General features: G+C 45.1%; 14 protein-coding genes, 2 long non-coding RNA genes and 1 other non-coding gene across 33 annotated transcripts; 9 read left to right on the top strand and 8 right to left on the bottom strand.

The window, feature by feature from the left end:
- Positions 1–4,330: 4,330 nt before the first annotated feature.
- Positions 4,331–15,915, bottom strand: LOC111856011 (forkhead box protein K2-like). Its single transcript, XM_023835602.2, has 9 exons — positions 15,384–15,915; positions 12,578–12,787; positions 11,026–11,173; positions 10,462–10,608; positions 9,661–9,854; positions 9,245–9,477; positions 8,471–8,674; positions 7,839–8,042; positions 4,331–7,616 (listed from the first exon to the last, which is right to left on the bottom strand). Exons 1-9 carry the CDS (start codon positions 15,689–15,691, stop codon positions 7,447–7,449), a joined length of 1,818 nt encoding a protein of 605 aa, XP_023691370.1. The 5' UTR covers positions 15,692–15,915; the 3' UTR covers positions 4,331–7,446.
- On the top strand, positions 7,518–8,569 carry LOC140581605 (uncharacterized). Its single transcript, XR_011984694.1, has 3 exons — positions 7,518–7,645; positions 7,733–8,067; positions 8,457–8,569. It is a non-coding gene; the product is annotated as an uncharacterized lncRNA (long non-coding RNA).
- Positions 15,916–18,819: 2,904 nt separating the features above from the next.
- LOC111856055 (uncharacterized) lies at positions 18,820–55,360 on the bottom strand. 3 transcript variants are annotated; one of them, XR_011984814.1, is made up of 4 exons: positions 55,225–55,360; positions 22,882–23,064; positions 19,572–22,221; positions 18,820–19,485 (listed from the first exon to the last, which is right to left on the bottom strand). XR_011984814.1 is itself a non-coding variant. In XM_023835681.2 (3 exons), exons 2-3 carry the CDS (start codon positions 22,960–22,962, stop codon positions 21,805–21,807), a joined length of 498 nt encoding a protein of 165 aa, XP_023691449.1. In that variant the 5' UTR covers positions 22,963–23,064; positions 55,225–55,360; the 3' UTR covers positions 18,820–21,804. The 3 variants fall into 3 exon arrangements, 1 of the variants encoding a protein (XP_023691449.1); XR_011984815.1 differs by lacking the exon at positions 55,225–55,360 and having other exon boundaries at positions 22,882–23,149; XM_023835681.2 differs by having other exon boundaries at positions 18,820–22,221.
- A 14,224-nt stretch (positions 55,361–69,584) lies between these two features.
- Positions 69,585–108,915, top strand: LOC111855935 (protein shisa-6). Of its 2 annotated transcripts, none has more exons than XM_023835453.2 (8): positions 69,585–69,714; positions 70,294–71,326; positions 76,818–76,975; positions 80,211–80,306; positions 81,539–81,607; positions 101,939–101,995; positions 103,968–104,093; positions 105,583–108,915. In XM_023835453.2, exons 2-8 carry the CDS (start codon positions 70,782–70,784, stop codon positions 106,167–106,169), a joined length of 1,638 nt encoding a protein of 545 aa, XP_023691221.1. In that variant the 5' UTR covers positions 69,585–69,714; positions 70,294–70,781; the 3' UTR covers positions 106,170–108,915. The 2 variants fall into 2 exon arrangements, with proteins under 2 accessions (XP_023691221.1, XP_023691220.1); XM_023835452.2 differs by having other exon boundaries at positions 80,187–80,306.
- Positions 108,916–111,939: 3,024 nt separating this feature from the next.
- On the bottom strand, positions 111,940–122,841 carry elac2 (elaC ribonuclease Z 2). 2 transcript variants are annotated; one of them, XM_072704884.1, is made up of 24 exons: positions 121,786–122,841; positions 121,630–121,680; positions 121,468–121,538; positions 121,160–121,224; positions 121,013–121,070; positions 120,834–120,902; positions 120,470–120,535; positions 120,309–120,364; positions 120,166–120,224; positions 119,582–119,654; positions 119,060–119,172; positions 118,667–118,762; positions 118,404–118,542; positions 117,768–117,853; positions 117,223–117,341; positions 117,016–117,112; positions 116,502–116,640; positions 116,141–116,179; positions 115,827–115,936; positions 115,004–115,103; positions 114,174–114,294; positions 113,539–113,617; positions 112,921–113,065; positions 111,940–112,333 (listed from the first exon to the last, which is right to left on the bottom strand). In XM_072704884.1, exons 1-24 carry the CDS (start codon positions 122,130–122,132, stop codon positions 112,124–112,126), a joined length of 2,508 nt encoding a protein of 835 aa, XP_072560985.1. In that variant the 5' UTR covers positions 122,133–122,841; the 3' UTR covers positions 111,940–112,123. The 2 variants fall into 2 exon arrangements, with proteins under 2 accessions (XP_072560985.1, XP_072560984.1); XM_072704883.1 differs by having other exon boundaries at positions 117,220–117,341; positions 121,786–122,840.
- Positions 122,842–123,401: 560 nt separating this feature from the next.
- On the bottom strand, positions 123,402–132,526 carry map2k4a (mitogen-activated protein kinase kinase 4a). Of its 3 annotated transcripts, none has more exons than XM_023835462.2 (11): positions 131,943–132,526; positions 127,728–127,818; positions 127,439–127,613; positions 127,200–127,319; positions 126,872–126,991; positions 126,726–126,777; positions 126,330–126,457; positions 126,118–126,195; positions 125,855–126,003; positions 125,370–125,415; positions 123,402–125,282 (listed from the first exon to the last, which is right to left on the bottom strand). In XM_023835462.2, the coding sequence occupies exons 1-11, from the start codon at positions 132,055–132,057 to the stop codon at positions 125,169–125,171; spliced, it is 1,188 nt and encodes a 395-aa protein (XP_023691230.1). In that variant the 5' UTR covers positions 132,058–132,526; the 3' UTR covers positions 123,402–125,168. The 3 variants fall into 3 exon arrangements, with proteins under 3 accessions (XP_023691230.1, XP_023691229.1, XP_023691231.1); XM_023835461.2 differs by having other exon boundaries at positions 127,728–127,830; positions 131,943–132,525; XM_023835463.2 differs by lacking the exon at positions 131,943–132,526 and adding an exon at positions 129,635–129,868 and having other exon boundaries at positions 127,728–127,830.
- A 498-nt stretch (positions 132,527–133,024) lies between these two features.
- Positions 133,025–137,260, top strand: LOC111855941 (uncharacterized). The gene is made up of 4 exons (XR_011984835.1): positions 133,025–133,222; positions 133,476–133,505; positions 133,600–133,660; positions 137,232–137,260. It is a non-coding gene; the product is annotated as an uncharacterized lncRNA (long non-coding RNA).
- A 1,539-nt stretch (positions 137,261–138,799) lies between these two features.
- Positions 138,800–142,465, top strand: sco1 (synthesis of cytochrome C oxidase 1). Its single transcript, XM_023835464.2, has 7 exons — positions 138,800–139,122; positions 139,272–139,373; positions 140,149–140,239; positions 140,456–140,653; positions 140,943–141,035; positions 141,775–141,890; positions 142,060–142,465. The coding sequence occupies exons 1-7, from the start codon at positions 138,949–138,951 to the stop codon at positions 142,192–142,194; spliced, it is 909 nt and encodes a 302-aa protein (XP_023691232.1). The 5' UTR covers positions 138,800–138,948; the 3' UTR covers positions 142,195–142,465.
- Positions 142,466–145,564: 3,099 nt separating this feature from the next.
- Positions 145,565–152,569, top strand: LOC111856007 (growth arrest-specific protein 7-like). The gene is made up of 10 exons (XM_072704979.1): positions 145,565–145,959; positions 147,781–147,870; positions 148,562–148,677; positions 148,997–149,071; positions 149,247–149,325; positions 149,566–149,694; positions 149,869–149,992; positions 150,539–150,618; positions 150,792–150,890; positions 151,918–152,569. Exons 1-10 carry the CDS (start codon positions 145,855–145,857, stop codon positions 152,029–152,031), a joined length of 1,011 nt encoding a protein of 336 aa, XP_072561080.1. The 5' UTR covers positions 145,565–145,854; the 3' UTR covers positions 152,032–152,569.
- A 750-nt stretch (positions 152,570–153,319) lies between these two features.
- On the bottom strand, positions 153,320–161,509 carry LOC111855895 (recoverin-like). The gene is made up of 8 exons (XM_072705073.1): positions 161,427–161,509; positions 161,086–161,190; positions 158,687–159,878; positions 158,418–158,474; positions 157,990–158,084; positions 155,975–156,441; positions 154,414–154,525; positions 153,320–154,217 (listed from the first exon to the last, which is right to left on the bottom strand). The coding sequence occupies exons 6-8, from the start codon at positions 156,353–156,355 to the stop codon at positions 154,099–154,101; spliced, it is 612 nt and encodes a 203-aa protein (XP_072561174.1). The 5' UTR covers positions 156,356–156,441; positions 157,990–158,084; positions 158,418–158,474; positions 158,687–159,878; positions 161,086–161,190; positions 161,427–161,509; the 3' UTR covers positions 153,320–154,098.
- Positions 161,510–162,676: 1,167 nt separating this feature from the next.
- trnad-guc (transfer RNA aspartic acid (anticodon GUC)) lies at positions 162,677–162,748 on the top strand. Its single transcript has one exon. It is a non-coding gene; the product is annotated as a tRNA-Asp (tRNA).
- Positions 162,749–163,190: 442 nt separating this feature from the next.
- LOC111855993 (splicing factor U2AF 65 kDa subunit-like) lies at positions 163,191–175,200 on the top strand. Its single transcript, XM_023835565.2, has 11 exons — positions 163,191–163,382; positions 165,381–165,555; positions 165,906–166,009; positions 166,258–166,409; positions 166,741–166,857; positions 166,942–167,080; positions 168,320–168,399; positions 171,270–171,392; positions 171,501–171,587; positions 171,771–172,013; positions 172,979–175,200. The coding sequence occupies exons 1-11, from the start codon at positions 163,334–163,336 to the stop codon at positions 173,108–173,110; spliced, it is 1,401 nt and encodes a 466-aa protein (XP_023691333.1). The 5' UTR covers positions 163,191–163,333; the 3' UTR covers positions 173,111–175,200.
- A 3,081-nt stretch (positions 175,201–178,281) lies between these two features.
- Positions 178,282–187,780, top strand: LOC111855897 (uncharacterized). 4 transcript variants are annotated; one of them, XM_023835366.2, is made up of 7 exons: positions 178,286–178,867; positions 179,783–181,791; positions 181,903–181,996; positions 182,112–182,161; positions 182,589–182,638; positions 184,088–184,131; positions 184,778–187,780. In XM_023835366.2, the coding sequence occupies exons 2-5, from the start codon at positions 179,788–179,790 to the stop codon at positions 182,628–182,630; spliced, it is 2,190 nt and encodes a 729-aa protein (XP_023691134.1). In that variant the 5' UTR covers positions 178,286–178,867; positions 179,783–179,787; the 3' UTR covers positions 182,631–182,638; positions 184,088–184,131; positions 184,778–187,780. The 4 variants fall into 4 exon arrangements, with proteins under 4 accessions (XP_072560719.1, XP_023691134.1, XP_023691135.1 ...); XM_023835367.2 differs by having other exon boundaries at positions 178,287–178,638; XM_023835368.2 differs by lacking the exon at positions 178,286–178,867 and adding an exon at positions 178,919–179,450.
- Positions 187,781–188,155: 375 nt separating this feature from the next.
- Positions 188,156–196,706, bottom strand: LOC111856039 (serine/threonine-protein kinase SBK1-like). 3 transcript variants are annotated; one of them, XM_023835663.1, is made up of 5 exons: positions 196,560–196,706; positions 192,732–192,924; positions 190,807–191,009; positions 189,504–190,246; positions 188,156–189,397 (listed from the first exon to the last, which is right to left on the bottom strand). In XM_023835663.1, the coding sequence occupies exons 2-5, from the start codon at positions 192,901–192,903 to the stop codon at positions 189,379–189,381; spliced, it is 1,137 nt and encodes a 378-aa protein (XP_023691431.1). In that variant the 5' UTR covers positions 192,904–192,924; positions 196,560–196,706; the 3' UTR covers positions 188,156–189,378. The 3 variants fall into 3 exon arrangements, with proteins under 3 accessions (XP_023691431.1, XP_023691430.1, XP_023691429.1); XM_023835662.1 differs by lacking the exon at positions 196,560–196,706 and adding an exon at positions 195,340–195,728; XM_023835661.2 differs by lacking the exon at positions 196,560–196,706 and adding an exon at positions 194,869–195,199.
- A 1,367-nt stretch (positions 196,707–198,073) lies between these two features.
- LOC111856037 (ras-associating and dilute domain-containing protein-like) lies at positions 198,074–218,991 on the bottom strand. 3 transcript variants are annotated; one of them, XR_002841022.2, is made up of 17 exons: positions 218,246–218,991; positions 216,816–217,121; positions 215,886–216,118; positions 214,990–215,270; positions 212,564–213,199; positions 212,354–212,391; positions 211,671–211,858; positions 210,941–211,032; positions 208,577–208,796; positions 208,316–208,488; positions 205,092–205,236; positions 204,838–205,004; positions 203,842–204,196; positions 203,590–203,708; positions 203,006–203,145; positions 202,589–202,737; positions 198,074–198,257 (listed from the first exon to the last, which is right to left on the bottom strand). XR_002841022.2 is itself a non-coding variant. In XM_023835659.2 (16 exons), exons 1-16 carry the CDS (start codon positions 218,371–218,373, stop codon positions 202,665–202,667), a joined length of 3,294 nt encoding a protein of 1,097 aa, XP_023691427.1. In that variant the 5' UTR covers positions 218,374–218,991; the 3' UTR covers positions 201,131–202,664. The 3 variants fall into 3 exon arrangements, 1 of the variants encoding a protein (XP_023691427.1); XR_002841021.2 differs by lacking the exon at positions 198,074–198,257 and adding an exon at positions 201,129–202,432; XM_023835659.2 differs by lacking the exon at positions 198,074–198,257 and having other exon boundaries at positions 201,131–202,737.
- Positions 218,992–219,623: 632 nt separating this feature from the next.
- On the bottom strand, positions 219,624–226,914 carry LOC111856034 (luc7-like protein 3). Of its 4 annotated transcripts, none has more exons than XM_072704786.1 (11): positions 226,663–226,913; positions 226,260–226,326; positions 226,115–226,154; positions 225,877–226,021; positions 224,597–224,674; positions 224,215–224,319; positions 222,671–222,832; positions 222,231–222,574; positions 221,932–222,089; positions 221,646–221,803; positions 219,624–221,539 (listed from the first exon to the last, which is right to left on the bottom strand). In XM_072704786.1, exons 1-10 carry the CDS (start codon positions 226,759–226,761, stop codon positions 221,679–221,681), a joined length of 1,323 nt encoding a protein of 440 aa, XP_072560887.1. In that variant the 5' UTR covers positions 226,762–226,913; the 3' UTR covers positions 219,624–221,539; positions 221,646–221,678. The 4 variants fall into 4 exon arrangements, with proteins under 4 accessions (XP_072560887.1, XP_023691422.2, XP_023691424.2 ...); XM_023835654.2 differs by having other exon boundaries at positions 219,624–220,161; XM_023835656.2 differs by having other exon boundaries at positions 219,624–221,803; positions 221,932–222,086; positions 226,663–226,914.
- A 3,197-nt stretch (positions 226,915–230,111) lies between these two features.
- Positions 230,112–234,073, top strand: LOC111855936 (WAP, Kazal, immunoglobulin, Kunitz and NTR domain-containing protein 2-like). The gene is made up of 2 exons (XM_023835454.2): positions 230,112–230,698; positions 231,396–234,073. The coding sequence occupies exons 1-2, from the start codon at positions 230,501–230,503 to the stop codon at positions 232,911–232,913; spliced, it is 1,716 nt and encodes a 571-aa protein (XP_023691222.1). The 5' UTR covers positions 230,112–230,500; the 3' UTR covers positions 232,914–234,073.
- The last annotated feature ends 8,630 nt before the right edge of the window (positions 234,074–242,703 follow it).

Raw genomic sequence — 242,703 nt, 5'->3', positions numbered from 1 at the left:
TTCCTGTCAAGCAAGGCAGGGGAATGAATTTCACCTGTGGGGAAAATAAGGTTTTAGAATAGACTTTAAGTTCAGATAGCCGTGTGTGTATAAAATCACTTTCAGCGCCCGGCATCGACTCGGACCTGCGGCACAGGAGCCCGAACGCCATGATATTTCAATGGGGAGAACTTCGCCGGACCAGAGGAAGCACCATCGGCTAGAAGTTCCAGCCCAGTAAACAATAATAGTAAAATTAAAAATGCATCAGTTTCCTTAAACTAAGTCCTGAATCACAGATCATGATTTTTGTAGAATATATATATATATATTTTTTTTCCTATTCAGGGTAGTGTTTTACAAACCTAGGCACATAGATGAGCCTCACACTTTGTGCCAGGTGCACATCTCTGAGCATTTACAACGGCTCTTGTCCCAGAGGAAGCTTGTTCTATGGTGTAGACAGCCAGAGCTCTAATAGGGTACAGCCTAGTTCCGCCATCGGCTAGGTCCTCCTCCCCAGACAAACAGACATGCTCCCAAGGACAGAGAGCAAAGAGAATGATGGGAGAAGCACTAACCTTTCAGGCTCCAAGCCGCAGCAGGAGAGAAGCAGGACAGCAGAGCATCAGTCACTGAGGCAGACGAGGGATCGCACCCAGAATCGATAATCACCAGTGAACTTTAATAGAAAACTTGCATGAGCTGATTTCAGAGTGCAATTATGGCACCCGAGACCATGGAAAACCATGAAGTGGGCCATCAATGCCGTTTCGCACTCCAAATGGCACCCCTGCAGCCAGCAGACGACCAAAACTCAGGTTCTCGACCGAAGAGAGACCCACGAGAAACACTCGTGAACATGGTGAAAATGATTAAGTAAGTAAACGTCGTAGACGGTGAAACGGATCAGGGGAGTCACTAGAGAAAGGGAGGCTAAGCCTTTACTAGGGGGTGTGATTTTAGTGAAAATGAAGCAGAACACAATATTTATATTAATCAGGTTTAATATTTGGGGGGGGGGGGTTTAGCCCCCTGTAAAAGTCCTAGTGATGCTTTAAAGACAAATATATGTCGATTTTTATTGGTACCTAGTGAATCCCAGACAAGCTAGAAAGAACAGCATTTAATGCCTGGGTGTAAATTATGGCGGGGGAGGTGGGGGCAGGTATACTAATCAAAACCAGGCAATACAAGACCTCAACCGACCAAAGTTGTGGCCTTGTTTTAATGTATCAACCAGTTTTATCAGGCATTATGTCACAGGCTGTAAAGAACTCATATATAAAACTGCCCGATGAAAGACACCGAGACCCTCCCCCCCCTTCGGCAGTACATCAACATCCCATCCCTGCCTTTTCCGCGCTCTTCCAGTCACATCACAGAGTTAACTTTAAAAATGAAATTAGACTTTCCTTTTCAGCGCCTTGCATTAAAACAAACACAAAGGACGCCGCTAGACAAGCAGCAACACGCGCCGCGTCAGCCCCGCTGGATGCGGCTGCTCAATGCCACGCTTTTCAGAGTCGATCTTCCCTTTCTAAAGGCGGACTACACCTTTCAGACACGTCCTTGGTGGCAGGGACGGGGATAAAATGCCTTTTCCTCGCTCCCCACAGGTAGCGCCCCCGTTACTATATTGCTTTTACAGAAGAATAGAGTAGCCTCAAGGCATTTCCAAGCCTGACCTTAATCAAACTGTACTTAACTAACCGTCTCAGACACGCGAGTAAAAGGTTCCTCGCCTAAATTAAACCGTTTGATTCATTGGAACATAAAAATGCAATATCTTTTTAAATAATCAGTTAGGAGACTACGGCAACATGCTGCTGCAGGCGATATTACGAGCGCGCTGCGAGATTGGAGAAAATCCCTCGTAACTCATGACCTTTGCATCCAGTTTAGAGCTGCCCAATGTATGAATGGACTGAGCGCTGCACAGGTAGTGCTAGTGAATTGGCAGCAGCGTCCGATCTGCAGGCATCCACCATGGTATGCGCCAAGATCTCAACGAAGCGGAATGTTTATGCAACTTCGCTGCGAGGTCCGCGGAAGTGGCTGGGGTCATCTAGGAGAAGAGCAACTCCCTCCCTCCCTCCTCCTCCTCCTCCTCCTCCTCCTTCCCCACCCCCCTCGGGAGCACACACACACACACTCACGCTAAGATTAGAGCCAGCCATCCCCGCTAATCTCCAGAGCACGGCCGCCCCGGGGCTGCAGCGCTGCCAAAGGCCTGATAGGAACGCCTACGGAGGAGCCTGCTCCCCCCCCCCCCGAACACACATTAATCAAATGAATACCCGTGCAAGCAAATTCCTCACACTGGCTGTATGTGTCTAGGTATGTTTCATCCTGTTACTCGATGTGCTCTGGTGAGTGCCCACGTGACCCAATCATCCAGCATGAAGACACGGTGGCATTAGGCAGGGTCAGCTAATGCGACAGGGCAGAATTTAAGTGGGGATCACGGAGCTCTGCGGAGCATGCTGCCCCATGTGGCTATAGGCGGAAATGCACTAATGAACCGCCATGACTTGCGCCCACAGTCCGTCTTTTTCTGCACGGACAAAGAAATCCACAGATCTTTATTCCTAAAAATTAGAAAATTATCTTTTTTTTTTAATAATAATAAAAAAGCTTAAAAATAAGCACCACGTCATTGCACCCAAGTTTTCTCCATACCACTGGTTTACTGTGTTCACGCTACTGTCCTGGTCTAATGGAACACCCTCAGCACAATTAGCTACTTGTGGGAACCAGCTATTTTCACATGGCTTTTTTTCCCATTTAGGAAAGATTGCATGCTATCCGTCTGAGTAACTTGGAGTTCCTCCTGTTAATGCCACAATTTTCTCACTGGAAATTATACTATGTGTTACATTGCTGTCATTGCGGCCACACCCAGCATTTTCACTTATAATGTGGCAGTGCAGCACGTACATCCTGACTGGGCATCCACACCTGAGCACACCCTGCCTCCAACTGTCAACTCTGCCTTCTTACACCCGGACCGTAGCGCTGCATTCCTCAGGAGTGTCACAGTAGAGGAAACCGGAAATAGGAAGTCTGGTAAAGCCTAATATAAACATTGTTCATAAACAATAAAGCAATTGTCAGTGATTTCTAGGGAATAGAGGCTATAGATCTGAAGGTGAAAATGCGGTTTTTAAAGGAACAGAGTACGACAATGTACGGTACTACACCAGGTAGGGTACTGAAAAACCTTCGTTTAGAGATGCATCACACTTTTTTGACGTGGTATTTTTGAATATTAGAGTAATGAATAAATGCTGTTCAAATAAAAATTGTTGGGGATTCCAAGTATCAGTAATGTTTTTAAACATCTTTGACATGTGCACAATCAACTTCAGTTTTCAGCAAATAGTTAATACTGCCATCTAGCGATGTCTTTAACCTTTAACAGCTTGAAAGGGATTTTTTTTTCGTACTGTATCCCTCGATTTCAAAATCCAACTTTTACTTAAAGACATTTTCTTCGAGGTTTTCAGCGGATTCAAAACTCACTTCCTTGTGCAGAGCGTATATGTACAGAATACGCTTGATATTAAACCAACATTAGGCTACAATAACATCTGTCCAAACATGCAGTGATTCGTTATGTCATGTCTGTTGACTGTCATGATAAATGATTAATAGTAATCCTTGACGTAGACGTTCTTGCTCACGAACAAGGCTTGTGCAAATTTATGCCTCGGGTATGCCCTGTGAATCAAGTAGTTTAGCAGATGAAACCACCACTGCCGAAATCAGTCCTCGGAACTATTGTGATGCATTTTTTTAAAAAGCATTGTTAATAGCAAATATTGCTTTTTATTTATACTATTTGTTTAAAACATTAACAACGCACCGTGGACAGTGCGTTAAAACACAAAACTAAAAAAAAAAACACACACGTTAATGACTTCATCACTTATCAAAATGAGCAAAAAGCGCTTACGTTCACGAGGCTTTAGTGTTCTGGTTTCTATGGTAACCCACCCACACTATTGGCCGAGGTAAATTGCGCTCATTATTCTAGGCCTTACAGCACCTGCGCATTGGTTATTACAAAGCAACGCTTTCACTTACCTCCACTACTCTTCGCCGATTTGCATTTCAATTACATTTTTTTCCTCCTGACATCAAAATCTTACCATAACCTTCAAGGTGAACTGCAAACAAGAAAAACATAATTTGAAGTTCAGCTGTTACAGTCATATTTCCTATGAATGCATCCACTTTGTAAATGTTTTCAAACAATTTCCAACAGGTGCTGCTGTCTCGCCGTTCAAACCTTTCGTGCAGGTACAATTTAGCATTAGAAGAAGAAAAAACACGTGTATAGCCATGGTACAAAAGGAGTCTTTTCCAACTTTTATTTAACTTCTAACAATAAATAACTGGAACTCTGGGTCCATTGCATGATTAATTTGATCAACATGAAAGTCAAATTATTCCAAACTCACAGTGTTGGACTAATTTGTAATTTACGCCATTTGAGAAATGCTAGGAAAAAAAAATCAAAATTTTTCGTACTGTTCATTTAAAATATTCTTGTATTTCAATATTTACCTAAAGTAGACGTACAAAAAGTGTTGCACAGTTTACCGATTCTATTTGTTCATACTTTTTGTCCAAGAGGAAGACCTTTTAATTAATGCGTTCCACTTAAACTGTAACCAGGTTTATCCACTAGATGGCAGCAAGAGGTCTTCATGAGCGCTTTTTCGGGTGTAGCAGGTGGGTTACACTTCGTAAATGAAATCCCGTGATTGCACGCTAAAATTACTTTTCCAAAAATACTAAACTTAACAGGTAACAAAACATCTGTCTAAAGACAGATGCAGACAACAAAAAGACTGCAAAACCACAGTTACACGCTTCAACCTCAACTGTACAGTATTTCTATTTTTCCAATATAAACACAAGAAACTGAAGCAGAATGGTATAGGGGATTTTCAGTGCAACTAATCACTTAATTGCCTTAAGGGACTCTGGTCCATTGAGGGCCACTAGCTGTTAGCTTTTCTGTAAGTGAGTGAGCCTAGGGCAGGATCTAATCACACTAAGTACTTCTGCTACTGGTTAATCATTAATAGAAAGATCAGCTCTGGCAGCTCTGCAATAATTTCTAGAGCTATTTCTATGCTAGCTAAGGACTTCAGCATACAAACTGCAACACCAGAATACTTGGTGTTCTAAATTCTTATGGTGGGAAAATATGGTTTAATGTAAGGACTTCAACGTAAAACTGAAAGCAAGCAAGCAAAAAAAAAAAAAAAAAAAAAACACTAAGAAAAAGCAAAATGGCCTTACAGCTGACAATAACCAGAGTCCATGCAGATTCTTGGATGTGCAGCTACAATGTTAAGATGGCTCCAGGTTAGCAATGACGGGGTTCTGACGGGGTTCTGATGGGCAGAGTCGCCAGGGCGACGGTCTCCAACTTAGCACTTTAAATCAACTGATTCCTCAGACCCCAATTCCTAGTTAAGCCAATAAAGCCATTTATAACCATTTAACCTAAGACAACAGGAGACACCCAAGAGAAATGTAGCCATTTCCATAAAAAGGCTACTTTATCTTTCTATATTGCTTTTTACGGTGTAATCCTTTGTGCAAATGTTTTTATGTGCTGGACAGAACCATTTCACTGAAAAGGCTGCCTGCTTCACAATGGTCTATGCTCCTGGTTCCCTGGTGAACCTTGAGATGCAGAACAGGGTGGTTCCATGTGTACTGAGCACTTATTGCAGAAAATGAACCCATTTATGCTTCCAGGCTTGATGCGTTTATCATAGTCGCAGCCTCGCTTTTCCAAAAGCCACTTAAGATGCAGCACGATAACTTGGGCTGGCCCATCCCTGCTTGATTAGCCAGAGCCGCAGTGTGTGACATCAATCGATCTTCGAACAAAGGCATGGGCTACGAGCCAAAACAGAACAGGAACCAGCCGTATTTCACAGTAAAGACATAAGATTTCTTTGACATGCTATTGAACCTCCTAGCTTAACATATGAAAGGAATTTGTGCCTTTAAAACTGAGCACCATCAAATGCCGTAACCGCCAGTAGGATCCCTGATTCTCCCCGGTCCTCCTGCAGAACAAAATTAGTGCCTCGTTTGACCCTCCAGATGAGGTTACTTATGACGCAAATAATTCCTTCAGCTCCAGAATGCAGACTGAACCCCAGCTCATTTCACAGCTCCTAGGGAACTCACACGTCACCATTCCTCAAAACTTCACCTCTTTTCATCATTAAACCCAACATGCAACAGATAATGGGGTCTCTCTGAACATACATGCTTGCTGGCAGGACTGCCATATTTTTTTCTTCCAAATATTGGCTAATTAAAATCTCTTGAGGACACCGGTTCTAAAAGACACCTGTAATCCTTTATCCACAACAATAAAAGAAACCATGATGAAGAATGACTCAGGTATAAAAGACCAAGTTCGCACATAAAGGTTTAAATTAATTTATATATAGATTATATATATAAAACGCTTTTACCCACTGAAGCAAACATCACGCATTTCTTTCCTTGCTTCTTTTAGAATGTGAAACGTCTTGAGAAACTTTTCAGTTGCCTGAACAGAATTAAAGTAACCAAATAAATGACTGGCAACGGCATAAACACAGGCGGGGGGGGAGGGGTGGGGGGGGAAGAAGACCTGTATAGAAGAAACTAAGAAAACACAGGCAGGTCGTCACGGAGACGTATGGTTAACAGGTCAGGTAAGCTTCTCCAGTTTGGTACATGCAAAATCTGTGAAACACAGCTAGACATGGATATATTTTAAACATATTATTAGCATGAGAATGAATGTATAATAATAAAATAAGACGTTTGAGTTTGGCAGTACAGACTAAAATCACTCCAGAGTTGGAGAAAAAAAAATGTTAATCGGAAGGAAGAAAAAAAGATAAGGGCTGTGGATCAGGGTAGCTGTGTGAAATGTCAGTATCTCCAGGGTGTCCTGCTTCGTGGTCCCTCCTCCCCCCCCATGACTGAAATGGAAGGAAAAGAAAATGCCGGAAAGGCTGCCTGCTCCAGGTACGATGAACTCACACAATCAAACAGCTGCCTTAAGTCCGCATCAGAGGCTAGCTGCCAAGGTACAGGAAGTGCCTCTACGTGTCACTTCCTTCGAAGAACGCGCTCCTGTTGAACCTATGCTTGCCTCCCCCTTCCCAGCATGCACCAGGCCAGCTGAGAAACCTGTAACCTCAGGCACAGTCTCAACATTTCATTTGGAGCTTTACTACTACTGCAGTTCTCATTTTTATTGTTATTTCTAAGGCTTCTTGATGGCTGTCTTCCCACAGAGCCACCTTGTTTTTCTATTTTTTTTGTCTTTTAAAATTTTTTTAAATCCATCTGGCCTCAGTGTTCAGGGCCAGCGTAACATCTCCTCCTCTTCCTCTTTGGCAGCCTTGGGCAACAGAGGGGGAAGAGGAGGGGCTATTCCTGCCCGCTCTGCTCGACGCTCACCGCCCTGCCCGTGCCCTCTTCTTCCTCGCCCTTCATCCTCTTCTGCGGCGATGCCTCGGTGGGTTCCGTGGCGGGCCGCTTGTTGCGCAGGGAGGTGGAGTTGGAGGCGGAGGTGGCCAGCATGTGGAGGGCGCTGGATACTGTGGGAGGGAAACCATGGAAGTATCTGGTAAGTGACATGGCGGACAGCAGGGCGGCGCTGTAGAGATGCACCGGCTCAGGACTAACCCACTACCACGTCTGCGTATATTCTCAGGGCCGTGACAGGCTGGGGACAGGGCGTGCTTGGATGCAGATGGACTGATCTTGACATTTACTTCTCCGCTAAGAGAGCCACCCAACCTCCTCCACGACGCTCTCACCTGTGCTGCCCTGTCCCTGCGGGGCGAGGGCCACCACGTGAGTGCCATTCTGCCTGATGGGCTTCACTGGCAGCTGGTGCTGCCCCAGAGGTGCCTGCGTCACTATGGTAACCGTCTGCAGGGGCATGGCCTGGGACGTCTGGATGACGTGTCTAGTGGTTCCCACAGAGCCGTGGCTGATGGCTGGAACGGATTCTACCTTCACTGCAAAGTACAGTAGGAATATTAAGTAAATATTAAAAATCAGTACTCAGTACTCCATTCCATATATTTTTCCACAAAGCAACATGAGTATCAGGTCTATCCATCTGTTTGGGATAATTTCCTGACCCAGGTCATGTTACACACTAAACCAGGGGTAGGCAATCTTATCCACAAAGGGTCGGTGTGTGTGCAGGTTTTTGGAATAACCTGTAGGTCAGCTGTTCAAACCCAGGTGTGAGGACTCTTCCGCCAATCAGTCCCCTAATTAGTAATATAATTAGGGAGTTGCAGTGAAAACCCGCATACACACCGGCCCTTTGCGGATAAGATTGGCCACCCCTGCACTAAAGGTTCAACAGCAGCACGCGAGATGTAAATGCAGCACTCTGTGAAAGGTGTTCATTTGGCCAACAGAATGCGAGCGTCACCTTTGACCTCCTTGTGCTCCCCGTTCTGCTGCGGCTCGGCCACCGACACGGCGGGGATCTGCTGCACCACATGGACCGTCTGCATGATGGACGGCTGCGGGCTGGAGCTCGGGACGGGCGAGGCCACGGCGTACGCCAGCGGCTTGAGCGACTGGGACAGCGGCCGCTGCACGGCAATGAGGACGGGCTGGCCGGCCAGAGAGCCTGCGGTGCAGACAGCAAGGCCGCCACGCTCAGAGCTGCAGCTCAGCTTCAGCATACATGCCCTAAAACAGGGATCCCCAGTTCCGGTCTTGGGAGCGGAGGTGGAAAGTTCAGTACGAATCCAGACCAAGGTTTTGTTTCAACCAACCAGTTGTGTATAAAGAGTCACAGATACTCAACTGGCTGGCTGAAAGAAAACCTTGGTCTGGATTTGTACTTTTTGGACCTAAACTTTCTACCTCTGCTTGGGATGCCAGAATCCAACACGGTTTGCACATTTTCATGCTTAAACATCTTAATCATCTAATTGCCAAGTTAAGTAGGTACAAGGAACAAGGAAATTTGCAGATTGTGTTGGATTCTGGCCCTCAACCTGGAAACCCTGCCCTATAATTGTAACATTTTTAATTGCAATTCTTCTTTAAATCTGACAATCTAGTCACGCATTTGCTAAATGTGTACAACAGTGTGGGGGAAACATTACTATGAATACTGATCACTAACTGGATTCATTTGGAAGACGCAGCTACTATATTGGGCCAAAAAAGTTGCAAGGAACAGCGCCCTCACCTGGCGTACTCTGAGCAAAGCGAGCCTCCTGGATCACAGCCATTTTGGACTGGACTACTGCAGTGGAGCCAGGGGTGGGAGTAGGGGTACAGGCTGGGGCAGTTGTGGGTGCATGGGCAGCGGCAGGTTCGGCCGGCACTGGAGACCCCTCCCTGGAAAAACTTTCTGGGGTCTGTACCCCGCTGGAGTGAGCAGACAGCACCCCCGAGTGGCTCGGAGAGGCAGGGGCACTCCTGGGAAGAGGCGCAGGGTCATTACTCAACAGCGACGACCGCAAGCCATACACCCCCATTAAAAGAAATACAAAAATTATATACAATAAATGTAAAGTTTTAAGAGCCTTTAAAGAGCCCTGCCAGTTATTGCCAAGCTGTAGTGTAACACTACATCCACTAGATGTCCCCACAGGGGATTACCTGGAGGACAGGGGACCCAGGGGAGTGCGGAAGCACGGCCCACCGCGAGGCCTGCGCTTCCGGAAGGCCTGATCCACAAGCTTGTCCACGGAGGCAGGGTCTATTTGCCAGAAGGAGCCCTTCCCCGGCTCCTCCTGGGACCTGGGCACTTTAATAAAGTAGCGGTTCAGAGACAGATTGTGTCGTATCGAGTTCTACAACAGAGAAGAAGTGTTAGTGCACAGGGACACACTGGCAGGCCCGCCCTCCTTCACAACACCCCTCATGCTTTTCACACTTGGCAATGGTGTGCAGCAGCACTCAATGTGACTAATAGGCTACTGATGAAAGACAAGCGTGGTTCATGGGGCCTAAGATGTACCAACAGGCCTGGAAAGTTCAAGTGTATCTATATTTACTGCAATTCACAAATACCCGACTGATAAAGGTATGCAGGTCTTATATGTTTGGTTATACTAAAGGAAGATAAACTTTAATAGTCCAAAATGGAAAAATTAGCACGTTTGACCTATAGTTCTACCCACAGTGAGTCACATGTCTCTTTAATCATGCATGTGTATTCTACTGACCCAAAAATCACAGGTATCTGGGGGTATTCCACTAAGCAGGATTTCTCAATTCTGCTGGGTTAACTTAAGCCAGACGTCATGATTGTCCAGTGGGAATGCTCCTTACCTAAACTCTCACTGGACGATCATGACTTCTAGCTTAAGTTAACCCGCCTAACTGAGAAATCCTACTTCGTAGACCCCTCCCCTCCCACTCCAAAAGGGAGGGTGAGGATAATGAGGTCCGATTCACCTGCCAGCCCTTGTCTGCCGTCCTGTAGTAGGGGTAGTTCTTGGTGATGTGGTTGTATATCCCATTCAGGGTTAGCTGCTTGTCTTGAGCCAGTGTGATTGCCTGCACTATGAGCTGTGCATAGGAATATGGGGGCTTGGAGTCATCCTGGGGGCAGAGAAGGTGAGGCTGCTCATTTTTCACCATCTGCCAGCTCTCATTACATCCACTTCTGCAGAGTCCTTTCAGTTACTTCACGCCCCCAGTTCATTCAGCATCGATATTCACATATCGCCGGCTCTGCACTGCTGTGCTTGTTATAATAACTATACTAAGCTAATTAAGCTTTTGTCCAAAGTGATGCACAAGTAAGGAAACCTAGGAAATCAGCCAGCACACAAAAGCTGACGCTAAAGTTCTTGCTCAAGCGTCCAAACAATAGTGTAATTAGTCTGACAGCAACTCGCAACCATCCATCCCGACATGGGCACAAATCCCTAATCCACGGTTCTGCTCTGATCAAGAGATCCGGTAATCATTCCTGCTCCTTCAGCACCCTGTGCTGCCCAAGGTCGGCCCACTCACCTTGGGGCTGCCCTGTTCCAAGGCTTCTTTGTCATACTCGGGCTGTGAGTGGTCTACAGCAAGCTGCACCTCAGGGGCGAGAGCTCGGGCCGAACGGTAGCCAGATGCTCCAGCGCCACGGGGGCTCGAGGGGCAGGAGTTGGCAGCGCTGTGGCCCCATCGAGGATGGGGGGGGAAACAGGTGGTTAAGTTTTGGGAAAAGAAACTTTTACCTGTGCCATTCAAATTCAGCAGGTTTTGGTCTGACAGTCCCATGCTCCATATGATTTACTTCTTAAACAGGAAAAATTTATTTTGATTTCAGTTAAGAACAAAAACCATGTAAACAGTTGAAGATGGCAGCACCAAATCCTGTTTGGACAAAACTTATAACATGGTCATTATGAGCGCAAAGAACAAAAACAAGTAAATATCGCAAAAAATTCAGCCAAGGGAAGCAGCTGGGCAATGATGTCGAATTCACCATCTCAGTAAGTAAGTCCAGTGAGACTGACACGCTGCCTCTACTCTCATCTAGTTAAGCTGCTCAGAAGTCGGCTCTGTGTTTCCCTTCATCACTACTCATAATTTACTTCTCATCTTTGTTGCTTGTTGGCAAGCAGTAGATTATAAGTGCTGCTGATTATCAAACTGGATGTATGCAAGTCTCGTGTAGCACAACTACAGTGTCGCATCTGTGCAGAAACAAGAAAGTTGCTTAGTGTGGCAGAACTAACAGAAACACACCACCTTCCGAACAAACTGAATATGGTCGAATATATACAGATGCGGTCTTTCATTCACGTGTCTTCAGCGGATTGTAGATTATTCGCAAGAACCGATCGAGGTGACAGTCATGACAGTTGATATGTCGTGTGTGGACTGTGTGCATTTCGTGTACATGTATATTCAACATTTTGTGGATTGCCGTGATTCACATGGTGTTTTCTCTTGGTTGTCAGAAGAAATAATGTGTATCGTCTGTCTGCCACTCAAATATGTATATTTACTGCTGCAATGGTCCAAATTAGGCTGGCAGGTATCAATAATTGGATATTTGTCAATGCTGTGACCACCAGACAACGGATACTAGTATATTTGACTTGAACAAAGTCAACCTATTAGTACTCAGCTATCAGCATATTACTGAGACAGAAAAATGATAAATTTCAATTCCTGCAAACCTACATGTACTAGAAGCAACAAAAACACAAAACAAGACAAGAAGAATAGTTGCGAACTATGAAATTTATTATCTAGTGTTTTCTTAAGGTGGGCGACCAGATTCTTTGGATGTGGTCACCCAACAGAGGTCTCCCAGGCCATATGTGGGTGACCACAGAAAGAGCTGCTGGGGTCCCACTGGGAGACCACCTTTGAACTGTAATTGTCCACCCCTGTATGTCTGCTTAGTACAGAAACTATTCCTAAGGTCATGACTAATTAACTCTGAATGCCTCCCCTCTAGCACTGAAGTACAACTCGAGAAAATCATTATATTGTAAGGAAGAAAGTCAGACGTATGGCCATTGAGGCCCCCAGCACCCGCGTGGGCTCGGCCCCCAGCACCAACCTGATAGTGCCCGTGGGCGATGGGAGTGGGCTCATCATGTGAGCGATGCCGTCCGCGGCCGGGGCAGGGATGCTGACAGAGATGCCGTCAGGGATACTGATCGTCAGCGGCTCCACGGGCGACTCCGGCCCGTTCCAGTGCCGCTTCGGACCGCTAGACAGCGCCGTGAACGTGATCTTGATGTTTGTGCTGGGAAACCTAAAGGTGCAACTGGGAGGGAAGAGGAACGCAAACAGGATGTTAGCGTGAGTGCATTGCCCGACTATCTTTTTCCCCATTGTCACGTGGCAGAGTTTAATCACAGCACAGAAAGAGAACATGTGGGGTTCGTCTTAGCAAGCAGAAGTATTCATTCATTCACAGCTGTACATTTACTGACTTTCTGAAAGGCGATTTAAAACCTATTTTACATTCAAAGCGCAATCCCTGGCATTTTAATGCTTGGTAGCTCCCTATGCCAGGGCTCCCCAATTCCGGTCCTGCAGGCTCAGAACCCAACACAGTTTGCAGATTTCCCTGCTCAAACACACCTACTAAACAGGGTAATTAGCTGAATAAGATGTGTTTGAGCAGGGAAATCTGCAAACTGTGTTGGATTCTGACCCTTCGGGACCAGATTTGGGGAACCCTGTCCTATGCCTTCAAAACCCTCAGATTTGAGATGGAAAAAGTGAGAGCCTTGCAGACTTAATGAAATCACCCAAGAATGAAAATGTTCTCACAACGGCCTCAAACCTTCAGGTGTCACAAGTCATACCAGAACTCGCAACAAAGACCACGACAACATAAAAAAACAACAGAAGCAGCTCCCTTGACAACATCATCCTAACGGCTCAGAAAAGGCCCTTGATTACGGTAGGGGAAAACCTAGTTCTAAATTAATACATTTCAGGTGATTGTAGCCTGGTGCTTCCAACCCATCTTCTAAAAGAAATTAGGCTTTTTTTAGCACTAAGAAGCTCACTCTCCTTGCTTCTACAATAGGTACAGCAGAAAATAACATAGCAAAATGTATGTGTTTTTTTTTTTTTAAACCTTTATTTTATTCATGCTCAAACATGCTAATTAGGTCTCTCGACTCACCAGCCAGTTAAAAATATCTCGGGCAGTTGTAACCATAGCACTACAAACACAGTCATTGGAGGAAGCAGCATTACTACAATGGGATTATTAAGTATCTCATTAAGGACAGAGTACTGAGGAAAAGGGCTGCAAAATGTTTTACAATACAGGTCATTTTTATTTGCAGCAAAGCATGTTTAAACTCTCCTACAGCAATCTAAATTTTCCAATGTCCAACACAGTAAATTTTTCACATTTAAAATGTTTCTACAGATAGATTACTAGGTTATATACCTTGGCTCAGGGGCACACAGTGGCTGTGCTCATCCCAAAGGTTACAGCTTGGGATTAGGAGTTCATTCCCATCACCACAAGAACACCCGAGAATCAGCAAATAATAAATCCTGTTACCCTCATCTCTACTGTTGAATCTGAATACATTCTTCAGCTAAAACTGGTTGCATATTGTCGGATACGGCAGCCCTGGATCGCCAACATAAATTGTTCAAAGATATACCAAACAGCACACCTTCCACTGAAGGATGGACACACCCCAAGACAGGAAACGGAATTAGTATGCTTTCAAGATGCTGTTTTACTTTCATTTGTCAAAAGCACATCAAGCAAAATCTCTCATTTTATAGTCAACGGAGTCTGACTTTCCCATCCTGTGGAAAACTTAGTGCAGAATGTCCATCTCTGGCTGCAGAGAATGGATTCACACTGAACATCAGCCATGTCCACCTGGAATCAGCTTTCCTAGAACTACTGTGGTCATGAAAACACCAAGTCAGCATTTCCTCAATTAGACTTCCCACAAAAGTCTCCCGCACACACCGTAGTGGTACAGCTCTGGACAGGCTAGTTAAAAGTAAGGCTGGCAGGTCAAGTTCTACAAAAAAATTCTGCAGAGTTGCCCTTGAACGCAGTACGTAACCTGAATCATTCCGGCAAATACACAGCTGTGAGTGAGTAAGACACTTCAGACTGTGACGGAGCAGGACTAGAACATCTACAAACATCAACGGACAAACAAGATATGAACAGTACCCCTCCTAGAGGCAGAAACCAAATGCAATGCCTTAAAACAATCAAAGCTTAATCCAAATGTTCCTAACCAGACCACAAAAGCAAATACACCAAATTATCACGATTAGAGGGATTACCTTAAGGCACTAGGTTTCATGTTGTATGTTAACAATAAATCCATACAATCACCAATTACCAGATCGCTTATACAGCTGAGAGATGCAATGTAAACAATACAACTAAAATCTTCTTTTGATATCAAAATCTGACAGGAGAATCAGTACATATTTTTACACGTATATACATTGTTAGAAAAGACTATACTGTCTCTAAGCGCATAGATTCATTCATATAAAACAATACAAATGGATGAGTTGCGAGAATTCAACAGCCACAGTCAACTTACAACAAAGTAACTTAGCTTTACCAAATACAGGTAACAGCAAGAATCACATAATTGATCACCGTTTCAGAGGCACGCAAATAGGTAAGTATGATTTCCGGGCAACTTAGAACTGAAGTAACGGTCGCAAAGCAAAGCGGTTAAAGTAACCACAATAACAACAGGCTGGTATCTCGTCACCTCGGTCTCCGCAACCGTGGCGGCCAGACCTCCCCACCCCGGTCTCCTCCCTCAGAGAAAGCGGGCAGGGCTCGGCTGACGGCATGAACCGCAGCGGCCCGGTACAGAGAAAACGCCACACGGCCCACTTACAGTCGCGGCAGCTGCAGGGGAGCGGCCCCTCTCCTTAGGAACACTCCGTCTACGAACACCCCGTTCTTGCCGAGGCACCTCAAGTAGAAGTCTCCGCCCGTCCTGTCGTCGCCTGTCTCGTCGTCGCCCACCGTAAAAATTTCTAGATGCCGGCGCGAAATAAAGCTGGAATGGCCCATGCTCACGTCCACCGAGCCCTGGGACGAGTTCCGCCCGATGGTCACCGAACGTTTTTTCATAAGGTATTCGAATTCCCGGCCCTCGAGCCGGGCAACTGCCGGTTCCGACAACCCGCTCACCACCGCCATAATACACGGTACGGGCTCTAATGTACGAATCTGGAGCAAAGCGGCACTGGAAGGGAAGACCCAAATAGGGGGTTCTGAAGAATTTGGTAACAGGGTGAATCCTGAAACTGGGAACCCAATTTAAACTGAAAAAATGAAAAAGAACGTGCCAGGCAGGTCAGGGACAGCGGCTACAGCCCACCGCCGCGACAGAGAGAAAGGGAAGGAGAAAGGGCCAACCAACCACGCACCAGAATCGAACTACGTTTGATTGACAGTACTGTGCACCAATAGAAAAAGAGAATACAAAATGCAAACCTACACAGTAACAGCCAATGGGAACTCAGGCAACGTACGCACACTCGGTTGCCCTGGGGTCAACGCGCAAATCGATTGTGAGTGATAAAACCTGGCAAGTGGATTGTTAACAGCATGAACGTTATCGCCAAGTAATTATCAAATTCGAATTATTTGACGATAAAATAATGTTTCAAAATGTTCTCAGTGGGAGATATTGCCTAATTAAGTTTTAAGATGGCGCATGTTAATTAGTAATTATCTTCTCCAACCTACTTCTTATTACTAGGATTTCGTGCATGCAGGGTCAGGCCGGGATTTGTGGGTAACGCAAATGTCTGCGGCAGTCAGAGCTCACATCGCAGTACCAAACGTCAAGGCGACTGAGCTGGTCGGAATTTGGAGGTCACTCTCAACTAATGTGGAATAATAGCCATGCCCGTAGTACTGAGTGTATATCTAAAGGGGAAAATAGGAACCTATAACCTAGTGTGTAAGCTGGAATGAATGTCTCATCTCACTTATGTTTTTCTAATAAGGAAAACTTTGGCAAGCAAACACGTGCGTTTTTCGGTGACGTCACCAGTGAGCTCTGACCAATGGCATACGCGAACACTGACTGTTGGTAAACATGCAGAAAAGTGGCGGAAGTTCCGTGTGACGGTCTTTCAGACTCATTTCCTACTAGGCCATGTGTTCGTTGGATTACTCCAGTGTGTTCCACCCATTTGATTGTCTGTGGCAGTTATGTTGTTGTTCTGAATATTGCTGTGCCATAAATATAAATTTGTCCGGTTAAGTATGTATTCAAGGTGATAAAAACGTGCCGGTACGTTTGTTATATTCAATACAGTGATAATCAGTACATAGTACGGTGATTCAAAGTAACATCTTCGTATTTTTCGCACGTTTTTTTCAAGAAATAACGTATCCGCCAGAGGGCTCCCAGGAGCTGCAATTGAAGTAATTCAGGTTCCCATGGCAACATGCCATAAACTGGGATGGGACAACTGCACATTTTTCCGGGACGCATTGTAAAATACTGTATCATGTGTATGCAATGTGAGGAATGGAATTGTTTGGTCGAATATTCATTATTATTAAACATCGAATGCAAAAAAACTAAGCAATTTAATATTATTATTATATTAAATACTTTTGTTTACGTTAGGCTATTTCAGATTGTGCGATTGTGTGAATTTGTATTGTTGAATGCTCTTGAACTATGATGTTATAATTCAGAGGGTTGTTTTACGATTAACATCGATAACGTAACAAAGATTATTTATATCATTATGCCATGTTCATTTAGCTACAATGCAGAAACAGTGCAATATCTAAATCGTTTGGCGGAAAGTCTTTTTCTAAAATAAAATAAATACACGTACTTAGCGGGGGTACAGACGTTTTCTATGTGTTATTATGGGATGTAGACAAAAATTTAACGGCAGCTGGATGATGTTCCTGAATCACATTCTAAATATTGTAAACACAGTCATATAATGCTAATTAAAAAACCTTTGCCTTTGATTACACAAATGCAGCAGGGTAACATTTCGATTAGCAATAAAACAAAATGCCATTTGAAAGTCATTAAGATGTCGTCGGAACTGCGGCTGTTAGGCGACCATTACTGGTTCCCTAATGGCTGCATATTGACCAAGATGAATAGCGTTGGTGTGTCACTGGACGCAGATAATGCTGAAAATTGGTCTTGGTGGTTTTCTGGGCTCAGTCAAAACAAAGTCCACGGTTTAATTTCTGCTTCTGTCAATGTGCCCTATTGAAAAAGTCTATATGCTGTTCAAACCATTCCCTGTTAAGAAGATATACTTATTTAAAACCGGTAAACCGCATACGTTTACTGCGAGTGTAATATCTGATCATCCTAGATCATAAAAAACGTACGGTTGTTAATATAGATTACAATAAAATGACAAGTTTCACAGAAGTCAAATAAACAGCTAACCCCTTTGCGATTTGACCGTTACTACAGTGTCCCCGTAACGTTTAAGATGCGCCAGTCTCCCGGTGACAGATATGTGAACGCAGCAGTGCTTCTTAAATGAAAAGTGAAGGAAATCGATAACACTCATTCGGGAAGTCCTCTGTCATTATTGCATTGGAAAGCTTTTACTGCTCATTAGCAAACGTGCGAGGTCTCCGGTTGTTTGGTAATGTGGCTCAACTGAAACTATAACGATTCCCAGGCGGCACCAAAGCGCTTGGCTGAAGCGTTTAACGCTTTGTGAGCAGAAAGGGGCGCCGCGCCGAAAGCTTGTCTGCCGGACTGAATTCCCTAAAAGTGATTATACCCTAAAGTTTCGGCGTAAAGATAAAAATATGTTCAATAACTGGTAAGGCCGTGAAGAAAAAAAAACTTGTATTAAAATAAAATAAAAATGTAAGGTGAATGTGGAGGTCAGCGGAGGCGATGTATGAATACATACGAAAAGGAAAAAGTTACATTACGCAAGACTTTAATGTTATTAAAATAAACAATAAGTCTATATAATAGTTCCAAGCAGGAAGAAATAAGGGAAATGAGGGATTACATAAAATTTAAGAGGAGGAAATAAAAATATCAGTAATGACTGAATAAGGGGTTTTTAAAAACTTCCTTACAAGTAATATTGACTATGATAAGGAGAACAAGTCATGAATGGCTGAATCACCTTTTTAGGTTAGGACCTAGTTCTATAGCTGCTGTACCACATTGTTCTTTGCGGAGGGCTGCATATACAGGAGGGCGGGGCTTGGTGGTGCTTTTCTGGCTGTCTGATTGGATGCAGGGGTAACACGTGACAATGACAGAAACTGGTTGTCCTACATTCAACCCCAAACCACGCGTGTTCTAATATTGGCAAGTTCATTTTTATTCATATAGGTGAATAACATGGTCAGTGATTAAACAAAAAGAAACCTTACTAACACAAGAACAGAATAAATTAGATGATGATTTCACTTGTGATTAATTCTGTATATATTTTAAACTTAAAGATTGATAAACACCAGTTATGGTGTATACTTTATATGTATAATGTTAAAATGATGTTATATATTTAAGGTTTAAAGATGTTATCGGTGCTAGATGTCATCCAGAAGCAGCAATTCCCTTTTTTGAGGTTAACATTGCTCCATTCCTTCCAGCAGAGATGAAAGACAGGCCTTCAGATGTGGTCACACAGTTTCTTTCTTTTCTGGACCCTCATTCTTTCAGTAGAAGTGACACAGCCTGTTAGGCTGGTTTTACATTCAGACCAAACAAGAATATTCCTTCTACGCGCGAAAATAAAATTAAAGTCGACTATATCAGCTTTTGCTGACAAACAAAATTGGATGCATATACACAACAGACAAACCACCTAAGTCCAAAAAAACACCTTCAAGTGCAGGATGTTCTGCAATGCAGTCCGCTCCCAGGGTATCCCCGATGAGTCCTTGAAGATGTGACGTCTCCAGTATCCCTGGAGCAAAACTGCCTGCTCTGTCCTCCATACCATCTTCAAATGATCCCCCTTCAAAGACACAAACACAGCGGCACAGTTTGTTTTGCTTTTGGCTTCACCGCCAGAAATAGCCGGAGATGATCCGTTTTACAAACCTCTTTGCTGGACAGACGCCATCATCGCTCTGTCTCATTTGCCCCAATCTTGATGGGCAATTTCAAATCCCCCCGTTCGAATTCCTGAAGCGAGCTTCTCCAGACACGAGTTCCTCGGCGCAAGCCGCTGACTCCCGGCACAGCGAACGACATTGCGGTTCCTACTGCGGCAGGAGCAAGTCTTCGTCAGCGACGTAGATGTTCCCCAGGTACCAAAACGCCCAAAAGACCAGGCTAAGGAAGATGATGAGGGGTCCAGTGAATACGAGGAAGTCCCAGAAACTGAGTGGAGCAAAGATGCCGAGGAGGAGGATGACGAGGCCGACCACATCGAACACAATCGCCAGTAAGAGGAAGATCAGGCAGCGACCCATGTAACGTGTGCAGTCCATGTTAGACACGGAGTACAAATGAGGCAGAGCAGCGCGTCACTCATTGTCTTCAAAGGCCTGGTCCAGGTGCATTCTTTACATTTCTAACACACCTTGCCCTTCTGTAATCTTGCAGGACAACTCAGAGAGACGCCGTTGTCAGTGCTGCCGCTTTGGCCTCAGGTCAAGAAAATGTCTACAGCATCAATGCTGTCATGTAAATGCCACTGGAATAAACACAAGCATTAAATCTGGGACTATGTCTGGTTGACCAAAAGCATTGTGGTGTAATATGCATGCCGATATATTTCACTGCACGGAAAACATTCAGGAAATGACAAGAATAATCAACATATGTCTCAGTTCTTTATATTGATAAATGTACTTATATGTATGGTATATATTACTGTTTGCAGGTGGTATGGTGGCCTCACACCTCTGGGACCAGGGTTCGAGTCTCCGCCATGGCTCCGTGTTTGTGGAGTTTGCATGTTCTACCCATGTCATTGTGGGGTTTCCTACAGGGTCTCTGGTTTCCCCCCACAGTCCAAAAACAAGCAAGTTGCCAAATTCTCTGTAGTTGTGAGTGGTGTGTGAGTGGTGTGTGAGTGTGCCCTGTGATGGGTTAGTGCCCCACCCTGGGCTATTACCTGCATTGCACCTGTAGCTTCTGGGATGGGCTATGGACTCCCATGACCCTGTATAGGCCAAGCAGGTATGAAAAATGAATGGGTGCATTACTGCTTGCTTGAAAAGTCATTTTATGGCCCAATACATATATCCATCCATCCATCTTAACACTTCCATCAACCATTTGTGTTGGTCAGGATTTTGGGGGGCGGAGCCTATGCCAGGGGGCACAGGGCACAGAAACCGGTCTGCCAGTCTGCCAGAGGGCATGTACATGTATACGATCAGCAGTTTAGAGACACCAGTTAGCTTAGTTGCATGTTTTTGGACTGTGGGGGTAACCAGAATGGTCGGAGAACATGCAACCTCCACGCATGCCGAGTGGAAGTAAGATTCTCGCCCACTATGTGTACAAAATGCACCTTATTAAACACTTCTGCTGTGCAGCATTTTAGCTAATTTATCTTTCATCTAACTAGTCACATCAGAATCAGAATCAGTTTAATCACCAAATGCACATACTGTAGTACACAGGAATTTGACTGGGTGATACAGCGCAGTAGAAATTGAGAAATTAGTTACATATAGTTTTATAGTAGTTACATAAACTCCTAAAGAGATTATAGTGTGGTTAATTTGACATCTATTCTATCTTTTATATTTTATTTTGTTTATTAATTTTTTTTTGTGATATATTATTTTCATTTTGTTGTATAGTCTTCATCGTGTCCAGTGGTGTCTCTGTCTATCTATGCGGCTGCAGCAGATTCCTTCCGGGATCAATAAAGTTTTTCCTGATTCTGATTTTGCTTCTGATTCAGTTTCACGTGCCTGGAGATGTGAGGCCAGCATACTGCCCCAAATATATGTTTAAATACTCATTAACTAACATGACACATGAACACTCTGATGGGTTAAAGCTGTTTACAAGCATCGCACAGTTCAGACAAGCTCTTCATGTAGATAGTGTACACGGGATGTCACCGGTCCTGCCGCAGGAAATCGCCCTAGTGAGTGGGAGCTATAGACGTTGATTCAGTCTGGAGATGGATCTAACTTTCTCAGATGTCACTCGGTGAGGAACATTGCTGTTTATAAACAATGCAGAAAGAACAATTAGCGGAAGAGCGTTCCTCAAGGCTTGTAAGACTTGTGATCCCTGTTTGATCGGGTCTCCTGGACGCTGGAGCCTGCCGGACCTGTTCCGCATGCCACCCACGTCTCTGCTCCACTCAGAGGTTAAAGATGGGTTGTCTTGGGTAGCTTTGTTTTCTCTTCACGGGCGGGGGGGGTTTTTGGTCCTGCTTTATTATGGGCACCAGGACCAGACCCACTACCAGCACCATGAGCCCCACGGAGACCAACACAGGGCCCATGATGCTGGCCACTTGTTGGGTGCGAACGCCAAAGTAGAGGGCGCTGATCACAGAACCACAAAAAAGCACGGAACCCCCCACAGACATTAACAGGATGGAGTGACGGTAAATCTCACAGGTGCTATGTGACTTCTCTGCCGTCCACACCGACTCACTCTGTGACAGACTGAAGATAGTGGTCTCAGGCTGCGGATTCACTTGGTCACAGGAGGCCTGGCAGACTGGCTCACTCTGAACTTTTACTGGACTGGCTTCCATCTCTAGCTCCCCCTGCTGGTGTGGAGGATAACTCATGAGTTAGTGCTTGCTCATTTTAATGATTCTACTTTTGTCAATTATTTTCCTGCGAAACAATTTAAATAGTAACATAATCTTTGTAAGAATACACATGTATGTATTTGGTTGGACATTACTTGGAGCAAGTTGAAGACAAATAACTTTCTTTATGGTTCATCCCACCATTTACTAGTCTATACCCCATAGACATACACGCAGAGTACTGAGTACTGGAACTTCAGTGGGAGGACAAAACTACCATTACCAGTATATCAGCAGTATTAATTATCTTCCTCCAGTGAATGTGAGGCATGCTCTGGCTGACTGAAAATGCCACCAAAATTTGGTTCCGGCCCACACCCAATAATGCTCTGGTTGCCTTTTCCAAACCCTCACAATGCCACGCCTTTTTTTAATGTGCAAGGATGCAATTAACAAACCTGAGGTGCCAAACTAACAGGAGTGTTTTTAATAATTAGTCAAACAGTACTGGTCTGTTTTTTTTTTCATTTTAGCATCTTCTAAGCCCAATTCCTCTCAACATAATATAGAAATATACAAGGTATATGAATAATTAATGATTAACAGTATTAAAAAGTACTGAAGAAGCACAAATACTCACAGTGAAACCTAACGGAGGGATTTAATGGTACCAACCTGAGCTTCTCCGCGTGTCTGCAGGGGAGTGACTCTGCTATCTTGCCTCTCTTTTTGGAAGCAGGTCTCAGCTCCAGCCATTGGGCGTGCAGGTGGGATCCAGTGATGTGACAACAGCCTGCTCCTTCAGTCTCAGTCTCGCTCTCCTTCACTGGCACTCCGGACCGCATCTGGCCCAGCGTGCTGGGGGGGGCGGAGCCATGCGGGCGTGGATCAGACTCACTGTGGGAGGACAGGGATCCGGCCACCAAATCCACCCCAGGGACACTGTCACTATTGTCCGGAACTCTCTAAACAGGCCTACATTCCCACCGTAGACTAAGCTTTTCCTTGACCAGTCTGCCATTGGTGTGACCCGACAGAAGCTTATATCCCATTCACAGAACCACCTGAGCAGAGATAATGAGGTCAGTCTTGTATGTAAAATTAAATAATGGGGATTTTACTGCGATTGCTTGCTACTTCTTGTTCACACATACTGTACTATAATGTTTAGGCAGATCACTAAATTAAGGGCAGTAAATATTATGACAAAAATGTGCATTTTCCAGTACATGTGTGGGCACTGGGGAAATCTGATTACATCTATCTGATTACATCAAGAAGGTCAGACGGTGTTTCCATGGATACATGCAGCCATAGCTCCCATGTTCTTGTATGGACGCATATTCCATCCCAGGAATGACCAACTTCTGACTTTAAGCAAACACTCCTTAATCCATCTGGCATATTTGTATTCTGCCATTTTCGGTGTCTTACTTTCAATTAATCTTCAACTATCTGAACAATTGAATGAAATTCTACTTATGAAAACAGGAGTGACCAATTTCTGAGGGTTGATTTGCTGCCTTTTTCTGGGTGAACTTTTTTTTAATTAAAAATGAAGAGTTGTAGGCAGATACATACGTCGGATGTGTCAATGAACAGACCGATACCCTTACATGCAAACTAGGTTGTAGAATAAATTAATTTCTTGCCTTATGCACTCGCACTCCTTGACACATCATTCAGTTCAACCTTGGCTCTCTGAACCTCCGTGCCAGATTCCTGCCTGACCGAGCTAAGTGGACTCAAGCCGCCTGCGACCCAAGTGTGTCTTGTCTATTTATGGCCAGTCCCAAATAAATGTCCCTGCAAGCCCTCATGCACGCTGTCAAAACGTCTTAGTGATTATATGGAAAATAAACGTTGCCTTTGCGTGCATTTTTAAATTGCACTGCTTGATTAAAAAAAAGGATATTTTTACAGCTTTCGTGTTAATTTTGATGAAAATTTGGATAATTGGAGGAAATAACGAAGAAACCCAAACTGCTGGAGCTTTGAAGCAGAAATATTACTTACTAAGCCACCATGCCGAATGTTTGACAGTACGAATAACATAATTCTATATTCGAAGAATTTTCGTTTCCTTTACAAGTTGCCATTTTTTAAAAACTGTTTTACGCTAAACAAAATATTCAACCACACGAGGGCGACATATCCCAAAAAATGTTTCCGAAACAACGCATTTACAAACTGCTGCTCATGATCAGTAGACAGTCGGTGTAAGAGTTTGATGACGAAATGGAAAACAGCAGAAGATAAATTATTCATTACAATATTAGTTAAATATGGCATTCTAATTCTAATCTCACTGTAAGTGTTCTCTTTCTAATCACTGCTAATACTCATTTCTCTTGGTCTGCATCTCGTTTGATTTTTCGAAATATTTATGGCTGCGTGGAGTACCATGCCTTCAGCTAACTTGGATAGAGGAGATTAAAGGTCACAGTGTGCTATATATACATATTAAAAAACAAAAAATGTCTGCCTGTTGCCAATGAAAGGCACTGAGATTTAGTCTGTTCCCCTATCAGAAAAATCAATTATTCATCTTGCGGTGCGAACATTTCCCGCCAGATGCCAGCACCGCCTCAGAGGGAAGCGCTCGCCGGGGGATCCCACCATGTGCGGGTGGTCGGTGGTCTGTACTACGAAGCGGGGTTACTGGCTTATCGGATTTAAGGTAGTCTGGGTAAAATGTAAGTGAGCGAATATTTAGTCCATTTAAGCTGTGGTACCTTAAATCCAACAAGTTACCCCGATAAGCCAGTAACCCCGCTTCGTAGTACAGGCCACAAGCCACTGGCCACAGGTCTCCTTTGTGACACGCCCCTAAAAAGGGGTGGAGAAATATCAGATTAGAGACCCAGAGCTGTCTTCTGATAGGCTGAGATCGGCATTAACCATGGCTATTGGGCCTAGTAATGCTTCAAATAATAAACAAACAAACAAACACACAAACAAACACAACAACAGTAACGATGCATTTTCTTTGTTACGTGTATTTTTCACACTGAATAAGCTTCACAATAAAATAAAAACAGCTAAAACTTAGTCACCCAGTAGAAGTAAAACCATAAGATTAAGGAGGTAATAAAACACAGAAACCAATGGGGTAATAAAAACAGAGACTAGATGCAATAGGAAGGAAAATGTGTAAGTAAACACTGGTACAAAAACAAAGAATTATAGTATAAATTAAAATTAAGTTACATAGTTAAAAAATTAACGAACAGGCAATAAGACTGAGAAAGTCAATCTAAATAAATAAGTCTTGGGTTGTACCTTGAAAACTTCAAGACTGTGTGCAGCATTTACATCACTTGGCAGGGAGTCGCACATCATAGGCGATGATGTTACGGTTTGCTGTGCGTTTGTTGACGCAGCACAGACTTATTAGCATGAAAGTAGAAGAGTTTCGGGAACTGTGCCTGTGACGTCAGCACCTCTTCTGCACAACCGAAACGGCGTCCTCAGCTTGTGCCCCATGACAGGGAACTCCCCTCTCAGCCTGTGCCCTCAGACAAAAGGCCACACGCCTGATAATTAACAGATAAAGGCTGGGGTTTCCACGCCACTGCGCAGATGACGTTTCGGAGTTAGGAACCTTATTTGCATAAGGTATCTGCTGCGGGGCTGTGGTGAAATGGACCGTGGAGGGGAGTTTTAATTGAAACTGGAAAGTGTGGGGAAGACGAAGTGCCTAATCCCTTGGGGGGGGCTGGAGCTTTCTGATGGACCTGAAGAAATGGACCAGGGAACCGAGGCCGCAGGTAATCGGCATGACTGTAAAATTGGTCGCGTCACCGTAGACATGCGCTGTCATAGGCGACTCCAGGTATTTCTCCCGTGAGAGAGCTCAGCCATTCAGCCACATAAAGAAATTTGTAAAAAAAAAAAAAGAAGTACATACATACAATAAATTATTATTATACATTGATATGACTAACACAAGCCACATTTTCAAGAATACATTTAAATTTTATCGAGTTTAATGTTTAAATAGTATTTTTGATTTGACCAGTAGGGGGTGCAACTGCACCCCTGCAAGATTGCCTATGCAAGCTGAACACAAGCCCAGCTTATCCCCTTGCACCAAGCTGTATTTGGATCAATGCCCATATTTCACTTTAAACCAAACAGTCAAAGCTCTTTAGTTAAACATCCTAGTCTAATGGTCTCCTATACAGGATGCAAAGTGTTGGCCAGTTACAGCTGGACAAGTGAACAGCTACAAACATAAGTAAGTTAATGGTCCTCCCCAGCCAGGTCGCCACCTCCCAGCAAGGAGAGGCCATGTTTTCTTTCCCAGATGGAAGACGAAGGTAATGGAGTCTTAACAGAACTACAGACAGACAGGGTGTTCCAAGAAATCCTGGGAGTTTTACGTACACAAAAATGTTCTGAGGGCACAAAGAAAAATGATACCCAATCAGATTGTAGAGGAGGTGGGTCCAAGCAACTAGAAGAGGCGGGGCCTAGACATCTAATTGGTTGTTCCAGCCTCCTCTAGTTGCTTAGACCCACCTCCTCTAACACAGGAGTAAGAGTAGAATAACCATTAGAACTGACTGACCAGGGCAGCGTTAGCGCTACCAACAAAACTACTGAAAAAATGAGCCAAGGAAGTGCACCCAACTGAACCAGCCAAACAAGTCTCAGTAATCAGATAAGCTACCTGTAAGCAGCAGTCACAGCTAAAGCGTGGACAGATACCAGAGTCAGAGTGAGCAGCTCTTGTGGCTGTTTATATAGCTTAGTTAACCGCTGATACTTCCTGGGGTCAAAGTTTTGTGTTCCCTCCTGCAACATCCAACATCCATTCCTATCCAAAAGTATATGAATGTCTTGACGTCTTTTCTTGTTAGCGGTGAGTTAGGAAGACAGTGTGTCTGGACTGGGCCAAACCCTGATACATAAATGGATCTTCCAGTGAGACAGAGCCATTCGTCTCTGTGTTATGATGTACGTCTCCGACAGCTGGCCCAGGAACAAGCACATATACAGACAGCCGGACATACAAGATTGCGGCAGCCCCGTCATTTATCCTGAGCAAACCGCAGAGATCGATCTCCATCCCAGCGCTATGCATGAGGTCGTCTGCATGGCCTCCTGTCACCTGACAGAGCCCAGAAATCACGATTCACCCGGAGACACACCTGCAGGGAGAATGAAGCTTTTGGACCATTTCTGCAGGCACATCCATTCAAAATTTCAACTGCGTGGACTGGAGGACCTTCCCATGGTCTCATCACTCTGTAGACACGCTCAGGTGAGATTGCCGCAATCTCTGCTTTCAAAATGAGGCTTTTGGCCCTCAGACCCAGCAGGCGAATCTAGAACCACAAGCTGCACCATAAAAAGCCTTTTCCCATGAAAGAGGACAGTGCTACACCTGGCCTGTAGGGGCGCTGCAGCTCCTGTAACTGCTTGACTAGTATCTGTTTTGCTTGACCTGCTTCCTCTCTTGACCCAAACCTACATATACAAGTAACTAAACTTGCTAGCTGGGCACCTCAAAGTCTGAGCCATTTAGGTGAATGACTCCTGAAATGTATATTATGATAATACTTATATGTAATGTAATGTTTCATTTATTATTGTATATACTGTACCAATGTTTATGGACAATGTAAATAATAAAATACATCAAAAATGTAGAGAATGAATGAAATGTGAGGAACTTCTGGGAGAAAATGGGCACTAAGGCACCAGGAGTGAGAAAAGGGTGATTTGCTGCCTGAAGTGGCAGATGTGTGAACCGTAAGCTAACAGACTTCAGCTGGAACGCAGGAACGCCCCAGGAGCCTATAGCAGGTCCCGTATCTGCAGACAGCTGCGCAGGAACGCCCCAGGAGCCTATAGCAGGTCCCGTATCTGCAGACAGCTGCGCAGGAACGCCCCAGGAGCCTATAGCAGTTCCCGTATCTGCAGACAGCTGCGCAGGAACGCCCCAGGAGCCTATAGCAGGTCCCGTATCTGCAGACAGCTGCGCGGGAACGCCCCAGGAGCCTATAGCAGGTCCCGTATCTGCAGACAGCTGCGCGGGAACGCCCCAGGAGCCTATAGCAGGGCCCGTATCTGCAGACAGCTGCGCGGGAACGCCCCAGGAGCCTATAGCAGGGCCCGTATCTGCAGACAGCTGCGCGGGAACGCCCCAGGAGCCTATAGCAGGTCCCGTATCTGCAGACAGCTGCGCAGGAACGCCCCAGGAGCCTATAGCAGGTCCCGCATCTGCAGACAGCTGCGCAGGAACGCCCCAGGAGCCTATAGCAGGTCCCGTATCTGCAGACAGCTGCGCGGGAACGCCCCAGGAGCCTATAGCAGGTCCCGTATCTGCAGACAGCTGCGCGGGAACGCCCCAGGAGCCTATAGCAGGTCCCGTATCTGCAGACAGCTGCGCGGGAACGCCCCAGGAGCCTATAGCAGGTCCCGTATCTGCAGACAGCTGCGCAGTGTGAGCCACAGAATGAGCAGACGGCGCTGCCTTCACGAAGCATGAGAAAGTGCTAACATTGCCATCAACAGTATCCTGAGTATATATATTAGTATCTGTATATACCCTTATATATATATATATATAGGGCTGTCAAAATTAACAGGTTAACGCGGATTAATCCATCATCATGATTAATCTGATAAAAAATTTTTACGCAATTAACACATCTGCAGCTCTTTATACGTAGGTATTACACCTGTGAATGCCACCTTCGTGACAGTCAGTCAGTCTGCCTGGAGTACGCCTGCGTTCTGGGAACGCACACGACGCCTGCGCTCTGGGAACGCGCACGACGCCTGCGCTCTGGGAACGCGCACGACGCCTGCGCTCTGGGAACGCGCACGACGCCTGCGCTCTGGGAACGCGCACGACGCCTGCGCTCTGGGAACGCGCACGACGCCTGCGCTCTGGGAACGCGCACGACGCCTGCGCTCTGGGAACGCGCACGACGCCTGCGCTCTGGGAACGCGCACGACGCCTGCGCTCTGGGAACGCGCACGACGCCTGCGCTCTGGGAACGCGCACGACGCCTGCGCTCTGGGAACGCGCACGACGCCTGCGCTCTGGGAACGCGCACGACGCCTGCGCTCTGGGAACGCGCACGACGCCTGCGTTCTGGGAACGCACACGACGCCTGCGCTCTGGGAACGCACACGACGCCTGCCAGTGAGAGGCGCCATCGCTGCTTTCCCCTTCCGGGTTGGTCACAGTCTTGCTGGTAGTGCTAGAAAAAAATGTGTACATTGAACAAGGCCTTGGTGGGAATTGGGACCAGTAAAATGTGTCACAAAAAACAAATTGCCCATGAAAGAGACGTTACATTGCACAGACACTCAACTGCTTCACTGGAATATGCAAGTATCACTAATAAACTACTAATTTACTGCAAAATAGCCTGTCAGTCATGGTCAGATTGCCACAGTCCTACTGCTAAACTGTAGGCCGGCTCTGGACCCATCTCACCCCGGCCCCCGACTCTCATCTCCCCCCGCCTGAAGACTGTGGCCCTCAAAAGTAAGACTGATTCATTGAACCCCCCACCCCCTCCAACCACTGCCCCCTTTTTCCACGTCATATGATCTTGGTTGCCATAGCAACACTGCCACTCTACTTCCTGCACCTTTGGACTAACTCTCATCAGCAGCAGAGCCGCTCTTTGGTTTTCCCTTTCGATCGCTCTCCCCATCTCTACATTTCTAAGAGCAAAAAAAAAATAAAATAAAAATGCATGATGGATTGCCCGTTGCATGTCCTTGGCGAACTTTAAATGTGCTGTGATCTTCGTCTCTCAGAGACTATTATGCATCATTAGACCTCGAATATGCACCGCAGAGTCATTACTTTATATTACTACTGTGCCACCTTACAATTAAACTTTAGTCCTGTCCTAAATATTAATTATACAATATTGTGGGAGCTGAAGGGAAAGGGGAGTTCTGTAATTTGCTGTTTCAAGCCAAAGGCTCTGTGTGTAATAATGACTTTTACTTACGGCTCTTTAGATTCTCAAGTACTATTGGAATTCAGTTTAAGTGTCATTCTGACAGCAATTCAGAGTCTGGTTTTCACAAGCTGCTCCTTACTCCCTAATCATTTTTTTTTCTACCTGCCAATACATTGTAGTTTTTCATTATTTTTAAATTTCCTGTTACAGTTTTACAGTCTGGACCCATTAATATAATATAGCTAGGTTGTTTCACTGATGCATTTTGGGTTAAGTACTTGGCTCAGTAGTTTAACAACAGCCTCATGTGCCTTTGGTCCAGTTTTTTGGGTCCAGCCTGTGGCTGCTGTTGCCAGGCAGCCTGCACTGATGGAGAGCAGCAGGGACGAGCTGATAAAAGAGGCAGGGAAAAGGGTTAAGCCTCGCAGATCCGGAAGGCGAGGTGTGCAGGCAGCCACACGCGGGGCAGCCGGGCCCTGCTCAGACGCGATTACCTTTCTGACAGCCCCCGCTTCCTATACTTTACGCTCAGAATAGTTTAATCACAGTGTCACCATTCACACAGCCATCCTGCCCACCACCTGCCTGGTGGAAAACAGCACTGAAAAGTTCACACATATATGCACTTTCAGGTGACCTTTTCATTTTGGAGTTTGTTGTTTTCTGGGTTTTTTTCTGGCCCGCCTGCCTCTCTGCTGTATATTACTTCAGCCCTAATAGCGTGGCAACAGGTCAGAAATCCTAACGACTGTCATACATGCAGGGGTATAGGTTAATCTAAAGAAGGATTTATACTTAATGAAATGTGGATATATGTTCCTGAAGGTTGGTTTCATTGAGAAAAAAAATGTATAGAAAAGAGGTTGTGTTTTAGAGTTTATGTATAGATTTTAACTGAATGGCCTTGTTCGGTTTTCTGAAAACCATTATTCTCTGCTCGCCGCGAATTCGAGTGTAAGCAGGAATTAGCAGAGCAGCAGTAAATGCGGTTGTTAAACTCGACACAGTCCGTGAGTCAAACGTGACAGAACTGATTGTCTCGATCGATGTGACAATCAGAACAAGCCGAGTCTCCGTGAGCCTGACGCCATTCTGCCATTCTGTAGGCTTGAAAGGAGTCTGCTGAAGCAGGGAGTTCCGGAATCTAGCGAAGAATGGCTTCTTTTAATCACTCGGCGGTTCAATGATAACATCTCCGGTCCTGTCCTGTCCTTGTGGCCCAGGCATGGAAGACATTGTTCAGGTAAGTAATTGTAGCAGAGCGCTATACTCAGCGGGAGCTTCTACAGAACTTCTGCGTCCTTCCAGCCGCATTGCAGAAGATCGGAATCATTAGAGTGAAGGGTGACATTTCTATTAATTAAGTTATTAGTGGAGTGGGAATCACTCGGGACAGGATGAAATGCAGAAATGGATTGGGGGTATGGGATGGTTTGGGGGACTTTGAGGGTTCCAGGAATGAGTGAGAACTGGGGCAAAAGCAGCCAAGTCGGGGAAACACAAATTGGCGGAAATAGGTGGAACAAATCACATGACTCCTCCCACTTCAGCTGACCACACCCATCCATCACATGATGCAATTCCTACCATGTTCACATACAGGCTACATGGAGACATTTGCTATTGTTATTCCTACTGTAATGTGTGACTCACGCTCACTGCAAGCAGGAGCGCTTTATAGTCCATGTTACTCAGGAGAGAGGATTCTGGGGCTTCTGTCTGGTGTATAAACTGTTAGAGGTTCATCTGGCCACTGATTTAGATGTGAGAGATTGCGTCGTAATTTTCACTTGCATTTTTGTGATACTTTTTCTGCTCTGTGCAGCTAGGTATTTTACTGCCAGATCCAGCATTAATCACCACGGATTAATCACCTAGCTGTAGATTCCAGAAGCAGGAATCCTTAGCCATAATAATGTAGAGTCACACCCAATGGAAGGAATCCCGGCAGAATTCAGGCTGAGACAATGATCACAAAGGCTGGTTATTCTAACCCAGAATGATGGGCCAGCGCTTGCCGGTCCCCTCATGTAATACTGCGGGACATTGCCCTTGAACCAGCTCACTCAGAAAAGCCACACAGCTATCCCAGCTAACAGGGAACATTCCCAGAACTTTAGCCACCGTTCTGTGAAGGTCTTCGCAAAGTTGGCAGGGAACGTTCTTACTGTAACGTTGACGGAATGTTATTTACTAATTATTTGCTGTGGGAAGTGACAGTGTTCCCTGCTGCTCTGCCCTGTCCTTTGTATGCTTTTAAATAATGGTTCTTCATTGTAGTAGTGGAATAACATTCTAGGAACATCAGTAAAAATGGACGTTTTGAACTTTAAACATTCCTAGAACAAAAAATGGTAACACTTTACATTAAACACTCGTGTATAATGCGTTATCGATACCAATAAAGTATTATATAAACAGCTATAACTATTTATACAAAGGCATAACACATTATAGCCATGTGTATTATGTATTACGAATGCTCTATGAAGCTCTCCTCAATAATGTGCTATAAATATCTTCATAACACATTATAATGTCTTATACTGACCATTATAATGCATTATGAAGGTATCTATAGTGCATTATAGATGAGAGCTTCATATACCATTCATAATGCATAACAAATATGGTTATAATCTCTTTCTGTTTTTGCCTCCCAGTTAATCTGTAAAATTTGTAATTAACAAGGATCACTCTAGTTGCAAAATACTTGCTGTAATTCTGCACAGCAACTACAGTGATTTAGTAGTTAAATTTGAAATTACTGACATAAATCCTTTCAGGCAATAGCAAATAATACACGAGTACAGGGCAATTGCTTTCTGATAGCAGTACGTTTTCTGTTATACACTTAAAAGCGTGGCCAGGAAATCCAGATCAATTATTTGCACAAACGAATATTTACTGCAAGCTAATTATTCTCTGCAGGGGGGACTTGCTGCGTTTGATGTGTTTTGGCATTGGCAAGTGACAGTTCAGGAAAATATGCAGCTTCCTGAGGTTTTATTCCACCGGGAATTTTTAAATGTCGTGCAGCTAGAGAGAGAGAAGCTGGAGTTCAGTTCTACACTCTCCATTTTCACAATGTAAGGCAATTAAACAGAAAGCATAACGACTAAAATAAAAACCAACCCCGACGACAGGAGACCCCAACACCAGCCGTCAGCAATGAAAGGGCAAAACCCAGAATGCCTGGTTCCTGTCGTCTGTTTTCTAGCCAACTGCACCATGAATGAACAGCACAAAGTTTCCTGCACCCATGATAGTGGACAAACTACAAGAGGAATTTAATTAGAGTTTGAGTTAAACAATCAAGCGTTATAATAAATAAAGAAATTTAAAAAGCCACCCTACAATTTGCATTATGCTCACTGGAGCCAAACAGTCAGAATTAATGTGGTAGGAAAAATGAGGGGGGGGGGGCAGGAATGTGCCACTTCATTCATGATTATTAATTTAAATAAGATTGAAGATATTCAGCTACTGGACTGTAACACAGTCGCTCAGACTCTCACTCTGCCGCAATGCTTATTTGTCCGTGATGCGTGAAATGTGGTATTCCTCGGGGTGACAATTAACACGAGCGATGTTAGCGACAAAAAGCCCTGCTTAATTAGCCTTCGTGTGAAGCCCCGCTGGATTTTAAAGGACATTATTTCATGCATCAAACTCCTCTCCTGGTGCCGGGCCACATCTGATTTAAGGATTGGGGAGAAGCAGCCGATTGTTAAGCTGAGGCGCTTGAAAGGGCCGTAAATCCATAAAAAATGAAAGGCTTTTAGAAAGTGCCATTAGTGTAATACCGCGGACTCATCCAAGTAGCTTTATGCTAATCGAACAAGCTTCAAATACCTGAATCCCCATCATTTTGTCCCCCTTCTCCCATTAGTGTCATTTCACGCTCAATGCTTTCGAAAACACTTGAGGGAACAAGGGCAGAGAGAAGGAGGAGAGAGAGAGAGGTTGAATATGTGGAGGAGAGAAATATGCACTCATCTGTTTTTTTTTGTTTTGCTGGACACGAAACAGGTCAGAGGTTACGGGCTGGGGCACGGGGTCTCTGGTGCCCCCCACCCCCAATGCAACTGCCTGCCTCCCCCGCATCTCTACCACGCAGAATGGGGTTAGACCTAAAAATAGACCCGATTGACTCATTTTTTAAAATGTGTGTCAGGTCTGCAAGATGGGCCTGACCTGAGGGACTCGCTCGCATCCAAGGCCATTAATTTCTTTCTGCACCCGCTACTCCTCCCTAATAGGGCCCCAGTAGAAAAGCCGTAGCTGATCAGCACGCGGGGGCGCTGCCAGGGGGGTCTTCGACAGCTCCCGGCCGAACCCTGGCGTTTGAAAACCAAACAGGTGGGTGGACCTCGGACCCCTTACACAGCATTCTCTGAGGCTCTTTAATCTTCTAGCATTCCAGAACTTTCCGAGGTCCACCTCAGCATGGGCTCCTTGGATTCTTAATCGTCCCCTTCGGACCCCAGTTCTTTTCCGGTTCGAGGAAACAGCTGAGAATTAGTCAGGGGTGACAAGGGCGGATTTTTTTCACCATGATGCACGTGGCTTGTTGATGCAGCCCTGCTGTCAAACGGCAGCCTGTCAGGCTGGAGAAAGCGGTGAGGAAGGAAGCCAGGCCACCGTATGAATGGAAGGAATGTTTGCGCGAGATTACATTTCATTTATTTAAAGGATGCTTTTCTCCAAAGCGACATACAATTCAGAAAACAGGCTCAGCCGATCCCAGCAGTAAATGGGGGTTAAGGGCCTCAGTCAAGCCCGATGTTGAAATCGCCCTGAGCTTCCAAGACAAGGAAACAGAGCCTATATACATTCTTTATATATATATATATATATATATATATATGCCCATACAGTTTATATGAAACATAAAAACTTTATATACATGTCCAAGAATGTGTACACTTCATATAATATTTACATAATGAATATTTAAATGCATGTAAATACACTGCATATAGCAGGAACACACAGAAAGCAGGAAATCTTGCAGAATGATGAAGAGGTGCAGAAACCAAGCTAATACATTTTTCATATCTGCTAAATAGTGGAGTATATTTCCTTATTAAAAGTCCATCCTGTAGCACTTCCTGTTAGCGCCCCGCCGTCATGAGTCACATGACGCACGCCCTCACGCTTGCGTGCGTCATGTGACTCATGAAGAGAGCGACGACCGTGATTCGCCGTCCGATGCACGCTGGGCCACAGTCATTTTTTGTACAGGTTTAGTCCCATGTAATGGGGTCCTGAGTGTAGCCCTTGAAGAGTGGCAAACAGGAAGTGATGAAAGATAGAGGAATTCCTCCATGCAATGAGGTGTGACGACGCATCATCGCGTGTGATTTGTCGTTTTTTTCACCGCATGGGCCCGGTTTCTGCATCCTCGCTGGATGCCACTAGAGGGCGACGTTCATTACTTGCGGCATCCACAGAGGGCAGGCTGCTGGTTTAATGACCAGCCTCGTGACCGGGTGCTTATGCTTATGTCATTGACAGGCGGAAATTATCAAAGAGCCCAGATTGAGCCGCGCTTTAAGTACCTTTCAGCAGATAAAGGCATGCCTGGCTGATTTTGCGCAAGCTTGATACACACCTTTAAACACCTTGGTATTTTCAAGACTTGTGTCTTTGTCTTAAGGCTATGGCCTCCCCCTCTGCCCTGTTTCCCGAGGTTTGACACTGGAAGCACTTGATGGGAGTGCTTGTGTGCGCATGGCGCTCAACAGGGACAGGCTGACAGACGGCTTTCTTGCTGCCCCTGCATCGGATGGTCTGTGTGGGCTGTGTAGGGGAGTGGTCACCCTCCCTCCGCAAGGGCACAGAGCAGGTAGACCACGGGCTTCCTTAACGAGGGCCCCCATAATTAGACTGGTAGATTAAAGTAGATCATTGTTGGGATTTAATGAGTTCTCATCAGGCTTAGAGAGAGCCCCGCGCTTATTGCGTTAACCCGTCACGGCTGCCTTTCAGAGCGCCAGGACCTCGTCACGCCTTTGGAAAGAAAAAGATTCCTCTCATTGTTTATGGGCCACGTAGGAAGAGATGGTGCTGCATCGTCCAGCAGTGACCCTCGACGGAGGCCATTAGCCGGACGACTTGGCTGAAGCCAGGCCTGTGGTTCTAACATTCTAACGTGCTAAAGCACTAATACTCTGGGTTACATCCCGCCTAGGGAGGACGTAGGAAAAGCTTGTGACAGGAAAGTCCAGTCCATTCCCTTGAGGAATGGACAATTAGCTGCTGGGCAGGAACCAGGGAGAATAAACCTGACATTAGACCCACGAGACATTAGTGCCACAGCAATAACAGAGTTTTCAAATCATAAAAACTTTTACAGATTCATAAACGTCTTGCCGGTTGTGCCTTATGAAATTATGCAGCAGTTCTGTGGGTTATTACACACACATGGCCGTCGTCTCCTTTTACCAGAGTGACGAGAATCCTGCACTTTGGTTGCCATGGCGCTGATCATGTCATCACAACGGCCGCCTTGATTAACGGACCGGACGTGGTCATTCACGGTTCAGCGTTGTCGCTGCCCGGTTCTTCGGCAGAGTCCAGATTTGCCACGTTTTGGCAGGTGACATCGTTCTGGGAGAATCCCGGCGCGCACTCCTGCTTCAAAGGCGAAAGCTCAAGTCGCAGATGAAAAAGAGACCCTTGGGGGCATTTGCATATTGCATTTTGCCTTCCTTGCAGGAGGATGGGATACAGCAGGTGTTTAAATAACATTAAGGTCTTTGATGTTTCTCCTGCCCTTCACACACTGTACACCGGTTATTGGCCTTGCGTCTTTAAACCTACCATGACGGCTCTTAAATGCCACATTTTTTGAGATGCAAGGCTTCAGTCACACCTTCATGCAAAGCGCCATAATGATGTCATAAAAAGAGAAACAGGAGTTACAGCGAGGAGCGCAGAAAACATGCGTCGCAGGAAACTTAGAGAAGCAGCCATCTGAACTTACTACTAATCATCACACTGAGACTAACTAGCTAAATAGCCAATGGGGGGAGGAGTCTGTATGTGTGTGTACATAGCTCTCTGTCCAATTTTATATATCTGTGTGCTCTTCAGCTGTAAAAGCAGAGCACTCTGTTCACTTTCACGGATCTGTGTGTTCTTCAGCCATGAAAGCAGAGCACTCTGTTCAGTTTTACGGATCTGTGTGTTCTTGAGCCGTGAAACAAGAATAGTCTGTTCAGTTTTTGCACCAGTGATCTGCAGTATTACGCAGCATTTTAGGACAGGAACTCACTGTGGCCATACAAAAGAGTACAGACGCATTTGTACTGATTGATACAGATAATTAAATGGAGATAGAACGGCTAACAATGGCACGGCCCCCTACCAGACGGTGGCCATGCTGTGACCCAGAAATTATTTTGTGTTTGCATGATCTCACTGAATCAGTAAATTAGCCTTAGGCTTATGACTTGTGTTAAGGTGGGCTTGCCACTGTGCTAGCTCACACACAATGTTATACCTTTTTCATGCAGTGGAAATGTACCACTGGAGTCCTAATTCTTGTTGCAGTGTTAGGAGTCCTAACACTGGCTGCAGTAAACATAGGGCAGAACGATTTATCGATTTCAAATCGAAATCGTGATTTGAAACAACGTGATTAGCAATTAGCGGTTTTGGAAATGCATTACACAGCACGTTTCACTCAGGGATCAAAACTGTCCCAAGAACAGTTGTACAAATTGTCGTGTTTCCCGGCCGCCAGTCACGCTCACCAATCAGAGGCGGCCCAAGGCGACTGCGTATTCGCCCACAACAACGTGAGCCCCAAGGAAAACGTTACAGTCATGGTGTGAACAAATACCGATTCGGATGCTGAGCTATTAGTGAAGTAGCTACCTATTTCCTGGCCAGAGATTGTTTACGAAAAGGTCCAAGTAGCCTTAGCTGCAGGATCACTATTGGTTTTTTTTTGGAATTGTTTTACTGTAATCGTTTTATTTTTATTGCTTTGTTTAACTTAACACAGTCATAGTTTTTGTGATAATTGTTTTATGTTTGAAGTAATCAACACAGCATCAGATCTTCTACTTTTGCAATAGCATGTAGACCAGTTCATATTTTGATATCTCATGTGGTGATGCTGCGTCACATGTTTTAAATCTGTTACACAATGAAGCTTGACTTTTAAAAAATTATATTTCAAATCAAATCACAATCGCGATATCTGTCAGAAATATCACGAGATATTTTCCCCAAATCGTACAACCCCACCTAGGCATAAATGAAAATATAATAATATGCCTGATATTTATAAATTTACATTTCAATTTAGCCATTATTAAAATGACAGAGCATTAGACTGAGTTACCATAATAAAAAAACATTCTGTACCTTGAAGGTTGGCACCTGATTTATAAAATGTATATACTACAGAACTTCATTAGAGTATTACACCCTTTTCCCTTTCAGATTCATGCTAGATACATTAGATGCCGACAGTTAAACTTGTCATTACATGTTAATTAGGAATAATTTATGTTGGTGTGCATGTTCTTATTGTTTTTTGTCACTCTCATAAAAGGGTGAGCAATCTTGTTAGTTAACTGAAAGTAAACAAGCCATTAGTGAGGTCGGTCTAACGGGTGCCATTGCCGGGACTGTGAACGTACGTGACCCCAAACATCTGGGGTTTCTTGGAGAAGAAAACACAGCAATGTGTTCGGAAGACGACAAAGGCAAATGGCTCATCTCCTTTAAGGAAAACCACTCAGTTATTCTAGTACATATGATATACCAAGCAAATTCACTGTGTGTAACTGCGTGTAAATCATTTGATAAGCTTGAAGGTGGTTGATGAGGCAGTTAAAACTCCATAAATCTGTATATCTGACACCCGAGACTCTGACAGGCCACCTGTCTGTTGTACTCCCGTCTGACACGCACACACAGACAGAGACACGCACCCCATCTTGGCAGAACCAAAGGCAGTGTAGCTTTTCGACAGGTCAGTTTGTCCCCGTGCCTCATGAACGCCTGCAGCCTCATTTTGCCGGAGGCTCATTTTGCCGGAGGCTCATTTTGCCGGAGGCTCGGGGGCTGAGGCAGGCTTCTTGTGCTAGATCCGTGAACCATAATGGCACCAAACGGTCACCAGGCCATGACTCAGCTCCTCTGCGTTTGTTTGTTTTGATCTCAGTTTTGCATAATCGGGTAGGAGGGTTCGGCTCGGCATAAAGGGTGGGAAATGGCCGTGCTGTGCTCCGACAGCCCGCGAAATCAATTAGCCGCATCGACCAGGCGCTAATTAAATGGCGATCGCCGCCTAAGAATACGATTACGGCACATAAAGGCCCGGATCTCGGGCGCTAGGAGGCGCCAATTGATTTCACAGAGTTTCTGTCAGAGAATATCGGCAATGAATTATTCAGAAATAACATGTTGCGGGGGGGGGGGGAGTGGGATGGGTTTGGCTGACCTTTAACTGCACTTGAGGAGTAGCTGCATGTGAGGATAGAGAGAACCGTGGTCCTAATGAGCCGGCCGTGCTGGCAGAGTGCGGAAACACGGCGGCCCCCCCTGCGCGTCCAGGGTTAGACCCCAGCCCTCCCATCACCCTGTACCACATCAACAGCTGGAGAAGCGGTTGACGGACATTAGCACATCGTTGCAAGAAATGAATGACAGTATTTGCATGTATCCAAATGTATTTCCCACACAGATGCTGGTTACAGCATCTCAGCTAACAAGTTTTGGTGACAATTGGGGAAATAATGTAGTACTACATCCTTAATTAATGCATGAATTAAGCAGCAACTAAGTGTTTGTTAAGCACTGATCTCAAGTTCATACATCATTAATCAATCATGACAGTTCATGTATTTCATGGGGAAACCTATTATAATATTAGGTCATGATTTGTTCTTGAGTAGTAAATAAGTAATTTTTGCTCCCTCAAGTGAATTCTTACCATTATTAACTAATTAACTAATATAGTGCCTGAATGGAATACATGTACGTCATGATTAATTAACGATGAATAAGCATGGTCATACCTCAGTAATAAAGGGGCATCGAGCTGGACGGAGCGTTAGAACGGATGAATGAAACATCAACAAACAGAAGGATTTCTGTTTTAATGTTAACAACATAGCGGCTCATTGGGTTGCACTCTCAACTCAAGAGTCCCACCTCCACCACACATGTATGTAATTTGCATGTTCTTCTCGTGTTGCATAGGTTTCCTCCTGCAGTCCAAAGACTTGCAGCCAGTCTAATTCTAAATTGTCTATAATGCATGATTGTAAGTGTGTTTGTGTCCTACAATGGAAAAACATCCCTTCCCTTGTGTTAGCCAGCCTTGCTCTGTTTGGGAAAAGGTACAGGCTACTATGACCAAGATAAGTAATTAGAAGACAGATGGATGGAAATATTAATATTTGAAATATCCAAATAGAAAAGATTACGAACATTGGCTATGCTATTGATTCTACTGAGTCATTTTCACATATTTTGACATTTTTCAGCAGATCTTGATCCAACGCAACTCAGAAGGCTTGCCGTTGAACCATCACCATTATGTATGTTTGTGACATCATTAGAATGATTGATCAGTGGCACTGTATGATCCCAGCTCACTGAAGCTCTTCGACCCTTGCAGAAAACCCTTCACTGCTGTAGATTGAATTACAGCAAAACTTCGGCCAATCAGCAATGAAACCAGGACAAAATTCATGTCAATCCTCGGTGCGTCTTGCCCACGAGCCAGCCGGAAAGTCATTAAAATTCGAATGGTCCCCTGTTACGGTTTCCGTTAAAATGCTCACACCATCTGTTTTCACAACTGTTTACACAAAACCTGTTGGAAGAGCACTGCACAGCTGAGAAGCTGTGAGACACAGGGGAGCCACAGAGCCAGACGGGACAGAATGAGGCTTAGTGTGAAGAGCATCCCAAGCATCTCCACAACCTGCTTATTTATTCTGTGGCTTAGACAGATGTTGTCATAAAAAGTGACCTACATTCCCCGCACTTTGTGTACAGTTTAATATTGCAGTTCCGATCAATGACCATTTCAGATCAAGAACTCAGAGCCGATACTCCTGTAGTCCAACTTCTTAAGAGGTACAGCCCTGCCACACCCTGTAATCTGATGGAAATTTCCAGGCCTGCCAGATAGATCTTAATCACCTGTCACGAGGGCCCGACAGTCTGACAGAGCACTGGCTTGGAGTTGGGTTGAGCACCAGAAATGACTCATTTCAGTTCCATTATCATGAGCTCCACAGACACAAAGTTGGAATTTACTCATAGTGACTTGGTATAAATTTCAGTGGGGAGGTAATTTTATGCTGCACACTATCATTCTACATTTTAAACTCCACATAATATTGAGGAAAATTAAAATGTATAATATATATGGGAAATGAAATTGGAAATATTGAAAAAAGGAACCAAAGCCAAAAAGCATATATGGACAGCAAAACAAAATTATTTTTATCATTTAAAAGATGGAAAAAATGCCTTAGAGACATATATCGATTCAGAGAACTTTACCCAGATGTGTCACTGAAGCCTTGAAAGAATCTGAACAAGCTGTGAATGCTGAGATGTTTTAACAACAATGCTCTCAGTTTGACAATTCCACACGCCACAACAGTCCCAGGGCATGGTTGGCGAAACCTGCACAATGGTGCAATCATCAGAGAATTCCATATGACGACACTCAGGCAGATTAGGTCTCTGGGCTAAAGATCCTAGCAACGCCCCTGGTTTTACTTATATCAAACTTCTGGGCTTGCAGGCCTGGCCTTGTTTATTTCGTTTTTGTGTGAAAAACACAACAGACAAGCCAACTGCAGAGAGAGACCATTGATTACCTGTACCCCCTGGGCGCTGTGCAGCATAACTAGACGGGTGTACAGAAACGAGGCCCTTTGGGAAGATTGTTTTGAACCGAAGGCTTGGACAGAGTGACTAAATCACAAGCATAGACTCTATTTCTGACTGAAGGTCTCACCATGCTCTTCTTGCAGGGTTGCATCCTCTTCAGCTTGTGTTAATTTTGCACCCATTGGTCCTTTGGGTTCCTTGTCTGTCAGCATTTTTATTCAGCTTGTACCTTGGGCCTGAAAACTGGAAGTAAATGTAACGATATAAGTTTTTGTGTTTCTGGCCGATGCCTCCTGTGAATAGGTACCGTTAGGATTGAAGCCAGCTGACGCAGTTACACTCTAAATTCTTCCCAGCCATTCAAATTGGAAAACTTTGGACTCCTAGCTGGCGCACAGCGTGTTGTAAATGTCTAATTACCTTTCATCATGTAATTTGTCTTTTTTACAGATAACTTGAGACAATTTTACATCATTAAACGAGCCGTCGTGGTTACTCTTCCCTGTGATTTTGAGAAAATGCTACGTTAATTACCTAATTTATACTATTGTGCTTGAGAGTATTTTCTTGAGGTATTTGCTTATTTTCCCTGCATTTTTCTTAGGAGCTGGTTGATACTTTTTTTTAGCTATAAAGACGTTGCCAGAATGAGCAGAATTTCAGGTGACATTCTGTATGACGCACTTCTTTTTATTTCTTTTAGTGTTTTTGCGTCAGTCGGATTCACCTGCTGATTGGTCACAAAGAACCGCTTAGACTGGATGGAACGTGGCCGGTTGGTGGTGCTTTATTGAGTACAAACTTGCGGAGTACCTGTTCATCTGGAGAACCTTTTTTCAATTCACTTCTCAGGCTTGTACCATTTTGGTCACTCCTATTGGAGCACTGTAGGTGTCCCTCTCTGGATTTGACTTGCATGACACTGCACACATTTAATTCTTATTAATAAGTTCAAAAAAATCGATCGAAATTTCTAAAAATTAAACGATCCTTTGATTAACAAACATTCATACACAAACATACCTTGAACTACAATTTAAACTCCTAATGCAGACAAAACAGTAGCTATTCAACAAAGCAAACATGAAAATATAATCACACTTAAATTGAGGACACAATGTAGTAGAGCATGCTTCTTAATGCATTAATTAACTAGTAACTGCTAGTTAACACTCCATCCAGCTCGACTGTAAGTGTTAATGTCCTGATCTCATGCATGTTCATCATTAATCAATCATGACAGTTCATGTAATCCATGCAAGAACTGTATTAGTTAACAATTAACTAATTGATTAATAATTAACTAAATTCCTGCATGAAATATATGAACCATCATGATTGAGTAATGATGAACTAACACTTAGTTACTGGGTAATGAATGCATTAATTAAGTGGTGGTTGAAGTGGCTCCCCATTGCTTCTGTGAAGTGCTTTGGGTGTATGGAAAAATGCTATATAAATGCAACTTTCATTTGTTCACGATACATTGTACATTATTTGTGTCTTCATATAAAGTGTTACTGAATAACACTAGGGAGAAATATTTCACTAAGCTGCATTGACTCAGCTTGGTTGCAAATTACTTCTGTGTTTTTGCAGCGCTTGGTACGTTTATCAGCTGCAGGAGTGCTGCAAATTCTACTTGATAAGCTGCAAACGCCATCATGACTGCAGATGTGATAACACAGCAGCATCTGGTGCCTTGGCTGCTCTGCCGCTCAAAGAGGTTCTTGCGTCGCAATACTGATGTGCCTGTAACAGCACATCAGCTGCAGATGTGTCCAAATCTGAATTTTTAATGGTATTTAAAAAGGTTTTTCTGGTATTTTTTGCTGCTTTTACATCTGGCGAATGGTCCTACTTGCTGCCGTCGGACACCACAAAGCCTCGTCCCAGCCTGCACCCCCCAACACCCAGTGATAATGCCAGGAAGCATCCCATCATGCAATAATAAAAGTCTGGTGCTATCTGGTTTTTTAAATTGCACATTACCCACACTAAGTTATTTACTACTTTTATTTTATTTACTTAATTTTACTATTGATTTATTCTATCAATATTCCGTTTTTTCAGGATTTTATTTGCGTACCGTGTACTTTCAATTCTGTGCACCACGTGCACTTGTGTGCCGCCCTTGCACCTTGCCTTTTACGCTAAATGAATGTTTGCCTTACCGCTGTATGCACAAGAATTTCCCTCTGGGATCAATAAAGAATTCTTAAATTTAAGTGTCTTCCACTGTTCCTCACCATTTGAGACATTTTCTGGAGAATCTTTCACATACTACTCATCAGCTATTCGTCTCGTGGTAATTCGTGACCTGATAACTCGACAAAATTGCTTTATAACTTTGAGCAGGAATACGTGCTGCTTGTTAATTATTCATCTTTGCTCTCTGTATTTGATTTTACTGGGTTCTCACTGCTTGGTAGGCAGAACAAGCTACACTATTTCCTGTGGCTTCTTGGCCAAGGAGGAGGGGTCTTGCAAATCGCCCCAAACAAGACCTTGAGTAATGGCTAAAGCAGGTGACACAAAGACAGAGTGACAGACCTTGCTCGACTCTAACACTTTGTCTGGATTACGACATTAATATTTTATTAGCGAGAAAGTGATGGGATATCACCTCCCAGTAAGGACAAACATAAGAGGCTCCAATGAGTGTGCAGTGTAACTGGGAGAGACCAACACACCAGTATGCAGCTCCCTCACCATGGACTGGGAATTAACAAATGGTCAAGCTAACAGCTGGTACACTCTCGTATCTTAGCAACCAAAGGCATAAAGAAGGAAAAAGAGAAAAAAAAACAAATTTTATTGCATTACACAGCCTTTATAAAGGATGTTTCTAACAGTGTGCTGTTATTTACAAAGTGGCGTAATGCAGAAGGGCTGGTAATAACATTCATCTATAGAATATCCTAATATCCTTTTTGAGTTACAATTTATAATTTTTCTCTTGGCTGAGACAAAACTTTATCTTCTTCAGAGAGACTCTCTGTCTTAGTACTTCTACGGTCTTTGACGAAACGTTCAGCATCACAGCTTGAGAAAAGCAAGAACTGTTTTTGTTTCATATAAAAGTAGCAGCATCTTTTCCAAAGTATGGACATAAAAAAGGTTAATTATCCAGTGTAACTGGTGCTGGTTACTATTCTCAGCTGGTACAAACCTTTGGTCTAGTTTGCACCATCATCCATGGAATTCTATCAAAACGCTTGCTGAGAATTATTATATTATATAATAATAAATTATTATATTTCTCATCTGGAGTTGCACAGCAGCCATTGTGGTCATGGTACGTTGTTCAGATGGAATGTATTCAGAGGTATTATGGCCTTTGGCAGGTTCTGAAGCTGTTAACAAGACATTAGTCCATGTGTCACACACAACCTAAATCAATGTGGCACTTTGGACGCTGTTGGAATAAAGGATAAAATGGAATATAGGAGATATCGAGCAGCAGACTGTGCCCTGAATGATCTGTTTTAAAACCTGTTTTTCTTCCAAGAGTTGAAAAATCACATCAAGGGGAAAAAAATTTAATAATCCACTATGCTGGGAACCAGGCTTTTATTAAAATAGGACTGGGATTAAAAATATGAAGTTCTGGATCTTTATCTTTCCATGCATGTTGGCACTATATGTGTACACATGTACAGTCCACAGCTAACCTACAAAGCACTCGGAGACTCATCCATTCTCAACAAACAGCCAATAGGATGTTTCACTGGGGGAGGGGTGGGGGTTGAGAGAAATGGCTCCAGTCAGGAATAGCTGATTAATTCAAAAATATTTTGCGCTCTGGAAAAGGTGAGAAGACAACACAGGCTGGAGGCATTTGCTCAGGCAGAACTGTGTTCAGGCAGCACTGTGTTCAGGCGGCACTGTGTTCAGGTGGGACTGTGTTCAGGCAGCACTGTGTTCAGGCGGGACTGTGTGCAGGTGAGACTGTGTTCAGGCAGCACTGTGTTCAAGTGGGACTGTGTGCAGGTAAGACTGTGTTCAGGCAGCACAGTGTTCAGGTGGGACTGTGTGCAGGTGAGACTGTGTTCAGGCAGCACTGTGTTCAGGTGGGACCTTGTTCAGGCAGCACTGTGTTCAGGTGGAACTCTGTTCAGGCAGCACTGTGTTCAGGTGGAACTGTGTGCAGGCAGCACTGTGTTCAGGTGGGACTCTGTTCAGGCAGCACTGTGTTCAGGTGGCACTGTGTTCAGGTGGGGTTGTAATGATGTGGACTAATAAGCAGAACTGTTTGGCTGTGCACATGGAGGGATGTGCTGATCTGGCTTCTTCGCCCAGGCTCCTATTTATCCGGCTGCCGGCAGGAGAGAATTGACGGTTTTAATTTCGTGAACGGATGTGTGGCACAAAGAGCATCTCATACACTCACCCTCCCCCTGAGGTTTGGACTGAAAGCATTTTGGTCTTCGGTTCACTTGCACTTACTGCCTGCTGTCCTGTACTGCACTTGCGATCTCGCCTGTCCTTATTCCCACAACAAGCCAGAACCTAGCTTCAGGGCAATTAATCACCACTTAGCAACTAGGTTCAGTAACGTTTTAATTGGTCGATTATTTAGCGTGTAATCGGTGCCTTGGTGTGGAAGAAGCTGCTGCCCGTCTCTTTCCCGTTCCCCCGGTTTTGCTCTGGACCTCAGTCTGGTTTCCGATGCTCCCCATAGTTGCTCCTCTTGAGAGCGGCGTTAATGGAGCTGTCTGTCAGCCCCTCCATGGTCACGGTGGTAGCCTCTATTTGATTGTCTTCATTTTCAGCTCCATTCCCTCCTCTGGATACTGGGTCTCACGTTGACAAATATTTCCAGTCCTCTACTGAACTCCTCATAAGTTGTGCACCAAAGGGGAACGACATTCATCCCAACCTTTCCCCTGGACTGTCACTTCCTTTGTATAAGAAGCGTAATTTTCTTTCTCTGAGCCACACGGCCTGTTTAATAGATTTAGTTGTTTATTGGTGGCCTGTAGGGCTTCTGTAAACTCCCATCGAGATTTTGGCACATCGCCCTGGAGATCTCAGTAAAATCCACCTACGGACAATTAATGGTTTGAGTCTTCGGCACAACACTGTCAAAAGATTGTTTCCGGACAGGAACGTCTGTTTGGCTCTAGGCATGGTGAGAATGATTTTGCTTTAGATGTGGCCCAAAGATCAGTGAACATCTTCTGGATTGACTCAGCTATGATGTTAGTTGGATGGTCTGATTGCGATGGACCCCCCCCCGCCCCCCCCCTGCCCTTTACCTGGTGCATCCTGGGGTTGGCTCAAAGCTCAAAGATGGAATATACTAACAGAAGAAACTGAAGAGGCAGATTTTTAAAAAAATGCAGCACTATCGCATCCACGGGTAGGTCCTAGCGGTGAAGACTTAATTTAAGCAAAGCTGTCACATGCGTTTGTTATTGTGAGCAGGAAGAACTTCCCAGCAGCTTATGAGTGACAACCAGTGGGTCTTCAGGATGTGGGGGGTGCTGGTATCCAATCAGTCAAAGCCGCCTCACTCTCTGAGGCTCCTCCCCCCGTGAGCGCAACACACCATGATCTCAGCTGACGGTTCAAACAGGCGATCCCCTCTGATCCTTCCGACGGGGGCAAAAGAGAGCGAGGAGCCTGTCCCTTTACCGTTCACTTACAGTACTCTCAGACGCCCCACCGCCCCCGACAGAGGCCTGCAAAGAGACGGGAGACTGCCTGGACATCCGCGATAACGACCCCGTGCTTCAGCAGTCGCTGCTCCGCCTTGCTTGGCCGATACCCCCAGTGAACATCCAGCATCAGAGGGACGCCGCTCTGAAGTGCGTACGGCGCGTGGGCGTGTGCGCGGACAGGGAGTCCCTACTGACTGCCCAATGTGTTACAGCTTGTATAGGAGACACAAAGGGCTTGTTTATATTCAGAATTAGAAAGTTGCTTTTGCCTGGGAATGTTCACTGTTTACTATAATTACAGTATTATCACTTTACTGCTGTGGTAAAGGCGCGGGACCAGGTTCACGCACACAAACCCTCCAGGGAAAGTTTGCATCTGGGTCCTGTTACGCAGTCTGGGCCTGGCTTTAAGAGCCAATTATGGGCCTGGAAGAAACTGATACCATCCTCTGTTTGATCACATGCCTACGAGGAAGCTTGTTTCTTTATAGCATCTTGGTATTATGATTTTCTCTCATTGTCCCTCCGTGACAGTGGCTGTAGGGCTGAGGTTCACACCTGCACACTGGCAGCACTGCGTTTCCCAAACACCGGCCAGCACCGACCTCTACGCTCTTCACACTGGCTGCACTGCGTTTCCCAGTCACCGGCCAGCACCGACCTCTACGCTCTTCACACTGGCTGCACTGCGTTTCCCAGTCACCGGCCAGCACTGACCTTTACGTTCTTCACACTGGCTGCACTGCGTTTCCCAGTCACCGGCCAGCACCGACCTCTACGCTCTTCACACTGGCTGCACTGCGTTACCCAAACACCGGCCAGCACCGACCTCTACGCTCTTCACACTGGCTGCACTGCGTTACCCAAACACCGGCCAGCACCGACCTCTACGCTCTTCACACTGGCTGCACTGCGTTACCCAAACACCGGCCAGCAGCGACCTCTATGCTCTTCACACTGGCTGCACTGCGTTTCCCAAACACCGGCCAGCACCGACCTCTACGCTCTTCACACTGGCTGCACTGCGTTACCCAAACACCGGCCAGCAGCGACCTCTATGCTCTTCACACTGGCTGCACTGCGTTTCCCAAACACCGGCCAGCACCGACCTCTACGCTCTTCCCCAGTCCCTGCCAGCTTCCTGCCCCATCTCCTGTGCTCACTGCTTCCGGTCCCAGTCTCAGAGTTCCCGTCATGTGTGTCTGGTCTGGATTTGTACTTTCTGGACCTGAACTTTTCACCTGTGGTCTTCCCTCCTTGCCTGAAACCTTCTTGAACTTTGGAACCCCGTTCATCAGCAGCTCTGAGTTCCACCAGCACCTGTGTTCCCGCAGTTCTGCCTCAGGCAGGCGCTAACCCTAACCCAGCCTGCAGGTGCTTGTTTGCTCACTGTCATACTGTCGTACTTTTGTTCTCTTTTCACTAACAAACTACTCGGGGGTTTTTGGCCAGTCTTGCCGAGTGCTTCTGTCGCACCAGCACCAAAGGATATTGTGATTGTGCACTCCTCTTTTTCGAGAGCCCTTTGCGTTCCGTCCCGCCCGGATGTGAAACGGCTGTTTTGGCCTTCCTGTCCAGGATAAACCTCCAGCGGCGGCCTGACTGCCTTGTGTGAAGGGCGTCCCGTCATTGGTGCATCGCTCAGGGCTTGATTTGGCACCAGCCACTCTCTCACTTTTCTGCTTTGTTTTTTTTTATTTAAATAAAATACATTTCATAAGCACTGCACCTCATCGGGGATTCACCGTCTGAGTGGGCAGCTGCTGCCTGAGGTGGACCGTCGCTGTCAACTCGTCTCTTAAAAGGTCTTTCTGCAAACTGCGGCCGTCCTTAATGAAAACGGAGTCCCGGCAAATTTGATTAGGCTCGGCGAAGCTCGTGCGATGGGGAAAAGCCTTCCTAAACCAACTGAGATAAAAGCCTAATCTCAAATTGCTGACAGTCAGCGAGCGGTGCCAGACAAAGCCCCGGGTAGATCAGAATCAGATCCGGGAGGTTCCGGAATCTCTACGTGCGTAATGGGCGAGGAGTCAGGAGACTCCCGAGGCTTGATGTCCTTTGACGTTGGGGTGTTTCTCTTCAGCAGGCAGCAGGTCCCGGCGCTGCAGTGGTGCCCCAGAATGACAGGAGTTACGGGCTGATTACGCCTCCGAGTCGCGGGGAGCTTACGAGGCAGCGGCAAGCTAACTCCATGGATTAAGCTCCTTTACCCAAACTTCTTCATTTAAATATAGAGCAGCAGGGAGTCATATAGTGAATAAAATTGAACAGCAGTTTTCCAAAATACTGCATCTTCATTCTCTACCCAGGATGTTCTGAGACACATTTTCACACTGGTGTCCGAGGACGTCGAGGTGTGCGAGGACGTCGAGGCTTGTGATTAACTTCCTGTCTGAAACTTGCCCCATCGCTATGCACTGGGAGAAGACCGGGTCGCGTCCTGACAGCTCATTAACAGACAGCATTATTACATCTTTCCCAGTTATCCAAGACTGTTACACAGTCTGGTCAAAGGTAAACCAGCAAATGAGACACATTTACACCAGTGACAAGCAGGTAAATACACAAATTCTGATAAAATGAATCTTTTTAGTGCATCCTGTTCTAATTCACAGGTCAACCTGTGTTCCCCCTCCCCACAAAGCTCACAACCAGCTAGTGTCTCATTAATAGTCCCTAAGCAGTACTTTATACCCTTGTCTTTGTGGTCTGTAAAACCCTAAAATGAATGTGGCCTTTCGCGGCTGTGTTTCTGCTTGAGTTCAGGTGAGGAGAGGAGAGGCAGCGATAAAGATGTGATGGAGAGAAGAGGTAAGATAAAGACATGCAGGAGGGCTTCCTTAAATGCTAAATAAAAAGTCTCCATACATTTTCCACACCCGCCTGCAGGATCACGGAGCCTATCCTGGAAGCAACAGGCACAAGCCAGGGAGCAACCCAGGCCGGGGCTCCAACTGTACACTGCCCCACCCCCCCCTTCCGAGGGCCTGCCTACAATGATGATGAAATTTAAGCAGCCTCCAAATATCTTACCCATCATGCACTGCAGTAGTTAGCAAATTCCACAAATATGCTCTTTTTCGTTAAATACAAGCTTCGACAACATAGTTTGACTACAAAACATTACAAACTATTACATTTCAAATTTGTTTTAAGTATTGAGCCAAATATTTTGTGTTATGACTCCCACCATAATGAGATTGTATACATGAAAATGAGAGTCATAAAAGTAGCATGTTACAGGCTTATTTACTATCAGAGCCTTAATCCTCATAGACGTTTTATATATATATGACATCTGCAGAGGGGAGCCGGCGGGACCCAGGGCCAGTTGCCCCAGCTGCCCTGCCTACCAGTCCACCCCTGCTTCACATGCATAGAGCCGCCGGGGCAGAGGCTCAAACCCCTGACCCGGAGCTGAAAGGCAGCAGTGCTAAGCTGTAGCACCTGTAAATCATCACATCACCTCCATGCCACCTGTAAATCATCACAAATAAACAAAACTCCACAAGCTTATTGCTGTGATACGCACAAGTATGGGGTCATGAGCCGAAGGAGAGTGGGATGGACATTTAAAGCTTACCCCCCACCCCCCCACATGCAGTCGGCAATGTGTCACACATACTCTCGATAGGCAGCTTTCACGTGCGTTCGCCTGGGGAGGGAAAAAAAAAAGGCCTCGACCCCCAAAGCTCTCTCTCTCACCGTCGCTGTGAAGAAGAAAGCACACCCGCTCAATAAATAATTAAATATTGCCCTGCAGAGAGGAGGGCTAGGCTTGGCTTCAGCCCGCCCTGTTGTTCCTTTGTCTTCATTCAAAGTGCAAAATTGACAGGCAATTTAGATGGTCTCTCACAATGATGAACAGTCCCTGTACATTAAAGGAAAACGACGGCGTACCCGTCTTATCTCCCAAACTGATTCGCTTCAGAAAGGCGGATTGCTTAGTAAACAGCAGCCAGACGGCAGCGGCAGGCAGACGCGGAGCAGCTCTGTGGGGCTTCAAGGGTGCATTCGGGTTTATAGACGGCTACTGTAAATAGTTCCTGTGTGGTGGTTTCAGGATGCAATGAGGTTATGTGTGACGTGGAATCAGATTGGGCTGTTTTTGTGCACTTTGGGGTAAAGTCCAGAGGCTGCCTGAGTGTCACAGGGGGTGGATGTCACCAGCGGAGGTGAAGCCAGGAAATCAGACAAATTTATTCACCTGTAGCTAAAGACTCATTTAAAAACAGACTCTGTTTCCTCCCCAGAGTCTTGGTTAGACACCCTTCTCCCATGCCTACTTGTGATTTTAATGCCCTCCTTGTTCCCCTATTTCCCTCTTCCCTGGAACCAAAATGGCCGCTCTTTGTCTTTGTTTCCCCAGTTTGTTAAATCCCAAAACCCCAATGAAGTCCCCGTTCTGTCCTGCTATGGATCAGTTCCCTATCCCTGCCGGGGCTAGTTCTGCTTCAGAGAGCTTCTGTGGAGAGCATATGTTCTATGAAACGGGCTACACTTGTCCAAGCACGTTTGAATCTTGAGATACAACAGCGTTTCCCAAACATTCACTACTTAAGGAACTGAATCGGCACAAAGACGGACACCTGGACACAAAACATCCTCGATGAAAATGTTGTGCTGTGTTAGACTACAGTATTTTATTCTATGATGCAACAGACACGTCACCGTAAAATCTCATGCCATGCAAAATCACGCGATAAAAATAATGGGTTATAGCAGATTATTTACCACCTGAACCCATTAAAGATCAAGCTCTTCTTTGAGCGTTCAAGCTTTTCTTTTATGTTCTGTGCAGTAACTTCTTAAATGCTTTTTTCTCACCTTGTTCATGTTTATTTATAGCGATGTAATTGCTGTTAGTTAGCGTATTAGCGCTCCGAGACATAACCATGCATAAGCCAATGTGATTTTGCCTTTTGGTGACATTATGTCCTTTTGTACAGGTGTTTAGGTTAGAAAGATAGCCCCCTCTATTGTGCATGTGTCGTCTGTACTGCGCCTGTGTCAAATTCTGCATACTTTGCATATTTATCACCTACTTCGAGTTTATTGCTCTCTGTTGTGTATCTTAGGTCTTGTATTTAATCTCAGTCTGCTTATACCCTGGTTGTTAAGTGCCTTTTGTCATGGTGTCCCCTACAGTAGCAAGCTATGCCAGTAAATATCTTGGTCATGTGGCAATGAAGACTTAGAGTTTTGGTCTCACCCTGTCCTGACAAGATCCATTAAGCATGTATAAAAGCTCCGGAACGTTCCAGAGGCAGACGTAGGAGATACAGTGGCTTGCAGGCAGCACTGAGGCTTGATGCTAAGTTCATACGAGTACGGCGTGATTTACGAGTTTAATTACATGGGGACGGCTTCTTAACGCTATAAAACGCGGCCATGTTCTTCAGGCATTGCGCTCCGTGTGTGGGGCACGACCCTATTAACCATAATTGCATGATTACATAATCATAAGTGAAGATCAGCCCCATGTAATTAGGATGATGATTTGGCCTGTGCTGTTTCAGGAGAGTAGGGGTGTATTGTGCTGTTTCTTCACCTCTTTTTGTCATTTTTTTGTGTTTATTGTGGCCTTCAGCCTCCTGCTCTTTGTTCCCGTCCTTTGCAGAGATAGAGCCCCCCCCCCCCCCCGAGACTCTGTATCGGCGCTGAGCAGTGGACCGGACTCTGGCAGGCAAGAGGCAGAAATGGGAAAATCTGTGAATGGACTTTATCTACGCCGGTAGACAGGCACTCCAGGGATGGGGGGGGGGGGGGGATGTCGTCCACACTGACCTCACAGTCCACAGCTGTAAGCAGTGAGACGGCCCCTAGTGTCACCCTCACCCCCATCCTGACTTCCATTTTGTAATGGATTCATCTCCCTTGAAATTGTAAAAAAAAAAAAAAAAATGAATAAATAAAATAAAATCCACACACGTTTAACCCATTCTGTGTCGCAGGGTTTCCGGCAGAAAGTGCACCTTACTAAGGCTCTCGGTGACCTAGTTATAAAATGTTCACCCTACATACGATGTTCTAGTTACGAGGCAGAGGACGAAAGAAGGGAGCAAGAAAGGATGAAAGAAAGAGAGAGAGAGAGAGAGAGAGAGCAAAAAACAAGCAGATTCATGAAGGGTAAAATGGAACCACTGCTTAGCATCGTCTGTGCGTGGAGAGCTCATCGTTTGGATAAAAGCGCTAAAGAGTAGCCGTTAGCGTGTGCGAAGCCCTGGCTGAGATGATGACGCTCACTCCCGATTCACCCCCCCCCCAACAGTCCCACCGTCCTGGATCTGCCATCTCACCAGGAAGGGGGTGGCGGGGCCACGTTTAGATAGTCGATCTAGCCGACGGTGGACGGGGCCAAAATTAGCAACTCACCCGATTTAGCATCGCCACAGCTACAGAGAACTGCCATTTCCTTCCCAGGAAAACCCGGGCCTGACCCCCGCCCCCCCCCCTTCCCCGACTGGCTGTCTCCCCCCTGAAAACTATTGTGAGGACCCATCCTAGCCGTCAGGGAGGCTACAGACTGGTCCTGAGCAAATAGTTATGGTGGGATTAATGTCGACAGGATTTTACTCAACCAGACCAAAGTGTGTTACGCAGCTGATTTTCCGTCCATCTGTACTGCTGCTTGATGAAGTCTCTCTTAAGGCCGTAGCAACTTAAAAACTGGCACGAGGCCTTCGCTAAACACGACCATACATCCTGCCCCATATTTCAACACATTTCTTTAGTCTAACAAAGGCATCGACCTGGCATCAGGAACATAGTGGGGGTGTCTCTCGGCAGTGTGTAAACGGGGTGTCTCTCGGCAGTGTGTAAACGGGGCGTCTCTCGGCAGTGTGTAAACGGGGCGTCTCTCGGCAGTGTGTAAGTGGGGCGTCTCTCAGCAGTGTGTAAATTGGGTGTCTCTCAGCAGTGTGTAAATGGGGCGTCTCTCAGCAGTGTGTAAATTGGGTGTCTCTCAGCAGTGTGTAAACGGGGTGTCTCTCGGCAGTGTGTAAACGGGGTGTCTCTCAGCAGTGTGTAAATGCAGTGTCTCTCAGCAGTGTGTAAATTGAACTTAATAGGAAGAGTCAAACACCATTGACTAGTCCTTAGTTGGTTTACTTGCAGGGGAATTATGCGACCCAGGAATATTGGTACATGCGCAGAACATCTGTGAGTGTGGTTTTTTATGAATACAAACTTAAATTAAACACTACCATCAACATAATAAGGATTATACTCTCACCTAATGAACCCAGTGCAATACATCCCATAATACAATCAATCAACCTTACGCACTTTAACATTTACTCATTTAGCGGCTGCATATCGCTACTGGTAACACAAAAGGCAAATATATATATATCCGAGAAAATGCAACACACTCGTGAATTAAATGTATATGCCAATATAAACAGTTTTAAAAATAACTTAAACGATGAAGTATTAATGAAATCAGGGAATTACAACTAAATACCGCTTCTACCACTTAGGGAAGTAATGCAGTTATTGGTAAGTGCGCAAGTAACTAATGCAACACTTACTTGTATATCCACGCACACTCTCAAACGTAACAGAAGGGGAGCTTTCGGCTGAGAAGTTAACTAACTAAAAAAACAAACTATACGCGCTGCCTCCCTTGTGCCAGCTGCCTGCATCTTCACTTCGCCCTCTTCCGGTCATACGTCTTACGAACGCACGTTACCAGTCCTCGTACGTGTCAACGTAAAGAAATTATAATAATTACCGGGTCTTTTGTACAGTCTCTCAGCAGTGTGTAAATTGGGTGTCTCTCAGCAGTGTGTAAATGGGGTGTCTCTCAGCAGTGTGTAAATGGGGCTTCTCTCAGCAGTGTGTAAATGGGGTGTCTCTCAGCAGTGTGTAAATGGGGCTTCTCTCAGCAGTGTGTAAATGGGGCTTCTCGCAGCAGTGTGTAAATGGGGCTTCTCTCAGCAGTGTGTAAATTGGGTGTCTCTCAGCAGTGTGTAAATTGGGTGTCTCTCAGCAGTGTGTAAATGGGGTGTCTCTCAGCAGTGTGTAAATTGGGTGTCTCTCAGCAGTGTGTAAATTGGGTGTCTCTCAGCAGTGTGTAAATGGGGCGTCTCAGCAGTGTGTAAATGGGGCTTCTCTCAGCAGTGTGTAAATGGGGCTTCTCTCAGCAGTGTGTAAATGGGGTGTCTCTCAGCAGTGTGTAAATGGGGTGTCTCTCAGCAGTGTGTAAATGGGGTGTCTCTCAGCAGTGTGTAAATTGGGTGTCTCTCAGCAGTGTGTAAATGGGGCTTCTCTCAGCAGTGTGTAAATTGGGTGTCTCTCAGCAGTGTGTAAATTGGGTGTCTCTCAGCAGTATGTAAATGGGGTGTCTCTCAGCAGTGTGTAAATGGGGTGTCTCTCAGCAGTGTGTAAATGGGGTGTCTCTCAGCAGTGTGTAAATTGGGTGTGTCTCAGCAGTATGTAAATTGGGTGTCTCTCAGCAGTGTGTAAATGGGGTGTCTCTCAGCAGTGTGTAAATGGGGTGTCTCTCAGCAGCGTGTAAATGGGGTGTCTCTCAGCAGTGTGTAAATTGGGTGTCTCTCAGCAGTGTGTAAATTGGGTGTCTCTCAGCAGTGCGACTGGTTAAAAGGGAGGTATGTCACGACACATGGACGGCACGCACTGGTACGCAGAGCCGGAATGGGTTGGGATCTTACAGACATGGAAAATGGGTTAGGATTAGGCTGCGGCTGTCCGCTCGGTCCCGGTGGCTCATTTCCGGAGCCTTCTGCAGGTTTTTTTTTCCAAACGGATTTCCCAATTTAATCCGCGGGTAAATAAGGGTCTTGGCTGCTTGGGCTCGTCACGGCTGTATTGTCTCCACAGCAGCCCCCCCTGGCTCACTGATTTGGACTCCCCTTCCAGCAATCACCCTCCGTATTTACATGTGTCTCTGGCCCCAGCTGAGGAGCTTCGTCATGATGAAGATCTGACTGACCTCCAATACTGCCCTGCAGAGGAGCACACAGATCCGGAATATTCCGTATGAAGCTTTGCCTTATTAATGCTAGGAAGACGTAATCCCCACAACAGCCATATGCAGTCAGTGGATGCTTTCTTCACACGTTTTGCCTGCAGAATTCTCCGAGGTCTTGACTCAGTGAGGTGAAGGAGACATTCCTTATGGAGTTTGGTCTGTGACCTTTGTGCTCTTGTCTGACCACATTTCCCTCTGACCAGTTTCATTTTCCCCATCAGAAACTCCCCCTATATGCAGCTTTTCTGTCCATTTTGTTCAAGGGCGACTCAAGGGTTTTTTTTAAGGTGGAGACATAAGAGGGGCCATAATTCATGCACAGGGGCCAACCAATGATATGTTCTGAAATGATGAGTGACAGGCGAAGGGGCACTCCGGGGGCCAATCAGCTGTGGCCCCACCCTGTATATAGCCCTGTCATCTTCTACACCCCCTAGACACCGTACCAAGTGAAAATCACGGAAGGGTGGCTGTTTCTGAGATGCTGGAATCACCACGTCTGAGACCAACAACCATAACATGCTTAGATCATGCCTACTGTCCGCTCCAAAGCTTAGTCGGGTCTCAGTCACATGATTCTCTGTTTAGAGGTCCAGGACGCTGGGCTTATTGAGCAGGAGTTCCTAATAACATTGCTGATGAATGAATAGTGACATGACACCACATTCGATACAAGGTTATGGAAAATGGATGGATGGATGGATGGATGTATGAACGGATAAACACGGTAATGGGGTAATGCAGCGTAAGTACGTGGCCTAAGAGGACAGCAATGGGGCTCCTCCAGGGACTTAAAGCAGGTTATGACGCAGGTGGCCCTGGTATCTCTGGGATGTCCGAGATGCTCCCAAAATAAACACCGGCTCCCAGACTCTCCAGAATCAGTATGAACCTCCCGGAAACACGGAGACTCGGGGAGACTTCAGTGGACAATCACGCAGGGCACGGACTGTCGAAAATAAGAGCGGAATTCTTCTGAGGAAAATTTGCCAGGGAAAATACCCGCGGTTTTTAGCATTTAGCGCTGAGTTCTGCTCTAAAAAATACACCCCCATGAAGCTCCCCCAGAAATCAGTTCTGGCAATAACCACCACGCTATATTATTTATAATAATGATATATTAGCTGAGTGATGGTCTGTTCCGCTATTCAGAAAATCATTTGCATCTGCTTTGGTAAACAGGTAGGAGCTGGTTGGCTTTTTGGGGACACTGCGCAGCTGAGAGTGCTGAGAGAGTGCTGAGAGAGTGCTGAGAGAGTGCTGAGAGCCATTCCTCAGCGCTCAGAGTGCTCCCCGTTCACTGCCACCCCCATTGTTAAACAAATGATACACCTGCACTCACTGAGAAAGGCATAAAAAATCTGTAAAAATACTGTTTTACATAAGAGGCTTAATGTTGTTTTCATCTATCAGGCATGTGTGAGATGAGAGTGACTGTTAGAGACTGTTTGTGCAGCAGTCGTGTGTGTTTATGCATTAGTGTGTGAGGGACCAGGACGATGGACAACACAGAGAATCGGTGGGTAGGACTGTTACCTCATATGTCCAGGGTTTGTGGCTTGCATCCTGACTCTTGTTCTGTGTGTGTGTGTGTGTGTGTGTGTGTGTGTCTCCTCCCATCGTCCACAAAGACATACTTAGGCGAACTGGCATCACTAAACTGTCCTTAGTGTGTGATTATGTTTACATACTGTTGCCCATGAGTTTTGACCCTATACTGTACTGGTATTCTGTGCAAGGTAGTCATGTGTCCTGTGCATACAGAGTCATGCTAATGGCTCATTATGACTGTACGCTAAAGAAATGCTTATTAAAGACGGATGGATGATAAGGGCGGGGATACTTTCTTTCAAAGTATTTCTGTCCTAAATTCTCTCCGCTGAGACAGAACACTAAAAATGTAATGACATAAAGGGTATTTCTGTGCTGAGTCTGCTTCTCAACGATGGTGCTCTCAGAATACACCAACAATCAAGGCATTAAAAATATGATTATATTTTTCCTCATTAATTTGCTAAATTACTCCAATGTCAACCCTCCATCTTTTCCATAATAGTACAACGTAACCCTAGTACATGAAACCGGAATCACATCAATGTAGGGGCCATTCTAGGATATTTTTATGATGGGGGACATAGGAGGGACCCTAATTCATACAGAAGGGCCATCCATATCATAAGCCAATGGGATGTTTGAAATTGGTGAGTGACAGGGGAGTAGGCGGTATGGGGACCAATCAGATTTCTGCTGACACCACTGGCTCCACCCCTGTATACTCCCAATGCATCGATTCCAGAGATGGATAACCCAGCCCAGGCCAATTATGAGGGAATTATCTGACCCCACTTAACAAGCTAGAGGTGTCCTAACCTGACACACCTTTAAAATGATGACCATTGTCTAAGGGAGAAACATGCCCTCTCTCCTTGACATCTCATCGTAGATAGGAGCTCGAAGGGCAGCTAAGCCGTGGTGAGACGTCACAGTCAGCGCCGTAGCTTAGCTGGAGATCGCCACCTCTGTGATTCGTCCCTCCCCCATCGCGTTAATAACGTGCCGATTATGGTCGCTCTGTCTTCGTGTCACCCCAGAGGTCTCCGCATTTTCTAAACCCTATTACTGTTCTGACTGCCCCATTATAAAGTATAATTTTGACCTGGACCTTTAATGGAAGCCTTCAGTAGGGACGCGGCTTGCGAGGAACACTAACAGAACTGAGAGGACCTCTTCTGAGGATGGCTGCGGTGATGTAGAATCAATCCGGGAAGGCAGATAGGGAGAAGCCCCAGAGTTTGAACAAATATGTGTCGAGGAGGGTGGGGAACACTGGCAGGGAAGTAGAGACGGATTACGGGAGTAAAAAAGAAAACCGGAGCTGAGCTCCATGTATATAAGCTGGTAGGACATACAATCAGCCACACGCGAAAAAGTCTGCATGATTTTTAGATTTCGTTGGCTTTTATTTACTACAAAAAAAAAGGCTTAAATCTCAGCCCTGTTCACCAGCCAGATGCACCTATAACACGGCTGCAGGCATATTTATAAAAATCAAGCCTATAAAGAGGGTGTCTCATATATTACCTTGAAGAGACAGGAGGAGAACTCTGGCTAAACGGTCCCACCGTGGAACAAAGGCAGATTGATCACTCCTGTTCTCAGAGAGTAAATTAAAAATACAGAATGTTTACCTACGCAGACGCCCACCCAGCCAGGCACGCAATTAAACCAGGCAGCAGAACGGAATTACAAATCGTCCGCTTCCCTATTGGCGCGGCTCATTATGGGATGTTCGGCCAGCGGGCACAGGTAGACGAGCGTCTGTGGGGCGAGCGAGATGTCAGACTTTCTGAGGAAGGAAATCATTTGATGAAGGTGGCGTGGAAGATGCAGATACGCCGAACCTGGTGGAGTTCTGTGCGATTATCTTGGGACATGTGGTGTATGGAGGGTGGGGGGGGCAGGTACATGTTTCTGTATGTCCACCTCAAGCTCGAGGTTTGAATACCTCCAGATATTCCACATATCCTGCCAGCGTTGAGAAGCATGCAGTCAGTTGAACATCTTCTTCCTGCATCACTTAATACTCCCCCTGTGGCATAGGGCTCTGACGAAAGGGGTGTTTCCCAATATGTGTACTTGACTGTACTTGTGCTCTCGCATAAACCCCCCCCCCCAGATTTCATACTTGCCCCGCCCCAAATGTCAAGGATACATCGGTTGCATCCTCGCTAAACGAGAGCGATCCCGTGATTCAAAGTTCATTCTTGGGAAGAAAGTTAGCAAGACCGGTCTTCCCAGAACCACAAGTTCAATCTTGGGTTCTCGGTACTGAGGAACACCCAAGGTCTCCAGGTATCTGGGTCCTGGGTTTAGCCTCTCCAGTGGTGCAGGGTTCCTTGCCATGTCCCCAAAAGCTTCCTGGGAAAGGTTCTGCAGTCACTGTAACCCTATACTCGATAAATGTTTAAGGATCCATATACTGTATGTACGTGCATCACAGTAAAGCAGCGTATAAAGTGGTGCCCATTTTAGCATCAGCTACACAAAAGTGCATGCTCTTGACCTTTCACGTAGATGAAACGCATCGTATTCCATCGCACAGGGTGACACAGCAGCTGAGCCAGGAATGCAGCACGCAAGTAAATCCGCAACACAGAGGACGTACGCCACACATGCCGGCCAATAGGACAGCGGCGCACACGCCAGCCAATAGGAGAACAGAACACACGCCAACCAATAGGAGAGTGGCCCATGTGCCAGCCAATAGGAGAACAGCATCGTGTGTCAATACGACTCACTCTTAAAAAAGGACTGTAACAAAGCATTGTGTAATAACACCGCATTTTGTAATAATGCGACAATGTCTCAATGAAGACATTAATTTTGGTTGTTTATTACATAATGCACAGTATTACATTTTCATCTTTACAATTCAATTCAATTCAATTCAATTTGTATAGCGCATTTTCACAGCATTGCATTGTCTCAAAGTGCTTTATATTATCCCTGCCCAAAGCCCCCAGTGAACAGCCAGAGGCGACAGTGGCAAGGAAAAACTCCCTAGAAGGAAGAAACCTCAGGAGGAACCAGACTGAGAGGGGAGCCCATCCTCCAGGGGCCGGCAGAGGAAGTCAAATGAAAGATGGCAAAACAAAATGCACCTCCAGCATTTTGTAATAACCACCACAATATGTAATAATTTATCACAAAATGGAGAGATATTTATTACATATTGTGTTCAAACTGTCTATTACAATATGTGGGTGCTATTACATAATGAAGTAAAAATTTTGTTACAATTTGTCAAGTTACTACAGTATGTAATGCAGTATTCGTACATAATGCATTGTTACAAGGACAATTGGTATAAATGACATGCTTCTGTGGGTATATATTCTCAGCAGCAGCTTTATCTACCTTTAAGTCCATGACCTTCCAGCTGCGATCCATGTTAATTTACACACAGAAAATGTCTGAGAAGCAGGCAGTTTGTCAGAGTTTGTCAGAGTTACCTCAAGCTTAGACTCAGCAAGGAGCCTAGGGGGCCGTTAGTGGGGGCTGCGGTCGATAAAACCGTCCATCCTGAACTCTGACACCGATTTCTCTCCTCCTCTGATTAACTGGTCCCTTTAAGTTTATAAGCAATGGCCGAGAGTCGTTCGATCGCTCCACTCGTCTGCCGCCCCATCTCACACTCCACGGAGCCGGGAAGTTTTTAGGACAAAAACTATATTTTTATAATCACTCATTTTGTATAGCTGACATCAGTCGTTGTATTAAATTAAGCCTCTGGTATCACGTTTGGTCTAATACGTTGGTATGTACCTCTATATTTTTACTCAAAGTAATATGAGTCTACAAATGATTCACTTGAATTTTAAACAGTCATTCAACACACAGAAAAGATGAGAATGAATTTGAAAAATGATTCAGGCTCTGTTAGGCCTAGTGAATGACTCTCATCCTGAATGCAGGCTGGGCCATAAAAAAGGTTAGTTAGGTTTCTGAAAGGTCTGTTTTACAAAAAACATCTGTGATTGGTTGCCATTTAGCCAGCCTTGGGGTGGGCGATGCTTGTGATTGGGTGGAGTTTCTTTGGACAATGGACATCCCATTGGACATTGGCTGTCATGTTGTGGAGTTACAGAAAATCATTGGCCCTTTTGACATGTGAAGACACGGATATACGGCTTCCAAGCTGGATCTGCTTGAGCGGACATGAAAGATCTCTCTCCAAAGGTCGCCTCAGATTCCATCCTTGCTCGTGTCTCCTTGCCCACTCCTCGATCCATCTGCCACATTCCGGCCTCTTTGGCACCGGGAGGCATCACAGCGGCGCTCGCTTGTGAATGTGCCTGAACAGCATCGTTACCGTGACGTCGCCGGCCACTCGGCACCTGTGTTTGCCTTGCTTCCTTTCTGTTGCCCTTGTTTGCTAACGGGAGGAATGAGAGCGAGCCGTGGGGAGCAGCGGGGCACGGGGGGGGGTCACTGCTCCGACGCACGGCTGCCACGGGGGGATGACAAGTGTCAATGTCGCGCAGACGAGCTGCTCAAGGTCGACACGCAACGAGTAAATGCAACAGCCGGCCCACATGAGCATATGACCACCTGCATATAATGGCATTCAATTACGCAAAGTGCTCACTGTGTGTGTGTGTGTGTGTGTGTGTGTCTGTGTTTCATCCAAACGCCCTTACTAACCCGGCCTCCCGGCTAATGCGGCTTGTGCCCTAACCCTAACCCAATAGCTGTTAAAGACAGATCATTAATCCTTAAAACTTCTGAACCTGCTAGTTTTTTGGGGTGAATAAACTACACCAACTCTTCAAGATTGTAGATTCTTGAATAAAGATCTATGCAAAAAATCCAGAAATCCATTATCTATATCAAACATAATTTTGGCCAAAAAAGAAGAATTGTGTCGGGATTTCATTAAACAACCTCCGCACACCACATGACCACATAAAAATGTCATTTATATGCTGCCCCCCCCCATTCCAAGTATGTGTGTTTCAAATGTTGATTTTCTATCTTCAGTTGTTAGTCAGTGTTTCTGATGTACGGGGATGAGTCTGATCTATACGAGGACAGTAAAATGTGGGCCAGTAGCTGCTGCAGCTAACTAACTAGCACACGTGGACTGAGAGATGAAGAAGCCGCTGATGTGTCCTGCGGGCGTCAGATCGAGGAGGACGTATCTCAGCCTGGCGACAAAGCAACCAGCCACTGACTCCTCTTAATTTCATACAGACAGCGTTTTATGGTTGTTTTCCAGAGTCCCCTGGGTTTCTGTAATGTTTCTGACTTTTACTGTGGCTGCGTGATTGAGCTCAGCATAGGGAGGGGGGTAGATTTTCTGCAGGCAGTTTTTTAATAGCGGTTTGCTCCGGCAGGGGGGTAAAGGCGGGCACACTTCCACGCCCTTATTGTTTTTTCTTCCCTGGGGAGGTGAACAGGAGACATCTGCCCAGTTCAGCCCATTTTAGTGACACAGACCCAGTTTCCCAAGCTTATACGTAGAGGGACGATGGCAGTGCCGTCCCAAATGGAGATGCTGTCCTCTTCTTGGCTAATAATTGTACGCACTGTGTGTGCTGCCTGTGCACTTTGTCTTTGTGTTACCCTACATCTTTGTATATGTGTACTTCATGTACCTTGGTGCTGTATGCATAAGAATCCGCCCCCCCGCCCCCCGGATGAAGAGAGTACATCTCATCTTATGTATCTTACGAACCACTATGTCTGTATCCCTGTACTCATCTGAGAATGTGAGAATGTGTAAAAATTCGTCTTACCACCCTCAAGTCCCATCTTTCACTTCAGTATGTTGTTCATATTTCTTTGCCATTTTCCAGTTACATGAGATCCTGCCCTGGCAAGAAAATATTTGTCACTTTATTAAATTTTCGAAAAACCAGATGCAGTCCCATTTAAAATGTGAGATGCTGAAACTTTAAAAGCAGTACTAGTCTGGCCTCCAATACGAAATTTATCATTTGTCATGGTTGACGTAAACGTTCCTATTTTGCAAATATAAATACAGTAAATAAGTTTTTTTTTTTTCCAACAACCTAAATCAAAACATGTATTTCCCAAGTAGCCAAACATCAGGAAATAAACTTTGGATTTAAAAATACTGAAGAATATTAATGCAAAGAGAAAATGTGAGATAAAGGAAATGAAATCATATTTATCGAGTTTTCGTATTTTCCTTGGAATGATAAATCTCTTGTCATGGGTATAATGTTCCTTCAAAATTCTGGCTCCTCTGACTGGTTACAGATATATTCTCCTTGGCTGTGAGCATTGGGCTCAAATTCATTTCAGTAACTCTGTCCGAAGCAGCTCCATCTCCTCCGTCATCTAACTATCTGCAACCCCTGAATCTAAATAAACCCCCCAGGACAGATGGCGGGGAGGGTGCCGTTAACCGGTGTTCTGTGTCACACCAAACATTCTCAAGCAGGTGACGGCTTTCGGGCGGAGATGACAGACACCTTCCTGCTGGTCCCATGAGGGCCGGCTGCACGTGGCCCCTATCAGACATAGGAAGTCAAAGAGCCCCCTCCCTGTCAGGGACCAACCCAAAATTCCAGTGTGTTTTTCAGAACGATGTTTTTATTATATAGCACATTTTCTTTTATCCTGCCTGGGTCAGGAGAGAAGACGAGCAAATTAATGACACAGCAATTTTCAGTCAGCCCAGACAGGGCCCTCGTCAATCTGGGTGTGAGTCTGAATGTACCTCTCCACCGCTCTGATGCTGGTCATGCACTGTACACCCAACCGGGGGGGGGGGCGCTGAGACAGGACAGTCTCAGGACAGTCAGACAGATGAGACTGGGGAATATCGACCCTGATCCTAGGTAAAAAAAAAAAACCAAAAAACAATGAATTATTAATAGAATAACAACAACAATGACAATAATGATAATAGTAATGATAATGAAGATGATTATAATGTGGTTTTTATGATATATGATATGAAATCATCTGTCAAACAATAATTGCCGTCATTCCAAAGGTGAAATTGCTTAAGCGATTGTGTTGATTAATTATACCACACGGCTTGATTATCCTCTGCAGATTGAAGACGCCTCTCTTAGCAAACACATCCTAACAGCTCGCGGGTATGTCAGGAATTGTTTGCTGGGAAGTTTGTGACCTATTCCTGTGAAAAACTCTTTGCTCATGAATATTTACATGCATTCAGGCCTGGACTTCTGGCATTTAAATTCCAGAAGAATTCACCGAAATTCTGCATGTCAGTGTTGATTACATTTAAGAGGAAAGCAAATAAACACTCTGAAGAGCCAAGCAATCTTGAATCTTCCTTGTTATAAAAAGCACATTTTCTAATACAAGTCATTTATATCAAACTTCAATTTTATGCCCAGGACCTTCTTATAGATGGAAGCAGATTAAACAGAAATGGTGCAGCTCATCCAATCGCCTTCCAACTGTGTAAGGTTTTTTTTTTGGGGAGGGAGGGGGACTGGAACCTATACCAGGCAGCATAGGGCATGGAGCAGGGGAACATCCAGGATTGGGATGCCAGTCAATTGCGGGGCACACAAATTCACATGAGCAGTTAAGAAGCATGACGTCACCAAACCGGCATGGTGCTGCAGTGATTAGCGCTGTTGCTTCACACCACTGGGACCAGCGTTCGAGTCTCCACCATGGCTCCATGTGTGTGGAGTTTGCATGTGTCGCTGTGGGGTTTCCTCTGGGTTCATCATAGGCGTGAATGGTTTGTGCCCTGCGCCCCATCCACAGTGCCAGAAGGAAACCAACATGAAGAGAACATACACATCAGATCAACCCCAATGAGACAACAAGGCGTCTCATTAAACCAGCATGCTGCCCCTGGTGTAAACCCCCCCAGAAAAAGACTGGCATCTGTGTCAGTCTCCTGTGGCCCCCGAACACCTTAACAATCCTGCAGCTCTCTATCTGTATCAGGGTCCGTATTAAAAATGCCATAAAGGTCTCCTTTCACCTTCACTGTGCCCCTGTTGGTAATTTTATGGAGCTGCAAACAGAGTTTATTATTTCACAACTTAAGTGATTAAATGTTGAGTTTATGAGCCGTGGCCTTTGCGTTTGTATCTCCTCTGACATGTTCTTTGTAGTCCCGTAATACATCACTGGTAAATACTGAACTAGAAATAATTATTACTCTATAAGTATTCATCTCATCCCATATTATACTAATTATTACTCTATAAGTATTCATCTCATCCCAGATTATACTAATTATTACTCTATAAGCATTCATCTATTCGCAGGTTATACAAATTATTACTCTATAATTATTCATCCCAGATTATACTAATTATTACTGTATAAGAATTCATCTCATCCCAGATTATACTAATTATTACTCTATAAGTATTCATCTCATCCCAGATTATACTAATTATTACTCTATAAGTATTCATCTCATCCCAGATTATACTAACAAAACAACAGCGCCTCTTTTATATTAAGTGATTACTGTGCCTAATGGCTAAAGCTGTAAAAAATCTGAGCTCTACTGAACCTTTTAACTTCACCATTAAGCCATTTCAAACCACACCACCCTATTTAATGTAATTCGGCAAGATTTATGCAGGAGAGTCCCAGACGCATGAAGTGCAGTTTCTGAAAGGGCCGTTCATTCACAGAAACACGTCCACCCAGGACTCCCACATGCCTGCAGAGGCCCCAGCGTCCTCTCTTTGTCCACCTCACTCACAACAATCTGCAGATGCAGAAACAGGCCTGGACTTGGGCTCAACGCTCCACCCACTGAAGGGTGCAGATCCAGCCTCCCAAGAGCAGCTTTCAGCATAAAGTTACCAAAGTGACTAATCATGTCTCAAACTCTGTAGACTGCATTTTACCTACAGTTTTCTTTCCATCAGGAGATAATAAATAAAATACAGTGAAAAGACCCAATAATGAAAACCCTCAATAACCCAATACTGTGCAAAGTCTTAGGCAGCCAAAGAGAAGGTTTAAAGCTATTTATCTGGGTAGTAATTGTATATTTGCTCAAAAAAAAAAAAACACATTTTAACATATGCAATGTAAGAGTAACGCAATAAAATAAACAGGAATTTCTTCTGTTCTCCAAAAGGTTATTAACACCTTGCTGGATGGCTAGATGAACACCGTTAGTGGTCAAGTCAAAAAATATATGAGTGAATTTGATGGTTGCAGCAAATACCAGGGTGACTTTAACAGAGGTTTTGAAATGATTACAATCAATCAAAAAAAGATTGTTTTGAAATGCTGATGCATTTTGACAGACATAATATCGTAGTTTTACTCCAACACGAAGATCATTTAAACATCATTTTCTTTGACTGCCTAACACTTTTGCACAGTATTGTATATCAGGATCAAGATCCTAACAAAGAATAGGGCCGACTGTAACCTTCAGAATAGGTTCAGTTCTTCTTGGAATGCTATCAAGTCCTGATCTGTATGTAGTGAGAATGTAGCATTGTATGCAGTATTGTACGTAGTATTGTATGCAGTATTGTATGCAGTATTGTATGTAGTATTGTACATAGTATTGTATTTAATATTGTACCTAGTATTGGACTTTTCTTCAAGTAGAAAAGCCTTGAAAAAGGAGGTAGAAATCTATTTCAAACTCTCCCCTTCGGAATGTCCTAGATAGATTCTGTGATGTTTCGATCTGGTGATTGTGGAGCCATAGGGTCCATAAGAGAACTCTTGAATTTGTTTATCAGTGTCATTATTACCCTCTCGGCATAAGGGAACATCGGGAAGGAAGGATGTTTACGCCTTTTGGTGCACCTAGTCCGGTGAAATGGCCTCATATTCCTCGGCTGTTATATGACCAGGCAGTGCGATCATCGGGCCAAATGACTCCCAAAAGATGGACGCCGATACCAGCAGACATTGTCGGCTGACAGTATCCTGACGCTTTTTCCAAACCTGAAAGCACCCAAGTGTAGGAGAAGAGGTGAAAGGTGACTCATCGAACGCTGCTTTCTCCCATTGTTCATAGGGTCTACGCTGGCCTTGGATACAAGCCGTCTGTGAATGGCCCTCCTGTCATTAATTCCAACTTTGTGAAACTCATGATGTAATTTTTGTTGAGACTGGGTCACAGAGGTGCTGATTCTGATGTGTTGTGATTCCTGAGGCCATAGTGTTGTACCGTTTAGTAACGTTTTGTAGCGTTTCCATTATTTTGTCCACTCCTTGTATATAGAGCATTACATAAACTATATTCCGATCACATGATGAAATTTTTACAAATTTAACACTTCGATATTTTTAAAACAACAAGCAATTTAAATGGCTACAGTGGTCAAAGTTAACGAACAAGTATGTGCATGGGAAACAAATTTCTCATCCGCAGGAGCGCTTACCAATCGATAAACCTTCAAGGATAACAACCAAGAGCCTTCGAGAAGCAGTTATAACTTTTAAATTATCTTGCACACAAGTTATACTGCCTTTCACATTGGAGACTACCCACTAACAGCGGGGAATTAGATACAATGAACACTGAATACATCGATTATGATTTGGTTTTATTTAATTGAACGGCGTCAAAACACATACGAACATAGATTTTACGGGATGGGTCCCTTCAGCTTATATTACTAAAACAAGCCGGGTTGCGGTTTGCCAAGTCGGCGATCGTCGTCTCTGCTCCCCCAAAAAGAAGAGTAATGTCGCCTTATATAGCCACCGGGTCTGTGCTGGTCTGGCGCAAGCCAGAAAGTGCTCTCCCAGGAGGAGTTTATGACCGCGTTATTTGCAAACTGGGCAACCTAAATACGGCAAAGCACCCACGCAATAAATACGATGCAGCAATCAAACAGATTCATTTACCATTTAAAAAGTTATTTACCCAGAATAAGCTCTCCTATGAAAAATACGAGGAAAGGTACTTGAACTACACAGAATAATAAAGCGACGGCTAATTTTGACTGATTTTAATGATTAACTTATGATTACTGCTCTGAAAATTTGAGTTTTAATATTCTGCACGTGTGTGCAAGTGCGTCTATAGGACTGGCATGTATAGACATAGGCTAATAAATGCTTGTTATCCTCCAAAACAAACAATACAAAACAAACAATTATAAATACTTTTACTGTTAATACGTCAATGGAGACAATTTTTAAATAGAAATGAGAGGGATCCCTGACTTATGTTATTCTTAAAGATGCACGACAATATTAGGATGCTGTTACCAACAGTGGAGGGAAAATTAAACACCGGGAAGCTTTTATAATTTAACACATTTGCCAAAGAGTGGAGGACGGTGCAGAGATGAAGGGCGTAATAAGGCGCGCTATTGTTGGGGAGTGATTTGTAATTAACTGTGGTACCTGGTGTATTGGTGACGTGGGCGCCGTGGAGCCGCAGAAGCGATCGATGGGGGCGGACCTCAGCTGGATCTGGCCCCGAACACCAAGCATCGCCGTTTCGGTGCCAGTGCCCGAGCGTCCCGCAGTGTAAGGAGGCATCGGTGGCTACGTCTACGAGGTAAGATAGCACTTTAGCTGTTTGTTTCACGCGTCTTTTCCTTAAAGAGTTAATGTAGCCTGTTCTTTTTGTGTTTTAGATAGGAAGCCTACAAATATCACCCATCGATCTTCCAACTGCTTATCCTGGACAGGGTCGTGGGGAGACTATAGATGTCAACTACAAAAAAAGATAGTTCGTTATATTCTTATATGACTGACAGAATTACCATTTTACCAGACTTGCGAGCGCTGATTACTTTATACGTTTTATGCGCGGTGTGCGGTTTTTTTAAATGTGCCTCGTTAGTTGAATAGAAAAGAAGCATATTTAGTGAGATCGCTGTCCGTGGTGCTGAAATGTGGAAAGTCACCTATGAAAGGCGCTTCTCTGGGCTACCAGAAAGTGATCTCCTAAGTGATCTGTAACACTGAAAAATACAGGTATTGAAAATTAAAGCAAAGCTTTGAAATCCATAGTGATGCACCTCTCGAATTTTCAGTTTTTGGTTATATGATTTTCTCATCTTTTCTCTCATAATGCGTTAAGTTCGACTTATGATGCATATTTCGTATTTACACGCATTTCCCCTCTCGGCAGGACAACTTTGAAACGAAGACAGTTCAGATCTCATTTTACCCGGAGCTTTGCCGAAAGCTAAACCCAGAATCCTAAGGCGGAGTCCTAAAAGCGCCCATTCTTTATGTTTCACGTGCGCTTTTTCAAAGCTGAATTTACGCAACCTGAATGTTAAAGAGCATAAGAGCGCCAGCTGTACCGAAGTACTCCTGCGATCACCGAACATGGCTTAACGGGAGGATGAGAGGCGACTGACATCCTTTATAGGCGAACTTCATCATTTTAAGAAGCCTTCCCTCCTGCAGAGTATGGCACTCCCGATAGAGGACACTCGGAGGGCGGCATCGGGCATTAAGGCACGACACGCGGCTGTCAGGTTTACAACCACCAGAGAGAAGATCCTGTAGTTTTTCCTTTGAAAAAAGAGAAATATATATATATATATACATACACGTACATATTAGAATAGAAAAAAAAACTGCACCGGCCGCTTATAAAAATCTCCAGTCATGGGGATACAACACCTCGTGCTCCTTTTAATATATCTGGATCCATTGAATGTATTGTGCGCTGCTATGAACAAGAAAAACAAGGGTCCCCCGAAGCGAACGCAGAAGGTGAAGGAGGTGAACAGCACCGCTGTGCCCACGATAGGCAGCCGGAGGGTGACGCAGGTGCAGCCGCCGGCCACCTTGAGCCACGACGCCTGCATGGGCTACTACGACGTGAGCGGACAGTACGACAAGGAGTTCGAGTGCAACAACACGGACCATCGCTACTGCTGCGGTAGCTGTTTCCTTCGCTTCTGTTGTCAATTTAAAGGAAAGCGCTTAGATCAAAAGTCCTGCACGAATTACAATACGCCGGATTGGATCAAAACCCAGCCCCCTTCGCCTGTACCGACAGGTGAGACCTATGATCCGAATCTGGATCGGACGAACACAACGGTCTATATCACCTGCGGTGTAATAGCCTTTATTATAATCCTCGGAGTTTCAGCGAAAGTTGCGTATGACAAAGCAACCAAACCCCCTCAGGAAATGAACGTCCACAGGTAAGAAAACGTGTCCCTCATACTATCTTTTTACAAAATAAGCACACCGTAATACCCCGTGTAGTGCGCACAACCATTCCCCGCGAGCTCGGTTACATGCAACAGGTATATGACAAGATATCTGTAATTTTAAAATTCATTTTACACAGACAAACTTTAATCATTCATATTTCAGAAGTTAACAGGACGAAATGTTTGAGAACCTTTTTTTTAAACTGTAGCTACTGCTACTTAAAACCAAGCATAAAGACATATATGCAAATAATTTAATTTCATTTAATAATATGCTTATGTGAATGCAAAGGTCTGTTTTTTCTAAGGACGGGAAAATTAAATATTGGGGGTTACAGCTCCCCCCCCGGTTGCTACGCCCCTGCCTTAGATTTATAGTTATTGGTAACAGTCAAACATGAAGTGTGTGTGTGATGTAAAACCACAGGTGTTGCAACAAGGCAACGGCCTGGGGCCCCGAGCTGGTAGGGGGCCCCCGAGGGCGGCTGATTACATAGCACATTGCAACGACAAATATGCTTTATATTGTTTCTCACAAAAGTGAAAATAAAGGACTTGTGTTTATTCAATCCTCTTTGTTATTATTAATATAGACTTCATGCTAAAATAATGGTAATAGATTTCGGGGAGGGCCCGTTGGGGGCCCCATGGAGTTTTTGTGCCTAAGGCGCTCAGAGTCTCTAGAATCGCCTCTGCGTGAAACTCAGATCATTAACATTCTCCTTGGATAAAGGCAGGCGTACGGATGATCATTCATAATCTGTCCACTCTCCTTAAGCATGCTGGAATCGACAGGCGTTTTGGAATTTCACGTCGACGCATGAAGGGCTCTAGCAGCCAGTTCAGTGCACTCAGCATCTTTTGGATGGCAAGGCTGCAGTTCTGGGGGTGTGAAATTGCGTTGTGACCCAGTGTCTGATTCTGTAGTTTGGTTTCCTGTGTCTCATCACTGCTCTGTCAGAAATTAGTTGGCTGGTTTTTTTTTGTGTGTAATTTGCAGACCCAGTGTGACCCACCGCATGAGCCATTCAATTAAAATCCTTGGCAGCCACTCAGAGCTGTGTGATTACCACTTTGTCATCTCTCTCTGTAGCTATCAAGTGATAAACTTCACTTTCCCCTGCTTAGATATCTGCTGAACAGGTGTGGGTTAGGACTTCATGTGGAATTATGACAAGCAAGTGCATCATACCCTCATCGACACCATGATGCTGTATCCATCCACTGCTACCAGAAGTGCACATTCCAGGTCCAGAAAGTAAAAATCCAAACCAGGATTTTGTTTCAACCAACCAGTTGAGTATAAAGAGTCACAGTCACAGAGTACTCAACTGGTTGGTTGAAACAAAATCCTGGTTTGGATTTTCACTTTCTGGACCTGGAATGTCTGCCTCTGACTGCTACTGCTGGACATTGGCTGTGATTAAAGCACCTCACTATCATTCAGTTGAGGACCTCCACTTGCGTTCCCTGAGAAATGTCTCACTTGCAGCTTCCTTAAGCAAACAGTTTGACCTGAATCGACTCGCTCATTTTTAAGCTGGTATCTTCAGTGGAAAAATCCATCTGGATAAAAACGTAGAATCCGCAGCATTTGGTTCAACTAAAAGTTCCTGCCAGACGACTGTATCAATGGGGACAGAATATAAAGGCACCTTCCAGGGGGCAGGTTCAGGGGGGGGCAGCACATGTCAGGGGCCTCTGAAAGCATTAAATTATATATAAAATTTGCCATGAAGGGGTCCAAGGTGTCATTTTGTCAGGGGACCCAGAATTCCTAGGTACACCTCCGGCACATTCCACCCAAGACCATTTGGAAAGAGCCTGTCCAGCTCCCTCTACCAAAGACAGCAGGCGGCCCACAAGATGAATAATCACTCTGCGGTTTGATTGGATTTAGATCAGTGATCATCAGCGATCCCGTGACCTGTCATGCAAGCTAGACATCATCAGCTCTAGACTGCGTTTTTTTCTAGGTGTCACCTCTGCCAATCAGTCGAGCCACTGAGTCAACATATGTGGAAATAAATGGTACTATTATGTCTGTTAATCCTTTTTCAAACCCAAGGATTTGAAAAGTATCTCATTAGTCCTTTCATAGGATAAATCAGTGGTCAAATAATTTGAATGCATTGAATTGACACTGCATTGAATCTCCAGGAGCTGGGCTGGGCATCAGTGCTATTTGTCTTTGTTTAAATATTGATAAGTTGCTCTTATTTCAAGCACTTGACCTGAATGGAGTCTTTGCCTTTCAAAGAAGGACGTTGCCTGTACATCTTAATCCGGGCTCAGCTTCTGTCTGGTAAAAAGACATCTAAGAATGTATCTTGGATGCATTTTTATTGTTGCGTTTGCGGGTACACAAGTACAGTCGTGTTTGTGATGTGTAGACGTCTACTTTCTATTGTGAATTTTGCCAGTATCTAAAGTGCAGCTTGAATAGAGGCTGTGAAGGGAACCGTTAAAGGTTAATGGTATTTTTTTCAGGGGCTTAAACAAAATCATTGTACCTGCTGTTCTCCACTGAATGGGTATAAAGACTCCATTCAGCTACTAATCAAAAAGCGCACACAGCCTGCTTCTTCATAAACACGAAGAGCTTAAAGCTGACAAAATCTCAGTGAGTCCCAGAGAGCACTAGTACAGAATTAGGCTGACTTTAGCTAACAGCTTTTATTTGCCATTTGAGGTTCTCCGTACTCAGAAGTCAGAGTCCATGTTAGAAGGTCATGGCAATGCATTCCAATGAGCCATAAAGGGGTTCTAGATGATCTGAGCACCTCACAGGTGATCATAATTTAGTAGTATTTCTGAGTGTTTCAGCAATAAACATGGATGCAGTTTGTTAGTAGTGAAATGTACATTTCTACTAAAACGATTAATACAAATTTCCCAACTATACAATATTCTCCTAATTAATTATATCAAATTGCTTTACATTAGAAAATCCATTTATAATTCTGCTTTCTTATCATTTGTCTTAAAAGCAGTTATGTGGCTTAACTGTATTTTGAATAATGAGACGTCCAAACTCTTATGTAAGTTACTCTGACTAAGGGCATCTGCCAAATGCTGTAACTGTAAATGTAATGAAGCCAGGATCTGAAAAACATACGTTTCTGTTAAAACAGCTAATTCATATTTCCAAAAATCCCCAAAATATTGTCCTAATTGACTATATCAAATAGTTTTGCCTTACAAAATTATGTGTAACTTTGCCCTTTGTCATTTGTCTTAAAAGTAATTAAATTGGCTTTAGGTTATTTTGAGTAAATCTCTGCCTACCAAGCCAGGATTGCCCCCCCCCCCCCCAACAGGTTACAGCCCAGGGGCAAAGATCTCATGCCTGAGCGGTTTGTTTACTGAGCACTCAGCCCTCAGGTTTGCCAACCTGTGATACATGGACCTGAATCTGCTTGGATCCACTCAGATACCCAGGCTGCTGGCTACACCGATACTGAACCGTTTCTCCTGTTATTCCGAATCAACAGAAACCTGTCAGTGGATGTTTAGAACAATCAGAACTCAAACTGAATCGATGTGCTCTGACACCAGCTGCTGCATTTGCTTTGCCTGTGATGCCAAAAACAAAAAAACAAATTATAACTAGACAGCTTTAGGAAGTTAAAAAAAGGCAACTACAGGTTTTTAGTATGAATTATGCTCCCAGACTAAGGAATTTGTTTTGATCTTCCATGTGAACATTCTGTTCCCCCAGAAATGTCAGTCATGGTAACAAAAATTAAGATTTCGCAGTAGAATGGCATTGTGTTTGCATTTCACTGTTCCCTGAATCAAGACAATTGCGATTCACTGACATATAATGCAGTCCTACAGGAATCCCGATACACATTGCAGCGATGTTCACAATTTGTCTGAACTCATGTCTGAAGCTTGATCATGTTACTTCGTTGGATGATTCTATTTCTCATGGACATGCATGTTGTCTCACCTACGTCTCTCAGTGCATAAAAAGCTTCTGTTTCATATCACACTAAATAGTTCACTATGACAGCTGGGCCATATTTTAAACTGAGGCATTAAACTTAAATATTATTAAATATTTGAATACATTTGAATTTGAATATATTGATAAACAAGAAGGCGAACAAACAAAGAAGCAAATACTAGTATCACAATAGACTTGTTGCAGAGGTTCACTCATTAAGATTTTGCTGTTAAAGGGGATTCATCCTCTCAAAATAACTTTGCACGTCATCAGACAATGTGGTTGCCATCTTATATGGATAACTTACTCCTTGCCTAATGATGTTAATAATATATATATATTATAAATAATGACATATCATGTATTGTTATTCTTCGTAAAGCACAAAACTAAATAAAGACGGTGATGAACAAGAAATTGTACGTAAAACTGCCGGCTAATGATATTCACACAGTAAGTGAAACGCTAATGTGTTTGAGCATAATTTGGTGTAACTTTATTACACGATAAACAGCATCTAAAATGACAAAATTTTGTCTGTTTTTCCATTTTTGAATCTGATTATTAAAATGCACGCAGGCATCGAGGCAGCAGATTCTTTTTTAAATCCGTAAATAATTCTGATTTGACGTACAATATGTGTGGGAGGAGCCAGAATAAAACGCAAAATGATCATAAAAGCATAATGGCTGGTGGTTATGTGTGATATACATGCGTGACGTAGAGGTATACAGACTCAGTTACCTCTTACAGAGGGCTGCGCACATGCTTGGAGATACGAAAGAGTAAGTGCTGACGTGTGTTTGTAGGGGGCTGGGGGGGGGGAGGGGATTAAAGTTCGTAAAAACCCATAAACCCTTCAGCTGCAGGAACCATGAAGGTGTCTGCAAGCACACTCAGCGCGGAAGATGTAGCGGGCAACTGGGCCATCGGAAATCAGGTCACTTCTGTCTGTGGACAAGATATAGGGGAAAAAAAAAAAAAACATGCCCACCATGGGTACGGAGGGCTAAAAATACACCATCCCAATGTCACATGTGGTTTGGGGACAAGGTGCACTGCCTGGTGGTTTTAACAGGTTGACATTGACATAGTTAAGACGCTCTCCCTGCTGTAAGGTAAAACCTCGATGATTGCTGCCTGTCTTGGTAATTAAGATGCAAGGTTAGAAAGAGACTTGGATGGAAAAGCAGAGCCGCTGTTCTTGGTTGGCATTCGACGAACTGTTTTAATGTGAAATCTAGACTGCGGAGATGATGGATTTTCTTAATCCGCAAATGCTGAACTCTTCATATCTGCAGAAAGAGTGTGGTGCACACTCACTCCTTACTGTACGCTTTCTTGCACGGTCAGGTGTGAAGCGACGGAATGTAACAGTATCCAGTTTAAGAGTTTATGAAAATATAAACGCAAGTATTATCAAGAACCACAGGAATGAGGAGCCTGAGGATTTGATTAAACTTTGATTAAGATTTATCATTCGCTGCATGTTATACTCGGTGTTGCTGTAATTTTCTTTCTTTTCAGAGCCCTGGCAGATATTTTGAGGCAACAGGGACCCGTTCCCATATCTCAGTACGATCATGAAAACATCGCAACAATGAATGGTTCACCCAAAGAAAACACACCCGTCCGGACCTCGAAGAACCACTACACCCCTGTACACGCTGTGAAATCCAACCATGGTGAGTGTGTGGGGACTCAACCCCGCTGTCTCCACTGAGTCAGACTGTGAGGTCATGGCGAAACCTGAATGGACAAGGGCTACAGTGGTGCTGACAGTCAGCAAGTCTGCACCTCATGCCAACTTGGGAACTGGGAAACGTGTCCCTCACAGTCAGCAGGTCAGCACCCGTGTGCCTACAGAGATGTCCAGGAGTAACCATAGCAGTGGTTAGTTGAATCCCTACCATAAACAGTTTCTCAGTTTCCCAGGACACTGGCAGGCCTGAAGACCAAGACAGTAGATGACCTAATAATAATACTAGTATTATAACAATAACAGTGATAATAATAATATGCCGACAGTGCTGCAGTGGTTAACACTGTCACTGCACACTTCTGGGTCTCTGCTCAGGCCCAGTTCGAAGGTGGCATGTTCTCCCCGTGTCGTCGTGGGGTTTCCTCTGGGTTCCCCTGGTTTCCTCCAACAGCCCAGAAACACATTATGGCGAACCGGGCTTTTTGCTTTGCCAGCGCGAAGTCATACGAGCAGCCGCTGGAGCGGACGCCTCCTCCTCCTCCTCCTGCTGGGTCCCCCAAGATCTCACGCTTTTGGATTAAATTGAGATGCAAATTAAAACCTCCATAGCAGCACTCAGCTCCTCCCCCCCGCCCCTCCTTTTTAACGGTCTCCAGTTTCCTGCTCCTGGGGATGAGATCGTCTGTCAGATGCCCCAGTATCACGTCCCAGATTCGCGTGGCACCTGTTCAGGGCTGCCGGGGGGGGCAGAGTCGTCACCCCAGGAGGGCGCGTCCACTGCAGCGCAGAACTTAACCATTTTGCTTAAACGAGCGAGATAAAATCAGTAGTATTATGCTCTGCTAACCAGAACATGCTCTTGGCATATTGCTGGTGGAGCTGGAGAGCAGGACTTTTTGATGCTAATAATAACTATAATAATAACCGGCAGGCTTATGATTAGTGTTGAATTGCGTATTTTTCACCTTGACCTTATAAAAATATTTCTGTGCAATGGATACACTAGCACCCCACCCAGAACCAGTCAGCATTTATTCACTCTGCATTCACCGGGCCAGGATGAGCGAACGACAGTGTTGGGGAAGTTGCTCACAAAAGTTATGCGTTACAGACAGAGGTGGAAAGTTCAGGTCCAGAAAGTACGAATCCAGACCAAAGTTTTGTTTCAACCAACGTGACTGTAACACTTTATGCTAAACTGGTTAGTTGAAACAAAACCTTGGTCTGGATTTTTGGTCCAGATTGGACGTTCTGGAGCTGAACTTTCCACGTCTGTCTGTACCGGATTACTTTTGCGAGTAACTTCCCCAAAACTGGCCAACAATAAGTATGATGCTCAAGATATTTGGACAATTATGGTATCTGCTGTCGTTTCCGGGAGGGAAAATGCTCCCTAACCCTTAAATAAGTCTCCTTTTAAACTTTTAAATAGTAATTAGGTATAAACAATTAGGCACAAAATTATGTTGTGCAGATAAAAGCAGCTTCCAAGCAAACAGATGACGGCGGAGGGAGAGAGGGAACAGATCTCAGTGGTCGGGCCGTTTATTGGTCGCTTCCCTGCAGGGAATGTTGGGTCGCGGCCCGGGGTCAGTGTTCCTGCTGTGTCTGCCATGTGCCACTGCAGTTCTAGGCCAGGACTGATTCACCTAGAACACCAAAGACCGCCCCCTACCCCAATGTTTTTACACAATCTGCTTGGCATTTCCTTCCTTACTTCTAAATTGCTAGCTGAGGCTGTTTGGATCATAGTTCATTCATTTCTTCGTTACTGAAGGATGCGTCACCCTCTGCCTTCACCACTGTGAAGGAAAGGTGCAAAATGACACACGGCCATGATGTTTCACCTTTGTGCCTCTGAGCTGGAGGCGGACGTAGCCCTCTGCCCCGAAAGCTTACCTTTTAGAAGCTCGTTAAACCATGTGCGCTGTCGCTTACTGGTCTCCTCCCGGAGCTGTCACTTACTGGTCCTCCCCCAGAGCTGTCGCTTACTGGTCCTCCCCCAGAGCTGTCGCTTACTGGTCTCCCCCCGGAGCTGTCGCTTACTGGTCTCCCCCCAGAGCTGTCGCTTACTGGTCCTCCCCCGGAGCTGTCGCTTACTGGTCCTCCCCCAGAGCTGTCGCTTACTGGTCCTCCCCCGGAGCTGTCGCTTACTGGTCTCCCCCCGGAGCTGTCGCTTACTGGTCTCCCCCCGGAGCTGTCGCTTACTGGTCTCCCCCCAGAGCTGTCGCTTACTGGTCTCCCCCCAGAGCTGTCGCTTACTGGTCTCCCCCCGGAGCTGTCGCTTACTGGTCTCCCCCCGGAGCTGTCGCTTACTGGTCTCCCCCCGGAGCTGTCGCTTACTGGTCTCCCCCCGGAGCTGTCGCTGCTGACCTCTGACGCACAGCTGCAATTTTGGATGCCAATTTGTCTCAATAAAATCTTAATGGCCGCCGCATATCGTTTCAGTTCTGAGCTAACGGTGCCCGCGAGTGCCAGGTCCTCTCCGCCGAGCTAACGGTCCTCTCCGCCGAGCACGCCTCAGTAATCCTGCCGTTGAAGCTCAGTCCCACACAGTTTACTGGTGGCTGAATCGGTTTTCCTCCCGTTATATCGGGGGAAAGAGGGGATTCAGATACTCATTGAACCACTTATCCACACACACACACAGGTTTGTAATTATATCTTTGTGGGGACTCTCCATGCATGTCTATGGGGGAAACTCTAATCCCAGCATGACGACCTTAACCCCTACCCAGCCCTAACCTTATCCATAAGTAACCAAACAGAATAAGACACTTTTGGCATTTTTAGTTTTTTGATTTCATTCACAGATCTTTGTGGCGACTTGAACAATGGTCCCTACAATGTCAAAATAACTTTTATTAGATTGTGGGGAATTGTGTGAAGTGTGAGATGGGGGGGGGGGGGTTGCATCTCAGAATAAAACGCATCTCATGGTGGAGAAACAGACTTCGGTGCCTGAACTCACACTCTCTCATTTCTGATGAGAATGATGTGAAAATTTTGCATGCATGAAGCAACAATTTAATCTTCCTGTCCAGGATAGCAGCTTGGACACATGGTTATAATCCTCCTGTTGTACCTCAGCACCGTAAATTAGCTTACAGAGCAAATAAATAAATTAATGACAACTAGTGCAGAAGGGAGGGGGCCTGGGAAATATGTCATGATGAATGGTCTGACATAAGCAGGCTATTTCCCCCTCTTGTCCCAAGGGCATTATGGGAAAGAGAACTTCCGCAGTGGAGGCCAAGATCTGCATAACTTCATCTCCTCCGGGTTCGTGACTTTGGCACGGCCGCCTCTGAAAGGTAAAGTTCCTCCTGACCTTGTGGGCTGAGGGCACCGGGCAGCCATATTGATTTTTCATTTTGCTCTCCTTTCATTCTTGGTCTTTCTTGGCTGTCTAAGTGACTTCAGTTCACTGTTACACCTAAGCTGCTTGCCGGACAGCCGGGGACAAACGGGGACAACCGGGGACAAACGGGGACAGCCAGGGACAAACGGGGACAACCGGCGACAAACGGGGACAGCCGGGGACAGCCAGGGACAAACGGGGACAACTGGGGACAAACGGGGACAGCCGGGGACAGCCAGGGACAAACGGGGACAAACGGGGACAGCCGGGGACAGCCAGGGACAAACGGGGACAACCGGGGAAAAACGGGGACAGCCGGGGACAAATGGGGACAGCCGGGGACAAACGGGGACAGCCAAGGACAAACGGGGACAGCCGGGGACAGCCGGGGACAACCGGGGACAACCGGGGACAAACGGGGACAGCCGGGGACAAACGGGGACAACCGGGGACAAACGGGGACAGCCGGGGACAAATGGGGACAACCGGGGACAAACGGGGACAAATGGGGACAGCAAGTTAACTTTTCATGAAACCAAAAACATTTGGATAACTTTTAATGCACTGGAACATATAAAGTACTGTACAAAGGTCTTAGGCAGACAAAGAAAATGTTTTATGCTATTTACCTAGGTAGTAAGTTTCATTTTGCTCAGAAAACAATACAGTTTAACACTTGAACATATAGTAACACAATAAAAACTAACAAGACTTTCTTCCGTTCTCCAAAAAGTTACTGATGTCTACATGAATGTCGCTTCGGTCTCCAAACCTGTCCTCAGGAACACCACAGTCATTCCATGTATTCGTAAAATTTCACCACCAGCTCACTTAATCAATCAATTAAATTAGTTTTACAGTTGTACTAACGGTCGAGTTAAATAATGTGGTGGCGTATTGCTGGGTTCCTACGAATACTGGGTGGCTTTTGGAGAGGATTCGAAACAGCGCACTTTTACAGACATAATAATATAGTTCTATACCTATATTAAGATCATTGACGCATCATTTTCTTTGACTGCCTAAGACTTTTGCACAGTACTGTGTGGGTGTGCATGCATGCATGTGTGTGTTTTGGGGTGAAGGTGTCATGCAGCAGGGTTTGTTTGTTGCTCAGGTTCAACAGGATGCTACAGATACCGATATGCATCCACAGCTAAATGGCTTGTCGATGTCCGTTCACAGCACAACATTCCGTCGACGGGATCAGTCAGCTGGGCTGGCCGGGAGACCTGGACATCCCTCTCGCATACAGTAAGTATCCCTGTCGCGCACAGCTGTGTAGATGGCAGGCGGACCCATAGCTCTCAGTATCAGAGAGCAGTGTGTGGTCTCTCCCTGGGCCTGGAGAATCAGAATCCAGCTGGTTTTGTATGTGACCCAACATCTAACTGGTTTAAGAGGAGTCCCAGCTGAAAAACCAGCTTAAGTTGGTTAAGCTGGTTGACCAACTTATAATAGTTGACCAACTTAAGGTATGTTTTCGCATGATGGTTTGATGGTTAAGCTGGTCATACCAGCTTATGATGGTCATTCTAACTGGTTTAGCTGGTCATACCAGCATGCACCAGCTGGATAGACTGGCCACACCAGCATGACCAACTGGTGACCCACCCAGCTAAATCATCAAAGAGCAGCAGGAGCTGGAACATGACCATCTAAGACCTGCTAAAACCAGCTACCAGCATAAGACCTAATGTTCAGTGTAAAATTTGTAACTAAAACACTGTAACGGATGGATTATTTATTCGGTCCATTTCATAGCAACTAAAGAACATTAGGAACTTGGCTCAGCTGGATCAGTTGTTGTGTGGCACTGACCGGCTGCGGAAAGGTGACATTCGGGGTCAGCTGGACTGTGAGTCTCCGTGACCAGAGCTGAGGTCTCCAGCCATGGGGTGTGACAGAGCTGCAAGCTGTGAAAAAACGGGGCCTTAACACCTGGACGACCCTCCATGACACAACAGTTATCAGGGGTCGACCACACTGACATAGACTGCCTACTGTTATTGTTTGGTGTCTGCAGCCTTAAATCCACTAAGCAGAAAATCACAAACAGCACAGTAAGCAAATGCAGACTTTTACCTACATTAGTTATATTACTAAATATTATTAAATGTAAGACCTAGGTGGCTTCCAGATCTCAGTGTGGATAAATCCTACTGGATGATCTCTGGACAAACAAGCACATATATGCATGTATGTCCGTGTGCATGAAATGGCAGCCGCTTCTGCAGCTCGCATCGAGCGGCTCGATGTTGACCTAAAAACGAAAGCTTGGTCGCCTGTGACGAGCGGTGCAGGAATACACTTCTGGTTTCATCAGTAAACAGTTTTAGATCTCGGCACTACCCGTCTGCGCTTACTGGGTCGGCTCAGCGATCCATGCATCCGGCCTCTGAATAAAAATGAATTGTCCGTTCCGGGCAACTCCCGCACTTTCCTCTGACACTAGCAGGAACGGATGGACGGATCAGAACAATCCTCTGTCCTCCTGGTTACTGAAATGAAACCTTGTCAGTCTTGAGATCGTTTCCAGGATTTGTTTACGCTGATAAGGGCCTGTGGTGGAAGGAATAAAGTGACACCATCATATGTAAAAGCCAAGTCCCCAGAATCCATGCATGCATAATGTGGAACCTCAAACTCAGGGAGAAGTTATATGAAAGCCTAGGAGACTGGAATTGATGAATGGAATGTGTTTAATGGCCTGAGGCAGTAATACACACTGTGTCACACCAGAGATGGACAGCCGGACCCACACTTGTTTGAGGCAGCGGTTACTGCATGCGAAGAAGCCGCCCGTTTGAAGGGGAATCTTGATTATTCATGCAGTGAGATCAGTAGACTGTTGCCAGGTGCCACAGGAGATCATCAATAGATGTGAGCAGATTGGCCGACCATGGATATTGGCGGGGACTGCATTTTGGTTGATGTGAGGAGATTGGCTGACCGTAGAGATGGGCGGGGACTGCATTTTGGTTGATGTGAGGAGATTGGCTGACCGTAGAGATGGGCGGGGACTGCATTTTGGTCGATGTGAGGAGATTGGCTGACCGTAGAGATGGGCGGGGACTGCATGTTGGTTGATGTGAGGAGATTGGCTGACCGTAGAGATGGGCGGGGACTGCATGTTGGTTGATGTTTGGGAATCGGATGACTTTAGAGGTGGGCAGGGAAGTCTACAGACCTTCTGTCTCTCTTGGTGGGAGATATAATGGGCTCCACAAGTCAGTCCGATGAACGGCAGACTACACTGCGTGGCAGTAAATCACTCTGGGGTATTTTTCCAAATTACTCTTGACATTTATTACTGTGACTTGAATGATATAGCAGGGGGTGTCTCCTTCGCTGCAGAAATGGCCCTCAGACCCACTATATGTTAAGACCCTTCTCAAGCAAATATATTATTAATTTTGAGTAAGAGCTACGTGTGTCGTTTTCCATCCTTAAAACTGTAGAAGACTTGATATAGAATGGAGTATTATATTGTATCTGCATAAATCACTTCAATTCAATTTTGTTTGTATAGCACATATTCACAACACTACATTGTCTCAAAGTGCTTTACATTATAGATTATACATAATCTTGTGCTTACAAACACTTTCTGTGATTTGAGTCAATTTTGCAAATAGATATTCAGCATGATCATTTTGAGTGAGGGCTGTGTAGTTTGCAGGTTACTACTGAGGTTTAATTTTCCCTTTGAAAATAATTGAATATGTAAATGATATTGCCCATGAAGTGCTATCTAAAGCGGAGACATCAGAAGATATTATATACCAGTTACAGCCTCCAAAGAAACATAATCCAGCAGTATTCACCATAAATTATATCATCCCAATCCGAAGAAGGCTAATGCAAAAAAAAAATGTTAACCAAATTTAAATAGCCATTTTGGTAACACTTAACTTAAAGCACCCATGCATGATGCATTATAGATACCTTTATAATGCAGTATAATGCATTCATAAAGTATTATATACACAGTTATAACTATTCATACAAAGGCATAACACATAATATTCATGTTTATTATGCATTATGAATGTTCTATGAAGCTCTCATCAATAATGCACTATGCACATCTTCATAAGGCATTATAACGGCTTATACTGGCCATTATTATGCATTATGAAGGTATAATTAATGCATCATGGTGACTGCTTTAAGTTACTGCGTCACTGTAATTTTATACAATGATTTTGTACAATAACCGTATTATGGGCCAGGTGTTTGAAATGTGTTATAATTTCCCTGTGTTATTTTTCTCACCAAGGCTTAACATTTTATAAGTTGCCAGGTTACAAAAGCTGGTAAAGCATAATAACTACTGCTCTTCAAATGCAAATGAACATACCTGTGGTGTTTTCTAAATTAAACTACATGTCCTCTCGCTGAGGCCCTCGTAGCTACCCATCCAAGGACTGTTTCTCACTAAGCAGCAAGGCTTCATTGTCACTCCACTGCATTTGCGTGTTTTCAGTCACTAGGTGTACAAAATGTTGGCATAGCTAAATAATAACTATTAATACGTTTAAACTCCTTCATCATGCATGTTTAATGCTACATTGGTGTTTAAATTGCTGTGTGAGACGCTTAATGACCTACATTTGTCTTAGTAGACATTATTATCCTTAGATTACTAATTCAACTTAGGTAATATAACAAGCAGTTTTGCAAGAAAAAGTCTTATGAAACAGCTGAATTTAAAAAAAAATGATTAACAGAGAATGTAGTATGCTGACCTCACTGTCCATGTCTCTGGGTAAATATCTCTCGCCATTTCTCTGATTGTCTGGGACCTCCAATCACCTTGTTGGGTAGGGTAAACTCACCGCTCCGTGTGTGTGTGTGTGTGTGTGTGTATGTGCGTGTGTGTGTGTGTGTGCGTGTGTGCACACGACTCTGCTCTTCAGAAATCACACTCCCCCACACCCTGATTAGTATTCCGCATGGCTTTGTGTCTCTCTGACCAGTCCCACTTTATAAACCCAATCAGCTTATCCAGCTCCCCCATTTTAATGGATATTCTTGCTTCCTGGCTCTTTAACCCTTTCATAGGATATTTAGGTTTTTGTTTTTAACTGGACTTCTGTCAGTGTTCGTTTGTAAATGTCATCCCTTTGTATTCATAAATGTCCAGCCTTCAGCTCCGGGTTCTTCTGCTACCGCAGATAGCAGGACAGCGTCAGAGAAACAGATAATAGGGATTGAAGCATGAATGAATCACAAAGAAACATTTTAATTGTTCAATCTACAGTATCGATCATCCAGATTTTTAAAAATGGGTAACAGTTTACTTGAGGCAGGAATAATGTAGTAACACACTCTTACTTAATGTATTAAATAACTAAGTGTTAGTTATATATTGATCCAGTATTAGTTCATCATTAATCAATCATAACGGTTCATTGTTTTTATGCAGCTACTGTCTTTGTTCATGATTTGTACTTGAGTAGTAACTGAGTTACTAAGTTACTTCTGCCCCCTCAGGTAAAGTGTTTCCGAAACATTTACATTCCACCAGTGGCTGTAATGACCCCTTGCTGTATCGGTGCTGGTTCTAATCCTGTTGAATTGTTGCTGTTGGCCAAATAGCAAACGCAATGACGTGGTCCAAAGTGTCTCCATTTGAAAAGTACCCCGTGAATCGCAGAGGTAGACGGAAGCTCCTGTGCATGCTGTTTGATCATATGTTCATCATTATCATCTAAGATAAGCTTCTGCAGCAAAGTAGTTGCATCTCACATTTGGGAAATGAGATCGAACAGCTAATAGAAAGAGTACAGTGTGGGGGGAAGCATCATGAGGCGTGGGGGGGCGGTTTAGCTGAGGTTAGCCAAAATGGTAAGGAAAATGTACTTCTTTGGTTCAGTTTCAAACAGGATTGTAATAGCATCAAATATATCATTTACAGCACACATGAATTACACAAACAGAATGTGCTGGCAGAAAATAGTGTGTACTAAGTCGATAACTCTTATTGTCAACCCCCCGATCCATATCTACACCATTGTAGGAAACACTAGGGGGGCTCTAACCATAGAAAATTAGCATTAACAAGAGCTCTATTCATTTTACTCATTGCAATTCCATATCACTTTACATTCTGTATTCCTAAAATGTAACATTTTGCTTAAGGGACGCAAATTATATAGCAGTAGTACAAACTGATTTGATGCATTAATTAGCTAGTAACTAAGTGTTAGTTTACCATTAATAAATTATGATGTGTTCCATGCAGGAACTATATTAGTTAATTATTAACAAATTAGTTAACTGATAACCGATAGTTCCTGAATGCAATACATGATTATGACTGATTAATGATGAACATGCATGGGATCAGTATGTAACTAAAACTTAGTTACTGGTTAATCAATTCATTAAGTAAGCATGTATTACTATATTATTTATGCCCCCTTGAGTAAAGTGTGACCTCCTATATTGTGGCAGTGAACCAGAGGATGCTGTGAATAAAAAAACAAATGTTTAATGAACTGAATGCTAAACAACAAATTTATATTTTAAGTCCATTTATCCATAAGAGAAATCCAAAGAGCAATCCTTAGGAACCCAGGTTATCAGCAACATGCCATGGTCTAGTCATTTTTGGTTCCGATCATTCATATTGTAGCAGGATTTGTGGGGTGGGTCATGTTCGCCTTTATTAACAGCCAATGAAATCTAGCAGAGGCAGAAACAAGGAGGCCGACGAGTCACACTCAGAATCAGGGTAAACACACGTTACCGCAAAAACACTATATTCCACTATGTTGCAACGCTTACTATTTATAGTGCACAGAAATACACACATGAATTCATGTGCATTGGTGCGGTGCAAGGCATGCTGGCATGTGAAGGGTTAAGACCAAGGACAGAGATGTTAGTAGAAGTCCCTACCAATACTGTGGGGGTACCATCTGTGTTTATGGGGGTGGGGGGTTGGGACTGATTTGGACCCCTACTATGGTTGAAATTAAATCTACACCCTTGGGATAGACTAGGGGTAACCAATCTTGTCGTTGTGTTTGCAGGTATTCGTTGCAACTCCCTAATTGGATTACTAATTAGAGGTTTGAACAGCTGACCTACAGGTCACCCCAAATACCTGCACACACACCGGCCCTTTGCGGGTAAGATTGCCCACCTCTAGGATAGACGGATGGATGGAATTTTATTTTTAATTTACAGCCATCTACTTGGTGATCCTCACTCTTATCCCATCCGCACAGGGTCTGAGAGGCGCGTTACAGCCCCTGACTTTGTCCTTCCCCACCACCCTCCTGGGCCTCTTCCACGGCCAAAAGTAGCGAAATGCTTCCTTAAAAAAAGGGGGCCGCAGCACGGCGGTGACTCCCCCGCAGCCCTCGGCGCCCGTCCCCCTCCTGGCCGCTCACTCTTTTGTCCATTTGTTCCGATACCCAGCAGGCTGGCACTGGGGGCCTGGCACTGGGGGCCCGGCTGGCGTCCGACCGCCTCAGGCCAGAGATGACAGGTTGAAAAAAAACCCTCCGTAATAAAATGTGTCTGCCGGACGGCATGAAGTTATAAGGATATAACTGCCCTGTCGACAAGAGCAGCCGGTGTCGCGCATCCTGCTAAACCGTCTGCTCATTCATATACATACTAACATTGCACACACAGCAAACATGCTAATTATATATCTGTATATCTGTATATGAGTTATTAACGCTAAAAATTTGTGGACAGTCTTGTTCTTGCGCTGAATAATATTAGCGCCGTGGTAATGTGTGTGATCTATGGTTCTCGCGAGGCATCGTCGTACGAGGTGGACCTAACTGTCCTCTGCACCCCCCACCCCCGCGCTAACCTATGGCACAGTAGCCCAGCCACATTAGCGGTTATGAATCCTCCGTTGCTCCTTAATGCTAATTCCACCACTGTGAAATCCTGGCAAGCTGACCTGTCTGACGGGGAGAGGATCTAATCCTGGTTTCGAACCCCGCTGGTCACCCTGCAGCTCATACTGTAAATGGAATCAGATGTTGGGAGCGGCGAGGAGGTGGCGCCCTGCCCAGCGCAATGCTGGGATCTAAGCTCGAGAATCGCTAACCCGGGATTGCCCGACGCTGATCGCTAACCCGGGATTGCCCGACGCTGATCGCTAACCTGGGATTGCCCGACGGTGAATTTGATTTACGGCTCCTCTCCGCGTGCAGCTAGGCTAACGTGGTGGGTGACAGAAAAGACGAGCTATTCTGAACTGATGATTCCATTAATTCGCCAGATCGATAATCAGACGGAGGAGGATTCTTAGGATGAAATTTATTATTCAACATTCAGTGAATTAAACATTCGATTTTTATTGATTCACAGCAACCTCTGGTTAACAGGCACATTTTAGGAATACAGAGTATGAAGTGATATGGACTTGTAATGAGTAAGATGAATAGACCTTTGTCATTCCTAATTTTCCATGGTTAGAGCTCCCTTAGTATTTTTTACAATGGAGTAGTTATCGATCAGGGGGGGGGGGAATGGTGACAATATGAGTTAACGACCTGGGGGGTGGGGGTAAAACAAAGTTCATACACACTATTTCTTGGCAACACGTTCTGTTTGTGTGCTGTAAATGATAAAAAACAGTGATGCTTTACATCAATACCTTTATAATGCATTATGAACCTTCATAATGCATTCATAGAACATTCATAAGCTGCATATAAATACACCTTAACATTCTAACATACCTTAGCAGCTTTAATATACATTAATGACAAACATTATATAATTATAATGTTTGTTATTAATGTATATTAAAGGTGTTAAGGTATGTTATGTTGTTAAGGATACTTTCATGCAGCTTATGAATGTTCTATGAATGCATTATGAAGGTGCACTGAATGTTCTATGAATGCATTATGAAGGTGCACTCAGTGTAAAGCTTTACCAAATAAAGTCTTTAAAAAATTAAGCAAAAATAGCAGACGCCCCTGGGCTTCTGCCCTTGTGACCCCGTGTATGAAAGCGAGCCCCCGCCAGGTGATGTACATGCCACTGGATCCATGGTGACGCTGCTCCTGTCATCCCATTTATGCTGGAACCAAACATCTAAAGCGCATTCATCACACAACCTTGCTGTTATTCTATTTTCCATCTGCGCCACCCCACCCCCGATTACGGAATCCTCCAGTAAAAAACTGGGGTCCATTCTAGAATTCCACACATTTCTATGTAACACGTAGATATGTAACCCTGTACAAGAATGCTTGATGAAACGATGTATCTGTAGCCTCCCGCACTGTTGCTCATCGCTCTCTTTATGAGTCACTAATGACATCATGAGCATTAAGGCTATGGTGCAGGCCGACCGCATGCTCCGTAACGCTACAGTCACTGCAGCGCTGGGGCCTGCTGCTACAGCCTACTGCTGGGGCCTGATGACATCCGCTACCAGCCTCAGCCCTTGAGTTTCTCCTGTTTTGGTAAAACCTTCCTGCGTGTCCCATTGGCCGCAGCCGGCACTGGGCTCCTCAGCTCCAACATTGATGTCGGTTCTTTGTGTCAGTCATTAACTCTGTGGGGCCCTGGCCTGTACAAAGGTTGATTTTTTTTTAAAGATGACGACTTTTTTAAGATCTTACGAGTCTGTATTTACATCTCATTGGATGAAGACGGGTTATTAGGATGGGTATATTATTACCATTTGCATTAGTAAAGGAGGTATAGGTTGGTGCTTTGTGATGCCAAGGCAGATGGCTATCATATAAGGATAAGTTATCTGCAAGGGAGATATCATATACCCTCTGTTTTCCATCCATCCGTTTCTTCCTTTTCATGTGCAACGAGAAGGTTAGGGCTTTCCCACCATGCCTAGCTGAGTTTGCTACAGCAAATATGGGCCTGCAGAATTAGGAGATGGAGAGATGTCCTCCCTAGGCTATACCTCGAAAGGTCAAGAAGTCCCAGCGATACCACAGGCAAACGTCTCCCAGGTTACAGGAACATAGGAAACCCGATTACCCGGGTTACAGCAACATAGCAAACCGGGTTACCCGGGTTACAGCAACATAGGAAACCGGGTTACCCGGGTTACAGCAACATAGGAAACCGGGTTTCCCGGGTTACAGCAACATAGGAAACCGGGTTACCCGGGTTACAGCAACATAGGAAACCGGGTTACCTGGGTTACAGCAACAACATAGGAAACCCGGTTACCCGGCTTACAGGAACATAGGAAACCGGGTTACCCGGGTTACAGGAACATAGGAAACCCGATTACCCGGGTTACAGCAACATAGGAAACCCGATTACCCGGGTTACAGCAACATAGGAAACCCGATTACCCGGCTTACAGGAACATAGGAAACCGGGTTACCCGGGTTACAGGAACATAGGAAACCCGATTACCCGGGTTACAGCAACATAGGAAACCCGATTACCCGGGTTACAGCAACATAGCAAACCGGGTTACCTGGGTTACAGCAACATAGGAAACCCGATTACCCGGGTTACAGCAACATAGGAAACCGGGTTACCCGGGTTACAGCAACATAGGAAACCGGGTTTCCCGGGTTACAGCAACATAGGAAACCAGGTTACCCGGGTTACAGCAACATAGGAAACCGGGTTTCCCGGGTTACAGGAACATAGGAAACCCGGTTACCCGGCTTACAGGAACATAGGAAACCCAGTTACTCGGGTTACAGGAACATAGGAAACCGGGTTACCTGGGTTACAGGAACATAGGAAACCCGGTTACCTGGGTTACAGGAACATAGGAAACCCGGTTACCTAGGTTAAAAGGACACTGAACATCAGAACTGCAGTCTTTCCCTATGCTTAATTTCTTCAAGCTGCCTTCCTTTAAATGGCGGAAATGTGTGCATTTAATGCTTATTCTGTTCTGTACTTCTGTTTTCTTATAGTCAGATGCTTGTTAAAATGCATGTCGATGAGTGTCGCTGGCTTGGGGAGAGTATGATGTGCTGGAAGCCGTCACCATGACTCTGCTTTCTAAATATCTGAAATATGCACAATAATGAGCTCGTTAGGGGAACCACTGCTTCGCTCCTGATGCATTTTACCAGGGCGCTAGGACCAGTCCATTGTCTCTCATCCATTATTCTCAGAACAGAGAGAGGAAAAGGGGAATTTATTATAGGAGACAAATCGAGGAGAGCACAATGGAATGAGAGGTTTTTCTTTGAGAAATTGACCATTATGTTTAAAACGGAGGCTGTTCTGACTCCCCTGGAGCGTGAATGCCCTTCATGTTTAACAAATAAGCTGAACTTATCCATGGTATTAAAGGACTAACAAAGCAGAAAAACCAAATTAAAAATTGATTAGCTCCAATTCAGGCCCCTCAAAAAAATCTATATCCTTAACATAAAGATGTGACTGACTGTCTGTATAGGGTACAGAGCTTATGATTTATCATTCTGGATAAAAAAAAAAAACGGAAATATTAGATGTAACTTTAATGCCCCAGAGACGGCTATTTAGTGGATAAAACTGTGCCAAACGATGGCTTTTGGAGAGATTACTGTCCAGCTAGCAGCCAAAGGCAGAATGATGAACCAGTTAAAATCAAGATGGTCAATGATTGGGTCTTATTCTTAAAAAGGGTTTAAACTTAAGCAAATAATACACAGAAATGAGGCTACTTACTGGTCCCCAGCATCTGTTTGACCCCTAATTTTCATATGTGGACTCCATCCTGTCAGAGCATTCTTATAATGGTTCACTGTAAAGCTGCTATCAAAGTCTAAAGTATATCTAGTATTATGTTTCCATAGTGATATACTCTCTCAACTATTTTACTACATCACTTTTCCCATAGACCTGGTATTGGCTCGACCGTAACTAAAATTGACTGTATATAACATAAAAAATATAGGCCCAGCATAAAGTAAAGGCGACATTATTGTGACCATCGTGTGTGTGTGTGTGTGTGTGTGTGTGTATGCACATATATATACACACAATATTCTGCATTTATCTAGAGCATCCTGAGCTAATACAGAGGAAAACGGAACGGCATCCCTAGTGATGTTTCCCATGGTTACTTCTGGCTTCCATGGTTACTAGCTCATGGTTATTTGTTACTTTTGGCAGGACACACAGCCTCAGGACACAGTTGTTCATAGCTGGCTGAGACACAAGGAATACTGAGACATAGGGCACACTCAAGCACAGGGGACACAGACACAGTGCAGTGAGACACAGGGCATAGTGGAACACAGAGAGCACCAAGACACAGAGCGAAGTGAGACCCTGGGCACACTGAGACACAGGGGACACTGAGACACAGGGCGCAGTGAGACACAGGGCACACTGAGACACAGGGGACACAGACATGCTGAGACACAGGGGACACAGACACAGGGCACAGTGAGACACAGGGCAAAGTGGAACACAGAGAGCACCAAGACACAGAGCAAGGTGAGACCCTGGGCACACTGAGACACAGGGGACACTGAGACACAGGGCGCGGTGAGACACAGGGCACACTGAGACACAGGGGACACAGACACGCTGAGACACAGGGGACACTGAGACACAGGGCACAGTGAGACACAGGGCACACTGAGACACAGGGGACACTGAGACACGCTGAGACACAGGGGACACTGAGACACAGGGCACAGTGAGACACACGGGACACTGAGACACAGGGGACACAGACACGCTGAGACACAGGGGACACAGACACAGGGCACAGTGAGACCCTGGACACACTGAGACACAGGGGACACTGAGACACGCTGAGACACAGGGGACACTGAGACACAGGGCGCAGTGAGACACTGGACGCAGTGAGACACAGGGGACACTGAGACACGCTGAGACACAGGGGACACTGAGACACAGGGCGCAGTGAGACACAGGGGACACTGAGACACAGGGCGCAGTGAGACACAGGGGACACTGAGACACAGGGCGCAGTGAGACACAGGGGACACTGAGACACGCTGAGACACAGGGGACACTGAGACACAGGGCGCAGTGAGACACAGGGGACACTGAGACACAGGGGACACTAAGACATGCTGAGACACAGGGCACAGTGAGACACAGGGGACACTAAGACACAGGGGACACTAAGACACGCTGAGACACAGGGCACAGTGAGACACAGAGCACACTGAGACACAGGGGACACTAAGATACGCTGAAACACAGGGCACGGTGAGACACAAGATGCAGTGACACATAGGGTGCAGTGACTCACAGCTCAGTTCCTCAGGATACAGTGAGACACAGGGCACATTTACTCGCAGCTCAGCCCCTCAGGACACAGTGAGACGCAGCTGAGGCTCGCCATCACTTTGGTGGCCATCCCTTCTAAACCCAGATTTCAGGGTGTCCCCAAAAACACTTGGGGTCCAGTGTGTGACGGATTTAATACGTCAGTGGTCGTGGAAATGTGAGGAAGCGGCTGGTGTTCACTGCAGAAGGCTGGCTGTCCTAGTTAAAAGTGTATTTTAAGTCTTCCCAGATTACTTGTTTGTCCTCTAAATGTCAACTGTCTCCTCAAGTATAAAACTCTCACTGCTTAAGTATTCTTGTATGGAACTGTTAACTTTTATTTAGGTGACTTAAGATACTTGGCGTCAGTATTGTTCATTTGAGGTGTCTGACATAATAAAAGGCTTTGAATTCATAATAGTGTTGTAACTGCATGAATTGCTGCATATTAAGAGTTTTTTTTTAATGAATCCAAAATAAGAGCAACACTTGACAAAACAGACACATTTCAGAACATTTTCAAAGTAAACAATGACAAGGACGCACCTGAAGCGGTGTCACTCTACCCTAATCCGCATGAAAGCCTAATCAATCGTTGACACACACACCTCTATCGGAAACACATAGGTTACGTAAGTCCTATTAATGTGGGAAAAAAACACTGTCCCATTTCTTCTTTAAAAAGGACAAGACCGCTTCCATTAGTGAAAATGAGGTCACATTCTTTATAAGTAGTAACTCTGTCAGACTCGCTGCTCTTGTAAATTACAGTAGTCAGTGCATGGCAGAGAGTAGATAAATCAAACCCACCTCAGGTGACCAGTGTAGTAATTAGGACCAGGCCGGTTTTGGCCTGGAGTTGCCTCGTCCAGTTTGGTAGCGGAGCGTAATGGGGTGACGGGACAGTGATCCTGGGGCTGCCAGGCGAATCTCCTCTGAATGTGCTGAGCTTTGGGATTCGGTCCACAAATGTCCCTCAAAGCAGCCTTGAATTCGGCTGACTAGACTGGCTACTTTACCCAATATTCCCAGTTATTGACCATAATTTGCCCCCTGTCCTTATGACGGATGGATGGATGGATGGATGGATAGATGGATAGATAGATAGATAGATCACGCAGACCTCAGCAAACCATATCTATGTTCCTGACTGTGTGCCAGCAATATGCATGGGTACCAGCAGGACAATCCCATTAAAGGGAATTTATCATTACATTAATGGAATTTGTAAACCTTGATATTGGCCACTTCAGTTACATAATGGGGGGTGGGGGGGTATTTCTCATCGTGTGCAATTCATTTTCCAGCCCAGTGACCTTCAGACCTTCAAAGCACAATCACCTTTAGACAGCTCGTTCATAGCAGAAAGCAAATAGATACCGCGGTAAATCAATTCGCTGATTACTAAACATGATGTAGTATTTGAAAGTATTTTATTAAATTATACTTTCCTTGAGGCTACCATGATTCTTTTATGAAGTTAAAAAATAAAAATAAAATAAAAAGAAACCTTTGTAGTTCGTTTTGGTTTGAAAACATTTTATGTAATTAGATAATGTGTTTTATATAAGAAACAGAGCAGAACGGCACCCATTTAAATAGCTTTATCAAAGCTTACTAGGGAATATAATTTACATGACATTGGTTATTGTTTAAAGAGCTCATAATTTTATACACAATTATCTTCATCCTCTCTTGCATTAAATCCCTGCAAATATTACAGATGGAAATTGAGACAAAATCTTCCCTGGGCTGATTATTTTGCTGATTAGGTTCTCAGGATTTCAGACAAAGCAATATTGAAAGACTGGTGAGCGTTTATTAGAAGTTGGGTGACATTCCATTTATGATGTTTATGAAGTTCACTCCATCTCTGAGGGGCATAACTGAGAAGCATTAAACGTATATTGTGCCATACAAAAGCGAAACATCGTAACTGTATCTTTTATCAAAATTGCGTTATGACAAAACTCGGATCTCTTAGGCTCTGTTGTATTTTTGCGACAAGATATCTTACTTCAACCACGCCGGGATATGAAGAGAACACTCATTTACCGACTTGCAACACATGGGAGGACAGTCAAAAATCTTTGAAGCCCTTCGTTGCAGTTTCAGTGTCAGCATAATTACCGTGTTTTGCTTTGGTAAGGCAGTAGCGATAGAATGGTGCCAGTGAGTGTGCATTTGGCAAATAGGTTCTTCACTGATCGATGTATCATTTTCTGTTAAATTCAGTCCGGCTTAGAGATCAGACATCTCAGTACCAATGTACTCAATGTACTCATTGTAAGCAATTTACAGTAGAATACTCTTCATACCAACAGGCACTGAACCCATCATGGATAAACCTGTATGTCATTGCAGAACTGAGTATTACTCAGCAGTCATAGTTACTCCCTCCATGGTGACTATGAATTGTTACCGTAAAATGTAAGCAGAATGCATAACGTGGTGTTTGAGTAACAGAAAACCAAAAGGTTACAGTTCCCAAGCCCCAGTACGGAAATTACTGCTACATAAATCTACGTTATAAACTATCTCACTTTGCGGGAACTGCTGCTTCGTTATTATTTTTACGATTTTATTTTATTTACACAATCTCTTGAAGTGAAATGTGCTACAACTGGGTATTTTTGCTGGGATGTAATAAGTTAAAAACCTGGGTGATTTCAGATAAGAAAATTAAAATCCATGACATTATCAGAGATCCACAGCGGCGTTCCAGGCTCCCCGTTCCCGGTTCTGTGCTTTCTGTCCTCACACCACGTGCACTTCTCTGCCGTGAGCTGAGTCTCAGCAGCAGGGGGATGCCGGCTAGGCCAAGGCCGCCCCACACGCTCCGCTCCCATCATCCCCCCCATAAACGGTCTTTGCCGCATCCTCGGGTTTTCAATCCCCGGCAATCTGCTCCTTGCCGTCCGCTCTTCAATCCCCCCTCAAGCCGTCCGCCTCGTTTCCCGTCACATTGGCTGTCTGACGAGACCTCGGCCTCTAAAGCAGTTTCTATCCACAATCCCTTTTTTCAGTATTTTCCCGAATCCCCTGAAATCTTGCTTCACTCATTAGTGTCCCTTCCGGCATTCACTCCTCACTCTCATCTGCTATTTTTACGTGCCCACCCGGGCCAGGACCCAGTAGCCCCTCATCCAATAATCTCATTGTTTGGTTGCTCATTAAAAACAGCCAAATTCATGCTTCATGCCCCTCTCTACTTCCAGGTCAAATTCACCCTCCCTTCATATCAGCTATTCTCAGCCCTGTCTTCTTCTCCAAGAAAAAAAAAACAATATTTAGGCAAATATAACATAGAAAAATCTCTTTGCATTCACCTTGTCGTTATTTTATTGACCTTTGATATCTAATTGCAAATTGTGCTATGCCTTGTTTTTCTAACTAAAGCAGATTGTAGCATTATTTATCTAGCGCTCACCCTGACTGCCTTCCAGAGGGGGTTGAAGCTGAGAAATGTGTCGTACAAACACGGTTTACCCACACAGGCTAATTAGTATGGCACTTCCGCAATATGAATATTTTAACATCCTGTAATCAAGACACCAGCCAAAATGGAAAACTAGCAAAATGTGCTCTCGATATTGCTATGGGAATATAGCGCTATAAGTATGTCGAGCAATTACAGTGGCTCTTGGCTCTTGTTAAATCTTATAATAATATGCTTTGTTTGCGGTGTAGCGGAGCAGAGATCCAATCACCTATGAAAGCAGTCAGACTGCTGATGATATTCAGGTGCTGGACCAGAGACACCTACCTCTATCTTGAGTTCTGAATGTAGGCGAGGGGTTTCCCATCTTCTCCTATCCTGCCTTAAGCTATCCAGCAAAACATACCTTAAGAACAGCTGTCAGACCAGTTGCTTGAGCATCCCTTTGGTGATGTTAGCGATGGAGCAGATCTGGCAGTGTTATTATTGTTATTGAGGTTGTGTCACGGTGTGACACCTATCAATTTACAATCACTAGAGAGCTATGCATTGTTGTTGTTGTCACTATTATTATCACACAGTTGGCCTTTCAGTGCCTGTAGCTTCCATGTGGCCTTTAGGAGTCGTGGTTTTGCCATAAGGCCTGTACACTGCACCAGTTAAATTTTGCCAAATGGTCAGCCATGCTTTGCTGGGCTATGCCACAGTCGGGTATACTGATGGGCTGGTGACACTCAAGTCAATTAAAAAATCTATCCTTCTGAATAATTTGCATGATAAAGCACGATTCCTCACAGGCTAATTGCAAAGCATACAATTAGTTCTATTGAATAACTTATCACCTGTAGGTCACTTAACATCATCATGAATAATGAACAAGAACAAAGTTTTTTTGTTAAATAAGTTAATGCTTAAACTTAAGTTAAGTTAAATTAATGTGGCACAGTATATACACATTTGTGAATTGCATCAGTTAATGTAGTCAGTGTGCAGTCCTTGCACAGGTGTTCCAATAGGTCTTTGTGTTCATGTTCAGTAAAGAATATGATTACCAAAAGCAGGAACCATTCTATATTTGGAGGACAGTGTCAAAGGTCATCAGGATATTTGACAAGCATAGTATCGACAGTAGCTCCAGATAAATTACTTTCCAACCTGGGTTTATAGGTACAAGCCTGTTTCACTCAATTTCCCCCTTGACTGTAACTATCTTTCTAATGAATACTGCAGATGCTGGTGTGGTCCGTTAATCCCTGAAACACATAATGACAATCTAGCCCATAAATTCATGTCGAAACAGTGGTCAATTTCTAATGTCTTGTTTCTTCTTCTGTGTCAATGGCCAAGAATAGTCACCGTCTGTTCATATGCTCACATTAGTTATTGAAGCAACATGTCGATAGAAGTATATTTAATCACTTAAACACACAGCGATGAAGGGTACGGTCACTGCCATGCGTTCGTATAGAGCAGAGCAGAAGGGTTCCTCTAAACACTTATTGTGTGTTAAAGGGGACCCATTAAATAATCTCTCATTGTGTCCAAGTGAAAGCAATAGATTATAAGAATATAAGCAGCTTGTTTGACCTTCTCAAACTGGTCAATAAGGACGGACCATGCAGATGGTGTTGTTGCCATGGATAACATCTGCACAATCTTTCCTGTTTGAACGATTGGCAACTATAGATTCTATGTGGAGCTCATAAATTAAACCCACTACCAAGGCTGGCAGATTCAATGTAGTTTTATGGGGCATCCCTGGGAAGGACAGCAGCCCTCTCTAGTTAGATGCGTGACACGGTCTGCTTGGGGGGGTCAGGTGTGTAAGGGCAGAGGGACCTGTTTCAACTCGGACTGCTGGAGACCAGGACTCAGCCCAAGAGAAGCAAAACTGCAACTTTGCTGGGCCGCGTTGGTCCATCTGACCTACTTTGTCCGGACTCATTGAGGAATGTTTATAAATAAATGAAGAAAATGTCCTATATGCAAATAAATAAAACATAATCACAATATTTAGAATCAATATCTCAGTCCATACTTTAGAAGGTCAGGAAATATCAATAAATTTCCCTGCAGAATAATAGCCTTGCTTCCAAGTTGACAACAATCAAAAAATTGCTTATTTTCTTGTATTATTATTAGTATTCCATTGTAAAGTTTTTCAGAAATGCATTTCTTTTGCCCTCGTCATTTTTGAGGTGGGTTTCCGGCTCGTCACAGTGTGTGTAAAAATGTCGCCGTCGCATGGATGTGAGGAGCACGGTTCCCTGCCCCGGGCCGAGTTCCCGCGTCCTGCCGGAATTCACTCCTTCTGGCCCCGTTTCTGCTTCGCTCTGCCTTCATCCTCCAAGACGACACCTGCCAAGGCTGGGATAAAGGCAGCTTTGAATGATGTTACTTCTTGCTAATTGAAGAAGACATCAGATAAATCTGTGCTTATCCTTGCTACCAACTCGATGGAGGCCATCTTCTCAGGTAAAACCATCGGTCTGCTTCTCTCTATGGGGCTCTGCCCTGTCTGAGGGATGTGACGTGAACAGATTACAGTAAGAGCTAACTGACAGGTAATGCTTCTACTATCTTGGTCACCGTAAAGCTACATTTGTCGTTACTCCTACCTCTGTGGATAGAGCAAGACTGGGATTCGAACTCTGGCTTCTTTTCAGCTAACAAGAAAAACTATTACCATCTTAGATAAGATGAATGGATTTATGCAATATTACAGCCAGGCCCCAGGTTAAGAACGTCCAACTTACGGACGTCTCGTACTTATGAACAGACCTCCATAAGGCCGATTATATAAAAAAAACTCAAGATAAATACAATGGTTTGTAATAACAAACACATGCGATACTTTGTGACGCTCGTGAAAATATTGCATGGCTTCGACGGTTTGTCGGCTTCAGGTACAGCACAGTACCAGATGTAATTACAATTATTATTACTCTATAATACTAATTATTACAATGTACTTTTTGGCTTACTTATAAATTCAACTTAAACACAGACTTAGGGAACGGATCTCGTTCTTAAGCTGGGGACTACCGGTAATCTACAGACATATCACAGCTGATATTCCGATTTTTATGCAAAGTCTTCCTGTGTAGAAAGCATATATGAATTTAAAAGATATTGTGCTGCTTTTTGTTCATATAGCTTTGATGCCAGTGAACGATTTACATCTCTCATGATTGTCTTGTAATAGTGCCTATGTATCATTTTTGCAAACTGTATCCAATCACGACGCACATTTCCGTCTCTGTAAAAGCAGTACCTGGTCCTTGCATATCGAATTGTTAAACAAGATGGTTGTTTTCCTTTGAAGGATGACTCTGGTCCTACCTCACCCAAATCCACAATGCCGAGCAGATAAACATCATATTAATAGAGCAGAATAAAGTGGAAATGTGACGTTGTTATAACTGCTTGTTCATGGATCATGACAGAATTGCCTCTGTTAAGGATCCCACAGAATTTGCAGCACCTTTGACGCTACAGTGTATTATGACCCAGATTTTGTAAAAAGCAATATAAATAACCATTCAAAATATTATGAGTACCTTAACTGGGTCAGAGAGAGCATATTTCTGAAAATAGTCAAGGTCATTACAGAAAAAAGGGGGTTTTGTTTTAGGTCAAAATCGTAAAATGAATTCATAAATTCAAGTGGTTTAACTCTGTTTAGTTTGAATAACTTTTATTGTCAAACGCACGTTGAACTCCACCTGGGTCAGTAGGGACATCGTTATTATTTCTGTGAGCTATGCTCACTAATCGAGTATAGCTAAATTCAGCCATTTTATATTTAAGGTCAGCTGTGAATGACACCAGTGCCATGTGACTTCTTTTCCTTGTTCCTTTAAAATGCACAATGAAATCTGAGGTCTACAGAGTCATGGTGACAAACATAGAACACACTGCCTAAAGTATTATCCCTGAGCATGCTGAGCTACTTGTAAGAACCTGGGCATGCCAGGCTGTTGATAAGAACCTGAGCACACCAGGCTGCTTGTCAGAACCTGAGCACATCGGGCCGCTCATAAGAACCTGCACATGCCAGGCTGCTGATAAGAACCTGAGCACACCAGGCTGCTTGTGAAATCCAGAGCACCCCAGGCTGCTTGTAAAAACCTGAGCCCTCTGGACCACTCATAAGATCCTGAGCACACCAGACTGCTTGTAAAAACCTGAGCACACCAGGCTACTCGTAAAAACCTGAGCACACCAGGCTGCTCGTAAAAACCTGAGCACACCAGGCTGCTTGTTAGGACCTGAGTATGCCAGGCTGCTTGTAAGAACCTGAGCACACCAGGCTGCTCAAAAAACCTGAGCATATTGGGCCGCTCGTAAGAACCTGCACGTGCCAGGCCGCTCGTAAGAACCTGAGGACTGCCAGTGACCCACAGAACCTGGAAGCCTCAGGTGGTGAAGCAAAACAAACTAAATATCTTAGCCACCTGCTATGAGGAAACTTTGATAACCCATCAAACACCAATTTCTGACTGCCAATCAGCACTTTGATTATTATGAACAACCAATCAGAAGGCAGCTATCATAATAGTGTAGCTCATTTGTGTGTTCAGTCAAGATCTGCTATGAATTAGTAAGTGACCTTTACATGTGATACTTAAGTGATGTGCAATTATACAAAGGTTAAGAGCAGGCTTCACGAAACGTGAAGGGGGCAGTACCAAGTCCAGGAGGGGGCAAGAGTGGCAGTTACTGGTTGATGATGTATAAAATAAAACTCAGCATTTGTTTTTAAACTGCATCTCTACTGGGAGCTGATGAAAGAAAATGTGATTCTGTTTTTTGTGTCACTTCAAAGCCTGGTAATATTTGGTAAACAGACTTAGTTATGGTTTATGTTTGACTTTTCTTTAACGTACAAATCATAACAAGGTTCCTTATTTCTCCCTTAGGTAACCAGCAACACAATTACAGCCATCTGGATCTTACTGTTCTGACACCTAAAATCGGTAAGGAGACCAGCACAGGAGAATTAGATACACCTTCAGATCAGATTGTCCTGCGCCATTTGGGTGATTCTGTAGTAAAGGATTTTAGACAAATGATAATGACACTTTGCAATGTATCCCAGTCCCCCCCCAAAAATTTCCATTGGTTCTCCGTGACAGAACACAACTGTGATTGTAGTAGTTCACAGAGCTGCATGAATATAAAGAATGATACCCAGTGACCCTGAATAGGATAAGCGGTCAAGGAAAATGGATGGATGGATGGATGGACATGAATGCTAATGTTTTTGTGTGTGGATTGGCTGGTTTCACAGATACGGGCCCCAGTTAGAGTTACCCAATACCATTTCACCAGCAAGACCTATCACAAACAAATCCTCCAAGAAGGGCTCTTATGGCCAAACCTGACTCATGGAAAATTATCAAGCTTTGATCTATATAATCTATTAACTTTGTCTTTCAAAAAGTACCATAAAAACACATCTGCAACATTAGAGGTCATACCTATCCGATTTGTTTTTAGATAAAAGAAGAAAACAGCAGAATATTCTTTCCTCTAATATTTTCTCACAAGTTTTCCCTTTGGGTGTCCCACCCCCCCCCCCCCCCCGACAATAATCAGGACACGCCCATTGCTGTACCCTCATCCACATCTTCCGAAAACATTTTTCTGCGCTAATTGTTTCTGTTACCCAAAAATTGGGGTTTAAGGTCTTCTTCAATTATCTTTGACAAAGGAGCGGTTTCATTTAAAAAAAAAAAAAAAAAAAAAAAAAAAAAAAAAAAGCATAAATTACTGTTAATATTAATTCACAATAGCAACCATTTAGCAGACTTGGATCATTTCAAGCATCTTAAAGATGGCTAATACTGATTAATACTAATGCCCCTGTTTCTAACAATAGCAAGGTGACCCGGCAGCTATTAATGTTCATATGTTAATATGGTTGTTGGTAGTTAAATCAGGTTCTGCTTATTTTATCTGGCATATTACTTTTCTTGATCCATATTTTGCCTGTTATCGTCTTAACGTCATACAATATGTAACCTTTCTCAAAATCGCGAAGGACCTCCACTGATACCTCGTCAAAGTTTTTTTTTTTATTTACTAGAAGGTCAGAGTAGAATTCAGATCATTCTTTTTCTGAGGTTCTCATGATGCAGCAGCAGGACTTGAGATACGAACAAGCATTTCTTGAGTGGGAATTCTAGGTAAATTGCACACTTTGACTGATGTTTGACTAAATAAATGCTTAATGTCATGGCTCACTCACATCGCTGAAAATTCCTGGTCACAGTGAAATGTTCTTACAGAAGTAAAATTCCTATTATATATAGAACATTAGTCTATAAAGTATTTTGGGGATTGTTCCTGGTAGTTTTCAAACAACTTGAGCAAGACTCCAATTTGCATTCACTAATCTGAAAAATAAGATCTGACACTTTGGGAATACCTTTTTTTTTTGGAAAACAAAATGTTTGGTGTTTTGTATTTGCACACATATGGGAAAACCTTTTATCATTGACTTGACTGATGATCCCGCAGAACAGTAATGAACATGCACTCTTTGTTGATGCGTAAATTCCTCTTTTTGTACTTGTGCCAGTCTCTCTAACGCATCAATGGCCTGTTGAACAGTTGATTTTGTGGGGGTAGATCTCGCTGCTTGCTGCAGATAACTCAGATGACCTGTTTTTTAAACTTGCCAGCAAGGCCCTTCAAGGCTCTGTTGGGCCTCCTTCTACTCCATCTCCAACCTCCTGAAGGCACAAGCCTCTTGAGAGTGTTGGAGGGTGGAGTTTGCGGCCCCAAGCCACGGGAGAAACCATGGCGGCCAGTGGATGACCCTCAAGCGTCACCAGCCCCAGAATGTCGCTCCATGCTGGGATGTCAGACTGGTTTCTGCATAAAATGTGACTGTCTGTTGATTTATTCCTTGTCATGATCTTCTGCTCTGCTCCCTCTCCACAGAGAAACCACGGCTGAACAGGATTCTTACCTCACAGACCGAGCCCTACGATCTCTCCTTCTCCCGCTCCTTCCAAAACCTCGCCCATTCGCCCCCCTCCTTCGAGATGCCGATGAAATCCGACTTAAGTAAATATTCTTCACTCAAGACTTTAAGTCGGTGTTCTTTGATTAAATATGCCGCAATCTCTTCCCCACTGGCTATGCCCTGAGGAGAAAGATCATTGCCTTACTTAATGAATGAACACACAAGGCCATAGTTCAACGTCCTACGTGTTTGGCCAGAAAAGCATCACAGCCCAATCTGTAAGAAACTGTAAGAAAATATCAAATTGAACTGAAACCTCCACAAGCCTGTTCAGGGTAACCAGTTGGAAGATGACTGCATGAAATATTACAGGTACTACTTAAAATGACCAGCAGCATCTCACCTATCAGAAGTGCATAATACTATCTATCCACAGCAGTAAGTGGCTTAAGTGAGGATTTCTTACTACCAGTCAAACAATCCCTTTACCCCCAAAAGCATACGAATCAGGCGAATAAGGACAGCTACACAGCTTCAAAAAAACCAACAACGGCCTGCAGGAAAATCGCCAAAACCCAACACTGTGTTTTTTTGCTAAATTTAATACATATTGTACTTCTCTCTTGTTCAGAGGGCTTTCAGCTAATGGTCCCTTCAAGGACATTATAAATTGCCTTGTTTTAAACCTTTCAATGGAGCCCACGAGATTTGGAACCCTCAAATTACCAACTGCTAACTAGTTAAAATGGCAAACTTATTCTGAACATGCAGTCCTAAATATCTTTCAATTGGTAAGCTACAAAAAAGGGACTCATCATTTTATTTGCTCTTAAATTATCTCTGAAGACATTAAAAAGCCAAAACTTTAGTATATGTACTATTTTATCTCATGCACTCCAAAACAGTTTCATTTCATTTCACACATTTTACTCACAAATTCTTTTTAATCTGTCAATAATAAGGTAAATAGGTTCCAAACATTGTTCCCATTGTTGTGTTTCCAGATTAGGGGATTATAAAAGTTTAAATACAATTCTTGTTTGTTGACAATCCATCTCTGTGCCTAATCATTCACAGTCAACAGGATGTTGTTTAAAGTCTTGATTCTGATACCCAGAATATGAGAAGTTATTTGTTTTTTAAAAGAGATTTTCCCCCATGTATAACTAAAGACTAGACATTTTACACATCTGATCATGGACTAAACGGCTACACCCTGTGCTACACCCTGTGCTACACGCTGCGATACACCCTGCGCTACAACCTGCGCTACACCTCTACACCCTCCTCTACACCCTGCGATACACCCTGCGCTACACCCTCCTCTACACCCTGCGATACACCCTCCACTACACCCTGCGATACACCCTGCGATACACCCTCCGCTACACCCTGCGCTACACCCTGTGATACACCCTCCTCTACACCCTGCGCTACACCCTGCGATACACCCTGTGCTACACCCTGCTCTACACCCTGTGCTACACCATTCTTCAACATGTAAGAGTAGAGAAAAATTAAGTATTTAAAACCATGATAAGACAGTACTAAGAAATGTTTCTTGACCTTATGCTATGTCCCTCCACACAGGTGACAAGGACTTAGATGACTACTATCCACGGAAGCACCATTTACCAGAGCTGCCACCGCGAGGAATGCTGCCTCTGCACATGGACCAGCAGGTGGCGCCCCCGAGGCAGCGCCCTCGCCGCGTGCAGCGCGCCATGTCCCAGGACCACGTGCTGTCACCCGAGAGGGCACCCCCACGCGACTACGGCCTCCCGTCTTTCACCCTCTCCCCTTACCACGGCCGCATCCTGTCAGAGGAGCAGCTACTGTCAGCTGAGCGTCTCCAATCCCAGGATCCCCTGCTCTCCCCTGAGAAGATGCTGACTCTGCGTCGCCACGGCCACCGGGACAAGGTCATGTCCCGCGCCATGTCCCACGCCGACATGCTCATGCCCACCACGCCCGTCATGGACCGGCACGTGAAAAAGATACATTTAGAACCCACTCCCTCTATCGATACGTACAACACCCTGACGGTGAACCAGTGCACCTCCAAGAGGCAGGCCTTCGCCTCACGACGGACGCACACGGTGGATCACCTGCAATACATCCCCGGCCACCATCACCACTACCAACGCACCGCCAGCAAGACAGAGGTGACCGTCTGAGATTACGGAGGCGGGAGCAGGGGTTGGAGGGCGTCGGTGAGGAGTACGATTGCCAGGAGTAGCACCCTGGTGCGTCTCCTGGGTGCCACAATCTCATTGGCCAAGTATGTCTCACACTTCCAAAGGTCAGACATGCTAAAACTAACCGACAATAAAATGCATTATTTTTTCAGCACCAGCTTTCCGGTTTATCGCACGAATAAAAAATGAAATAAAGCAGTTTTTTTGACGAAGGCTGCACCCTACACACTTAGGGTGTCTTACAAGGGCTTTAGAAGGCTGGCACGGGAAGAATGGTACAGCTCGTCTCTGTGGTTCACAGTGTGAGGAGTGATATCGTACCGACGCAGAACTAGCACCAAACGTATTAAACTACAAACAGGTGCACTTCACATACCTCCCGTCCGCCTCAACACACTCCATTTAAATAGCAGAATAGCTCAGTGGGTTAAAAAGCACAACCTATTGAACTTTTTTTTAAAGAAAAAAAAAATAAACTATTCTTTCAATTACTTTTCTCTCTCGATATTGGCCAGCACATATCCGCTAATAATTAGACAATTATGAAATAATTTCCTTCAGGCAGACGATTGTAAATAGGCTATATTAGCAGATGGTACGAGGGGTTTGGGATGAGGGGGTCACTAATGAAATGTGTTCTTCACAGATACTGACTGCAGTTTCCTACACAGCACAAAGCTTCATTAGAGGATAGTGGTGTGCGTGACGTGTAAAATGTTAAGAGACTGGGAAGCGGATGAACTGAGCCAACATCAAAGTACACCGTAGCGCAACATCTTAACACCTCTGCTAACAATTTTTTTTAATAATCACATTGTAACCATGCATCTCTTGTATGAAACACTGTAATGTATGTGCTTGGTTGGGACCACTGCGTTCATTTGTACATTTTGATAAGTCTGGTGTATATGAACTTAAAATCGAACTCGAAACGGAATAATTGCTGTCGTGAAATGGTCACATTTGTCGAAGCCGTCCTGTGTAACGATCGAAGAAAATGTCAACTCAATTAGCGTAGTGAAGAGAAGATTTAAACTGTGAGTAGTTTGTTCCGATGTTTTCATTACGAAGCAATGCCTTATCTCGTGGGATCTCATAAGCCAGTGGATTTTTTAGTCACGTGTTTCGTCCTTTCACGTTTTCATCGTTAATTTCCTAGACTTGCTTCTCATCTTCACTTTCCAGCTTTGAGAAATTACGTAAAGTTGTACCAGCAACATTTAGACAAAATAAGCGATATACCTCAGACTTTTTGGAAACGACTGATGTTAAGATGGTTTACGTTACGTGAAGTTGTGGGAGGGGGTATTTTAAACCCTTTAATATTTCTACAATTTTTTTAAATGTGGATTCATCCAAAATAGCGTTTGACATGCGTGGCCAAAACTACAACGTAATCTAATATTTTTCCAGAAAAGAACAGTTCTTAGCTTCAGTAAAAAAGAGATTACTGTATTATTTCTATAACATTTTGGGAACATGTTAATAAGCACTTGAAATTAGGATCTTTGAATATCCCCACATATTTCTGAGCCATTATGAATTATTATGTATGTATCTGCATTTGCAGACATGCAAATACACTGCAACAGTGACGTAAACCCAGTTAAGCCCGTGAGTATCATGGTGCTTCCTGCCTCGAATCAGTACGTCCCGATACCCCAAGCAGACATTCATATTCAGATCGGGGCCAGAAATCCGTAACTGTCAGCAAGAACTGATGACTTACGCAAAAGAGACGGAGGGAAAGACTGTGAATGTGTTTCGCGGATAATGAGCATCACTGGGCAGCACAGGCAGGCTGGTGCGATTTTGTGGCGTCATGAACTCTCTGCTCCTCGCGCTTAGTGTGCTACTAGTGATCATTTTAGATCCACACTTCTAAAGGGATTTGCTTTGTAGTTTTTTCACTTATTAGAACTTCTGTAGGAAGCACTCACTTGCATTAAAAAAAAACTTAATAGTACTGTAACAATTTTCCTTTGAGGACAATGCCTCCATTATGGGGTAACGTGATATGTTTGTGTTTAGGTCCACTTACAGACTCTGTGTTTATAGTAGTACTGATGACGAAGTATCTTTGTATCTGTGACTTTGCACAAATATGGGTTACTCATTGAACGAACTTCTACACGAGCTGCAAATTACTGTTTTTTTGCGATGTTCCTGCTCTGATTTACTCATAACAGTGCATTCTGTATATACCGTATAAAACCATAACCAATTTAGTAATCAGCCTATAAAGAACAACTTTTTTCCCAATTCTATCATTTATTTATGGATCAGAAATAAAGGAGATCAAGCTATTTCTGAAGTGAATTGTTAACTACCTGCAAAAAAGATTAAATAAACATGGACAAACTGCAGAACAATTTTACAAAGGTGTGTCGACCCTAAAATGCGCTGCCTTTCCATCTACTGCGGAAGAAAACGTGGATCGGCGGGGTTCATTTGGAACAAACGAACACATCATGGTAACTAAACTCCTTGGAACTAATGAGCGATGGCGAAATTCGACTGTATTTGCCGCATCGCAGATGGCGGATCACGGCGCTGCTGGACAGGAGCGTCAAGGTCCAGAGTCTCACCCGGCTGTGGAGAGCAACGCACTAAAGCAGGATATTTTAATATTGGATATTGGGATGAAACTTAAATGGAACGTCCTTCTATATCTACCAAAATGTTAGAATAACAATATTAATTGTTTCAGCAGGTAATTATGATGTCAGATATTGAAATAATTATGTCATATAATCCAATAGTCTTTTGAAGACTTGATGTCGTTTTTGCAAATAAAACCACGGTTCATATTACGCCTGGGTTTATGACCGGATGTGTTCCTTAACAGGGCAGAAGGTGCTTGATGTTAGGATTCAGCTTTTGTTTTCTGAGAGAAGTAGGCCTACCTGTTTTGTGATCGTACATAATTAAACTGGGCAACAACAGCGCAGGGCAAGCCGCTCCGTCGGCGGCTTTCTGCGAGAGCGTCACTGAACGTGTGCACAAACACGCCCTGCATTTCTTCACAGAGCTTCATAAACTCCATAAAGTTACACTTTTTTCCCATAAGTTGGAAGGAAATTAGATATTTATTTATTTGTTTGTTTGTTTGTTTGTTTACCAGCTAAAGCGACTCAGGTTAAGTATCTTGCTTAAATGCATGTACATAACAAAGAGATGGTTGATATAATTTTCACTGTGTGAGTAAACGATTTTATTGCTATTCACATCGTAAAGGGTTTTGCAGATAGAATCGCACATTTTACTTTCTTTGAAAAATGGCATTCTCGGGGAAAAAAAACCCTTTTCACACAGACAAAACATTTAATCTAGTCAAAGAGGAAGAGCTATCTCCGAGAAATATGTGCTGAAAGTGCTGGGTAAAGATACGAAGGGAAAACGATTCCGGTCCTCAAAGCAAACAGCGGCAGTTCGGACTAGAGGAAGCCGCCGCGACTCGGCTATTAATCACGGAAGATGACGCGGACGGAGGCTCCCGGACTCTCATTGGCAGTAACCAACCAAAGGCAAAACAGGAGGGGGTCTTTCTGTGACTCCATCAACCATTTATGATCATAAACAGGAATTGCAGTCTTACAGGTAGAAACGTCGCATCACTGGGGTCTGCCCTACGAATGGCATTAATTAACATTATTTTCAGTTACTACTCTTGTTAACACCTGAAGAAGTAGTTTAAGCCGCTTCAGAAGTTGAAAACTGACTGCTCAGCCAAAAAGATGACCATTGTCAGTGAATTGCTGAGAACAACAATGAAATTGCGATGGTATTCCCTGATTTAACAGGTCCAAGACAGGTAAACAACAATATGGTTAACTGGAACTAGTAGTTGCCTCATATAGATATACACTCTCAGAAAAGAGGGTAAAAATTGTACCTTTGCTTGTCACTGGGGCTGTACCCTTAACTGTAGGTAATTGTACCTTTCAAGGGACAGAAATGGACTCTGAGGAACATTTTTGTACCATCGATGGGAAATGAATGCTGTTTGTTCCTTTGGGATGTCCATTTCTGAACCTTAAAAAGGTACAATTATAAATGTGCAGGCCCAGTGACAAGCAAAGGTACAAATTGGTACCCCTTTTTCAAAGTGTACTTGTTGATCTACTGCTTTTCCTACAATCCGTCGACCCACTACAAATATTTTTGCTACATTAAAGAAATTATTCATCAGTATGAGTTAATTTTGATAAGACGCAGGAGAAATGGAACGAAAAAGAAACATAAGGGAATTTTAACTGCATTATGACGTGTCCAAGAAACACACGGTTTGATCAAAGCCAGCTAATCATTTTGCCGACAATTTCTCTCAATTCCGGTGGATCATGCTGCTAGTTAAACTGCGAATTGATTATAATTTGCACCGCTGCGCTGACATTTGTCTTCCGCTGAATAAGAGCCCGGATGCTGCTGTGATTTCTGTCGGAGATATTCGTGTTGCGTTTATGGCTGAATGTGAAGTTTGCGAATTGCTCTGCAGGGATGCGTCAGACATATCAGTTAGATGTCCTGTATAATCTCATATTACGCAATTTTTAAATCCGAGTCTTCTCTAACAGGAAGAGAGCAAGGAGGGAATAGACCCTGCAGAAACACACCTTTAATGCTACAGGGATATTTTGAGACAGATTCCCCACGCATAGGGAGAAATATGCAGATGAATTAAACTTTCATAGTAAAGCCTAACTACTAACCTTTCACAATAGGAATACCCAAACCATACTTACCCTATATGGACATATTGATAGGTGTACCAGTTTGCCGATAATACTAGGTAACTTGTGTCATTTCACAAACATCGTAATATAGCATCCCTGCTCCCAGTCGCTTAAGATGGAAACGTTAAGAAAAGTTACGGTCCGCTTCAGTCTCAGCAGTTACTGATGTGATTGGCTATAATCAGATGGTTCTCAGGTGATCACTCAGGTTCTCCAGTTATTAGATACTAATTAAAATTAGTATCTAATAAGTACTTTGCCGTTAACGATTAGCACGGTACACAAGTACAAAAGCTATGAACGACGGCAGGCTTTCAAACAAATGAGCTTTCATAAAGATTAATATTTTATTGTTTTATACCTACTGTACGCTTAAGTTTCACAGTTTTGGAGTACCTGTGTAACAAATACCGGGAATGCCTTTAAAGAATATTTTCTGCATATTAGACACATACCGAATCCAGGCTGAAATAATTTAAATTACTTTCGTATGAGAAAAGCATAATTTACATATGAAGACGGATTACAGATAAACCTTCTGTATGGTCCTGTAATCATCTACATATGGATACATTGTCGCAGTCGCCGTTTGCTTTTTGATACCATTTTGTACTGCGCTCCACAAATATACAGGTTTATACAAAATGTTATGCGTGTGCCAAAAAAAATACATATAATGGTCATTTTTGGGCACCTTAGTAGGACCCCATTTGCGTTTAAACGACACATATTCCACATGACTTTCACGTTTTGATTGTTCAGCAACTTTTTCCTTTTTTTTGTAATTGACGCCATTCTAGTTAAGCACCTTTTCCCCCCTCTTGTAGCAACCTAGATTTATGCAACTGATGCTCAGGACTCGCATTCAGTCACACTCCGTAGGAGCATTACTGCCCCCTGGAGGAAGGAGACAAATTGCACAGCAAAAGCTCAACTCGTGAAAATGGCAACATCCTTGAATTTTCTTGCAAAAACAAAAAAAAATCTTTAAAAACAGCCTACATACAAAGAGGCAAAAAAGAAATGAATCTGCTTTATTAACAAGCAAAGCCACAAAATTATAAAGAATCTACAAGCAATATATCAGCTTAAATTAAATGCATCTGGTCACATCCATTTCATTTGTTATCATTAGTTCAACTAATCAAGTCTCTTGTGTGCTAAACATGCAGCCGTCACAGCACTCGTCCCGCTAAGCTAGCTGGCTTTCAGCCTTTTGCTCTCCAATTCCTGGCTGGCCTCCTCCAGCTCCCGTTTGCTCCCGTTTCCTGTCTCGGCGTCCCTCTGCCGCAGGTCTCGCCGCTCCCGCTTCTCCCTCCGCTCCTCCATCTCGCCGATCTCCTCCGCGAACAGGGCTTTCAGCGAGGGCACCATCTTCGGGATGATGCCCACATCGCCCAGACCCACCTGTGAAAGTACGGGATAATAACGTGAAATGATGAAGGCCATGAGGATGCTTTTAAGCTTCAAAGAGCTGCATCTGAACCACGAGTCAGTGGGGAACCTCAACCTGGCGAATGACAGGTTGAAGCTACCACGGCCATCTCCATCATGAATTTAAGTGGGCGGGGACTCATGCAGTTGGATGAAGTCTGCTGATGAAAACCCATCATGCAATCAGCATCAGCAGTTCCTGGCCTTCACCCTCTTTGCCCAATCAAAAGGTAGGAACGCCAGCTTCTGGACTTCAAGACTGAACCAACCCTCAGTTTTCCCACTACTATGTCCGAGGAGGAAATTCCCTCAATTTCTGAGGGATTCGCCAGCCTGACGGAAGCAGTTCTCACACTGAAATCCACGCCTCACAATCAGGCAGGAGCCCAGCTTTAAAAAAGCAACACTCAATCCTCAGAAGTGGCACAGTCACAAAATTCGTATCATGCAACAGACTCATAAACAAACTGGAAACCTCATCAGAATCAACACCAAGCCCGGCTCGTCACGCAGCAGAACAAGGCCGTCTGAAGCCTGAGACTCGCCAGTCGCTCGCTCACCTTCATGTGGTCGAAGGATATGCCCACTCGGTCGTTGAAGTCGGCGTTGAACAGGGGGATCTTGGCGTACCTCTGGCTGAAGTGGTTCAGCATGATGAACTCTGCGTTCATCTTCATGCCGACGTCAATCGCCTGAGATGTCGTGCTACGATTGAAGCCAATTCTGTCACTTCTCGGGTCACTTCATTCAATTGCTGCCTTTACCACCCTAGTGGTACCAAATGGAACTGAGGTCCATTCAAACTACCAAGAACATTAAGTATCTTCAGCAATTTTCCTTACAAGTACAACATAGGCTTCTTACTTCACTATGGTAACAGGGGCTCCATTCTCATACCGAAAGACACTCAAATAGCGGAAACTACACAAAGCATTAAATCCTTCATACATACTCTTAACCAGAGGCAGAAAGTTAAGGTCCAGAAAGTACAAATCCAGATCAAGGTTTTGTTTCAATCAACCCGTTGAGTGTAGAGTCACATTTACAGAGCACTCAACTCATTGGCTGCAACAAAATCTCGGTCTGGATTTTCACTTTCTGGACCCGAACTTTCCGCCTCTGCATTTGCCTAGATAACCTGCTCCATTAGGGAAAGGTTTCAGGTGGCATGTAAGCACCTGTGCCGCTTGTCCCTGGCCTCCTCCTCCATTCCGTCCTCCAGCGTGGCCTCGTGGATCAGCAGAGTGGCGCCCTTCCCTTGGGAAACAATTGCAGCCGTGTCACTAAATGCCACACCCTGTGACCGACGCCCACTTCACACTAGCAACCAATCGCTAACCCCGAAGCCAGGCGCTGCGCACGGAGGAACGCACTTCCTCTTCTTTGCACACGAAAAGCTATTATCGCAAATACAGAAGCTGAGAGAAAGCTGGCCGTATACTTCTGACGAAAAATCAACGACGTTTTGGCAACATGACGTCGTATGATGGTTGGTCAGCAGGACTAATTATGCAGTTTCCAGCATGCTTTGCAGAGCGCTTTAAATACAGTAAATTAATATACGTATTCCTGTATTTGTTAATATAATCGTGTGATGTTGAATAGGATGTGTTTGAGCAGGGAAGCCTGCAAACTGTTGCACACTGGCCCTGCAGGACTGAACTGGGGAAGCACACTGGAGTGGCACCCCCATATAAAGACCTCCCACAAAATCCCCACCCCGCCACAGAGATACGAGGTGCCTGAACACAGGAACACCTAATCGTCAATGAGATGCTAAATTTCCTGCTTGCGGAGGATGCAGCCAACACACCCATCTGGACCAGGGCTTCGGACGGCATGGTGTCCCCTGAGAAGACCATCTTCCACCCGGAGGGATGCCAGAGGCTGCAGCCGAAGGAGCCCCTGCAGTGCGGCACCACGCACGTCTGCAACTGCGACGGCGGGCGGGTGGGTGTGGAGAGAGGGAGGGAGTCTGTTACACACAATGTATGCAGGCCGTGTCCTCAATGGCCAAGCGGGGGCGCTCCCGAGTGCAGCCGTATCAATACTGCAATTAATCATCAAGTCACTTCAATTTATTAATTCATTGTGGTACTGGGCAACACTGGTGAAACCTAACATTTAAAAAAAAAATGCTGCCTACAGTATATAGCCTATGCTAAGCGCACCACACTGTCGGACGCGGGGGTGAAGTCTCCATCCCTGACATGAAAATCAAATGTTTCCTTTTTTTTCCCCGCACATTTGCAGTTTTTAAAACAGAAATGAGCAAACAAAATGCACGACGAAAGGCAAAGTTAATGCACCCGGGACTTGAAGCAACTATTTTACTCATGATACTGATTCATCCTTGGTAGTTTAAGGCCCTTAATACCTGTTGCTTACATTTGGCCCATTTTAAAATTAGTAGCTCCATTATTTAAATACCGGAGTGTTAACCATCAGCATACTATGGCAATACTGAGATGCAGAGTGATGTACTGAATTGTCACGCTCATATCGTGAGGAGTACTGTATCGGCGGCGTGTTGGGAGTAGGGCGGCGTGTTGGGAGTAGGGCGGCGTGTTGGGAGTAGGGCGGCGTGTTGGGAGTAGGGCGGCGTGTTGGGAGTAGGGCGGGGTATCGCCAAGACGCACGTACCTTTTCCAGCTCGGACTTTTTGAGCATCGCCTGGATGAGAGATTTAGTTTTATTATTGGGCTCCTCACTCCCTTCGACCAAGAACCGCGAAGGGATGATGCTGTAGGAGAAAACGACAAACGACACAAAGCAGCAGGTCCATCAGCCCTTATTTTACATGAACACTGTCGCAGGGAATATCACACAGAATCCACAGGATGCCCCTTTACACCTTACAGCGGCGTTTCCCAATCCGCTCCTCAGCGATCCACAGACAGTCCACGGTTTCGCTTCCTCACCGTTTCATTTCACTTCACATTCCTCTGAGAAGGAGATTGTTGATTTTACATGCAGTGCTCACAGAAAGACTTGGGACGCTTGCTTAATTTAGTAAAAATTATTGCAAGTTTATCGGTTTTATTACAAAAACTATTACTTTTATTCATTTGTATCATATGAGAAGCAGTAGATTAAAGTAAAACATTTGTTTTACTTTACAAGCAGTAATTAACTGAAACCCAAATTATAAAAGTTCAAGACCTGTTTCAAGTTAACTGGCAAGCAGTCTTACGGGGTGCTTTTCAATTAGTAACAAAACACCAAACATTTGTGTTTAGTATCCCTTTGGGAGCCAGTGACTACAACTGCAATTAATTACAAAATGGGAAAAAACAGAACTGAATGGCAGCCTGTCAATCGACTTTTGTGATGAAGGCAATTAATTTCCAATATCTTTATTCAGAATTAAGACTTTCTGTGAGCACAGCATGCAAAACCAACCATCCACTTCTCAGAGGAATGTGAAGCGATAGGAAACAGCGCCACCTGCTGGGGCCGTACTCACTTGACATGCTTGAGGATGGGCTGACAGTGCTCATCATACTGCTGGAGCCAGTGCATAATCTGAAGAGGCGCCACCAGGTACACGGGGGCAAAGGGTTTGCCCAGAGTCTCCTGGAGGATGAGAGAAGCAGGAGGGTGGTGCGGAAACCTCAGCGATTCACATACATGCCAAACACAACTCCCTGCATCGTGGGTCACATGACCATTTCACTTTCAAAATCAGAATAAAATGTACACAAAAGCAAAAAAAAAAAAATTAAAAAAAAAGGTTGAACAAGAGGAAATATGCCCTTGACACCTAAGATGCCTACTCACCAAAGCCCTCTCTCTTTGATACAACAAATGCAACAATCCCTACAGGGAGGAGAAACATAAAAAGATTTCAGAAATTTCACACCTAGTTATTTAGATTTAAGGAATATGATAGTGATGGCCAAATGAAGCTTCATGAACCATATGCTGTATTTTCTGACACCACTAGATGGTGCTCTCTATTCAAATAAAGGGCTCAGTGCGTACCCCAAAACTAACCAAGAGCACCATCTAGTGGGGTGAAAAAATATAGAAAATGGTTCATGAAGCTTCATTTGGCCATCACTAGAATTTGGGATTTTGTTGTTTTTTTTGTTTTTATTTTTTTAAATGCTGGGTCCAGGCCCTGAAAGCACTGGCTCACCGTGTGATGGTCAGCGTGCATGTGAGAGATGAACACAGTGGACAGCCTCGTCAGGAGCTCGTCCACACCGTCGCCATAGTGACGGCACAGCTGGCCGAAGGTGCCCTCGCCACAGTCGAGCAGCAGGGATTGGCTGGTGCTGGGGTGTGACGCACCAGAGCGGTTACACACAACATCTAAATGGGGATCTTCCATTCATTTCTATAGGAAAAACCCTAATCCCAATCACAGCACCCTTAACCCCAACCAAGCCCTGACCTTAACCATAAGTAACCAAACAAAATAAGACCTTCGGCATTTACACTTTTTTGATTGCATTATAAAATTGAGGGTATCCCAAGGGGGACCAGAAAAATGTCGCTAAAAATTCGGAAGGTTTCAGGTTTTACCACACTATGGGGACGTAATGGTCCCCAAATGTGACCCATGGAAACCCACACACACATACAGAGCAAAGTTGAGCAAATCTTTCAGCTAACGTTTCCGTATTGCCTGAACAGTTACGCCACCATACCTGATATTCACCAGCGTTCCACTGACGTTCCTGATCTTCATGGGAAGGGAAGACGCTGTGCCCAGGAACACCAGCTCAGGGTACTTCCCAGCCCCTCCTGAAAAGCAGCAGGAGTGTGATAGTGCTGCGAGATGCTCCGCCCCTCAGTGTCATGTGACTGAGGTCATGTGACTCCCAGATAAACGGCCCGGCGGCCAGCCTCACCACCTGGTGGGCCTCCGTCTGCCGCCTGCAGCCTCCTCCACTCCTCCAGCTCGCCGAGGAAGTCGGGCAGCGCCATAGCCTCCCTCACAAACTCGTCCCTGTCACATGCGGGGATGGCTTCCCTGGGGACAGGACACTATGCTACATGACCCAGCTAAACACCCAGGCCCACCTGTTTACACATGGTGGCATTATTTTGGAATATAAAAATGATCAGAACATCTTAAAGGTTTTAGAGCAAAGTGCTCAAGGTCCCCAAGATTGTGCACATTTTTGCTCCTTCCCAGCTAACACACCTATACCAGGTATTGTGCATCTTGATTGGCTGGTAGGGAGCAAAAAAGTTGACTGTCTGGGTGTCCCTGAAGACTGGGTTGGGAAACACTGGTTTATACCATTTAAATAACTGACATTAGACAAAGCCAAGTTACTTACAGTTGCACATCTCTGTAAGCACAAAATGACTAATGCGCTTGTCGTCATGTACAAACAGACCAGTGAAAGATGCCTCCTGACACCAAACGGTCAAACAGACGAACCCCTCTCACCTCTGCCACTCGAACTTGGGCCTCATCTGGAACTTTAGCAGACACTCAGCTCTTACGTTGGGCACATGGATGGCTGCCCGCGGTCCCTGGGGGGGCAGGAGACGGGCGTTTATGAAGAATCGGTTCACAGAGCAGAAATTCAGGCCTCCTGATGTCACACACATGTAAGGAATCAGGATCACTCAGCTTTGCACTCAGACTGGTTCTCACCCTTCAGTCATGCAGCATCAGCCCTTACAGGGGCTCCGTCTGGTGCACAGATGATCCCATCCAGTAGTGATGCCAAATGAAGCTCCGTGAACCATTTGCTGTATTTTCTGACACCTCCAGATAGTGCTCTATTAAAAAAAGGGCTCAATTCATGCCCCAAAGCAAACCAAGAGCACCATCTAGTGGGGTCAAAATGTACAGAAGTAGTTCATGAAGCTTCATTTGGGCATCACTACCGTCCAGTACATGTTATCTGTGCACTCTGCTTACCTTTGCCATAACAACATGTACCGGACGGTAGTGATCTGTGCACTCTGCTTACCTTTGCCATAACAACATGTACCGGACGGTAGTGATCTGTGCACTCTGCTTACCTTTGCCATAACAACATGTACCGGACGGTAGTGATCTGTGCACTCTGCTTACCTTTGCCATGTAGGTCTTCAGCTCTGGGAAGATCTCAGGGTGAATCATGTTGAGTTGGGTCTGAATCTTGTGACACCGCACGTTGTGAACGGTGCCCACGTGCTCGTTTAGAATCAGGTGCTCTGTCGTGGGCCCGAACCTGTCAGCCAGCACAGCCAATAAGGATCTGCATGGGTCGGGTGGGTCTAAAGCGGTCATGTGACTTGAGGCCACTCTAAGTGCAGCTCTGGTCACGTGGCTCCATTCTGCATTGCAGGACTTACCTCTCCATCCACTGCTTGTACTCTTCTGTTTCTAGGACAGATTCTGGGGTCATGTGGACAACCAATGCAACAGGGACCTGACCACCACTCTGGTACCTGCAGATGTGGAGCAACTTTAACAGCCACACCTATTCATTAGCGTCCCTCAGACACACTGCCGTACAGCAGCTGACCAGAAGATGGCGTCAAATCGCCCATGTACAGTACAGACTGACAAAAACAACGCAAACTTCCGTTTAATATCTTTCAGGAGGGTTCATAAAAGGTTCTCCCTCATGCCGGTCATACTGGGGTAGTATATTTTAATTAGTCGTAAAAGTCTTGAATGTCCTTTCTGCAGACAGGTAATAAATCAGTGGCCAGGACAACTAAAGCACGTCGTCATGACGATACCCGCGGAGGGTCTCATTGGTGCAGAGGGGCTGGACAAACTCCAGTGAGGGGCACTCCAGCACGATGAAGGCGTGGCCGGGGTCAGAGGGGGTGCACACTTCCTCAGGGTGAATCTGTGGAAGTATGACATTAGTCACTAGTCTTGTGAGATGGCCGATTCGGTTCCCAAATCTCTCCTCAGGGGCACCTTAGCCATTACATTTGCTCAATCTCACCACCAACCAACCTAGTTTATCTGAGTAAATAAAAGTAAATGAGGTATTGATGTGATAACAGCCGATTGCAGAGATACATGGCTGCACTGGATGGGTGATAGAAACTCTGGTGATTTTAGGAGAAGTTTGGAAATGACCAAGCAGACTCACTTTGACAGACATTTTTACGTCAACAGGAAGATCATTTAAGCGTCGTTTTCTTAACTTCCATAAGACTTCTCCCAAAGTAACGTAGGAAACCTGTAGCCAAACTAGCCACATCCATCACTGCTACAAAACACCACCGCAAGATGAGGAAAACTCTCACCTCCCTGCCCTCAAAGGTCACCGATCTGCCGTCCTTCAAGGCGGCGATGATGGGTCCGATGGCTGCAGTGCCCCTGCGGACAGAACCACAGGCCAGTTAGCAAAACGCCTGGAGCAGAGCGAAGGTTTCGCCTTTCTGTCAGTAGAAATGTCTCCTTCAGACTTGCTGGGGGGGCAAACACAGTTCATCAGAGGAGCACAATTAGCCGTAATTAAGTCCATCCTCCCCCCTCTCTCTCCCCATTTACCTGCACCAGATTCATACTTTGTTCTTCATATTTGCTCATTTCTTGTAGATGAACATTAAACCAGCTGATGTCACTCTACTAACTGCTCTAAGAGGAAGTGATGCAGCTGTAAACAAACTGCAGCAGACAAACTGGAACGGAAATCTGTTCTGCTACGATATTTTAACCACAATTGTTATATAAAAGTGGACATTTGATCAATGTGTTTTCTTTTTGAAAACAGAAAAACCAGCAGGGGGCGCCCTAGAGTGCAGGGGCCAGGGTGTTTATCCCTTTACCCATAACCTACAAATAAACCAAACACAACATGAGCTAGATTCTCTGGCCAAATACTTACACGGGTAACCCAAGCTCTTTGGCTTTAAGAACCAAGAAGTTTCCTTTCTTCTGGTTAAGCTGCAATAAGAAAGAGGTACAAGGCATCATGTCACTTCACCGGTTTATTCCAGCTTACCGAGTGCGTCGACCGCGGCCTCTCACCTTACAAATAAAGGCAACGACTAGATCGGGGTCTTTGGTTGCTGTTGATCCTGCACCTGCATAACAAATGGGCTACATCACATCACATACGCTGCCTAGCACTCTGGAAATCACCATCCCGGCTGCGGTGCCGTTCTGCAGAGTACCGCCGGAAAGCTCACCGGGGCCGTCTCCAGTGTCGGCCGGCCCAGCCCCAGGGGAGGGGGGCAGGCGTCCTGCAGGCTTGGCTGGAGATCAGAGAGACAAGGGGTAAGGAAACAGAACATAAGGGGCGGGGTTCAGGTGTGTGTTTGGGAGGGACAGTGGGATTCTTCAATTTATACAATGAAACAGCTGCCAAATTTGCCTGAATGATCAAAATTGCCCCCTCTCGATATCAAACCACTCAAAATTTATAGAGTTGGCAACCAACCCATCTTCAATGGCAAAACAGCGGCACTTTATTAATCCCCAGGGGAAAATTCTCTTTCCATCTTGTACTCAAATTCTTAAAATTTCATATCAAATAACGGAGATGACACTCACCAAAAATGGGTACTTGAGTGACCGACATGGTCTCGTCAGAGTATTGTGGCTCAGTGTAGGGGCGTACAGCTTTGACGACAGCCAAACATAAAAGCATTAACAAGATGTGTTTCTCAAGAACCTTTAAACTATCAGAATAACCACATTTACACAAGTGAGAATGTTATAAAATTGAATACCTAATTTGATTTCATTTAGAGGTCCGGAGAAGACACGAATGGCACTTAAATACTTTTCCTTGGAAACAAATGGAAAGCAAATATTAACTGTACTTACAAGTGATAAATTATGGAGGCTAACAGCCCAACTTGAGCCGCTTAACTCACCAGCTGAGGCGGACCTGAGAGAACGCACTCCGGAACGCCAGTGTCTTTCAGCGTCAGTATCATACCTGAGAAATACAGCGCAGAGAACCCGGTGGGAACTTCGGGTATGTGCGTCCCTCTATCTGCCAAAATGGCCGTAAACTGAAGCAGAACTGCTTATCAAACTATTCGTTTTCTACATTTTCCTCAGGACAGCCCTTACACGACTGAATGAATTAGTTTCATACAAGTTATGTAATCTCTGCCTACAACTTAATAAAAGGAAGCATTACGGAGAGAGAAGCCAGACGTCAGTTTAATGTTCTCACCACATAAACCACCAACATTATCGTAGCTCATCCTGGTTAAAAAAATGTTGTCTAGGCGAGAGGCTTTCAGTCTGCAAATGTAAAGCACAAATTATATTAACGGATTGGATTCTAAACACTAGTGTAAATGGCGAAAACAATGCCTTTTGCCAATCGACTTACTTATGCTCGTGCATCAACCTCTGGGTCCCTTCTCCACAGTTGAACAAATACCTGTAACAGTTGCAGTTGTTTACATTTGCGGTATCGGGAGAATACGTGTAAAACTTAATATCAGAGAGGATATCGTTAAAAAAATCAGGTTCCGTCGCTCATTACCTGTTGTACTCAGAGAAAACGTACAGCGATGGTCCATTATCTCGACTGCCTGTTCCGACTACTTGTATGTATACCGTTGAAGCCCCGTGCAAGTCAACGTTTTTTCGGTGTTCCTTGATCTTGACGTGTCGCAGGGTGTCTCTGGGAGGCTTGGGTTTTTTCGGTCTCGGTTTCTGATTATTGTTTGTATTAGAGGCCATAGCCCGCGATATAAGAAAAAGAGTCCGAGGAAAAATATTTTTAACCCATGTATTGGAATAGCATCGACACTGAGCCGTCGCTGAATATTTAAGAAATAGGCCGGCGGTTGTTCTTATGTCAAAAAATGCTTTTCTTATAATAAACATCAAGGCAGCAAATGCAGTAACAGATCTTCAAATTTCTTTTTTTAATCGAATTCCCTAATACAATAACATTTTCATTATATATCTAACTCTCCGACCACACATACTCCACATAAGTTTAGCAACGTGACAGTTACTGCATTTTCTTCCGTCGCAGCATGATGACGCCACACAGATATGCCTGACTTTGAGCGCAGCGCTTCTCAAACCTGTTTATACGCAGTCTCATTCGTCCATTGATACTAATTATGTAATTGACTTGATATTATTCACAAGATGAAACATACAAACGGATATCCAAAAAACTGACTTCTGTTCAATGCCAAGAATTCCAAGATCTTCCATACTGTTGAAATTGTCAAAATAATAGATGATATATTATGGTGCGTTCGTTTTTCTCTCGGAACTCGGAAATTCCGAGTTGAGTGACATCACGTCCGACAATCTCCCGTTCGAGCTACCCACATCTCGGAACAAACATGGCTGCCTCCATGAACACGTTGCTGTGTATTGTTGCTTTATATTTTAGCAGATTTGGAGTTTTACAAATGAAGAAAATGGAGAAATTTAGATTTTTCCGAGAGACAAACAAGAAACACGAACTAGTCAAACCACATTAAAAGCTTTATAAAATATTTTAGTACATTCATAGCGATATTCTTTTTTCGAACAGTAAATAAACTACAAACAAACCAAGTCGCCATGTTGAAATTACGTCACAAGGGCAACTCGGGCAACAAAATCTTATCCGACTTCAACGTCATAAAAGGGGCGTGTTTCCGACGGGAAGTGATGTTTTTCGTGACGTATCGTGACGTTTTCATCCGAGTTCCGACTTTGAGAGAAATAATCGAACGCACCCTAATTCACAAACTGCAAATTTGCAATGAAGTCACATTGTTCCACGGGTGTGATTGCCGGGACATATCACGACATAATTAACTGATTGCATATAAACCTCTTTATGAGTCACTAGAACTACCGCAGAAAATATATATGGTGCGATACACAGCAAAATGGATCGATTTTCTTATTCGGCCAGTACAGATCGAAGGCATTTGCCCGGGACCCGATTTATGCAATATATATTTTATCTGAAATTGTTTTGCGTCGTATTACAAACGATGCAACAATAATAGCTGAAGCAAAGTTTCAGGAAAAAAAAAACTTAAAAACGACTACTTAAATGTATTGTAACGTTTATATGCCACTATAGTGTTAAATCGTCTTTTACAACATTTTTCCCAAATAATGCTAGTTAGACGTTGCAGCTGCGAATTGTTAAATTTATTTTATTGATAATTTTTCTGCCACTGTAAGTTTCCAGACCTCACAAAACAAGCATTACAATGCCAAATAACAGGATTATGTTTTGACTTTGTCACATCCAACCTCTGGGCAAAGGGGCATCTAAGGAGGCCTCAGTGACTGAGATCAGATAATTAAGTCTTAAATATTAAAGTCAAGCATCTCGTGAAGAAAGAATCACTGGGAACATTTCTTGTGAAAACGTTTTAACACATAACCACTGTCCTATTTACTGTCGTCACTTAGGTGTGCCTTATTTTTTACACATCTACCATGAAGAAAATAATGTGCACAGCATAGTATTTCAGAGATGTCAAACATTCAAAAAATATTTAAACAGCGATGTCATTTAAATCTCTTATCGAAAATGGTCATACTAACATTCTATTGAGATCATTTCAAATAAATTTTAAGTAGGAGATCCAACTGCACAGTTAATGGCGTGCTCACTGAGGTCATGATAGATTTCTTTAAAAAAAAAAATGCAATTTTAAAAATTGTACAACTTTCCCCACCAAGTCCTGTCATTAAAATTTATAGATGTCATTGACATGCATTAAAAATAAAATGATTACAACTTCCAAAAAGGGACTATTATTTCATTCATTTTCAGTCTCAACTGCAAAACATCTGTGGTAACTCAGTGCTGTTCCTCTCCCTGTTTACTAGAAGGAATACGGTAAACCCCAGCGAGTCCTTGCCATAGTGGAACCTGAGGACCAGCAGAATGAAACAGGACTTTGGCTCACACCACAGCCAATCAGAGTTGATCCCAGGGACTCCTAATATAAAGGGCCTGTCCATACCCATCAAGAAGCTCAACCAGCTCAAAGGTCCTTCCAGAAAAACTGTTGAGGCATAGATCCATAGGTATGACCTACACTGCCAGAGTCACCATATGAATTCAGCTATTCCACATTATTCAGGATCAGTGTAAGCGTATCCAGTTACATGTCGTACTCTTAACACAGGCCTTTACAAACCAGAAAAGTTTTCTGAAAGCAACCCAGTAGCCTGTCTTTGGTGAAAATGAGTTGGAACAATTACAGAATAGGCAGTTGGGGCTGTAAAGAGAAACATCCAGTTGAACAAAGCATCTTAAAACATGTGGTCCATGGTATTATAGTGACTTGCAGAGATCTTTTGCACATTTTCCCATTCTGCAGACATAGAATGACATTTTTCAACAAGCACCTTGCATGCCTCAGTCAAAAGTTAGCATAAAGGAAGTCACTTTTATTTCTTTCTTTTTTTTTTTTAAATCAGCAAATTAAATCCATTGCACATACATCTGTTCAATACCCAGTGGTGCTCAGGTAAGGGATGGAGAGGGAAGGGACAAAAAAAATAAATAATAAAAAAACCTTAAACTTTCCTTGTTCTTGGCTTATAACCCTATTGAAGCAAGATTTGATCTAAGATACACAAAATATTTAAAATCAAATACATGGAAGAGTTGTGAAAGTTCACACAGAATATGATTCCAGTATGGTGACTGAATATCTCCAGGTCAAAAATGAGACTTAATAATCTTGTGTATAATTCCAGGATTCATCACTATACTGTGTTCACATAATAGGCCTTACACCAAAAGAAGGTAGGACCAATGGCTAGTGTGCAGTCCCTATGTAAGCATGAGAGAATCACGTGCGTAGGTGACATCATAAAAACGTGACCAAGAGGAATCTTATTGCACATGAGGGAGGAGATCGCCCTGCTGAGTGGACAGATTTAGTCCACATACATGGGTGAGGAGGGGGAGGCAGGCATCTGGTCCAGAATGCGGCACACATAGCTGGCCACGTTGACGTGCCGCTCCTCGTACATTCGGATGAAGGCGTGTTTCTGGGGGAACGTGCACACACACGTCAGTCCATCAGGAGACACACCGAGAGCATCCACGGCACCCCCAGCAGAACCCAGAAGACCTACCAGAAGCTCCTTGTACTTTGGCCTTTTCGACTCGTCCTTCGTAAGGCTTCAAGGTGCAAAAAACATGGTGAAGGGGAAAAAAATAATAATAATAAATGTATCTTGGTCAAAATATATAACATAACAACCTCTTATCGTATCCGTATGAATAATCTACACTCCTCTAACGACATCATGGAAAATTACAGGTTCAAAATAATTACATTAAATAGCAAAATACAAGTAATTTTGGAAAATCCCTACAACCCAGAGCAGGATAGATAAGTGGCTGGAAAATGGATTGATCATTTGGGAAACTTGCTGTATAGTTTTTAGTCAGCGGTATGAGTTCAGCTGCATTTTTATTATGGTTTATTCCTTTGATTGAACACAGGTGTGTACTTACTATCCTCAACCCTTTTCCCATCTTCTCATTCACGTTAAAATATAGTTTAACTAATCTCTGAGTTGCCATGGCAACAGAGCCAGGTTCCGGCCATCCTCACCACAAGTTGACGAAGTTGATGAACTTGGGGGAAAACTGCCGTTCCTCGGAGTTACAGAGCTGCGGGGGGTCGCCTTTCACCACCTGCGTCAGCTGGTCGAAGACGCTGTTCCACTTTGGGTAGGGGAAGCGGCCGGTGGCCAGCTCATACTATGCGGGAGACAGAGCGCACTGCGGTCACAGCGAGCAGCCATACTGCCTCTAGTGTCCCCCCCTGTCTGGGTGGAGCAGTTACAGAGGGGGGGAAAAAACAGGACGGCTCACCAATGTGATTCCCAGGCTCCACACATCCGAACGGACGTCATAGCCTTGCCGCGAGGCGCTGGGGTCTATTCTCTCCGGCTGCAAACAAAAAGCACGTGAAAGTTCCCAAGGGTACCCTCACACAGTGGCAAGCAGGGCAACACATGCGATCAAAAGTGGCCCCGCCCACAGCCATCACAGGAACAGACCCTATTGGTCGGCCGGCCACCTACCGCCATGTAGGGCCGGCAGCCGGCATCCCGGGTTTTGGCTATGGAATCGACCAGCTGACCACTGATGCCAAAGTCGCAAAGCTTGATGTTACCCTTCCGGTCCAGGAGTATATTGGATGGCTTGATATCTGAACAGAACACAGTGTTACAGTGTGACATTTGCAGCACTGCCAAGTTCCCCATACACTAGACACCCGAAACATGCCTCTGCATACATGCCGAAAAGCATTATGGGTAATGAACGTCTTTTCAAACAAAAGCTCTCCATAACTACCAAAGCTGCAGTAACATGTAGAGGTAGTGGCTGAACATTTAACACACAAATTTGGGGTTTAAAAAAATAAAATAAAAACAAAAAAAAAAACACATTCAGCCATTTCTAAGACTAGGTCTTACCTCTGTGAATTATCTTCAAGTTCTCCTTTAAGTGGTTAAGTGCTTTGACAGTCTGAAACAAAAAGATGTTATGCTGACATGTCACTGGAGGAAGAAAAAAAACAAATACATACATATTCATGAGGAAGAAAAAAAAAGTGACTTACAGCTAATGTTATTTTGCCTAATATTTCCTCTGGAATCACTTCATCTAACACACAATATACATATTTGTAGAATTTGTCGAACGAGGTAGACATGAGCTCCATGCAAATCCAGCAGTCTCCCTAAAGTAAGAAGTGGGGGTGGGGGTGTGGAGTGGTAATACATCCAATTAGAAAACAAATCAAGCAAGACTAAATCCAGAACCACAGTAATTGGCGCACGGTTTAACTGTACGACACACAGAAAGACACCTGGCCCAATGTTTACAAAACTCAATTATACCAAAACACGCAGCGATCGTTCCAGCGTTCTGTATGGCCGGAAGCTCACCTCTCGGAACAGAGCGCCGTAAAACTGGACGATGCAGGGACAGTCGCTGCTCCGCATCACAACGTCCAGGTCCATCAGCAGCTGCTTCTGCTCCTTTTCATCCACCGTGGACCGGATCCTCTGAGAGGGAGGAGGGGGAAGAGTACGAGGAAGTGAGAAATTAAAGAGAATTAAAGGCAATGATTTTTATTTTTCCTGTGGAGGACATTAAAAGCACCTTTAAAGCAACGGCAGCACACCTTGACAGCCATGATCTGGCCGCTGGGCTTGTGCACCATCTTGTTGACGGAGCCGTAGGCGCCGCGGCCGATCTCCCCCAGGTCCTTCAGGTCATCGGCGGTGAAGTCCCAGTGCTGCTCGGGGGAGATCTTCAGCTTCCCCGACGACTCGATGCTGTGAGTGCGTAACCTCTCACTGAAAAATCAGGCGGGGGGGGGGGGGGTGGGGTTGATGGTCCTATGAGAAACGCCACCCACTCAGAGGGGTCGCTCAGCCCGGCGGCAGTGACCCGGCGCCCCGGCAACTTACATGTGTGGGTTCTGAAAGGGAGGCCCGGGCGTGCTGAGCGCGAACCTGGTACTGGGCTTGATTAGCGGACTGGCAAAGCTCAGCTTCAACGCTTTACGTTTACCTGTGGCCATTGAGGGGGACACAGACAGAGTGCACAACTAGCAAGGCACACAAGGAACCATGAAGGTCAAAAATGGCAACACCACATACAGCTAGTGTTAAGGAAAGAAAAAAAAACAGGAATGTGACCAGAGAATGAGTGGGGGGGTGGGGGGGGGGGTGGGAATGCATGTTGCCCCCCCAGTATTAATGGATAATATCCACCAGACCATGACAGTCTGTTCCAATACCTCAAAAGAGGAGGAGCAGCAGGCGAATGGGTCTGGCCACCAGATGGCGCATGACAACAACGAGATCTGTCTCCAGTTTGAGCCCATTTCCTGATTTCAGAGAACGATTACGTTCCTAAAAACATGAACTTAATACCAAGCAGCAAGCTGACTGCACTTAAGCCAAAGCGTACGTCTCACGCTACATTCGTTACAAGCATTTTCATTGGCTGGCTTATGTACATCTCAAAAAAATAAATAAATAAATAAATAAATGTATTTTGGGGAAGTTAACTGATGAGACCTGACTTGACATGTTTAAATTCCTTCTTGCTATTACACCATTTTCCATGTGGGGAACAACTAAAATGCAATGAGGGTCCCGTCAGAAATAGACAGATCCCTTCTCACTTGCAGTGAATATCGTTCTGCAGTCCTTGGGTCACCAAGCAACAATAAAAAACACCAGCTCTCCAAATGACCACAAAATGATTTTAGAGAATCAGACTCCTGCCCCCTACAGGTTAACACTGAAGTCTTTAAACAGAACCTCATACGTATGATTTGTTAATTGTAGGATAGAATTGCTAAGGACTGGAAAACCTGCGATTTTAAATGTTATTCCCACATTAACCACCAAAGAGGGACCTAACCAGACCAGTTACGTTCTTACTCTAACATTATAACTACATAAGAGAGTAGATTTTATCACAGAACAACAATAAATATTTGCTTTCGTATAGTTTAAGCCTCCCACCCAAGAGCACACAAGTAAACAGGTCTGTATCACAGGGAAATAGGTCTAGTCAATTTGCTGTTCCAACCACCACATAAGCAGTAATCCAATGCAATTTAAACTAGACATTGCCTCTATTCAATTTAACCTGTACATCAGCACACAATTTGGTTTTTAGTCAATGACAATTTATAGGACATTTCAGCAAAAGGGGAAATCCTAAGCAATCCTTTCCTTTTTTCCATACAGAACTTTCTGGAGCTGGACACAAAACATGGCACCATTTTCTCCAAACAATTTTTGATTGGTGTGAAATTTAAACGAGCCAGACAGAGACCAAGGTCACAGTAGCCTTAACCACAGCTGCAATTTAGGGCAAAAATTATCAAGACTACCCCCTGCCCCTCGAGAGGGGGGCCAATATATTAGCAAAGCAACTTGGCTTACTCTGAGGAGCTCCAGAGAGGTTAATCTGAAATCCTGACCAGTTACTGACACGAATAAGCTTGCCTTTGCCTTTAAAGGATATCCAGAACATACTGGGTCACAAATGCCCACCAGCATGAGTGAGAGATGCAGGGCAAAGCCAATGATTTTATCACGGGAGACTGGGGGGCTCCAAGACAAGCGAGCATCCCCTGTACTTCAAACAGCGTTAAAAAAGATGGCTGTCAAATTGACACAAGGCTAGCTAACCAAACCAGAAGATAAGGTCAAACGAAGGAAGCAGCAGGTGAGAAGAAACCAGCTTGCAGGGTGGTCTCTATATATTGCATTAATATCACTGAAACATCTCAGCACTTCAAGGACATCCTCCTGCATATCATGAGGATGGATGACCTTCGTGCGCATCATCCAACCTCTGACTGGGGACAGAGGGGGCAGAGATCCAGGAAGGGAAAATCCACAGGGCTGGAGGAGCGGCATGACTGGAGCAGACCGAGACGGTACGGCCACGGCAGATGGACATGCGACAATCGGGACAGGAACACAGGAGACCGAGAGATGCGGCGGCACAGGTCAGCGGCACGCTCAGAACGTCTCACCGTCATCGAGCAGCAGCCAGGCGGGCGAGGAGGAGAGCGAGCGGGGGTGGGGGGGGGGGGGGGGGGAGGGAGAAACCACGTGTTAACGCTCTTTTGGTCAAACACAGACGCAATGACAGACAGAACATCAACTTCAAAAACAGGGAAATACATGTAGGATAATATACATATATACAGTAAATGCAGCTAAGAGATCAGGGCATTCGGTTTAAGCAATGAAACTGGTATGCAGGAGTCCTGCTTCGGCCACTAAGCCAACAGCAGGCTTTGGACTCAACTGAGCCGAACCAACTATTTATAGAACTACCCATGAGACTGCTAGATTTACACCCCCCGAAAAGTTAATCATCTCATTTGGTTTCTCAGAGAGAATACCGTTTTGCATTCCATGCCATTGTTTAAAAGGCAATGGCTTTTTGAAATTAAAGTTACTTGCATAATCACAAATCCTATAAATATGACACCGGGCTTTAATCAACGCAGAGGCTGCATTTATAATACCTTTAGATGGTACCCTAACCCCATGGCAACAACATCCCATCATGCAAAACTGAACAGGAAAAAAAAAATCACGGGGGAAAAAAAAATCATCTCTGAATACTGAACATATCATTAGATCATCACAACACAATATTAAATGGTGATGAATGTCAACTTAAAACAAAAGCATCTGCACTGGATACTTTTAACATTGGCCTTCGCGTGTGTTTAAACACCAAACAAGGCAATGAATTTCAAAGAGATGAGTTAACTGCAAAAATATAACCAAGATTTCCATGTACACATTGATTTGGTGATTGTAGATACAAAGTGACAAAACAGGCCTGCACTTAAGTGCCATTTTTCAGAAGTGACCTGCACTGCCCAAGATCACATGGAGATAAAATCCTGATTTTCCTTTCCACAGAAGACATTCCCAGATGACCCATACCCATAATACAACAGCGCAACTGTCAAGCCAGAGAATTTCACATAAATTTGAAGGACAATATAAATAAGCACTGATTCAGGTGTAGCCTAAATTAACCCCTAGGTAAGAGCTCAGGGATGCTGTATTGAAAATTGACAAGCACTTTCATCTAATCAACCAGAACACTAATATAATCCATGCCTTGGTATCCTGTAGTTTCCCATAAACACCCAGTTCATCAGCAATGTTTTAAGAAAACAACAATAGTTTAACTTCCATGACACAATCTGGTTCACGGCACGTAAAGTTAGATTCATTTCCAGACCCCTGCTATGTGTCCAGCAGCTGGTGACATGTCTCCCCCGACATGTGGTGAGCTCTGATGGCTAAACTGGACGTTACACTGCTAGTGAAACATACCGTCCCGTTACATCGTCATGCCCCCAAACCAGACCGCAGACCGAATTGGCTACATTTCCATGAAACTATAAACTATTGTAAATATCCTTCCACACCTGGTAGCGGGTGAATCAACCATCTAACGCTGGCAGGGTGAATATTTATATATATTTTAATGATACATAAATGAGGTTTAGATTGTGCTTTTACAGCAATACGTATAACCAGCGATCAATCCACCAGCACACCTCGGACTGCGGCGTTAGTAACGGCGCTACCCGACTTCCTACAGGGGCGCCGGAGAGATGCGTCGCAACACAAACACACCTCCATACCCGTGCGCGACGGCAGCTTGCATAAAGGAGAAGCTAAAAAACAGAGTCCGACCAGCCCGAATGGTACCACTGTGACACTGACTGCCAAGCGTCCCCCGCAGGCCTACCTTTCGCATTAGCTATCTGCGCCTCCGCTAACATCACGCGGCTAACTGCTCGCGCCCGGCCGGCGCTCCGTCCGTCCACACACCGCCGAAAATAACAGGCTTTCCTAAATGGAACCGCCGCCGTTGTTCGAAACCAACTCCCCAAAAAACCACCTTGAGAAATAAACCGGCCAGGTAGCCTAGCAGAGGCGGAGGCCTTCCTGGTTGCCGGGATGTCGAATGCAGGTGAATACAAGCGGCTAACAGGCTAATGCTAAAGCAGCATCCCTGAAGGCACAGCCGGAACAGCTGGGGGACATTCAGCCGCTTCCAGTCTGACCCAGACGAAGGGAAAAAAGACCGGTCGGGGGTCGCGACGGTCTGGTTCTTACACTGCATATTGCCGACTGTGGCTACGTGCTGGGGCTGATGAGACGCTGCGGTGGATCCGGGGCTGCCGCTGCCGTGACTGGAGGAGGTCGCCGAGTTGGTGCTGGGTGTCGCCATTGTTGTGAATTCCAGCAGAAGCAGCGGCGGTAGTTGTGGTGGTAGTTGGCACTGGGGCTACAGCACGGAGAAAGGAGAGAGTGTCTTCGCCCTCCCCCCGCCGGCAGGACAGATGGCTCCCCAGCAGCTTTTTTACGGAACTCGGTAGCTGGGCTTGCCCTTCGGTGCGCTCCTTCAGGCGAAAACCCCGTTACACGTAGCCGGGACGGACGGACACCTTGCTGTTAACCGCCTACAGAAAGGGGGACAACTCCACGCAGCCGCAGACGTCGCCTTTCTCGAATTCAGACCATTTCAAATCAGATACATGGACACCCGGCTTCGGAAACCCGCACCGCAAGACCCGCACTTGCGCTCAGCTGATCGAAAGTTAGTCGCGATAATGCACCCCCCACCCTTCGATTTCCGCGCCTGCTCGGCCTGCAAGCTCGGCCCAACGTAGGGTTTCGGAACCGTCCGGAAAAGCGATTTCATTGGTCGTCGCTCAGCATTGCCCTTATACCATTGGCTCTTGAATAATTAGGGCTTTTGGAATATTCCCTAGTCTCGGGCTAAACTGTACAGGTGTAAATAAATTCCCATTTAGCTGGCCCAGAGTCTGTCTCACGTTCCGTGGTTATGATTAAGGTCGGCAGTGGCTCTGTGTACGAATGCCCTGACTATCAGAATATGCAGCTGTCTATCCAACATCAATGTACATCGGCTCTCTGCAAATTCCAGACAAACAGAAACGATACAAATTATTTGTTTCCTCAGTCTGTCCAAATGTTTACCACTGACATGATACATTAATTCATATCCAAACAAAAAATAAAAATTTACATTAAATGTAATTAGTCCATCATAATGCAATAAAGTATTTAATATGCTCAAAAATATACCTATGAATTGTATGTGTAAAACTATATTTCTTAAAACAAGAATTGATTGTTCTGTCCAGTCAAAACCCCCGAGTGGTGCACAAACAGCCAATATGTAGTAATAGAGAAAATCTTTATCAAAAACAAACATTCAAGCTCACAGAAAAACTCTATTACCCAATATACACTGCGCCAAACACGTGATCTTATCCGGGGTCGAAGTTTTATATGTAACTTTTTTCGGTGTTACGGAGAAATTCGTAACTAGTTTGAATTACTGAAAAGATGGACAAAACCGAAACAGGGTATTCAAGGATGTTATGGCGATTTTGCAATCTCTGCATGTGTATATTTTTTACTTTAGCGACTTATGTACAGGCAAGTTACCGATCTAACTCAGTTTGCAATCCGTATGCTCCTTCCCGTTTATCTAGCTGTTACACGGATTGACGTGACGAGGCACGTTCCATGATCACGGTCATTACAGGGAAAAATAACACATGATGTATTGTTACTAAAAACGTTTTCTTATTTGCTCTGTTTTTTTCTTATTCCCAGATCAATGATCCCGATGCTGTATTGTGGATGGTGAGGCTGTTTCTTTAGTTAATAATTTAGTTAATAATTTTATTTTGTGCAATTTATTTTAAACCCATTGTTAATCATTTCCATAAATTTACAGGTAGGGTATGCCATACCAGGAAGCCTGTGCTTAATGATAAGCTTCAAACCAAATGTAACAGGTATGGTACTATGGCCTGCCTTCTGTATTATACATGGCTTAGTGCAGGGGTGGGCAATCTTATCCGCAAAAGGGCCGGTTTTTGGGATAACCTGTAGGTCAGCTGTTCAAACCCAGGTGTGAGGACTCTTCAGCCAATCAGTCCTCTAATTAGTAATCTAATTAGGGAGTTGCAGCGAATACCCGCATACACACTGGCCCTTTGCAGATAAGATTGGCCACCCCTGGTTGAATGTATGTGCCCTGAAATGTTCTGGCATACCATCCAGGATGTATGGATGGATGGAGGACATCAGAGTGGCTAGAGTTTATCTTAGCAGGCTATAGCTTTCTGGCCATGTCCAGAAGGTTTTGGGTTCCAATCCTGGTGAGTAGTCCTATCACTGTTCTCAAGGTTCTTAATCTCCGTTGCTCTGGGGAGCCTGGCTGACCCTGCTAAGAATCTGCTAAGTAAATAACTTCAAATGCGCATCACTTCAGTTATAATCCCTTAAAGACAGACTGACCATTATAATCCCTTAAAGACAGACTGACAGTTGTAATCCCTTAAAGACAGACTGACCGTTATAATCCCTTAAAGACAGACTGACAGTTATAATCCCTTAAAGACAGACTGACCTTTATAATCCCTTAAAGACCGACTGACCGTTATAATCCCTTAAAGACAGACTGACCGTTATAATCCCTTAAAGACAGACTGACAGTTATAATCCCTTAAAGACAGACTGACCTTTATAATCCCTTAAAGACCGACTGACCGTTATAATCCCTTAAAGACAGACTGACCGTTATAATCCCTTAAAGACAGACTGACCGTTATAATCCCTTAAAGACAGACTGACCGTTATAATCCCTTAAAGACAGACTGACCGTTATAATCCCTTAAAGACAGACTGACAGTTATAATCCCTTAAAGACAGACTGACCGTTATAATCACTTAAAGACAGACTGACCTTTATAATCTCTTAAAGACAGACTGACAGTTATAATCTCTTAAAGACAGACTGACAGTTATAATCCCTTAAAGGCAGACTGACCGTCATAATCCCTTAAAGACAGACTGACCGTCGTAATCCCTTAAAGGCAGACTGACCATCATAATCTCTTAAAGACAGACTGACAGTTATAATCCCTTAAAGGCAGACTAACCGTCATAATCCCTTAAAGACAGACTGACCGTTATAATCTCTTAAAGACAGACTGACCGTTATAATCTCTTAAAGACAGACTGACCGTTATAATCTCTTAAAGACAGACTGACCGTTATAATCTCTTAAAGACAGACTGACAGTTATAATCCCTTAAAGACAGACTGACCGTTATAATCCCTTAAAGACAGACTGACCGTTATAATCCCTTAAAGACAGACTGACCGTTATAATCCCTTAAAGACAGACTGACAGTTATAATCTCTTAAAGACAGACTGACAGTTATAATCCCTTAAAGGCAGACTGACCGTCATAATCCCTTAAAGACAGACTGACCGTCGTAATCCCTTAAAGGCAGACTGACCATCATAATCTCTTAAAGACAGACTGACAGTTATAATCCCTTAACGGCAGACTAACCGTCATAATCCCTTAAAGACAGACTGACAGTTATAATCTCTTAAAGACAGACTGACAGTTATAATCCCTTAAAGGCAGACTGACCGTCATAATCCCTTAAAGACAGACTGACCGTCGTAATCCCTTAAAGGCAGACTGACCATCATAATCTCTTAAAGACAGACTGACAGTTATAATCCCTTAAAGGCAGACTAACCGTCATAATCCCTTAAAGACAGACTGACCGTCATAATCCCTTAAAGACGGACTGACCGTTATAATCTCTTAAAGACAGACTGACCGTTATAATCTCTTAAAGACAGACTGACCGTTATAATCTCTTAAAGACAGACTGACAGTTATAATCCCTTAAAGACAGACTGACCGTTATAATCCCTTAAAGACAGACTGACCGTTATAATCCCTTAAAGACAGACTGACCGTTATAATCCCTTAAAGACAGACTGACCGTTATAATCCCTTAAAGACAGACTGACAGTTATAATCCCTTAAAGACAGACTAACCGTCATAATCCCTTAAAGACAGACTGACCGTTATAATCCCTTAAAGACAGACTGACCGTTATAATCCCTTAAAGACAGACTGACAGTTATAATCTCTTAAAGACAGACTGACAGTTATAATCCCTTAAAGGCAGACTAACCGTCATAATCCCTTAAAGACAGACTGACCGTCGTAATCCCTTAAAGGCAGACTGACCATCATAATCTCTTAAAGACAGACTGACAGTTATAATCCCTTAAAGGCAGACTAACCGTCATAATCCCTTAAAGACAGACTGACAGTTATAATCTCTTAAAGACAGACTGACAGTTATAATCCCTTAAAGGCAGACTGACCGTCATAATCCCTTAAAGACAGACTGACCGTCGTAATCCCTTAAAGGCAGACTGACCATCATAATCTCTTAAAGACAGACTGACCGTCGTAATCCCTTAAAGGCAGACTGACCATCATAATCTCTTAAAGACAGACTGACAGTTATAATCCCTTAAAGGCAGACTAACCGTCATAATCCCTTAAAGACAGACTGACAGTTATAATCTCTTAAAGACAGACTGACAGTTATAATCCCTTAAAGGCAGACTGACCGTCATAATCCCTTAAAGACAGACTGACCGTCGTAATCCCTTAAAGGCAGACTGACCATCATAATCTCTTAAAGACAGACTGACAGTTATAATCCCTTAAAGGCAGACTAACCGTCATAATCCCTTAAAGACAGACTGACCGTCATAATCCCTTAAAGACAGACTGACCGTTATAATCTCTTAAAGACAGACTGACCGTTATAATCTCTTAAAGACAGACTGACCATTATAATCTCTTAAAGACAGACTGACAGTTATAATCCCTTAAAGACAGACTGACCGTTATAATCCCTTAAAGACAGACTGACCGTTATAATCCCTTAAAGACAGACTGACCGTTATAATCCCTTAAAGACAGACTGACCGTTATAATCCCTTAAAGACAGACTGACCGTTATAATCCCTTAAAGACAGACTGACAGTTATAATCCCTTAAAGACAGACTGACCGTTATAATCCAGTGAAGACAGACAAAATGCAAGGAATGCCGTTTGTAGAAGCCAATAATATAAATTCTCAGTTTTTAATGTAATAACATTCAATAATGTCATAACTGTCCAATAATGTAATAAGTTATCACATTACCAGCAAAAAGATATTGCATTATTGGGTCAGAAAATGTATTACATTATTGGCCAGTTATTACATCATTGACTTTTGATTACATCAAAAATGGAAAAATTATTCTGCTATTGCCCGTTATTAAAATATTTGCAGTTATTACATAATTTGCTTCTGCACTATTTTTTTTTGGCAATTCTAAGTCAGCCTATTTCCTTTGTCTCCCTGTAGTCTAGATATTTTTTCTGTGCATAGTAATGGATGAGGAAGGCCTTTCCTGACTGTCCATCTGACCTTAGTGCAGTGCGGATTGGCCGTGTCCTGACGCCCAGCTTGTCCTGTCTTTTAGAGGTGATGTTATGGAAGTGCCTCGCCAACCTGCACTTGATCATCTGCTCTGCTGTTGTTGCCATGTTGGGATGGACCCTATATAGACAACGAGATCAGGACATCTTTCAGCAGGAGGAAGGAAGGTAGCGGGCGGTCGTCTTGCCTCAGCTGATCGCTGACCGCTTCCTTATTTCTGGTCTGGCATAGAAATGCACAGACGTGTTTAATATTTGACTGAAGATGTTTTGTGTGTCACTTTCATTTTGCATTGGTATAAAATGAAACGCGGCCAGTTCAGTTCATTCTTCCTGCTTTCAGGGAATTCTCTGGCCTCATGATAACTGCGCTCTGGCTGCTTCTTTGTCGTGATTCCGGAAGGTAATGTTCACTGCTTACAAATGACTGCATTAAACATTATCGAACTTGATGGTCAGCCATTTTGGGCATCAGTATTATTACTGCATATAAGATAATGCCCTCATTTAGTCCTGCACTCTGAAATTATAATGTTTTAAGATATGAAATACGGAAGGCAGCGACAAAGGACGAGAAGACTAATTGCACTTGTTTGTGATGATACCTTTTGTTTTACTTGTTTAAATTCCCATCACTGTGGTTTTGCTACTTGTGTCCCCTCAGGGGCCCGATCGGCGCTGTCCGTCTGATCACTGCCGTAGCGCTCACGCTGTTCCCGTTTGTGACTTGGCTGTACTATTATCTCAATGAAGAGCTGAGATCCGCTTGGCCCTCGCATTGCAAAACCGCTCTGTAGCCTGTCAGGCCTCTGCACCGAACACAAGGGGGCAGCACATACCAACTGATGGTCATTCACATGCGCTTCAGTCTGGCAGTTCTGCGGCTTCACTGATTCTGTCAGCCAGAATCAGTTTAATTTGGATAAGAGCAAGAATTGTCACTATTTCAAAGGCAGTATTTCTGTGAGGTTCCGCAGTAAAAGGATATGGCCTGTAGTTGTGGCCCAACAGTGACAGTTCTTGTATGTGAACCCAATTATCAGAACATTCGGGAACACTCCTGGATTTGTATTTTTTTATGAAATGTTCATACTGACTAATCTGTAAATATTTTTCTGTATGTACCTATTACTGTAAGTATTACCTGTAATCAAATAAAATACACACATACTTGCAGTGATACTATTCTTTAAACATATAGTGGAAAAACACTTCTGGAATGTATATTGTGCTTTTTCATTGATTCTAGAACAATCTTCATAATGCATGTGATATTATAAATCATGCGTAATATCTTTTTTTGATTATACACTTGTAAGAAAATGCTAAATGTAAATGTCTACTACACTAAACGTATCCTAGCTGATGTGGCTCCCTAGGCGAGAATCACCCCTGGCGCCCTCCGTCCGGGCCAAAGTGAAATTCACTGGCAAGTTGGCGCCCTAGGCGACCGCCTATGTCGTCTATAGGATTGACCGGTGCTGCGTTAGACGAATCAGACATGATATGCTTAATTGATGCCGGGTGGGGGGAAAACGGTTCGTCGTTATCGTTTTGAATCCCAGAAAACCCATCAAGTAAAGGTTATGACTTGCCATACCTGTCAAATAAATACTGAAGGTTCTGAAGCACAGAAATCAGTGTACGTGCGCCTATGGCCGCGCCACTGATGGCGTCATTCTCCTGGACCAAGAAGGACCAATAGGCATCGAGATTCTTAGACAATGCGGAAGCGCTCTCTGTCTAAACATCCGTAGAGTCATGGCGCACAGTTTCACCCCTTTAGCTAGTTGTCTTAGTACAAAATTGCAAATGCTTAACCGTGTCATTCTACCCAGGGCAATGAAAGTAAATATATGCGGTTTTAATTACAGACCAGTTCCAAGTTGTGTGCGTTTTCGTACCGATGTGTCCGTTCGCGATTCACACGTGCTGGTAGGTCAACTGTGGTCGCTAGGTTTGCGCTGCCTGTGATCTCTACTGTATTTTGCAAAATAAGTTGTTCAGTTCCATGTGGCACACGTCTCCTTAGAAATGCATTGAGAGTAGATTTCGTCAGTTTCGTGTAATGGTTTTCCCTGCAGGTTAACCCCAGGAGAACGGCACTTAACTTCACAATTCATTCAAGATCATTCGCTTCTCTTCCTCCACCGCCGTCAAATGACCGTCAGTCGAAAAGAACTGGGGTAGGAATAACCAAAAATCCATCCACACCTTTTGAAAATAGATTTAAAAAAAATAGAATGCCAGTAGATCACTCATTTGATATTTTGCTAAAGTAACTTTTTTGAACGTACTGCAGCGGTATTTCTGGCTGGTTTAGAACGCGATTTAGATGCACAATATTTAAAGCTTAATGTATCACTGTGACCCATGGATATACAGCCCTGGAAAAAATTAGGAGACCACTCTAAAAAAAGTCTGCATTTTAAAATCCTGCTTTAATCCTGCTTTAGCTGGCTGAAGCCTACACTGCGAGGCAGTCTGCTACCAGGCTCGAAATTGCTATGACAGCAGTACACAAGAATAAGCAGGAGACACACTGGTAATGACCAAAAACCAGCCAGGTTGAGGATAGAAGCAACTTTCTAATGTCTGAGATGACCGTCAACTTATCAAGTAGTGGGTCGTAAATTGGAGGATGACCTCAAATGGCCTTCAAAAACAATGGGGAACATTAAGTGGTGTGAAGTGCACTGCTAGGACAGTTCGTATCAGGCTCCTAGAAGCAGAACTTGAAGACCCATGAAGCAAAGGAGTCCTTCATTAATGAGAAGCAGGGAAGAACCAGGCTGGAGTTTGCAAAAAAAAATATATATATATTCTGCAAAGAGAGATTCCCATAAACTTGTAAAGTAAAATGTTGCTGTGGTCTCTTAATTTTTTCCAGAGCTGTATATTTGATGTGTCTTGACCTCTCTGTGTGCTCAGTTCACCTTTTCTTTGCTACCCTGTTCTCAGCCAGTGACATGGAAGTCCTTGGCCATAACATTTGCTTTCGGTGGGGTGCTGCTCGCGGGAATGAAGTACATGAAGAAAGAAAAGGAGAAAAGTACGCTTCAGTGAAAGCCTTTACATTTCCACGCGTTTGCATGCAAGACCAATTCTTGCCAAGACCACAAGTATGGTGTTTGTGTTTTTGGTATTGAGATTCACTCCGTCACGTGTTGTTAGACACCTGCTGTCCAGCCTGATGTTTTTCCACAAAGTTTCTGTTTAACATTCAGTGGTAAACGCATGAACTACACTGAGATATCTGTGCCTGTAGAGATGGAGCAGGAGCGGACCCGGTCGCTGGGCAAGGCTGCGCTGGGGGGGCCCTTCGCTCTCGTGGACCACAGCAACAAGCCCCGGAAGAGTGAAGATTTCTTAGGCCAGTGGCTCCTGATCTATTTCGGGTTCACGCACTGCCCTGACGTCTGCCCTGAAGAACTGGAGAAAATGATTGAGGTCGTGGACGAAATTGGCAAGTACCTTCTTTGCAATTTAATGCCAATCCTATAAATTCTTGGCGGACATTTAATATGGTCATATGTTCATCGATTACTAGGATAAGAGGTTAGAAGCTGAATCTATAATTTGGTTATTATCTGAGCTAAAAAAAAAAGTTAATTCTTCTGGTCTGGTCTGCAGAATTTTTGTTGCTCTGTCACCTGATGTGTCTCCACATGCTTACAAAGAAACTCGGCCTTAAATTTACATCACCCCTTACCAGAAAGATGAAACGCTACAACATTGTTTTTCTCTATCTACAGATGCAATAAAGACTTTGCCAAACCTCATTCCCCTTTTTATATCAATTGATCCGGAAAGGGACACACCGCAGGCAGTCGCCCATTATGTCAAAGGTAGGACTTGTGTTTTCTTATGATTGTCAAACTGGTACAGTAGCTGTTGGAAGCTCCTGTAATCATTACATAACCCGCATTTATGAGCCCGGAGCTAAGCAGCGAGCGGCTCAGTGGGCTAAGCGTCCTTGCCTGTGATCGGAAGGTTGCCGGTTCAAGCCTCAGCAGAACAGTCATGTGTCTGTGGGCCCTTGAGCGAGGCCCTTAACCCCCAGCTCCACGGAGCCCCACATTGGCTGCCCCTGTTTTGTAACACCCACGCTTTGGAGAGCAAGAAGGGTTAGGCGAGGAGAAGAATTCCGCTGTACCCGTAGTCATACTGCTGCAAATGGCAAATAAAATATTGACCATCAGTTTCCTACAGCTGAAAGTTTAAATCTTGGTGTTTCCAGAATTACCTTATCCTATTTTAGAATTTTCTCAATGCTAGAAAAAGACATCTAAGCCTACCCCCTAAAATGTCCATTACCCCTCCCCCCGACAAATAACAGTATCCTAATTAGTTTATACACTGTGTTCTCATTCATTTTCATTAAAACCAGAGTCTCCTCTTATTCATAAAACTTGCTCCTGCTCATAAACGTGTCTTTGATGAAGCTTGTCGTGTGGGAGTTTGTATAGCGACTTTTTTGCATGCTGTTTGCAGTGTGATAATGATGGAGAAGTCAATTAGAGTGATGTTCACAGACCAAGCATTTCTAAAGAGGTGTAATACATGTTTTCTTTTTCCCCCTATCAGAGTTTTCCCCAAAGCTGATTGGCTTGACTGGAACCAATGAGCAGGTGGAGAAGGCTTCTCGTGCTTACAGAGTGTACTACAGCCAGGGACCCAGAGATGAGGATAACGATTACATAGTGAGTTTTTTAAACCTTTCAGTGAGTCTGTGGATAGGGTTGTATGCATCAATGAACGTTGGATCAAATAATGAAATGAGCAAACTGTTGTGGGATCTGAAATCGAGGATCGGCTGTATATTAGCTGCCATTAAGAGTCGCTCCCTATTAATGGTTGTTCCTCTTCTAGGTGGACCACACTATAATAATGTACCTGGTTGGCCCCGATGGAGAATTCTTGGAATATTTTGGCCAGAACAAAAAAAGCTCGGAGATTTCTGCTGCCATCGCAGCGCACATGAGGAAACACAGACTGGCTAAGTAGGCATGGATGGCCTGATCACACTCCCAGGGGCCTCAGGCCGAGCGGAGGAACGTCCGTCATTCACTTCCAGTGCTCCTGAACCGAAACGCTGGGGAGCCCAAACGCTGGGGAGCCCAAACGCTGGGGAGCCCAAACGCTGGGGAGCCCAAACGCTGGGGAACCCAAACGCTGGGGAACCCTCACTCTGGTTCAGGTGCTTGTGCTTTTCAGTCCCAAAAGAGGATTTGTCTCTGCAGCGCCTGTTTTAATAAATAAGGAATGTACAGTGAAATGTTCCAAGAAAAAATCTATTAATAAGAAATGAATGATAAAATATTTGTGCACTTCGTTCTGATGGGGCAAACTGAAAGCTTCAAGCTCTGAGGAACGATCAGTCACAGTTCAGATATTTCCTATAGATCTGTCGTCGCATGTCAGCTTTCTGAACTAACACTCACACCTTTTGAGTGAGATTTAAACTCATCCATCTTCTGCTCAGGATTGTGCTGGAGTGGCCTGAAGCTTATCCGATAATACACCTTGCATGGGATGCCAGTTCGTACGCAGACACACCGATACACTGCTGGTAATTCAGAGACGGCAATTAAACTGACTCTAAGTCATAGATCTTTGGGTGACAACAGACTACAGAAAAGAGACACCCTTGACTTGGGGTAACATGCAAACTGTAAACCTGGGGTGGGTAATCGTATACAGAATGGGCTGTTGGATATGCAGATTTTCATTGTAGCTACCTCATTAGGTCACTAATTAGAGGACTGATTGGCTGAAGAGTCCTCACACCTGGGTTTGAACAGCGGACCTAAAGTTTATCCCAAAAACCTGCGTACACACCGGCCCTTTGCGGATAAGATTGCCCACCACTGCGATAAACAGAGCAGAGGTGCAATTCGAACCCGCAACCCTGGAGACTTGAGGTCACAGTGTTACCCACCATGTCACCCCTCAGGTTTTTAAGACTTCGTAAGAAACAGAAAGCGACAACGTAAATTTAATCTGCCGTTTTTCTAAAATGGGGAACAGCCAGTCCTGAAAGAAAAATCAATATCTGCTGCCTTGGTTTGCCGTGTTAGAATGGCGCCTCGAGTGCCGCTTTCCACTGACTTCTTATAGAGGAAACTCACAGCCAGCTCTGCGAGGCTCAAGCACAGCTGCTCTGCTCCTCTGCTGCAATGCAGCAGGCAGCACCGGGAATTTTCCTCGCCGCCCGAACGAAGAGCAAATAATTTACGAAGGACTCTCTCCTTCCAGACACGTGTTCCTAAGGGCCAGAAGGACGGCTTTCCGAATCTGCTGCTGTCTAGATCTGCTTCTGTCTAGATCTGCTGCTGTCTAGATCTGCTGCTGTCTACCCTCAGAAAGATCTCCTTTAAAAATGCATGAAAGGTGGGCTTCTTTTCTGCAAAAAACACATTTTTCAAACATCTTTTTGAAAAAAGGTATGTGAAGCGGTGAATGAGTTAGTGAGCTCTGTCCCCTCCCTTCCCTCTTATGCAAGGCTCTCATCTCCTCACTGCTTCATCCTTTCCTCCTCTTCCTCCAAGAGTGCCGCATTTAGAAAATGAAGATGACAGTAGATGGCCACCAGGTGTCACCGACGGTCGGAAATGCCAGCATCCAGCCAGATACTTCGGGTATTAGTCCTGAAAACCTTTTCCTGTCAGTTCTCCTTCATGTTGTCAACCAATGACTGATCGACAAGAACATCCTCAGCTGAAAGTTACCCTTAACAGAACAGTCAGAGGTTTAATATTTGCTGGATATGCCTGCAGGAACTATAAAGTTTCACATACTCATAGCCAGCTCGAATGTTTTAAAAAATGTATAGAGCACAGTAACTGCAAAAGCAGTAAAAAGAAATTTTGAAGAAAAATTTCTGCATAAACAGAATGTTGACAGAAGTTGCATGCAGGAACAAGGAAGGCTTGGTGTCAATTCTCAGGCATTTCACATATACAGTAATATCTTGTAATCAACTTACCATAAAGGTATATTCTTTTGACTTATACCATTGCTAGTGTGTATTACTTGTGATATAACAGCAGGTCATTTAGCATAATGGAATCAGCTGATTTCCATCCTTCCTTTACCTGTGAGCCAGGTGTGAAGCCTCTGACCAATCAGAATCAAAAAGCGTAGATGTAGGCTACCTTGCAATTCACCGTGCTCACAACGGGGAAATGCAACCCCCCCAGTTTGGCTTTTAGCTTCTCTACCTCCCTATTCACTCTGCAAAAGTGTGGAATTTTAAAATGGAAAGTGTCTAGTATCCTTGTATCAAGCTGTGAGTGTCAAATATTCTGCTCATCATCTGCACTAATTTCTGTTGGTCACGAGTGAAGAAGGCAAACAGGAGAATGTTCTCTGCACCCCTCAGCATCACACAGAGAAGGAGAACGTGGCTGTTAAGGGGGTGGGGGGTGGGGGTGGGGGTGGGGGTTTGGTGAGGGGGGGTGGGGGGTGGCACTCCTGTAGAAGACATCATCCTAGGAGGCCGTCCGTGTTGCCTATTGGATTGACCAGCCCTGGTGGGATGGATGGATTGATGGATGGATGGAAAAGATGGGTGGAATGGATGGAAAAAATGGGTGGAATGGATGCAGTTTATATGTCTTTGTGATCAATTTGAGGGGCCAAAAAATGATAAAATACTGATAAGGGCTAATTCACCCCAAAAATGACTTAAACCAGAGCTGTGTGCCAAAAGTGAAGGATTCGAATGACAAGATGTTGAGGACTGATGCTGTGTGACGACCACAAACAGACGCCCAACTGCTGCCCCAGTAATCTGCTTGATCTCAGTTTGGTGAGAACTAAAGGACTCGCTAACGTTTCGTAAGCACCTCCAGTCCCAGGTTTCAGATTCCAGTGTGTGGGATCAGATCAAGCTGTGGAGAGTTTTCTGACAGAAGGACAGACTGGGACCTGAGCCAGTAGCGGAGTTCTGGCCCTCGCGGTCCTGGCTCCGGCCAGTACACAACAGAATTGGAGTCTGTGGGGTTTGCTGGAAAGGCATATGCTCTCAGAGGTACGTTTAGTGGGGGGAGACGTGCACCCCCCCAATGCTTGGAAAGTGCTAAATTACACGCATGGATTGACCATGTCCATAATTATGGGGATAAAAACATTGAGCACCGCCTTATATGGTATGTGCCCATCCATCATTAAAGTGGGCGTCGAAGCTACGCCTGCTTAAAAACGCCAACTAGCCAATCAGACAGTCGTTTAAAAATCCCAGGCTTCTCTCATTGGCTGTCTTACTTTTGCTCTTCTCCTCCATTCCCCGATCATAAACAGCTCGGCAGGGGCCGTCATCGTAACTGAGAAGCCCCTCCCTCACCCCCCCCCCCCCCCGTGTTTCTGAGGGGAGATGTTCTAGTGAGGAGCGTACGTAATCTGTTCCTCCTCACTGGCTTCATGTGCTGCCTCGGGTGGCAGCATGGACAGTGTTGGTACGCAGAAGGCTTGGATGCCCCGTTCGCTTCCCATGGAGACCCCCAGAACCTGGCTGACAGCTTAGCCTGAGGCAGCCTTCTCGCGCGCTCTCTACCGCGAGCCGGTCCAGAATCTGCTCACCACGGCAACAGGAAAGGAGGGAGAGAAAAAAAAATAACAGATTCCCGTCGCAGCAAAAACAGAGCGGCTGCCAGAGAACGAAGGATGTGTGACATCGAAGGCAGCTTCCAGAAAGCTCCATGTGTTTCCCCAAAGAGCCCAGGGTCGACGTCCCCCACGAGGGGCCTGAACGAAGAGACCAAGGTTACAGTAAGTATGTCCAGCCGCCGTCGGAACTCGCAGAACACGGACGAGCGGGCAGAGTTCGGCGTGGCAGCGGTGACGCCCCGTTGCCTAAATAAACCGTCGCTGTTGCTTTTCCCGCCAAGTGCCACATAAACGACCGAACCATGCAGACGTCGGCTGCTCCGTCTCACCGAAAGCTCACCGTCTTCTGCCGCTATTGCCGTCGTGTTACACAGCGCCGGGAGGGTGTGGGAGCATATAGAGCCCCGTCTATCAACTTCTCCCCCCACTGGTCTGCTGATACTTTCCCCAGTCAGGACAGGTGGAGGATGGAGAGCTCTGGGGCCGTCCACCCAACGGCAGAAGGAGCAGGTCTTGGCCATGTGGCGCTGCCACCGCGTCACCCTTTAATGATGTAAACAAACAGTTCTGGTAGCATCTCAAATCGCCAAAGATTTTCCTGCAGACTGGATACATATGAGCGAAGACAGTGTATAACTGAGCAAATCAGTACCGCCGAACGCTTGCAGGAATATATAGGAGAAATATCCTGATTCCCATAGGAGATTAACGTAAAGGGCCGAGTTCATTATCATTAGACAGAAGGATAAAAATAACGTAGATAAAAATAACGCGGAGAGCTTGCAGTTTGATATTATTTTTGAAAACATGCAGAAATGCAATTTGTTGCTTAGCAACAGTAGTGGAGCACCCCCACAGCCTTCGTGGATACCTCCAGTGCTGTTGTAGTGTGTGCATGTGTGTGTGTATGTGTGTGTCTGTGTGTGTCGGTGCGTGTGTGTGTGTGTGTGTGTGTGTCGGTGCGTGTATGTGTGTGTGTGTGTGTGTGTATGTGTATGTGTGTGTCTGTGCGTGTCGGTGCGTGTATGTGTGTGTCTGTGCGTGTATGTGTCTGTATGTGTGTGTCGGTGCGTGTATGTGTGCGTGTATGTGTGTGTGTACATGTGTGTATATACTCATGTGTACATGAATGTGGGACATGTTTTTTTAAGCAGCTACTGGAGAGAATCAGACTCAGATATACATTCGGATAGATGATGTATAGATATACATTCGGATAGATGATGGATAGATATACATTCGGATAGATGATGTATAGATATACATTCGGATAGATGATGTATAGATATACATTCGGATAGATGATGTATAGATATACATTCGGATAGATGATGTATCTGCAAACCAATGTTACCGATGCTGTAGATGTAATTAAGAGCTAATGCTCTGAAGCTGCTTTGGCGGCAGCACCATGCATATTGTGTTCAGTCCCCTTCTTTCTTCATTGGTGAGACACTAGATTCAAAATAAGGAACGACCCATAAGAGAAAATCGATCAAAACGTGCTCCAGTCTTTCTTCTGGAAGATTCTGTTTATGCTGCATCCACAACATATTTATGACGCGTTTACGGCGTCCGAGGACGACTGCTTGCCTTTCAGGCTAAGCGAGGGTCCCTTTCTGCTGTTTATAAAACACCGTGAGCTTTCTGCAGAAATGCGTAATATCGCCCACAGGCGGGAACAGGGGGGGCCGCTTCAGATTTGGCAGGGGGACGATGCAGATGGTGCGGATTATATAACCTCGATCCGGCTCGCTGGAGAGCAGGGCGGGGGGGAGCTTACTGTACACTGCGTTTATTTATTTATTTACCCGCAGACGCTCCGATCGGGGTCGCTAACGGGATGCTCGGGCCGCGCAGTGGGGGCCGTTTCCGGCCGTAAACAGTGCATTAACCCGGCGAGGAGGGAAGCACCTTCGGTGCGTGACGGTCGAGGACTCTCTGCAGGGATGTGGAATTCTCTCCTCCTTCCCGCCCCCCCAGATCAACGGTGTGACCTTTCCCCTCACCCTGGGGAGCCCCGCACAGCCCCTGCTGAAGCCTGGTGATTGGAGCTACTGTGACTATTTCTGGGTGAGGGGTCACCGGGCACCTTGTCGCCATGGTGACATTAACCTGCTCTCACGCCTTCCCCAACACACCGCATCACTACAGCTGCACTCACAACAGCTCAATGGTCCTCCCACCATTTTTCACCATTGTAACACCATGCACTTATATTACATCATTATTACAGTGCTTAATTTGTGAATCAGAAGGTGCCGGAACGCAAAGGGTATATGAGAGCGGAAGGGCAACCCCAGGTCCCGGAAGCCGTACGAAACACGGTGGTATGATACATATTTCTAAGAATAAATCTAAACAAATAAAGGATGTGAAATCCCTGAAAATTGGCATTTAAATTTAAATACTTATTTAATTTTTCTTATGCTATTACTTTTGTTTTTTTAACCAGAGAGATGCTGGATCTGGCAAAAAAAAATACGTGCTGGAACGCAGACAGTCAAAAACAGAGAGGTCCTGGAATGCGTTCCAACAGCATCTGGCACAAATTAAGCATCGTATATATTATAAACCCATATACATGAGAATGGGTTAAAAGCAGCCACTTGGTCTTGTCATAGCGCCTAGATTTGCAGCATTACACAAAGTTATACTCTTCACTAGCTTAGAAGGACTCTTTATATTGCTTGTTTAACTGATTATTTGAGTTATGGTGGAAATTTCAGATTTAAACCAAGTGACACATTCTCTCCTTCCCAAGACTGATAAAAAGGACCCCCAAGGGACCTCATGCATCACAGGCTTCGAGGTCCTACTCCAGAAGCAGCTGAAGGGGAAGCAGCTGCAGAAGGAGATGGCGGAGTTCATCCGGGAGAGGTGAGCCGTCTCTGGGAACCGCCCGGCTTCTCCAGTTCGCCGCGAAGAGTCCCGAAAGATCCTCACACGCACCCAGCAGGACGTCCACAAGCCGTGGTCGACTTCCAGCCGCTCGCTACCACTGCAGTCTGGTAAAACCTGCACGTTCCTGTCAAAGTCAGGAAAGCAGACCGACCTCACTTCCTGCCATTTCGTATCCCTCAAGCTGATTGGCCGGCCGTGGGTGTGGGCGTGGCTAGGACACCAGTGGTCTGCGCAGCTACATCAAAAGCAGCTTATGGTGCAGGACCCAAGTACAAGACCATGTCCTCTCTCCTAGAATAAAGATAGAAGAGGATTATGCCAAGAACCTGGCCAAGCTTTCTCAAGTCCCCCTGGCCGCAGGAGAAGAAGGGTAAATGGAGAACGCCGCAACACCAGCCATCCCAGTAACACCGCCCGCACTCGCTTGCATTATATTAATTCCCATGATGCACTGGAGAAGCTTATGTAACAGCATGCATACTGCAGTAGCTCAGACTTAGAGATGTGAATCCAAGCTGGTTCCCCCCCCCCCCCCCCCCTCGCAGCACCCTGGGCGAGGCCTGGAACCAGCTGAAGCACAGCCTGGCAGATGAGGCTGAGGTCCACCTGAGGTTCTCATGCAAGGTAAACCGCAGCTCCTCAGGAATCGTCATAGGATAAAGCTAATTATTTGCAGCAGGCCTGTGCCAAGAAATTAACTTGGGGGGGGGGCGGGGGGGTTGTTGACTGGAGGGGTACAAACTTCCAGAAAATTTCAAAATGTTCAGAATTGTGGAGAGGGGGTGCATGATTTGCAGGATTTGCCGACGTGCTGCAACGTATTTCCTACGCGCCGCATGACAGTAGCTCTCCGTTGCTCAACAGCTCCACTCGGAGGTGGAGAAACCGCTCCTGTCACTCCGAGACAACTTCAAGAAAGACATGAAGAAGTATGACCAGAACATCTCTGAGCTGCGCAAGCAGCTGCTGAGCCGATACGTGGGTGTGGAGAAGGTACAGCGTCACAGGGACCCAATCCTACCTGACTTCTATAGGACGGGGCTCCCAGCCCAGATTCTACACGGCCTCAGTCCAGTCTGTGATCCAGTAACACGGTGCTGCTAATGGAAATACGACAAATATAAAACATTCAACCACCCCCCCCCCCCCCCCCAACCTTTCTCCAAGGCTCGCAAGGCCCTGACAGACCGTCAGAAAGACCTGGAGGTTAAAACACAACAACTGGAGGTCAAGCTGAGCAACAAGACGGAGGTGGACATCAAGAAGGCCCGGCGGAAATCCACCCAGGCAGGTGGGCGTTCGACGCAGCTGCACCGAACACAGCATCCCTCACCATCATTTCTGAGTTAATGCCTCTCACCTATTTATTCTGTAACAGTATATTTCTGTCAATACAATGTTGGTATAACTGCTGAACAATTTAAGTACATTACACTTAAAAAAAAATATTCCTTACTATGTTTTTATTATGTTTTTGGTCATACGATGTCAGAAAAGAGTACCAATTTGTACCTTTGCTTGTCACTGGGGCTGCACCCACAAGGATCTGCCAATTGTACCTTAGCAGTAGGTAATTGTACCTTTTAAGGTACAGAAATGGACACTGGGGAATATTTTTGTACCATTGCGGGGGTACAAAAATTAATGATGTTTGTATCTTGGGGATATTCCTGAAAACGTACATTTACCTACAGCTAAGGGATGCGATTGGCAGACCCGAGAGGGTACAGGGTACGAAATCCCAAATCTCTGCTTTCACGCTATCATCGTTACTGTTAAATATACCATCGTTAACATAGAGTCATTTGAAAGGTGACTTGCGCGTTTTCTTGCGCAGGAGATGAACTTATGCGCTGCATCGACCTTTACAACCAGGCGCAGTCTAGATGGTTCGAGGAGATGGTGACATCGAGCATGGTAATGATCTGGGCTCCCCATGACGCAATCACTTTACAAAATAAGGCGAGAAATTCCAATTACAGTCGAGTCTTTTTAGCAGTTATAATTAACTACAGATCCAGCCGTAATCATTCTCACCATCGTTCTGACACTAATCCCATCGCCTACCTCTCCCTGTCTGTGCAACGCAGGAGCTGGAGAAGCTGGAGGTAGATCGTGTGAAGACGATACGACAGCACCTCTGTCGGTACACCATGCTGAGACGAGAAACGGACATGTTTAGCCAAAGTGTAAGTGAACCGTTTAGCGTTCGGATTTTTAGAGATACCATGAAACATGTTCGCGTAGCGAAAAGTGATACATTGTGTTATATAATTCATAGAATATAGGTGCATATATGCATACTCTTTATTTTAATCTTTACCTTTGTGCCTGAATTAATTTCCCATGAGTTAAACATGTGGTTGTTAAACTGAAATGAAGGGCATTATTTTAGTTCTTCTTCCACTAGAGGGCTCATCACAACCTTCTGGTGCAGATTTGGTCCAATCTAGTCATCACGATCCACCGCGGACGCAGATTTTCGCTCCAGCTGTCTCCTTAATTATCCACGAGTAACTGTGGACCATTGCACATTCAAGAATGACATTAAACAGAATACTTTAATTTTCACAATTCTGTTTAACAAAATAATAATAATGAAAACAGTGTCAGTGACACTTTCATTCTTGAACAGCTACCTGTAAACTTAAATAATATCAAATGACAAAAGATATGCTAAGGAATTTTCAGATTTGCGTTTTAGATTATTGCACTCTTTGTTTCCGGAATGTGCTCCACAACCCTGAATAGGGCAAGGAGTATAGAAGATGGGTGAGTGAGTGAGTGAGTGAGTGAGTGAGTGATGGAGTGAGCGAGCGAGCGAGCGAGCGAGCAAGCGGACGAATGAATTACTATTCGATTCCTAATTGCCTGCAGTTTGTACATAACTAGTAGGCGGTTCCCTACTTCCTCCCTGTACTTCCCGTACTCCCTGTACTTCCTGTACTCCCTGAGACTTACTGCAGCCTAAAGCTAGTCGCAACATTATTTTGTATTATCGAAACACCAGGACCAGGTTTCACGTTCCCTTCCCAGCAGCACCTCCATGTGGTTGTCTTAGCGATCAAGGAATGATAGATGATTTCTGGCTTAATCAGCCTTTCCCCGGTGACGTCTGAGGACACTGTAACAGCCTGCAGAGCACGAGACTCATTAACACCAGGCAAACCACTGAGACATCCTACAGTTACCACGGTCCCTCGGTCCTCTTCACAGATGCTGGAGCCCGTGGACCAGCTGCTGAAGAGTGTGGACCCAGCCAGGGACCGGCAGCTGTGGGTGATCGAGCACATGACCGGGCAAATCCGGCCTGTGGACCTGGACCTCTAGAGGACAGTGAAGGGGCCCAGGCTGCCCTCTACAGCAGCGTTTCTCAGCCCGGCCCTCAGGGAACCCCAAGCAGTCCACATTTTTGCTCCCTCCCAGTTTCCAGCCAATCAAGAACACCGAATACCTAGTACAGGTGGGCTGGGAGCTGGGCAGGAGCAAAAATGTGGACTGCCTCGGGGTCCCCAAGGACCGGATTGAGAACGGCTGCTCTACAGCACAGAGACGCCTGGCAGATACTGTCATCCAAAGCTACTGGCATAGCTGACAATTTTTTATTATGGTTTTTATTTATTTTTTAAATACACAGACTTAGCTGTTACTGTTAATATATTTATGGTCATGAAACAGGCTCTGGTATCATAAATCTTATTTTATTACTTTACACCTCTAATTCTCGTACATGTTGTGTAAAATGTGACCTGAGAAATCTGTTTCGTGAAAATTAATGAACTCATGTGCATCCTCTCATTCTAGTTAATTGTGACTATTAAGTGTTTTAAAGTACTGTAAAGGTTTGATTAAATGGATGTTAAACCTTTTCTGGTTCAGCTCGATGTGTGTGACCGCAGGTGCCCCCCCCCCCCCCCCGTTACCATGGCACCGGTAGAAAATCATAATCGCAGAAATTAGCTAGTTTGAGAATTTAAGTTGTATCACTGTTTAATACCTTGAATTTGGACTAATCTCTGGCCAAAGAAACCAGGCAATGCCTGCACTTTATATCCATCCATCTATCCATCCATCCATCCATGTAGGTACCCGTCTATTTTCCATGACTGGTACAGGGTGGTGGTGAGCCTGGAGCCCCTCCAGGAGACACTCTAGATGGGATGTTAGGACCCCCCCCCCCCCCCCCACACACACACACACACACACACACACACATAACACATGCATTGCCTACATGTCAGGGCAGAAGGTGCCATAAAACAAAATCTCGCATCAGTACTCTGTGTGGGGTATATGTGCTATATGTGCTATATGTGCTATATGTGTTGGAATTTAGTGTTTTTTATACAAAATCCCACAGCACAGGGCTTTACACTTTTCAGGTGTAAATTACATTAGTTAAAGATGAGAAAACCTTACAAAAGTCATGTTGACAAATAGATTGGCATCCAGGATGTACAACAGCCCTGTGCACACTGCTGTCTTGAATAGGCTAATGGTCCTGGTGACGATGACCAGGATAAGCGGTCGGTCGGATGGATGGATGGATGGATGGATGTGGATAAATACAAAGTATTGTCTGAAAGTGCAGAACATCTGCAAAAAAAAACCCAACAAATTCCCAATTTACACTTATGTTTAACTTAAGTGATTGGTAATATTTATATAGCATATATAGAACGTCTAAATAAAGCTTTTTTGTTGTTTGTACCACTGAAAGGCAAGTTTTTCCTCCCGGTGTCTGAAACGGCAAAAATAGAAGGATGAGAGCCGGTTTCCATGGAGACAGCAGAATGGCCGTAGCTCTCCAGCGATCTGCGAGCTGTCATTGACATAACTTTGTGCATGAACCCGGGAGAAAGCTGAACCCGCAGCGAGGGGTAGCTTCGCCGCCGTCGCCCGCCACTGTCATGGTGACACTGTTCCTGCAAAGGTAAGGCCAGCCCCGTCCCACGCCGCTTCGCAATGTGCATCGGCGAAAATTAGCGGCCTTAGCTGTGCCACAAAGTTACAAAAAATCATGATCACAAATGACATCTAAATAAAACCTCTTAGTATAATGCTAACAACAGAACCTTCGGCGAGGATTTGCTTCTATGAACCTTTATATTATTTATGCTGGAAAGTGGTATGGAGTAGAGGTCTAAACCCTCAAGCTGAATAAGGAGAGAGTTCCAGGCTGAATCCTAGACAAAGTCGGAATTATTTACCCTCTCTTTAAACGTAGAAGGTGGTGAAAATGATGCGACATTAGCGATATAACAGTCGCCCAGAGCCTCTGTTGAGTGTGACGACAGTATAAAGTAGCTTTGGATTTGCAGGACAAGCTGTGGCGGTGATTCAGCAGACAAACACTACGGGGGGGGGGGCAGCTGTGGGAAAACACTCGCAGAGACGCTACTGCTGCTTCTCGTCGAGTTTCTCTTGGACTTTCTGCGGCTTGTCGAACTGTATCAGCCGGAGAATGTCCTTGTTGTCCATCACACCCTGAATGAACTCCCCCTCGGATATTTTATCTGAGAGGGACAAAAAAAAAACCACGAAGAAATAAAAGTGTTTTGACACTCGAGAGAGTTAGCGATCTAGATCTATGCATGCATGTTATAGGGATTATAGAAAATGTACGAAAACTAGAGCTGCCTCCGCATGATTATGTGTACTTGTTTATACACAGTAATGGCTCAGATTCTGTATTGATGAGGAAAATATTACCGTTTTCATTCTTTCCAAAGAACTTCCATACTTTATCAGCTCTCTTTTGTGGCGTATTCTCATCCTCCGGAAGGTACTTCTGATCCTCTAAGGATATCATTTTGAATATCGCCTGCAAAGATCCCAAACAGAAAAATATGCAGCTCTGGAAAAAATTAAGAGACCACAGCACAAGTTTTTGTTTCAAGCATTTCTCAATTTATGGGTGTGTATCTGTGAATAATATACATTGCAAACTGCAGCCTGGCTCTTCCTTGCCTCTCATTGATGAAGGGCTTCTTCCTTCCTTTATAGGACTTCAGTCCTGCTTCTAGCCTGATATGAACTGTCCTAGCAGTGCACTTCACACCACTTAATGTTTCCCATTGTTGAAGGTCACTTAATACCATCCTCCGATTCATGACGCACGGTTGGATGAGTTGACGGTCATCTCTGGCATTAGGACGTCGCTTCCTTCCTCTACCTGGCTGGTTTCTGGTCATTCCCAGTGTCTCCTGCTTCATCTTATTCTTGTGTACTGCTCTCTTAGAGACATTGAGCCTGGAAGCATCCTGCTCACAATGCAGCCTTCAGCCAGCAGAAGTAGGATTCAACCAGGATTTAAAAATGCAGATTTTTGAAATATACAGAGTGGTCTCTTAATTTTTCCCAGAGCTGTGTATAACGCACTAAAACAAATGCAAATGAACAGTAAGACACACTAATACCTTCCTCATGCGAATCTCTAAACAGATTACAGGAAATAATGAGATGTAATCTTCTTTATGTGAAACCCTGGGCTTTGAATACACTGACAGGGCAGGTGAAGTCTTTTATTCTAGTGGAAATGCCATGTTACATAAGGAGAGAGAAGGACTGGTGCGAGGCTCACTGCCAAGGCTTAAATGTTAATTAAACAAAAGCAAGAGAATCGCCTCAAATCCCCTCACAGTGAGCAGCCCAGCTGTGGCAGATTATAGGCGCACTGATATTTCTAACATATTCAAATGTATCATTTAGGCTGAATTCAACACTTAACGTAAAGACGCTTTTCGCTTCTTCTAAACACTCATCTAACAGAACATCATGGAGCTAATTCTGGGAAGCACTGGGCACAAGGCCAGAGAAACAGTCTACAGCAATCCAGCCCTCAGGGACCTACAGACAGTCCACGTTTCTGATCTGTCCCAGGCAGCAAAAATATGGACTGTCTGGCAGGGAACTCGGAGGGAGCAAAAACGTGGACTGGCTGCGGGTCGCCACACACACTCTATGGAGATGGGGACTCGAACCTCTAACCATAAGCCATGAAGACATGCTGTAAGTCACCTAGCTAATCTTTGTTCCTCTGACAATGCCATGTACTGTTCAATCTGTGCCACACTTATTCAACAGATTCAGCATTATGCCCCTGAGCAAGGCCCGTAACGCCCAGCTGGAAAAAAAACACACGTCGTCACTCGTCGATAAAAGTGCCTGTTAAATACATAAAATGAAACTAAATATGTTGGCCGGAATTATTGTTTTTTTGCTTGGTCACATGATGTGACCAGTTTTACTGCCGGAGGCTCTGGTCGGCTACCTTGACGATCTCCTGCACCTCGTTCTTGCTGATGGTGCCGTTGCCGTCGACGTCGTACAGGGCGAATGCCCACTCCAGCTTCTGCAGAGTTTTCCCGGACGAGGTCAGGTGCAGCGCCACCACGTACTCCCGGAAGTCCAGCGTGCCGTCGGCGTTGGTGTCGAAGCTCCGGAAGACGTGCCGCGCGTACTCGCTGGGGTCGGCGTCCGGGAAGAAGCTGGAGTAGATGCTTTCAAACTTCTCCCTTGTGATACGTCCGCTGGGACATTCCTTCTGGAAGGACTGGTACCAGGCATGCAGCTCCTCCTCGCTGTACCTCGTGTTGAGTTTCAGGTCCTCCAGCAGTTCTTTGGACAGGGATCCGCTTTTGGTGTTACCCATTTGTGTGTGAGGTTCGATGTCGTTCGGCTGGGGTTGCGATGGCGGCCGGATCTCGCCTGGCCCGTGAGTCCCGACAATCCTGCAGGCTGTGAAGGAACTCAGGGATCTCGGTCTAAATCCTCGTGAACCTTCTTAAAGATTAAGCCGATCAGTGTGTCACCATTGTTTAGGTCACAGGGCACTGCAGCCGCTCCATAGCTCACTTCGCATTTACATTTTACGCGCTTAGCGAGTACATTTCTTATATTTTGAGAAAGCAGAGTCAGCCAGTCCCTGGAGCAATTGGGGTTCAAGAGTACAATGGGACATCACTGGGATTTGAACCGGCAACCTTCCTTCAACAAACGCAGTGTCCTCACCTGCTCGAGATACACACCATCCTCCCAACATGAATCAAATTACATGCACATTCAATCAGGTTAATCTGTTTGCAGCTACATCGATTTCAATATTTTCCAGTCACATATTTAGCTGAAAGGAAAATATAACGAAATACAAATCCAAAATACTCCATCCTGGCCAAAGTGTTCGCCTACTCTGTACCCTGTGAATCCTGGGATAGGCTCCAGTCCCCCCCAACCCCCCCCCCCCCCACCCCACCCCACCTGGGATCCTGCATCAGTTTGAAGATGAATGGAAGTGCAAAAATCTTTTCATTTATTTTCACCTACTCCTGTATTTATCATCTCTGAAACCTGTCAAAAAATTACCATATCATTACCTATTGAATAGAAAGGAACCGTCAGGTTTTCATGGAGTAGCTTTTAGGGTATTTACGGTAATGAACGCCAGATGTGTCTCTTTGTGGACGGGATGCGTGATGTAGGCTGGAGGGAGGCCAAGGTGAACATATCTGGCCACCTACCACATGGTCACTGGAGTAACTGGTCTGCTATGAACGGAGCGATTCAGTGTGTGGGGGGGGCTTCTACATTGCAGGCCGTCCCATAAGCAAATGTTCGCTGCCACATTTGGAGATGTGAACTAACAACAAACATGTACGTCCAGGTAGGTATGCAAATAAAACTGTATTTTCTGTATCCGTTCTATCTAGCTTGATGTGGAATTACATAGATAGGTGTGAACTTTGCTATAAGTGGTAATTGAAGAAAAAAATTCCCAGAAACCCTCAGTCCATTTGTTGCTGTTTTTGAGATGAGACCACCGATGACATAAAGTCAGGCTTCCTCATCTTCCATCCATCCATCCATCCATCCATTCATACCTTTTCTGCACCTGCTTGTCCTATTCAGGGTTCTGCGAGCCTCTCCCAGAAGCTACGGGCACGAGGCAGAGAATCACCCAGGATGGGGCACCAACCCATGGCAGAGTACAGTCACACACCACTCACCCACACGTACACATCTATGGGAAATCTGGCATCCATCCAACCATCTTCCAGCTGTTTATCTTGGGTTGGCTCACAGAAGCCCTGTAGCTTATCTTGCCTGTTTTATTAACTTCCTGCAGAGCTGAAACAATAAGATTCAGCTCTCTGTGTGCCAGACTAAATTAAAAGTGTCACTGGCAGCTATTTCCATCTATCACGCCTCGAATTTGTGATTCATGCAACATGCGTCGCACGTAAGAAACTTCCACCCAATAACACGGAGCATTTATGCTGCTCTACTCACCGATGCGCTAAGCCAGTGCTTCTCAGGCCAGTGCCCGGCGACCCCCCCAAGACGCTCCCTGTTTTTGCTCTCTCCCAATTCCAATTCCCTGCGATCTGGAAGAGAGCAAAAACTCGTACAGTCTAGGGGTCTCTGATGACTGGCTTGAAAGACATTGCTCTAAGCTCCAGGTTTTTGGGGCAGGGTTCCCAGCATGCATCAGGCTGGCTTCTCCCCCCCCCCCCCCCCCCCCCCTCTCGGCCGCCTAAGATAGCATCGACTATGAGCCGTAACTTCGGCCCGGGTCAGACTTCACTGTCCTAAAGCCTTTTGACACTAATTGAGTTTTCATACGGTTTTGTAAGCGTCACGTAGGCAGACAGTAAGGACTCCTCAGCTCGTGGGCCTCTGATTGACAGGAAGCCGGCGTGTGGCTCTAGCTAGGGTACCTCTCAGGTCTCATGACATCAGCGAGATCGACGCTGCCAGCACTCCAGTCAAGCGCCCTAAGGAGAATATTTGTATTGTTGGTTGTATAAACATAGAGGAATAGCCAAGCAGAAACAGGAACATTATCCGTGTGCCCGGCGATCTAAGAGCCCAGGTAGTGCCCGCCATAGCCGTGCCTGCTCCTGCTTCGGCAGCGCCGGTAATCTCTCGGGGAACCAGCCAGACTTCTGCGAGCTAATGTCAGATTAAGGTCTCAGCCAATGCTCACCTCATTATCCCACACAGTCTATTTCTGCGGCTGGCTCGTCATGGAGCGTTGAATCCGGGCGACTCAGCTTATATCCGTCGGTATAGCAGCACACGGAGTGAAAAGGGTAGTTAGAAAAGTAGGAAGAAAGTTTACGGACATAAAATTAACAGGAAGACACCGTCTGTGTGGTAAACTTCACCATCACACTTGGCTGATCTAAATATAGGCCCAGGCGTGATCTGTACAGAATGCTCTGCCGTATGTATGTGTTATAACCAGCCAGCTGTCTGCAGAACTGATGATTAATATTATTGTTTAAATTACTATAGTAACAAGCTGCATAATCCATCCATACATCCATCTTCCTTCTAAGGTTTCTGTTTTGGAGTTTATCTTAATATCTGAGGACTGAGTTTCAGTATATGGCTCTATACCACGGACTTGGAGGTATTGGATTTGGGGTGAACCAGTGGTCAGCACTGTCACTACACATCAGTGGTGGAAATTTCAGGTCCGGAAGGTAAAAACCCTGACCAAAATGTTATTTCAACCAAACATTTGGCAATAAAGAATCACAGTCACAGATACTCAACTGGTTGGTTGCAACAAAATCTTGGTCTGGGTTTTTGTTTTCGCGACCCAGTAGGATAAGCGGGTTGGAAAATGGATGGATGGATGGATCTGAAATTTCCACCTCTGCTTCATAGTTATAGGGTTAGGAGTTGAAAGTGTGCCTCCTCTCTGCATTGTGGAGATCTCTGTGCTCGCTCTCTGTGCTCTCTCTGTGTTTCATCAGTTTCTGCAGGCTGCTTGAGTTTTCTCCCACAGTCCAAGGACATAAAGTAGGTGAGCGGCATAAAGAAATACAAAAAGCAAGTAAGTCTTATTTTTTAGGAAAACCGTCTGCTATGTTGGGGAAATGGGAGGTCTTAATACCTAAAACAGGTTTAATACTGACTTTCCTATAAACCCAGCATCATCCAAACAAAGTCTGGGTTTTGAGAAGAATACAGTCATCTGTTGCAGTCCTGAGGGGTTTGGAAGCCAGTCCACTTATTGGCACAGTGCTGACACTCTTAGCATGGAGAGCTCATTTTCTGCTCCTTCTCATATGCAGGGTACACTGGCCGACTGAAACTCCGCGTGGCTTTTACAGTCCAGGCTGCAGAAGAGCGATGTCAGCAAATCTGCCAGATTTTAAGCAGACAGCCTGGGAAAAAGAAGAGCGAGATTCACACTGCACACTGCACACTGCACACTGCAGCCGTCACCCGCTTCACTAATGCAAACCGAAGAACAAAAATGCTAACGCAAGATTCCCCAGTCGTCTCATTATATTTTCAGTTCCAGGTTTCCGACATGTAAACGCTGCTCGGACTTTCATCAGTTCCGTGCCACAGTAGTTTTGCAAAGAGATTCTCAAGGTCGTACTGTAACAGAGTATTACATAAGATGATGCTGGCTGGTTGCCTTAGTCAGCCAGTCACTGCCAATGTAATATGTGCAGCACTGTTTTGAACTAACCTGACTGTCTAGGTACTGAGCATATTTACGGTATACACTGCCCACCAAACCAGTGCTGACAGTCAGACTATAGAAATCATTATGTACATAGATGGCATCTAGGCCTCCCAGGCACAGGGTTGCAGGTTCGAATCCTGCTTCCACTTGGTGTATGAGTCCAAATGTTCATCATCTATTATGCATGTTTCCTCACAAAGTCCAATGACACTAAAGTTAATTGGTATTTCTAAATTGCTCATAATATGATTCCGCTCAGTGGGCACATTATTAGACAAATCTGTCGACTACCAGGTACGACAAACATTTGTCTCCAGAACCACTCTCAGGGTAGACGAGTCATGTATTCAGAGAAGCCTTTCTGCATACCGCTGTTCCACTGAGATGTTATTTTTGCACTTCCCATTAGATTTAATGAACTCAGCTGTTCTCTTCTGACCGCTCTCATTAACAAGGTGTTTTTTTGGCAGCAGAATGCAATTGAATGGATGCTTCTTTTGTTCATCAGTGAGATTCTAGAACCACAGTCACATTACACTCAAGATTGCTTAGATCAGCAGTTCCAATGCTGAGTCGAACCTATCGAGTTGCATTATTTGTTGTTTGTGTTGCATGTGTGTGTGTGTATATATATATATATATATATATATATATATACACATTTCTTTAATGAATGCATCATCGCAGAGATCCTACACTCGTTCATTTCTATCATTTTAAGCAACTGCAACCTCAATGACATTTTGGAGAAAAACAGGTTTGTTAAGAGGACATTTCACATAAGCACCTCGTCCTCTTGTGAGAAGAACACCAACCTCACAGTTGTAAGTTGAAACCTAAAGTTCAGGTTAGAATCGTGACCTGGAGGAATATCCTGGTCAGTAAAGTCACCTTACCGTCCTTCAAACGTCACACATCATGCTTAGCAAGATCAATGGTTTCATGAAGTTCCCAGACTGTTCTACTGGTGCTTTTGCCCTTGATCTGGTCAGTGGAAAGATCTAGAATAAAGAAAGGAATTCCTCAGAGCCTACACTGAAAAAAGATTTGGAACCCTTGGAATGCACCCAAATCTCTGACACAAGCAGAAATCCTGCAGCTATTAAACAGTTGTATAGTCAGCATAATCTGCCAACTAAGGCAGCTAAATCATTTTTTCCTGCCATCTTGGAGTGACATGTCACGTATTTTACGTGGTGGTATTAGATTAAAGACACATACTTTCCCCATGACTTACAAAGCTAGATCTTTTCATGCATTTGCTGCCAGCATTTCTGGGCTAGCGCCTCATGTTATCATTTAGCATAGGCTCTTGTCACGTGACCCCACTTAATTAGAATGCCATGCCGACGTAACCATAGATATATATGGACGTAACGACGTAAACGCGCAGCGCTCTGCTCGTGTGACCATTGCACGAATCTGTCCTCCTTCAAGGGAAGCGTTAGTGTTTACTCTGGGTTAAATATTTTGTTGGGGGGCGCTGTTTCATAAAAAGGGGGTTAAGTACTGTGCTAATAGCTTGGTTTACTGTAGGTGGCAGTTTGTCGGAGGTCATTTTATTTAGAGCGGGAGTAAACTTTTGCCCTGGGAGAGAGGAGTAAATTACTCATGGGCCGGGGGTGGCTCAGTCATCCCTGTCCTTCCTCTAGAAGGCATGCTGTGGCTCCTTCATCATGTGGAATGTGTGCACATCACACTTCTGCTACTGGGGGGAGGGGGGGGCTCTCCTGGCACTGCCACGGCAGAATGCGGGGGCTTAAGATGACAGAGACGGCTGCAATAAGCGCGGTCCTGTCCTGTTAACATCATCCGCACAAACGGGCACGACGGCAACAGCTCTAAATCAAATACTCAGTTTTTCAGAGAATACCAGTGAAACCTCGACATTTAAAACAAAACATGCAATAGCTTCTGATTACACAATGACTGCAGCTGCAAAAGCAGGCGGTAGCGATGCTCGGCAATTTTGTGATATTAAATTCTGCCATCTAGTGGACACCTAATATATTGCAGCTACGGTACGTTTGGACTGTACGACCCAGAATGTTCCCTGGGTCCGGTTCGGCTGAACTTTACTGCTGATTGACAGAGATTCTTGTGATGCTGAAGAAGCTTGCCTATAATGACCTGAAAATCAGAATATCAACTACACACAAAATAAAAGTATTGTCAGCTGAAAATGTCTACTAAATTAAACAAATGCGTTTTTTACGGAATAGTAAAATTCCATATCCATGGAATACCACTGTATTCACAAGACACCTATTGGTCAGTCAATTGATCGGCACACGCAGAGAATTAAAAAGTGATGCTCGTGTGAGGAAAGTATTTTTTGTTTTTGTCGATAACCCAAACTCCATTTTCAATAGTTGATGCATGCTAAGAGACCACAGAACATTTCATACACAACCGTACACAACACAACCATAATAAAATCACTCACAACGGATTGTGAAATAAACTCCATTCGGCAATCTTTGTAACTCCTCGTTAGTATAGTGGTGAGTATCCCCGCCTGTCACGCGGGAGACCGGGGTTCGATTCCCCGACGGGGAGAACATGTGTCCTTTTGACTCGGTCTTTAAGCCTCAAAAGGCACCAAGCTAGAACCAGCCCCTGCAGCGGCTCCATGTTACTGGAAACGAGGCTTGTGACTTGTACTCATAGATCATGTTTTGCGGGACGCTCAGCAACGCAACATCTGAAAGTAGACTCGGGTTGTAAATGTGTGGTTTTGATGATGCACGGATGGATGGATGGATGTCTAATAAGAGATATAAACAATGAGGTCCAGTCGCCAACTAATCATGTTAAATACGTCATAAACCCATGGTTGTTGACCATAAACCCACAATAAAAATGAACATGTATAACTAGGAAAGTCAATTTGCAAATTTGAATTTTGGTTCGATATAATGGCATTGTCCTTAACCCACCAGTGCAGGAGGAGGCGATAATGCGCCTCGAATGCTGCCGAACCTGTCTGTGATACAACCGAGGAAGAGCCCATGACTTCGGGGGAGGAGGGGCAGGCGACTCGGAAGAAAAAGCAGCAGAAGCCAATGCAGCCTGTAGCCCATTCAAAGGCCTACTGTCGGACCTCTGCTTACTTTGCAATACGTCTTTAGTACGGGCTGGAAAATGTCCGATTTCGATGAGTTTGAGAAGCAGTTGAGCGAAAATCGGCAAGGTAAGTCTGGCTGAAGATCGGTGCTTGCTCATTGATTTAGTGTAATAAAGTGGCCGGCGTGCCCTAGCGCCGAGGATGGTGCGGAGGGCACTTCTGATGCTTCCTAAAAGAAAAGCGCGGCTGGGAAATCGGTGCTTTTTATGCGAGCGCTCGCCGATTCTGAAACCTGCCCGATCCCGCTTCTCCCAGCTGCCGCACGATCCCCGAAAACTGACCGCTTTCCTAAATCACTGACATTCTTTGCCTGGCATTGTTATAGAGATCGCTAGGCCTGCATCCATCAGTCCCAGGCGTACATAACATGGACATTTAAATGAAACGTTATTGGGGTGCACTTGATGTGAAAGCCTGCAGTTTTATTTATTTATTTAATTATCTACCATTTGACACTTGGATCATAAATTGCGACCTGCATGTTTTCATTCACAGTAACACGCTATGCATGCTTTTCCTGGATGTTTGTTGCAAGCGTTATATTTTCAAGATCACGTTTAAAGTTTGATGCAAATACAAACTACCGCGACCACTTGATTTAAAGTCCGCACTTAATAACAGTGTTGGTTACTTGGTTTTTAAATACTGCGACTGGCTTTTTATATAATTATATGACTTTGTCCCTTTCCGATGCACAATACCTTTTCCCTTGTGTCCAGAATGCTGGCCTATGCCCTGTCATCCGTACAGAATAAAACAGTCATTTTCACCCGATTGCCGTTTCCCCATGATGTATAGATTCCTAAAATCAGCCGCGTTCCCTGGAATCATAACAACCGCTTTTAGATCGTTATTGCAAAGTCTTGTACCTGTATCTACCTTTACAGCGACTAGCAATAACTAACAATGATACATAGTTACATAACAATGAACTTCATTAAAGAAATTCGAGTGCAGAGAATGCAGTATACTGAGTAAACTTAAGCCATACTAACGTAACTTAAATATGCAACATGCGTTACAACGGAGTCGAAAGTAGGATTGATTTATGTACCTATCAAATGGCAATCTTGTCATATCAGCTCCTTATCACGCCAGTAACTAAAATGTCATTCGACCGGACCTGATTCGGCTAGACGAGCGCTAAGTGCCGTCGTGTTTGATAAACTACCAGTTAAAGTCATTCATATCTGCGCTCGGATGCCGGCGATTGCGGGAATTGGTTATTACTGATTTAAGATGCACATTGACAGCTCCGTGTCTGTACTTCTGCAGTGGTGCATTACCGTAGCGCCGTTATAATTGATGCATGAAGCTGAATCCTCCAGTAGCATCTGCGTTTAAATGCTTCACTGAAAACTGCACCTTCAGGGATTTATTTAAGCTCCTATATGAAGGATCTGCTGGAATAGAAAGGTGATATTTTATTGTTAGTGCAATAAAATGCTGTCTCTGAGATTGAAACGATATTAATTACCCATCTATCGTCCAACCACTTATCTTAGTAAGGCTCACCTGGAGCCTGTTCCAGGCAAACTCCACACACAGAGAGCAGAGGCAGAATTCAGGCCTCCGGACTCGGAGATGTGTGGCAACTGTACTCAACACTGAGCCACTGTGCTGCCACGGCATTATTAGTCTGGTTATATGTTTATTTTTTACAGCAGACTTGCATTCAAGGAGATGTCCTTGTGCCCTTGAAATGATTAGCCATTGAGAGATGGGTGTTTTTGTTTCAGGAGGGTGTGATTGCCTATGTGAATTGAATGGAGGTGAATGTAGGTGTTTCATTCTGGTGATTAATCTGGGGAGTTTTTCCCGTACGACATCCTGCTCACCTTGAGTGACTTTTAAGGCATAGCGCAGGGTCAGCCAGCATCCAGCCCCCCAGGGAAGTTGGTGATATGATTACTCTGTGACTCATGGGCTTCAAACCCACAACCATCCGGACACACATTCATAACCCCGCTGAGTTCCACACCTTGGATTTATCGAAGTGGATGGTAGGGGACGGTCATGTCGCTCCATCCACTGTCTCACTGGTACCATGGTGTCGTCCCCCAGAGCGGGAGAAGGAACGACACAAGAAGCGTAGCCGCAGCCGGTCCCTGAGCCGCGGCGAGAAGCGCCGCCGCTGGAGCAAGGACTCCAGGGGGCGGAGTCACGAGAAGCGCAGCAGCAGCCGCGACCGCAAGGCCCGCGACCGACGCAGCAGCTCACGCGAGCACAAGAAGCACAGGTACCCCACTCACGGTCCCGGTGACCGGCAGCGAAGGTGATCTAGCTTGGTTTGAGGCCTCTTAACAAGTTTCTTTTACAATCAATCAATCGACGACTTTCCCGTCGTGGTGGGAAAGGTGACTGTACCCATATTAAAATTTAACTGCCGTTTATAAGTAGCCCCTGCCATAGCAGTGGGACCTCAAAGCCAGCCTGAAAAGCGGGACGCGTTCACACCCTCATGACCTTAAACTGCCTGCGATCCAAAGTTAAATGTAAACATTCTGCCTTGTGTTTGTTTTTGCCGGATTCTCAGTGTTTACGTCGTACTGTGTGGGGAAAACAGCCTTCTGTTTTATGTTTGGGCAGCTACTCTCCTCGGAGAAGCCGTAAGAAAAGGACATACAAGTACTGGGATGTTCCCCCGCCGGGATTCGAGCACATCACCCCCATGCAGTACAAGGCGATGCAAGGTATGACTGCGACGGTCCCATGTGTGCTAGTTCAGTATTTCAAGGTTATGGTATATTGCTCGCAATGAAAGCATTTATTTTGGAGTGCCCTCCTCCCCCCTGCTGGTCAAAGAGAGAATAACACTTGAGATGATTTCACGCAGCGTGAAGGGAGCTCAAACCTAGGGGTTAGAAGCAAATGAAGGCAACGCTCTGGATGTCCTGGCTGTCCCTGGTTGGGGTCTCGAAGCCCTTTTTCCTCCCCACAGCCGCAGGGCAGATCCCCACGATAGCTTTACTGGCCACCTCCACCACCAGTGGCATGGCAGTGACCCCCACCCAGGTGCCGATGGTCGGCAGCCAGATGACCCGGCAGGCCAGGCGACTTTACGTCGGCAACATCCCCTTCGGCCTGACGGAGGTGAGTCCCAGCAAAGTCGCGTGTGGCTCAGTGGGTTTGGACACTGAGCCGGTCACCAGAATGTTGTTGGTTCGAATCCCTTGTCCAGCAGAATGATTTCACCATCAGGCCCCCGAGCACGGCCCTTAAGCCCCATTTTCTGTACGAACTGTCTGATCCCTCTTTTCCGATAAAACGTATGTTGCTTTGGATGAATGTGTCTGCAAAATAAATAAAATAGATAAATTTACTAGACCTCTGTCAGTCATTTTTTTGTCTTGTTTACCTGTTTTGCTTCTTACCTTCAGTGGCTGCATGTCCTTATTTAGTGTATGTTTGCCTGTGTTTTTAGGAGGCCATGGCGGATTTCTTCAATACCCAGATGCGATTGGCTGGTTTGTGTCAAGGTCCCACCAATCCCGTCCTTGCTGTTCAGATAAACCAGGACAAGAACTTTGCCTTCCTAGAAGTAAGAGTCTTTTCTGCCTGATGGCTGCTGTGTCCAGGCGGAGACCGCAGCCGTCCCTGATTAACGACGTTCCTTCTGCCCTAGTTCCGGTCCGTGGACGAGACCACACAGGCGATGGCCTTCGACGGCATCATTTTCCAGGGTCAGTCGTTAAAAATCAGGCGGCCCCACGACTATCGGCCTCTGCCTGGCATCTCGGAGCAGCCCGCCTTTCACGTGCCAGGTCTGTTTTGCTTGTCGCTGTCGTAACGTTAATCTTTGTTTACCTTTGAAGAGCCGATTGGCAAGGCCGTTTTTTTTTTCATGCTCGTTAAGGGCTGACTGTCCTTCGCAAGCTGTGGATGCCTGTCGTCATATAAAGAGGGACACTTTCACTTTTATTGACTTAGCGGGCACTTTTATCCAAAGTGAAGAATGTTTTTTTTTGAGAAAGCAGAGTCAGCCAGTCCCTAGAGCAAACTCACAGGCCAAGTGGTGTAATCAACAGTGATTTGAACCAGTGACCTTCTGATCTTAACGGTGGCATCCTAACCAGCTGAGCCACATACCCCACAGCACAACCACTCACTTCTGTTAACATAATGCTGTTGTGTGGCTCTGTGTTGTTTGCCCATGATCGGAAGGTTGCTGGTTCAAGTACCAGAGTTGGCAGAGTGATTTCACCACTGGGCCCTTGAGCAAAGGCCTTAACCCCCAAATTGTTTTAGGGTTGCTGGCTACAATTTCAGTCAAAAATTCTGGACACACCTACTGAAAATCATTTGTTTTTCCAGCAAGATAATGACCCAAAGCACACCTTAAAGGTTATGCAAGTAGCTCATTACCTTGTGAACATGGAGAGAGATGGCCCCCACAGGTGACCTGGCCCCCCCAATCCCCCGACGTAAACTCTATAGAGCTGGTTTGGGCTGAGTTGGATAGAAAAGTAAGAGCAAGGTAACCAGCTTGTGCGCCGAACTTGTGGAACCTCCTTCAGGACTGTTGGAGAAGCGTTCCAGGTGTCTACATCCAGAAGCTGGCTGAAGGAACGCCAAGAGTCTGAAATGCTGTCATCGAAGCCAAAGGCGGCCATTTCGAAGAGACTAAAATTTTGAGATGCTGAACATATCTCCTGGTCGTTGCAGTATTTCATATGTATAACTTCCATGTCCGAAGGCCTTTTACTATTAGGTGAATAACAGCTCAAATAGAGACAAATGCATTAAGAGCAGGTGTGTCCAGACGTCTGACTGGTGCTGCGTGTGTCAGCATGTCCCATGGAGAGTAAGATGGAATAGACAAAAAACTGCCCTAGTATTTAGGTATTTTTTACTGGAATTACATTTATCTGATGTTATAATAGAATATAAAGACATTATACTGATTTGAAGTCTCGTGTCGTCTGCCCCTGGTGGTTATCCGGCGTGTTGACGGTCTGCTGTGAAATCGGCCGGCTCTGGGTGCCGCGCCGCTGTGTCCGCAGGAGTCGTCTCCACTGTGGTTCCAGACTCTCCTCACAAGCTCTTTGTCGGAGGCCTGCCCAACTATCTCAGTGACGATCAGGTAGGCCGCCCTCCGTCTCTGTCGCCGGGGAGCCGACCCACAATCCTCCTGTGTTACTGTCCCACTGCTGCACGTGGAACTCACGCACTCACACACGCAAGCACGCACGTACGTACGCACGCACGCACACACATACGCACACACGTACGCATGCACGCACAAACGCACGCGCTTGCATAAAAAAAACACTCATCTCTGTGTAACTGATTAGTAGGAAACGCCTGTCAAAGTCACCGCTTAAAATCAGTTTTTGTACAAACAAAATTCGTTACAAGATAGGGTTGGGGGGGTTTGGTGCATTTAAACACAGATTATCGAGTTAAAAGTCAACTTCATGTTTAAAGCTGCTGAAAATAGCTGCACATTTGAAGTTTTTTTTTTTTTAAAAGGATATTCGTGGAATTAAACATTTATTAAACATATAGGTCACGGGTTGACAGTTACATAGCGCTCATTGTTTATCCAGCTGTAAATTATGAAGATATTGAGAATCTGCTAACATTTAAAGGGCACATTTCCCAAAACCTCATGTTAACAACTTGCATAGTTGGAACCGTATGACTTAATGGATCCAACTATGTAAGTTGCTAATGTTGTTGGCAAATAACCTTGTTAGCAACTAAGGCTTTGGGAAACGTGGCCACAGCTGGCCGCTCGCCAAACCAGCTGCGTAGCCAGTCCTCCTGCTGCTTGTTGGTGTTTACCCTGGAATATTCCTATATTGGATTAACAGCAGAGTGTTAGTCGGATGAATCAGCCCACGTCGTTTTGCTGCATGAAAATTTAAAATCCAGTCGGCTGTGCGTCACCTAACTGATGAATACCTCCACATTTCCGTAGACTGTGCTTGAAATGTGGGGGAGAATAACAATCGAGTCCCCAAATGCTTCAGTATTCCCAGACGTCCCGTGTCACACGTCCGCGTGCACACACTGAGAACGACGGCTTAACGTCCCATTAACAGCGATGGGGCGCCGCGGAAGAATCATCCCCTACGTTGCTATGTCGCTCCAAAGGCAGAAAATACTTCGGACCTCTTTCCCGGTGAACAGTTATCAGTTTCACTGGAGTTTTCACGTCGTGCCCCATGGCCTATTCTGCTATGACGTCAGCGAAGGATAGTATTACCATAATAACCTGCACAGATGAGGTCGTCTTACTCTGAAAGTGTTGAAAGGGTCACATTTAGATTGCTATTTCTCATTAGCATCTTTTATGATTTTTCTATATCGCCACCCCACTGAAAACGGCCCATTATAGACGTAATCCATGCAGGCATTTAATATTTTATCTGTTTATTTTGCAAAAGTTAATCGCAAAATGTTCTGCATCCACCCCTGCATTGTAATATTTTGAGCGCTGGTGCCCACTCACTTTAGCCTAAACTGTGAAAAATGGCAAGACAGCCCCACAGCTTAGTGACTGATGTTTCAGTGAAAGGTAAGTGAAGTTCAGTCAGCCTGTTTGTTTTTTGTTTTTTTTCCCTTCTTTTCGGATTGTCATCGTAATCTTTCTTATCCAGTATGAGTCACATGTAATCCAAGTCAAGAGGAAGGCTGTACCAAAGCAGCACTGGGGAGGGACTTTGAATCCAGCAGTACTGTTAATGTAATTCACGTCGAAACCAGTAAATGTGCCATAGACAGGTGAAATGGAAACAGCTGCTTGTATCCTGGTGTTTACATTTTTTTTTGCAGTCCCTGCTACAGCTTTGATACTTACAGCTCTTTCGTTTTTGTTCCCCACTTTGTCCCCAGCTAGGGGCCTGTAAGATCGTTAAGTCTTCGCTCATAATTTGTTCAGTAGTACTGATCTACTGCTGCCATGCCAACATGTAACACAAGGCAAGTAAGACATTCCGTCCCTCGCACGGATATCCTCCCTGTCGACGGCCTGCCCCTGTGGGGGGCTCTGTCCTGGAGTGCTCTTAGGCACATGGGGGTCTTTTTTTTGGGGGGTGAAGGTCTTGGTTTTGGGGGTGAAGGCTGGGGAGAGACTTATGCTGATCAGAGGGTATAAATTTGATTGTTTTTCTTGCCCCTAAGAGAAGGTAGGAAGTAGCTCCCTCTTGTGGCTGCCAGTGTCCCGAGTGACTCCTTTTCCGGAGTCACTGGTTAATGCTTCGTAACAGTAGATTCCAGTAGAGTAAGTGAGGAATGGAGTTAGCCATGCTAATGCTATTTTGTCCTGTTTGGCCGAGCCCCCTTTAGCAGGACATTGTGGTGGGTCTTAGCGTTACCTGTGAGTTTATGTCCTGTAGGTTTTGTCCCTCTAATTAACTGCACCAAAGTGGTTCTTGGTTTTAAGCACAGGAAGTCAGTGATTCGGCTGGGTTTGTGTTCTGCCGAGTCGCCCCCCCCCCCCCCACATTGTATACATGGAACACATAATTAACATATAATTAGCTTTTTTTATTTACAGTTTTTTTTTTTTACCATCTACCTTAATTATCGTGGCCGTAAAAATCAGATGCAACTTTAAGTCCATATTTCAGATTTCGCAGTTAGTTATCAGAGAACTTGATTACGATTTCAGTTGTGTTGTATATGCTGTAGGACGGGGTGGGGGGGGGATCTGTGTTATTCATTCATTGATAAGAATCAAAGTAGTTACTTTTGTAGACTCCCAGTAAATAAACATCATGGAAAAAGGGTCTTGGACAGCGCAGAGGGCTTTCAGCTCTAGTGTTACACCGTAATATCAAGCCACTTGTCATAAAGCCATTTTCCTGATGTCTTCACTGTATTCTCATGTCGTTTTGCAAAGTTTAACATGCCGTTTCTCCCACAGTTGAGATTAGCATTGCTAGCGAGGCGCCGTGCCCTGGGCCGCCAGGCTAACCGCCCTCGGCGTCTCCTCCTCTTGCCCAGGTGAAGGAACTCTTGACGTCGTTCGGACCTCTTAAGGCCTTCAACCTCGTGAAGGACAGTGCGACGTCACTGTCTAAAGGTTACGCTTTCTGTGAATATGTGGACATCAGTGCCACTGACCAGGTGCGTGCGGCACGTGAGGTGGGGCAGCAGATGGAAGGTGCGGTGTGGCTCGAGGCTTCTGCACGGAATCGCTTACGCTTGTGGGGGGGTGTGGGGTGTGTCCCGCAGGCTGTGGCTGGACTCAATGGCATGCAGCTCGGAGACAAGAAGCTCATCGTTCAGCGGGCAAGCGTGGGAGCTAAGAATGCCAACGCCGTGAGTGTCTGCCCTCGGCCTTCTTCTTTGTGATGTCATAAACCCAACTTGGTCCACATCCATAACTGCTTATTCAGAACTCCTATTTCTTGAGTTCATTTGGCTCCATGTAGATCTCTCGCTGTTGCTTGAAATGACTGGATGATCAGGGGGTATCTGACACTCTTGTCGCCCCCGGGGCAGACGGCCATCATCGAGACGCCGGTGACGCTGCAGGTTCCGGGGCTGCAGCGGCTGCAGAGCTCCGGCATGCCCACCGAGGTGCTGTGCCTCCTCAACATGGTCATGCCTGAGGAGCTGGTGGACGACGAGGATTACGAGGAGATCCTGGAGGACATCCGGGAGGAGTGTTGCAAGTACGGCAACGTGCGCTCCATCGAGATTCCACGGCCCGTCGATGGCGTGGAGGTGCCTGGCTGCGGCAAGGTGGGACCCATACTCTCCTACACCAACGGCAAAGAGAAGACCTCTGTACGCACTAAACAAAGGCCCATGGGAGTTTTTCTTACACAAAAAATGTTCTGAGGGCAGAATGAAAAATGATTGGTTCTCTCTTTGAACCAGTCAGATTGTAGTGGAGGTGGGACCAAGTCATCTGATTGTTTAGTTGCTTGGACCCACCTCCTCTACAATCTGATTGGTTCAGAGAGATAACCAATCATTTTTCATTCTGCCCTCAACATATTGTGTAAGAAAACTCCCATGAGCTAAACACAACATGTCTGAGAGTCAGTCATGTAACCGACACATTGAGTAACTAGCATGATTATAAAATATCAGTATAGGAATTAGAAATTCATGCTAAAAAGCAAATACTTTTCTATTAAAAGTTTACACTTAGACTTTACACTCTCACCTACCCCATCTTGTGCTCCGTGAGAGAGCAGCACGCACGTGGACGAGAGCAAGCTTTGGCAGCGAATGGCGTAGAGCTGAGGGTTCTGCTGCGGCCGGGCTCAAGCCAGCGGCCTTCCAGTCACTGGCGTACAGCAGGCTTAGCCCTGACCCACACGCTGCCCCCTAAAACTAACAATAACAAAGAAAATACTGTGGCACATATGTCACTTCCTGCGCATGCACATATGTCACTTCCTGTGCCTGCCTACGCTTTAGTAGTCTTTCTGCATATTCTGCCATGGTTTACCTTACAATCTCTTGTACTGTATTGTATCTTGTAGCGTGTTAAAATAACGATAAATGCAATGATCATCAGTGTGATCCAGGACTGCCTCGGTCCCAGCATTGCCGGATATGATTTACTGTATTCTGTGCTATGCGTTTGTCATTCACGAGCTTGTTTGATTTTTTTGAGAATTACATAACCAGCACGTAGCTACTAATGGGCCTTCAGAAGCCCATGTCACCACTGAAAAACACACCTTCTCTTGCAGATCTTCGTGGAGTACACATCTGCGGCCGAATGCCAGCAGGCCATGCAGGCTCTGACGGGACGCAAGTTCGCCAACCGTGTGGTGGTCACCAAATACTACGACCCCGACATGTACCACAGGCACGAGTTCTGATCAGGGGCGGGGGCAGGGGCGGGACAGGAACGGTGGTTGGCAGCGGGTATGGTAGTGCCCCCTTTAGCATAACATTTGACCCTGGACCCCCTTCCTCTTGACTTTTGAGCGCTTTGACATTGTGAAGTACATAGTTCTCCTGTACGATATTTTGCTTAATCTAACGTACAGCACAGCTTCTTCCCATCTACTAACTGGTCAGTCCCCCCCCCCACCCCCAATTAAACACTTTATTTCAGGGTTTCCAGAATGTTCTCATTAATTGAGATGGCCCTTGGGATGTGCTGTTTTTATTTATGTGTTTTTTTCCATGTGAGTCGTTTATCAGATAACCAACATTAAAATAACATTAAATTAATAAGTAAAACCTTTTAGGTGGGGTTCAGTATTGTTAAATTGCTTGCATTTAGTTGTGCAACACAATAATGAAAATGTTTTTTTGCCTACAATGAGTAATCCAGTGGTAGTTTTTCCCTTCCCCAAATTTTTAAGCATTAAATCCTAATCGGTAAATTTCATTTTTAGAAGATTTTTCATAGTACCCAACGCGTTTGAATCGTAGCAGTTAACATGCTACAAGATCGCCACTGATTCAGATGAACAATGATCAACATGTTCAGGGGTTGTCAGGATTGTGTTTGGGAGAAAAGATCCCTTTGATCATTCTGGATCCAGCAGCCCAGAGCATGTACGACCGAGTGGAATCCGCGAAGAACGTGTCTAGTTGCTTTGTTGTAGTTTGTGATAGTTAATTCCCTTTAAGTAGCACTGCACATACACGTACGTTTCTCCCCAAGGCAAGTAAATAGAATATTCCGGTTGCTCGTTAACGCTGATGTATTTGTGAAGCTAACCTGCAGGTTTTTTAGATCTTTTTTGGGCGAAAACGGATGGCTGCTTGTCACGTACTTCGCCGGAAGCTGTGAATGATGAATCATCGCGCCGACATTAGTGAACTGGGAATTTTTTTTTTGGGTGCCGGGAAAACGAAATAATTACAGCTTCGTCAGAGTAATAACTGTCGTTAAAAATGAGACTGGAGTTGGACATTTAGGACTTTGCGTGTGTGTGTGCGTGTGTCTATGTGTGTGTGTGTGTGTATGGTTGTACACCCTCCTACTGTTACGGTTTTTTGCTGTTTATCACATGTGCTTTGCAATAAACTAGCGTTCGAGTTAAAGGAACTGCTACGATTGTGTGTGAGTAACAATGCTGGGTTGCTGTTTGGGCGGGTTTGGTTTGTATCTGAAATACACCCACAGCATGACTTAACTGATCAGGAGGGCTGGCTGTGCGTGTTGTTGCGGGAGGGGTCGTCGCGGTAAAAATGTCGATGTTATGCTCTGTAATGTCAGCAGGGGGCGTCATGATGAATCCTTGGCTGGTTTGGCATCTGTTGTCGAGCCTGAACGCTGCATGGGAGGCAGTAATTACTGTTTTTAATCGCCTGATGTTTTATAAACGTGGATCTGAATGTGAGAACGGGTCGAGACATGTCTTTTTTTAAAAAAAAAAAACCCTGAGCTTCGACTGCCAAGCTTTGAATAAAACCCTGCTTCTCCAGCCTCTCCGTGTGTCTGTGGGTCGGGAGAGCTGACACCCCGGTGCGATTACGTCACCCGTAATCAACGTTAGGCTAACTTCCTGAACACGGGAGCAGTTTTATGTACAATTGGCTTGTTCACCTGTCAATCATCATAATATCAATTGTTTGATTGGACTGCTGAGGCTGACTCGGTGAGCCGGTGTGTTTGGCACTGCGCCTTGGCTGGGGAAGTAATTCGCCGGGATCAACCGTTTGGATCCGATGGCGTGGTGTGAAACGGCTACTGTGGGCGCTGGGTTTGCCGCATTACCAGGAGGCAACTGACGAAGAGAACGGTAAACTGCAAAAATAAACTGATGCAAGCTCAAATGCCAGAACATTCTGGTAGTCATCGAGTGAAAGAGCAGAATTTAGGATCTAAAATAATAGTCCGGACTGGGTTTATTAGGGAATGCCTGTACAGTTAATATTCCACCACCCCCACCCCCAAAAATGTTTTGACTAAAAATAAAGCTTCCCAAAAATAAAATCAATTGAAAATGTTTACACTTGTGTGTCAAGTGATTTGGCTTTTACAGCTGCTGACATGACAGAGTAACACTCCCTGAAATGTGTTCAGGAGCATTTTCCCGTCAGATTACTCCGCTTCTGTCTGCTTTGTAAACAGATCCTTTTCTTTCCCTTCGGTGGGATTTGCACACAGCGTTTATCTCCGACATCTGCTTGCCTGTCTGTCCCCAGTCTATGTATAAAAATGTTTTTATATATATATATATATATAAAGCTTGATTCTTAAATGAACAGCCTCTGCAGGTACTTTCATGTACACGGGAGATTAGTGGAGATTAAACCACAATTTTTTTGGACAATGGTTTTAGTATGTAGCCTAAGTAGCGAGATAAAGAGTGGATCTCAGAAGTACTCAAATTTAAAAACGGCGTCCATAACATACCATTCAATAACATAAAACATTTCTTAATAGAATACTTTTCAGTAAAACACGTTATACCTTCTTCCATTCTTTCTTTTTTATACGTTGAAGTACTCCTGGCACTTCAGTTCGTCGAAACCATTGTGTGACTCGAATAGAAAACAACACTACAACATGAAATAGAGGGGCTGATGTTAAATGGGTGCTAGGGTCTATATCCCCCTGCTACGAATGGGACACTTAACATGCTGTTGCTGGGTGGCGATGGTGAGGTCAGAGAGGGGGCTGAAGCAGCCAGAGAACGAGACCTCTCACGCCCAAACACTGTATTTGTTCATAGCTGAATGACTACGCCTAGATGCCTGTAATATGTCGCGACATAATAATTATAAGCACCGCGGGGTTTAATATGACATTCCTGGTGCCAGTTACGCAAGGAAATTTTACACTGTTCTTCAGACTGCACAAGTGCTTGGTTCATTTTTGTTACGTACCTTCCTGATTAATACTTTAGGTTCAAAATCATCCAAATTTAACCCTCAATGGGTCCTTGTCAGAAAGTTACGTTCCAGGTCCTTGGGGTTCAAGTTGCACCCCTATCCATTGGCATATATAATTCAATGGTACCAAGCTCAAATTCAATTAACTAAAGTTAAGATACATTTATTAGTTAACTGCATGATGCTTGCACAGCTTACGCAGTGAGATAGTGCAGTTAAAGGGGTTGCGGCAGTGGGGGGGGGGCAGCAGAGGGGACTGGTCATATAATGCACATTCCGACTGTATCCTCTTGCAGAATGTGTCGAAGAGCTTCAGCTGTGGAATACCTAGCCATGGTGTTATATCTTTTCTAACAGTTGAAATGTAAACAAAACAAAATGGCTGACTTTTTTTAATATCCGAAAATGTTCTAGAATATAATAACATAAAAAATTATAGTAGCAATTATCACTAATTAACTGAATTTGTCGATCATATCAATGTCATAAATTAACCCTAAAAAGGGTTATGTAATAGCAACTGGACTTTGTTTTTCATAGAAGACGTTTTGCACTCCATCCAGAGTGCTTTCTCAATTCTGACTGACTGGCATAGCAGGTTGATGAACCCTGTGGAATCCTCAAGTTGTTAGCACTAGATGGTCACCTGTGGGTTTTTGTCGTTCCTCCTGGCTTTCATGTGTTTCACTGATACCACATGAGGCCGAGCGTGAACGACTTTGGAAGCGTCTTGGCAAAGTTGAAAGAACTGCATTGTAGGTGGACCGGGAGGACAACTGCTTCAAATGAACGACCGTCGTTGAACAGAGGAGGTGGCCTAAGACGTCTGTAACCTACCTACAATGCAGTTCTTTCAATTTTGCCCAGACGCTTCCGCAGTCGTTCACGCTCAGCCTCAGGTGGTATCAGTGAAACACATGAAAGCCAAGGGGAACAACAACAACCCACAGGTGACCATCTAGTGCTAACAACTTGAGGATTCTACAGGGTTCATCAACCTGCTATGCCAACCAGTCAGTCAGAATTGAGAAAGCACTCTGGATGGAGTGCAACACTTCTTCTATGAAAAACAAAGTCCAGTTGCTATTGCATAACCCTTTTTTAGGATAACCATGACCTGGATAACTGAGAATCTCCACAGACATCTGTCATAAATTAAGTTTTTTTGGGGGTGCATTTTGCACCCCCGAAGAAAGTATGCCAGCGATAATTGACGTCAACACTTTTTCTATCATTTTCTGCATGACCGTATGTAAAACTGGTGCACTTACAATGTCCTAGAGGATAACTGCTGTAATTTTAATAACAACATGGTAGTAGCCATAGAAATGGGCAGGGGGTGCAGAACGCACCCCAAGGAACCATTGAGGGTTAAGCTAAATTTCCAAAATAATGCAACTGGACAGTTCCTCCAAAACTGGAATTAATAGACAAATAAAGAGTAGCCTATACAGTCGATAAGAATCAAACACTACACATAGTAACAAGAACAACAATACAATAATAATGATAATAATAGTAGTAAAGTTATTGCAAAAGGTTTATTGCATTTTAGTGGAACTTCATTGAAAATTAAAATAGAAAACAACGCATTTTGGACAACGGAGCATGAAATTATTTACATCAATTATAATTTATTTTTTCACATATATGCTTTCGTAATTAAAACATAACTTTTTTTTTTTTTAATAAAAACGTTTTTTTTTTTCTTGTATTGTCTAGCCTTTGCATGCTCGTCGGCGTTCTGTAGAGAGCGTCACCCATGATGCCTTGCTGAGTGGCCATCGGGAGATGATATATATTCTTGTAACCAAAGACTCTTTTGAACAAGACCTATGACTTGTTCTGTGTTATACTGGCGACGTGAGCTACATGGACGTCTTGTGAAAAGCAGATGTTAATATAAATATTAAAACTATGTAAAAAAAATTTAAGGACAACCTAGATCATATACATTGCCCTTGTCTTCTTGTAGTAAATAAATTAGCTATATCAGAAATCATAGGATTTGGTTCAGTTTGCCTTTTATTATTTTATTAGTACTTGCTACATTTGTTATTAGGAACACAATTGTTTTTTGCCGTATAGACGTACTGGTATAGAAAAGGGCATTTCCTTGGTAATTGTGCGAATGAACAATAAATGAAGAATTAGGCTACATTTATGCACGACCACATATTCTTGAGATGAAGTTCACTAAGCGATCTTAGACATATTGTGAATGTTAAGAGACAATGATGTGAGTAGTCCTTTGTTGCCCCTGAGGTCTGGTTGTCCCTCACAAATCAAAACCCGGAACTAATCGTCGATCGTGGGTCTTGTTTTGCAAAGCGTCTTTGGAGGAGCTCGCACGGTTCGCCGCTCGCCGGTCATGGAGAGTTTAGGAAGTCCGGCGCCCTTGCGTTTATTCTCCCCGATTCACTTTGATACGCTGGGCTCGGTGCCGTCCGGACGGGTTGCAGACGAGGCGGGGTGGGCGAAGAAGATGCGAGGCGCCACCGATTTCAGTTTGAATTAGTCGATCGTGAGATCCACGTCCCCTAGCGTCTCGGTAAGTTTCCTGTCGGGTTAAGTAAAGGAAGGTTCTTTTGTTTTCCGTCGCGCAAGCCAGGCCTAGCCGGTGCGGGATGGGATCCTAAGCCGGCTTCTCCGGCAACCTCCGAACACAACTGGAACACGGAGGGGGAGCAAAGTTATATCATCTGTCACCGGTTAGCGCGGTTGGCGATGTGCTGCGGCGTGCTCGCCCTGGGACCGGCGGCTGGCGAGCCGCTCAGAAAGTAAGTTCCCGAAAGGCGATCCGAGTCTAACATGAAGTGGGCATGCAGTATCCCCCATAGCATGTCAAAAACACACTTGGGCTTAGCTAATACTAAATTAATTACTCCGTCGATGCTGCCGAGTGTTTAAGGTTAAGGACAATTAGCGTCCGGTGCCCTAACTCTTGATGTATTCGCTCAGGGTACTTCTGCGGTATCTGGGTAAGTTATATCTAGGTAAACCTATACGCAGATAAACGATCAGCACTGAAAGGTCCTACGGCGTGATTTCTGATATGGTTTGGTTAATTTTTTTACCCAGTTCTCAATGAACGTGACTGTTAGCTGGTTAGCCGTGCATCCCCCAGTAACCGGGGTAAAGGGACATGCGAGCAGTAGCGCGCGATCGCACCACGGGGGGCTCGCGGCTCCGCGTCCGCCGACCGATCCCGCAACTTTAAGGGGGGCTTCACGCGATCAAATGTAGAGCATGGTGTCCCGCGAGTGCTTCCCGCAGGATCCCTGAATATAAAAGCGGGTCATCGGCGCACCGCTTCGTGTCAGAACTTAACATCCATGTAACAGAAGTCGACACGATCGACAGGTTTGGCTGCTTTTCTTCTAAATTACGGTTGGAAAAGCTTGTGAACAGCACAGAGCGCAGTTAATAATTCCGATTAAATTATTTTCTAAAGAGGGTGTGATCTCATAATATAGCAACTAAAACTTTCAGTTATAACTCAAGGAAATGGTTGCACAGTTTTAACAAGGAATTCACTTTGAAAGATAGGTGTACATTATCACACACTACAGGCCAACTGCCTGCCTTTGGAGTAAAGTATCTCTTGGAAACCCAGTGTCGCAGACATAAACTTCTGGTTGCTAGTTAAGTTGCTTCCTGTTGGTTTGATGGAGTGCTCTTTGTGTCTGTTGTAGCTGAAATGGACTCCTGGCCCTCAAGACAGTGTGATGGACCCCATCCTCAGGAAGCTCCGATGCACAGCATGGCAGGGGCCATCGACCTGTCGAGGAGGCGTAGAGAGACGCTGGTCAATGCTGGTGCCGCAGAGACGCTAAACGGGGCACCTGGATCCAGCTGCGCCAGCGGAGTGCCAGTGGGTGACCGCAGGGTCTCCCCCCCATGTTTGGAATGGCCCGCTGATAGGACAGAGGTGCCTGATGGGCCGGTTAGGACCAAGGGAGAAGCTGCGGGGGGAGCTTGCTTTGCGCAGCTGGGCCACGGGAAGTCAGCAACCGCCAGCCAATGGGGAGGCCAGAAAGCGGAAAGACAGAATGGATCTGTGCACCCCCGGCAAAGGGACGGGTGTGCCGCTGGGTCGTGGGGTCGTGACCCGTGCTCAGGTGGGGCCGAGGGCCATGTTGCCACTCGGGGGTGTTATGCTGTAAACGGGGGGCACCCCTATGGTGCAGGGGGCGCCGTATGTACGGCTCCTGTGTCACCAGGTGCCAGGGAAGCCCCCCCCATAGAGCCTCGGTCACCCACGAGGGAGAATCCTGTTACCTCTGTTCTAGATGCTAAAAGAACTGGGCCACCGGGGGAGAAATCCAGCGGTTCTGCGGCTCTAGCGGGGCCAGAAAGACCCAGAAGGGACCGTGGCGATGAGGCATTGGTCACGGAATCGTCCGGGGCATCGCCGAGGCCCGGAGCAAGTCCGTTAGATAACGAAGGCATCTGGGGCAACCATCTCGATGCCGCTGTTGGTTGTCATTTGAAAGAGGCGGGGCATGGTACCTTCTCCCTAAGGACAGTCGCATCCAAAACCATTGACAACGTCATACCTCTGCCGGGTGTTAAGGCGGCAAATCGCCACCCACCTGAACAGCATGCAGACGGCAGCAAAATGCCGATGAGTCTGCAGAGTGGAGTGTGTGATGTTGGAGATGTTCAGGCCTCACTGGAGACGTCAGCCTGGTCTGGGGAAGAGCAGGGGACAAAGGAGGCATGTGACGTTCACAGCCGCCAGCAGCCTGAATGCGTGGTCATACTGCCACAGACCTGCTCTCCTGCGGCGCGACCTAGCTTAGCCGCGACCCGACCGGAGAGTGGTCTACCGGACACATCGCCACCTATTGGCGAAGAGAGGGATGACCCGAGAAGCCTGGGTACGGCCAGGGCGGGCCGGGGGGGTACCAGGAAGTGTTCTGCGAGCAGCAGAGTCGTGGCGAAGAAGGCAAGAAAGAGGCCCAGGAGTGTGCATGGGGGCCCGTCGACCCTCTTTGCCCCCCGGGAGCCCGAAATCACGCTGAGGTACGCCAGCCACAAGGGGGAGCGACGGTGCTCGACGGCGGCAGACTCCTTTGTGCCCTATGTCCGCCTGGAGCGGGGGGAGTTCAGCGTCTGCTCGGTGGTGAACAGCCCTGAGGAGGAGCGAGTCCGGCGGCAGGAAGGCCAGCCGCAGACGGACGCTCAGTTCAGCTCCTGCGGCCTGCCCTCCAGCTCCTGCCTGCCCTCCAGCTCCTGCCTGCCCTCCAGCTCCTGCCTGCTCCTGGGCCGCCTGGCCCCCGGGGGGGGTACGAGGCCCGGGCCCCTGTGCTGCCTCTGCCACAGGGCATCCAACGTCTTAGAGCTGGGTGACCTGCACGGACCGTACCGTCCCATTGGGACCGGGCCGCCCCGACCGCCACCCTCTACTTCCCACGCCCCAGAGGAGGAGGAGTCCAACCAGTCAGACTCATCCTGCAGCCTGCAAGGCGGGGCACTGAAGCGGGGGTTCCCATCGGAAACGGCTCACGGGCAGCTCGGCGACAGGGATGGGTGCCTGACGCACCCAACCAAGCGGCCCAAAGAGGGCGCCCTCGCGCGTGAGCCGGACCCCGTAGAGTATTGGATCCACGAGGACTGTGGAGTCTGGTCACCGGGAGTCTTCCTGGTCCAGGGGAAGCTGTATGGCTTGGAAGAGGCGGTCCGATTCGGCCAGGAGACGGTAAGACCGATGCCCGTGTCCCACTGTCGTCTTTAGCGTAAATCACCCTTATGGTATATTAATACTTTTTCTTTTTGTTTATTATCCCCTCCCAAAAAAAACATGCCCCAGGTATGCTCCCTGTGCCAGGAGGGTGGGGCCACTCTGGGGTGCTTCTTCAAAACCTGCCCCAGCAAATTCCACTACAGCTGTGCCCTTCAGGCTGGTAAGCGACAGATGCCCGCAGATGCACTCGGTCACTGTTAAAATGCCCCGAATCCCTTCGCTTGACCGCGTCATAGCGGCTGTCAGGTATAACTCCCATGCCACTCTCCTTCCAGATTGTGTGCTGAACAAAGAGAACTTCTCCATGAAGTGCCCAACACACAAGGTAGGAGAAGTATGGATTCAGAGTATGGAATAAGGAAAGAAAGTAAGGAAATATTTCCAGAGGTGTAGTTCAGGTCCAGAAAGTAAAAATCCAGATTTTGTTTCAACCAGCCAGTTGAGTATCTGACTGTGACTCTTTATACTCAACTGGTTGGTTGAAACAAAATCTTGGTCTGGATTTTTGCTTTCTGGACCTGAACTATCCACCTCTGAATATTTCGACGTTTTCAGACGGTCGCAACAGATTGACTTGATATGTGACTGGTTGACTGAGGTTGCCAAATGTGAACGGAAAGCGAAATAGTACTGGCTGCGAGCTTGAGGATGTGAAGGTCTCCCCTATTGTCAGTCTGAAACATTAATAATATCAGAGTCCTGCCTTGGATTGCTTTGGGATGGGCTATAATCTGTCTCTCTCTCTGCCCCAGAACCGACCAGTCAAAGGCTTGGTTCAGCCGGAACGCTGGTGACACAACAGGTGACACTACTCTGGAATTGTCACTCTCTGTCACTCTCACTGTCACCCTCTCTCACTTTTATCTACCAACGGTTCCGCTATGGTCATGTGTACTTCCCGCTGGCTGCCCTTTACAATCTGCTTCTTTGTGGCGTTTAAAGTCAAGTATCTTTATTGTCACCTTCAGCTATAGTATGAGTCAAAAGTTTGGACACACCTACCCATAGAAAGCTTTTTTCGTATTATAAAGAAATCAAAACTATAAAATAACAAATGAATTTTGCACTGACCAAAGAAGTATTAAATCAAAAATATTAATTTGTTTTGGGGGGGGGGGCAGCTTGGGTTGGGACTCAGAAGGTTGCTGGTTCAATTCTCAGAGTGATCCCACCATTGGACCCTTGAGCAAGGCCCTTAACCCCAGTGGCCCCAGGGACTGGCTGCCCCTACGTCTCCTCTATGCCAGTTTCATGAGGCGCCTCCTGAGATGCTCTTCCAGCCGTCCTGAAGGGGCTCCCACGTATATGCTGAGCTCTCATTGGCCACTTTCCTTCACTGTCTGGTCAAACTCCTCCCAAACCATCTCTGCTGTGTTTCGGTCAGGTGACCAGGTCATGTGATGCGACACTCTAATATTCTACTTTGTAGGCGGCTTGGTGTGTCCAAGGTTTGGACTGGTCCTGTATATGATCCATAGTGAGATGAAATTATGATATTGCTGGTCATATTGAAAAAAAAACGATAAATAGAATATTGTTTTGAATATTAAACACAAACGCTGGCAATCTGACAATGTAAACACCCCAGTCTGAGACACAAAACAGACAGAAAAAATACATTATAGAACTGTAACCCTGTTATTCGGTAATACTGTATATACAGCTCTGGGAAAAATTAAGAGACCACAGGAAAATTTTCAGTCACACTCATTTCTCAGTTTATGGGTGTGTCTGTGTAAAATATCATTTGTTTTTGCAAACTGCAGCCTGGCTCTTCCCTGCTTCTCACTGAAGGGCTTCTTTCTTCCTTTATGGGTCTTCAGTCCTGCTTCTAGGAGCCTGATATGAACTGTCCTAGCAGTGCACTTTACACCTGCACTTAATGTTTCCCATTGTTTTTGAAGGTCATCGTCTGATTTATGAGGCACTGCCCGGATAAACTGACGGTCATCTATGGCATTAGAAAGTATTTTCTGCCCTCTACCTGGCTGGTTTCTGGTCGTTCCCAGTGTTTCCTGCTTCACCTTATTCTTGTGAACTGCTGTCTTAGAAACCTGCTGCGCAGTGTAGCCCTTCTGCCAGTAGATCCAGGATTAAACCAGGATTAATCCAGGGTTTAAAAATGCAAATTAAAAAAATATATAGTGTGGTCTCTTTAAAATTTTCCAGAACTTTATTTGGTGTTCAGGTAGATCTCAGGTTATTCGTACTGTACAAAGTTAATGATTTGACTGTCTACGCTCCTTCACAGTGTACTAAAGAGTCGTGACATTTCCCTGGAAGCAGAATGACCCGGTAAGTCTGAGCAGAAATGTCCTCAGATCCTGGGTGGATGTTTACCATAGATTTACGGTTTGGAGCTGGACAAAACTGAAATTATTTAAACCGTTTATGGGAATGGAAATGTACCTCTGTATACACGCACGCTGTAGACACAAAACTCGTATCAAGGTATTTAAAAAGTGGTGTTTGGAATGTCCTGTGTGACGGCAGCTTTCCGGTAATTTCCATTGGGTCGTTAAGGATTGGCTGCTGAAACGAGGACTTGAGTTTTCTGCATGTTGAAGCCTGTCAGCAGCAGTGGGGGGGGGGATGGGCTTATCTTCAGAAACATCGCTCGTGCCCTTTGGTGTTGTACCATGTGACCTGCCGAGGTGTAAACGTCTCTGCTATCGCTGCCCTAACACCCTGTAAAACATCAGCCTCATTCTCCAGCTTCCATCTTGATCGTTGATACGTTTGTTTTGCGTTTAACTAACTTAGGCTGCTGTGTACGTGGCACCGCGAGGGTAACCGTCTCGGGGCTGAACTGCAACCCGTTTCACCCCTGTGGTTGTATGTCTTGTGTTCCCCCACCATTCTTCTGACGGTGTGGAGACACTCTGCTGTCCCAGCTGCCTGGAATTAACTCCTTGCTCCCTTGTTCACGTCTCCCCTGCAGGTTGGATGGCATCATTGTGAGCTGGGTGTCGGAACGTGAGCGTGTCCCTCACATATGTGCTGTGCACCCACAATGCCCCTGGGGGGTTGGGTCTGCCTGAGGAGTGGCCTTTTTCAATGCAAAACAGAATTTTTTTTTTTTTTTATATATAATTTTTCCTGGAAGCCTTCGTCTGTTTTTGCTGGTCCTTATCTGCTCTGACGGATTCCAGAACCGTATCTTCAGAGTGGGGCCCGTTCACAGAAGGGACCATCCTAATCCACGATGTCCATCATGAAGCTGGTGGGGGAAGAAATGTATCTCCTTCTTGGCATCTGCATATTTTAGATCTCACTGTGAAACTGGTGGTATCCTGACCACTAAAATGAACTGAAGACATTAATGTTTTTATTTCGTGCAGGAAGTTATATTTTATTGGGCTGGGTTGACTGACTTGTGTATATTTAATGACGTTTTTTTTCTATTTTATTTCAGAGTTATTTTAAAATTCAGACGGTCTGTTTTTGTAAAACGCCAAGGTTAATGCGAATGAAAGAATTCCTCTCTCTCGGAGTTAGCCTGGGTCGAACCCGAGTAACGATTCTGCCCCTGGAGCTGCTACTTTTGGCTCCTCCCCCTCCCCATCCTCCTCCACTGAGGGTCACCTTGCATCACGCGGACATAGCAAATCGTGTCGTTTCCTCCAATCAGCCGAGACAGGGCACGAGGTAAAGAAGCCTTTTCTGGTTGGTTCTTGCCTGCTGGTACTCTGGCCAATCTGGGGCTCTTTTGTACACTGTAGTATGAAACATGGAGTGTGAGGATGCTGTCATGTTGGGGGGGGGGGGGGGTGGCTGGTACTTAACAGATCTGAACGACGCAAGACTGCTCCCCCCCCCCCCCCCCCCCCACGGAGAGCAGCTCCATCTTCGTAGCCTGAGGGCTCAGACGCTGTGTTTTCCTAAGGCTGTATCAAGATCTCCACCATAAATCAGAGCTGGATAGTTCAGGTCCAGAGAGTAAAGGTCCAAACCCAAGGTTTTGTTTCAACCTACCAGCTGAGAATAGAGTGTCAGTCACAGATACTCAGCTGGTTGGTTAAAACGAAATCTTGGTCTGGATTTTTACTCTCTGGACCTGAACTGTCCACCTCTGCAAGTGATGAATACTGATCTATTTAGAGTGTTTTCGGAGACTGTATGCAGTTTTGAATCTGATGGCCCTACATGCCGGTCTCCTAGGTGCCAAAGGTACTCCGTTTTTCATTTTTTTTCATTCCTGTACCCAATGTGCCCCACCCACAGGATGCTGTCATTCCCCCCAGCCCCCAGGAGGATTCTGGGAAATCCTTTGGACAAATAGCTATCCCATGATGCCGTTTACCTAGACGGTTCTATTCAGTCTGTCTTCTATTTAAATAGGTATCGGATGAGATAAGACTTATCAGCGGTGACCTTGAATGGTTTTAGGAATCGTTAGTAATTTATGAACTCATCAGTGTCGTTAAGAGCTAGTCTGTAAAAAGCTAAGTTTGTGGTCTCCGGGGCGAAGTGGGTTACTGTTGCTTCTCCCCTGCAGTTCGACAGCAAGAACAGGGTTTGAATTTCGCCTGAAATGTTTCATTTACACCCAGAATGCAGAGCAAATTCTCTTTTTGTAAGCCGTCTCTGGTGGCTTGTGGGCAGACTAGCCTTTGTGCATGTGTCTGTCTGGTCTAAGCTCTGTTAGGTCCCCACCAAAAATAATAGCTTTAGTGCCCAGCTGGGGGGGGCTTCTAACGAATCTATTATTGTGATAATTATTTACTTAAACTGAGCCACCCCACTGTGAAAAATATAGCTTATGTTTGATGATCCGTTGCACTGTAATGGACTGGTGTCACGTCCTGGGGTCCACTACCCTGTGCTTCTCAGGGGAAGCAAGTTATAGAAGTGGGGTGGCTTGGTGATACCATTTGTGCTTGAGGGAAAACATTATCATGACCATCCATTGATGTGGCAAATTTGAAGCATGAGAATTAATTGACAATATGGCAGGAGGGACTCAAACATGGGTGTGATGTAACCAAACAGCAATGTATCTAATTTGGTTACATTGTGGACCTCATGGGGCGTCACATGGTTACGCACAGCCATTGTTAAACACAGACCATGCTTTCAGAGAGGCTAGTCTGTAATTTCCCACAGAGGTGGAGATTTCAGGTCCAGGGAGTGCAAATCCAGACCAAGATTTAGTTTCAACCAACCAGTTGAGTATAAAGAGTCACAGTCACAGATACTCAACTGGTTGGTTGAAACAAAATCTTGGTCTGGATTTGTACTTTATGGACCTGAAATCTCCACCTCTGCTTAACCCATAATGCCTTGTGACGGTTACAGATATGCACGACTCATTGTATCTGAACAGGAACAGCGACGATTAAGAAGCGGCTACGGTAATGGTAATAGCAGTCGTCATAACTCTGAGAAACGAACCTTCTTCCTTTAAACTTGGCTTTGGTTGCTCTCCTGATGTGATTTCACATCATACTAGAGGAAAATATGGAGATGAATTGTATAAGTACATAGGTTTCTGGATGGGAGAATTTTCCAGATTTTACAATAGATGATTAGAACAGTTTTTTTCCCCTCCCGCGATTTGTTTTGTTTGTGACAGTGCGTTAAGGCTAATTTGACACAATGTGCTTTCCAGATATATTTTTTTAATGGTACTGCTAAATAAAGTGCTTGGAACATTGGGACGCTTCCGTCGTGTCACGCCAGTCTGTTGGGTAAGTGCAGATATATTACAGCGCTGATGAAGGCGAGTCCGGACTTCAGGCCTGTGGGACTCGGCGTTACAGCAACTTTCCTGCTGGTTAAGCTACTGTTCATAAATGGTTAAAGCCGACAGTGACTGTTAGTTCCGTTAAACCCACCAGCCCGGGGTTAAAAGCCTCAGTCCTGCTGTTCTGCCCAACTTGTTTCACTCAGAGTAACCTTGTTTCACACCATATTGCCATAGAAATTAAAAGGGAAAATCAAAGTTTTTTGCACCAAATATCCTCTGTGGTTAATCACAGCAGCTGTTCTGCCTCTTGCTTAATAGGTAAACAAATTATTTTTTTAAACCAGATTATGACGGTTATTTTCACTCTGAAGAACATTACGCTAATATCCTAACTTGTGTTCAAAGGCAGCAATTGTAATGCCCCCCCACAGTGTTTGCAGATGTATATTGCCGTCCAAGGTACCTTCAGCATGGAAGCGTAGTGTGCAAGGGCACTTGAGTGTCCCGTTCCTGTTCTTCCTGCCCCGTGACCATCCTATACACAGACAATGACTCCCAGAAATGCTCGGATTGTCCACTGAAGACCTCATTAAACTGCGTGTTTCAGCTTAAGAAAATGGATACTTGTGCTTGCAGCAGCAAAGCTTTATTTGGAATGCATGCAGTTACGTCTGGAAAACACAACACACAAATTATTTCTGGCACAATCTGCATTTGTGGGTTTGTTTAATGCAACAGGGCAGTAATGTTTTTCACTGTTGAAAATGAACTTTCTCAGAACAGATCTTACATTTAAAAAAACAAACTGTCAATATGCTCACTACGGAAAATTGTTCTGTAACAAGGTACCCGTTAATGATTGATTACCATTAAAATCACCACAATCTCACGTTTCCTTTGCAAAAACCTTACTCAGCTGGTTTGCTTAGTCACAAGAAAGGATACATACAAATATAGACCACAAAATATAAACGTCTTGTTCACTCTAATCAAAATCCTAGCAAGAACCTTGTTTGCAGGATATAACTGCAGGAATGTGCTTTTGCCAAACACTCGTCACACCAATTGAGTTCCAGCTTTGCTCTTGAAATAAACATGAAAGACGTTCCTCCATCTTGTAAAATCCCTGACTGACAGACAATTAGAAATGAACAAAAAAAAAAAAACGATTTGTGAGAATGTACGTCAGACCCAGCACCTGGAACTGAACATCTCGTCCAATCTGGGTGACGTCGGACGCCCCCTTCAGCAGCACAAGCCAGTCAGTGTCACACAGGACAAGGACGGCTGTTGACTTCTGTCCAAAACTATCAGGATTTGGCTTGAAAGGAAGACCTGGACAGAAGCACATCACACAGGTATGGTGTGTAGGACCTACGTTAGCCCCAAGGTTGCTAATAAACTAATATAGTACTATTCCACCATGAGTTGGGATGACCTCTGTGTGACCCACTTCCCAGTGCCTCTCCTGCCTCTACAGTCAATGATCCACACATCTAATCACTCATCTAAAACTAATTCATTAAAAACGACGTTCACAAATACAGTACGGCAGACGTGATACAGGATCACATCTGGCGGGACGTTCGCACAGACACTCCCCGTCACGTTCCCTTCACCGGTCAGGCGATGCCGACATCCTCTCTTCGTTGATCCTCATGTTTTTGAAGAAACAGATGGATGTCGTTAGGGACGGTTTGTGGATCTGGCCCGGTTCTGACGACAAGGGGCGCGTTCGCCAGCTGATCTCCGGCTCATCCCGCGGAGGGTCCGGCTGCTGTGTGGCCCGGCGCTGCTCTGTTCCAGCGGGACGGCGTTCCTGACGGGACCGTCGGCCAGTCTAAATCTAAGCTTCAGCGAGAATGATGGGATCTACAGAATACCAATAACACCGTTGACGTCGGTCCTTTAGCGCGTGTTACAATCGCATTCTGGATGCTTCCAGGCCATTATCAAAGTGGACTACAGCGCCACCTACACGCAAATCTCGATGGGCGCAGCCAAGAGGACGCGGCTTCCGGTCTCCACAGCAACCACCGCCTGGTTCTCTTCCTCTTCCTCCTCCTCTTCATCTGCGGCCGGCGACAGCGTCTGCTGCTTCATCCGGTCGACGAGCTGCTGCTCCTCCTCCGGGGGCGGCGATCCCGGCTCGGCCCGAGCATCGCGGGCATCCTCTCCAGAACCTTCCGGCAGCGTCCAGCGACATCCCAGCTGGCTCAGCACGTCTCTGGCGGCGCAGCGGCACGGCGGCTCTGGGGAAAGCAGGCGGCGGAACGTGTGCAGAGCCTCGTCTGAGAAGCGGCGCCACTGTGTGGGTACGGGAGCGGGACTGGGGCGGCGCTGCCAACGCAGGAACTCCTGGTAGAAGGGGTCAGAGGGCAGAGCTGCTTCCCAGGGGAAGTTTCCGGTGAGTGTGCAGAAGAGCAGGACCCCGAAGGCCCACACGTCCAGGCTGTAGTCGACGCAGATGCCCTGCCATGGCGCTGCCTGGCTCAGCTCCGGCGCCGTGTACGGGATGGTGCCACTCACGCGCCTCACCGGCGCCCCCGCCCACTGCGCCATGCCGAAGTCGGACAGCTTGACCCGGTGGCACTCGCGGTCGAAGAGCAGCACGTTCTCGGGCTTGATGTCCCTGTGCACCAGCTTCTTGCAGTGTAGGTAGTCCAGGGCGACGGCCACCTGCCGGCCACAGCGCTTCGCCACCACCTCAGGGAGCCCCACCTGCGGGAGGGGGGGAGGTGGGGTCACATATGCCACTGTCACATGACCACAGCGTAACATGGCGCACAAAAACCAAGCAAGACAGCGGGAGAGCTCACTGGCATCACAATTACATCCTGCATAGTAGCTTATTAACTCGATAATTGTGTGATTAATGTGGATATTCATCCATCTGCCCGTCTTCCACGCCCGCTTGTGCTGTGCGGGGTTGCGGGGGTCTGGAGCCCATCCCAGAAGCTACGGGAGCATAGAAGCGAATGACCCAGGATGGGGCACCAACCCCAGTGGCATTGAGAATCTCAGACGGGTCAATTGTTTGGGCAAAAGGGGCAAAAGCAGGTGGATATCAATTATATAATGATAATTAATAATGTGATAATAATGTAAATAATTAAGAGGGACTGGCCAGATTTCAGTGTAAGATTAAGAGAAACTTTTTTTAAAAAAAAACCTGTTAAAGAAGCATAAAATTACCCTACATTCTGTACCTCGGAGGAGTGACAGTGACCTGTGTTCTTGCTGCGTGAAACAGATGTATTCCGAGGAGACGCAGCCTTTACCTGCGGAGGAATGATGTCGAAGAGGTCCCCGGCTAGAGCGTACTCCTGCGCGAAGATGTAGTACTCGTCCGTCTGGAAGGCGATGCCCAGCATGTCGATGATGAAGGGGCAGGGCGACAGGTAGAGCGAGATGCTGTACTCTCGCAGGAAGCTGCGCAGATTGGTGGTCTTCTTACAGAGGAACTTCAGGGCCATCTTCGTTCCTGCGGAGGGGCCGACCGCGCAGAGATTCAGAGCTCCGGAAGCGTATAGGCCTCGAATGCAGCGCTGTATTTCAGCGACGGGCCTTAATGTGGTCACGGGTATAACCCTAATTCTGGATGACTGAAGTCAAGGTCCACTGCCCTGCATGCAGGGAACGCACAGCATCTGAATGGGGCTGAACTTGTCTGTTTGGTTAAAAACTCAGATAGAACCTTCTGTTCAAAAACATGGATATAATGCAGGATTTTATTCATGAAATTTTAGCGGTTTGTATTAAATTATTTGCAGGTTTTTTCTTTATGATTGTTCAAGACCGCATCCTTAACGATGCTCCAAAAATCGGCCCCTCTGGTTCTACGGTCCATGACTGGACTGATTGGTTATCAGGACTGAGCCAGAGGTCCACTGCACTGATACAAAGTAGCTATATTAAATCATTGTGGGTGGTAAAGTCGAATACCTCAATGCTGCATGGTGGATATTAATTATATAATGATCATTAATAATATGATGATAATGCAATTAAGAGGGACTGGCCAAACTTTGGTGCAAGATTAAAAAAAAGTATTAAAAAAAGCATTAAAAATATTCAATATTCTCGAGATGCGGCCACATTCACCACTGAAGTAAAGTTTTCTGAGGTGTTGACTGCTTCCCTCACAATCACACACACAACCCCTTCATTTCTATAGCTGTCGGTCTCACACTACAACTTTGCTCATTCATACATATCGTTGTTGTTCAATGAAAACTGCAATTGCAATGTCCACTCTTTGACAATTGTGACTTTTTACTATAGATGGATTATGCCCATTCTCCTCTGTCTACTGATAGCATTTGGCATCTAATTGACCAATGAAAAAATGCTTTATGAAGGCATATGTTTATTTTATTTATGCTTGTACTAGTTAACATTTGTATTCATGATGGTCAATTATACTGCTAAACTTAACTAGCTATCAATGTTAAGTTGTTAAGTAGTATCATCGTTAATATCAAACATAAATTAGTATCTTGTTGCCGCTGACATTTTTGCTTCACTGACAACAATCAAGAGTAAAGAGTTTCAGAGAAATTAAGATTTTTTTTCACATTCCTGAAATAATGGATTTTTGGAGATACTTGGGACAGCAGAGATATACAGTGAAATGTTGCATAGATCCATCCATTTCATAGTGAGCAGACCATGGTTCTGTTGGATAACAGTTTTAACCTGCAGAATGTGCACAAGTACGACTGTTGCACGTCTCGTCTGTAACATTGTGTATAGTCTTATAGTGAGCTTGTCATCAAGGTGATTATTGACTCAGGTTCTCCCTCTGGGGCAGGCGTGAGTGCGGAGTGATTCAGAAAGGGGCACCCCCTACAGCGCCACCTCATGGACCTGCTCCGCATCACGTGCTCAGGACGTCCCTCCCACTGGTGCCATCTGCTCTGACATTCCATATACTGAACGCACACTTTCGCTGGGACAGCCACATAGTGATTATTTACCAAAAGTAAAGTGAACCTGCGTATCACTACCGAGTTCCCCAGTTCCTCAGAAGAGAACAGCTGGCTGCACTCGGATGTCTTTGATGTGATCGTCCTTCTCGGATGAATGAGATAGAAACTTTGTTTTAAGAGATCTGGATGTAGCATTTGTAGAGCACTTCAGAAGATTAATAGAACATGGATTCCAGACGCGATAAACATATCAAGAACTTGGCAAAACAACCCACCCCTGATTCTGTGGACGACCAGGTCCACCTTGCCGTAGGTGCCCTTGCCCAGCTCCCGGATGACCTCGTAGTACCGACTGATCTCCACCTTCTCCAGGTTCTGAGCGGCATGGAGCTGCAGCTCCTCTAGGACGTCAGGGGAAGTGCGGCTGGGCATGGGAGAGGAGCTCATTTTGGCTGAAGGCTGGCGGAGCTGAAAGGAGACGGAGGTACGAGGCGTGAGGCTCATAAACAGCGTCTGTTTTCTTTTAGGAATGCAGGACAAGTCCCACCCATTTAAGGAATCATCATGTGTATGCGATACAAATTATCCATGACTCACGTCAGGGTGAAGCCCGAATCCACCGTGTTCCTCACCCCTCCCACCTGTAAACATTCCCCGGCCTCACCACGACGGATGTGCACGAAAGCTGCACGGCCCCGGTGCGTCATAATGGCCCTGTCACATCGGATCAGCATCTAATCCTCAGTGCCGTCCAAGACCAAACAAGCCAGCCGCCCATTCCATGGTAAAATCGTGCCGCCGTGCTCATTACAAACCAATCAGACGTGCGGCAATCAATGCAAGACGCTGCCAAATTGGTTTGCCAAGTGCAATTTGGAAACATTTAGGACCAATAATTAGTGATGGGAGGAAGGTGCCTTGGGAGCTGGTGGCTTAATCCGTCGGGAGGAAGATGACCGACAGTCTATAACAGTCGCACCCACTCAAATCAACATTAACTGAATATTACACATATACTGACTGAAAATAGGTTGCTCTTTGTACCAAAGCCATGTTTTGCAAAGCAATTCAGATTAAATACATTCAGTTTCTTGTCCTACTGAGATTTTAATCTGAGTTGAATCTAGTTTCTGAGCTGCCATTTTTTTTTATCCATCTGTCCATCTTCCAACCCCATGTCCAGGTCCCTGTTGGGGGGGGGGGGGTCTGCAGCCCATCCCAGGCAGTGTATGTAGGATCCCAGTGCATCACAGGGATCACATTTTAAGAAAACTATCAGCGTCCATTAACATCTCGGGAGCAGGTAAGCAGAGACTGTAAGGACGGGGTACACACCAGGCCAGAGAGGACCGTGTGTCAGTCCATACCAAGGTCCTGACACACAGAATACCAGCAAATTCTGAGTCACCAGCTCATTTGGACTGTTCACTATTTGACTGAATTATGGAAACACCTAGCATTTTTGGCATTATGCTTTAAAATTTCAGCCATTAGAGTAAGTCTTTGTACTTTGGGGAAGGGGGAGGGGGGGGGATCAAGAGCAAAGGAAAGAACATCTCCAGAACCTCAGCAATCTCCACACCTAAATCTGGAATCCACAGCACTGTAGGTGAAAGTGCTACCTAACCCTTCGTCATCAGCATTCATGAACATCGCAAACCAAAACTTTCAGACCCCTGCAACCAGGCCTGAATTCTCTTCACAAATATTTAACAAAAAAAACATTAGACCATCCATTTTTACCTCCAGACACAAACTGCTCCGATCAGTCACAAGACTACTTTTCCCACTTGTGATTTCTGAGATTAATATTACTATTGTTTGATTGTGGGCTGGGGGCTTTTTCTGTGCTGTTAATCAGTGACACATATAAAGACTGGGAAAGTAATTCTTCAATAGTCGAGGTCCTGTGAGGCACATGAAGCAGCTTAGAAGCCCCACAGTCTGGAGACCCTTTTGATTATTAGCCACAGATCAGACTGTTCCCAGATCAGCAGAGAAGGTGACAGAAACAGGAGAAATACCCCTATCTGCCAGGTATCTGCGACCTCTGTTCGGGTAACCTGCAATTTCACCTTTTTCCGTAAAATTGCTTATTTAATAGACCCAGTTACTCACTATGGTTGACTAACTGGTTCATTTCGGCATCAGTAACCACACCGCTGTTCTGCACCACTGGGAAATGTAAGAACCGATTCACAACATCAGCCTTGTTCTCTTCATATTCGCTTATTTTTTAAAGAAAAAAAAACTTTAACTCAACAGTTGATAAGGGGATTAATAGGCAAGAAGGTCATAAAGGCTGCAAATATTTTCTGCTTAAGGACGACTCCCACAGAAACAGGAAGAGATGTGACACTAAGTAATGCGATCTAGGTATGTCGTAAGTGCGTGTGAGATAATGCGACTCACCAGAGAAGCGGTGTCTCTTCTAAGGATAAGCCTGGATAAATGATTGTGTATGGCGCTGGCAGGTCGGCATGACTTGTTCGTTTGTTTCACCTGTTTCCCTGTGTCGGTCTCGTATAGTACATATTTTGTCATTACGTAAAGTCTCCGCTACACTACAATGTCTATTCATTACGTACCGAAAATCAAATTCTATCGCTGTAAGACGAGATGATACAGTGACACAATGTTTGGGCTTTAAAAAAACTGATAGGTGTCCTTTGTTTGCGTAACATGCAATCTTGCTAATGGACTGAAATTATTTCTGGGGAACCACATATCTTGTAGGCATATACCTATCTGCGCCTTACTGGTCAAATACATTTTAACTGCAAAATCGCCTGCTAAATAAAATATTAAAAATAAACAAATGATTGTTTCAAATAAATAATTGCATGCCCTATAGGCACTGTCCATTGTCATTTAACGACTTACCTTTCAGTTCGTAATTCATGCAATCCCTGTAACCGTCTGTCAATTTAGGAGAGGACAAAAATTATGCTGACGGAAAAGACTATTCTGATGCAAGAAGAACTGAATGCTTTTTCTTCAGCTCTGCATTGTTCAGATTTTGGCGGCGATTCAAATCCAGACGAGCGTAATTTCGCATCTCTAGCACAAGTACAGGCTGCTACCCCTGTCACGTTTGGTTCTGCCGTCCTATTGTCTGTACATCGCCTTTACTCATATCGAAATACGTCCAGAGAAGCGAAACCCCCTCCCTGTCTTGTGTCCGACACCCAATCGCAGCCAAGACCCGAGCAGCGGCCGACGCAGGATCCGAAGGCCCCCCCGCCTGCGTGCGCATTATGTGCGCTCGGACAGTTCGCTCCATGCACGGTTACAATGCGCTCGGCCAAGCTCGCTGATTCACGGCCACCGCGGAATAAATTAAAGCGTAGTATTCCAGAATGTCAGTATTCCTATATGCATATTCTGTTTTTAATATTCATTAACCGTATATTCATTAACATGAATAGTACCACTGAGTGTTTCATGGGAAATTGACCTGAAATTTAATTAGCTGATCCAATACAGAGTACTACGGTGATGGTAATACCGTAAAAAACTCATCTCGCGGTCCGATTCAGCAGACAACAATACAGTACACGTGTAAGGTATTTGTGATGTACACATATGGGGTAGCTTCTTCCGAACCGAGTCTCTATAAGCTACACTGCCTTGCGTATAGAAATGCAGTACAATACACAACAGTAGATGTTAGATGTTTTGTGTAAACCCGTGATGATCAACCTTGATATTCAAATAACGGGCCACTGACTGAGGTCACGTATCAGCCCAGATAACCTGCCAGACCCTCTCGACACTGATGGAATATATATATATATATATATATATATATATATATATATATATATATGATATGCTTTAATGGAGAATTGCAGCAGAAAATACACACAAAAATATGGGTAATTTTGCAATCTCGTCAAAATATTAAAGGAGCAAAATAGGATTCGTTAATGAAGCGCTCATTGTCGACGGTCATTATTTAGACAGTGATAACAAAGGTCCTCTGCCACTGAACACCCAGTGCTAAAATGTATCAGGTTAATCAATCAATCAGACTTGCAGTCATTTTTCACAAGTTCCTTATCTGCCTTCTAGGACAGGAGCAACTAACTCAATCAAATCACCTGGTGTTTCTGGTGTCAGCTGGTTATTAATTGAAGACTATTTCGACAGGAACCCATTCATTGTTTGTGCCCGTCTGCAGCATTGACAGAAGCATCTTGTGTGGTTCTAAGGGGACAAAAGTTATGAAAATTAACAAGATTGTAAGGAGATTTGCATTATTACACAGGATTCTTGGAAAAATGAGCCAGCTTTAAGATTTTTTTTTTGTATTTGTAGTCAGGTTCACTGCAAAGCAGGTTGAGGTTAGGAAGATTCACAGGGGCCCTAAAAAGTTTGGAACATAATTGTGATGGACTTTCATGGGGTCTAAAATTTCTAGCAGCACCCCTGTTTTATGGCCCGACATGGCACAGGCGGGAATGAGGGTGACCATCCACTTAGTGGCTGCAAGACAAAAAGGGGTTTATTAAAGACACAGATCACTAACAAAACCCAAGGGGACAGGAAATGCAGGAACACACCATGTTTAATGACTAACTAAAGAACAGAGACGACACAGGCTCTTAAATAGAAACTACAAACCTGCTAATGAGAGGGCAAGTGCGCAACATGACAATTAACCAATCAACCGAGACAGAGCAACAAGCAACAGGTGGAGCGAGTTACAGTAACGAGCACAGAACTAAAAACACTGGCTACACTGGGAATTACGACACTAGGATAATTTACAGAACCAAATAATAATTTACAGGAAAGCAGCAGGGCAACCAAAACAGAAAAGAAACACTGGGGAACAAAACTAATTAAAAAAATAGATAAAGCAGGACCCAAGGCCAGCCCAGAACCCACCACTAGCGGGCTAACTGCCCCCAAGCCACACACTCCGCCCACTGAGCTATGCAGCAGTTTGGGGAACAGGCAAAACACACCAGGGAAGTAACAGGAAGGAGGACAGGATGACCAGCGACACCTGCTGGCCAAATGGGGAGGGAACACGAAGGGCAGGTCAGACGGCCGCTGACCCCGACCCCGTTTGTAATGACAGAAAACTTTTATCGTTTTTTGTTGCTTAGAATTATAGCAGACTCAAGCATAATTGAAATCTATCAAAATGACATCACTTAATTCTGCATATCTTAAGATGAACTCAATTAAGGACTTCAACTGTGTATTTTAATTTAAAAATGGGGAAATCTGCACTATTTTTAAGGGTGGCCAGACAAGTTGCACTGCCCATTTAAGAAGCCTCCACATAGGAGGGCAGATTCCTTTGAGCTTGTGTACAGCTGACTGAGAAAAGGCTTAGGAACCATCACACTAAATGTTTTACCTGCAAAATGCACAATGAACCTTCATATAACTATTGTGCTTCCAAATAGGAATGCCGTTACTTAACTTTCTCATGGATCTGTAACTATTTTACTTTGTATTCTAAATATTCTCAACACCTTTACTACAATTGCTGCAAGGGGTAGTTTAAGTACCAGAATCTGCACAAACTGATGTGCAACCTCTTACGTGCAAGTTTAGCATTGAAATAATGGCATGAAGCTGCCACAGTTGACCTCATATGCCAGATGGTTTCTGTGTGCCGACTTCCAGGCCCCTCGGTATCACTGGGCTGGCATCATGCAGCATTACCTGGTGGTTTTCAGAGCGCCAGCGTCCAGCTGAGTTCCTTGGCAGGTATGTGCCCCATCATCCATCACTGGCATCCGTTTATGTCACAGCGCTGCCATCCAGAGACACTCTTCCTGCTTCGCATGTAAGAAATATCGCATTTTACTGCTCAGGATTTTATATCACGGAGGCCGTATAGATAACAGATTGTTATCCAGTAGAAAGAGTAATGTAATAACTTAATTAGCGTGATACATTATTTATTGAGCATTGGCACAGAAATATTAGGTTAATTCTGTATATTTCTGCCATTCATGTCACATTGAATGATGTGTCTGCCTTTTGTATGGTCTGTAAATATAATAAATATTGGAATATAATGTACCGATGTAATATAATAAATGCACTCAATGGCCACTTTATGAGGCAGGCCAATGTAATGTAAGGTAGAGCTCTCGACAACTACTTCTACGATTGCCAGGTTATGTACTTCTAGGGTTGCCAGGTTATGTTCAGAGGTGCCTTTCTGCACTGTCATCCCAAGTTTCAGAATGGACTGATTTTTGTTGTGCTTAAGGTAATTTTTCAGATAAGAATTTTTTATATTAAGATCAGCCAGTGTTTCAGGAATTAAGTTGCTTAACAAAGCAGCAGCTCAAAATGTCAGAGATTTTGCAACAGGCCACCCTTGCCCCTGGGCTGGATTTTAGATGATGGTATTTTTCGCTGCCTTGAAACTAGTAATTATTCTGCGTAAGTCAAAGCGTATCCTTTGAAAACAGTCTTTCTGTAACTCTAGCATCAAAAATGTCCACCCTCTGTATCTTGTACTCTTTACATAGCATTTACAGAATATCACTCGGTTATAACATTTAACAGCAGACTGATAAAAATTGTAATCCTGATGATATTCGGGGATAGAGATTTCAGCAGGTATAAACATGCCGGCCTCAATCTGAAAACGGCCCTAAGCAGCAGCGATCACCGAGAGGCAGAAACATGCAAGACGTGACCAATTCTGCTGACCACTGAGCAGAAGAATGGAAGCTACCAAACCACATGCTATATTTAAGGAACCATGAGGATCCCACCTGGTCCCAATGGTACAGGATTTGAAATGTGCAGCATAGTGATATTAATATGTGTACAAGTACTCTGGCGAGAGAATGTATGTGAATAAAATGTGACACATTTAACACTGGAGGTTCCGTTTATTGCATAAAGCCATAAATGTGTGGACGATGTTCCGAAGTGTTTTCAGTCTGCATATCGTGCTCCTCACCCCAGATGGTGTTGTTGAGTTTAAGGAGGTTCAGCTACTTGTATGGATGACGGGGGTCAGAGCAACACAGCAGAGCATGAGGCCAATTACCGTCCCCTTAAACCACACTCGAATCACCAGTACCAAGCATTTCAATGAACACTGGTAATTTCCATTTAAAATTACTACTGCATTGCGTCTGGCTAAACTGTATCCATCAGTGCAAAGTGCGGGGATTGTGACCTGAGCTGTGATCAATGTCACGCCAAAATGGTCAATGCCAGCGCCCATGTACAACAGCCCACAATCATAATCACAAATGCTGAACAAGTTCGGAATGTGCATGATAACCAACAGCTCATACAGGGAAACATGGAGTCTATAAAGCACGTAAAAAAATAAGGAGCATATTGGGGACACAGAACCAAGGTGGTTGTGCAAGTTTTACACAAAAGCATCTACTAGGGTCAAATTTCTTTTTGTTAAAAAATCAAGCTTTAACACATTGTCTTTGTCGCTGTGTGCCAAATCTACAGCCTTTAAAAATCATTTTTATGGAGAGCATAGTATTTATTTTTGAACACTTGGTCTTTCTAACAGACACCTGACACTTAACCGAGAAAAAAAATAAAAACAAGCTCAAGGAAAGACTATTCAGTAAAATCCCGTTATAGTGGACTCGCTTATAACGGAGTATTGTCTATAACAGACGAGATCCGCTGGTCCCGACCCGTGCTCCTTTACAAACATGCAGAAAAAGCATCGGATATAGCGGACTCGCATATAACAGAATTTCGCTGTGTGTCTGCTGGGGTGTGGCATGAGTAAATGGTGTCCTGTAGTTGTGTTCTGTGTATACAGGAACTCTGGATGTAACGGACTTTGAATATAATGGACTGTTTTGCCAGGTCCCTTGAAGTCCATTATAATGGGATTTTACTGTATATATTCATATATAACAATGATTTGGTATGTGGTTTGGAAAATAAGGAAGTTTTATGTTAATGTCTGGGTTGGCATTTCCAATAGTTTCATGGGAAAATTACTCAGGAATCTGTCACATTACTGAAACCTTTGGTGCACCCGGATATATACTAGTTCTTCAGCAGAGTGATCAAGACACAAGTCAGCTGAATTGACAGATCAGAGTTCGAGCAACAAGATAATATGGCTACTTTTAAGCAGAAATACTCAGGTCCATTTAATGATAACGGACCCGTCTGACACCTGGGTTCATGATACATGGGTTAGCAGTTAAAGTGTCAGGTCGCTCATATGAAGAGGTCACACTGGAATGATACATGGGTTAGCAGTTAAAGTGTCAGGTCGCTCATATGAAGAGGTCACACTGGAATGATACATGGGTTAGCAGTTAAAGTGTCAGGTCGCTCATAGGAAGAGGTCACACTGGACTGATACATGGGTTAGCAGTTAAAGTGTCAGGTCGCTCATATGAAGAGGTCACACTGGAATGATACATGGGTTAGCAGTTAAAGTGTCAGGTCGCTCATATGAAGAGGTCACACTGGAATGATACATGGGTTAGCAGTTAAAGTGTCAGGTCGCTCATATGAAGAGGTCACACTGGAATGATACATGGGTTAGCAGATGAAGTGTCAGGTCGCTCATATGAAGAGGTCACACTGGAATAATACATAGGTTAGCAGATAAAGTGTCAGGTCACTCATAGGAAGAGGTCACACTGGAATGATACATGGGTTAGCAGATAAAGTGTCAGGTCGCTCATATGAAGAGGTCACACTGGAATAACACATGGGTTAGCAGTTAAAGTGTCAGGTCGCTCATATGAAGAGGTCACACTGGAATGATACATGGGTTAGCAGTTAAAGTGTCAGGTCGCTCATATGAAGAGGTCACACTGGAATAACACATGGGTTAGCAGTTAAAGTGTCAGGTCGCTCATATGAAGAGGTCCCACTGGAATGATACATGGGTTAGCAGTTAAAGTGTCAGGTCGCTCATAGGAAGAGGTCACACTGGATCCTGTTGAACAGAAAGAGTGTGACAGCACTCTTTCTGAAGTACATGTTGTGTGTTTAATGATGCATGTGTGCCAGTGGGTGGTGTCTGCACACGGAGCTGTGGCTCAGGACCTCCAAGATTCCATGAACACCTGGATCACATGACAGTGACAGTAATCCATCCATCCATCCATCCATTTTCTGTAACTGCTTGTCCTATTCTGGGTCGCGGGGTCTGGATCCTATCCCAGGGGCTACAGGTTCAAGGCAGGGAATAACGCAGGATGGGCTGCAAACCCATTGCAGGCAGATCACTGGACACCCTCACGCACCAGTCACCCACACATGCACACCTACGGGCTATTTGGTAACTCCAGTTAGACTCAGGATGTTTTTGGACTGTGGGGGGAAACCAGGGCACCTGGAGAAAACCCCACGACGATATGGGGAGAACATGCAGACTCCACACACACAGAGCCATGATGGAGACTCGAACCCTGGCTCCAGAGGTGTGAGGCAGAACAGTAATCAGCTGAATATAAGATTTAAATGCTGTTTTTTAAAGATATGTGACCTGTCATTTTTGCTTTGGCAACATTATTTAATGTGTAACAGAAACGGTATTTTCAAATAAAATAGTACAACAAAATTAACTAAGGATTAAATAATTATAATTATAAACTGTAACAAAGTCTTGCATCCCATATGCACTGGCCTTCTGAAAAAAGTAAAAAGTCTTTACCTTTGTTTACATAGTAAATATATATTCATGCATTTGGACCTCAGGACCCAGGAGTACTTGGCTGTGTCTTTCAGCCAATAAGGATCTGAACAGAGTTGAAACAAAGTCAGGCAGCACCAGTGTGTCCAGCAGCTTGGCCAGAATCCCAGTGCACCCAGTACACCTAACAGGTCGCCAATTTTAACATAGTGCATATGTTACCGCCATGGCATTGTAATGCATGACATTCCCGTACATTAACGTTCAATTGCTATGTACATATTCTAAATGTTTACACTCCAGCCAGAATCCAGCCCAGAAACGTCATGATTTTACACTGTTTTCAGCCTGCAATTCAAATGAGAAATGTAATAAAGCTTTTCAGCGAATAAAAATATGTTGAAGTAACTTTTCCTCAATAAGTAAAAAAAAGTAAACTTATTTAAATATCCCAAAAATATGTTTTTTCCTATGTGGAAAAACTCCAGTAAGAAAACTCAATACCTGCAGCTCACGCAAAGGTCCCTGAGCTTTAAAGTGTACTTCATGGCCCAGATTGTCCAGTTAGCTCCCATACAAGCTAAACCTTCCATACACATTTGGCCACCAGCAAACTGAGCTTGTCTCCTGATGTCTGCATGAGCTCCTTGCCACTGTGAAAGCAAAAACACAGACATATCTGTTAATACGCACAAGGCAGCACACACAGAAACACAAAGAAACACACACACACAGAAACACAAAGAAACACACACACACACAGAAACACAAAGAAACACACACACACAGAAACACACACACACACAGAAACACACAGAAACACAAAGAAACACACACACACAGGAACACACAGAAACACACACACACACAAAAACACACAGAAACACACACACACACACACAGAGCTCCGCTCCTGCTCACCTGTGGTACTCCATTCCCACCAGGCTCTGTCCATTTACGGCCAGGATACGGTCTCCAGGGCCCAGTCTGCAGCACTGGCCGGCAGGTGAATCCGGAACCACAGAGCGAATGTAAATTCCGCTCATCTTCATCGGCGTCGACTATCCAGCAGAAACAATCGTCAGTCAGCTACCCGTAACGGCTCCACCTGCTGGTGTACCGATGCACTGCAGCCAGAAGTAGCTGTTCACCACAAATCGAACCAAGCAGCACCTCCTTCAACTTACAGGGGGCGCCATTACACACAAAACTGAACAAATTCAGCAGCAGCAGGTAAGCTAACGGACTTAACCTGTGTATCAGATATGTGTCCTGTTAGCAGTTGTGAGGCAGTTTAAACAAAATAAAACTCATATTAATAAAGCACAAATATTGATATAAGCCAGTGTTTCCCAATTCGGTCCTCAGGGACCCACAGCCAGTCCACATTTTTGCTCCCCCTGTCAGACCGGATTGGGAAACACAGATAAGCAAACGGTGACCATGAGACATGAGCACGTGACCAGCACCGGCATTAACGTGGGGAGAACGGTCCCCCTCCTCACCATCCCATCCACCAGGGCCAGTCCGAGCCCCTGGGATCCCATCTGCAGCTCCACGCTGAACACTTCCTCATCCATTTCACAGTCCTCCTTATTCTTGCAGCATGGTGATTGGTTCTTACCTAAGGGATCACAAGCATTAGCCAATCAGCATTCTGATTGCGCCTCAGCGCTCATCCCATTCTCTGCTTAACCTATCGGATCTGCAACGCAAATTACATCATCACTGATGAATGTCCCGGAGGAGACACTTACGTTGTCTCTGCTGGTCAGCCGCCTCTCTCTCCAGAGCGCCACCTTGCAGGTTGGCCTCGGGCTCAGCCAGCTCGTGGCCCTGGGGGGTGTTGGGAGGGGTGAGCAGGCAGGAGGGGTCCAGGGCTAGGCCTTTGTGACAGCTGAGGTCCGGCTGCTCGCGCAGGCTGCACTGCAGTTCTAAGCTCCTCAGCTTCTGAGTCAGGACAGTCTGGCAGGAGCTCAGGTCGCTGACACTGGGGCTTCGCGGTGCCGCCGAACGCTGGGACAAAACCGCAGCTCCGTCGTACGGGACAGTGCCTGTCGAGTTCTTCATAGGGGGGGAAGCTTCTGAACACGGCTTCTGCATCGGGGGACACTGAACAGAGAACCGAGACTTTCGTGAGGACAGACTGCGAGAACTGACCAGCAGATGGCGCACTGAGGCCCAGGGCTCATAACTGAGAAACGTGCTGCCAAACTAGGTCATGTGATGCGATCAGTGAACACTGGAGAGTACATCAGCTACTTCAGCTTCGTCCTGCAATTCAAACATTTGAGTTGGTGCCTGTAAACAGGCCACGGTAAATGATTCTGTTTATCACCGTCAAAAAAAAGTACCAATTTGTACCTTTCAGGGTACAATTACTTATCACTGGGCCTGTACCCTCAAGGGGCTGCCAATTGTACCCTCAGCTGTAAGTAAATGCACCTTTTAAGGTAAAGAATTTGACTCGGGGGAACATTTTCGTACCAATGGAGGAAGAAAACATTAATTTGTACCTTGGGGTACAAAACTACACCAGGGCTGTACCCTTTTTCCTGAGAGCGATAAGCATGTATCCTACGATACAGGGACACCTGGATGGGTTGTTCTTGCTGGGACATGGTACAGATCTACCAAGAACCTGGAAAAATGGCCATGGATGGATGGATGGGAATGAGAACAAAATAAGTGTTTGATGTGGAGGACATGTATATACATCAGAATCAGAGGAGGCATATGCTGGTGATGCTAACCTGCCCCGGGTGCGCGGAGGGCCGAGCGAGCGAGAAGACGAAGTCCTGCAGGCTTTGTAGCCGCGCCACCAGGCCAGGATCCGGGACCGGCTTGCCGAGCCGCAGCTGGAAGTCCCTCCTGGGCAGCACGAGCGGGGGATGCCCCTCAAAGCTCTCCAGCACGTCGGCTATGGAAGGTGCGGACGGGGACAGGTGAGGGGGCGGAGTCAGCGAAAAGGGAAAGCGCTACAGGTGCTGGACGCGGGCGCGCTCACCTCCTGACCACGCGGCGACGGCGTCCTGAGGCGCTGGGCTCCACGCAGTGGGGCAGGCTCGGCCCGAGCGGTACTGCTGCAGCATGTGATGGAGCTGTGCTGGGCTCAGCGGCTCAAAGTCGCTCCGCAGGGAGCTCCAGGAAGCCTGGGGGCAGAGGGACAGTGTGAGCACTGTCACACACACACAGGGGTTAGCCCTGTCACACACACACATCAGCCCTGTCACACACACACATCAGCCCTGTCACACACACACACACATCAGCCCTGTCACACACACACAGGGGTTAGCCCAGTCACACACACACATCAGCCCTGTCACACACACACACATCAGCCCAGTCACACACACACATCAGCCCTGTCACACACACATCAGCCCTGTCACACACACACACATCAGCCCTGTCACACACACACACATCAGCTCTGTCACACACACACACATCAGCCCTGTCACACACACACATCAGCCCTGTCACACACACATCAGCCCTGTCACACACACACACACATCAGCCCTGTCACACACACACACATCAGCCCTGTCACACACACACAGGGGTTAGCCCAGTCACACACACACATCAGCCCTGTCACACACACATCAGCCCTGTCACACACACACATCAGCCCTGTCACACACACACACATCAGCCCTGTCACACACACACATCAGCCCTGTCACACACACACACATCAGCCCTGTCACACACACACAGGGGTTAGCCCAGTCACACACACACATCAGCCCTGTCACACACACACATCAGCCCTGTCACACACACATCAGCCCTGTCACACACACACACATCAGCCCTGTCACACACACACACATCAGCCCTGTCACACACACACACATCAGCCCTGTCACACACACACAGGGGTTAGCCCAGTCACACACACACATCAGCCCTGTCACACACACATCAGCCCTGTCACACACACACACATCAGCCCTGTCACACACACACATCAGCCCTGTCACACACACACACATCAGCCCTGTCACACACACACATCAGCCCTGTCACACACACACACGCACACAGACATCAGCCCTGTCACACACACACAGACATCAGCCCTGTCACACACACACACACATCAGCCCTGTCACACACACACACACACATCAGCCCTGTCACACACACACATCAGCCCTATCACACACACACACATGCACACAGACATCAGCCCTGTCACACACACACATCAGCCCTGTCACACACACACATCAGCCCTGTCACACACACACACACACACACGCACACAGACATCAGCCCTGTCACACACACACATCAGCCCTATCACACACACACACACACACACACATCAGCCCTGTCACACACACACACGCACACAGACATCAGCCCTATCACACACACACACACACAGACATCAGCCCTGTCACACACACACAGGGGTTACCCCTGTCACACACACACACACATAGACGTTACCCCTGTTACAGACACACAGAGACACTTCCCCTCCTCTAACGTCCTCTTTTCCATAAAACCCTATTTTTAAACCCTGTCTTTAACCAGCGACGTTTTTTACATTTTATACAAGTGAACATTTGGAACGAGTTCCGTGGGTCATTGCGGGTCGGCATTTGCTGGGCCATATCCGTCCTGGTTAGGACTAAGTTTATGCAGACCATCTGTTTCCACTGTTTAACCAAATAAATCTGCGTAAGCTGCTTTAGAATGTAACTTAAGGACAGGATATTATAGGTGGCACTGCCCTGTCACGTTACCTTTGATGTAATGCCCTCATGACAGATTCCCCTCCCTGGGCCGCCCACGTAAGAATCTGCATGGGGCTCGGCTGTTAAGCACTGAGGAATCGCCTTTCCTTCACCAGCTATATGGGGACCCCCAGATATTAACAAAAAGGAGGAAGAGGGTTGGGATGCAGCTGAAGTTGCTTGACTTGCACATCAACAAATACTTGAGAGCTGAGACGCGTCACGGAGCGGAAAGGGAGAAAACAGGAAAGCGTCCTGGCACCGTTCCATCGGCCCTGGGTGTGTCCGCGGCGGAGAAGCCGAAAATAATTTGAAAAAAAGGGCACAACCGCGAGAGCGAGTATTCTAAGGGCAGTGCTTTGCTGACCGCAAAGTGCAGCGCCACGGCAACGCAAGTCTCTCCGCTTAGCAACACGCGGGCTGTGTTTCACAGCATTCCGCACCGGTCCCTGGGAGCAGAGTCGACAAGTCCGAACTGGGAATACGTCACCTATGGGCTTAGAGTTAAGTTTCAGCCCTTAAGGAACAAAACTGAGGATCAGAGTGTCTCTAAAAGTTAAATGTTTTCTGATGCACGTTCAATCCAGTGTATCTGTTTTTTTTTGTTAGTTATACTGGCATCATTACATTTTAAGCAGAATTATTTGCTTCATCACTACATATTCCGTGAAGAACAGGAGAAGGAAATTTTGCCCAGGCTGTACCACAAGTAAAAACTGTGATGAATTTTAATTAACGGATTAGGAAGAGTGCAGAGTCCATGGATTTCATGCCTGTTTTAGCGTGAAGGTGAATGCAATTTGCGTAATAATCCACTGAAGGGAAGTTTTAGTCACAGGTAAAACCTGCCGTGCCCCTAGTGAGACTGAGGAAGTCTATGTACCGTGCTTTTCACGGTGACAGGACGAGTGCGTCAGTTGTCACCAGACACACCACAGGATTGTAAACTCCCCCGGGAACTCCTAGCCTCTCCGTGACATCATGGCTTGGCCGGCAGGAAAGCCACACTCCATTACACACGACCAAACAACCTGCTCCACATCAAACCAATGGGGCCCACGAGGCCAAATCCCCAACCGCTTCCCCGCGCTGAAAAAACACTCCCGATTACAGCAAGCCGGGCCACATATTCAATGCAGCCTGGTAGCTACTTAAAGCAATATTTTATAACCTTCCTAAACTAAGAAAGCATATAACCCCTTTTCCTGACTGACAGAGACAGGCAAGGTTTAGGTCACCTAATTTAATATTATTAGTTTAAGACTGTAAGCATGCTGTCAACAATGGGTGGGTCCTGTGTTATAATCTTACTTATTTTCTGTCATCTTGACATGCATCAAGCAACCTGAAATTCCACATTATTCTGTCCTTGTGGTCGCTGCGAATGTTATTAATGTAGTGTCACTGAATGTTCGGGGGGCCACAGACCACACTTCTGGCCGGTCTCCGTCACTGACACCTCTCCGCATACCTGCAGCAGCGTCTCCCTGGGTGTGGCCAGCAGGTTCACTGCCGACGAGAGCTTCTGGAAGAATCCGTCCGCCACGTCGGCCAGCCCCGCGCCCTGGATCCAGTCCATCAGCAGGTCTAGGTTGGCCCGGATTTGGACACCCCTGGACCACTGGTAGAACCCTCCTGTGGCTCCTTAACACAGAATCCAGCCATCGCAATCAGAGACTGTGCCCCCCCACCCCACCCCCACCCTGGCCCCGCCCACTGCATCAGCACTTACCCCTCTCCATGAGTGTATTGAAGACGGAGGCATTGGTGAAGAAGAAGAGGTAAGCGAAGAGCTGGGTGACGACGTCCCGGTGCACGCCGCAGGAGCTGAACAGCCGCATGGCGTCTCTGAACACCGCCACCGTGTCCAGGACGGCCTTGGGCGTCTGCAGCTGACCGCGTTCGGTGAAGGGGCTGCTGTCCAGCAGGCCAGACAAGGTGCTATACAGGCTCTGGGGGGGGAGGGCGAGGGCAGAAGGCGTCTAAGCATATGGAGGCTACCAGAGCCAAGGCGTCTGAAAGCGGGGGGGGGGGGGTGGCTGCCGTCATGTGACCTGGCTGAATCCTCTGGAGATAAAACTCGGTGCCATGTGCTGGTCCTGACCGCGATGCTGCCCATTAAAAGAAGGATCACTAACTAACCAACCAACTAACAAGCTTTAACACAGACACCAAATGCTTTGTGAGAAACTGGATCAAACCTTCATTTAGCCCAAGGGGACTTGGAAAGACTAAGAGGCCTTTCGTTTAATTTCACTGGTTTGATCTGACTGCCTTGAGATATGAAAACTGAGATGACTAAGGTGTTCCCATGTGAAGCTCACACACAGCACAGACACACACACACAGCACAGACACACACACACACAGCATAGACACACACACACAGGTTTGTAATTATATCTTTGCGGGGACTCCATTAATTTCTACAGGCAAAACTTTAATCCCAACATGACAACCTTAACCCCTACCCAGCCCTAACCCTAACCATAAGTAACCAAACAAAATACGAGACTTTTGGCATTTTTATTTTTATTGCATTCACAGATCTTTTTGGAGACCTGAAAAATGGTCCCCACAAAACAGCAGGTTTTTATTACATTGTGGGGAACATGTGGCCCCCACAATGTAATATAAACACACTTAACGTGCACAATCTTTGTGACATACCCAGCTCAGAAGCCCCCTGAACAGGGGACACTGGAAACCTGGTCTGTAAGCCATCCCCATCATTTCATTCCACTGCCTTCCAAATGAGATCATGGCAGTTGATGTATGACAGCGGGGGTTTGGATATCATGGGGCAGAGCTGGGTTAGGTGATGAAAGCACCGATTCACTTCACCTGTGCCGTAATGCCATTGACATCCAGTGACTGTCAGTTTTCCCCTCACAACCTGAAACTCACACACCGTCCACAACAGCCCTTCCCAATGCTCAACACCTGTTTTGTTTGCCTACGTGTTTCTTCTTTGTTTTGTCAAAATGATACGCTACGTTTGTCTGCACTGGGCCTGAAAGGCAGGTGAAATGGCCAGCGAACACAACAAGAATACACTGGCTTGCCAACATTCAAACGACAGGACAAAAATATGCAAGTGAGGGCATGAGACGGGACAGAGAACAATGGTTTGTCCTCAAATAGGTGGCTGTTAATTATTCAAAGACCTGAAAGACCTTATGCTAATAAGCATTCAACGATAATTAAGAATTATAAAAAGCGGCATTTCGCTTTAATTCATTCTAATTAAGAAACCTAAGAAACGGGCCTTAGAGGTTAGTGAACCAGTGAGAATGAGGAAAGGAGTTTCTACAGGTAATAAGCTATTTCTCTTCATAAAACACTGCTCACCCCTGACCAGTAAATATAAATATATACATATACGGTTTTAAATGGTTTAATGACGTGTTTTTCTTGCTATGTGGTGTATTTCCAGTCATCTTTAATAAAGATTAGACAGTCTATGTCAGGGACCCAAAATGAAAGCAGACCAGAGTTGGTGACCCCCACCAAAAATGCATGATCACATACCTAACTATGGACTTTGCGACAGTGTTGGGCATTTCAGGTCCAGAAGCTACAAATCCAGACCACACTGCTTTACGTCTGAATGCGGCCAAACATTTGGTTGCATCGCCGAAAGCAAATTCCAAATGAATTTGTTGGCTGAAGGCAAATATCCATTCTCTGTAACCACATACCAAATGATTGCTGTGTGATTCCAGGGCTCTGGGTGTAATTCTGAGCACAAAGCAGATGTGAATTTCTGAAATTCTATTCATAAGTATAATATGACAGCAGCTATACACGCCCTCACAGACGCAGCCTGGCGCAGTTACAATTCATATTTCTGCTACATTTATTTATTTATTAGTTTTTTTTATTTATTTAACAGGCATATAAGTGACACAGGTAATACATTACAAGTATATAGCCATCAAGGAGTCAACTAGGTGCTGCTAGGCTAATCTTCCAGTATCACGTGCAAAACATTTCCGCTATTGACAGCAACATGACAGACCTGTAACTATCTGCCGTGTAAGACAGTGTCCCTGCTGCTGTCCCGGTCTTACAGGGTAGGCTGGGGAGGACTCACCTTGGTGAGGTGGTACACAGACTGCTGGAATGTAAACATCACCACCTCGTCCAGGACTGTGATGGCCTGCTGCCAGGGCGACCCTGGGCTTCCTGGAGAAACGACAGCTGGAGTTTACCAGCCGTTTTCATTTACACGCATCTGTCTGACGCTTTTATCCATGGAGACTTACAGCAGAGGGAAGGGTTACAAGCTATGTGTGCTCTCTGGGACTTGAACCCACAATCTTTGCGTTGTTAGCACTACTTATACGTAGGAGCTACGTTTTCCTACAACAATGTGGAAAAATGTTTTGCGACTTATTCATCATATGTATCTGGGCTTTTTCATTTAAAAAAGTAAACAGTAGCAGAAGGCAGTACAGCCATTATCGGGAGATTCGATTAAAGAACATCATCAATAATAGGGAGAAAATTTGAACTAATGTGTAAAGTGCAACACATTCATGAATACAAGTTTGATTCCATGAACAGTCTACACCCGTGCATTACTACCTAAGATGCAGAACACGCCTTGCACTAACTCATTCCTCACCAACATTATGGACTAATAACCCATAAAATTTCCTTCCTTAAACAGATGTTTTAACTTTCTGAAAGCCTGAAAGACACTCAGAGGCCCAAACAAAGGACACTGCTCGGTCTCCATGAGACTTCTGGAGCGTGCCCTGATCAGAAATACAGATCCGTTTAGGGGGATGACGAGAGGGCGATTCAGCAGTAAGCATCACCTGAATCATCCTGCTCAGCGTCCTCCTCCTCCTCCTCCTCCTCAGCCCAGGGGAGCAGACGCGGAACCTCCTGCTGAATGAAGTGGAGCAGTTCCAGGCTGTTGGCCATCCACAGCACCAGCGGGCGGATGTCAGGTATCGGCACGGACTGTGACTCCCCCAAGTCACCCTGTCCCCCACCAGAGGGCCTATGGGGGAGGGAATCCAGAGTCACACCCACAAGCCCACGGCATTCTGGGTAAACGGCTAAAACCAGCTATAGGGGTCATTTCAGACGAGCGTTATTATAAGCGGTCAGTAGATAACATCAACCGTATGTGATGCAGCAGAAGGTAAAGAAAATGTAAGGGACCGTGACCAACGGCAGCTCGAATAACTGGCTCCGATTTCCCTAAAACGAATCCCCTGTGGAAGCAACGTTTCCCATCCCTTTGAGAATAATGGCCCCCCAAGGAGGAAATAACTGATAAGAACAAGCAGCCCTTTTTCAAAACGCTAATCATCAGAGGGCGCTGTGATGCCCAGCATTGGCTGCCCAGCTTTCCGGGCGGCACGTTCGGGTCACAAACCAAAGCCTCTGAACGTCACCCAGGCCAGGACGGCTGGGGCGAGGTGGCACAGGCTGGGGGTGGGTATATAACTGGGAAACGTGCCGAACGAGTATAACAGGTCAGCGTTCTCACGTTTCAGGCTGGACCGAGGCGAGCTCCTGCGTCACGTCCTGTTGAGGGAGAAAAGATATTCAGACAAGAGGAGAACTGTAGCATAGCAACAGGCAGAACATCGTTCCATTTATCACTAAGCTACGGGAACAAAGATTAATTATTTATTAGCTTAGGTAATGCAGGAGGTGTGAGAAAGTAAACATCCGCTGCAGTCAGGTAGACACTTGCCCCCACGGCGGTCTGAACGTGGCCAGCGATGTGGAGCAGCAGTCGGCGGAATTCGGAAGCCCGGAAGTTCACGGCCGAGTGCTGGATGTAGAGGCATAGCAGGAAGGCTGGGGTCAGCTTGGGGTCATCGCCGCGGGGATCCAGCACAGCGAAGATTTCCTCGAGGATCCGGTCCTTGTGCTCCAGCTCGTAGGATAGGGAGAGATCTCGGCACGTTGGATCTTTCAGCCTTAGTGAGAACCCCCAGCTGGGGCGGGGGAGGCTGCAGCCACAAGTGGGGCAGACTGCAGCCCTCTGGTGTCCAGAGGTAAGCCAAGGGGGGCTTTTGTGGGCGGGGCCAGCAGTAGGGTCCTTATACAGGAACATGTAGTGATTCCCCAAGCCTACGAGATCCCAGGGACAGAGCTGGACCTGCTGCGTCAGGGTGGTGCCATTGAGGGAGACGGGGGCGCCGTGGAGCGGCTCCAACAGCAGCGCCGCCCTTTGGCCATCAGGCTGGGCCTCCTGGCGGAGCACACGGCAGTGCAGGGGCAGGATGTCGGGGGCGTGCAGCTGGAGGTGGGCACCGAACACCTCCTCCCCCTCGCTGCGGCCGAAGGCTGTGGTCGTCCCGTCTAGCAGGTAGATGACGCAGTCCTGGCACAGCAGAGAGACAGACGGGTTACAGAATGGCAGCCCTGTGACTCATCTCTGAACTGCACATCAGGCCAAAATAACTAGGAATAACCATAAGAACCATAAGCTTATCACCAAATTTGTCCCAGGCATCAAAAAAAAGTATGTTTTATCCCCTTAATGATTAGAAGTGGCTTGTTATTATTCTAAAACCTGCAAAGCAGAAACAAATTGCGCAAAGACTTTATGTTAGGAAGTCCTAATAAGATTTGTCACCCATTTCTGAACAAACCACAGCTCTTTTAAAGTGGGTCCTGCTGACTGGAGGCCAATCGAGCGGCCAGACCGTCAACGTCAGATCAGGGGAAGGTTGCACACAGGGTCAGCATGAGGTCATTCTGAAAGATGCAGAGCTCAGGCATCATCTGACCCTGAAGCTATTGTTGAAAGCGCTCTAACCCGCCTCTGGATCTTCTGCAGAATCCCTATGTTGGTATATCAACCACTTTACTGGTTGAGTGGAGAAAATAGGTCCCACGAGCATAGGGTAGTAGCTATACCCTTGTGCTATGAGAAATACTCATTTTAATGCATCAATACAGGGTGACATTCATTCTGAGGAGACTGTAGTGTTTGGGTCTTAACCGCTAAGCAAAAATTCCCTGCAGGGATTTATAAAGTAAACTCAATGTTAAGTGTGAGTCTCCTTCTGGCCTCCAGGAACAAGCAAATGCATTACCTGACTGATTCTTCACTGAATATGTTCCGCAGAAGAGGAGCATGACACAGGCCAGCAGAATGGCTGTGTAAATACGGGAGATTCGAACAACAAACGGAGAAATCTGGGTGCTCAATAGCTCTTACCAGATCACAGCCAAAAGCAAAAGGCAAGGAGAACACGGCACTATGAGATACGACTATGAGCTACAACTCCCCCTACCCGAAACATCGCCAAAGTACTACTTAGCGCTTACAGTTAAAAACTCACACACGAGGAAGGTTGTTTGTTACGAAAAGGGGAAGTTAAAACTGTGCTTCACTCCACATGTCTGTTTGTTCCAGAAGCCAGCAGAGGAGGCGTGTCACTATGTAAACAAGACTCCCTGACGGAAGGACCTACACGAATTTGGAAGAAAACGCCGACACTGTACTTATCAACATTCCAGGAAAAGGCCGGTCTGATAAAAAGTGTAAATATGGATAATATGAATTAAAGAGACCAACATAAATCCTCTTTAAAGTTCTAGTTCAAGTTAAAGAAGGATTCCAACCAAAAGGGCAACAAGCCAACACCATTCCTTTCATGGTGACATCATGACACTCCATGCATGCACTCCAAGGCTGGATGTAAAAACCCCATCTGACAGCCTGGTTTATCACCAGCTAGTAACACAAGGAAGTGTTTTGTGCCCTGTCCTTGTTTGCTCAGTAATAAGGAAATCCAGAAAAACAGGTCCTGGGAAAATTGGCACCTCAATAGATTAAATAAGATAAGCATTAAACCCAGTATGAGCACTGCAGGCTAAACCTTCACATGGCTTACCAATCTGAGGTACATCTCCCAAAAGCATAGTTGCTAACAGCGTTAGCAACTTAGCAAATTGCTAGCATGTTAGAAACAACATGCTAACACCATTAGCAGCTTAGACAGTTGGAACCATTCAGTTGTACGTTGCTAATGGCAGCTTTTGGAAAACGTACCCCTGTACAGGTAACTCTCTGCACTGCAAGCTCAGACTGTGAGGGCATCACCCAAACTATGGGTTGCAGGTCGGGGTTTGAGCATGCAGTCAGGATAGAGTGTGTCCCACCTGTCTGGGGCTGTATCCCTGCAGCAACAAGAAACAGGGTGTTTGGGGAAGTTTGCAGGAAGCTTGCTGGCTGCTGAAAAGCTGGGTGCCAGAATGCCCGCTGCTCTCAGTCTCTTCTCTCTCCCCAGACAGGCCCCGTGCTTCGTAGGCGTGGGGGGGGTCCTGCGATGTCGGGGGCAACTCCAGCTCACTGAGGCTCCTCCACAATTCGGGGCTCCTGCCCCCGAGTTCCATCAGCATGGAGGTTACACGTGGGCCGGTCTTTGGCAGCCTTCCTGAGCCTGGCGGGGTTGAGGGTTAAGAGAGGTCGGGATGGAAAGAACGAGAAAAACATGAGGAAACATAATAAAGCAAAACTTCTTGGAGATTAGATTGCGTCAATAACCACGGGACTCGAGTACAATGACCGATACCGAAGAGGCACACAGAAACTCACGTGCACACAGGAGCCCTCGTTTCCTTTACTGAAACCTGCACCACTGACCGAGGGAACGGGGAGGTGGAAGCAGAGGAGCTTCCAGTCCATGCTAAACAAGTAGCCACTATGGAACATTCTGAAAGTGCACTTTTGGCCAGTAGATGTGGCACCCACTGCCGGACACCCACATCTAATGGGGGCACCCCACCGGCCTGGAGAGAAAGCCCAGCTTAGCTCTTACAGCCCTGGTGTATGCACCGGTTGTCAGTCCAGCCAAGCACTTTAGCAGCTATAAGAACTGAATAACTGACTAATTGTGCTAATTTAGCCTTCACTGTTAGCACTAGGGGTTTTACCCGCATAATAAAATTCAGAGAACCTTTACAAGCTGTAAAGCGTTTTAAAGTCACCAATTGCTTTGTCTTTGTGCTACCCCCAAGCTCTACAGCGCCACCCTCAGCCCTACAGATGTACATACCTAAGGTGGCAGCCTGTTTGCCCATGTGGACGCTCTGCTCCACAGTGGCTCGTCTCTGGATCTCAAAGCGGCGGGAAAAGCCCTCTGCGGGCCTCCACATCGCCTGCAGCAGCAGGGGTCTCTCCTGAGCCCCTACGACCCGCGAACACTCGCTCCGCCACTGGAGGTCCTCGCCGTCACAGCCGACCAGCTCACACAGCACGTACGCGTCGGCATCCTCCTCCAGATCGTACCTGAGCCAACACCACCCAGCTGGTCACCTTTTTCTAATCAATCTGCAATGCTTTTGGAACATCTCCTGTCCTGAAACAGGAGCTTTTAACAGCACATGTAAGGACGAACATAAGCCTGAAGTCTTCTACAAGAAAAACGTTCGGGAATTTGCCCAAATTATCTTCATTTTCAGTTATATCATGATGCACTGTTGGTCATGAGTGTAATTGCAGGTTTTCCAGGTTTCCTGATCACAAACCAGTGACATAACCATAATATGACAGAGGGTGTTCTACAAAGCACGATTTAACTTTTGGATTTAAGTTTTTGGATTTAAGGTAGTCTGGGCTAAATGGTCTATATCTTTGTTCACTTACATTTGGCTCAGACTACCTTAAATCTGACAGGTTATCCAGCTAAGCAAGAAATCTAGCTTTGTGGGACACCCCAAAGGTGTAAAAATAAATATATATATATATAATAATTCTCTATCAAACCTTCATTGCACATCACATTCTCCTGAGATGCATCTTTTCACTTCCCTGATTCGTGACCCAATCACTTACTTGCCTTACACCAAGATAGTGAAAATATCAGTGAAGTTTACCTGATGCTTGCCATTTTTTTGAAGGACGATTGGCATTGGGGCTTAAAATACTCGGGACTAGTGATCAGACCTAACAAGGTCCATGCCAGCTGTGACATGTGAGGTCTTACCTTTCCAAGGCCTCCTGAATGATCTCCTTGGCGGTGGAGTGTATGGTGGCCAGCACACTTTTGTAGTGGGCCCCCTGGGAAACGGCACTGCCGAAGATCTTTAGGATGCTGGGGCTGGAATCCGGACTGGACATCTCGCTCAGGCTGTCTGACAGCACGGCACTGTCGCCACCAGCCCCGTCCAGGTGCGCTCCTCTGCTGAAGATGGCCGCGAGCCCGCGGCTGTGCCAGGGGGCCTTGTTCTTGCTGGACTCCCTATGCAGTGCACTCTCAGCCGACCTGGTGGTGGCACTGGACAGCTTGGACCTGCAGATGTATAACGGGGCAAGCGATGAACGTGCCGGTCTGGAGATGCTCAGACTGAAGATGGCTGTATACCTCAGCAGAGGCGAGCCTACTAATCACTCCCTGGCTATCCAGGTACATTTGCTCCCCATGCGAGTTAAGGCCATTAAAGAAATTAAAAAAAAAAAAAAAACATGGAGCGCTGTTCGCCGTGCGGCGGACGTCGCATTTTTTTCCTGCATGGGTGGTGACGCAAATATTGCTGACGGTAGCTGGAACCAGAACGTGACACCTCTGCCATTATAATGTGGATTCGCATGGACCTACAAGTACGGCAGGTCACCTGAGCACCGTGAAGACCTCAGAAGGCATCACTAAGGCATGACTGAGGCAGAAAATGTGAAACGCGACACTGATCGCACGGCTCGAGCAGACGAATAATCCACAAGTGTGTGCATGTTGTGGAAGGGGTGGAGGAAGGGGGGCGAGAACTGTCTGATCTATGTGGAAGAAAAATGATTCAGTGATTACAATGCTTCAATATATAGAACTACACAAGTACAGCTGCAACAGTAGCAATGACAATAAAACAATAAATTTGAAGGCTTCTAAATATGTCGACTGCTTAAATATGTTTTTCAAAATTATATTTAACAGAGTCTATCCCATCACGTTCAGAGCATGAGACAAAAGATATCACCCCATCCCATGGCGTGCAAGGATAGTTCAGAGACGCCAATTCACATAAGATGTATATTATTGCACACGTGATCATAAGATTAACTATTAATTCACACCATTTTGCCATGGTAACCAGAGGAATAGGCTGAAATGACACACAGCACTGAATGAGTCTGAAACCCACACAGACTTAATCGACTTAATATAAAAGCGAACATTGGGAGAAGAACTGTATTGAATATACGCCATTCTGTCGATTCCAAACAAAAATCCAGTGTTATTTTGAACACGTTGAGCGGTCTCTCTAACATACCCCTTTAGACGACTTATAAGTACTTGAAAGTACATCAAAGCTCACGCTGCAGATGTCTGAAAGTTACGGCACGTGAATTATCCATCCCGTAGACTACAGTTCACACTAAGAGAAACTGCATGTTTAACTTAAACAGAGCTACAAAACTTACTGTACGGATCCATTGCTTGCATTTCTTCCTAACTTCACAAGGCGCTTTTTTGGCGATTGGATAAGTAATCCCACGGGTATATTCAGAGTTGACTTGGACATCTGATAATTGTGTTCTCTGGAAATCATGTTTAACAGCACGGTAACGCATAAAGGTAAAAAAAAAAAACTTTATGAATCACAAACACGCTGCTCCGTACCCAGCGATGGGCATACTTAGGCAACTAACGCCATCTATACTAACAGAGTTTACATAAACAGCACATTTTCCGGACAGCGCGATAGCGTCGCGCCAGTTGCATCATCCCACTTATACAGCCGACGACTTGAGTCCGCTTCGTTGGCATCAAAAGCGCTGAGTCTCCAGCTGTCGGTGATTCAGTGTTTCAGCAATACCTATTACTCACAGATTTATCTATGAGATACGACTCCCCCTACCCGAAACATCGCCAAAAGTACTACTTAGCGCTTTCAGTCAGATTTTAGGAATTTAGAATAATTTCGCAAGGGTCAGGTTCACCTCAGGTAACTTTTGAAACGTGGCGCGGTTACTCACACGCGTCGGAAAAGTAGCCCGCGTAAAAAATGTAACGAAAAAACGTCGCGAACGCCGAGCTTTGTCACGCCGTGCTGCGCTTATTTTATGTCGCCGGAGATTTTTCGTAACTAGTTAACGATATAAAGCATAAATCAGCGGGGTAACGCGCTGCAACCCAGGATGCGAGCACCACGGCACGCGCCGGCGAGCGACCTCCGCGAGATGAAGCTCGCTCCGGTTTCCACGGTTACCTCATCGTCAGCAGCGGCAGCGAAACACGAACAAAACAGAGGGGCAATGAATGATGGACTGGAGGCGCACACGTAGACCAGCCTTTTTTGTCTTCCTATGGCATTTAAATAAGATGGATCTTAACCACAAAGCAGAACTAAAAACAAACACATACACATGCAAGCCACAAAGCACTATGTCAGCATCATCACACCAAAGCAGGTTTCCACAATCGGCATCAAAGAACCACAATCACGAGATAAAGCGCGGGAATGATAAACAACTCTTTCTGGTTTAATAGTGATACATAGTAACAGTGTACTAGGGAAGAGACTGGATAGAGCAGATAGTAACAAACAACAGTCAGGCAGGTTTACTTACTGTTTTACTGTAGCAGCTCAGCTGATCTTTACTGTCACAATAATGATTGAGACCAAGAATGTAAATACATAATCTGTCGTAGAAGTGCCTTAATCAAATGTCTGTAGCTAGTTACTTTTTACTGGAGGAAGTTGAGTCGCGGCGTGAACAATCACCTTGGTTCAGCCTGAGTCATACTATTTACAAAAGCTGATGGCATGAGATTCCGAAAGAATGACAGAACAAGGGGAAAGAAACATCGTTTGTTTTATTAAATCGACACAAATATACAAGTCCTAAAAATCTGAGAAGCAAAAACAACCAATTTCACTTCAATACAAAATGATCCTGCTATTCGAGCATACCATACATGAAAGGTAAAATAAACCAAGTTTTAAAGTGGGTGGGCATCATATGTGAAATTACCCAGCTCAGACAGGTGTATAAAAACAGGTACTTCAAAGTTCAAAGAGCAGAACCAGGGACAGAAATCAAACACGCCACAGGTACAGGTTTCAGTTACTAAGCATGGCTAAAAAAAGAAAATAGCTGAGTATCAAAACGTTGTGTAGTTCCAGCTGGTGTCTGAAGCCGTAATTATGGAGGAAAACAAACCATTTTTTTTGAGGGAAAACATAACAAGTGAACATATGGACTCTGGCAAACAGATGTTTTTACAGATTTTTTTGTTTGTTTTGTTACTCTCGGCCATTGTTCACCTCGCTTTACGTGACGGGCTTGCGCAGTCGAGACAGACGGCTCTTTGGATGCACTGCTGCGGCCTGCCCCTGATGTGCAGAGAGGGTCAGAGAGGGGTGGGTTAGTGCAACGGGGACGCCGTGCACGTGCAAGGCGCACACACAGACACGCAGTCCAAAACCCTGCCCTAACATGCCTTGTCCTGCACACCATTCTGCAGTATTCTGGACTTCGATTCAAAATGCAATTTTCCCCACACAGTCAGCATAATGAAGCTGAGGGCTAATTATACACTGCATGCTAATGCTGAAAACTGTACAAATGCTACAGCAGAAAGCTTCTAGCAGAACATCATGCACTGGAACCCCAATATATAATATATCCTGTAGTACTGCCATTAAAATTCAACAGTAAATAGATTAAGCCTGGCAGGGCAGTATAATACAACAATCATTTATCGGTCCTTGTGAATTTGAAAGCTTCAGGCATAAACTTAACATTATAATTATTACACAATAACACAAGTTGGATGTTGAATGTTTTCCAACTGTAGCTGCCATGCTGCCCTCTGCTGCTCAGTTTGTCAAACTACATCATCAGAATCACAATAAGCCAGTGTTTCTCAATCCTGCTCCCGGAGAACCACCCACCAGGGTACTGCTGGTCAATCCCACCCAGCTTACAAGCTATCGCCTTCATTAATAGGCCATTAAGAAACTCCTGATGCTAATTAAGGTCAGACTGGATCGACAACTGCAGGAGCAGCACTGAGAATCACAGCAATAAAACTACACTGATTTGACCAACTTCAGAAATCTAACACACAAATTATTAATCCCCAAGGGGAAATCAAGTTAACAAAGAGGTCTTCCAAACACAAATTTAGATTTAAATGTGGGATATAGTTAAAATTCTGAAATGTCCAGAAATCTAAGAAGTAAATATAAATTAAATTAAAAAAAACACACACACAAAAAAAAAAAATCTATGCAGTAAGTTGACAGCATTAAACACGGACGTAGACGGATTCCCCGGAAGGTACCTGTACAGCCCGACAGTATCCATTTTTTATTTGGATGTTCGTGGACCCAACGCTGGGTGAAGAAGAGGAGTCGACCACTAAGTTAATTACGCTACAGCTCTGCACTCTCGAGACAAACGGCATTAGGGCGCAGGATGGTGAAGCAGCACATTTATGTCGGGGGATATGGGTGCGAAGAACAAACCGAGACTGTAATTAGACTTCGGGATCACCTGGGAAATGCAGCAGGATTTCACAATGACAACTTCAGATTATTTTTTTTTTGTATAAAAAGGTGACATGGGTCGGGGTTCGTGACAAATGCTGGCTAGCGGAACAAGCGTCACCGGTATGAGGGGGGAGGGGACGGCGGACAGGCCAAAGTACCTCCAGCTCAGGGTCTGCGTTACTCATCAAGCTACTTCAGTCTTCAGAGTATACTTACGCTGCACCATCGAAAACAGACACGCACTACAATAAATGAAGGGGGAGGGAAAAAAAAACAAGCCAATCGGAAGGAGAGGGAGAGAGGAGGCGGGTAGGTTCACCTACCTGGGCCTGGTCTCAGGTCCTATCACATCTGTTTTAATTGGACTGAGTGTCACCTTCAGAATGCCTGTCTTCGGTGGTGCCGTTCAGCGGCGCCGTGCCCCCCCCCTCCTCGGCATGAGGCTTCTTGCCAGCCCGCTTCTCGTCGCTGCCTCGGAGTTCTTTGGGGGGGGGAAGCAGCCAATCAGAGTCAAGGTTCACTCCCCTCATTGTTACGATTGGCCACACAGAAGTATACGCTCAGCTGACACTCTGACCAGTGACTTAGTACTGTGACATAGACGTTCACCTTTGTCTCTGGATCTCCTGTCCCTGTCTTTGTCCTTGTCCCGATCCTTGTCCCTGTCCCGATCTCGGCTGCGGCTCCGGTGCTTCGGCCTCCGGTCTCGGCTGCGAGAGCGAGGCCTCCTGTCTGAGCGTTCCCGGCTACGCCGTCTCTCTCTGCTCCTAAAGGACAGTGCAACTGAGTTCTGTATGCTTCTGGGAACTGGTGGAGAATTTCTGCTAGTGATTCCCCCTAAATGCCATTCAGACTAACCCTGACTGCCGGCGCCCACTAGTGTTTAGCTGAAGTACAGCGTGTGGTACCTGCTCCGCTTCCGCTCCCTGTCACGCTCCCGCGATCGGCTCCTCCTCCGCTCCGATGTCCTGCTTGAGTGGCTGTGCCGGCTGCGGCGGTCCCGGTCTCTGTCCCGGTCGCGGTCTCTTTCTCTGTCTCGCTCGCGCTCACGGTCTCGCTCCTTTTCCCTCTCCCGCTCCTTTTCCTTCTCCCGCTCCTTCGCTTTCTCCCGCTCCTTTTCCCGCTCCTTCTCCTTCTCCTCCTCCTCTTTCTTCCTCTTCTCCCTTTCTTTCTCCCTTTCCTCTCGCTCTTCCTTCTCCTTCTTGCCATGGTCATCTTTCTCTGGTCCCTCAGACCGTCGGCGCAGTTTTTCCTGGACACCAAGAACAAGATTTCACACACACACACACACACACACACACACACACACACACACAACCCAATGGCTACAGGCTGCCTCCCCACATACCTTGAGCTCCTCCACAGTGGACTTGATCTTGGCATAACCCATGTGCTGCTTGCCCATCAGGTGGTCATCTACTCTGGACTGGGCATCACCCACGATGAGGAACGCCCCGCACACCTCACAGACCTCCATCTGCTTCTCCTGAGCCACAAAGCTCTCGATGGTCTGGAAACAAGCAGTCAGAACTGTGATATAGATGATCTCAGACAAACAAGTGAGAAATGCTTAATAAGGCTGGGAGATGCACATAGTCAAAACCTTTGGGGGGGGGGGGGGGTGGCAGGGCATGGGAGTTCAAATCCCATCCTCAACAGAATAGTCATGTGACACTTCAGCAAGTCCCTTAAAACGCCCCTCATCTCAAAAACAGTGCAGGAGTGTCAGATAAACAGCCTGATTCTGCACTCAGATCCTAAGCTTTGGAGGCAATACTGTGTGTGTGTGTGTGTGTGTGTGTGTATGTATGTCTATCTGTGTGTGTGTGTATGTCTATCTGTGTGTGTGTGTGTGTATGTATCTGTGTGTGTGTGTGTGTGTATGTCTATCTGTGTGTGTGTGTGTGTATGTCTATCTGTGTGTGTGTGTATGTCTATCTGTGTGTGTGTGTATGTATCTGTGTGTGTGTGTGTGTGTATGTATCTGTGTGTGTGTGTGTGTGTATATCTGTGTGTGTGTGTGTATCTGTGTGTGTGTGTGTGTGTGTATATCTGTGTGTGTGTGTGTATCTGTGTGTGTGTGTGTGTATCTGTGTGTGTGTGTGTATCTGTGTGTGTGTGTGTGTGTGTGTGTGTATCTGTGTGTGTGTATGTGTGTGTGTGTCTGTGTGTGTGTGTGTCTGTGTGTCTGTGTGTGTGTCTGTGTGTGTCTCTCTCTCTCTCTCAAAAGAGAGCAAGGTGGAATATGCAACAAAGACCACAAAGACCACTCCGATGTACAGACACCCTCCAGGTTATGAGAGCCCATGTTATAATGTTTTGACGATCAATGCATGTTTTTCACTTTCAGTACATTATTCAATAAATTACATTTATTCAAATATTACAAATATTCCACACTTTATTATAAAGTAGGCTTTGTGCTAATGAGTTTGACCAACTGTAGGGTAATGTAAAGTGTTCTAAGCATGTTTAAGGTAGGCTAGGCTATGATGTTTGTTAGGTTAGGTGTAATGTATTAAAATGCATTCTTGCCTTACAATAGGATTATCGGAATGTAACCTCATCGTAACTCTGGGAGGGTCTGTACTTTTGCAAATGACAAGTAAACCATGATTTCATTATCAAATCACTACCCTTGTCAACAAGCACCAAATTTCTACTTACTAGTATACAATTATAAATTGGTCATGAACGTGCACTAAAACTTAACAATGAACAGTGGTAATTAAACACTGGTCTCCCAGTGAACACGATGGCATAAAATGGGGTCAGTAACAGGAGTGTAGGAAGCAGAATGATGGTCTGCATCCCCCTTCACTTGGCATGTTATGCAAGGCAGATGTATGCAGACCATGTGAGACACACAAACCAATGGGACGAGAGACTCACCGAGGGGGCGGAGCTGAGTAGTTCTCGGTCATCCTTCAGCTGCTCCACCAGCTTCATCATTCCCTGAGCTTCCTCCACCTTGCCTTCGCTACCCAGCTCCTCGATCTGCTCAGCAACACGAGCGAACACCATGGCAACAGGGGATAAGGCTTCTAATTATCTGGACGTTAACGTAAAGACCCCAAAGAGCCAATTCACTATAAATACTCAATTGTATAAGTGAAAACGAACAAACACACGCCAAATTATGTTAAACGCCAATTACGACATATAAACTAAAAGTTATGCTAATCAGCTTCAATTCACTTTAGTGCTATAAGCTAAGGAATCGCCCCCTAGTGGAAACCCCAGGAAGGACAATTTAGCCCAGCAGATACTGGACCTGAAGCAACAGATCTTCAATCTTCTCTGTGAGAACCTGGGCCTTCTCTTCATTCCTCCCTGCTGACCCTGGTCCCTGCTGCAGAAACATCTCCATTTTATCTGCATCCTACTTTAAAATGTACAGACGCTCCTCTACTTGCGGCCGTTCGCATCTTGAAATGTTCGTAAATCGTTATTCGACATCATTTTAAGGGTATACGCAAGTACGAATGACTAGGATGCTGGGAGTACGCACGCTACGCTACTGCGCGGTAGGAGTAGCAGCCAGAAGTCGTACTAGGGGAAACTGGCGCGCAGAAAGAAAAACTGATGATGCGGACAGGAAACGGGAGCCCAACGAACACAATTTGGACTAGCAGTCCTCTACGTTCGTATGTCTGATAGTTCGTACGTTGAAAGTTCGTAAGTAGAGGAGCGTCTGAATATAGCTATAAAAACACAGGCTATACACCCATAATTAAGAACAGCTCTTTAGCTCTGAATCACGCTGTTTACACACTTAGGTTTATTTTTGGAGCTAAGCCACAGACACAGCCGCATCTAAAAACAGCAAACAGAAACAACCATTGACAAAGATTTACAACCTTACGCTGCAATTTTAAAAAATTTGTTAAGGCTGCACAGCTCTACAAATCAACTGTACATTCCAGACCACGCAACAACTTTCTGTAAGAAGAGTGGAAAATTGCAACTTAGTGCTAAATTAAATAAGAACCATAACTTTTTCCCCTCATTAACAACAAGGTATTTCAATCAAAGGCTAACGGTCCCCGACTCAATTGATGACCAGAGATGCAGCAACAGGACAGACAAGGCAGGAAATCGCCCGGGGCAGTGAGCCAGAGCAACCAATCACAGCATAGATCGCAACAAATAGTTTGCTCTATTAGTCTACTGATGTATTCTGTTTTTCCACAAAAGTAAAAATGGCATTGAAAAGTGAATGGCATTTACTAAATTGACTTTATTGATATCATTAATTTAGACTTTATGCTAAAATAATGGTAATAAAGTGTACCATGCTGAGGAAGGCTGAGTTGGTGGGGCCCATAGAATTTTTTTTTTTTTTTTTGCCTTGGGCCCCTAGATGCCTGTGATGAGACTATCACTAAAAAAAACTGAAAAGCAAAAAACTAAAACTGAAGTTATAAATACATTTCAAGAATCTGACTTGAATTCGTTTCATGAGTTCCAATTTAGCTTTCAGTCGATTTCAACAGTACGGTGCTGTCTGTCACCGAGACCAGCTTAAGAACCCTTTTTGTGAAGGCGGCATACCCCAGAGCTGGGCTGGGACTGGGAGAGGGACAGGCGGGCGTGACCCCGGCGGATGCGCCGCTCCACCTCTGCCAGCAGACTCTGAAGGTAGCGTAGGAAGTCTCGCTCATAGCCCTCCTTCATAAAGCGGGAGCTTTTCTCATACCTGCAGCACAGGGGCCCGTCGGGATTAACAAACACCCAAGAGGGTCAAACAGAGAAGGATAGAGAACACTAGACATTAAGATTTGGCACTTGCATCTTCCGTAGGTTTTCATCGTGGATCTTGTCGCAAGGACCTAAAAAAAACCGAAATGTAATTTTAAGTAAAATCTGTGAAAATGTAATGTAGCAGCTCGAGCATAAAAATCGCGTGCGGTGTATTGCGTGGTCCAGCTACTTACCTAAGTCTGATCGTGTATTTGTGAATAACTCTGCCGGGCAAAATCCACACAGGTAGTACTTGCAAACCTACGGGGGGGGGGGGTGGTGGTTGTTTTTTGTGGGTGGGCAGAAAAAATCGGCATTACATAATGAGCGTGTAATTCCGCCATTCTCTAACACGAGGAAAGTAACCGCAGAAGTGGGGAACTGACAGTGAGACGTTTAAGCAGATCCGGCAACACAACAAAGTTTGTGTCACGATTGCCCTTTGCTGGCCGGCTGTATAAAACAACGCTGTCATTTATAAGCATGTGTTTAAATGAGGCCGACAGAGACTAAGTTAAAATAAAGAGGTAAGAATGAATATGATGTGTGACCGGCGCAGAACCGGCAGCGTTTGGGTCTGGACCGAGTCGGACTCACGGTCTCGTCGTCCCAGTGCACGTTGCAGCGCTTCTCATTAGGGGCCAGGTTCCGGTCCCTGCCCATCAACTCGTCCAGCAACTGCGCCGCCGAAAGCATGCTGCCCTGCACATAGACGCTCAGCGCACACCTATTTAGCCCCGTTGAAATCACCCCCTTTTTCTACGGCAGTGAGGAAGCCGATCTGGATTTAGCGACAAAATGGCAGCCGGCAGCAGCGACGGTACGGCAGATGTTACCCATGATGCAGCGAAGCGGGTTCAGCTGCTGGAGGTCGCCCGCGAGGAGAGCACGCCGTGTCCTGGACTGGAGGTCCATGCGCATAAGGCGTAGACGTGCACTTTATGATGACTTCTTTTTAAATATTGCATATACAAAGTACAAATTTTTTATGATTATTTATAAGTTCATGCTTGCCCCGAATATAACGTGGGAGCTGAAGACGGTCTACTGTAAATGTAAATTGGGATGTCCGTAAAATGAAGACAGTTAACGGTGATTTCATGGCTAATATCAAGTTTAAAAACATGACTCAGGAACGAAAATTATGTGATGAAAATGTCTCCCGCATGCAGAACTAGAGGAGTCTTGCGCTATCGTGGACCTTTTAGATTTAGGTCTGTAGCGTTTTCCTTAATAGTATGATTTTAAGACCTCATTTATTTATACCCTTACGTTCAGATGAATAATTGGATTTTTTATTATGTATTTCAGTGCAGGAAAACCCCCCAACGTGTAGTATTAAAGAAATATTAAACGTTTGCAGTTACTTAAAAAATATGTCTATTCATAACCAATGTAACGTGTGGAGACCTGCCTTTGCATTGCATAATTTTTTTTTGTAAAAAGCGAATAACCTGTGCCGAGGGTTTGTGTTTACCCTGACATCTGCTCTGGTAGTTCTGTTTTTATTTGAAATGAAACTGAAACGCTTCGTTTCTCTTCACACCACTAGGGGGGGCCTTTAAATCGGGGCTCTCTAAACTTGGTATATTTAATCCACTGACATTTTTGCAATGAAAATTACGCATCTATAGGAGGAGACATCGGTTGAATATGATGTGCGTAAATTCTTTCAGTGTAATTGAGTTTTTATGAACAAATAAATGCCTCAGTTGTCATTCCCTCTCACACATCTGGTTAGTTCCACTGCAGGGTGATTCCTCATTACCGATGGCACATAAAGGCCCCTGACCTCACCCAGTCACTCTCAGATGCCACACTGCACAAAAACCAGTGATTTGGTGACAATGAAAAGAAAAAAAAAAAAGCTGCGTTACTTAGTTTGCAGGTGATTTCTGCTCCTACAAGTAATCCTTATAGTTTTACGGCCCAGAGGAATGAGAAAATGACGCGAATCTGACATGTGATTGTCACCACTGCCTTGTGAGGCTGGCAGAGTCCTGCTCTACCTCATTGGCTGTCGCGTTTCATCCAAAGTCTGGGCCAATAAGCTAGTGTCATTCATAGCATTGCTATCTCCATTCTTTCACATAGTGACAACGCTGTAGATGAGTGAGGCTACCCTTTCCATGCATGGATCTTGACTGCGCTGCTCCCTGGGTACTCCTATAGGTTGGAGGGCGCAGCGCTCGCCCCTGTGGGCCCCCGCTGTCAATCTAGAGGACAAAAGCGTCTCTACGGAGGCTGGGGCTCATGCTACTATTCATACGTTGGCTTCGCTTCAACACTGCCAGAAATCTCGACCCATTTCCCAGGGCTCGGATGTGCCACATCATGTCAGGATGCTTGTCTGTGGTTTTCCAGTAAAAAGTCGGTTTAAGGTGCGCAGATCTCTCCCCAAGTTGTGAAATCGCTGATTTTGGAGCCTCGGGTCACTCTTATGGTGGCTTTGTCATTACTGATGGTTGGGGTTAGAGTAGCGTAACACTTTACTCCTCATCATTCACATCATGTCCACCCTAAATGCCATAATGCAATTCAAACAGCACGTTATGGAAAAGGAGGCGAAGGGTCTGTTCCTGCACCTGAGAGGCGATTGTGAAAGGAGGCCAGGTGACCGGACGCGGGCAGAGGTCCAGACGCCTCTGCAGTCCGGCCCAGCTTGCTTTCACGACCCACTGCATGGCTTCATCACCCGCTCACCCCATCTGCGCCCCGCGGGGTAGAGAATGCAATGTCCCTGCCCCCCCCCCCCAGTGGCACTGGGGCCCCTCAAATGCTTAAACGGTACAGGAACCAGGACTCTGACTGGGTGATGTCTGGTGGGAAGCAGCGAGTCCTCCTGATTTACATCAATATGTGACTTTGAATCTGGACGTGTATTTAAGTACAAAAAGATTCGAAAATGGCATCATTGGTTCAGTAAGACTCCACACATATATACATGTACATAAAATTTCAAGTCCAAAGGCTTTTTTTCCTTTGAGTCGGGAGGGTAAAGGACTGCGGTCCTGACAATCCTTTGGAAATATGAGAAAGATTTTAAAAATTATGAGATGTACAAATGAGGACCTTTATATATGATGCAAGGCAATAATTTACTGAAATGTCAAGATCTGAAGTTATGCTCTGTTATGACACTGTATACATTATAATGGCTGCATATAGATATACAATAAATACTGTATAACTAACTCACATAAATCCAGTATCCCAGTGCTTTGCATGTGGGTTATATACTGTAGCCTGTAGTTTTTAAATAATTATATCTTATTTTCGGGATTTCATTTGAACAAGTTCCACTTTCATATCAGCAGGTTGCCATAACCATGTCTTTTATACTTGATTTAATAAAAAAAATAATTCAATGAAACCTAATTAATTAACGTTAAACATATACATATTTCTTTAGAGATTTATATTGGTGTGTGAGAGAAAAATAGGACTTTCACCTCAGAATAAAATTTATTTAATTTTTACAGATGCAAGTACTTGGCTTACCCAATAACAACCCAGATCCATAAACAAGCAAAGTCCCTACTGCCGCACTTAACAATGCAACTAGAGAAAACGTCGATTAAAACACTTTACGAGTTTACAACTCACCAGCAATCCCTCCCTCAAGTTCTGAATAGCCAAAGGTCCATTAAGCCCGGCGTCAGTGCTCACCTAGTTTTACAGTCCCTGTTACTCGCGCTACCATGACGTTCGAGTTAATATTTCACAGTTGGGGACACCGATTAAAAACTGTGTGCTAGAAGTATATTTTATAAACCTGTTTATGGTTCACCATTAGATTACAATCCGGTTCTGGATAGTGGTTCTAATATAACTGAGAACAGTTTCAGATAATTCATATAACAGCCGATTTTGTCTGGAAAAGCGCGACATTTTTATTAAGCTCTTAAGTGGACTCAATCAGGTTTAATCAGGAAAAAAATCAATGCAAAAAATGTGCAATGCAGAATGCATAATTTAATCTGTAAGGCACATTAAAAAACCGATCCGCGGCGGTTTCATCTGCACCCCCCCATGTAACTGCGAAGACTTAACGGAGTTTTCAAGCAATTTCTAAAGTCACAGGTGTCCCGCCAGCTGCAGCCGAAGAGTCGGCGTGTATTGTAGGACTGATGTCTTTTCCAAGTTTACTTTCTAGGAATCAAAGAATAACTTTGACTGAAGCGCAGAAGATAAAGTAATAGGGCATAAATACCGCGACCTAATCTAGACTATTAAACGAGATGCACGGGACGGGAGGAGTTTCACAGATCCTTGCGCTCCGCGCAGAGTACAAGTACTCCTCCTATTATTCTCCATCATTATTATTTTGATAGGTTAGATATCGCCCTTTGAGAATAAAACCAACCCGGCGACCGAGCCGAAATCGAAGCGTGCTTTTGTCCCGTCTGGCCGCCGACCGCGGAGCGCCGAAGGGATGTGGTGGCTGCTGTTCCCCCGCTGGATCTGGTTCTTTGTTGGACAGAGCTTCGTGCTGCTCCTGCACGGCCGCTCGCAGGCCGTGGCTCTGCCAAAGGTCGCCTACTCGCATGCGGGCATGTGTCCCAACGAGATGAACCCCAACCTGTGGGTGGATGCAATGAGCACCTGTACGCGAGAGTGCGAGTCCGATCAGGTGAGTCCGTCTCCCATCGGTCTCTCGGCGCTCGGGGGGCGGCTAGAGGAGCGAAAATGAACAATGGCAAAAGGCATCAGTCTGCCGGACACACAAAGGGGTGCCAAAAATCAAAGTATTTGCTTACAATCCAGTTCATTTTAGGCGGGGAAGTTAAAATGATTCCCTTACTAACGGTTCGGAGGAGGCGAAGATTAAATCAAAATGACCACATTTCAACAAATCAACATAGAAAAGTTTAAACTCCAGAAATCGTGCACGAGAAAGTCTTAATTAAATTATTCATCATTATGTTAATAGATACCACCCACTCACAAAAAAGACGCTATTAATTAAACCTCGGCCTCCCTCGGTCTCCGTGTTTTCGGCTATACTTTTACACGGCACTAAATGCATACACCAGCCGAATACTTTAATATAAATGGTATTTAAGTGGGCGCTGCTGTATTAAGTGATATGAATAACATTTAATCCTTAATACATAAAGTATTACATTACCCAGTAAAACTATATTGTGTTAGACTGAGAATATTTCAAAATGAAAAATGAGTTATAATGAAAATGGAAATTTGTTTCAGAAACTTTGGCCGTTAGTGAACACGTTAGGAAATATTTCTTGCAATGTTTTAGGAAACTGTTCTTGCATATTGCTGTAGAGAGGCAAAGGAGGGAGGTGAGTTTGGTACTTTGCCCGCAGGACTGCGAGCCGTTCGAGAAGTGCTGCTCCAACGTGTGCGGCAGCCGGAGCTGCGTGGCAGCGCGTTACCTGGACGCGCAGGGCAGGAAAGGCCCCCTGGGGATGCCAGCAGGGGCAACATGCGACCGCTTCATGTGCCCCCAGCAGGGCTCGGAGTGCGACGTCTGGGACGGCCAGCTGGTGTGCAAGTGCCGCGACCGGTGCGAGCGGGAGCCGCGCTTCACCTGCGCGTCCGACGGCATGACCTACTACAACCGCTGCTACATGGACGCCGAGGCCTGCTCTCGCGGCGTCTCCCTCACCGAGGTCGCCTGCAGGTTCCACCTCGCCTGGCCGGACGCCAGCCCGCCACCAGCCGAGACCACGCCCCCGCCGCCGACCACGCCACCGCAGACCACGCCCCCAGATGCCATCCCTCCGAGCCTGACGGCCGAGCCCACCCACCAGTCGGTGCTGGAGGGCGACACGGCAAGCTTCCTGTGCGAGGTCACCGGTCGCCCTGTGCCCCAACTCACTTGGCAGAAGCAGGCAGGGGTGGGGAAGGAGAATGAGATCATGCGGCCGAACTACGTCCAGGGGAATGTGGTGGTGACCAACGTCGGCCAGCTGGTCATCTACAACGCCCAGCCGCAGGATGCCGGCATCTACACCTGCGCCGCGCACAACCCCGGGGGCTCCCTGCAGGCCCACTTCCCCTTGTCGGTGGTCAGGAGGGGGTCTGTGGAGAAGGAGGAGCTGCATACGAACAGCTCGCACTTCCCTGTCGACGAGTGCCGGAAGCCCCCCGATACGGACGACTGCGGAGGCGAGAGCCCCAGCTGGTACTACGACGCCAAGAAGGCCGACTGCTTCGCCTTCACCTATGGAGGCTGCGATGGCAACGGGAACCGCTTCGAGAGCTACGAGGCGTGCGCCCGGGCTTGTGGCTCAGACGCGGCCACGTCCTGCCACCAGCCCTGGTTCCAGGGACCCTGCAAGGCCTACGAGCCGCGGTGGGCGTACCGTGCCGAGAAGCGGCGCTGCGAGCCCTTTGTGTATGGCGGCTGTGGCGGCAACGGGAACAACTTCGCCAACAAGGAGGCCTGTGAGGCGGCGTGCCTATCCCAGAAGGCCCGGGGCTGCCGACAGTGCAAACCACGGCAAAAGATGGCCACCAGCTTCTGCAAGAGCGACTTCGTGGTCCTGGGCCGCATGGCCGAGCCGACCGCGGACCAGGATTCGGGCCATGTCTTGGTCACAGTCGAGGAGATCCTAAAAGACGAGAAGATGGGGCTGCGATTCCTGGGCCGGGAGCCGCTGGAGGTCACGCTGCTGGACGTGGACCGCGGCTGCCCGTGCCCCAGCGTGAGCGGTGCCACAGGGCAGCTGATCATCATGGGCGACGTTCACCAGGGTATGGCCGTCTTGCAGCCCCACAGCTTCGTGGGACCGTCCAATGCACGGCGCCTGAAGAAACTACGCGAGGTGATCCAGAAGAACTCCTGCGATGTTCTCAAGGAGTTCCCAGGAGCCCAGTAGCCTCTCACTACCATCTTATGAAGCTGCCAGCCAATACGCTTCCGGCATCCAGCCCACTACTTAGCAACCCTTCCTCACTATTGTCCAATGAGCAGCCGAAACAAATACCTTCTAGATGATTCTTTGGGAATCTAGCACCAAATGGACACCGTTCTACAGCCCATACTGTTGGAAGATCTGTTTCCAAAAAGCAGTTCAGTGACTCTCAAACTGGTCTGAAAACATTGATCATTCTCACCGTTCGGATTCCGGACTTTTTCAAAATAATAATATATAATTTGTTTCACTTTCTGAAAGATGAAACACGCTAGAAATTACTAACTTTATAAGTAGTCTTTTCTACTCTGAATGAGTATTTTACCCTGTTCTCACTACCTATGTTTCTTTCACACATCTCACTGGCTTATTATAATATGCAATAGGCTTTTATTTGTAGAACACTTACATTATTAATGGTCTTAATAGAGGCGAAAAATGAAATCGCACATACAAATTTTCAGAGAGCATTTTGTGGAAAGCTGAAAATCATTTGAGGCAAACCAGCTGTTCGTGAGTCGTGGTGAGAAGGTCTGAACTGCTTATTTTCATGGGGTAACATCCTGATCACATGAGAAAGTTAAATAACACGTTATTGGACAGCAAACCCGCCAAGCTACCCCAGCTGTCCTAAAACGCGGCGCTTAAAACACACTACCCCTGACGATTCTCAGTTGAAAACTTAGCTCTTATTAAGCACTTAAGCACATATGCTAAAGCATCCATTTTAGTTAAACTAAAATGATTCTTTGTATTGCTTTTACGATATTTTCTTTGTGTTGTTAAATTTATGATCTGTAGCTCGTGCCTTAAAGTCTAATATGATAGGTGATTAAAGAACATAAGTGTAGAGTCAGACAGTAAACTGCCAGCATTAATCTGCAGCCCAGTGCAGTAAAAAAAAAAAGTTGTAATATATTCCCTCAAAAGGCGATCACTTAAAATCCCAGTAATATTGACTATAGTCCCTATATTTCTGTGCCTGGCATTAATTTTGTGTTTATTTATTTTGTTGTTATCTTAATTAAGAGCAAAATAACAACCACTTCGTTTATCTTAAAGGCATCTGGAATTTTATCATTAAAAAATCTGTTGAGAGCAAATAAAAAATGTAAAAGCAGTAATTCCTCTGTCGCTCTTCTTCCATTGTCCTGAAATGTCGTTCGTGTCCTCATACATAGATAAAAGCGTTTCCCCTCCAGCTGGATTCTGAGCCATCAACGCAGATTCGTATGAAGGTCGGTAGGATATTTTACGACAATGAAACCCCCGCTGATAGGTTGCCCCCAAGGTCACATTCCTCCTCAGAAGTGGGGTGGGGGCGGGGAGGGGGGGGTTTCAGGGCCTTGCCTTGCTGGGGGTTCTGAAAAGGGCTGTGTGTGAACAGCGTCCGACCCTTAACGCTCATTTATAGTTTGTTTGGGCTGTGTTCGGACACGTGGTACTATGGTGTGGAAACACTGACACCTAGTGTCAAAGACACTAATGGCTTTAATGATTTTTTTTCTCGTTTTCCGTATACGACAGTATAGAAAATTCTGTTAAATCAGAAAATTCAGCTGCTAGTCTCAACTCTAAAAATACAAGCATCATGGATTATAGTGGTGATGGATTGAGCTCAGAACCATTAGCTTGGTCTCACTTGTCGAAGTTATACAAAGGGCCTATTTTTGTATAGCAATATTTATTGCACTCTGAATGGGCAAAAATCATTTTTGCCACTAGATGTCAGTATTTCACAACAAAAATTAGGAATATAACATAATAGATATTTCTTAAAATAATCGAGGAATCTGCAGTGGCTATTAATTTAATTTCTTACATAGCCCACAACGAATTTAGCAAGGGTAGCGGAACATCAGAACAACTGTGTTACCTATTTCTGCAATTTGTATTTATGGATTTTTATGATGCACTACTGACATACATTCAAAAGTAATTATCCATCCATATTCCAACCAGTTTTCCATATATGTATATACTCTAAAAGCTTATATCCAACTTGAAACACTTCCTAATCACTGTTTTACTGGCTACATTCTGATGAGCGCATCATAAATTCTGCATTCTAGATACGCGACTAACATAGGCTACTTGCGGCAGTGGTAACTTATCTTCAAGTACTAGAGTTAGCCCAGGGGCAGTCGGGTACCTGAATCCGTTCAGAACCCCAGCGCCTGAGAGTAAAGCCGGAATACAGCACTCTCCATTCTGCATGTATATGTGCAAGACCTGTCATCTTGAAGGACATCTTGCCAGTCTCTATATCCCCAGATTACCGCAGCCGATCCCCAGGGTCAAGACTTACACTGTGAAATACACACGCATGCAGAGGCTAATGCAATTAGTTGACAGATTTACACAAGGGGGTAGTATCTGAATTTGCTTACGGCAAGCTGTCATTTTAACCCAAACAAGCAACATGGATTATCAAAATACAGGATGTTAGATATGTATGCAATACAGGTAGCATAGCGTAGAATTCAGTAAGGAAAAGAAAACTGGAAGGAACCTAAAACTTGTGAAACGGTCGTTAAATGAAGGGCTCCGATCGCACGAGAACATGAGTTTTTTCTAAGCAAATCTTGCGGATTCCCATCTGTACACAAAACCTCCAGCATTATGTGCACAGTTTGAAGGATATTCTGTGCTGCTCTCAGCAGCCAGCAACTATTTCATGATTTGGCCTTCAAATTTCCTGAAATTATGCGCGGCTATATAAAAAACAGGGTTGGTACTGTCCTTATTAATTACTTTGAGAAATGATTATTTATTTATTTATTTTGGGGGGATGGGCTGTTAATCTATTAATCTCCTAAACACGAAAGCCTTAATCACTATACGGAGCTGCATCTGCCTTGCGGGACGTTATTGGTTTGGCCCCCACGGCAGGTCGCCCGTAGCAGGCTACTCTTGGCGCACGGTTGCGTTGGGTTTGTATGTACATCAGTACTTCCGTTAGGCAAAGACACGTAAGAAAAACATGATTAATTAAGGGTTATTGTTATTATTTATAATCATCACCAATTACCCCTTTACTTACACAATTTCTTATCCAAGGTGAACACATTTTAGATTTTTTTTGAAAATTCACTATATCACTACAATACACTACATTAATAGGTAATATTTGATTGCAAATAGCCCTGCTGATCAACAATGTTAACTATTTTACATAAACATTATTAGCAAGCTTGCTAGCGGCGGTATACGAGTTCTCCGTGTCAGCCAAAGAGCCCGTTAACAGATTACCTGTGGCGCGCTAAATCCGACTGTTAGATAGTGCGCTCATGCTGTACATCAGCCCCCGTGTGCTACGCCTATATCCATTAGCACCCGATTTAACCAGAGTGCGCTGTTTTTGCCTTAGCCGTGGCATGCTAGCTCTCAGCAGCCGTCCCCTCCAGCCAGACTGCCAAAAAGCACTCATATTTATTGCTGATTAATTCTGCCAGAAGCAAGGCTGGTTATTTATAGCCGGTTTTGCATTTAGATTGAATTCCAGAGGAACCCACGCTGAAGGGACTCTTCATGTCAAAATGGGCCTTTACTGCCAGCCTTCCAGGACTTTATCTTACGGCACACATATATTACATAAGGCAATCCCAGTAATGTATCCTGGGTCAGGGATTAAAGAGCCGGGATGGGTGAGAGAGGATAAGATAGGAGAAGTAGAAGAAATGATCTGGTTGACTCCGCATGGCAGGATTTAAAAATCCAAGCACAAGTGCACACACATTGACGCAAGTTAATACTATTATTTATTATTAATTTTTCATTTTATTATTTTGATGTTTTGGCAGTTTCTACCTACCAATGTCAACGAGCGCGGGAAAGTGACTCACAGAAGCTAATATACGTTATATTTTATTATTACCAGCGAAATCATAATTATCTAAGACGCCAGACCGTAATCTGCGTCATGACAAAGATGAATTAGCGTACCTCGGTTTTTGTGGATGCTGGCGTGATCTGCGAACATTAGATCGGTATGAATTTATCAGTACAGCTTGGCAGCCTTCCACAGAATCATGGTCACCTAATGTTTTGTATCGCTAAAACCGTTTAATTCACATTTTGTTTGTGTGCTTGCTTGCTTTCTTGCTTGTTTGTTTAAATGTTCAAAATAACAATGTAACCATTCAAACACATTTACTCTTTACAGCGGTAGTACATTTCCTTATAGAGTGGGATGGTTCTTATGACTTATTACCATATAAACATTTATTTTACGCTGGCAGCTAAGCATACCCCTCACCATCCGAAAGATTCAACCATAAATACTAATATGAAGGATTCTTAAAACACATATAGTATAGATTTCACAAACGTCTCTGCAATGCACTAGTGTGTAAGGTGAGTATGAATTGTGTAACATTCTTGACACGGCAGTCAATGCTAGGAACATCCCAGGATATCAGAGCCCCCCCGCCCCCAAATAATAAATGTCATAAGGTATCTGTAAGAACACCTTCTACAACAATCAATATTACACTATAAAAGAAGTCCGCCCAGTTATTTCTGTATGTATAGCAGTCCAGTCACACAGTAATTCCACTGCAAATCAGCAGGTCCCACATCATTAACAGAGATCTTTCCACAGAAATATTTCTTTTCAGAAAGTCATTTAGATATTTCTTATACACCCTGCTGCTTTTCGCCATGAGAAATTTCTCACACAAGAAAAAAAGTTTAAGCAATTCTATTTCAGACACCCTTATGCCATATACTGCATGATATTGCATTTGTGTGTTTGACCAGGAACCCGGTATTAGTTTTCACCAAGGTTATTTTTCTCGGGACACGATATTTATTAAACTGTGGTCCTGAATAACCGTGCGGAAGGCACGAAAGGCCCTCCGACTGTCAGCGATTCCCTCTTCTGGGCCGAGGCGTCACACCGCCATGTGGGTGCATTACATGTGGGAGAGACCTCAAAAACACAATCACAGTGGCAGGATTTGTATGAACCAAATGGGGGGGGGGGGGGGGAACAGAGCAAGAAATGAGTCCAATTCCTATGAATGAGAAGGGAAATGCAACCTCTCTCAAACATGCACATTTCCTTGCTTCTTGGCTTGGTGTACACAGTACTTGCTCTTGGTAAATAAAGCAATTTTCCACTCAGTGCACACTTTCCACAGGTAATTCCCAGCTCAATTTGCGCCTGCGTACCACACACATATTATATCAGCTGATAACATCCGGAGAAATGAGGCTATTGGCTTCTTTCCAGAGCACAATTCTAGGTGTCCTTGAACTGAACATCAACGAGAAGCATGCTAGTCATCGGACCTTTTATTATTGGCCCACCGCTGCTCGGTTACGCCTGGAATGATTAACAGTCTTGGAACATACCATCTAGAGATGAGGGGAGTGAGTATTGACTCCAAGCCTGCTCCTCTGTGGTGTTTTGGTACGTGCCTGTGAGGTTCTAAATTTCTGGCCATGAAAAATACTGAAATAGGACTTCATGGTATTACTGGGAATGTAAAGGATCAAGCTTCATACAGTCTTTAATTTAAATAATTTACTTTTCTTTCCTGAGTTTGGCTTCAGGGTTACTACGACCCTGTGCTGGAAATGCAGTTGTGGAAGATCGGTGGATATAATCAAGAGTATTAAAAAAGGTTTTTCTAGAAACGTAAGTTAACATGCATATAAAAGTAAATCAACAGGTTTTATTGAGCTTCTTTGAAATACGCATCCATTTACAAACGTAAAACTTTTTAGCTTATGACCCTTAAGTTTAAAATTTGCTCGAATTAGCTTATTTCATTTTCCCCGATAAATAAATTGGCTTTCCCCTGATAAACTATTACTTCCCTTTCCCGTAGAAACACCTCTCTCGTGAAACTGCAAATGCCAAAAGGCAATAAAAAATAATAGCAAAACCACATTTTATATCTCCCGTTCAGGAACGAATAGTTCATTATTGAAATCTTGGTTAATATAATGCATATCTTACTCCTCTCATATTATAAATGGTGGAAAATTGATAGATTTACTGTAAGACGCTATATATTTTTTGGCCGGAGTAAATTATACGAATAACAACAAGCCGTTGGCCCTCCAGCCTTCAATCAACTTGTCAGCATTTTTGCAAAACGTGGGAAACGAAATGTTCTTCTCTCCTAGCATCAGTCCTTTTGACATCAGTCACCCGAGAAACGCTCTTCCGGCTGTTTCCGCCAGTGTCCGTTGGCGAGCGTGACGTAGGCCCTACCGTCACGACGTGTGGTTTATTTACATTACTACAGACTTTTCACTTTGAGAAATAATATGCAGGGCATCTGACTTGAGGACACATCATTTGCATTTATGCTGAAAATCAACTGTAAGGCTTGATTTTGTAGCTGAGGGGGCTCATTGTACTAGTACACTCTTACGTAATGTATAATTAACCAGAAACTAAGTGTTAGTTACGTACCAATCCCGTGTTTGATCATCATTAAACAATCTTAACGTGTATTTAACGCATTTACTATATATGCTAATGATTTGCACTTTAGTTACTGACTTACTTGTGCCCCCTCAGATGAAGTGTAATTACCACTCCTACGATCCAGGATCCAGTTCAGTTAGACCAGTGCCACTGGACAGCCACTCCTGCGGAGTTGTGCATGAATGGCCTATGGTTGGTGCCAGAGCCAGGATTTTTAAAATACCGAGGTCAAAAGTGTTAGCCCTTCCTAGGTGTGCCCAGTAATGGATTATAGCTACTGGAGCTGCACAAAAAAATGGTATTCTCAATGGTAGGTACTGGCATGCCTATGGTATACTGGAAATCATGTGTAACTGGTACATTGTCTTACAATAAGAAGAATATTATTATTATTAATAATAATGTTTTATTTATATAGCATCTTTTTCACACTCACGGGTGCCTTGTTCTGTGTTGTCCCAGAGTGATGTCATAGATAACCAGGAACATATTTTGATAGGAGGTTATTGAAAATGGATGGATAGATGAAAAACAAACAGGAACAAACCTCCCGTACATCAGATGTTCACTGTAGTTTGTTGCCAAGGAAGAAGCCTTGCACCAGGGTTTCATTATTCTGCTCTGTGTGTCAGTGTATGTGCACTGGAAGGCACTTCTCCATAAAGGAGTTATGAGGAGTTATGGGGAGTTATGGGGAGTTACGCCTCTGAGAATAGTCATGTGTGCTGGATATAAATGAATTTTATTCCTTTGGAGAAATTCTCCGAAGTTTTATCAGCGAAGGCCTTAAGGATGGAGAAGGCTTGCAAATATTTTTTCTTCTTCTTTATAGGGTACAATGAAATGTATTTTGCTTCACATTTAGGCTTTGTTATTCCAGACCAATAACAATGTAATTAAAACCGCACTCAGATACTAAACAGGAGCAACATTCTCAAGGTGCACAGGAAAAAAGCTGCACTGGCCTGACTGTAAATATAAATAAACCAAATTAAAAGACCATTTTGAAGTGAAACATTATGGACAAAATGTGTACAAAGACTGTACATTACAGGAGGACAATGGTAAAACTAATATTGCAGTTGCTTCTTGATTTTTTCCATGTAATATATGTAGGCTAATTTACCAGCCAAATCACTTATACAAACATGTCACTTTGTTTAAGGTGAGTCCCGCATTGTCTCTTGTTCCCAGGTGTTTTCCTCTATTATGAGGAAGAGCTTCTTTGTTGTTTTGTTGGATTAATGAAGGACTAACCTCTATTGTCATATTTGGATGTCTACACTGGATAGTGTTGCAGCCCTAATTCTTTAATCTGGACCAAAAAATGGGTGGCGGTGTCGAATGGGTGTTTTAAATTGCAGCCGCACCCCCTTAGAATAATCCGACACATTGTTCGAAGGGTTTTTTTTTCACAAGGCCCTCCACGTTAAGCCAAGCGTGAGTCACACTTGCAATAACAAATAGAAAAATAATGGCATTTAGGAGGAAAACTCGCTGCCACGCTGCAGATATTAAGGCTCTGGTTAGAATTTTGCCTCTTAGTCGACTTGGTTTAGCTGTTTGGTGAACAACTAGTGGTAGGTGAAGACAGTGAAACAGCAGTAATATGACTGACAATGTAATGTTTTATTGTGCCTCTATGTATCCCAAGGACAATTGATTTGCTGTATAATTTCATATTTAGTTTAATTGGCCACTGATTAGTTCGTCCTTCTGTGCCTGCTGGTCTCGTGATGTTTTCATAATCATTTACCCGCTTCGGTTTATGCTAATTACATAGAAAATTGCCTAATTCCAGAGACACATTAGGCATAAATTTATATTTTGGAATAAAAGAAAAAAAAAATTGTGACTTTGAAATGCTTGAAAAAAAAGAGAACACTCATTAGGTAGCGATTTGCACGGTGCGTCTAAGTGCTGGTCTCTTGGCCTCAGCGAGGACGACCGGATCCTCAAAGCTGACATCACACACTCGGCATACATTTATGCTAAATTACTGTGCTGCCACGTGTGTGCCAGTCCTCCCACCTCCTTGCTGCATAACGCCGTTTCTATCTCGCAGACTCATGCATCTTTCCTCACCCTGATTGTTTTCCTCGTGAATGTCAGGTGCCAGGTTTACATGTTCACGGAAGGACCGGGATCGCTATGGAAAAATACACCTGGAACTCTGGGTTACACGTGATTGGCAGCCGTTACACACGGCTGGTCATGTGTCAGCCACCCCCCCCCCCCCCCCCCCACACACACACACACACACACACACACACAGGGGGGGGGGGGGATGGGGGTGCACTCTTAGCCTGCTCACACCCACAGCCATGAGTCAGAGCCAGGCTGCATTCAGCTGCCTTTCTGTACTTTCTCTGGAAGGATTAGGGACAGAATGCTTAGTTATAAAGGAATAAAATTTATTAAGATGCAGATATACGATTGAGATACACAGCTCCACCATTCAAACACTGCAGAATGTGCAAAATGAAGATGGCGATGTCTGACCAAGCAAGCAAATTCATTCTTGTGCACCTGTCCAGAATGTATATACTTATAATCTATGCCTCCATTCATATGCCATGAGTGTTTACTTGGTGCAAGGGTGAAATTAACCTGGTGGCTATTTGAGGAAGCAGAGGCTATAACAGCGGGGACAACCTGCATGGGGAGTCCTAACTACATGAAGAAAATCTCGAAATTCTATCTACAGCGCAAGAAAAAAATAACAGTTGTAAAGTATCTAATATTTGCCCAGCAAATGTTGTATAAGGTCTGTGGTATCAATCTGCCAGGAAGAGGAGAATTACGGCGGCCCCTTGGCAGACAAGCCAGCCGATGGACCGTGGAGCACGGAAACGTGGTCCTTGGTTTGTGTCGAAGCGGCTTGTTTTTTTCTGCCTTTCAGATGAAGAAACCTCAGCATCACTCAAGAAGAACATCCTGCGTCAGCGTGAAAGGGCGCCTAACGGGATTGACGGGGGAAGCTTACGTAAAATGTTAATGTTCAGCCAGTACTGATAACGGCGGTAGCACTGTGCCACCAAAAAACATGCTTAGAATACTCACATTAGCCTACAATTGGGCAAAATCATTAACACAAAGCCTACTTGATAATAAAGTGATTAATATCTCATTTTAATCATCAAATAATGTACCAAACGTGAAAAACATTTCCCCGTCGTAAAGTATTGTAAAAATATCGTAAAAAGGACCACCGTAACCCAGGGATTGTTGTACCACAGCACAAAACTTCATATCATTTTACATCAAATATGTTATCTGTGTTTACAGATAAGTGAGAAAAGCTTAGGG

The sequence above is a fragment of the Paramormyrops kingsleyae genome, chromosome 22 (assembly GCF_048594095.1).
Source record: "Paramormyrops kingsleyae isolate MSU_618 chromosome 22, PKINGS_0.4, whole genome shotgun sequence".
In the NCBI taxonomy this organism is placed as follows: domain Eukaryota; kingdom Metazoa; phylum Chordata; class Actinopteri; order Osteoglossiformes; family Mormyridae; genus Paramormyrops; species Paramormyrops kingsleyae.
This window is presented reverse-complemented; position numbering and strand designations above follow the sequence as displayed.

Excerpts from the sequence above, each read along its gene's own strand:
- LOC111856011 (XM_023835602.2), bottom strand. The coding sequence starts at position 15,691 with ATGGCGGTGGTGAGCGGGTTGTCGGAACCGGCAGTTGCCCGGCTCGAG. Across the intron at positions 12,788-15,383 it reads CCCCTGCAGCTGCCGCGACT|TTGCACCTTTAGGTTTCCCA; the intron begins GTAAGTGGGCCG and ends CTTCCCTCCCAG. Across the intron at positions 11,174-12,577 it reads TCGCCCACGGGCACTATCAG|CGCTGCCAACTCCTGCCCCT; the intron begins GTTGGTGCTGGG and ends ATGGGGCCACAG.
- LOC111855935 (XM_023835452.2), top strand. The coding sequence starts at position 70,782 with ATGGGGATACAACACCTCGTGCTCCTTTTAATATATCTGGATCCATTG. Across the intron at positions 76,976-80,186 it reads CGCTGTGAAATCCAACCATG|GCTATTTCCCCCTCTTGTCC; the intron begins GTGAGTGTGTGG and ends TGACATAAGCAG. Across the intron at positions 81,608-101,938 it reads GGACATCCCTCTCGCATACA|GTAACCAGCAACACAATTAC; the intron begins GTAAGTATCCCT and ends TTTCTCCCTTAG.
- LOC111856037 (XM_023835659.2), bottom strand. The coding sequence starts at position 218,373 with ATGATTTCCAGAGAACACAATTATCAGATGTCCAAGTCAACTCTGAAT. Across the intron at positions 215,271-215,885 it reads CAAACAGGCTGCCACCTTAG|GCTCAGGAAGGCTGCCAAAG; the intron begins GTATGTACATCT and ends CAACCCCGCCAG. Across the intron at positions 211,033-211,670 it reads CGCTGAGCAGGATGATTCAG|GAAGCCCAGGGTCGCCCTGG; the intron begins GTGATGCTTACT and ends TCGTTTCTCCAG.
- LOC111856039 (XM_023835661.2), bottom strand. The coding sequence starts at position 195,000 with ATGACAAAATATGTACTATACGAGACCGACACAGGGAAACAGGTGAAA. Across the intron at positions 191,010-192,731 it reads GGTCGTCCACAGAATCAGGG|GAACGAAGATGGCCCTGAAG; the intron begins GTGGGTTGTTTT and ends GCCCCTCCGCAG. Across the intron at positions 190,247-190,806 it reads TCGACATCATTCCTCCGCAG|GTGGGGCTCCCTGAGGTGGT; the intron begins GTAAAGGCTGCG and ends CCCCTCCCGCAG.
- elac2 (XM_072704883.1), bottom strand. The coding sequence starts at position 122,132 with ATGTTTATTATAAGAAAAGCATTTTTTGACATAAGAACAACCGCCGGC. Across the intron at positions 120,903-121,012 it reads TCTAAATGAAATCAAATTAG|CTGTACGCCCCTACACTGAG; the intron begins GTATTCAATTTT and ends CTGTCGTCAAAG. Across the intron at positions 119,173-119,581 it reads TGACCTTTGAGGGCAGGGAG|ATTCACCCTGAGGAAGTGTG; the intron begins GTGAGAGTTTTC and ends ATACTTCCACAG.
- LOC111856034 (XM_023835655.2), bottom strand. The coding sequence starts at position 226,761 with ATGCTTTCGGCGGCGCAGTTGCTGGACGAGTTGATGGGCAGGGACCGG. Across the intron at positions 222,090-222,230 it reads AGGGAGCGGAAGCGGAGCAG|GAGCAGAGAGAGACGGCGTA; the intron begins GTACCACACGCT and ends ACTGTCCTTTAG. Across the intron at positions 221,804-221,931 it reads CAGGAGATCCAGAGACAAAG|AACTCCGAGGCAGCGACGAG; the intron begins GTGAACGTCTAT and ends CCCCCCCCAAAG.
- LOC111855993 (XM_023835565.2), top strand. The coding sequence starts at position 163,334 with ATGTCCGATTTCGATGAGTTTGAGAAGCAGTTGAGCGAAAATCGGCAA. Across the intron at positions 166,410-166,740 it reads TCCCCTTCGGCCTGACGGAG|GAGGCCATGGCGGATTTCTT; the intron begins GTGAGTCCCAGC and ends CTGTGTTTTTAG. Across the intron at positions 168,400-171,269 it reads ACTATCTCAGTGACGATCAG|GTGAAGGAACTCTTGACGTC; the intron begins GTAGGCCGCCCT and ends CCTCTTGCCCAG.
- LOC111855936 (XM_023835454.2), top strand. The coding sequence starts at position 230,501 with ATGTGGTGGCTGCTGTTCCCCCGCTGGATCTGGTTCTTTGTTGGACAG. Across the intron at positions 230,699-231,395 it reads GAGAGTGCGAGTCCGATCAG|GACTGCGAGCCGTTCGAGAA; the intron begins GTGAGTCCGTCT and ends CTTTGCCCGCAG.
- sco1 (XM_023835464.2), top strand. The coding sequence starts at position 138,949 with ATGGCGCACAGTTTCACCCCTTTAGCTAGTTGTCTTAGTACAAAATTG. Across the intron at positions 139,374-140,148 it reads GTCAGTCGAAAAGAACTGGG|CCAGTGACATGGAAGTCCTT; the intron begins GTAGGAATAACC and ends CCCTGTTCTCAG. Across the intron at positions 140,654-140,942 it reads TGAGGTCGTGGACGAAATTG|ATGCAATAAAGACTTTGCCA; the intron begins GCAAGTACCTTC and ends CTCTATCTACAG.
- LOC111855897 (XM_072704618.1), top strand. The coding sequence starts at position 179,788 with ATGGACTCCTGGCCCTCAAGACAGTGTGATGGACCCCATCCTCAGGAA. Across the intron at positions 181,997-182,111 it reads CAGCTGTGCCCTTCAGGCTG|ATTGTGTGCTGAACAAAGAG; the intron begins GTAAGCGACAGA and ends CTCTCCTTCCAG. Across the intron at positions 182,162-182,588 it reads TGAAGTGCCCAACACACAAG|AACCGACCAGTCAAAGGCTT; the intron begins GTAGGAGAAGTA and ends TCTCTGCCCCAG.
- LOC111856007 (XM_072704979.1), top strand. The coding sequence starts at position 145,855 with ATGTGTGACATCGAAGGCAGCTTCCAGAAAGCTCCATGTGTTTCCCCA. Across the intron at positions 149,072-149,246 it reads CTGGCCGCAGGAGAAGAAGG|CACCCTGGGCGAGGCCTGGA; the intron begins GTAAATGGAGAA and ends CCCCCCTCGCAG. Across the intron at positions 150,891-151,917 it reads CGGACATGTTTAGCCAAAGT|ATGCTGGAGCCCGTGGACCA; the intron begins GTAAGTGAACCG and ends TCCTCTTCACAG.
- LOC111856055 (XM_023835681.2), bottom strand. The coding sequence starts at position 22,962 with ATGGCTGGAGCTGAGACCTGCTTCCAAAAAGAGAGGCAAGATAGCAGA. Across the intron at positions 22,222-22,881 it reads AGACACGCGGAGAAGCTCAG|CAGGGGGAGCTAGAGATGGA; the intron begins GTTGGTACCATT and ends CCTCCACACCAG.
- LOC111855895 (XM_072705073.1), bottom strand. The coding sequence starts at position 156,355 with ATGGGTAACACCAAAAGCGGATCCCTGTCCAAAGAACTGCTGGAGGAC. Across the intron at positions 154,526-155,974 it reads AGGTGCAGGAGATCGTCAAG|GCGATATTCAAAATGATATC; the intron begins GTAGCCGACCAG and ends GGATCTTTGCAG. Across the intron at positions 154,218-154,413 it reads CTTTGGAAAGAATGAAAACG|ATAAAATATCCGAGGGGGAG; the intron begins GTAATATTTTCC and ends TGTCCCTCTCAG.
- map2k4a (XM_023835461.2), bottom strand. The coding sequence starts at position 132,057 with ATGGCGACACCCAGCACCAACTCGGCGACCTCCTCCAGTCACGGCAGC. Across the intron at positions 127,614-127,727 it reads CCCTTTCAGAACCCACACAT|TGAGAGGTTACGCACTCACA; the intron begins GTAAGTTGCCGG and ends CTGATTTTTCAG. Across the intron at positions 126,196-126,329 it reads GCTGCCGGCCCTACATGGCG|CCGGAGAGAATAGACCCCAG; the intron begins GTAGGTGGCCGG and ends TTTTGTTTGCAG.